This window comes from Salmo trutta, chromosome 16 (assembly GCF_901001165.1).
Source record: "Salmo trutta chromosome 16, fSalTru1.1, whole genome shotgun sequence".
Lineage (NCBI taxonomy): Eukaryota > Metazoa > Chordata > Actinopteri > Salmoniformes > Salmonidae > Salmo > Salmo trutta.
In genome coordinates this window covers 47,929,905-48,181,080 of record NC_042972.1, presented here as the reverse complement: position 1 = coordinate 48,181,080, position 251,176 = coordinate 47,929,905, and the positions used below count along the sequence as shown (strand labels likewise).

Sequence of the window (251,176 nt, the reverse complement as noted above, 5' to 3'; positions counted from 1 at the left end):
GGGAATTCTGAACCGAGTTAATTAAGCCCGCATAAATGGAACGTAAATCCCTTTTTATGCACTTTTCCCTTTTTATGCACTTTTCTATCTAAGAGTATTCTGACTTTGAACTTAAGCTTGAGGAGCGCGTGCTATTCACCCGCTATTCATTTGAGGTGGAGATCAACGAAATTAAGGCGTGGCAGAGGTGTGTCTACAGATTCTGATCTTGACAGACACATTTATCAACATAGAGGTCTTCGATCACTACTCTGAACTGACAAAGAGGGACCAGAACATCTCATTTCAGAGAGCAGCTTTACCCAACTCTGTGGAGACCGAAGGGGCCTCCAGTGTTATCCAAGCCTGAGACCGGGTTTTTCATTTGCAAGTCTAAATTGAATTAATGATAGATAAATCTGAAGTTTCTGCATGAGTGCTTTGTAGATAAACACGTGAAAATGTTACTCTCTCTATAAATACAAAGAGGCCCAACCTAATTTATTTTAATACAAAACACAATGCGGAATTCTATAACCATCACCAGTAATAAACCTAAGGGCACAATGGAAAACAGCATCTAGTGGTTTAAGTGTAGATGCTGCTTCATGCATATAGATAATATCCCCATAATCTAAGATAGACATGCATTGCCTGCTGTTTGAGGTTTTATGCTGGGTTTCTGTATAGCACTTTGTGACATTTTCTTTTCATTGCTGACACATTAGTATCCAAGATGGCATAGCAGTCAGACGTCCTTTGTCCTCGTCTTGTTGTATCCCGTGTATATACATATATTTACATCTTTTCTTCGCATATCTTTTTATATATTTTTTTCTAAAAACTGAACTTCAAAACACTCTCCTGCAACCCGCTTCACCAATTCAAAAAATAGAAGTATTATTTACCTCAAATCTGAAATCCACAACAGAAGCTAGCCAGAAGTTAGCCAGTTCACTAGCTAACGTTAGAATTCAGCTAACCACGGTTGGCGGTCATCAGCTATCCCTTAGCTCGAAAAGCTATCGCCAGTTTTGTACAACGCGACTCAGACCAGAGCATTCCGGACCTATTTTCTCTCCATATCCCCGGATTTCTACAGCAAGCTCTGGACATTTACACCTGGATCTTGCAGCTAGCTAGCTGCTATCCGAGTGACAATTATTCCGGAGCTAGCCAGCTGAAGAGTTCCATCAGCTACTCCTGGGCTACAATCACCTATCCGGACCCATTTTACTGCCGATGTGGAGCCCCATCGGGCCTTCACGACTGGACTACCGACGTTATCTGCCCGAGGAAGTTATCCAACTGGCCCCTCCGTCGCGACATAACCTGAACGCCCATCTGCGGCCAGCTAATCATTAGCTGTCTTATCGACTGCTATCTGAATAGGTCTATCGGCCAATTTTCTTGGGCCACTATAATTATAACTATTTTTCCAATTGGATTGGTCCCCTCTACCACACGGAACTCCACTAATCTACCAACGGAAACGCACGAGGTGGCTAAAAACAGACCATCTTCTGTCAACTTGCTACCCATGGCCTGGCTAGCTGTCTGAATCGCCGTGACCGCAACCAACCTCACTACTCACTGGACCCTTTTGATCACTTGGCTAAGCATGCCTCTCCTTAATGTCAATATGCCTTGTCCATTGCTGTTCTGGTTAGTGTTTATTGGCTTATTTCACTGTAGAGCCTCTAGCCCTGCTCATTATACCTTATCCAACCTCTCAGTTTCAACACCCACACATGCGATGACATCACCTGGTTTCAATGATGTTTCTAGAGACAATATCTCTCTCATCATCACTCAATGCCTAGGTTTACCTCCACTGTATTCACATCCTACCATACCTTTGTCTGTACAGTATACCTTGAAGCTATTTTATCGCCCCCAGAAACCTGCTCCTTTTACTCTCTGTTCTGGACGTCCTAGACGACCAATTCTCATAGCTTTTAGCCGTACCCTTAGCCTACTCCTCCTCTGTTCCTCTGGCGATGTAGAGGTGAATCCAGGCCCTGCAGTGCCTAGCTCCACTCCTATTCCCCAGGCGCTCTCTTTTGATGACTTCTCTAACCGTAATAGCCTTGGTTTCATGCATGTTAACATTAGAAGACTCCTCCCTAAGTTTGTTCAATTCACTGCTTTAGCACACTCTGCCAACCCTGATGTCCTAGCCGTGTCTGAATCCTGGCTTAGGAAGACCACCAAAAACTCTGAAATCTCCATCCCTAACTACAACATTTTCAGACAATATAGAAAGGCCAAAGGGGGCGGTGTTGCAATATACTGCAGAGATAGCCTGCAGAGTTCTGTCCTACTATCCAGGTCTGTACCCAAACAATTTGAACTTCTACTTTTAAAAATCCGTCTCTCTAAAAACAAGTCTCTCACCGTTGCCGCCTGCTATAGACCACCCTCTGCCCCCAGCTGTGCTCAGGACACCATATGTGAACTGATTGCCCCCCCATCTATCTTCAGAGCTTGTGCTGCTAGGTGACCTAAACTGGGACATGCTTAACACCCCAGCCATCCTACAATCTAAGCTTGATGCCCTCAATCTCACACAAATTATCAATGAACCTGCCAGGTACAACCCCAAAGCCGTAAACACGGGCATCCTCATAGATATCATCCGAACCAACTCGCCCTCTGAATACACCTCTACTGTTTTCAACCAAGATCTCAGCAATCACTGCCTCATTGCCTGCATCCGTAATGGGTCAGTGGTCAAACGACCTCCACTCATCACTGTCAAACGTTCCCTGAACCACTTCAGCGAGCAGGCCTTTCTAATTGACCTGGCCCGGGTATCCTGGAAGGATATTGACCTCATCCCTTCAGTAGAGGATGCCTGGTTATTTTTTTTAAATGGCTTCCTCACCATCTTAAATAAGCATGCCCCATTCAAGAAATTTAGAACCAGGAACAGATATAGCCCTTGGTTCTCTCCAGACCTGACTGCCCTTAACCAACACAAAAACATCCTGTGGCGTTCTGCATTAGCATCGAACAGCCCCCGTGATATGCAACTTTTCAGGGAAGTTAGAAACCAATATACACAGGCAGTTAGAAAAGCCAAGGCTAGCTTTTTCAAGCAGAAATTTGCTTCCTCCAACACAAACTCAAAAAAGTTCTGGGACACTGTAAAGTCCTTGGAGAATAAGAGCACCTCCCCCCAGCTGCCCACTGTACTGAAGATAGGAAACTCTGTCACCACCGATAAATCCACTATAATTGAGAATTTCAATAAGCATTTTTCTACAGCTGGCCATGCTTTCCACCTGGCTACCCCTACTCTGGTCAACAGCACTGCACCCCCTACAGTAACTCACCCAAGCCTTCCACATTTCTCCTTCTCCCAAATCCAGTCAGCTGATGTTCTGAAAGAGCTGCAAAATCTGGACCCCTACAAATCAGCTGGGCTAGACAATCTAGACCCTTTCTTTCTAAAATGATCTGCCGAAATTGTTGCAACCCCATTACTAGCCTGTTCTTTTGTGTCGTCTGAGATTCCCAAAGACTGGAAAGCAGCTGCGGTCATCCCCCTCTTCAAAGGGGGGGACACTCATGACCCAAACTGCTACAGACCTACAGTGGGGGAAAAAATATTTGATCCCCTGCTGATTTGGTACGTTTTCCCACTGACAAAGAAATGATCAGTCTATCATTTTAATGGTAGGTTTATTTGAACAGTGAGAGACAGAATAACAACAAAATATCCAGAAAAACGCATGTCAAAAATGTTATAAATTGATTTGCATTTTAATGGGGGAAATAAGTATTTGACCCCCTCTCAATCAGAAAGAGTTCTGGCTCCCAGGTGTCTTTTATACAGGTAACGAGCTGAGATTAGGAGCACACTCTTAAAGGGAGTGCTCCTAACCGCAGCTTGTTACCTGTAAAAAAGACACCTGTCCACAGAAGCAATCAATCAATCAGATTCCAAACTCTCCACCATGACCAAGACCAAAGAGCTCTCCAAGGATGTCAGGGACAAGATTGTAGACCTACACAAGGCTGGAATGGGCTACAAGACCATCGCCAAGCAGCTTGGTGAGAAGGTGACAACATTTGGTGCGATTATTCGCAAATGGAAGAAACACAAAAGAACTGTCAATATCCCTCGGCCTGGGGCTCCATGCAAGATCTCACCTCGTGGAGTTGCAATGATCATGAGAACGGTGAGGAATAAGCCCAGAACTACACGGGAGGAACTTGTCAATGATCTCAAGGCAGCTGGGACCATAGTCACCAAGAGAACAATTGGTAACACACTACGCCGTGAAGGACTGAAATCCTGCAGCGCCCGCAAGTTCCCCCTGCTCAAGAATACATATACAGGCCCGTCTGAAGTCTGCCAATGAACATCTGAATGACTCAGAGGACAACTGGTGAAAGTGTTGTGGTCAGATGAGACCAAAATGGAGCTCTTTCACATCAACTCAACTCGCCGTGTTTGGAGGAGGAGGAATGCTGCCTATGACCCCAAGAACACCATCTCCACCGTCAAACATGGAGGTGGAAACATTATGCTTTGGGGGTGTTTTTCTGCTAAGGGGACAGGACAACTTCACCGCATCAAAGGGACGATGGACGGGGCCATGTACCATCAAATATTGGGTGAGAACCGCCTTCCCTCAGCCAGGGCATTGAAAATGGGTCGTGGATGCGTATTCCAGCATGACAATGACCAAAATACACGGCCAAGGCAACAAAGGAGTGGCTCAAGAAGAAGCACATTAAGGTCCTGGAGTGGCCTAGCCAGTCTCCAGACCTTAATCCCGTAGAAAATCTGTGGAGGGAGCTGAAGGTTCGAGTTGCCAAACGTCAGCCTCGAAACCTTAATGACTTGGAGAAGATCTGCAAAGAGGAGTGGGACAAAATCCCTCCTGAGATGTGTGCAGACCTGGTGGCCAACTACAAGGAACGTCTGAACTCTGTGATTGCCAACAAGGGTTTTGCCACCAAGTACTAAGTCATGTTTTGCAGAGGGGTCAAATACTTATTTCCCTCATTAAAATGCATATCCCATGACTTATTCCACATTTTGTTGTGTTACAGCCTGAATTCATAATTGATTAAAACACGTTTTTATCTCACTCATCTACACACAAGACCCCATAATGGCAAAGTGAACAAAATGTTTGCAGAAATGTTAGCAAATTTATTGAAAATGGAATACAGAAAAATCTTATTTACGTAAGTATTCACACCCCTGAATGAATACATGTTAGAATCACAATTGGCAGCAATTACAGCTGTGAGTCTGTCTGGATAAGTCTTTAAGAGCTTTGCACACCTGGATTGTACAATATTTTCCCATCATTCATTTAAACATTCTTCAAGCTCTGTCAAGTTGGTTGTTGATTTTGATTTTATTCATAATTTTTTGTTGTTGAGGAGGGGTAAATTTGCTTTAATATTGCAGATAGATTGTGGCTTCCATCAATGTAATTGTCTGCATCATTTCCAATCCCCCTGTCACGTCCTGACCAGTGAAGGGGTCTTTCTGTTATTGTAGTTGGTCAGGACGTGGCAGGGGTGTGTTTGTTTTGTGTGTTTCGTTTTTTTGTTCTATGTTAATATATTTCTATGTTTGTTCTAGTTCTTCTATTTCTATGTTTAGTTTATTGGGTTGACCTTCAATTGGAGGCAGCTGTTCCTCGTTGCCTCTAATTTAAGGTCATATTTAGTAAGGGTGTTTTCCCATGGGTTTTGTGGGTAGTTGTTCCATGTATAGCTGTGTAGCCTCATAGGACTGTTTTTCGTCGTTGTTTTTGTGTAAGTGTTTTGTTTTGTTTTCCTTCTAATAAAAGAAGATATATACCCGCTGCGTTTTGGTCCAATTTTTACGACGCACCTGACACCCCCCATATAAATATATTTTTTTTATATGTACAGTACCAGTCAAAAGTTTGGACAAACCGACTCATTCAAGGGTTTTTCTTTATTTTTACTATTTTCTACATTGTAGAATAATAGTGAAGACATCAAAACTACGAAATAACACATATGGAATCATGTAGTAACCAAAAAAGTGTTAAACAAATCTAAACATATTTTATATTTGAGATTCTTCAAAGTAGCCACGCTTTCAAGAGATGCTGGGTGCTGGTGGAGGACGTCCTGGACCCTTCGTTGCTGCGGGATTTCTACCGTCTCCATCTGGATCGCCCTGTGCCTCATCCTCCGGGTCGTCCTCGAGGTCGGTGTCGGCGCGCTGCTGGAGCCGCGCGTCAAGGGGGGATACTGTCACGACTTCCGCCGAAGTCGGTCCCTCTCCTTGTTCGTTCGGTGGTCGACGTCACCGGCTTTCTAGCCACCACCAATCCACTTTTCATTTTCCATTTGTTTTGTCTTTGTCTTATCACACCTGGCTTCACTCACCAATCACTTGTTTATTATTTAACCCTCTGTTCCCCATGTTGTATTTGTGAGTGATTGTTATTTGTTACGTGGATTATTTGTCAGGCGCTTCACTTTTGTTTTTGACCGTGTTTTTGGCACTTGTATGTGTTATGTGCTGTCATTTAGTAACGGGTATTAAAGTGCGCCTGTTTATTATACTCCGCTCTCCTGCACTTGACTTTGCCTCCCATATACACACATTACAGGCAGTCATCAATTAAAGTTCCAAGATATTTATATCCGGTTACAGTCTCAATCTCATTGACCTGGCAGGTAAAAAAGGTTCAGAGGTCTATTTCTTGCTTTAGAAAACACCATTAGTTTAGTTTTGAGGATAAGCTTCAATTTACACAAGGTATGTTGAACAGAATAAAAAGCAGTTTGCAAGTTCTGGAAAGCTTTTGTGAGAGATGAGGCACAACAATAAATAACAGTATCATCAGCACACAGGTGAAGTTGAGCATTTAGCCAATTTTAGTCTTATTTATTTCTATAAATAGTGAATAAGAGGGGATCAAGTACAGAGCCCTGGGGCACACCATTACAGACAGACAATTTAACAGACATGAACCCATCAAATTGAGTGCACTGAGCTCTATCAGACAGATAGTTAACAAACCATGCAACTGCATGCTCCGAAAGACCTGTGCTCGACAATCTCTGCCTCGGTATAGTATGATCAACTGTATCAAAAGCCTTAGAGAGATCAATAAAAAGTGAGACACAGTGCTGTTTTTTGTCAAGGGCTTCAGTGATATCATATAAAACCTTCATGACTGCTGTAACTATGCATCTTCCTGAAGCCCGATTGGTACATTGATAAAATAGAGTTAGTATATAAAAAATATTTTTAGCTGTTCACTAACAAGGATTTTAAGTATTTTCGCCAGGGGTGACAGCTTTGCGATTGGCCTATAATTATTTAAAATAGTTGGATCTCCCCCTTTTAAAAATGGTAGAAACCACTACTAAAGGACACCAATAAGAAGATACTTGCTTGGGCCAAGTAACACGAGCAATGGACATTAGACTGGTGGAAGTCTGTCCGTTGGTCTGATGAGTCCAAATTTGAGATTTTTGGTTCCAACCACTGTGTCGCTGGGAGATGCGGAGTCGGTGAACGGAAGATCTTCGCATGTGTGGTTCCCACCATGAAGCATGGAGGAGGGGGTGTGATGGTGTGGGGGTGCTTTGCTGGTGAAACTGTCATCGATTTATTTAGAATTCAAGGCACATTAACCAGCATGTCTACCACAACATTCTGCAGCGATACGCCATCCCATCTGGTTTGAGCTTAGTGGGACTATCATTTGTTTTTCAACAGGACGATGACCCAAAACACACCTCCAGGCTGTGTAAGGGCTAATTGACCAAGGAGAGTGATGGAGTGCTGTATCAGATGACCTAGCCTCCACAATCACCCGACCTCAACCCAATTGAGATGTTTTGGGATGAGTTGGACCGCAGAGTGAAGGAAAAGCAGCCAACAAGTTCTCAGCATATATGGGTTCTCCTTCAAGACTGTTGGAAAAGCATTCCAGGTGAAGCTGTTTGAGAGAATGCCAAGAGTGTGCAAAACTGTCATTAAGACAAAGGGTGGCTATTTGTTTAAGACTTTTTGTATTCCTACATGATTCCATATGTGTTATTTCATAGTGTTGATGTCTTCACTATTATTCTACAATGTAGAAAATTGTAAAAAAAAAAAAAAAAACCTTGAATGAGTAGGTGCGTCCAAACTTTTGACTGGTACTGTATATTGCGTTATTTTATGTCTGGTTATGACACCTACATAAGATTGTCAAAACCCGCATTTACTCAAATTAGTTTTTTCCTTGTAATTAATTCTTTACAGTCATATTTGTTTCATCATATTTTAAATAACTTAATAACATATTTTAAATAACCATCCTGTGTCACAATACTTGGACGAAGAAAATACACTTGATGACACTGTCAATAAGCATTATGACCTTTCTGTGTCACTTTACTTGGACTAAGAAAATACACTTTATGACACTGTAAAGAAATCATTATGACCATCATTATCGTATAAGCCAGATAGGCCTTTAACGTACATGCCCTTATCTCAGTCATCAGTCAAAAAGAGGGTGTCTTGTCCTGCTCCTGAATTCTGCTCCTTCATTCATCCAAGTCATCAGCAACAGAGCATTGTCTGACATCAATGTGTGCACACTTACAATGATAATTTACATTGGACAATTTAATTTTTTTTTTAAATAACATAAACATACTGTTGACATGTAGGCTACGGTGGAATGGAATGTTTTGCCTTGTGTGGTAGGTTTTGTGGGTTTTGACACTCTTATGTAGGTGTCATAACCGGACATAAAATAACGCAATATATGTCACAACAGGTCTAAATACATGGTTCATGACAGTGTTATGACCATATTACAGCAGGTTATGACAAGTTCTGTCAGCTGTTATTACATATTATGACATGGTTATGACCGTGCCATAACGTGTTATGACGCTGGGTGTGCAGTAGTGTAATCAAAAAAGGTAATATACACATCAAACAAATCCACTAGCACAGAGTGGCTTTACACTTGGTTAAGAAGCTATCCCTTGAAAATAAGGGAGAGCCACACACTCTAGGAGCTCAGATGCAAAGATTTTATATCCAACGTTGGATATTACATTTTTGCATCTGAGCTCCTAGAGTGTGCGGCTCTCCCTTATTTTCAAATGTTCTACTCCGTTAGCCAGCACCTCGCCTTAATAGGTGTGCGTTTCTTTTTCTTCTAAGAAGCTATCCCAACATTAACCAAGCCTTGCAGGAGTGTTTGAACCAAGTGTTTCCACTCTACCACTGTCATAGATAAACACATGTTCTGGCCAGTACCGCTCTTGAATCGACATGTCAAAAATCTGTGGCACTGCCGCTTGTGGCGTAGGAATGACAGTCCCTAACAGTAGTGAGATAGTTCTTTAGATACTGGGGGACTGTACCACACACAAATTTATGGGCCAATCCGAGCTTCAGCTGAATGACCCTTTTATCAACTGATTGCCACTGTAGTTCACTGAGCTGAGAAGGACCAACACGAGTCCAAGGGCTAAGATTCAGAATGACCCTGTCTGTAGCTTGTTCTTGATGGAACTTAGGGCAGCTACTGAACCAGGTAGCGCACGCATAGTCAAAGTGAGGCTGCACTAATGCTGCTGCAAGTGTTTTCAAGGTTCTTTTATATAGAAATGTGGCTTTTCTGGCCAGAGATGTCACTTTCTGGTAATCCTTGACAATTACATTATGCCCCATGCACTCCCCTGTCAAGAACCTGTCTAGTTCACAGCCTAAGTATTTAACACAGTTCTTGGCAGTAACCGCTGTGTCACCAACTGTGACTCTAAAGCCTAGTGATCTAACTAGCCTAGAGTCAAATAACACTCTCTATTTTTCCCAAATGAAGAGACAGCTTGTTTTCTGACAGCCAGTTAGTGATACTCATCAGTTCTGCACTAAGTTGGCTGTCAACCATACTCTTGTCTTTGTGAGAGACCAAAAGAGCTGAAACATCTACATATGAAAACAGCTGACAGGAACAAGCTGATTTGATATCATTGACATATAACATGAAAAGTAGTGGCCCTAAAACACTTCCTTGTGGCACTCCACAGCTGATTAACCTTGCACCTGATGAGGTGCCATTGACATCAACCCTCTGATACCTTCCTGACAGTTACGACTTGAACCACTCTACTGCTATGCTGCTAAAATCTAGGGCCCTTGGCTTGTAGAGTAATATCTGGTGCTCTACTATATCAAAGCTTTTCTGATGGTCCAGTAACACCATCCCACAAAATGTTCCATCCTCAATATCTTTCCTAATGCGGTCGGTTAAATACAGGTAACATGAATCAGTTGAATGTGACTTTCTAAAACCGGACTGCAAATCATACATCAGCACATTATTGGATATGTACAGTGCTTTCGGAAAGTATTCAGAACCCTTGACTTTTTCCACATTTTGTTAAGCTACACCCTTATTCTAAAATGTATTAAATTGTTTTCTTCCCTCATCGATCTACACACAATATACCATAATGACAAAGCAAAAACTGTTTTTATTTTTATTTTTGCAACAAAACACAAACCCCCCTGAAATATCACATTTAAATAAGTATTCATACCCTTTACTCAGTACTTTGTTGAAGCACCTTTGGCAGAGATTACAGCCTCAAGTCTTCTTGGGTATGACTCTACAAGCTTGTCACACCTGTATTTGGGGAGTTTCTCCCATTCTTCTCTGCAGATCCTTTCGAGCTCTGTCAGATTGGATAGGGAGCGTCGCTGCACAGCTATTTTCAGATCTCTGCAGAGATGTTCAATCGGGTTCAAGTCTGGGCTCTGGCTGGACCACTCAAGAATATTCAGAGACTTGTCCCGAAGCCACTCCTGCATTGTCTTGGCTGTGTCCTTAGGGTCGTTGTGTTGTTGGAAGGTGAACCTTCGCCCCAGCCTGAGGTCCTGAGCACTCTGGAGCAGGTTTTCATCAAAGAGAGCAGCATGATGGCGAGATTGAGAATTTAGCCAGGACACCAGGGTTAACACCCCTACTCTTACAATAAGTGCCATGGGATCTTTAGCAACCACAGAGAGCCAGAACACCCATTTAACATCCCATCTGAAGACAGCACACTACACAGGACAATGTCCCCAATCACTGCCCTGGGGAATTGGGATATTTTTTTAGACCGGAGGAAAGGGTGCCTCCTACTGACCCTCCAACACCACTTCCAGCAGAATCTGGTGTCCATTCCAGGGACCAACCAGGACCAACCCTGCTTAGCTTCAGAAGCAAGCCAGCAGTGGGATGCAGGGTGGTATTCTGTGAGAGTTTCTAAACAAATTTCTAAACAACACTTGACAAGCACTCTTCCAAAGTAGACTACCTCGAAAACCAATGGAGGTGCAATGGCATTTTAATCAATGGAATTGAGGATGTAAAGACTGAAACTTGGCATGACACAGAAGAAACTCCTGGCAGATCATCACAAACTGGACCCTAAACTCATTGAGATGGAGAGGGTGTGTAGGAATGGCACTTTCTTCCCTGATGGACAGCCCAGATCTATAGAGGTGAAACTGCTCTGGTTCAAAGACTAGGAACCAAAATCTTCATCAATGAAGACTTCTCCGAAAAGGTACGCCTCAAAAGAAAGGTGCTTCCATGACTAATTGAAGAATTTAAAAAAGGCAACATTGTATACCTAAAGTATGATCAGCTGGTCTTTCACCCCCCCCCCCTCCTTCTCCTCGTAGGTCTATGGCAAGTAACTCCGCTATAGTCCACTGATTTAACACACACACACACACACACACACACACACACACACACACACACACACACACACACACACACACATATATATTTACTCTATGTTGTTCATGTGTTTCCCCTAACCTCATTACCAAAAAAGTCTTCAGTGGTGTTATGTGGACTGTCAATGCGCATTCCACAGGAAGTGCACCCCTATTGATAAAACTAACACAAATGTATGGTTGTATTGGACATGTGAGGCATACACTTCGATGTTTCCGTTCCACTCTCTGGATGATTCCAACTGTGTATCTCTTAGTTGGGCAGGATATCAACCCTGATAACATGGTCTTTAACCCATTAGATATTAATAAAGCGAATGATAAATACAATGATTGTGTTGATCCAGATTGAAATTTCCTGAAATATACCAGAAATAAGTCTATAACTTGTGATTACTATAATGTTAAGCAATTTAACAACCTGTAAAGCAGTCGATCTAATTCCAAGACAAATTTGCCTTTCGATTGAATGTTCAGTCTTCCTAAAAATCATGACCACCTTGTTCATTATCTGTCTTCTCTCAGTCATGAATTTCCCATTGTTGCCCTTTCAGAAACATGGTTGACTGAAGAGACAACCGTGCTTTATGACATGTCCCCTTATAATGCTGTTCACCACTGTAGGACATCACGTGTGGGAGGAGGAGTGTCCATTTTTGTTCATAAACGTTTTCAATTCTTTGTAAGAGAGGACCTCACACTTGCATCTGATAACATTGATGTTGAATCTCTTTTCATAGAAATTCCCTCCTGTTCATTTTCTGGTGGTAAAAAAAGGGGTAATTGGATGCTTCTATCAGCCACCTGATTCTGACATTGTTAGTTTAATTGATATCCTTGCACCAACCTTGGATTTGATTATTAATGACGATAACATGTGTTTTCTATTGGGTGATTACAACATACTTTTATAGAACCACTCACTGACATCAGATTTTTTTTATAATTCATATTCCAGCTATCTGTAACCCATCATCTATAAGCCCACAAGACTGACCATTTCATCTGCCACCCTTATTTTATTATTATTTTAACAAATTCTTTGAATAATGTGGCTAATACATACTTTATACTGACATTTCTGACCGCTTTCCAATTTTCCACTTCTCTTTGGCAGCTGGAAATGAACAGATGGGAATGATTAGTAGCATTCATTTTAGAATATTTAACAAAAGTAATTGTGAGTGTTTTAAGATGTCAATTGATGATATTTTATGGGAAAATGTTTGTAATCAGGCCGATGTGGAGTCTGCTTACCAGACTTTTCTCCCATCTTTTCATTCTTTATTTCATCACTGATTTCCCGTAGTTAAACCACGTTAGTGAGCAGCAGAAGTATTCTGGAAACCTTGGTTTACAACCTGGTCTCAAAAAATCCTCAGTTAAAGAAGTTGTAAAAAAGTGTTTCACAGATCTCTCTCCCCTGAATTCTGCAAATTACAAAAAGTATAAGAACAAATTTACTCACCTACTTTGCATATCCCCCAAAATAAATTCTACTAACAAATTCCAAGAATCCTTAAATAATATGAAGTCAACTTGGAAAATCATCAATCAACTGTTGAATAATAAAACGGCATCTACAACTATTCCATCACAATTTATTGTTGGAAATAAGACCTATAGTGATCCTGATGTTATTTCATGTGAATTTAATAACTTTTTTTGTGAATGTGGGTTCCTTTCTGTCAAAGAATATTTTGAAAACTGATGGAAATCCCTTGGATTACATTAACTGACAATTCCTTTTCCCTACTTCCTCCTGATGTGTCCTTAGGGATGGGGGTAATTGGTAACTTAAAGATCTCAGCAGCAGGCCATGATGAGATTGATGCCTCCTTGGTGAAATCAGTGTCTTCCTCGCTTACTGAGCCACTAACGTATATCTTTCACGCCCTGATCTGTTTCACCTGTCCTTGTGCTTGTCTCCACACCCCTCCAGGTGTCGCCCATCTTCCAAATTATCCCCTGTGTATTTATACCTGTGTTCTCTGTCTGTTTGTTGCCCTTTCGTCTTGTTCGTTCAAGCTTACCAGCATTTTTCCTGTCAGAGCCTTTTGTTTCCCAGCCTCTCTTTCCTCGTCCTCCTGGTTTTTGACCTTTGCCTGTCCTGACCCTGTACCCGCCCACCTGACCTCTCTGCCTGACCCCGAGCCTGGATTACTGAACTCTGCCTGACCCTGAGTCCGCCTGCCGTCCGGTACCTTTGCCTTATCCTGGATTTCTGACACCTGCCTGCCTTGACCTGTCTTTGCCTGCCACTGTTGCTACAAGAAACATTGTTACTTCGACAGTCTGCATCTGTGTCTTACCTTGATCCCTGATAATATCTTTACCAAATGTTTTTCCTAAAGATTTGAAAATTGCCAAAGATATCCCCTTCTATAGAACTGGAGATCCAAGATCTTTTACAAATTATTGGCCAAGATCTATACTACTGTACCATGTTTTTCTAAAATCCTAGAAATATGTGTGTATAAGAGAATGTTGAAACATTTAAATCAACACTATTCTATATGAGCACAAATATGTTTTTCATAAAAACGACTCTTTTGCAACTTGTGGATAAAATCTTTACAGCCCGAAAGAGCAATGAAAACGCTCTTGGCATCTTTTTGGATGTAACTTATTTTTTGTACTTATATTTGTGGTGTGGTATTCATATAAGTCCTTTTGGGCTTCCAACCTCACCTGTACACCATTTTTGCTAGTTTGTTTTTATCTGTACTGTTTTGTATTTCAGTTATTTTCTTCGGTGCAAATAAATAAAAGCTAAAACCTAATCTAGCAACCAAAAGATGAGAAGGTACACTGTACAGTGCCTTCAGAAAGTATTCAGACCCCTTGACGTTTTTCACATGTTGTTATGTTACTGCCTGATTATATCATTTATCAAATTGTCCAAATTTGGACTCATCAGACCAAAGGACAGATTTCCACTAGGCTAATGTCCATTGCACATGTTTCTTGGCTCAAGCAAGTCGCTTCTTATTGGTGCCATTTAATAGTGGTTTCTTTGCAGAAATTCGACTATGAAGGCCTGATTCACACAGTCTCCTCTGAACAGTTGATGTTGAGATGTGTCTGTTACTTGAACTCTGTGAAGGATTTATTTGTCCTGCAATCTGAGGTGCAGTTAATTGCCCATTTTTGAGGCTGGTAACTTTAATGAACTTATCCTGTTCAGCAGAGGTAACTCTGGGTCTTCCATTCCTGTGGCGGTCCTCATGAGGGCCTGTTTCATCATAGCTCTTGATGTTTTTTGCAATTGCACATGAAGAAACTTTCAAAGGTCTTTACATTTTCTGGATTGACTGACCTTCATGTCTCAAAGTCATGATGGACTGTCGTTTCTCTTTGCTTATTTGAGCTGTTCTTGCTATAATATGGACTTGGTATTTTACCAAATATGGCTATATTCTGTATACCACCTCTACCTTATCAAGGGAATAAATTCCACAAATTGACTTTTAACAAGGCACAACAAGACTTTTAACAAGGCACTTTTAACAAGGCACATCTCTCAACCTGCATTCCAGGTTGAGAGAATGCCAAGAGTGTGCAAAGCTGTCATCAAGGCAAAGGTTACTTTGAATAATCACTTTTTTTGGTTACTACATGATTACATATGTGTTATTTCATAGTTTTGATGTTTTCACTATTATTCTACAATGTAAAAATAAAGAAAAACCTTTGAATGAGTAGGTGTGTCCAAACTTCTGACTGGTACTGTGTAGAAGACAGACCTGTTGATGACAGGTGTATAAATCAAGCACACAGCCATGCAATCTCCATAAACAAACATTGTCAGCAGAATGGCTTTCTGAAGACGTGGCACCGTCATAGGATGCCAGCTTTCCAAGTAGTCAGTTCGTCAAATGTTTACCCTTCTAGAGCTGCCCCGGTCAACAGTAAGTAATGTTATTTTGAAGTGGAAATGTCTAGGAGCAACAACGGCTCAGCCGCGAAGTGGTAGGCCACACAAGCTCAAAGAACAGGACCACCAAGTGCTGAAGCATGTAGCGTGTAAAGATCATCTGTCCTCTGTTGCAACACTCACTACCGAGATCCAAACTGCCTCTGGAAGCAACGTCAGCACAATAACTGTTCGTCGGGAGCTTTATGAAATGGGTTTCCATGCCGAGCAGCCGCACACAAGTCTAAGATCACCATGTGCAACGCCAAACGTTGGCTGGAGTGGTGTAAAGCTTGCCGCTATTGGACTCTGGAGCAGTGGAAACACATTATATGGATTGATGAATCATGCTTCACCATCTGGCAGTCCGACGGACTACCTGCCCCAATGCATAGTGCCAAATGTAAAGTTTGGTGGAGGAGGAATGTTCCAACATCTAGTGGGAAGCCTTCCCAGAAGAGTGGAGGCTGTTATAGCAGCAAAGGGGAGACCGACTCCATATCAATGCCCATGATTTTGCAATGAGATGTTCGACGAGCAGGTGTCCACATACTTTTGGTAATGTAGTGTATGAATCCTCTCATAGAAATGAAGATATCAATGAAAATGTTTATTTCAACTGATAAATATGTGCTTTAGTATTGTTTTCTTTGGCAACTGTGATATAAGGCAGAATAACGCCTCCGTTCTGTACATTACCTTGTAAAAATGACCTTGCAAAGGGACGAGGCAGACGTCATCCATTATTTACAAGGTAATGTACAGAAAGTCAGTGTTTAGCCTATACATACTATCATAATAACCTGCAAGCTTGTATACACACAAAATGTTAAAATACAATAGCTAAAGGATTTATGCATTAGAATGTTAGTCCGTTCAGCTGGGTGGCCAAATCAAGTGCAGATTGAGAAATGTATTTTGTCCCCTCCAGAGACTGGAGAATTTGAGCTGATCAATCCCTCCTCTTTAACCAAATGTGTTATTTAGCAGATGCTCTTATCCAGAGCGACATACAGGAGGAATTAGGCAGATTTCCTCCTGTATAATCTCGGTCGGTTACTGGCCCAATGCTCTTAACAGCTAGGCTACCTGCAGTCCTCTTCTCTGTGCCAAGGGGCATAGTGTCCATCAACAGGGCACAGATATCATTAGCCTGAGGAAAGAAGAAAATATGGTCAGAGGGAGAGTTACTGGGTGATAAGGGGTTTCCCTAGCCATGTGTGTCAAAATATATTGGATGGGAATTATTGTGACCAGACTATGTCATTGTAAGTCAAATACTTGTGCGACAAGAGAGATATGACATGCATCACTATGTTAACCTTCTGAGCTACCTTGCGGAGAGGACTGAAGGCTCTGTGGCTTTCACGCAGGCATTGAACTTGATCAGGAAGGCCGCTGTAGAGGTGAGCAGCCTGGTCTCATAGACAGACGTAACATAGTAAATACGGGAAACTGAAATTTGTATGATATGTTACGTTTGGTATGGTTACATAAGACAAAAATCAAATCACGTTATACCTACCGTAGCTTTGATTGGACTGATCATGTCAACATCATACTTTCAAAATCTTAGCTAGCAAAATAGACAAGCAGTCATCATCATTAATCAAGTCGACAATCTACTGGCAAATCCTATTCAATCCTTGTCATATGAAGAGAAATTATAGATAAAACATATCGGTGCTCATCGGCCATTGGACATAAACGTTACACAAGAAGCTGGAAATCGCAAATTCAACAATGAGTGGTTTGGAAAGAATCAGTGGCTAACTGCAAGCGTTGCACAGCAATCACTAGCCTTCTATTCAGTGCAGTGGGTGTGTGGACCAAATCTGGGTCTCTTTTCCAACCTTAAACATTCAACAGCTAAGAAAGTAATACTAAGTGTATGTTGTGTAGTAAGCTGTTAGTAGCCCATGTGCCTCATCCTAATAATGTGGTCCCTTTCCCCCTCATAACTTAGCCTACTGTTCTGACTTGGTGGTGCACATGTAGCCTATAGCCTGTTTTAGATAAATGTAATCATCAAATATTGTCTGCTTATATGCCCCCTTTATTTAGCCTATGGTTCTGACTTGGTGTTCAGGGAAAATACTGTAAGAATGGCCCATGTTCTGAATTCTGTCTATGTACATTTAAAAAGTGATGAGCAAATAGTTACAGTGCATTCAGAAAGTATTTTGGTTCCCTTCCCCAGGTCTCTGCCTCGACACAATCCTGTCTCGGAGCTCTACGGTGAATTCCTTCCACCTCCTGGCTTGGTTTTTGCTCTGACATGCACTGTCAACTGTCAGACCTTAAATAGACGTGTGTGCCTTTCCAAATCATGTCCAATCAATTTAATTTACCACAGGTGGACTCCAATTGAGTTGTAGAAACATCTCAAGGATGAGAAATGGAAACAGGATGCACCTGAGCTCAATTTTGAGTCTCATAGCAAAGGGTATTTCTGTTTTAATTTTTAAAAACATTTTTACCTGTTTTCGCTTTGTCTTTATGGGGTACTGTTTGTACATTGAGGATTTTCTTGTCCATTTTAAAATGATGCTGTAACGTCCATCCTAGCTCGCTCATTAATGTCTTAATCAAAATTACGGATTGCTTCTTATCCGCTCATCATTCCCTTATAAATCAAATCAAATCAAATTGTTTTGGTAACATTTACATGTTTAGCAGATGTTATTGCGAGTGTAGCGAAATGCTTGTGCTTCTAGTTCCGACAGTGCAGCAATATCTAACAAGTAATCTAACAATTCCACTACAAATACCTAATACACACAAATCTAAGTAAAGGAATGGAATAAGAATATATAAATATGAATATATGGATGAGCAATGACAGAGTGGCATAGGCAAGATGCAATAGATGATATAAAATACAGTATATAGATATGAGATGAGTAATGCAAGATATGTAAACATTATTAAAGAAGCATTATTAAAGTGACTAGTGATGCATTTATTAAAGTGGCCAATGATTTCCAGTCTGTATGTAGGCAGCAGCCTCTCTGTGTTGGTGATGGCTGTTTAACAGTCTGATAGCCTTGAGATAGAAGCTGTTTTTCAGTCTCTCGGTCCCAGCTTTGATGCACCTGTACTGACCTTGCCTTCTGGATAGTTTGTAGATCTCAATTGTCAGTAGAGACCACATTTGTTTAAGCAAGTCAGCCCTATCAGCTATGTTTTTAAAAAGGCAGTAAATGAGGCTGAATGAACTGTTTTGCTGCCGGACAAGGCTCCGCTGATAGCCAGGTGTAGCAGTGGTAAGGATTCACTCCATAGTGCTGAAAAGAAAGCTCTGTTGTTGGGGCAGTTTTATGTAGGCCCTAACAGTTTGTGGGCACAGTCTGTCAAACTGACTTGTTGGAAAGCTGGCATCCTATGACAGTGCCATGTCTTCAGTAAAGCCATTCTGCTGCCAATGTTTGTCTATGGCATGCATCTAAAACGTTTTTGGGGGAGTTTGCCCCACCAAGATTTACATGCTAAAATCGCCACGATATGATTTCATCATTTGCATTGATGTCAGAGTGGTTAGAGGGACAATAGAGGGATGAGTCCCAGGGTATTAGCAACATGATGGTTATTAGCAAGTTGGGTACTACCAAAGCATGTCCAGAGTGCATAAAAGAAGATTACCATGACTCAACGGTCACATGGAACTTTACTGGGTCATGACTCATGACTGCCATTGTGGTGGTAATAGGGTCACTGCAACAGCCCTAATCTTGGATTTACATACAGAATAATACAAAATGCTGAGACCAGGTTGAGGAGAGAAGAGAGGAGTGATGGAGAGGAGTGAGCCAGAGGACGTCCACGCCAATACATGCATGTAGACATTCCACTAGGTCTCTTTCATCACAGTGTGGGTGTTAAAATGCTATTTTATGTGACGTATGTCACAGCGCATGTGTTTTGTGTGCATTGCCTATGTCTATGTAAAACCCTTACGGCAAGCCGTACAGCAGTTACAACATCTTCAAATGCCTGATTTAATCTATGTAGTGACTCACCCCGTGTGAGGCTGTGTTGTGCAGGGAGATGTGGCCTCCTTTGACCTGAGCGTAGTCGTCAGCCCCGTGCTCCGGGAGGGCAGCGTTTCCTTCCAGCAGTTCCTGGATGTCCGTGTCTCCCTCCTTCACCATGTCCAAAGACATGTTATCGTCACAGTTCTTCTTGGTGGGGGATACATACAGACAGTTCGATGTGTCCTTAAAATGTATGAGAAGCATTTCACGTCAAAAGTTATCGTTAACTTAAGTTGCAAAAAAAGCCATATCTCAGACTGGCCAATAAAAATAAAAGATTAAAATGGGCAAAAGAACACAGACACTGGACAGAACTCTGCCTAGAAGGCCAGCATCCCGGAGTCGTCTCTTCACTGTTGACCTTGAGACTGGTGTTTTGCGGGTACTATTTAACCTCTATGGGCTAGGTAGGACCAACAGCCAGTGTAATCCCATGGCGCGATATTCAAATACCTTAGAAATGCTATTACTTCAATTTCTCAAACATATTACTATTTTACACCATTTTAAAGACAAGACTCTCGTTAATCTAACCACACTGTCCGATTTCAAAAAGGCTTTACAACGAAAGCAAAACATTAGATTATGTCAGCAGAGTACCCAGCCAGAAATAATCAGACACCCATTTTTCAAGCTAGCTTTTTTTTTTTTTTCAAGCTAGCTTTTTCAAGCTAATGTCACATAAACCCAAACCACAGCTAAATGCAGCACTAACCTTTGATGATCTTCATCAGATGACAATCCTAGGACATTATGTTATACAATACATGCATGTTTTGTTCAATCAAGTTCATATTTATATCAAAAACCAGCTTTTTACATTAGCATGTGACTAGCATTCCCACCGAACACTTCCGGTGAATTTACTAAATTACTCACGATAAACGTTCACAAAAAACATAACAATTATTTTAAGAATTATAGATACAGAACTCCTTTATGCACTCGCTATGTCCGATTTTAAAATAGCTTTTCGGTGAAAGCACATTTTGCAATATTCTGAGTAGATAGCCCGGCCATCACAGGCTAGCTATTTTGACACCCACCAAGTGTGGTACTCACCAAACTCCGATTTACTATTAGAAAAGTTTGATTACCTTTGCTGTCTTCGTCAGAATGCACTCCCAGGACTTCTACTTCAATAACAAATGTTGGTTTGGTTCCAAATAATCCATAGTTATATCCAAATAGCGGCGTTTTGTTCGTGCGTTCAAGACACTATCCGATGGGTAAAGAAGGGTGACGATGCGTTTCGTGACAAAAAAATTCAAAATATTCCATTACCGTACTTCGAAGCATGTCAACCGCTGTTTAAAATTAATTTTTATGCTATTTTTCTCGTAAAAAAGCGATAATATTCCGACCGGGAGTCGTTGTTTTAGTTCAAAGACAGAGAAAATAAAAACATGGGGTCGCCTCGTGCACGCGCCTCAGTGTCATTGTACTCTGATCGACCACTATCAAAATGCGCTAATGTTTTTCAGCCATGGCCTGCAAAGCCAACATTCATCGTTCTGGCGCCTTCTGAGAGCCTACGGGAGCGTTAGAAAATGTCACGTCATGCCAGAGATCCCCTGTTTTGGTTAGAGATGATCAAGAAGGCCATAAAATGGTCAGAGAGAGCTCTTCCTGTTTGTAATCTTCTCAGGTTTTGGCCTGCCAAATGAGTTCTGTTATACTCACAGACACCATTCAAACAGTTTTAGAAACTTTAGGGTGTTTTCTATCCAAATCAAATAATTATATGCATATTCTAGTTACTGGGCAGGAGTAGTAACCAGATTAAATTGGGTACGTTTTTTATCCGGCCGTGCAAATACTGCCCCCTATCCCCAACAGGTTAATGAAGCTGCCAGTTGAGGACTTGTGAGGCGTCTGTTTCTCAAACTGGACACTCTAATGTACTTGTCCTCTTGCTCAGTTGTTCACCGGGGCCTCCCACTCCTCTTTCTATTCTAGTTAGAGTCAGTTTGCACTGTTCTGTGAAGGGAGTAGTACACAGCGTTGTACGAGATCTTCAGTTTCTTGGCAATTTCTCACATGGAATAGCCTTCATTTCTCAGAACAAGAATAGACTGACAAGTTTCAGAAGAAAGTTCTTTGTTTCTGGCCATTTTGAGCCTGTAATTGAACCCACAAATGGTGATGCTCCAGATACTCAACTAGCCTAAAGGCCAGTTTTATTGCTTCTTTAATCATCAGAACAGTTTTAAGCTGTGCTAACATAATTGCAAAAGGGTTTTCTAATGAGCAATTAGCCTTTTAAAATGATAAACTTGGATAAGCTGACACAACGTGCCATTGGAACACAGGAGTGATGGTTGCTGATAATGGCCCTCCTTACGCCTATGTAGATATTCCATTAACAATCTGTCATTTCCAGCTACAATAGTCATTTACAACATTAACAATGTCTACACTCTATTTCTGATCAATTTGATGTTATTTTAATGGACAAAAAAAATGCTTTTCTTTCAAAAACAAGGACATTTTTAAGTGACCCCAAACTTTTGAACGGTAGTGTAGATACAAAAGTATGTGGACACCCTTTCAAATGAGTGGATTCGGCTATTTCAGCCACACCCGTTGCTGACTGGTGTGTAAAATCGAGCACACAACCATGCAATCTGCATAGACAAACATTGGCAGTAGAATGGCCATGATGAAGAGCTCAGTGACTTTCAACAGGCATCGTCATAGGATGGTAGAGCTGCCCCGGTCAACTGTAAGTGCTGTTTTTGTGAAGTGGAAATGTCTAGGAGCAACAATGGATCAACTGCGAAGTGGTAGGCCACACAAGCTCAAAGAATGGGACCGCTGAGTACTGAAGCATGTATCGCATGAAATCGTCTGTCCTTGGTTGCAACACTCACTATCTAGATCCAAACTGCCTCTGGAAGCAACATCAGCACAATAACTGTTCATCGGGAGCTTCAAGCCGCACACAACCTTAAGATCACTATGCACAATGCCAAGCGTTGGCTGGAGTGGTGTAAAACTTTCAGCCGTTGGACTCTGGAGCAGTGGAAACGCGTTCTCTGCAGTGATGAATCACGCTTCACCATCTGGCAGTCTGATGAAATAATCTGGGTTTGGCGGATGCCAGGAGAACACCACCTGCCCCAATGCGTAATGCCAAGTGTAAAGTCTGGTGGAGGAGGAAAAATGGTCTTGGGCTGTTTTTCATGGTTCGGGAAGTCTTAACGCTACGGCATACAATTACATTCTTGACGATTCTGCGCTTCTAACTTTGTGGCAACAGTTTGGAGAAGGCCCTTTCCTGTTTCAGTGTGACATTGTCCCTGTGCACAAAGCGAGGTCTATACAGAAAGGGTTTGTTGAGATCGTTGGGGCAGAACTTAACTGGCCTGCACAAAGCCCTGACCTCAACCCTGTTGAACACCTTTGGGATGAATTGTAACACCGAATTTAAGCTAGGCCTAATCACCCAACATCAGTGCCCGACCTCACTAATGCTCTTGTGGCTGAATGGACGCAAATTCCTGCAGCAATGTTCCAACATCTAGTGGAAAGCCTTCCCAGAAGAGTGGAGGCTGTTATAGCAGTAAAGGGGGGGGACCAACTCCATATTAATGCCCATGATTTTGAAATGAGATGTTCGACGAGCAGGTGTCCATATACTTTTGGTCATTGAGTGTATATCCTGACAGTAAGAGGCAGATAGCTATGATAAGAAAGTTATAAACAACTTGACATCCATAGCCAAAATGTTTGTAACTTATATGGTCAAGTCGTAAAAATGAGGCACATTTTCTTTATTACCCTCAACTTTAAACTGTCGTGTAGGAATAATCATTGGTGATTGAAACAAAGTTGTTACAATTGAAAAAGCCTAGCACAGCTGTCCTGCCTGCTGCCATCTTGACACCCAAGTCGGGCTGTCATGAAATTTTCGTCAGCCGGTGATTGTCAAGCAAACAACTGCCAGTCTCACTGTAATTGACTGTCAATTAACATAAACACATGTAGCATCTCCTGGCTTCCACGCATAGCCTACAAGTCACTGATGCAGACCTCTGGAACATCTACATTTAAAAAAGTATAATAAATCCATTTAATTAAGCCTACAACATCACAATAAATCCATGATTTATTTTAGACAGGTCTAAAGAAACATGATATGAAGAAAATGTGGTCTATTTCAGAAGAATAGAATAGCATACTCTGAGTTGTCCTAATGTTAGGCCCTAATCTGGCTATACCATATTGCTGTGGGCTACATTAGTTCCTTTAGCAGTAAAGATTTGCTTAGAATTCCCTGGCATATTTATAGTATGAATAATACAAATGAACAAAGCTGAATAAAATAGAAAGGATATTTTCTCCAAATGAGGGAGTGCACACATGCGGCTATTCTGTGTTGAGCGGTTAACAAAGAAACAGGTCCTCCTATACTGTATGCTTAATTTAGAGTTATTTATGCAACTTTACTAGTGATAAAAACGTTGGGCTATATACCATTTTTTTATACATTCCAAGGCGGCATGACGCAGCACCTCTCACTCACATGGCTCTCTCAGATATCTCAATTCTTATTAGCCAATGCCCGTCACGTGATCGGGTCCTTCTCACAGGGTCCTTCTCACAGGATACAAGTCAAGACAGACACATTGGGGCGTGCGTTCTTATCGAGTTCCGAGACGCATATTGAAGATGTTGGATCAGCCTACAAGATGAGTAGGCCTAACAAACAGCAAAAGCACTAGCCTATGTCAATCTACTCTCCCCCATAGTACAAAAGTTGACATATTCTGTTGTTCTTCTGTCTGGAGAAAGAAATATTCCATATAGTCTGGGCAGTTGTGGGATGGGATAGACCCCACAGTTTCAAATCAATGAGGCTGATGCAACATGTCAAAACATTTAACTTAAAATGTTGATAAACTTTTAATCAAATCAAATGAAATTGTTTTTGTCAGATGCGCCCCGAATACAACAGCTGTAGACTTTACAATGAAAGGCTTATTTACAAGCCCTTAACCAACAATGCAGTTCAAGAAATAGAGTTAAGAAAATATTTACTAAGTAAACTAAAGTAATAAAATGTAATCAAATTAAAAAGTAACACAAGAAAATGACATAACAATAATGAGGCTACATAAAGGGGGGACAGGTTAGTTGAGGTAGTTGAGTGACTGTGCATAGATAATAAACAGCAAGTAGCAGCAGTGTTAAAAAGGGGGAGGGGGTCAATGAAATAGTCGGGGTGGCCATTTGATTAATTGTTCAGTAGTCTTATGGCTTGGGGGTAGAAGCTGTTAAGGAGCCTTTTGGTCCTAGACCTGGTGCTCCGGTACCGCTTGCCGTGCGGTAGCAGAGAGAACAGTCTATGACTTGGGTGATTGGAGTCTTTGACAATTTTTTGGGCCTTCCTCTGACACCGCAGAGTATATACTGCCACGCCCTGATCTGTTTCACCTATTCCTGTGATTGTCTCCACCCCCTCCAGGTGTCGCTTATTTTCTTCCGTGTATTTATCCCTGTGTTCCCTGTCTCTCTGTGCCAGTTTGTCTTGTATGTTTAGTCAAGTCAACCAGCGTGTTTTTCCCGTACTCCTTTTTGCTATTCTCCTTTTTCTAGTCCTCCCGGTTTTGACCCTTGCCTGTTCCTGGACTCTGCACCCGCCTGTCTGACCAATCTGCCTTCCTTGACCACGAGCCTGTCTGCCACTCTGTACCTCCTGGACTCTGATCTGGTTTTGACTTTTTTGCCTGTCCATGACCATTCTCTTGCATACCCCTTTGGATTATTAAACATTGTAAGACTCCAACCATCTGCCTCCTGTGTCTGCATCTGGGTCTGCCTTGTGCCTTGATAATATACTGTAGGTCCTGGATGGCAGGAAGCTCGACCCCAGTGATGTACTGGGCCATACGCACCGCCCTCTGTAGCGCCTTACAGTCAGATGCAGAGCAGTTGCCATACCAGGCGGTGATGCAACCGGTCAGGATGCTCTCGATGGTGCAGCTGTATAACTTTTTGAGGATCTGGGGATCCATGCAAAATCTTTTCAGTCTCCTAAGGTGGAAAAGGTGTTGTCATGTCCTCTTCACAACTGTCTTGGTGTGTTTGGACCATGATAGTTTGTTGGTGATGTGGACACCAAGGAACTTGAAACTCTCGACCCGCTCCACTTCAGCCCTGTCGATGTTAATGGGGGCCTGTTCAGGCCTCCTTTTCCTATAGTCCACGATCAGCTCCTTTGTCTTGCTCACATTGAGGGAGAGGTTGTTGTCCTGGCACCACAATACCAGGTCTCTGACCTCATCTCTATAGGCTGTCTCCTCATTGTCGATGATCAGTCCTACCACCGTTGTCGTCAGAAAACGTAATGATGGTGTTGGAGTTGTGCTTGGCCACGCAGTCATGGGTGAAGAGGGAATACAGGAGGGGACTGACCATGCACCCCTGATGGGCCCAAGTGTTGAGGATCAGCTTGACAGATGTGCTGTTGCCTACTCTTACCACCTGGGGGCGGCCCGTCAGGAAGTCCAGGATCCAGTTGCAGAGGGAAGTGTTTAGTCCCAGGGTCTTTAGCCTAGTAATGAGCTTTGTGGGTACTATGGTGTCGAACGCTGAGCTGTAGTCAGTTAACAGCATTCTCACATAGGTGTTCTTTTTGTTCAGCTGAGTAAGGGCATTGTGGAGTGCTGTCGATTGCATCATCTGTTGGGGTGGTTTTCGAATTGGAGTGGGTCTAGGGTTTCTGGCATGATGGTGTTGATGTGAGCCATAACCAGCTTTTCAAAGCACTTCATGGCTACCGACGTGAGTGCTACAGGGAGGAAATAATTTAGGCAGGTTACCTTCGCTTTCTTGGGCACAGGGACTGTGGTGGTCGGAAACATGTAGGTATTACAGACTCGGTCAAGGAGAGGATGAAAATGTCAGTGAAGACACTTGCCAGTTAGTCCACGAATGCTTTTAGCACACGTCCTGGTAATCCATCAGGCCCTGCGGGTTTGTGAATGTTGACCTGTCTAAAGGTCTTGCTCACATTGGCTACGGAGAGCGTGATCACACAGTCATCCGGAACAGCTGGTGCTGTCATGCATGCTTCAGTGTTGCATCCCTCGAAGCGAGAATAAAAGGCATTTAGCTTGTCTGGTAGGCTCGCGTCATGGGCAGCTCATGGCTGAGTTTCCCTTTGTTGTCCATAATAGTTTTCAAGCCCTGCCATATCCAACGAGCATCAGGGCAGTGTGGTAGGATTCAACCTTTGTACTGTATTGACGCTTTGGCTGTTTGATGGTTCGTCTGAAGGCATAGTAGGATTTCTTATAAGCGTCCGGATTAGTGTCCCGCTCCTTGAAAGCGGAAGCTATAGCCTTTAGCTCGGTGCGGATGTTGCCTGTAATCCATGGCTTCTGGTTGGGATATGTACGTCGGTCACTGTTTGATGAAGCCGGTGACTTATTGATGAAGCCGATGACTGAGGTGGTATACTCCTTAATGCCATTGGATGAATCCCGGAACATATTCCAGTCTGTGTTAGCAAAACAGTCCTTTAGCATAGCATCCGCGTCATCTGACCGAATTGAGCGTCATCTTCCGAATTGAGCGAGTCACTGGTACTTCCTGCTTTAGTTTTTGCTCATAAGCAGGAATCAGGAGGATAGAATTATGGTCAGATTTGCCAAATGGTGGGCGAGGGAGAGCTTTGTATGCGACTCTGTGTGTGGAGTAAAGGTCTAGAGTGTTTTTTCCTCTAATTGCACATGTGACTTGCTGCTAGAAATGAGGTAAAATGGATTTAAGTTTGCCAGCATTAAAGTCCCCGGCCACTAGGAGCGCCACTTCTAGATGAGCATTTTCTTGTTTGCTTATGGCATTATGCAGCTCGTTGAGTGCGGTCTTAGTGCCAGCATCGGTTTGTGGTGGTAAATAGATGGCTACGAAAAATATAGATGAGAACTCTCCTGGTGTGGTCTACAGCTTATCATGCAAGCAATACCTCGAGACTTCTTTAATATTAGACATCGCACACCAGAAGTTATTGACAAATAGACACACCTCCCCCCTTGTCTTCCCAGACATAGCTGCTCTTTCCTGCTGATGCATGGACATGCCAGCCAGCTCTTGTCACGACTTCGCCGAAGTTGATGCCTCTCCTTGTTCGGGTGGTGTTCGGCGGTCGACGTCACTGGTCTTCTAGCCATCGCCGATACATTTGTCATTTTCCATTTGTTTTGTCTCGTTTTCCCACACACCTGGTTTTCATTTCCCAATTACTGGTCATGTATTTAACCCTCTGTTTCCCCCATGTCTTTGTGTGTGATTGTTATTTGTTCAGGTCGGTATGTTCCGGCTGGTTTGTACTGGGTGCTGTTTATCACCCATGCTTTGTGGCAACCGTTCTTTTTGCACTTTGTAAATTGTTTACTTTGTGCTGTCGAGTAAAGTGCGTTGTTTCACTCATCTCTGCTGTCCTGCGCCTGACTTTATACACCAGCTACACCCACCATCCTGACAGCTCTATATTATCCGGGTCGTAGTTTAGCCACGTCTTGGTGAAACATAAGATATTACAGTTTAATGTCCTGTTGGTAGGATAGTCTTAATCGTAGATCGTCCAGTTGTTTTCCAATGATTGCTTGTTGGCCAATAATATGGATTGTAGTGGTGGTTTACCTACTCGTCAGCGAATTGGACTCATTAAAGAAAAAATGTGTGTCCAATTTGAGGTGAGTAATCGCTGTTCTGATGTCCAGAAGCTCTTTTCGGTCATAAGAGACGGTATCAGCAACAATATGTACAAAATAAGTTACAAACAATGAGAAAAAAAAGAAGAAATAGCACAGTTGGTTGTTTCTTCACATTATAAGCGCAGCAAGGCGCCAACGTTCCAAAATGCAATAAATTAGCGGAAAACGCCATTCTCAAAAGTGACCGCAAATGCAATTATGCATGTGATGCTTTATTATAAAGGTGCATTTTTATGGTGAACATTAACTTCCACAAACTTGAAACTCACGCGCCACTTATGTATGCCAGTAAGGCTCTACACCAGTTGTAATGCGGATTAATGTGCTTAATTTTAAGTTATTTTGCCACTTTAGTTGTTATACAAACCTTATCAAAACATATAGGCCTCTGGGCTAGGCAACATACTATTTTTTTTTTAAAAGGCAGGTGCTGTTTCTTGCCTTACTGCACACAAGCTGGGCATAATTCACAAGTGATAATATATAATTCACAAGTGATAGGCTAACATTGTCACTCATCAGACTATTCTGGATTTAATCTTGTCTTTACGTATACTAAACAATATGGGTGAAATTCATTTTGATTTAGAATGGACCATTATCATGCACCTGTCTCGAAAACAGGGGCAGGGGAAAAAAGACATGTCATCTATGCTTTTCCCGTGGTTAATTTTTATGCCAGCCAGGTAGGCTATACTCCTGTTGTAAAGAGAAGCAATGTGCCTAATATTAGAAAAGTTGAGAAATAAATATAGTAGGCCTAGCCTATAGAAAGCTGATGGGATCCTCCTCTTTTTAATAGAGGCCATCAAAACTCTGTTTTCTCATGCAGTTGCCTAGCCTGTAGAAATGTTGCGCAACATGAGCTCATGGGCTCTCATGAAGTGTTTGATTAGATTTTCGATTACATTTGCATTGACATCAGAGTGATTAGAGGGACAATAGAGTGCTGAGTACCAGGCAGTTAGCAAGTCTGGTAGGCTAGTAATGACCAAAAGCAGCATCAGAGCTTGGAGAAGCGTAGTTACCATGACTAAACGGTCACGTGGAATTTGATTGTGGTCATGACTCTTGACAGCCAGTGTGGCTGTAATATGGTCACCATAACAGCCCTATGCCCGTGTTGTGTAACAATACTCTGAAGGTATTACTACACAAAGGGTCGTTTTGTAGGACTACTGTTCCACCCCTATCTTCCAATATTTCATCGATTGAACAGTTGAATATTGCAACTTTAAGGATGTATCAACCCATTGTATTTTTGATTCACCATAAAGCCTCTCCAAACCATTAAAACATTTTTAAAAAATGGTCAGAAATGCTTTTCTAACCCTAAATAATACACAAGATCAGAGTATTTTTAAATCTACTAATTGGTACTGAAAAGGAGACAAATATGCATAGCTTTTCACTTCATATTTACATGGCTTTCTTTCACTGATCCCAAATATTCTGAACTGTTCTGTCCATATATTCTAACGAGTCTGTAAAGAAAAGTATAAATATTGTACCGTACTGTTCCAGTATCACATGGTAAATTTAAAGGGATTGCTTTAGATACATGTACTGAAAATTGTATTAAGTGAAAACTCCACAAGAAAATCTGTTGGCCAGCAAGTGGGAGGGTTTTCAGTGGTTGAATTACATTTATTCAGCTTGCGCAAGGGAACCACGCCTGTAAAGCCTGTTATGCACCAGCATAAGGTCCTGAATCCAACTACTGAGAAGGAAAGGTGTGTGTAGGAAAGGCATACATTTCTTAAGTCTGAATCTACACTTGCTCCCTGACCATGAAATTAAGCTTGCTGCACCGCCTACTGGATGTAATATGAATTACAAGATAATTAATTCTGATTTCAAGTAATAAGTATTAAGAAATAAGTCCATTGAATTTCACTCACTTATATAAATCAATAAACTTTATTCATTAACACAGTATAAACAACCAACAACAGCAAAAAACAGAACTTCACATGGAGTAAATGGATGGTAGTACCGGTAAATCCCAAAGTTTGTAGGCCTACAGGAGTACAGCTGTTTGAGACAGAAGCACAGACATAAAAGTGGTTTGACTTGTATGGGTACAGATACACAAACCTGCTATCTCTTTGCATGGTCTCAAGCCATTCAGTCAGTTAGCAAATGGACAGAAAAGAAGGGCAAATACAGTCATGCTGAGCGACATTTAGCTACTGTATGAAACATTTGTGTTATTACATAAAAACCAGGTTAATCAACTCTTTAGAAAGGTTTTTATTTCATATAAATGATCTGAAGTGTACAAAAAAGTATATTACACATTTCTCGATGCATGATTCTGAGTCAGACCCATTAGTCTGCCTAAACTTCCCCTCGAAAGTACTACAAACTACCTGTACTTTTTACTTTTTCACTGGATTACAAGCTACATATGTATGGGACTGTATTGTACTGTACTGTACTGTACCAGTATCACATGGCATCAGAAGACTATGGGAAAGGAAAACTTGTCAGTAGCATTTATCTTTTAGTAGGGAAGCAGTCAGTGGACCTACTAAAATGTCCCAGGCTTTCCACCTTACATTTAAACCACGCTGAACAGCACTACACTGTTGAAACACAATTCTCCTTCATAAAGAGCTTTTCCAGGTCAGGTCACATGGTCAGAAAACCCCCTGGCCCTAACTATAATATATGACAAGGACAAGGAGATTTTCCCGACCACATAACCTGACCAGGAAAAAACTCCTGGCCCTAAGAATGACTGTAGGATTATACACGGGATGGTAATAACCTGTCTATTAATGCAGAGTGTAGCTACACATCATACAGCAGAGTGTAGCTACACATCATACAGCAGAGTGTAGCTACACATCATACAGCAGCTGCATAACAACATACATCTATGTTTATAATAGTTGTTGATAGATAAGTTAAGGCTCTTTAAGGACCTGAGGATTTCGAAGATATGATGAGGCACACACAAGGCAAAGAATAGAATAGCTTTAGAGTATACACACGGCTAATGTAACTGAGAGGATGAGTAGGATGATGAGCGGATGAGACAGACAGCCAGCGCAATTAAATGGCCAAGGCAGAGAAACCTATGGAAGATGGGACTCCAAACCAGCAAGGGACAATAAAGTCCCTCTCATCCTTTAACATAGTTTGTCACATTTCTATCAAGTCTCATTTTTCATCAGGCTTCAGTGCAATGTTTTATGGAGTAATAAAAAAATAGTTATAAAGCAATATACTCAACATATCTGTCTAGATGGTGGTAAAAATTCATACATTTCTAAGACTGAACTATGGTCTTTGTTTGACATGAAACCACAGTAACAGGTTGTTTTCTTTGACCAAAAAATGCTATTCACTTCAGACGACAAAAGTGCTCTTTCCAACAAACTGAAAACTTATCAAATTCTAAAACTGTCAGATCTGTATGTAGGTACGCACCATGCACTGAACTCACCTCAACCTTGCCTTTTATAAAAAGCCCAGACCAATTATGAATTGGTTTCAAAAGAAATCTATAAAAGCTAGACATGTCATACAAAAGATGCATATAAGACATTTTTCTTTTTTTTAATGAAAGCTGCTTTGGTAACAACAGAGTCAAGACATCGGTCGATTTCCTGTTCTCGCCGGTGGACGGGGTGCTGAAGCGAGGCCCTTTCTCTCCCTCTCATCTCAGTGACTTTGTTTTCCAATGTTGCTCATCCTCCTGCCTCTAAAATCTAAATGAATGGATCTAGTTACACCAGACTGGGTGGTTGGTGTTCCTGTTCCGTTGTCAAGTTGCCTCCACATCAGATGCAATGTTCGCTGGTAGCGGTTTGTCATAACGATGTCCGCGCTGTGAAAGACAGTGCTATTGTACTGAGGGCTGATAAAGTAGAGACCTTGGTCGCCGAGCCAATTGCATTGGGACCTGAAAAACATGAAAAGGAATGGGCTTTGATAGTCTGTCTGTTTATACAGAAAATGACAAGCAGCCTGGTTGGCAATTCATTGTTGAAGGCTTTTGTGCTATTAAATGCTTTGATGATCAAACCTTGGGCATATTTACACGCAATTCTGAATACCTAAATCCGGGATTAAATCCTGGCACTATTAATTTTTATAGATAATCCTTACTCTATCTGTTCCTTTTGAAGACATGACTAGGGCCAGAAAAACTCCAGTCCGTAGTCAAGACAATAAAGCAGTACTGGCAATAGCTATGGCAACGCCATTGAGATGAATGAAGTATGAGGAAGCAGTCCACTAGAGACTGACCTGGTATTCTGGGGATTGTGATCTGTCTGCTACTGCTCCCCTCTCCTCCCTCCCCAAATGGTTTGATCTGGATGAAGTACTCCTCATCCATCGGCAGGGAGAGCTCCACCGACGTTGTGTTGGTTTCCATGACACTAGGACGGCTATGTCGGTTACGCTTGTAGAGCACCTAGGGATGGACCACACAGGTAGAAGGTCACCCGGGAGAAACCATGACAACGGTCACTATTTCTAACTAAATCCATGCAGTCAGTGCTTCCTTACTTTGTAGCCAGTGACCTCTGACTCGTTCTCCAGGGCTTTGACCTGCTCCCAGTTCAGGATTATCTTGGAATTCAATGTGTTCCACATGACTTTCGCCGGGGGCTGGCTGGGCGCTGAGGGACACAAATACATGAGGATGAAGATCACATGATCTCCAATAAGTCAATGGAAATAACCGCTCGCACCAAAAGCAGGGTAGATGCTTACGTGGTTTCTTGGTGGTGACATTGACAGTAACACTAGGAAGCCCAGCCCCGGCCGTGTTGTACGCTCTCACTGTGACGTAGTAGGTGTTGCTTCCTCTCACCCCTCGGATAATGGCTGACGTCTGGTTGCCTACCGTTCTCTGCACACTGGCTGCCTCCTCCTTCTCTCTCTTCTCCCAGTACCTCAACTGAGACCATATAGAAAGAGGATAACCAGGGACATTAATGCAGACACTAATTTGTGAGAACATTGTAAAAACCTGTTTTTGGTAGACGCTGTCCACGAACTGTAAACTGGAACTGCAGTGAATTGGTATAAAAACAGCATTTCATTGTATGGTGTCACCTCATATATTCTCGTCTTTCCATGGATAAGGTGCCTTGGTTCTGGTTACTTAGCTCTCGAAGTGAGGGAGTGTTTAAATGGCGTGGTCAAAGAGAAATCACAATGTGTAAAATGTCCCAGCTGTCAAGTTGAATGATAACAGATTTTCTTTGTCACCCGAGTGTCCAGGCTGAAATAGCTGGCACGGTTGACAGCACAAATATAATTTGTCTTCCCTCACAGGAACCGTTTGCTCAGGCCCCTCTTCCCTGTTTACTTTAAATGGTCAACAATTCATAATTCCAGTACTTTATGCATCCCATGGATGAAAATATATATTTTTTCCAATACTGAATGTCAATAGTGAGCTGACTAAGGATTGGAATCAACCAACTGAGCTCAAAGCCACAATTTTAGCCTACAGTACAGTGTGGATTATAGGCTAAATATTCTGTCCCCTGGTGCATTGCATCACTAGACTGTTAGACTAATCAGTGTAGTTAGTAACAGCACTTAGCACAGCAACAAGAGAAACACAACTCAACAGACAGGGGACCTGGCTGGACCATTACACATAACAACCTATTACATCTGAGATGCCCAATGTGCATGAGCTAGCAACACTCATCAATAATAGAATAGAACAAGATCGTACAGCATTAGTTGCTACACACATGCACACACACATGCACATGCTCACGACTACACACACAGACACACACATGCCTTTACTCATGCAAGTAAACACTTTGACACACAAATAGGTAGAGGGAAACAGGAAAAAAACTTGACTAACCTCATAGCCTAGGACTCTTCTCTTGCTGGTGTTCCAAGGCAGGGCTTTCCATGAAACCTCAATCTCAGACGCAGACAGACTCTTGGCTCGGATCCTGGTGGGCGCTCTGCCAGGCTCTGGGTGAAATGTAAAAATAATTTGAATGAGTTTAAAAGTAATGGCAGGCTTTGATGACTCTTAAAGTGGGTCCATCTCTTTCATCAGAAGTACAGAGAGAACCAGAACCAGCAGTAGTGGGAACCAACCATCTGCAGATAGGAGAGCATGGGCAGCAAGATCACTGTATTGACCGGGAATAAACTATCCAGAGACATCTCTCCATTGGCTTTTTAACGCTATGTGTGAACTGAGGCCCGGGAAGCACTGCCACTCCTCTGACATGACTTAATTTTTTACCAACCTTCCTCTGCAGAGTAGATGGTGATGACGGGTCCGAAAGGGCCTTCCCCTTCGTTGTTGTACACTCCAACCTTCACTTGGAAGGGGGAGAAGGGCTGGATGCTCTCGTTCTTGAAGACATATTTGGAGGCTTCCGATGAGGGCACTGCGGCCTGCATCCAGCCTGTGGCGCCGTACGGTCTGAAGGCCACCACATAGCCAAACCCTCCCCCGTTCTGCAGCTCCTCAGGAACAGGCTAGAAGAAAACATACAAATTCACGCACACACATACACACACACATTGAAACTGGTGCACAAGTAGTGAACACCCACGTCCATCAATAATAAAGCGCCCTCAGCATGATACCGCCACCTAGCTATTGTTAAGACTGAAAGCACATCATATTTCATATATTTATGGGGACTGACTTTTATTGTGCAAGTCAACACTCCCCAAAGATGCATGGTTATATAAAGGGCATTCTATTTTATAATAGTTGGGAACAGTGGATGCTTCTCAGAGGAGGAAGGGGAGGACCATCCTCCTCAGTGAATTTCATAAAAATGTAAATAGTGAAACATTAAAAAAGTTATCCGATTTAAATAAAACTATACTAAATATATTCATATGTCACCAAATAAATGATTTAAACACTCTGTTTGGCAATGAAGGTCTACAGTAGGCTCAGCAGCACTCTGTAGGTTAGCACCATGGTGTAGCCGGAGAACAGCTAGTTTCCGTCCTCCTCTGGGTACATTGACTTCAATACAATACCTAGGAGGCTTGTGGTTCTCACCCCCCTTCCATAGACTTACACAGTAATTATGACAACTTCCAGACGACGTCCGCCAACCTATCAGAGCTCTTGCAGCATGAACTGACATGTTGTCCACCCAATCAAAGGATCAGAGTAATGAATCTAGTACTGAAAGCTACAGCTAGCTAGCACTGCATAAAATGTGGTGAGTAGTTGACTCAAAGAGAGAGAAAGACAGTAATTGAACAGTTTTGAACAAATTAATTTCTTCAAAAATAAAGGAGAAGCAAGCGAGAGAGAGAGAGAGCTATATTTTGTTGTATTTTTTTTCACTTTCACTTACTTAGCTAGAGAATGCAGCTAGCTAGTTTAGTCTAGTCAAACACCCGGCTCAAACAGAGAGGGCAGCTATGCTAGCTAGCTGGCTATGGCTATCCAACACTGGAACTCTTTCAAGTCAAGGTAAGCTTTTGGATGTATAAATTTATTGTCACTGGGGCCCACCGGTGTAACTGCTAAACTGCTTGCTGCTGACTGTACACTGTATTGCATGTTCTAGTTAGTTCGAGTAGCTATGCTGACTATGATGTTTATATTTTGACAATGATGTAGGCGTGTATAGCAGTTAGCGGTTATGATATGAAGGTTTGGCTAGGAAAGGTTTTTTCGCCTGGTCACAGAATGCTGATGTGTTGTACACTGAAGTCCACAAGCGAAGGGAAAAGCTGAGAGGAAGAGAGCACGTAGATACGAGAAGGAATACTATGATCAAAGGGATCATTCATGCTGTTTGTATGTGGCTGCTATGAAAGTGAACTGTGTTTGAGTGTGATTAGGGGTGTATTCACTCCACCGATTCTGTTGAAAACTATTTCTTAAACAGAAGCAATTGGAATGAATCAGGGATAAACAGACCTGAATTTGTCCAATAGAAACTCTTGTTTGCAACTGTTGGACTAATGATTACACCCTATATCAGCTAGATGCAGGCAAGAGATTTGATTTCTCAAATTTTCTCTTGACCTACATTGCAGACTTTCATTCATAGGCTAGGTTGTAAGCTAGCAACCGCATGATGGGGTATAGGGAAAATGTTGGTATCATGTAGTAGCCTAAACCTATCGATGTTACATTGAGTTGGGTGAATGGAATATGAATGACAGTCATCCAATATACTGTAATAGAAATAAGAAAATGAATCGTCCTCCCTCATCTTAAATGGCACCGACCGCCACTGCTTTGGAAAAGTAGTATGTAGACAGACAGCTTACATTTTCAAATCATTGTGTAGCTACACATTGAAATAATTTAGTCCATTGTACTTCTAGTCTGAAGTAACTCCAATCAAGGCTGTATTGAAACGTTGTTAAGGCAAAGTTAGACTGTAATTGAACTCATTAACATTCACTAGTCAATTTGCAAAACTTTCACAGCAGTGGATGATTTTCAAGCAGGGCTAATCACCTATTTTCTCAATCGCGTACAAGCAATTTTTGAATCTGTGTTGAAACGTATCTATAGCAGAACAGCAATGATCAAATGCTCAAATACATTTACAGAACTTCCGATCATTTTCTTGCCTTAGTACCTGACTTGCATATCTTAGCCCACCTTTTGCAAAACATTAAATATAATTGTAATCAGTGAATACACAATCAGTAAATCCTACTGCACAACATTCCAAATCACCCCATCAGTGTTATACCATGTACATTACAATATAGGGAAAGATCTAGGCCAGGGAAGGCAACTTTGATGGGGGTGGGGGCCACCAAAAAATTTAACTCGTCATGATGGGCCGCAGTGGCTTGTGGGTCTGCCCCCCTCATGACATGTGAGAGAAAAAAACTATTATTTAAAAGTTGCAATCACCTGTAATTCTGCACATTTTGCCATGGGGAGTAGAGAAAATGTTGCCATTTTTAAAGCAAGTTTGCTGCAATTCTATACATTTTGCCATGGGATGGAGAGAAGATGTTGCCATTTTATAACTAATTTCATGCAATTCTGCACAGTTTGCCATGGGGTACAGAGAAAAATGTGCAGTTTTACAGCTAATTTACTGCAGTTCTAAACATTTTGCCATAGGGTGGAGGCAAATGTTTGCAGTTTTTAATATGATGACTGATCATCAATGGGCCCCACCCTGGCCGGTAATTGGACCAAGCTTACTACAAGTTTAGATAGCTGGCCGCTAGACTAATTTACCAATCTAACACGGGCTAATTTGTTGACTGCTGATGCACACCAAATGTTTTAATTCCACCTTGTGTAGTACTCTATTATTCTAACTCTCAACAATAAGTTGAGTCCCTGACTGAGATATTTCTTTACAATATTGTGGACATGCAGAGATCCAGAGAATGAAGTTGGGTTACTTCTAAGTAACTTTGGGTTCCTCTTAAGTCATCTCCACCATTGTATTCACCTTTCCTTGTTTCTATTGTGGATTGTGTTTCTGTGCACCGATGGAAAGTTTACAAAACTATGAGCAAACCAGTCTATGTATTGAATACATGGAATTGTACTGTGATGATACCGATGAACGCATCCGTCACTCAATGTACTTTTTTTTCTTAATTTTTTCACCAGGAATAACATTTGATTTGATGTGTATGAAATTGTTTGATGAAATATGCATACATGGAGAGTAATTGCCCATAATTCTGCACTTTTGGATAGTTATACTTCCAATTTTGATCATCATTATCTAGTGACTGCAAAGAAAATGTATTGATCTCCTGGGATTTTTAAAAGACCAACTAACTTTCTGTTTTGTCTGCCTGACTTCAAGACATAAGTATGGCTGCATTAATCTTTTTGCAGGCATTCATGTTCTTTTGATGAACGTTTTTACAATTTTGACAGTATCATTTAGTTCTGATGAATGTATTTATGTTTTAAGGGCAACTACATTTTTGAAAAAGCATTTACTGTTTTGCAAAAGGCCACAGAGTTCTGTGTCTTTTGAACTTTGTTTTGAAAATCGGCAACATTGTTAAAAAAAAAAAACGCTTGTACGGGATTGAGAAGAACTGTAAGACTGAAAAAGATAGGAAAGCACAATCTTTGAAAAAGTTGCTTGTGACTATGTGAAGAATCATTCTGTTTAATTAGCTTATTAAAACCTCAAAGGCATTTTTCTCTCCCCCAGGGAGACAGCAGCAGTTATTGCCTCTCTGTTCTTAAAAATGAAATGCCATACAATAAGCCTGGCTGCTGTTATTAATGAAACAACGGCCCGACTCCTTAGAGAATAATGACTTCTGGCTTCCCCTCCATGGGTGAGGGAGTATTGGAGTGAGCGGCTTGCTTACCTCCCAAGTGATCACTAATTCTGAGCGACTGCCTCCACCTCCGCTTACATTAGCTGGTGTGACCTTCGGCGCTGGGGGAACAGAGGGTAATCGTAATCCTGCTCAACTCAGTCGACCCCAGCCATCAAAGATAACACGATAACAACACATCCGGATTAGATTCTTTGACATTGAAATAGCTTTTTCCGACCATACCAGACAAACTAATGGCAAGAAGATGCACATAAGAAAAATGAAAACATGCAGAATTGAAGGGATTCAATGAATATCGTACATACATGTTTCCTTAGTCCTTGCTTGTTTGGATGGTTTGCTGGGCTCCCCGGTCCCGATGGCGTTGCTTGCCAGGACTCTGAACTCATATTCCACCCAGGGGCTCAGGTCTATTACTGTAGCTGTCAGGCGGCGGCCCCCCACCACCTCAGGAACTGGCACAAAACAAAACAACCCCCTCCCCTCAGAATGAAGCAGGTAGCAGGAGAGTGTCCTCTAGGCTGAAAGGCCCACTGAGCACACTCCACAGGTGCAGGGGGCTAATTACACAGAAGGACACATGGTGTACTCACTCACACACGCACAAGACAAAACACACACCTTAAGGGTGGACCTCACTCAGTGTCCCTGTTTGGTCAGGTTTTTCCTGGCCATAAAAGGCATGGCCAGGAAAAACTCTTGGCACTAATGTTGCCTTGTACAGTGACACACATTTAAAGATGCAGTATCAATATATATATATGAAATATGTATTTATTCCCCAAACTAACAGGCTCCTCCCCAAAATAATTGGAACAGTACCAAACATGCATAACTACAGCCTGCTCTAGAAACGCCATCCAAACTTCCGTATGGGGCTCTTTCCTATGCTATCAAACAGCACCATTCACTGTAAGTCAGACATCTGGAAATGGATCCACATTTCAACAACACCTGCCGTCAAGTAAATCTGCAGTGAACCCTGTCACTGAACAATCAAGTGCCATTTGGAATTGATGTAAAGTCACTCATGGGCCCATACTCTCACACGGAGAAGAGAAAATGGAGATCAGACCCCTATATAACGCTTTGATGAGGCAATAGCTGTTTGAAGAGCCTACCTGTGGTGACAGCCTGCCAGCCCAGGGAGAATGGTGTCCTGGCCTGGATAGTGTATGTTGTAACTGGACTGTGATTATCAGGACCGGGCCTCCAGGAGAGAGAGGCTGTGGTGTCACTGATTTCTTCTACATGGATGCTGGTAGGCGGGCCTGGGGGACCTGCAGATACGGTACACAGCCAGGCAGGAAGAGAGATAGAGGGAGGGAGACAGAGAGAGGGAGAGACAGTGATGAGAGAGAGAGAGAGAGAAAGAGAGAGAAGTATAAAAAAGGCAGAGAAGAGCATTGGTGTCCTTATCACTGTCTGCCTTCAGCACTAGGAGTACAGCTGGTGAAATCAGTTTGGTGTGAAACCTCAGGGAGCTTTTCTGTCTAATTAGATTAAAAGAGAGAGAGAGAGAGATACGTCTCTATCTGACCATCTTTTCAACTGATCTCACAGAGTACAATGCCTTCACATCTTAATTAGAGGCATGTCCAGGATGATGGAGAATAAACACAGACTACTAACTAGCATCCATCTCATTCAGTCTTAAAGACACAGATGGGACCCCTTCAAAATCTGCACAGCTAACTTAAATAATGCTTTGTTGTTGCCATGGATAACTGAACCAATCAAGTGAGTGGGTGGGATTGTTCCCTATCAAACTGCATTCTATTACCATTATTTTTCAATGACCTTTCAAGCACATGAGAATGACTTTCCAACATGGGATCAGTTCTGTGGGGTTTACAAGGTTTTCAAGATCGACAAATGCCTACTACAAAGGTAACCCATATTGAATATGTGAAAGTGTTAACATTGCATGATACTTTATCATACTAAATAAGCATGTATTACATTATTATTAAATAACAATAAATGGTAGTCAAAATAAAGGTATCTTTCATGAAATATTGCTTGTCCTGTATAGACGGAGAGAAGTACCTCTGACCACCAGGTCTGCTGCGATGGAGATGCTGTCCACCTTGGTCTGCACTGCACAGGTGTACTTCCCTGCATGTCTCAGCTGGATATTGCGAATCATGATGTCCCCAGCTGAATGCTGCTAACATACAACACAAACACATGAACATGCACACACGCACACGCACGGACGGATGGACACGCGCAGACACACACACATGCACGCACACACACACATACGCAAGCACAACGATTAATATACTGTAGTAACATTTTACCAACGTGTAATTAAAATAAATTAAATATGATGATTTGAGCAGAAATAATAATATGTGAGCAGAAATAGTATATTTAAAAATAAACTATTCAAGGTCATTGTATGCCTATTATTGTATTATAATTCTAGGATTTTAACTGTGATCTGTTTCCATGTTTTAAAAGGGTTATCGGCATACCTGTACATGTGAGACGGGCAGAGCACTTACGTTTAATTATAATTATTACACAAATGTATTCATACACGTGCTGATTTTAGCTGTGGAACAGTGGCCTCATTATTTCAATGATCAAGCAAAGCTTAAAGGTAAAGTTCTCAAGTTCTTTTCATTCCATTTCTAATTGCAGTTCCCACTTTCACACTATCATTTAATCAGCCCAGTACTGAGTGGAATCAGGACCGGTCATAAATTGGATGTGGCAAAAGCTAAATTGGATGTGGCAAAAACAGCATACAAATGTATGTAACTCCAGGTGGTGTCATTTATCATGTAAAAGGAAAACTATTACGATTAAAATAATGAAAAACATGACAACCTGACCAGAGAGTGTAATGTACATGCCCCTACTAATCACTTCTGGAACAATGACTTTCATCACTCTTCTTCAGACAGGGGAGATTTAAAAGTAGCTTTTAAGTGTTTTGTAGTTAACGTAAAGTGTAACTGAAAGAGGAAACCTATGCAAAACAGGGCATATGATCTGAGCTTTGAGCTTGGTAGGTTTTAGGGAAGGATGGGGAATATGTAAATGTGATTTTAAAATAAACTATGTGCAGCACATTTTCACCACACATAAATACACATGCTCCAAACATTCTCTGCACTGCGGATACCCTACTTGATATGACCTCACTAAAGGAAGGGAACCACGGTATCGATGTTCCAATGTATCACCAGCTTCACCCCTTGACCTTTCTCAATGTAATTTCTGAAGGGGTTGAAAAATCAATGTCTCTTTAATGACATATTTTCATGAGAGAGCAGTGGCATAAATAAAATATAAGCAATCTGCAACACGGTGTAGTAAAGATGTGTGTTTCTTCCTATTCATTATGCATTGCAGTGCTCCTGACAAGCATGGTGTAAAAGCGTGGTAATACGGCACCATTTTTCAGACATGACACTTTGATTATAAATGGGTGGCTTGATGGCCCCGGGAGGGAATCGGGAGGGAATATTTGGAGGCTTATGCACTTACACCGCCCACTTTTTCAAAGTATCCGCCGTGGTTGCCAAAGTGGATCAGCTGCTCGTTGAAGAACCAGGTGAACTTGAGCTCTAGAGACGGGTCATGAGTCACCTGACACGGCAGCACGATGCTCTCTCCTACAGTCACGTCCAGGGTGGACGGTGGCGTGGTTATAATGGTCGGCTCTGGAAAACAGCACACATGCACGACTGTTAGTGTGAATAAAACAGCCTCAAAACACATACTAAAAGCAACCATTACAATATGCAGTGTTAAGGGAAAACCCAAGCTTAAAATACTGTAAAAGGTTATTCCAATTGTTGTGCAAAATTCTAATATCTTCCATGTTTTTCAAATGCAGAATTCAACGAATAAATGGACACGTGGAGGTAAAAACACACTAACCCAGAACAAAAGCCAGTGTGATTACCAGAGTTAATGAGATTCAGCCAGCCAGAGGGTACAGTGAGGGAACTGCGAAGGCTTGTCTACCTGTACCTAGAGAATGTGCTCCAACTGTCACTGTCAGCTCAGCCTTCAGTCGGTAGGTACTGTAATTCACACATCGGCAGTCTGCAGACCCCCTGACTTCTGCAGCCACTCAAAGAAAATAAACACGTGCAGGGCTCCCCTCACTACACATTCTCTATTCAAGTCTCTGCATGCATGTGGTGTGTTGCTGTTGTTTCACTGAGGAATTAGACAGACAGTGTTCCTCGTCTCCAGCGTGAGTGTGAGCAGAGACAAGAAAGATAGCTACAGGAGCACGAGAGCGGAATGATGAGAGGAATAAGGAGCCCCTTTGTTCTGATGCTGTACGGTGCTTGTCTCCCTCTTGGGGGTGCTGTGAGTACTCGGTTGAAATATCCACTCTGAGCGCCAACTAAATTAACCATGGCAAATGATCCCTGGACAGGCAGCCATAGATTCCTGTAAAAAGTGCCGGCAGTGCAGTCTTCATCCAGAGTGCATTCGATACCTGCATTGCAGGGTTGGGGTCAATTCTGAATTGAGTTGCGACTTGGTCTTTAATTCCAATTCAATTCTTGAATTTCAATTGAATTTCAATTGGCCACAACCCATAGGAAGCAGAATTTGAATTGAATTTGAATTAAAGGAAGTCAAATTGAATTAAATGAAAATCATTTAAATTCAGATAGATAATTTATTCCATACAGAACCAGTCAAAGGTTTGGACACACCTATTCATTCAAGTGTTTTTCTTAATTTTGACTATTTTCTACATTGTAGAATAATAGTGAAGACATCAACACTATGAAATAACACATATGGAATCATGTAGTAACCAAAAAAGTGTTAAACAAATCAAAATATATATTCCATTTGAGATTCTTCAAAGTAGCCACCCTTTGCCTTGATGACAGCTTTGCACAATCTTGGCATTCTCTCAACCAGCTTCATGAGGTAGTTCCCTAACAGGTGTGCCTTGTTAAAAGTTAATTTATGGAATTTCTTTCTTTCTTAATGTGTTTAAGCCAATCAGTTGTGTTGTGACAAGGCAGGGGTGTTATACAGAAGATAGCCCTATTTGGTAAAAGACCAAGTCCATATTATGGCAAGAACAGTTCAAATAAGCAAAGAGAAATGACAGTCCATCATTACTTTAAGACATGAAGGTCAGTCAATGCGGAACATTTCAAGAACTTTGAAACTTTCTTCAAGTGCAGTTGCAAAAACCATCAAGCGCTATGATGAAACTGGCTCTCATGAGGACCGCCACAGGAAAGGAAGACCCAGAGTTACCTATGCTGCGGAGGATAAGATAATTAGAGTTACCAGCCTCAGAAATTACACCCAAATAAATGCTTCACAGAGTTCAAGTAACAGACACATCTCAACATCAACTGTTCAGAAGAGACGGCAAAGAAACCTCTACTAAAGGACACCAATAATAAGAAGAGACTTGCTTGGGCCAAGAAACACAAGCAATGAACATTAGACTGGTGGAAATTTGTCCTTTGGTCTGATGAGTCCAAATTTGAGATTTTTGGTTCCAACCACCATGTCTTTGTGAGACGCATAGTAGGTGAACTAATTATCTTTGCATGTGTGGTTCCCACCATGAAGCAGGAGGAGGTGTGATGGTGTGGGGGTGCTTTGCTGGTGACAGTGTCAGTGATTTATATAGAATTCAAGGCACACTTAACCAGCATGGCTACCACAGCATCCTGCAGCGATACGCCATCCCATCTGGTTTGCACTTAGTGGGTCTATCATTTGTTTTTCACAGGTCAATGACCCAACACACCTCCAGGCTGTGTAAGGGCTATTTGACCAAGAAGGAGAGTGATGAAGTGCTGCATCAGATGACCTGGCCTCCACAATCACTCGACCTCAACCCAATTGAGATGGTTTGGGATTAGTTGGACCGCAGAGTGAAGGAAGAGCAGCCAACAAGTGCTCAGCATATGTGGGAACTTCTTCAAGACTGTTGGAAAAGCATTCCAGGTGAAGCTGGTTGAGAGAATGCCAAGAGTGTGCAAAGCTGTCATCAAGGCAAAGGGTGGCTACTTGAAGAATGTCAAATATTGTCACGTCCTGACCAGTAAAAGGGTTATTTGTTATTGTAGTTTGGTCAGGGCATGGCAGGGGGTGTTTGTTTTGTGTGTTTCGGGGTTTTTGGTTTATGTTCTAGGTTATCTATTTCTATGTGTTTATCTAGCTTTTCTATTTCTATGTTATTTTTGTCAATGACCTCCAATTAGAGGCAGCTGTTTGTTGTTGTCTCTAATTGGAGGCCAATTTAGTTGTGTTGGTTTTCACTTGTGTTTGTGGGTGGTTGTTTCCAGTATAGTCTGTGCACCTTATTGGACTGTTTTCGTCATTTGTTTTGTTTAAGTGTTTTTCCTTTAATAAATAAGAAGATGAGCACCCGCTGCATTTTGGTCCACTCCTTACGACGCCCGTTACAAATATAAAATACATTTAGATTTTTTTAACACTTTTTTGGTTACTAAATTATTCCATATATGTTATTCATAGTGTTGATGTCTTCACTATTATTCTACATGTAGAAAATAGTAAAAATAAAGAAAAACCCTTGAATGAGTAGGTGTGTCCAAACTTTTGACTGGTACTGTACATCATTATTAATGTTTATTTTGACATAATATATGGTTGCCAATACCTTGTTAAATTTTCTTGAAACATGTCATTTTTTAAACTTATCCTCCTAAAAATAGTTTTAAATAATTACAGTTGTCTGGAAGCATTCTAAGATTATTTTTTAGGTTAATAATTCATAATTCACTTACATGTTATTAAATATAAAAAATACATTTCCCAGAATGCATTAGATCAACACTCCAGAATGGAAGGATGAAGCAGAATGGAACAACCTAACATCTCATGACAAAAATACAAACAAAATACTGTTTGACATCAAGTTATAATCAAACTGATATTTAAAATGGAATCTGTAGTCAGTAAGAGGTGGCATATGCTTTTGGCAAAATATTTTTCACAGGAATGTGATACATACTGTATCTTTCATGTCTCAGTGGAATTTATTTAAATTGGTTTGAATTGAATTCTACTTCCTTTAATTCAAATTCAATTCAATTTCTGCATCTTGTTCTTGTGGCCAATTAAAATTACAATTTCAATTCATAGGTTGAATTGAATTAAATTCAGGAATTCCGAATTTACCCCAACCTTACTGCATGTAATGCCCTCTACTCAGAATGTAATTTATCTCGTCTCTTTTTGATCTCAGAGTAGACCGCTATCAGCTGATGGGTTTTGTTCAGTAGCGATAAAATCACTAGGGAAGCCAAGCCAGGAGAAAAAGCCATATTACAACCTATGTGTTTTGATAATTGCATTGTTTGCTTTATAACCTTTTAGTTCATATGCCTTGCCACCGTTATATATAGGTCTACGACCGAGACAATAAGAAGACACAGTGGCCGAATAAATCCAACCACACCTTTGTGTTTCATCACAAAACCGGAAAGTAACATCTGTCCGGTGGAGTCCACAAAGCATATTGCATGTAACAATCAGTTACATGACCTACAGCATGGTCAATCAAGTTCATGTTTTCGACATTTTTGGACCACTAAACAACTATTGATTTGGAACCCCAAAGAGTTACCGCAAGTCGCAAAGAAAACAGGAGCTGCCTCCACTACTCCAGAAACATTTCAGCTTCAACAGTTCAGCTTCAACATTTCAAAATCATCTAATCACCTATGCTTAGTCTAATAAAGTGACAACTCCAAGATTCTAAATACAATTTAGTCCAATCAAGGTAAGCTAAATATCATGTGGCTGTCCATGATACTGATTTCTGGGTGTTTGTTTTGGTTTTACTATCCTTGTGGGGACCAGAAGTCCTCACAAGGATGGTAAAACAAGGAAAATTAAGAGAAGTGCGGACATTTTGCCGGTCCCCACAAGGAAAAAGTATATTTTAAGCTTAGGGGTTAGGTTTAGGATTAGGGTTAGGAGTTAGGGTTTGGGGTTAAGGTTAGGTTAACGGTTAGGGGTTTGGGAAAATAGGATTTTGAATGGGAATCAATTGTTTGGTCCCCACAAGGATAGTAAAACAAACATGTGTGTGTGTGTGTGTAGAAAAAGTAGAGAAATGCTTGTAGAGAAATGCCAATACCATCCTCCTCTCTTTCGTGTTGCCGAAATGGCCTATGACTCTGTCATACTATACTTTTAATTTTTGTTGTCCTAGGCTAGCTACCTGGCTAAAATGCATGCTCGCTAGCCTAACTTATTTTCATGGGCAACTAATAGCCAGCTAACATTAGCCTACAACATCTAGCTACATATTGAACTTCCATCCTCTCAGGCCAGAGGCACAATGTATGAACTTATGGTTGGATCAGATCGCCATTATAATCATTGGCCAGTACGGATAATTAAGTAAAACCACAATTCCAAATCTCTATCTCCATCCATGGCTAATTTAGGAAAGTGCCATTTTTATCTAGCTAGTTAGACAACGGAAGACAACAACACAACGAGATGCAACAATTCAAGTTTTTTTATGTCAATGACGTTTGGCTTTTGATATGATTGGTGTGAAGCCAAATCCAAACTGGCTTCCCTTGACACGTTTTTTTTTTGTTGGTGTGTCAGGATCATTCACAATTGAGCTCACTCAGTTTAGCTCAAAGCTCATTGCTTATTATTCTATGATATTTTTATCAAGGGAGAATGCTCACTGGCTTCCCTTGTATTCAATGATATGTGCTGCAACAATATCATACTCTTTTTGACCAGACAGCATCAGATAGATGGGCTACACATAAGGAGACAGAGGGGCGATGTTTCACTCGCTCGGATGCTTTCTCCAGTGAGATACTATATTATGTCATAATATAAAGATACAATGTACATTTGAGAAACATACAAAACACACAAGTTTCTCCATATACAATTCCTCTTGCAAATTGAATGGAAATTATGAAACAGAGTTGAGATACATTATTTTATGTTTTTTTCTTGGACAATTTTTGTGGGGGAAGCCTGGCTTCCCTTGGCATCCATAAAAACACGCCACTGATTTTGTTAAACATACAATGAAAGGGTGTCCTAAAGGCTCAGCCCTATTCCAGGGAAGATAAAATGGGGAGCTATATAGTGACACAGTCAGACACAATGGGACACACGAGCTCAACTATTCAAGTGTCTGGGTTTCTATTTGCAGAGAGAACACGTTTATTAAATGTCCATCAATGCCAATAGGGTTGAAAGGGAGAAAAAGCTACAACTCCTCTTTCCCTTGACGGATCGCTTGTGAGAACATGGCAATAGGAGCTTTGGGTTTGACTGTCTAATTCTTGACAAAATGCCAATTGTTAGTTTGCTGATCAGATTTTTTTTGTTTTACTCCTCTCAGTGTGGTATCTTTATAACATAATTGTCACAAATGTACACACCTAATCACATGTGAATGTCAAGACAGAGTGCTGACAAAATTCAGGTGAAATATCCAATGCTAACTGACATAGCAACCTAAATGCTAATGTGACAGTCATTTAAAAAACCTGGTGGCCAGATATATGGCCATGCATAGTCAGCTCTAAGCTCTGAGGCTGACCAGAGCCAATCATTCACTGTAAAGACGATACTGGGAAAACGTCTCTTATTACTCCACTCCATCATCATTTGTGACAGATTGTATGGATAACCCTGCTTGGTTACACAACCTCAGCAGAGCTCTCCAGCGTCATTTGATTGATATCTATCTTGTATAATGCCTTGTTACCTACTGTGGCTATAAGAGCGAGGAGCGCACCCCTCTCACTAAGCAAAGTCAATCAGAGACAAGATGGTAAGCTTGCAACCACCCCGACAGATAGATCCCACTACACTCCAGGGACTGCTGGGAGGGTGAACAGCAGAAAAACTGGAGAGACATTAAATTGCATAGTAATATCATTAAAGTGGGAAGTCAATGACGGGAAAGAGAGAGAGATAGAAGGAGCTGGGCTGGGCTGACTGTTTAAGGTGTGAATTAATGTGAGCGCCATCCTCTCCCGTCCCTGTGGCTCGCGGCTGACACTCCTCACTCGGCCACAGCCTCTGCTCAGCCTCTGCTCAGCCTCTGCTCATCCCACAAACAGCCAGTCATACGTGAATAATGCTCTCACAGGCTATGTAGCTAGTGCTACTGAGGCAGAGATGCCCCATCGACCATTGTGGAAACTTCCCTCCAAGTTTAATGGCCTTGGGGGGGTAAATGTGTACTCCTCTCTGGTGTACATATTCTTCAGGCCCTCTGCTCAAGGGTGGCTATGTGCAGTTGACTAATGTATTAGGAGTATTCCAGAGTCACATGGTTTTGACAGAGTTTTCACAGATTGTTGCCACTGCTGCAAAAAAGCTGTACTTTTTAATATATATATATTTTTGCCCAGATGGGTTTTTAAATTAATAATCGTAGACTCAATGACTGGAAGTCTATGGGAACAGCTAGCATGTCATTGCGCTAACGCTAATAGCAATGCACCCTGTAACTAACTTCTTATAGGGTATCTGCAAGAAATTAATAGTTCAAACCCAATCTTCATTTCCCAGCCTTTTAGATCAAGGAAACACAAAGAAAGCCCTTTACCAATGCAGAGCAAAGAAAGGATTCTAAAGCCATTCAACATGGATACTTAACATTTTCCTCAAGAGACAAAAAGGATTCTCTCAAGGACAAACCTCAATGGAGCGTTGGTGGTTGGTGAGCAAACGTTGTGCAAATAAAGAGACATATTCTAGTGAGCTGCTCTCAACACTCTATTCATCCTGTCTATAACAGTACATCTGTAGCTACTGTATCTGCGGATAAGATATGTGGCTGTATTTCTCTCCTTTCTTTTTTCACACTTTTTAAAAGTAGCCTCAGAGCATCAAAATGGTATTTCATACACTGTAGCTGGAGGAAACACGGGAAAGTTATGCTGCTTTGAAAGTTAATAAACATGTTATGCCACTAAAGGCCAATTTATACCCTACGGAGATGGAAAATTCGGAGCAACATGTGAGGACAGACGCTGGGAGACGAGAAGCAAGTACAGGGAGTGAACATTTAATAAATAACCGGTATGAAACAAACAAGGACAGCGTCTGAACAGGGGAAACGAAATGACAATAATGCTGACACGGGGATCAAACCGAGGAACAGACAGATATAGCACGGCAATCAACAAAGTAATGGAGTCCAGGTGAGTCCAAAGAAGCGCTGGTGCGTGTAACGATGGTGACAGGTGTGCGTAATGATTGGCAGCCTGGCGCCCTCGAGCGCCAGGGAGGGGGAGCAGGAGCAGGCGTGGGACAACATCATTTTTTGTCACAAAAGGGGCGGCTCCTTATAGTACGTACAAACATTCAATGGATTCCTGCGCCCCATGACATTTGGAACGCAAAATATAATTCCTTGCGTAGCCATGGGGCAGTAGGCTATTAAACTGTATTTTACCACCAACTGGCTCGGTTCCTTGTTCTGATCTATGTGTACTTTATAGGCCATGCATCAAGTAGCCTATTTTGCATTGATAACCAAATATAATATCAGTAACTGTTCACACAGTAAACCAAACAACATTGTAGCCTTATTAGAATCCCCCAGAAATATAGTAGTGATAACAACGTGATTCTAGGCTATTTTGAAATGGTAAAAACAGCTGCTTGCTGGGAGTGAATACATTCAAGCAGCATATCAAACTGGGATAATATTGTCGGTTACATATTTTCTTATTATCAACCCGATTATTTCACAATGAGATGTGCGAAGCTAAAAGGCTAGCTAGCTTGCAGGCTATGCTTAGCCAACAAGCTAGCAAGGGGAAGACTCTTGAAGACAACAAGAGAACTTTACTCTTCTTTTGCTTTCAACAGAAATTAGAAGACAACAAGAAAACCTCTGTCGCCCCCTTGGGAATGTTGTTATTTGGGAGTCTGGATCAGCCAAAAGGTGTGCGTCGCTCCAAAAATCCGACTCCACCCAAGTGCACGTGTGTGTGTGTCGATCTACGCATGTGAAGCATGTAGACAGCTTAAGGAGGCAAGTACTGTATGAGAAAAATGCTCTTGAATGATTTTGCTGAGATTCACACTCGCTTTTTAGGGGGTAGATCAGCTTGAATATTGCAGATAGATTGTGACTTCTATCAACGTAATTGTCTGCATCATTTCCAATCCACCATATATGTCACAACTTCCGGCGAAGTCGGGTCCTCTCCTTGTTCGGGCGGTGCTCGGTGGTCGGCGTCGCCGGTCTTCTAGCCATCATCGATCCACTTTTTATTTTCCATGTGTTTTGTCTTGTTTTTCCTCACACCTGGTTTCAATTCCCTCAATCACTTGTTGTGTATTTAACCCTCTGTTCCACCCATGTCTTTGTGTGGGATTGTTTATTGTAAGTGCTTGTGCACGCGTTCATTGGTCCGCGATGGGGTCTAGTACCCATATCTTGTTATTTTTATGCCATTGGTTTTGCAATTAAACTGCTATGGCTATTACCAAGTTCTGCTCTCCTGATTTTGACTTCCCTGCCACCGGTTACGCACCCCTTACAATATATAAAAAAACATTTTACATGTATGACATTATTATTCGTATCCCAGAACCATTTACCTTACTAGTTAGAGCCTAATGTTAGCTAGCTAACATTGAACCTGGTTGGTTAGTTCCCAGAAGATTCATGCAGTGTACTAATGACATGATTTGGCACTATGTTCATTGTTGTTCAACTAGCTAACGTTAGCGGGCAGACTTGTTAGCTAATGTTACGTGATATGTGTGATCTTACACGTTGTTTACCAAGCTAGGTTCATTGTTTACCTAGCTAGCTACATGTCTTAAGCTAAAGTGTACTGTTAGCTAGCTAAAGTTAGCTGGTTGGCTCCCTAGGTGACGTTATTATTCGTATCCCAGAGCAATTTGCTTTGCTAGTTAGAGCCTAATGTTAGCTAGCTAACATTGAACATGGTTGGTTAGCTCCGAGCAGATTCATGCAGGGCAGTAACAACATGATTTGGCACTATGTTCATTGTTGTTTAACTAGCTAATGTTAGCTGGCTGGCTCGTTTGCTAACGTTACGTGATGGGTGTGATCTTACACGTTGTTTATCTAGCTAGGTTCCTTGTTCACCTAGCTACCTACATGTCTTAGCTAAAGTGTGCAACACCCGTTGAATATGGCCAGCGTCAGTAAACATCGGCAAAAAAGCGTAATGAAATTGTTGGTTAGGCTGATTTCCTGTTATCCAGAGGTAAACAAATCATTGGCCAGAGCATCAGGTGTGTGCTCTAAATGCTCCGAGAGCGAAACGAGATGGGTGGGGCTAATTAAGGGTGTGTGAACTATGCTGAATGGGTGTAGACAAAGAAGAGCTCTTCACTAGATACCAAAACATTCAAAGGCCATTTTCTCAAAAGTGAGTTTACAAATGTGTCAACTTTCAAAGCAGAATTACTTTCCCATTGTTCCTCAAAAATGCAGTGTATGATATACCATTTTGTAGCTCTGAGACTCTACTTTTATCCAATGTAAAAAACACCAATAAAAATGTTGCGACATAAGATCGAATCCAGGTGGTGGGTCACATTTGTGGAATTTATTTCCTTCTTAATGTGTTTGAGCCAATCAGTTGTGTTGTGACAAGGTACAGTAGGGGTGGTATACAGAAGATAGCCCTATTTGGTAAAAGACCGTCCATATTATGGCAGGAACAGCTCAAATAAGCAAAGAGAAACGGCAGTCCATTATTACTTTAAGACATGAAGGTCAGTCAATACTGAAAATGTCAAGAACTTTTAAAGTTTCTTCAAGTGCAGTCGCAAAAACCATCAAGCGCTATGATGAAACAGGCTCTCATGAGGACCTCCACAGGAAAGTAAGACCCAGAGTTACTTCTGCTGCAGAAGATACGTTCATTAGAGTTACCAGCCTCCAAATAAATGCTTCACAGAGTTCAGGTAACAGACACATCTCAACATCAACTGTTCAGAGGCAACTGCGTGAATCAGGCCTTCATGGTCGAATTGCTGCAAAGAAACTAAAGGACACCAATAATAAGAAGAGACTTGCTTGGGCCAAGAAACACGAGCAATGGACATTAGACCGGTGGAAATATGTCCTTTGGTCTGATGAGTCCACATTTTAGACTTTTAGTTTCAACCTCCATGTCTTTGTGAGCCGCAGAGTAGGTGAACGGATGATCTCTGTATGTGTGGTTCCCACCATGAAGCATGGAGGAGGAGGTGTGATGGTGTGGGGGTGCATTGCTGGTGACACTGTCTGTGATTTATTTAGAATTCAAGGCACACTTAACCAGCATGGCTACCACAGCATTCTGCAGCGATACACCTTCCCATCTGGTTTGCGCTTAGTGGGAGTATCATTTGTTTTTCAACAGGAGAATGCCCCAAAACACACCTCCAGGCTGTGTAAGGGCTATTTGACCAAAAAGGAGAGTGATGGAGTGATGCATCAGATAACCTGGCCTCCACAACCCAATGGAGATGGTTTGGGATGAGTTGGACCTGAGAGAGAATCTAAAGAGTGTGCAAAGCTGTCATCAAAGCAAAGGGTGACTACTTTGAAGAATCTCAAATAGAAAATATATTTTTGTTTAACACTTTTTTGGTTACTACATGGTTCCATATGTGTTATTTCATAGTTTTGATGTCTTCACTATTATTCTACAATGTAGAACAACCCTGGAATGAGTAGGTGTGGTACTGTATATCCATTGATTCTTGAAGAATATAACTTATGAAATGCCTCATGAGCTTAGTGTAACTGTCACACTCCATGAAAACTCAAAATATAAGCTTGCTTTTCTTCAGTACTTGTAAACATCAGTACTTGTTAACTATGATGCTATGATCGTATGCTATCCATTTGTTTGTCTTTTTGTATGACATTTTGTTTTTAAATATTTGAGTTAACCAATGATATTAGGCCACACTTGGCCATGATTACAAACACCTGTGTGTCTCTTGACACTATATAAATGACTCATCTCGCAGTGTTTGTGATGATACCCTGATGAAGACAGCTTCGCTGTCGAAACGTTGGTTATTACATTTTTGCATCTGAGGTCTTAGAGTGTGCGGCTTTCCTTTATTTTCTAGTTTTCTACTCCGCTAGCCAGCACCTCGCCTTTATAGGTGTGCGTTTCTTTTTTGTAGATTGTACTTTTTTATTTATCACAATTATCTTCAGACAATTTTGGTCTTTAATTCATGACCGACAGATAAGTTCCTTACATTCTCCCCTTTTGCCTCCTCCATTTTTTGCATTAATGCTGCAATCAGTTGGTTGTAATTTTGCATAGAGCAGACATTTCAATATATTTTTGTGTGACACCTCCACTAATCCTATTAATTATATAATTTAGAAAGATTATATTGTTTTATAAAAAAAAAAATGAAAATATTGTTATTTTATCAATTAGTATATTTGAGTTTAAACATAATATTTTTTTCTAATATTTGTTCAGTCTTTTCTGTTCGATTAAACTATAATTGCAATCAGCTTTCTATTGCTTGTTTTAAAAATGGTGATATTTTGGAGATTATTTCATTTTCAAATTACCCGAAAATGAGAGGTTGTATTCTGAATGAAGGGAAAAAGGCCATTCTTCAACACGGGGTGAGCCATTCTTACTAATCTGCTAGAGAACCAGTTCGGATTTAACTGAAGCCTTTAGTGAGAGGTCCAATGCTTTAATATTTGATCATTTCTGCCCCGAGAATTCATATTCATTATATAAATAGGTCCGTTTAATTTTGTCTGGTTGCCGTTCCAAATAAAGTGGAATATTGAGAACTATTCTTTCTTTACGCCTATTCAACATTGTTCACACCCTCTTAAGCCTTATCTCCACCTCACCCAAACATATAAATGCATGTGAGTCGGCGTGGCATTGTACTCCAGAAAGTAGTCTGTCTACTTAAACTTTTTCCGAACATGCTTTGTCAGTAGCGCCAGCTAAATTCAGGGCAGCAATGTTTTTGAGAGCTCTAGCAACACTTTTGCAGTTGTCTATAGCTATACAGTGCCATCGGAAAGTATTCAGACCCCTTGACCTTTTCCACATTCTATTACGTTACAGCCTTATTATAAAATTGATTAAAACATTTTTTAAATCCTCATCAATCTACACACAAAAAACAATGACCAATCGAAAACTGTTTTTATGACATTTTTGCAACTGTATTAAAAATAAAAAACAGAAATACCTTACTTACATAAGTATTCAGACCCTTTGCTATGTGACTTGAACTTGAGCTCAGGTGCATCCTGTTTCCATTGATCATCCTTATGATGTTTCTACAACTTGATTGAAGCCCACCTGTGGTAAATTCAATTGTTTGGACATGATGTGGAGAGGCACACGTCAGTCTATATTAGATCCCACAGTTGAAAGTGCATGTCAGAGCACAAACCAAGCCATGAGGTCGAAGGAATTGTCCGTAGAGCTCTGAGACAGGATTGTGTCGAGGCACAGATCTGGGGAAGGGTACCAAAAAATGTCTGCAGCATTGAAGGTCCCCAAGAACACAGTGGCCTCCATCATTCTTAAATGGAAGAAGTGTGGCACCACCAAGACTCTTCCTAGAGCTGGCCGCCCAGCCAAACTGAGCAATCGGGGGAGAAAGGCCTTGGTCAGCCTCGGCCAATAACTCGATCGTCACTCTGACAGAGCTCTAGAGTTTCTCTGTGGAGATGGGAGAACCTTCCAGAAAGACAACCAGTTCTGCAGCACTCCACCAATCAGGCCTTTATGGTAGAGTGGCAGACGGAAGCCACTTCTCAGTAAAAGGTACATGACAGCCCGCTTGGAGTTTGCCAAAAAGCCCCTAAAGACTCTCAGATCATGAGAAACAAGATTCTCTGGTCTGATAAAACCAAGATTGAACTCTTTGGCCTTAATGCCAAGCGTCACATCTGGAGGAAACCTGACACCATTCCTATGGTGAAGCATGGTGGAAGCAGCATCATGCTGTGGGGATGTTTTTCTGCGGCAGGGACTGGGAGACTAGTCAGGATTGAGGCAAAGATAAACAGAGCAAAGTACAGAGAGATACTTGATGAAAACCTGCTCCAGAGCACTCGGGACCTCAGACTGGGGCAAAAGTTCACCTTCCAACAGGGCAACAACCCTAAGCACACAGCCAAGACAACGCAGGAGTGGCTTCGGGACAAGTCTCTGAATGTCCTTGAGTGGCCCAGCCAGAGCCCAGAATTTAACCCGATCGAACATCTTTGTGGAGACCTGAAAATAGCTCTCCCCATCCAACCTAACATAGCTTGAGAGGATCTGCAGAGAAGAATGGGAGAAACTCCCCAAATACAGGTGTGCCAAGCTTGTAGCGTCATACCCAAGAAGACTCGAGCCTGTAATCGCTGCCAAAGGTGCTTAAACAATGTATTGAGTAAAGGGTCTGAATACTTATGTAAATGTGATATTTCAGGGTTTAAAAAAGTGCAACAATTTCTAAAAACCTGTTTTTGCTTTGTCATTATGTGTAGATTGATGGGGGATAAAAAAAAAAAGCATTTAGAATAAGGCTGAAACCTAACAAAATGTGGAAAAAGTCAAGGGTCTGAATACTTTCCGAAGGCACTGTATCTGTCCGAAAATTGGCAGTAGCAAAGACTCTCTGTATAGACAGAAGCCTGTGACATGACAGACCAATCAGGACTCATCATTTGACATGTCCAACCACTCCATTATCTCTGCCAGTCATGACTAACTAGGAAGGACCCTGTCTTCTACCTATAATGGCTCAGTGCTTTCTCCTTGGCTAAAATGGCCGATAATTTAACATAGCTGGCCCCGCCACAGACGGCTATATCATTCTGCTAATACAGGACTAGAAAAGCCCAGTGCACTATTTCTGTGAAAAAATAATATACATTTTTTGGGGGAGGGGATATTCTGTAGCACCCTCAGCACCCCTAATTCCCGTGGCTATGATTCAACCCGTTCAGGAGTAAAAATGTGCTTAAGAAGTCACATAATAGGTTGCATGTACTCACTCTGTGTGCAATAATAGTGTTTAACATGATTTTTGAATGACTACCTCATCTCTGTAGCCCACACATAAAATTATCTGTAAGGTCCCTCAGTTGAGCAGTGAATTTCAAACACAGATTCAACCACAAAGACCAGGGAGGTTTTCCAATGCCTCGCAAAGAAGGGCACCTATTGGTAGACGGCTAAAAAAATATATTGAATATCCCTTTGAGCATGGTGAAGTTATTAATTACACTTTGGATGATGTATCAATACACCCAGTCACTACAAAGATACAGGCGCCCTTCCTAACTCAATTGCCGGAGAGAAAGGAAACCTCTCAGGGATTTCACCGTGAGGCCAATGGTGACTTCAAAACAGTTAGATAATGACTGTGATAGGAGAAACTGAGGATGGACCAAAAACAACCTAATTGACAGTACAGAACAAAAATATTCCAAAACATGCATCCTGTTTGCAACAAGGCACTAAAGTAATACTGCAAAACGTTTTTGTCCTGAATACAAAGCGTTATGTTTGGGGCAAATCCAATTTAGCACATTACTGAGTACCACTCTCCATATTTTCAAGCATAGTGGTGGCTGCATCATGTTATGGGTATGCTTTTAATCGTTAAGAACTAGGGAGTATTTCAGGATAAAAAATAAATAGAATGCAACTAAGCACATGCAAAATCCCAGAGAAAAACCTGGTTCAGTCTGCTTACCACCAGACAATGGGAGATTAATTCACCTTTCAGCTGGACAATAACATAAAACACAAGGCCAAATCTACACTGGAGTTCCTTACAAAGAGGACAGTGAATGTTCCTGAGTGGCCGAGTTACAGTTTTGACTTAAATCTACTTGAAAATCTATGGCAAGACCTGAAAATGGTTGTCTAGCAATGATCAACAACCAATTTGACAGAGCTTGAAGAATTTTGAAAAGAATAATGGGGAAATGTTGCACAATCCAGGTGTGGAAAGCTTTCAGAGACTTACCTAGAAATACTCACAGCTGTAATCGATGCCAAAGGTACTTCCACAAAGTATTGACTCAGGGGTGTGAATACTTATGTAAATTAGATATTTCTGTATTTCGTTTTCAATAAATTATCAAACATTTCTAAAAACATGTTTTCACTTTGTCATTATGGGATATTGTGTGTCGATGAGTGAGAAAAAAAAACGATTTAATCCATTTTGAATTCAGGCTGAATTCTGGATGAATTCAGGCTGCAACCAAATGTGGAATAAGTCAAGGGGTATGAATACTTTCTGAAGGCACTGTATGCTTTTTGTAACATTTGCCATTCATTTTCCTTTGGCTTCAACAAATCAGCAATCATCGCTGTGTATGAGTCTACTGACTCATTGCAGATTGTGCATTAGAAACAACTCTGCCCACAACTCCTGAAAGCAGAGTGTGAATTATACCGTGACATTCGTGGGGTTCTATATTTTTTTTCACAGGACCCCCTATGTGATTTTTTTATGTGTAATAGTGTAATTTAACGGTAAAAATGTATTCACTTTTAATGTGGCATGAACACAACCAGTCATGATGTTTTCATCTGATTGTCAAACAAATCACTTAAAAAAGGCTGCGTATATTTGTCCACTCCAAAATAATTCCAGCATCCAAACAATGCACTGTGCACACAGCATTTGATGAATGGAAAGAGACATCTGTTACAAAACACCAAAAAGTCACATTTGGCGATTGTCCTTAGGCCTATACTCTTGTAGCCTGAATTAATTGAGTGTCCCGGGAGGTCATCACTCGTAACCACAGCCACAATTATTAATCATAATTATGGCTAAAACCAGGCTATATCTACAATGTAACTTCTTAAAATCAGATTTTATACCTAAACCTTAACCCTAACATTAACCCCACTGCTAACCTTATGCCTAACCCTAACCTTAAATTAAGACTAAAAAGCACATTTTTGTTTTCATACATTTTTATGATATAGCCAATTTTGACTTTGTGGCTCTGGTAACTAATGACATGGGACAACATTAAAAAAAACATGGTTGAAGGGGTGTTCGTTTAATTTGCAATAAGCTTTTCTTTTCATATTTACAACTGTACAGTAGCAGTACACAATTGCATTTTAAACAAATTGGAGAATGGTTAAATTAGCATTATTTAGAGACCCCCCAAAGATTGACTTTTGTTGCATTTAGTGGGACTCATCTTTCATTCAGGGGGGTGGTAGCCCCCCGCTGGCCGACCTGTAATTCGCATCTGCCTGAAAGAGCACAGAATAAATCGTTCAGACAATGTATCTTTCGTCCTGCACCTATGAAAAAAATCACACCACTGGAATTGACAAAGGCAATGACCACTGCCACCTCTCTGAATTTAGTTTAAGACTTTTGTGATAACCTGCTGATCCAAGAAATCCTTTTTAAAGCATGTATGTCACAACAAAGGACCCTCAAATGTAATTGGAAAAGTGACACACACGATGACAACTCGCAACAGAAAATCACATTATTGAAAAAGAAAATGAATTGCCATCTCAGACATCAACAAAGGAGTGAACTCAACATTGAGTTAAAGATTTTTGAGGCCATTGACCAGCTGTAATTACTAATTGCAATATTCAGTTTCCACCGCAATCAACATTCCGAGAGTCCATTTCCTAATCAAGACTGATTACACTGGTTAATATCCCCTCAGTGTTGAACTAATGGGGACTTTAACAGGGTTCATCTGTTGTGACTGCTCCTCTGCTGTTGTCTAGGTGGTTTATTCACATCCACAGTAAATAAATGCGTTGTGACAGGTATTTTTCAGTATTCATATAGCCACAGTCAATTTGAATAAACTACTGTCATCTCCCATAAGGGCTGCTCTCATTGCGGAAATTCCTCCAACTAAACAGGTTTCCAATTCTCAAAGAAATAGCGCATGTAAATTTCCTTGTCCCATTTTCCCTACAGTATTGATTGTGACAGAGAGGCACAAGATCATATTTGAGAACATTTGTAGATCAGCCCAAGAATGCAGCCATCACATAATGATGGAAAGTAAACCGTTAAGGGAGAATGTCAAATAAAGCTCATATATTGCCTTTCACGTGAATAATGAGAGAATAACAGCCGGGCATATTTACACAGCATATAGACACACAAGCATATTTCTTTAGAGCCAGATTGGGAAATCATAGATGGGCCATCAACCTGAACCCAGAGTGACGTTTACAAGCTTTCAGAACGGGGGGGGGGGGGGGGGTATTCACAGCGGGTGATGAATGGTTAAAGCGCCTCTATTTTGTGTAAAAAAATAACATTCAATTCAATATGTCAAATAGAGTGTAATGCTGTAAATTTTTACAGCAATTAACTGTACATAGCCATATATCTAGGTGAAAATACTGATATATGTCTCAATTTCTTCACTCAATTAAAAGCGGGGTCATTGCAGTTTTCTGTGGTAGCAGATGACTCTGGAGATGAAATGAGCAGGACATGCAGTGGATGAGGGTTTGTTGTAAGGCATCAGCAGAAAGCTGTCTGTGGCAAGGTGCACTCGAAGCTCTCGCTCCACATCCTTGACTGCTGACTTTCTAACATTTATAATATATGAAATCTATGTTTTATTATTAATCGGGATAAGGAAACATGGCCTGACAGTGATTTACAGAAGACACAGCTGGTGTGGAAGAAATGACTTTATGTTGGATCTGAGCATTCATTACCTTATGTACCCCGATGTTACTGAACAGGCTGTAACATGCATAATCTGCAGGTACTATCAGGACACCTCATGCAGTTACAATCAATCATTAAATAATTGCAGATTTGAGATTCGTTAGGGGCCCCAATAGGCGATCCACCAGTGTTTCTATGGCAACCACTTTGCAACGCTAAAACGCAAGGGAATTCCAAAAGGTATTTCAACAGAGGACCTTACTGTTTACTCTGCATTTCAAAGGGCTTTGGATATCTCTAAGTTGTAGAGGGAAGAAAATTAAATGGATTGAACCCTTGAACAAACATGACAGAGTACTCCACAGCAGCGGCTTTGTCTTCAATGCTTTGTGAAATCCAGCATTAAACTTTAAAGGGAGAAAAAACATATAGCATTTCTCATCGCACTGCTTTAAAAGCTTCTCTGTATTGCTTTATCAATTGAGACATGATCAAATCGCATCCCTTAGTGTCTTCAATAGTGCAATTCACCACCAGCAATATACCGGGCTGAGGTCAAGGGGTGGGAAAGTGTTATAAGGTTCGTTTTCACTGAATACTGACTCAAGGGTTGTCACGTTCGATTTTCACTCAGACTGTCTGATTTCTGCCATTGCGTCACGGTCAAATGTTTAAGTAACCCCCAATGTTCAATCTCAAATAAGAAGAAAATAAGAAGAAATATTATGCATTTGAAAAGAGAAGGGGTGCTGGGAAATTGCCCAGTTTTTGCCAGTTTAAAAGGTGCCAACTCTACTTTCCAATTCCATCTTAAAATATAGCCGCAAGCAGCCACCCAACAGCGCCACCACGTGGCCAAACAGAACCATACCCTACAGGTTAGCTAGACTCACATCCCTGAGCATGTGTGCCACATTTCATCACTCTGACTCAAACAGATCAAGAGATATAAATATGTGCCCATTTTGTGGTTGCATTTGTTGAGTCTTGACAGTGTTTTGAACATGTGTATCGAGTGCGTTACAATACTAATATCCATGCCAGATATGTATGTATTTATGTGCCAGACCACGCCCACGTGAGAGTTTATTGGTCAGTATTGGGCATGTTGTTTGAGCTACTAGCCTGGAAAATAATGAGCTGCGAGACTTTGGTCCATAGATGCCACATATACAGTTTTGTGTAGATTGGTCATTCGGTGCCAGAGGAGTAGTGTTTTAAGTATTTTTAGAACAATTCTAAATGGCGGAATATCGATCATGGTAGACCTTATGGGTCCTCCAGACAAATGTGTTCCTTGAAAGGAGATTGACCTCTTGTCACGGTTGTCTTCGTCCTCTGACGATATAACGAAATCGTCATCGGAAAATGTGGACCAAAATGCAGCAGGTACGTGTATGCTCATATTTAGATTTATTAACTTACAAAAAACAACTGAATACAAAATAACAAAACTACTAGAACTAACAAACGAACAACAAAACAGTCTGGCAAAGCCTAGGGCTGAACACAGAACAATCACCCACAAAACACAAACACAAACACACCCTCATTTATGAGACTCTCAATCAAAGGCAGATAGAAAACACCTGCCTTCAACTGAGAGTCCCAACACCAATTCACCAGACATAGAAACAGACATACTAGACTCCACATAGAAATACCTAAACAAACCAACACCCGGAATTACTAAAACAAACACCCTTAAACCAAACACACCACCCTGAACCACATAAAACAAATACCCTCTGTCACGCCCTGACCAAACTACAAACAATTAACCTTATATACTGGCCAGGACGTGACAGTACCCCCCCCTTAAAGGTGCTACCCCAGAAGCACCTTAAAAACTAAAAAAAATACCCCCAAACAATACCTAAAAGAAAAATTCCCCCTTACTAAAGGGAGGGAAGGGAGGGTGGCTGCCGTCAACGACGGCACTGTGCTACACCCCCCCCTCCCCAACCCACCTATCTTGGAGGCGGCTCAGGTTCTGGCCGTTCCAGGCAGTCTGGGCAGTCTGTCAGCTCCGGCAGGTCAGGGCAGTCTGTCAGCTCCGGCAGGTCAGGGCAGTCTGTCAGCTCCGGCAGGTCAGGGCAGTCTGTCAGCTCCGGCAGGTCAGGGCAGTCTGTCAGCTCCGGCAGGTCAGGGCAGTCTGTCAGCTCCGGCAGGTCAGGGCAGTCTGTCAGCTCCGGCAGGTCAGGGCAGTCTGTCAGCTCCGGCAGGTCAGGGCAGTCTGTCAGCTCCGGCAGGTCAGGGCAGTCTGTCAGCTCCGGCAGGTCAGGGCAGTCTGTCAGCTCCGGCAGGTCAGGGCAGTCTGTCAGCTCCGGCAGGTCAGGGCAGTCTGTCAGCTCCGGCAGGTCAGGGCAGTCTGTCAGCTCCGGCAGGTCAGGGCAGTCTGTCAGCTCCGGCAGTTCAGGGCAGTCTGTCAGCTCCGGCAGTTCAGGGCAGTCTGGCCACTCCGGCAGTTCAGGGCAGTCTGGCCACTCCGGCAGTTCAGGGCAGTCTGGCCACTCCGGCAGTTCAGGGCAGTCTGGCCACTCCGGCAGTTCAGGGCAGTCTGGCCACTCCGGCAGTTCAGGGCAGTCTGTCAGCTCGGGGCAGTCTGGGCAGTCTGGCCACTCCGGCAGTTCAGGGCAGTCTGGCCACTCCGGCAGTTCAGGGCAGTCTGGCCACTCCGGCAGTTCAGGGCAGTCTGGCCACTCCGGCAGTTCAGGGCAGTCTGGCCACTCCGGCAGTTCAGGGCAGTCTGGCCACTCCGGCAGTTCAGGGCAGTCTGGCCACTCCGGCAGTTCAGGGCAGTCTGGCCACTCCGGCAGTTCAGGGCAGTCTGGCCACTCCGGCAGTTCAGGGCAGTCTGGCCACTCCGGCAGTTCAGGGCAGTCTGGCCACTCCGGCAGTTCAGCGCAGTCTGGCCACTCCGGCAGTTCAGCGCAGTCTGGCCACTCCGGCAGTTCAGCGCAGTCTGGCCACTCCGGCAGTTCAGCGCAGTCTGGCCACTCCGGCAGTTCAGCGCAGTCTGGCCACTCCGGCAGTTCAGCGCAGTCTGGCCACTCCGGCGACTGTTGACTGACGGGCAGCTCCGGCGACTGTTGACTGACGGGCAGCTCCGACGACTGTTGACTGACGGGCAGCTCCGACGACTGTTGACTGACGGGCAGCTCCGACGACTGTTGACTGACGGGCAGCTCCGACGACTGTTGACTGACGGGCAGCTCCGACGACTGTTGACTGACGGGCAGCTCCGACGACTGTTGACTGACGGGCAGCTCCGACGACTGTTGACTGACGGGCAGCTCCGACGACTGTTGACTGGCGGGCAGCTCCGACGACTGTTGACTGGCGGGCAGCTCCGACGACTGTTGACTGGCGGGCAGCTCCGACGACTGTTGACTGGCGGGCAGCTCCGACGACTGTTGACTGGCGGGCAGCTCCGACGACTGTTGACTGGCGAGGCTGGATTTACGCACTTGCCGTTTAGTGCGGGGAGCGGGAACAGGACGAGTCGGACTGGGTGGACGCACTTCCGGGTCCGCACGAGAGACAGGAGCTGGAACCCCAGGGCTATGGAGGCGCACAGCCGGTCTAGATCTTACCTCCTGCACAACCCGCCTTGGCTCGATGGAACTAGTAGCCCTGCACGAGCGGAGTGCTCGTACAGGGCAGACTGGGCTGTGCAGGGGCTTGATGGTAGCCGTGCGTAGAGCGGGAGTTGGGTAGCCTGGTCCTCGGAGGCGTACCGGCGACCAGATGCGCTGCGCAGGCATCCTCCTACCAGGCTGGATGCCCGCTCTAGCACGGCACCTGCGAGGGGCTGGAATAACTCGCACCGGACTGTGCGTGCGTATGGGTGAGATATTGCGCTTCTCAGCGAAACATGGCGCTCCCCACCTCATACGCTCCTCCATATAACCACGGGTAGCTGGCCTCCGGCTCTTCCTAGGCCTAGCCAAACTACCCGTGTGCCCCCCCCCAAAATTTTCTTGGGGGTGCCTCTCGTGCTTCAACGCCAGTCTTGTCCCTCGGAAACGTTCCCGGTCCATACCAGCCTTACTCCTATCCTCTCTCTCGCGTACCACCTGTTTCCAAGGAAGGCGATCTTTCCCTGCTTGGATCTCCTCCCAAGTGTAGGAGCCTTCTCCCTCCAAGATCTCCTCCCAAGTCCATCTCTCTCGTTTGTCCTCTTCGAAAATCCTCCGCTCCTTCCTCTGCTGCTTGGTCCTTTGGTGGTGGGTGATTCTGTCACGGTTGTCTTCGTCCTCTGACGATATAACGAAATCGTCATCGGAAAATGTGGACCAAAATGCAGCAGGTACGTGTATGCTCATATTTAGATTTATTAACTTACAAAAAACAACTGAATACAAAATAACAAAACTACTAGAACTAACAAACGAACAACAAAACAGTCTGGCAAAGCCTAGGGCTGAACACAGAACAATCACCCACAAAACACAAACACAAACACACCCTCATTTATGAGACTCTCAATCAAAGGCAGATAGAAAACACCTGCCTTCAACTGAGAGTCCCAACACCAATTCACCAGACATAGAAACAGACATACTAGACTCCACATAGAAATACCTAAACAAACCAACACCCGGAATTACTAAAACAAACACCCTTAAACCAAACACACCACCCTGAACCACATAAAACAAATACCCTCTGTCACGCCCTGACCAAACTACAAACAATTAACCTTATATACTGGCCAGGACGTGACACCTCTGTACCAAATTTCAGGATTCTAGGTCTGAAGGGGAAAGGGGCATGACTTTTCAAAGTTTTCATCTTCAATTGCTTGTTATAGTGCCCCCATGTGGCCAATTGACATGCCATTACTTGAGAGGCTGTGGCCCTTGGCCCTTTATCTTTTTTTGTTAAGTCTCAACCTTGTAAGTTTTATCATTTCACAGAAATTTGCATGTGAAATTTCCCTTATGGAATAATAATAACACCAACAAATACAAAAGGGTTTCACCCATCTTCGCTGCTTGAACCCCTAAGAAATACAATGACACAGAAAACTGATCTATAGTATAATAATGAGACAATCATTAACACTCATCTCATTCCAATAATCAATTGTAATATTCATGTGCAATAAGATCAATATCAGACACTTTGGAATGTAGAATCAAAGACCTAACTGACAACTTTTTATCCCTGGGGACAGACATGTGGGATGAGGGATCAATAGCTCTTAAATTGTAGACAGGCAAAGCACACCACCAACAAAGAAAGTAATTATAGGGAAAAAAATCATATCACAACACAACTGGACCAGACCTGACCTCTGAAAACATAGGTCACGTTAGGGTTAAAGTTCACGCAAAAAAAGGTGGGCAAAAAATCACCAATACTCCAAGCGATGAAAAACCTGGTGAGAATATCATCCCCCCTCACAGCAGCAGGACAGAAAAAACAGCAGCATGCACAAAACAAAGCCACCCAATACACATCACCTTACACCCGCCTCCCATTCATATTTAATGAAGTATAATAAGTCACAGCAACATAGCAGAAACACGACCCTCAGTCCCACGGGTTGACTCCTACAGATTATCTAACAAACACTACTCCCCTTCTCATCTCTTCTACGCTTATACTGTACCAATAATCTGGTTGGTCTGGAGGTCTAGAGACAGTGCTGAACATTCACTAAGGCACATAGTGAGGGCAACAGTGCAGTGAGGGCAACAGTGCAACCTCCAACTCTGTTTCTTAATGAGTGCTAAGTGCAAGAACCCATTGATGCCGTCACTTATGTGTAGAGGAGAAAGGCTTAGGGACTGTTGTAATCTCAAAACCCAGAACCAAATCTCCTGTGAACACTGTCACAAGATAAATTCACTAGCTGTATCCTATGAGAAATCACAAACCTATTTAAAGACTTAATCCCATACAGTATAAGACAATGACAAATAGGCTTACCTTTGACCATGAGAGTACCGGAGCTGCTTGCCACTCCAAACTGGTTTCGTGCCACACAAGTGTAAAGACCTGCATCTGGTTTGGTTGCATTCTGTATCCGGAGGTTTCCGTTGTCCAGGATGGAAACTCTGCAGGCAGAAAAAGCAGAAAGATTGTATTACAGACACTAACATTGCATGACCACATTTCTTTCCCACTTTTATTGCAGTCTGTGAATTTCAATTGTCAATTTAAAGGTTAACTTTTTGCATTGTTCATCATCGTTAAGCATGGGCGTTCCCCAGAGAGAAAGGCAATCAGTCTAGCAGTTGCAATGTCTTCAGAAAATGGAAAACATAAATGTCTATATCATGCATTGATTGGAATTAACATAATTTAATTACATAACTTAATTGAAATTAAATGTAATATTTGATTATATACTGTATTTGATCATATAAACTTCCTCTCTACTTTTGTCCTTTTATGTCTACGTGCCACTCAAAGAAATTGAATATGACACTTAAAATCGAACTATTGTGACTGGGAAAGTCTAGAAACATTTCTAATTGCGCTGTGTTCTTTTATAAGTGATAAAATGTGACAAAGTGGTCAAATGGCTAATTCATGACTTCATATGACCACAAGACATCCGGGACCAAGACAACAGTCACTTCATCTCTGCATGGCCTTTACACAATGGCCACTGGTACTACAAAAGGTCAATGATCCTTAACCAAACTCGACATTTTCCTAAATAACAAGCAACAAATTGAAATAGTTGACCTTAAAAGCAGGGCAGTGTGGGAAAATGGGAAGATCAATTCATTAAACCGTGGTGGATTCTAATTATCTGAAACTCCGTGCAAACTGTAAATATGAAAAAAAGCCCCCGGCCCTATTGTAAAGCAGACAAGAAAAATAGAGCTCCGTCTTTGCACTGCACTTTCCTGTGTGATCTGCTGTGTAATGTAAGGGACAGTGTAAAGCAAACTGTCATCTACAGCTCTGTGTAATAGCAGGTCATTTATTGCAACTCTGAAAATGTCTCAGTTAGTGAAGCCACTTATCTAAGATGTTCTGATTAGATGAGGTGAAATATGCTTTTAATTTGTGCTGATAAAAACAGAGATTGTAAACACTACACTCAAATGAAGGTTGCACCAATTTAACGTAAAAAGATTAGGGCAAGAAACATGAAAAAACCTGTTTTGAAATTACATATACTTATCTTAATGACTGAATGTGTTTGTGATTTACTCTGGCGACCTTACCTGACAAAACACTTTAAATGACCAATTTCCTGTCAATTTACTATAATCAAGTGAGAGAATCACCACCTGGTCTTTATCGGACTATTGGATAGGAGGAGAAGGAAACAGACATGACGAGAGTTAAACAAGTACTGCAGCAGTCACAGTACTACCATACTGCACATGGTATTAGATGCACCTCATTGTTCAGTTGAAAGAACTGAACAATGAAGTTGCAAAAAAATGTAACTTATTTGCTGGTGTTGGGAGATGCACTGATCTTTGGATAGTTGTGTCAAGAAAAATAAATATTATAGAAACGCACATTGACATTGGTATAGTTCTGGTAAACAAGAAACATTTTTGTAAATCCAGCCAGGGCTCTATTTTCAGCTGATGTTAAGGTGGTGCCCAGACATTCCTGTTTTTTAAACATTATTTTTGTCCATGCAGCTTCTGTGAAAAGTTAGGACTCATTAGGCCTATGTGCGATGCCCATTGAATGAGGCGGCAGGTAGCCTAGTGGTTAGAGCATTGAGACAGTATCCGAAAGGTTGGTGGATCGAATCTCTGAGCTGACAAGGTAAGAATCTGTTGTTCTTCCCCTGAACAAGGCAGTTAACCCGCTGTTCCTAGGCTGTCATTGTAAATAAGAATTTGTTCTTAACTGACTTACCTAGTTAAATGAAAGGTGTCAGTGACTGTAGGAAGTCTGTAAAGGAACATCAAGTTAATACAATAGACAGCTTGTAGTTTTTCCTTAATCATTTTGTAAAAAAATTGTTGGACCTAACTGTCAAATCACGGGAATTACGATCGCTGTCCTTGGTGCTGAATTTGCTTGTAGCCTTCCTGTTTGTTTGTTAACCTTGTTAACCGGCGATGGTAAACTAATCCTATGATAACGTTTGGGCAATGCCCAATTGTCCATGACTCGAACATGCAGTGCATTTTCGAAATGCGCATGCAATGTATGTAGACGAATATTTCCATGTTGAAGCCAATAAAAAAAAACGTATTGGCATGTTTGTTATAACTAGGCCTATTGTAGGGAGGGTTAGTGTATATTATTTAATAAACTTTATCCAATGAATAAGACAAACATTCATGCCTCCTGCTGAAGAGCCCTTAGGCCGACGTGTGCGCACTTTGCATTATGCTCATGGAACGAGAGATGCAATTTATGATGTCATGCTTCTGACCGTATCCTATTTAGAAATAGTGTTGTTGGTTTAAAAAACAGATTGATTGTTTTTCATTGAATTTGATTTAAAAACAAACTTATTAGAAAGATTCACCGTCCATGGGTTGATGGTGAGAATGTACATGGCTCGAATGCAATTCAATTTCGTCTGATAGTTCTAGAGAAGTCCGAATATGATCTGTAAGATGTTTCCATGATGTTTATAAAACATTACATTTGCGAGCAGTATAACGGTGAGTGGACATTCCCCCTTTGTCTTTATATTGGTTCTTTTTCCAGCTCCTGTGAAAAGTTTGCATGTGCGTAAAAGTCTCCATGGTCTAAATTGCCTTGTCTGTATTATATGTCCACGAGGAGCAATTATTGTGCCTGTAACTGTATTTAGCCATAGCCTATTTAAAGAAAGTTGTTGTTTCGTTTTTATTAGAATTTGATTAGAATTATACACTGTCTTTTTAGGCCTTATTAATAGCCTAGTGAATTTAATCTTGCTTATTGACTACGTTTGACATGTCTATGTCCAGACTGCAATTTATAGTATGTCTAGCCCCTATATCAGTGCGAAAGCTGTAGCTTACGCTTAACAGCTTATTTCCATATTGAAGCAATGCAATTAGAACAATGTGGACTGCAAACATGTTCATTTAGCAAATATGGGGCAGGCTATCAAACGAAATAGGCTATAATGGACTAACATTCAAATTGGAGTTGATGACAATGCAATACATAAAAGACCATAAATACACAACTTGAAGTAACCACATATTTAGCCATGGAGCACGTTCTGATTGGCCAGTGAGAGGCCATGCCTTGACACTCCCACAACTTGTTAATTCATCAAAACCCAGCCCTTTCACACCACCGCCAGCTACTACGCCCTTAATTCTGGTTGTGAAAAATAGCAAAAATATTTCTGACACACCCCTGAAACTATAACGCTATCGCCAGCGCTAAGATTTACCATTGCATTAGGTTTGTTAAAATATAACCCCCAGACTGTGAACAAATAGGGCAACAACACATTGTTTTAACTAGATCAAGCTCTGACCTGATTTAAGACTACCTCTCCCACACATGCCTCATATAACTCAATACCTGCATTTGTGTGCTTGACTCTGTATATTTCCACAATTCCCTTATCCCCTGGGACAAAAGGACAATCCTGTGACTAGTGCATCCTTTGAGAAAAGCTCCACAGAAAGAATACAAATGGGGAGAGTGAACAAACATAATGCATCCTACTATGCCTTTCTTACTGTAATTACAGAACTGGGAAAGGCTTTATTAGTAGACTTAGACGTTGGCTTTGAAGCTGGTGTTAGAGGAGCTGAGGTAAACTACAAGTCAACTAAATGAAGTAAATGTCTTCCAGTTCTACTCCTCCTCTCCCTACTTAAGAAACCTTTAGACAACATGTCTGTCTGATCTTCCCACTGTCTCAGAAGAGCTTCCTTTCCTGCTGCTGTGGAGGACGTATCAATAATTCACAGGTGAGATGAACACAAGTGCCACTCTTTTCATCTCAGCCTCACACAAAGTTAACGGCTGCCTCTATAAACCCCTCCAAAGAGGAGACGTTTATTTCTAACAAGAGGCGAAAAGCCCAAACACACTACTCACGTAATCATAAAAAATACAAACAAAAATACATATTGGAGAAGATCAAGTAACAGGCAAAGAGACTGGACAGTGTTAATCTTTTATGTCTTCCAAGATGAAAGGGATTAAAAAATAACAGTCTCAGAGAATCCATTGCTCGTACTGTGAAGTGCAAATTGGAAACTGTAATTATGGTCCAAAGTAAAAACCTTTCCTCTCAATATATTTTCTCACATTCTTTTTGAGACATCACCACTCTATATAAGACTATATTACGGTACATGAGACCCAAGCATTCAGTTTACAGTACATGCAAAACAAGCTGTCAGTTTTGGTTGTCTTTACTACCTCATAATTGAAGGACACTACATTGGCCTTTGATTTACACAAACAACACAGTGATGTGGACAATTTGATTGTATGTAGAGTTAATTAAAAGGCACAGATGTATTGTGAAAGGAAGTGCTAGAATGTGAGAGTGTGTTGGATGAGTTCATGACAAAACCAGGGACCAGAAATTATTTGAAATGATGGTGGCAGCACTACACTGAAATGTCGAGAGTACTGCATTTCATGTTGGATTTGATGCATGCAAATAGCTATAATTGCTGATGCTATCTATACTGAACAAAAATATATACGTAACATGTAAAGTGTTGGTCCCATGTTTCATGAACTGAAATAAAAGATCCTAGAAATGTTCTATTCACACAAAAAGCATATTTCAATGAAATTTTGTGCACAAATTTGTCCCTGTTAGTGAGCATTCCTCGTTTGTCAAGATAATCAAACTACCTGACAGGGGCGGTATATCAAGAAACTGATTAAACAGCATGATCATTACGCAGGTGCATCTTGTGCTGTGAACAATAAAAGGCCACTAAAATGTGTAGTTTTGCCACAGATGTCTCAATCTTTGAAGGAGCGTGCAATTGGCACAATTGGCAATGTCCATCAGAGCTGTTGTCAGAGAATTGAATGTTCATTTCTCTACCATAAGCCACCTCCAACATTGTTTTAGAAAATTTGGCAGTAGGTCCAACCGGCCTCACAACCGCAGTACACGTGTAGCCACGCCAGCCCAGGGACTCCACATCCGGCTTCTGCACCTGCGGGATCGTCTGAGGCCAGCCACCCGGATAGCTGATCAACCTGTGGGATTGCACAACCGAATCATTTCTGCACAAACTGTCAGAAACCGTCTCAGGGAAGTTCATCTGCGTGCTCGTCGTCCTCACCAGGGTCTTGACCTGACTGCAGTTTGGCATCATAACTTACTTCACTAGGCAAATGCTCACTTTCGATGGTCCCTGGTACGCTGGAGAAGTTTGCTCTTCACGGATGAATCCCGGTTTCAACTGTACCGGGCAGATGGCGTCATGTGGGCGAGCGGTTTGCTGATGTTCTGAACAGAGTGCTCCATGGTTGCGGTGGGGTTATGGTATGGTCTGGCATAAGCTCCGGACAAAAAAAACAATTGCAATTTATCTATGGCAATTTAAATGCACAGGGATACCGTGATGAGATCCTGATGCCCATTGTTGTGCCATTCATCCGCCACCATCACCTCAAGTTTCAGCATGATAATGCATGGCCCCATGTCGCAAAGATCTGTACACAATTCCTGGAAGCTGAAAATATCCCAGCTCTTCCATGGCCTGCATACTCACCAGACATGTACAGTGAGGGAAAAAAGTATTTGATCCCCTGCTGATTTTGTACGTTTGCCCACTGACAAAGAAATGATCAGTCTATAATTTTAATGGTTGGTTTATTTGAACAGTGAGAGACAGAATAACAACAAAAAAATCCAGAAAAACACATGTCAAAAATGTTATAAAATTATTTGCATGAGGGAATGAGGGAAATAAGTATTTGACCCCTCTGCAAAACATGACTTAGTTCTTGGTGGCAAAACCCTTGTTGGCAATCACAGAGGTCAGACATTTCTTGTAGTTGGCCACCAGGTTTGCACACATCTCAGGAGGGATTTTGTCCCAACTCCTCTTTGCAGATCTTCTCTAAGTCATTAAGGTTTCGAGGCTGACGTTTGGCAACTCGAACCTTCAGCTCAACCTTCAGATGGTGTTCTTGGGGTCATAGGCAGCATTCCTCCTCCTCCAAACACGGTGACTTGAGTTGATGCCAAAGAGCTCCATTTTTGTCCCATCTGACCACAACACTTTCACCCAGTTGTCCTCTGAATCATTCAGATGTTCATTGGCAAACTTCAGACAGGCATGTATATGTATTCTTGAGCAGGGGGACCTTGCGGGCGCTGCAGGATTTCAGTCCTTCACGGCGTAGTGTGTTACCAATTGTTTTCTTGGTGACTATGGTCCCAGCTGCCTTGAGATCATTGACAAGATCCTCCCGTGTACTTCTGGGCTGATTTTTCACCGTTCTCATGATCATTGCAACTCCACGAGATGAGAACTTGCATGGAGCCCCAGGCCGAGGGATATTGACAGTTCTTTTGTGATTCTTCCATTTGCGAATAATCGCACCAACTGTTGTCACCTTCTCACCAAGCTGCTTGGCGATGGTCTTGTAGCCCATTCCAGCCTTGTGTAGGTCTACAATCTTGTCCCTGACATCCTTGGAGAGCTCTTTGGACTTGGCCCTGGTTGCGAGTTTGGAATCTGATTGATTGATTGCTTCTGTGACAGGTGTCTTTTATACAGGTAACAAGCTGAGATTAGGAGCACTCCGTTTAAGAGTGTGCTCCTAATCTCAGCTCGTTATCTGTATAAAAGACACCTGGGAGCCAGAAATCTTTCTGATTGAGAGGGGGTCAAATACTTATTTCCCTCATTAAAATGTAAATCAATTTATAACATTTTTGACATGTATTTTTTTCTGGATTTTTTTGTTGTTATTCTGTCTCTCACTGTTCAAATAAACCTACCATTAAAATTATAGACTGATCATTTCTTTGTCAGTGGGCAAACGTACAAAATCAGCAGGGGATCAAATACTTTTTTCCCTCACTGTAATCGATTGAGTATGTTTGGGATGCCCTGGATCAACGTGTACGACAGCGTGTTCCAGTTCCCCCCAATATCTATCAACTTCGCACAGCCATTGAAGAGGAGTGGGACAACATACCACAGGCCATAATCAATGGCCTGATCAACTCTATGTGAAGGAGATGTGTCGCGCTGCATGAGGCAAATGGTGGTCACGCCAGATACGGACTGGTTTTCTGATCCACGCTCCTACCTTTTTTTTTAAGGTATTTGCGACCAACAGATGCATATCTGATTATGGCCTAATGAGTTTATTTTAATTAACTGATTTCCTTATGTGAACTATAACTCAGTAAAATGTTTTATATGCGTTTATATTTTTGTTCAGTGTATATTGGCAAACATAAACCAAACTATTTACACCAATGTCCTAATACGTCCATATGTGAAGGTAGCATTGGTAAACACCACCATACACAAATACACCCTCTCCATCTCAGAGCCCGGTTGGACGGGTGAATGCAGGGTCTTTGTGTGCTCTTCATTAGCCCGGTAAATAAAACAGGACTGTGAAAATAGGGGTTAAGATTCTATCAGTAGAATTACTCAGCCATGAGGCTGTGTGAAAAAAAGGCCATCTTACGCTTTCGGTGATTTTACAAAATAATTAACCTTGGCTAAGGTGCGTTACACTCAGTGCATATTGCATCTCTGCACTCGTCTAACACTCATTTCGCCCCATCTGGTTAAGTCCAACCACCACTGGAGCCATGCAATCTCCAAATGCATGCAGCATTCATCCAGCACATGAACAAGTATTTCAGGGTTTCACTCTGTGTGCTACTGTACTGTAGCTGTGTGTGCCCTTTTGTATTAACTTTACACATAAGGATAGGTATGCATTAAAGTATGTTGCTTGTCCTGTTCGACACTGACCTACCTGCAGGTGGGGTTTGTAATCATGATTGTATCAACGCGTTGGTGGTAGTAACACTGCTCCAGGGGTGAATAGGAAAAGCTCAGATGAGGTGTCTACAGGGGGAAAGGCTAGGTCACCCTATCCTCTGAACAGGACAAGAGGTCGGACCCAACTTCAAGTTTTGATCTGTACTCCTGACTGCTTTAAAGTCCTGAAGTGTAGGGTGTGAAATTCTGACATCACAAGATAAACGGAAAGTCTGTCTCTCCCCAGATTCCCCACAGAGCTCCGTGTTCGAGAGGAACGGCCTTGTCAGACACGTAAATCAAGTCAAACTGCACAGATTTGACCCAGCAAAACCAAAGCCGGAGTATATGACGCAGAATGCAGTGTGTAGTTCAACTCAATGGGAAAAGTACAGAGAAGTCTATTTTCACAGTACCGTCGAGATAAATCCAGAGTGCATACCACTGTTTTTAAAGTTGTCAGCCCCAAGGTTAACAGGCAATTACAGTCTACGATAATATGTGTGGCAATGAGGTGTTTTTTTATCACTTAGACAACAAACCGATTGCCTGACATTGGTAAAATAGGGACACCTGAGCATTTCCCCTGACAATTCTCCAATAGCACTGTAATTGATATTGATTTTTGCCCTACGTAGGCTTGTGCCAATACCTCTTAGCTTGTCACATGCACTGTTAGTTCTACCAAATTATTCAGGAATTGATAACGTTATGATAGAAAATGATTTACAGTTATCAGCTGTAAAATGAGGTGCAACCACATACAAATGGTACCTCATCTAACGGTCGGGCTGACACCCCCACAACAGGAGAGAACTCAAATGTCACTCAAACTGCATATTTATGATGACACTGCCATAAGCATTGACTATATCAGAGTTTAGTGTGACTAGAGTGTCTAGACTGTATTGTGTGACAAATCTACCTAAAGGTGGATGGATCCAGGTACAGTAAGTGTTGTATGACTCAGTGCTGCCAATTTACGCATTGGGCGAGAGACACACATTTGACCCTCTTCACACGCTCACACGCCACGCCTCTTATTTCTCACGCATGGAAAAAAGTGCTGGTTTTATTTCCTGATTAATACAGCGCTTGAACTTTTCAACTGTGCCTCCAAATCATTTTCAAATCGGAGCATATACGCCTGCAATTCTACATCGCGAACATTGTAACTGCGGCAGCTTCACCCGGGAGATCCATCATTTTCCTACCACGGCACTGTGAACCACGGCAGATTGAAGCTTGTGATTGGGTTAGTACCAAGGCGATTGGATGTGTGTTTGTAAAGAAATGGCCCTCACGATTAGAGTGGAGCAGCCACGGCAGACTGGACAGGCAGGTTTGTTCTCATCTGATCAAAGTTTATGAGCTACATTGTCAAAAGAGCAGCAGTGCAGCTTGTCAACAGAATGCTTCTTTTTGACAGCATGTGATAATATAACCTAGCCTACTAACTTGATAATCCACCTCTTGGAATAGCCCAGATCCATAGCCTACATTATTCCCCTTGTTTGGTCATTGGCAATTAAGCACTACGTTAATTAGGCTGTAACAACAAGAAGGCAACATTCAGAGGGAATTTAGCCTGAATTTCTAGCTGGATTATTAACATTATTTTGCCCAAACAAATTGTGAACCCGACGTAACTGATTCTAGTGGGGGGGACAACAATACATTGAAAGATCATTTGGGTTGGGTGTAGGGGCAGATTTAGGCTATAATTTATTTGGTCTTTCACAAGACATTAGAAAAATTCCCATCCCCTACAAAGGGCTAAAATATATACTAATTAGTGTGCTTATCTCACACTACTGTTATTCCACATACTTTTATTACTTAACTTCTTACCAGTTTCTCTGGAGTAATTAGGCTATTTGAAATCTGATACGCCAACTTGTCATTATTCATTCGATTTTTCTTGAATGTAAGGTGATGTGTAGAAATCAAATGTCACATGACCATATTCAAACCCCCAGTATTAGGGAAACATAGATCAGGGGTGGCCAACCCCCTTTGGAGAGCTACCTCTAGGCAAGATTTTCTACGGTCCTATTTTAAACGGAGAGTTCACCCAAATGAATGACATATTATCATGCTTGTTTGTTGTGGACAAGGAGAGACTGTAATCCATCCTATGGTTGGCTACTGCCACCCACCATTAATATTAGCACTTTTGAACCAAACATCAATGTTTCCCCAGCTAGCATACTCTAAATTCCATCTCCAAATAATCTCAAATGAACTTCAAACCAAGTTGTTGAGTTTTCAGTGTTTATTCAACTTTAAAATGATCCTGAAAACACCTGACCTATGGTTTTTATTTCACCCTGGTCAAGGGACTAAGCCATGTGGAAACATGTATAATAGCAGGAAATTTGCTTTAAAACAGCTATTTGGGGAGGGGATCCCCATACCCCTCCAGCTAGGGCTGGAGCCAATAGGAGATCATTCACGATAGGAGATCTCACACCAAGCTATCTTCAAAAGTTGGAAGCCCTGATGACTAAATATACTTAATAACACAAAGCTTACACATTGCTTAAATAGCAGAAAGTTGGAACTGTAGACCACTGAATGCACTAATTATCAACAACAATGATGTGATGAACAGAACAGTACATCATGGAGAGTAATGCTGAGAATAACAGCAATGAACACAACACAATGCTTGGAAGTTCCTCAAGCTACTGTTAGAAGGCCTACCCTATAGAGATAATTTGCACAAGTCAATCAAAGCACAACAGGAGCATGAGGAGTGCATCTGGAGCCAGTGTTGCACAGAGCTCTAGTTGAGTGTACATGTCTGACAGAAAGAAGAACAATGACTGACAGTAAGAAAGGACTCATTCCCCTTGTCACAGTACATATGATTTACCCTGCTCTACCCTGCAACTAGCAGAATGCACTGAGTGGGTTCTTTTTCTTTTTTCAGTTACATTAAGATGGAGGAAGAAAAAAAAGACTGAATTGCAGGCTATACGTGAAATGACATTTCCTTTCGGTTCTCTCTCGGTTGACCGTTGTCTCCGGGGCACTCTGTAGCATTAATATGGTTTCCATGGCAATATGCAGCTTAATCAAAACACAGCCAGGGGACAGGGGTGTTAGCCTGCAAAGGAAGTATTAATCTCTACTTTGTGAAACAAATACACCGATGTGCCAAACACTCCCTCTTACACCACCTTCACATAAAGAGAGAAATGACAAGTGATTCCCCATGGATCTAACAGACACATTTTTCATGGCTAATGCAACCAAGGCCGGCTACAATAACATTCCTTAATACATAAGCTTTCTAATTGAATATGCTTTTATACACTGAACTTACAAAACATGCTCTTTCCATGGCATCCAGGTGAAAGCTAGGATCCCTTATTGATGTCAGTTGTTAAATCCACTTCAATCAGTGTAGATCAGGGATGGGCAACTTTGATGTAGGTGGAGGCCCCAAAAATCGGAACTCATCACGAAGGGCCGCGGTGTGCGTACCCATATCCACACCCTTGTAAGCAAAACATTTTAGCGGCCCCCCGTGACAGTGAAGAACCACATTTTTTGTTTTAAAGTTAATTTCCTGCAATTCTTCACATTTTGCCATGGGGCGGGGCGGAGAGGAGATTTAGCAATAATATAACTCATTTCACTCAGTTCTACAATTCTATAGTAATTCGATCATGCTTAATACAAGTTTAGGTAGCTGGCCGCTAGACTAATTTACCAATCTAAAAAAATGGAGCTGACACGGGCTAATTGAGTGGCTGCTGATGCACAACTAAATTTATAAATTGCACCTTGTGTATTCTATCATTATATATCTCAACAGTAACTTGTGACCCTGACTGACTTCCCCCAAAAAACACACAGACAACAATGAAAAATTGTTTAAAAAATATATTTAAAAAATTGGACCGCGGGCCTACAAAAATGGGCCGCCAGTTGCCATCCCTGGTGTAGATTAAGGGGAGGAGACAGGTTAAAGAATGATTTTTATGCCTTGAGACAATTGAGACATGGATTGTGCATGTGTGCCGTTCAGAGCGTGAATGGACAAGACAAAATATTTAAGTGCCTTTGAATGGGGTATGGTAGTAGGCGCCAGGTGCACCGGTTTGGGTGTGTCAAGAACTGCAATGCTGCAGGGTTTTTCACAATCAAAAGTTTCCTGTATGTATCTTTCCTGTATGTATCCAGCCAACTTGACACAACCGTGGGAAGAGTTGAGGTCAACATGGGCCAGCATCTCTGTGGAATGCTTTCGACACCTTGTAGAGTGCATTCCCTGATGAATTGAGGCTGTTCTGAGGGCAAAAGGGGGTGCAACTCAATATTAGGAAGGTGTTCCTAATGTTTTGTACACTCAGTGTATGTGTATGAATTAAACGCTGTGCAGAGCTACTACTTATTACAGGTAGCTGTCTTAATCAAAGCTCCTGATTTACATTGTCTTCATTTCCGACTGTGAAACAGGAGAACAGGATGGGATTGTGTTGGTAATTGCATTGGAAGGAGTGGAGTGTTTATCTGCCTGGTCCACAGAGGGCTGTGTGGATGTACTGCTACAGGATCCTTCCTCTAATCACAAATTGCTCTCAAAATATATTCCCTTCCACTGATATTAATCTCCTCCTCATGCGCTGGCTGAGGTATCCTTCAGGAATAAGGAGCAACACACACACACACACACACACACACACACACACACACACACACACCGGTTCCAAAGAAATTGTCGGGAACCAAGATGGATTACTTGTGCTGTGCTGGCACATTCTCTCTTTGAAAAACGATATCAGCAGCAGTCTCTCCCAGATAAAAAATAATCCCGTAGAGAAGAACATGGCACGTGGACAGGTAAAGATGGTTCTGACCTAATCTCAGCAAAGGGTTCTGACCTAATCTCAGCAAAAATCTCCAGGTTTAGATTTATTTGGGTTAAGTCGATCAACTTAACTTCCTTGAGCTTGATTTACAACCCTTACAAGAAAGGGAACGAGGGTTCAGCTAACTTGATATGATCAGAAATAGCTTGATCATTAAGGGGTATGTTTTTGCATTAATCGGTTCCATCTATCTCAAACTATCTGTTGATAAGCAACTGCTTAGGTTTAGAATAAGGGTTAGGGTAAGGGTTAAGTTTAGGGTTACGATAAGTGTTAGGGCTAGGGTTAGTCGATATTTAGTTGAAATGTTACTGATAGTCTGTAGAGCCTCTACAGATGGACCATCCAAATAAAGTGTTACCGATAAATCTACCACTGGTATCAATACATGATTTACCTGAATAAAAATACTTTATAAAATGTCTGTAAAAATATAAAACATATACTGTATAAAATATAACATCAACAGTTTTGTCCTATAGTTTTCTTTTTAATCCTAGGCCCCGTCCCTGCAGGAGACCTTTTGCCTTTTGGTAGGCCGTCATTGTAAATAAGAATTTGTTCTTAACCGACTTGCCTAGTAAAATAAAGGTTTAAAAAAAATATGTGATGTGTTCCTCATTAATTCACTTTTTTTTTGGAGAGGGAAATCATCAATAAACATGAATCCTCTATGCACTAGCACTGCACATCTCGATAGATCAAGTTAAGGTCAGCTGTTAAAACTATTTAAGTGATAAAAGCCACAAAATACTTCAGGGTGAAATCAAGACTGCACGGATGAGTGTGTGTGTGTGTCTGTCTGTCTGTGCTGGGATGTGCTCCAGTCAGTGCATCCATTCGCATTTGTGTGTGCCTTTGAACATGTGCGTTTGTGTGTGTGCGTGTGTGTGTATGTACTGTACACATATGTGTGTGAGTGTGTGCGGCTGTCAGGGTACCCTAGCAGAGCTCCAGCCTGCTCTCGTCCTCAGGTGGGAGGGCCATTCCCCTTCATGTGACATTCCCGGCCCAGCCAACACCAGACTCTGAAGACAGAGCCTGTTGCTAAATGACCATGAGCACCATAAGCTGCCCAAACAACTTATCAAGTGGTGTGCCACCCTTCAAGGTGAGGAAATGAGATACGTTTATTAGGCTGCAGAACCTCTCAATATTCCACTCGGAACGCGACGTGTCACAGGCACCGCCGCCGAGATCCAGATCTCCACTTTTCCAAGCAGATGTTCAATTAGAATCAAATGAGGAAATTAGAGACGTGATGAGAAAAAATGCGAAGTGACATTCAAACATGATAACCAATGTTTTTTAATAAGCACAACAGCATGGCACCTCTGAAATGAATGAAAACTAAAACAGTGCTCTGGGCTAATGCCTCTCTTTAATAACAACGCATCTGTTTCATGTTAAGATTTCATAATGTAACTTTGAGCAACGTTTGATGAAAATCGCATTATTACATTTTAAAAAGTGCAAGTGTGACACTTAATCATGTCTGAGTAATGACTGAGTGCAAAATCGTTTATACTAAGTCAATGTAAGTAAATGCATCACAAGCTTCCTCTGTGGACACTTATAAAAATGTGCTGATACTCATTCCACATTTGGTTTCCTTCCTGACATTGATTCATTCTGGAGTGTGTCTGGCATAGCAGATGGGGTCTGTAAATGGAGTTCACTCTGGCAGACATCACTTCATTTATGTGAGAGCCATCTCTTTTCCTCTTGCTTTGCAGGAAGGGATAGAGATGGGCCAAAAGCATGGCTAGATCTGGAGCAATCTCACTCCCGTCCCTGTCACCCTCAATATGGTGGAGCAGTCAACAGTCAATACCCTGACGCAGAAACCCATGCTATGCCTTATTTCCACCACTCAATCCATTATCCACTCTACAGGGATGTAGGGAGAATATTCTACAAGCATTGTATGTTAAACACCCCCGGCCAGGCATCAAGGCCTGACAAGCCACCAATTATGAGTTCAAGAGAGAGTGGTAGAAACAGCTGAAAAGTCAAAACACAGTGCACTTCTTTAAAGTGTACAAAGCAATCAAGGTGACTTATTCTATACAGTAAGAAGGTAGATTAATTCCATCTGGCTATATATAATAAAGGTGAAAGTTACAAGAAAAGATATAAAGTGAGGTTAATGTTTAAAAGAAGATGTTTTCTGCATGACATCTTCTGGAAGTTAACTTAATCTACTGTATCGCTCATGATACAGCCATTTTTGCAGAAGCCTACGCATTACAATAAAATACAATCACTACTGACTGGGACTTCTTGTAGTATATAATACTTCATTTGTACAACTTCAGTAAAAATTCTACACAGCAATTAGGTAAATGTTAGCGCTACATTACGTTTAGTCTTAATGAGAACATACCATGGCTTTGACTGAATAAACTTGCCATATGTTATTCTTAACTGACACTAACCAATCTACTTTTCTTTCCTCCTTCCATATACAACAGCAAAAGTAATATAGAGCCACTAAACAGATCTCACCAAGGCAATAAAACCCCTGTGCTTCACAGACAATGGGTTACAGCATCACAGCACACCAAAACACACTGCAGTTTATCTGTACCACTTACACATCAGTTTAAGGCTTCCATCTGAAGCCAAGCAACTATATCGAAGGACCAAAAAATATTTTTAAATATTTGTAGGTCAGGATGAGGTAAATTGTGCCAAAGGGTTAGCTGAGCTACCCCATTGTTTCTAAGAAACCATACCCAAATTGAATTATGTGACCAAATATTTAGGAAGAGGTCATTATTTCATGGAGTCTGTGAAGGAAGAAACCACATGGGAAAAGTGATAAGCAAGTTAGGTAAAAAAAAAATAATAATAATAATTTTACAAAGTAAAATGTATTTATTGTGTTATAGATTTCATGATGCTTGTATCTACACCAACGTAGACTGTTTAAAGACTGTTTTATACATACTTTGGGGTCTCTATAAGCTACAATATGAGGTCCTAAACCTAGCATGAAAGTGCATCCTTGTAGCTAATATAGTCAAAATGGTTGCTTTGGGGTAAATTGTGCCACTTAGCAAGGGCCAAGTTGAGTCAATAGATAATCAATATACCCCATGCAAATAATGATTACATTTGTCCATTTTATGCATAATATGCATAGTATTTTGAAGACACCTGGCATTTGTGTGATTTAAATGATGAAAAATGCATTCCTCAGTGGGGTTCGCTCCCCCTCTAGGCCACAGTGGAAGTGTTTTCTTCCCAGGCATTATCGCTGGGATATGAGGTTACACCAGGGCTTAAGCCTATGTTAAATGTTTTCAAAACTGTTATGTTTACATACTTCTGGTTATTTCCAGGGATATACAACATTTCAAAATATATGTAGATATCTTTGATAGAAAGATATCTATATTTCCCTTAACGTATCTATATTTCCCTTGACATAGTTACGCTGAATGAAAAAACGACTCTCCCCTACGAGTGCTGCTGTGGTGTAAGATAACTCCAAACAGCCCTTTGAAAGACTGTCTTTAATTTAGGGAGAAGAGATGAGGGGAAAACAGAATGTCGGCACGTCCGGCGGGCGGGCGGTGGCCACTCATACAGAGACAGTTGAGTGTGTGGGTCTGGTGTGTGGGGCCAACACAGTTTTTTTTCTCTCTCTTCCAATTCAGTGGTGACATATTGAAATGGCATGTTTTTAGGCAACGGTCCATTGCCTGACACGGCCCACTTATACACTCATCAGCAAGACCCTGCTCTGCTTTCTCAGCTGCTTTGTTCCAGCTGATGTCATCTAAACCGGGTCCCTGCAGGGTTGTCTGGGAGAGATAAGACAACCCCCCCCCCCCACCCCACCCACTTCCCCCCTCTGCTGGTCTCTTGCAGAAAAAAAGAGCTGCTGCTATGAAGATGGATTACCCAGCTGGTGACACTGGCTCCCCTCCTTCTAAAGCCACAGTGGAGCGGTAACGCAATTAGGCCAATTAATCTTGAACAAAAGGGGTTCACAACACACACCCCCCTCCCGCCTTTGATTATGCACGCTCCTGAGCAGGTGTATCGCCACATCCTGCTCACACCTTATTTTCAAAACAATAAATGTGATTATCGATTACAAAGCTAATCGATGGACAAAGCAAAGCAGTGGTGGTCCTCTCATTTGCATGGTGGTCCTCTCATTTGCATGGTGAACTAGTTTCACTTTACATGATGTTAAGATTTTTTTTAACTACCGCTAAATCACAATGGTTATCAAAGCATTCATCCTCCAGGAACACAGTCCTTTCGAAGTGAGACAATATGTTAAATTACTGTTATGACGACAAGAACAGGTGATGATTACTTTCATAGCATGAGATGTATGCGGTCCAGAAAGGGCAGGACAACTTGGGCGCAAAGTAGGTTTGTATGTCTGAGCAATGTGTGTTCGTGTGTGTGTGTGTGTGTGAGAGAGAGGATGAGAGAGGAAGAGATAGCGAGAGAGAGAGAAACTGATAGAGAGATAGAGAGAAATAGGGCGAGGGAGAAAGAAAGAAAGAAAGCAAGAAAGAGTAGAGACAACACATTCAATGCCTCACACATTTTTTCAGTTCTGCAAAAAAGTAATTTGGCAGGGTTCCACCTATTGACAATGCAATCCAGCATCCTGACAAGATTTCATCCAGCACAATACAACCTGGGACAGATGCGAGCAAACGTGTTATCTGCACATTTTTATTTTTAATTACCTCTGTGTAAAAGAGGTAGTCTGCGCTGAATAGCATTTACAAAGTAAAAGCATGACAATTTACTTTTCAAGTTCAATTCAGGACTCCACAAGAACACAGACCTAGAGATATTGTAATATAATTCCCTTTGTGAATAGCATATTATTATGATAGATTGTGTTTATGGGGCACTGGTCTAGAATTAATAATCCACTTTTGCCTTTGTTTCCAACAAGTCCCGATCAGAACATTAAAATACCATACAGTACATGAGTTCTGGTAGGCCTCTCCGCTACAGCAAACATATACAGTATATCTCAACTATCTATCTACTTCTAACAAGCTCATAGTGAAACAACAAGGACCCACAAAACAGCACGGAAGAACAGGGTTACAAGGAAACATCCATCCATTCAACCGTAATATAGCCACTGCTATTGAATTAATCATCCCATTGGAACATATAACAGTGTCACAGCAGTGCAAAACACCAAATCAATCAACAAAACTCTCCATTCCAAACATATCCAAAGGCTACAAGCAGGATGTTAAATCAAAATGATCAGTTACTGTAGCTCAGTGGATATCTGTGTTGGAAACCATGGAAAGGGAAAAGCATACACACTAAAAACAAATGATTCTATTGGCTTGTAACCATAGCGGAACCCTTTTTGGTGCTATATGGAACCTTTTTTTTTAAGGTTCTATAGAGAACCATGTTCATAAGGTTCTAAATGGAATATCTACAGTGCTATAAAGAACCATTAAAAAGGTTCATATTTACATAGCACTAAAAAGGATTCCACTATGTTTATAATGCTTTATGGGGCGAAATAGAACAACTTTGTATGGTTCTTTATATAACCTTTATGGAGAACGGTTCTGTAAAGAACCTTTCTCAATCTCAAAGTTTCTGTGTAGAACAACACAGAGTTTTTTATTCTCTCTTGATAGTGTATTGTTAAAATGCCACATTGTAGGATGAATCGGGAGTGCTAGCTCTGGAACAGCTGGGAGAGTATTGAGAGGCCATAGGTAAGTCTTTCACAAGACACCTTCACTGGCATTGTCATATATGACATGTAATGGCATAACACAACAGATTAGATGTTGGAATGACACTCTCACTCACGGTTGCACGAAAAGAGCTGTGAGCAAATCAGCGCCTCAAAAATATTCGAATAAAGCGCCACCCCCACATTTTACATGAAATGGCTCAAATGGTTCTTTGGGTCAGTTCTTTTTAATCAGTAGAACCATCACTCTTCCCAAAGAAACTTTGAGGAACCCTCGTTTTTTTTGTGTGTAATCCATTGCTACCTCACAGTTCAACCAAGATTCAAGCTGTCAGTTCAAGAGGGGATGACGAAAGAGAAAAATACATATTTTATGAATAAAAACTGATGTGCTTCAGAATTCCAGCCTTGATCAGTCTGCTAGGGAGACAGCATCATATACATAGGTATACAGGGCAACTGAAGGGCACCAGCAGCGTAACCACTATGCAAATGCAGGGCCACTTTGCTTAGCGACAACACTTCTTTGTGTATATGTAAACTATGACAAGACTACCAGACACTGTGCACACAGTCCTGCTGTCAGAGTTGTGCCACAAAAAGCGGTGCAGCTGCTGTCTGGATCAGGACAGTCTGACTGATCAGACCCCTGATGCCACACACACACACACACACACACACACACACACACACACACACACACACACACACACACACACACACACACACCCTACTCTCCTGTCACTGTTAGCAGTTAACACTTTAGCCCAGAGAAGCGCGTCATGTCAGCAAACAGTGACTGGTATAGTCACCCACACACCCCCACAGAGGGCGAGAAGTGCTTGATTAGCACCCGGACTCTGCACAGCGAGGGGCATATCGGGACACCCATAAGCACCGGCCAAACCAATTATACCTTCAGTACTGACACTGGTTTGTTTGTGGTGTATATCTACACTGTGAATTACACCAGGCATTATATACTGAGCGTACAAAACATTAGGAACACCTACTCTTTCCATGATATAGACTGAGCAGGTGAATCCAGGTAAAATATATGATCCCTTATTGATGTTAGGAAACATATACACTATCTCAACAGGGTTACAAGGAAACATCCATCCATTCAACCGTAATATAGCCACTGCTATTGAATTAATCATCCCATTGGAACATATCACAGCGGTGCAAAACCCCAAATCAATCAACAATCCAAACATATCCATTATTGATGTCACTTGTTGAATTCACTTCAATCGGTGTAGATGAAGGGGAGAAGACAAGTTATAGCAGGATTTTTAAGCCTTGAGACAACTGAGACATGGATTGGGAATGTGTGCCATTCAGAGGGTGAATGGGCAAAACAAAATATTTAACTGCCTTTGAACGGGATATGGTAGTGGGTGCCAGACCCACCGGTTTGTGTCAAGAACTACGACGCTGCTGAGTTTTTAACGCTCAACAATTTCCCGTATGTTTCAAGAATGGTCCACCCCTCAAAAGACATTCAGCCAACTTGACACAACTGTGGGAAGCATTGGAGTAAACATGGGCCAGCATCCCTATTGAAAGTTTTCGACACCGTGTAGTCCATGCACTGACGAATTGAGGCTGTTCTGAGGACAAAAGGGGGTGCAATTAGGAAGGTGTTCCTAATGTTTTGTACACTCAGTGACTTGAAAACGTTACTGAATTTAGGCCTACGGCAGTGTTGAATTGTGTCAGATATTTTCGATTTCATTTTAGTAATTTCAGCCTTCATAGTTTTAGTTATTATCAGTCAACTAAAACTCTGGACAATTTCAGTCTTGTTTTAGTCACTGTTATGTTAGTCACATTTTCCACTGTGCATTTATTTTACCTCCAACTTCTATGTGCATATTAAGATAGCCTTGTCCAACTAGGCCTTCTATCCAGGTAGCCTAGTGGTTAGAGCGTTGGGTCAGTAACTGAAAGGTTGCTGTATCGAATCCCTGAGCTGACAAGGTAAAAATCTGTTGTTCTTCCCCTGAGCAAGGCAGTTAACCCACTGTTCCCCAGGAGCCATGGATGTTAATTAAGGCAGCCCCCTGCACCTCACTGATTCAGAGCGGTTGGTTTAAACGCAGAAGACACATTTCAGTTGAACAACTGACTAGGTATTCCCCTTTCCCTCGTATTGCTGGCAACATTGCTATTGGCTACAGGTTAAACCATTTATGCCTACGGTTTTTCTCCACCTTGTGATGGGGTAATTGACAGTGATTCCCTTAAAAGGGGAGAATCTGAGCATTTCCAACAATGCCGGAATTATTACTGTACTCCTAATATTCAGCAAACAGCTTTAGTATTTCCAAATGGGGAAAAGCTAATTGGGGAAAAAGCTAAAACAGCCAATATGAAAGTAAGAGACAGTAAACATTATTGTTACAATTGAAATGTCTGTAGATAGTGTATATCAGCTCAATCAGCCCGTTCAACTAAAAGACCAATGATAGGTTTGCATTATATTCTGCAAAGGCTATGCTTGCTTACGATTGGACAAAACAGATGAAATGAAAAGTCACTTAGAATAGTTGTCTTTTTTCCCATGGCATCTCGTCTCGTTATCGTCATCAGTTTTCGTCAGGAAAAATAGGTCGTTGACTGATATTTTTCGTCTTAGTTATTGTTGACAAAATTAACACTGGCCTTACGGGAGTCTACATCTGAAGCAGGTAGGTATACAGACAGAGACGCTACTTCAAATATTTATTTTAACTCACAGCTGGATATAAAAGGTTAACAGTCAAGGAGGGACTCTGTAACATTGAGGAATATAATCACTAATATGACCAGATATATAACATCAAGCTACAGAGCCGGGCCAGGTAAACATACAGTAATCATAGCCAGGGGTGTCTGGCATTTGCTCTTTATCAATACTACAAGAACATTGCCCCCAGGGTACCATACCTGAACAAATCCTACAGTAACCCCAGTGTTTAGGAAATCAACCCCATTATGAGAGAGGGATTACCTAATAAAGAGAGAGATTATTAGCTCACCTGTTGCTCTCTTGTAGAGTCTCACTGCCCTTCCTCCAGGAGATCCCACCCCAGGGGGACATTTTGGGCCTGCACTCCATCAGCACATCTCCTCCCTCCTTCACCATTGTGTGGCTCCTCAGCTGGTTCTGGGAGAAATCTGGGGCAACAGCTAAGACAACACATGCATGTTAAAAACCCAACACTTCCCTTCCACTTTACTTTTTAAGTCTAACTTTCAACATGTATGACATGAGTGTAAAGACATGAGTTTATCCTGAACACATGACCTGAACTAGGAGAACCTCAGGGCCTTAGTATACTGGGTCCAGAGTCTTTCCTGGTGATGTCACAGGAAATAACAACATATACATCAAGGGAATAGTCATTGTCATTGGCCAGACCTAGAGATAGATAGTCATTGTCATTGGCCAGACCAAGAGATAGTCATTGTCATTGGCCAGACCTAGAGATAGTCATTGTCATTGGCCAGACCTAGAGATAGATAGTCATTGTCATTGGCTAGACCAAGAGATAGTCATTGTCATTGGCCAGACCTAGAGATAGTCATTGTCATTGGCCAGACCTAGAGATAGTCATTGTCATTGGCCAGACCAAGAGATAGTCATTGGCCAGACCTAGATATAGTCATTGTCATTGGCCAGACCTAGAGCAGGTCTTAGCCAGTGTAAACAAGGCTCAAGGAGATTACTAAACTCCACACTCCAGCTTGTATGGACTAGACAGAGAGTGAGTCAAAGGCAGACATGTTGAAAAAGCACAACACAAAAAAAGAATTATGGAATGGTACGTTATCTGTATCACCCCTAAAGTTTTTAATACACCCTTGCATGGCTGATGTCTACTTCAAAGTGAGGCGTGTAATGTGTTGAGTAGAAATGACAGGGAAGGATGGAGAGTGCAACACACTGCACTCCTTAAAAAACAGGGAATCCTTTTCTCGGCTAAGAAAAACAAAGGGAAAATGTCATGTCTGTTTTGCAGCTCAAATTAGTTCTATGATGATCATCTCCTTTTCTCTCCAGGATCCTCCCTCTCTTCGCTTTTATAAAGCACTTCAATTAGTTCCAGGGCCTGTCAATGACGTTTTTACCTCCTCCACGTTTAATTCAACCTGGGAACTTTGGCTGTGTTGGATCTAATTCAAACCAATGGCAAAACAATGATGAAGAGTGGTGGGAGATGGGTTTCGAGAGGGAGAGCTGGAGGCCAGCCCTGTGCCAGGGAACAGGGTCCTGAGTAACAGGACTGACAGGGCAGATGGGTGGGACTGGGGAGCACAGTGGCATGGCCATACATCAGCAGCACCCCAGTGCATTCATCTTTTAACGAATGCCTTTTAATTAGGAGGCAATCACAGAGAAGCTAGAGGTCACACTGCGATGGTAGAGAGCGGAAAAACAAACTAGCTATGACACTAAAACATGCACACAACAAACGTGCATACTGTACAACATACAATACATGCACCAATATGTAGGCTGTCAGGCACGTACACCCACACACCTTGTATTGCCTTACCTATGACTTTGAGCTCTGCATTGGAGTAGACCTCCCCATGCTTGTTTCCAGCCACACATTGATACATTCCAATATCAGACAGCATCAGTCGGCTGATTGACAACAGCCCATTGGCAACCTGTATGCGCTCCTATGAACAGAGAGACAGAGACATGCTTTTTGATATGCCTTATTGCGATTGCTCATTTACATAAAAGCATGCAGCCAATGTGCCAGTGAATTATAGTGTGGCAGTGACGGACGTGGCAATAAATCTAGGTTTTCATCACTAATGGAGGGAGGGGGTTGGGTGGAGGGAGGCAGGCTAGCAGAAAATGACCCTAATCAATCTGCATGTTTATGAGAGTGGAATAAAACCATGCCCTATTTATATCTCTGGCTGCACCAATGGACCTGTTTCCCCTTCAGCATGAGGACTGGATGTGAGGATTAGGAATATCTTATCAGAGCTATGCTGCATGTGAAAATTGGTTTCCTGATAGGTACAGTATGCCCTATACATACTAAGTACTGTATGTATGCTGTTATGTACACTGCAGATCTCACACTGCACTGAGCCACTGTGAATAGCAGATTCCTGCCATCTTAGTGAAGGAGATAGAGCTCTTGTGACTGACCCTTCAAAATAAACAGGCGTATTAACCTAGGTGGGTTCAATGCACTAAAACCCAGACACTTAGCATCTTTGTCTTCAAGGTATGTTTACATATTTGAACTTCAGCCACACCGTATATAAAATTGACCACACACCCATGCAATCTCCATAGACAAACATTGGCAATAGAATGGCCTCACTGAAGAGCTCAGTGACTCTCAACATGGCACCATCATAGGATGCCACCTTTCCAACAAGTCAGTTGGTCAAATTTCTGCCCTGCTAGAGCTGCCCAGGTCAACTGTAAGTGCTGTTATTGTGAAGTGGAAATGTCTAGGAGCAACAACGGCTCAGCCGCGAAGTGGTAGGCCACACAAGCTCATAGAACGGGACTGCCGAGTACGTACTGCGTAAAAATCGTTTGTCCTCGGTTGCAACACTCACTACCGAGTTCCAAGCTGCCTCTGGAAGCAATGTCAGCACAATAACTGTTTGTCAGGAGCTTCATGAAATGAGTTTCCATGGCTGACAAGCCTAAGATCAAAATGGAATGGTGTAAAGCTCGCCATCATTGGAATCTGGAGCAGTGGAAACGCGTTCTTTGAAGTGATTAATCACGCTTCACAATCTGGCAGTCCGACGACCGAATCTGGGTTTGGCGGATGCCAGGAGAACACTACCTGACTCAACTGTAAAGTTTGGTGTAGGAGGAATAATGGTCTGTGGCTGTTTTTCATGGTTCGGGCTAGGCCCCTTAGTTCCAGTGAAAGGAAATCTTAATGCTACAGCATACAATAACATTCTAGACAATTCTCTGCTTCCAACTTTGTGGCAACAGTTTGGGAAGACCCTTTCCTGTTTCAGCATGACAATACCTTCGTGCACAAAGCGAAGTCCATACAGAAATGGTTTGGCGAGATCGGTGTGGAAGAACTTGACTGGCCTGCACAGAGCCCTGACCTCAACCCCATTGAACACCTTTGGGATGAATTGGAACGCCGACTGCGAGCCAATCCTAATTGCCTAACCTCAGTGCCCAACCTCACTAATGCTCTTGTGGCTGAATGGAAGCAAATTCCTGCATCAATGTTTCAACATCTAGTGGAAAGCCTTCCCAGAAGAGTGTAGGCTGTTATAGCAGCAAAGGGGGGGACCAACTCCATGTTAATGCCCATGATTTTGGAATGAGATGTTCGACAAGCAGTTGTCCACATACTTTTGGTCACGGAGTGTCTATTCCCAGAACGGTATTAAAACCAACATCAGTTTTTAAGGGTAGGGCTTTTTGTCAGTGCACTTTGTGCTGTATGCTCCCCGCTGCCCTTCATCTCCTCTGTTTTCAAAAGGCTTAACATTAATGTCATTAAAGCACATTTCAATAGGGGTGTCAGCTTGGTGTGGCTCCAGTCTGACGGGATTAAGGTACTGTCACATGAAAAGAGGAGCTGTCCTCATTGAAACATCAGTAGCTAAGCCCGTGTTTGAGCAGGTTGCGTTGTGAATTTCGATGACGCTCAGTGACTTGCCGCTAGCTGGATGCACAGGGGCGAATGTGCCTGCTGGCAGGAGCGGCAGAATGGTGGTGGCTTATATCGGTCTTTGTGTGGAAAGCACTCCATTTACGGGCTGCTATTAATTAAGCATGACATTCCTCTTAAATCAGCAGTTTTTCATGCGGGGACCTGGGGGGACCATCTGCACAACTTCTGCTGAATGGAAATGATTGGCAATGTCATTGCCAACACTACCGGGTCACTTTATTTGATATAGGAGAATATAAACAACAAGCCATATGACTCGATTGATGTCACAAACAAACGTCTGTCATGGCGGTTTTTGAGATGCATTGTATTTGGGGTTTGATTATCGTCCATTTCGGCAGGTATGAGAAATGCATTTGCATTGTTGACAGTATCAGAACTATTCATACCCTACTGTGTACCCATGCACTTTAACTACTGACCAAACTTGGGAAGTTAGGCTCCACTTTATTTGGATGATCTACAGATGGTCATACTATCAGCAAATGATCTGTTGATAAGCAACCGCTTGCTAAGGTAACAGTTAAGGTTAGGTTTCGGTTTCGAATAAGGGTTAGGGTAAGGGTTAAGGTTAGTAGAAACTGTAGTTAGTTGGAATGTTGTTGACAGTTATTAAACATCTACTGAACATCTACAAACTATCTACTTGGGATTAGCCAAATAAAGTGTCACCGGAAGTTATTCGAAAACTGAAGGTAATACCATAAGCCATTGCAGTCAGCTCAAATGTCCAAATGAGCAGGAGAAGCAGAAAAGGTCCCCATTGATTTGCTGTAATGAATCACTGCGCATGGTATATCTTCACAGTTCCTGCTCTCCCTCCATTAGTTATTAGATTGATGAGGCTGCACCATTTGATGAGGAAATTCCAAACAATGGACCAACTCTGCTTGATTCATCTATTAATTGTAGTGCATTACTAATCCTCCCATTTATTATGTCCATATTAAGGAAATCCTACTCCAAAATGAACACTGTCAGTGTCTAACCTCTTATCACAGATACTGTAGGGCTGTGGCAGACATGACATTTTGTCAACTGGTTATTGTCATGCAAAAGGCTGCCGGTCTCACGGTAATTGACAATTAATTAGCATAAACACATTTAGCATCTCCAGGCCTCCATGCATGCAATCCGCATACAGGTCTCTGATGCACGCCTTTGGAACATCTACATTTAAAAAAGTAAAATAAATCAATGTATTATACACCATCAAAATAATGGCATTATTTATTGTAGGCAGGACTAAAGAAATGTGATACTGTATGAAGAAAATGTAATTCAGAAGAACAAAATATGAGTTGGCCTACTGTATGTTATCTGGCTATGTGCCATAGGCTGTATGCTTGTTCATTTAGCAGACAAGATATGCTTATAAGTCCCGCGCCATTTTCTTTGTATTATATGATTTTATAGTAAGAAGAATATACCGTGCCTACAGAATGTATTCATACCGCTTGACTTTTTCCTCATTCTGTTGTGTAATGGATTAACATGATATTTTTGTTGTTACTGGCCTACACACAATACTCCATAATGTCTGAGTGGAATTACGTCAAAAATGTCTTGACTCAATATGTATTCAACCCCTTTGTTATGGCAAGCCTAAATAAATTCAGGAGTAATTTTTGGGGGAAGGGGATATTCTGTGGAACCCTTAGCACCCCTACAGTGTCCTGCAAAAGTATTCATCCCTCTTGGAAATTTTCCTATTTTGTTGCATTACAACCTGTAATTTAAATGGATTTTTATTTGGATTTCATGTAATGGACATACACAAAATAGTCAAAATTGGTGAAGTGAAATGAAAAAAATAACTTGTTTCAAAAATTCTAAAACATAAAAAACACAAAGTGGTGCGTGCATATATATTCACCCTCTTTGCTATGAAGCCCCTAAATAAGATTTGGTGCAACCAATTACCTTCAGAAGTCACATAATTAGTGAAATAAAGTCCACCTGTGTGCATTCTAAGTGTCACATGATCTGTCACATGATCTCAGTATATATACGCTGATCCTCAACACTGGAGCTCCCCAGGGGTGCGTGCTCAGTACCCTCTTGTACTCCCTGTTCACCCACGACTGCATGGCCAGGCACGACTCCAACACCATCATTAAGTTTGCAGACGACACAACAGTGGTAGGCCTGAACACCGACAACGACGAGACAGCCTATAGGGAGGAGGTCAGAGACCTGGCCGGGTGGTACCAGAATAACAACCTATCCCTCAACGTAACCAAGACTAAGGAGATGATTGTGAACTACAGGAAAAGGAGCACCAAGCACGCCCCCATTCTCATCGACGGGGCTGTAGTGGAGCAGGTTGAGAGCTTCAAATTCCTTGGTGTCCACATCCCACAACAAACTAGAATGGTCCAAACACACCAAGACAGTCGTGAAGAGGGCACGACAAAGCCTATTCCCCCTCAGGAAACTAAAAAGATTTGGCATGGGTCCTGAGATCCTCAAAAGGTTCTACAGAACAGCTGCAACATCGAGAGCATCCTGACCGGTTGCATCACTGCCTGGTATGGCAATTGCTCGGCCTCCGACCGTAAGGCACTTCAGAGGATAGTGCGTACGACCCAGTACAGCACTCGGGCAAAGCTACCTGCCATCCAGGACCTCTACACCAGGCGGTGTCAGAGGAAGGCCCTAAATATTGGCAAAGACCCCAGCCATCCCAGTCATAGACTATTCTCTCTACTACCGCATGGCAAGCGGTACCGGAGTGCCAAGTTTAGGACAAAAAGGCTTCTCAACAGTTTTTACCCCCAAGCCATAAGACAGAATGGTTACCTGCTGCTACTCTCTGTTTATCTTATATGCATAGTCACTTTAACTATACATTCATGTACATACTACCCCAATTGGCCCGACCAACCAGTGCTCCCGCACATTGGCTAAGCGGGCTATCTGCATTGTGTCCCACCACCCGCCAACCCCTCTTTTTACACTACTGCTACTCTCTGTTCATCATATATCCATAGTCACTTTAACCATACCTACATGTACATACTACCTCAATAACCCTGACTAACCGGTGTCTGTATATAGCCTTGCTACTCTTATTTTCTAATTTCTTTTTACTGTTGTTTTATTTCTTTACTTCCCTAGACACACACACACACACACACACACACACACTTTTTTCGCACTATTGGTTAGAGCCTGTAAGTAAGCACTTCACTGTAAGGTCTACACCTGTTGTATTCGGCGCACGTGACAAAGAAACTTTGATTTGATTTGATATACACCTGTTCTGAAGGCCCCAGAGTCTGCAACACCACTAAGCAAGGGGCACCACCAAGCAAGCGACACCATGAAGACCAAGGAGCTCTTCTAATAGGTCAGGGACAAAGTTGTGGAGTAGTACAGATCAGGATTGGGTTTGGAATGAGATTGGGTTATAAAAAAAATATCCAAAACTTTGAACATCCCACGGAGCACCATTAAATCCATTATTGAAAGAAAAATGTAAAAAATATGGCACCACAACAAACCTGCCAAGAGAGGGCCGCCCACCAAAACTCACAGACCAGGCAAGGAGGGCATTAAATCAGAGAGGCAACAAAGAGACCAAAGGTAACCCTGAAGGAGCTGTAGCGCTCCACAGCGGACATTGGAGTATCTGTCCATAGGACCACTTTAAGCCGTACACTCCACAGAGATGGGCTTTACGGAAGAGTGTCAAGAAAAAAACATTGCACAAAGAAAAGAATAAGCAAACACGTTTGGTGTTCGCCAAAAGGCATGTGGGAGACTCTCCAAACATATGGAAGAAGGTACTCTGGTCAGATGAGACAAAAATTGAGCTTTTTGGCCAGTTTACAAGTTTACATATACCTTAGCCATATACATTTAAACTTTTTTTTAATCCAAGTAAACATTCCCTGTCTTAGGTCAGTTAGGATCACCACTTTATTTTAAGAATGTGAAATGTCAGAATAATAGTAGAGAGAATGATTTATTTCAGCTTTTATTTCTTTCATCACATTCCCAGGGGGTCAGAAGTTTACATACACTCAATAAGTATTTGGTAGCATTGCCTTTAAATTGTTTCAATTGGATGAAACGTTTCAGGTAGCCTTCCACAAGCTTCCCACAACAAGTTAGGTGAATTTTGGCCAAATCCTCCTGACAGAGCTGGTGTAACTGAGTCAGGTTTGTATCGTTCCTTGCTCGCACACGCTTTTTCAGTTCTTCTAATTTTCTATAGAATTGAGGTCGGGCCTTTGTGATGGCCACTCCAATACCTTGACTTTGTTGTCCTTAAGCCAACTTTGTAAGTATGCTTGGGGTCATTGTCCATTTGGAGGACCCATTGGCGACCAAGCTTTAACTTCACGACTGATGTCTTGAGATGTTACTTCAAAATATCTACGTAATTTTCCTTCCTCATGATGCCATCTATTTTGTGAAGTGCACCAGACCCTCCTGCAGCAAAGCACCCCCACAACATGATGCTGCCACCCCCGTGCTTCACGGTTGGGATGGTGTTCTTTGGCTTGCAAGCCTCCCCCTTTTTCCTCCAAACATAATGATGGTCATTGTGCCTAAACAGTTCTATTTTTGTTTCATCAGACCAGAGGACATTTCTCCAAAAAGTACGATCTTTGTCCCTATATGCAGTTGCATACCGTAGTCTGGCTTTGTTTATGGCGGTTTTGGAGCAGTGGCTTCTTCCTTGCTGAGCGGCCTTTCAGGTTATGTCAATATAGAACTCGTTTTACTGTGGATATAGATACTTTTGTACCCGTTTCCTCCAGCATCTTCACAAGGTCCTTTGCTGTAGTTCTGGGATTGATTTGCACTTTTCACACCAAAGTACGTTCATCTCTAGGAGACAGAACGCATCTCCTTCCTGAGCGGTATGATGGCTGCGTGGTCCCATGGTGTTTATACTTGCATACTATTGTTTGTACAGATGAACGTGGTACTTTCAGGTGTTTGAAAATTGCTCCCAATGATGAACCAGACTTGTGGAGGTCTACAATTATTTTTCTGAGGTCTTGGCTAATTTCTTTTGTCAAGCAAAGAGGCACTGAGTTTGAAGGTAGGCCTTGAAATACATCCACAGCTACACCTCCAATTGACTCAAATTATGTAAATTAGTCTAACAGAAGCTTTTAAAGCCATGACATCATTTTCTGGAATTGTCCAAGCTTTTTAAAGGCACAGTCAACTTAGTCTATGCAAACTTCTGACCCATTGGAATTGTGATACAGTGAATTATAAGTTAAATAATCTGTCTGTAAACAATTTTTGAAAAATGACTTGTGTCATGCACAAAGTAGATGTCCTAACCGACTTGCCAAAACTATAGTTTGTTAACAACGAATTTGTGGAGTGGTTGAAAAACTAGTTTTAATGGCTCCAACCTAAGTGTATGTAAACTTCCGACAGTATGTCTGGCGCAAACCCAACACCTCTCATCACCCCGAGAACACCATCCCCACAGTGAAGCATGGTGGTGGCAGCATCATGCTGTGAGGATGTTTTTCATTGGCAGGGACTGGGAAACTTGTGCAGAATTGAAGGAATGATGGATGATGCTAAATACAGTGAAATTCTTGAGGGAAACCTGTTTCAGTCTTCCAGAGATTTGAGACTGGGACGGAGGTTCACTTTCCAAATGATCCTAAGCACAATGCTAAAGCAATACTCGAGTGGTTTAAGGGGCAACATTTAAATGTCTTGGAATGGCCTAGTCAAAGCCCAGACCTCATTCCAATTGAGAACCTGTGGTATGACTTAAAGATTGCTGTACACCAGCAGGACCCATCTAACTTGAAGGAGCTGGAGCAGTTTTTCCTTGAAGAATGGGCAAAAATCCCAGTGGCTAGATGTGCCAAGCTTATAGAGACATACCCCAAGAGACTTGCATTTGTAATTGTAGCAAAAGGTGGCTCTACAAAGTATGGATTTTTGGGGGTGAATAGTTATGCACGGTCAAGTTTTCAGTTTTTTTAGTCTTATTTGTTATTTGATTCACAATAAAAAATATTTTGCATCTTCAAAGTGCTCGGCGTGTTGTGGAACTCAAATGATACAAACCCCCCAAAAATCCCTTTTAATTCCAGGTTGTAAGGCAACGAAATAGGAAAAATGTGACGAGGGTGAATACTTTCGCAAGCCACTGTAGTTCCTGTGGTTATGATTCAACCCGTTCAGGAGTAAAAATGTGCTTAACAAGTCACATAATAAGTTGCATGGACTCACTGTGTGCAATAATAGTGTTTAACCCCTGTGCGGCTCGGACATCCAGCGAAAAATCCTATCGCCATTAGCATAACAAAATGTAATACATTTTTTTTTTCACATTTTTTTTCAAATTATATCGTTTTATAGATACAGCTCTCCTGAATCGAACCACGTTGTCCGATTTCAAAAAGGCTTTACAGCAAAAGCAAAACATTAGATTATGTTAGAGGAGTATATCGTAAAAGTAGCCACATAGCCATTTTCCGACCAACCACATGCATCACAAATAACCAAAAAACAGCTAAATGCAGCACTAACCTTTTACAAACTTCATCAGATGACACACCTAGGACATCATGTTACACAATGCATGCATTCTTTTGTTCGATAAAGTTCATATTTATATATAAAAACAGCATTTTACATCGGCACGTAACGTTGACTAACTATTTTCCCTCAAATGCATCCGGTGAAACAGTGCTACAATTTACTAAATTACTATTCGAAAACATTTTTAAAATGTAATATTGTCATTCTAAGATTTATAGATGAATATCTCTTGAAAGCACCTGTAATGCCAGATTTAAAAATAACTTTACTGGGTAATCACACTGCGATAAAAGGGGATGCGATACTCAGAAAATTACCTAGTAAATATAGGTCTGCGCCATCTTGGAACAATCGCATATCACATCTAGTCTTGTATACTATTGTCAATAATCCCTTACCTTTGGTTGTCTTCATCAGAAAGCACTTCCAGGGATCCCAGGTCCACAACAAATTTATTTTCGTTTGAAAAAATTACTCCTTTATGTTCCAAGAACTTGTTCTTGTTAGCGCGTCTGAAGGCTGATCCAAATGCTCCGTCGGCCGCGGGACAGCTATTTCGAGAAAATGCATTTTTTTTCCATTTAGGTTCGTTCAAACATGTCAAACGTTGTATAACTGTCACGACAGTGACGGATGGTGGCGCCCCTCCTCGGCCGGGCGGAGCTCGGCGGTCGTCGTCGCCGGCCTACTAGCTACCATCGATCCCTTTTTGTTTCACTTTCTGTTGGTTAGGTCTAGTTAGGCACGCACCTGTTTTTGGTTAGTCATTAGTAAGGGGGGGTTATTTAGGTTAGCGTAGAATGTATGTGTTTGTACGTGATTGTGTTGCTTGTCCGGGGTTTTTGTGCTAGAGGAACGTGTACTGGGTTTTACCCTCTGCCTGTGGTTTATTTTCATTTTTGTACACCACCTAAGAATCATTTAAGGGCTGCGCCCCTATACTTTTGGCGACCACATCCAGTTGCTTTTAATAAAGAAGTATGGTCAAGAACTCTCTGACTCCTGGGCATGACTCTACCTCTCCTGTTGTTTTCTCGAGCCAGCCCGTGACAATAACATTAATCTTCAGGGCATTTTTCAACAAGAGAGCCAATAAGATTCGAGGGGGACGATTGCATTGTGTTTCAAAACGTTTCGAAAGGGGAGGGATGCCAGGGCCGCTGGCGTCATAATGGTGATGGCCCTCCTCATGTGACCAATTTCAACAGCGTCTCATTCATTCAGTTTTAACAGTAGGAGACTCAAACCACTTTGTAAAGACTGGGGACATCTAGTGGAAGCAATAGGAAGTGCTCAATGAACCATTGCTCACTGTGTGAATTACAGGCAAAGATGTGAAGTTGAGTCCACAATTCAGAATTCCACATCCTGTTACGATCGGTCTCGGGGTTTTGACTGCCATATGAGTTCTGTTATACTCACAGACACCATTCAAACAGTTTTAGAAACTTTAGGGTGTTTTCTATCCATAAGTATTCATTATATGCATATCCTAGCTTCTGAGTTTGAGTAGGAGGCCGTTTAAAATGGGCACGAATTTTTTTCAAAAATCGCTGTAGTGCTCCCTATCCTAGGGGAACGAAAGAGGTTAACATGAGTTTTGAATGACTGACTCATATCTGTACCACACATACAATTAACTGAAAGGTCCCTCAGTCGAGCAGTACATTTCAAACACAGATTCAACCACAAAGAGGTTTTCCAATGCCTCGCAAAGAAGGGCACCTATTGGTAGATGGGTAAAAATGTAAAAAGCAGACATTGAATATCCCTTTGAGCTTGCTGAAGTTATGAATTACACTTTGGATGGTGTATGAATACACCCAGTCACTACAAAGATACAAGCACCCTTCCTAACTAAGTTGCCTGAGAGGAAGGAAACCGCTTAGGGATTTCACTATGATACCAATGGTGACTTTAAAATGGTTACAGAGTTGAATGGCTGTGATAGGAGAAAACTGAGAATGGATGAACAACATAGTAGTTACTCCACAATACAAACAGAGAAAGGAGTCGGCCCAAGAATTGAACCCTGTGGCACCCCCATAGAGACTGCCAGAGGTCCGGACAACAGGCCCTCTGATTTGGTACACTGAACTCCATCTGAGAAGTAGTTGGTGAACCAGGCGAGGCAGTCATTTGAGAATCCAAGGCTATTGAGTCTGCCGATAAGAATGTGGTGATTGACAGAGTTGAAAGCCTTGGCCAGGTTGATGAAGACGGCTGCACAGTACTGTCTTTTATCGATGGCGGTTATGATATCGTTTATGCTCGGAAACCAGATATCGCAAGCTTGGAAACCAGATTGCATAGTGGAGAAGGTACGGTGGGATTCGAAATGGTCAGTGATCTGTTTGTTAACTTGACTTTCGAAGATTTTAGAAAAGCAGGGCAAGATGGATGGAGGTCTATAACAGTTTGGGTCTAGAGTGTCTTCCCCTTTGAAGGGGATGACCGAGGCAGCTTTCCAATCTTTGGGGATCTCAGACGATACGAAAGAGAGGTTGAATAGGCTAGTAATAGGGGTTGCAACAATTTTGGCAGATAATTTTAGAAAGAGAGGGTCCAGATTGTCTAGCCCAGCTGATTTGTAGGGATCCAGATTTTGTAGCTCTTTTAGAACATCAGCTGTCTGGATTTGGGTGAAGGAGAAATGGGGGTGGCGTGGGCAAGTTTCTGCAGGGGGTGCTGAGATGTTGGCTGGGGTAGGGGTAGCCAGGTGTAAGGCATGGCCAGCCATAGAAAAATGCTTATTGAAATGATCGATTATCGTAGATTTATCGTTGGTGACAATGTTTCCTATCCTCAGTGCAGTGGGCAGCTGGGAGGAGGTGCTCTTATTCTCCATGGACTTTACAGTGTCCCAATTTTGGGGGGAATTAGTGCTACAGGATGCAAATTTCTGTTTGAAAAAGCCAGCCTTAGCTTTCCTAACTGACTGAATAAATTGGTTCCTGACTTCCTGAAAAGTTGCATATCGCGGGGGCTATTCGATGCTTATGCAGAACGCCACAGGATGTTTTGTCCTGGTCAAGGGCAGTCAAGTCTGGGCTGAACCAAGGGCTATATCTGTTCTTAGTTCTACATTTTTTGAATGGGCATGCTTATTTAAGATGGAGAGGAAATCACTTTTAAAGAGCAACCAGGCATCCTCTACTGACGGGATGAGGTCAATATCCTACCAGGATACCCGGGCCAGGTCGATTACAAAGGCCAGCTTGCTGAAGTGTTTCAGGGAGCGTTTGACAGTGATGAGGGGTGGTCGTTTGACCGCGGACCCATTATGCATGCAGGCAATGAGGCAATGATCGCTGAGATCCTGGTTGAAGACAGCAGAGGTATATTTAGAGGGCAAGTTGGTCAGAATGGTATCTAAGAGGGTGCCCATGGTTACGGATTTAGGGTTGTACCTGATAGGTTCCATGATAATTTGTGTGAGATTGAGGGCATCTAGCTTAGATTGTAGGACGGCCGGGGTGTTAAGCATGTCCCAGTTTAGGTCACCTAACAGTACAAACTCTGAAGATAGATGGGGGGCAATCAATTCACATATGGTGTCCAGGGCACAGCTGGGGGCTGAAGAGGGTCTATAACAAGCGGCAACGGTGAGAGACTTGTTTCTGGAAGGTGGATTTTTAAAAGTAGAAGCTCGAATTGTTTTGGCACAGACCTGGATAGTATGACAGAAATCTGCAGGCTATCTCTGAAGTAAATTGCAACTCCGCCCCCTTTGGCAGTTCAATCAATCAATCAAATGTATTTATAAAGCCCTTCTTACATCAGCTGATGTCACAAAGTGTGCACAGAAACCCAGCCTAAAACCCCAAACAGCAATGCAATGCAGGAATAGAAGCACGATGGCAATCTTGTTCTAGTTCTATCTTGTCGGAAAATGCTATAGTTAGGGATGGAAATTTCAGGATTTTTGGTGGCCTTCCTAAGCCAGGATTCAGACACGGCTAGGACATCCGGGTTGGCGGAGTGTGCTAAAGCAGTGAATAAAACAAACTTGTGGAGATGTGGTAGAGGAAAAGCAGTCCGATATGCTCTAGACAGCTAGCGGGCCGCGGCTTGCAGGCTAGGAGATGGGCCTTTAGGGGAGTCGCGATGGAGGAGCCTGTTGAAACCCCCTCGGACGGTTACATTGGCAGACCAGTCGTGATGGATCGGCGGGGCTCCGTGTCGGCAGTAAAAGGGTCCAGGCTAGTTGACAAACTAGGTATTGTATCCCATGAATTGGCTGATGGACCTCTTCAGCTAGCCGGGAGATGGGTCTAGCTCGAGGCTAGCTCCAGGCTAACTGGTGCTTGCTTCGGGACAGAGACGTTAGCCAGGAGTAGCCACACGGATAGAAGCTAGCTAGCTGCGAAGATCCGGTGTAAAGGTTCAGAGCTTGCGTTAGGAATCTGGAGATGTGGAGATGTGGTAGAGAAAAAGCAGTCCGATATGCTCTGGGTTGATATCGCGCTGTGCAGACTGGCAGGAATTGACCGGACTGAGGCTGGCTAATGTCCGAGTTAACGGTGATGACAGCAAGCAGTGGCTAACTGACAACTAGCTAGTAGCTAGTTAGCTGGCTAGCTTCTGATGGGGGTTCCGGTTCTTAGTGTAAAAATAGCAGATCCGTACCACATTGAGCGAGGTGGGTTGCAGGAGAATATGTTCAGTCCGTAGATGGGAATTGAGATTAAAAAATTATTAAAAAAATTATACAAAACATATACGAAGAAAAAAAATATATATACATGGGACGGGACAAGACAACAGATGTCTGACTGCTACGCCATCTTGGATTCTAATCAGATACAAAGAAGACAGTGAATGTTGCTGAGTGGCTGAGTTACAGTTTTGACTTCAGTCTGCTTGAAAATCTATGGCAAGACCTGAAAAATGGCTTCTAGCAATGATCAACAACCAATTTGACAGAGCTTGAAGAATTCTGAAAAGAATAATTGGCAAATGTTGCACAATATAGGTGTGGAAACCTCTTAGAGACTTACTGAGAAAGACTCACAGCTGTAATCGCTGCCAAAGGAGCTTCTACAAAGTATTGACTCAGGGGTGTGAATACTTATGTAAATGAGAGATATTCCTGTATTTCATTTTCAATAAATGTTTTCACTTTGTCAATATGGGGTATTGTGTGTAGGTGGATGAGAAAAAAACAACAATTGAATCAATTTTGAATTCAGGCTGTAACAACAAATGTGGAATAAGTCAAGCAGCACGAATATTTTCTGAAGGCACTGTAATTGAACTTATCTGAATAAAATAGAAAGGATACTTTTACCATTCCTGAGCTAGTGCTCATTTGAAGTGACTATGTTGAGAGTAAAAGTGATCATTTGAAACAGGTCCTATATGCTAGATTTAGAGTTATTTGGCAACTTTAGTTGTGAATGATGCAAACCTTAGAATGTCTTAGAAATCAAAACATGGGCTGCATGATGTGCTATTGGCTATTGATGATGCGCTATAGGCTATTGATGATTTGAAAAAAAAAGCTTGCGCTCTGTTCCTTGCCTCAGGCTGCACAAGCTGTTCTCTCATCAAGTGATCATATTTACTGTATATGTTCACTCATCAGACTATTCTCAATTTAATCTTGTCTTTACCAATATGTCAAATCTGTTTTGATTTACAATGGCCCATTGCCAAATGGGCAGGAACAGGGGCAGGGGGGAAAAAATGTAATCTATATGCACTCGAATAGCGAATGGGGTCTGCTTTACCGCCTGTTTGTTTTTTAATCATGCCGGGTAGGCTACTCCATTTCACTCCATGCATCAACCACTGTTTGAGGAGCATGCAGCTTCTCCCTGCGCGACAGGTGATATTCCACCCAAACTCTGTATGCCATGGGTTATCCAACCCTGTTCCTGCAGCCAAACCAAGTGAAATCTATTCGGGAACATCGATAGTACCATGTTTTCAAAACGAAACATTTCATTAAACTGTTGACAGTTCGCTCGAGAATTGAATGAGGAAAGAGGGGAGGAGATGGAAACGCACAGTGGCGAAATATTCTGTCGCTTAATGTAATGTGTCAGCCAATCAATTATTACTAGGCTATTCAAAATCAAATATTAACTCAAAATAACAGTAGCAAATTTGTGAGGTGAGTTTTAAAAGGTTGATACTGTTTTGATGATCAGTGTTTGATGTGATATTCTATTGTATTTGCATTGACATCAGAGTGGTTTGAGGGACAATAGAGTGGTGAGTACCAGACCATTAGGACCTGATGGTCGTTAGTGAGTTGGGTACTACTAACGCATGTCCAGAGTGCATAAGAGGAAATTACCGTGACCAAACGGTCAAGTGGAATTTGACTGCGGTCACGACTCATGACTGCCGGTGTGGCGGTAATAAGGTCACCGCAACAGCCCTACGGATGACTTGATTGATGTCACAAACAAACGTCTGTCATGGCGGTTTTTGAGATGCATTGAATTTGGTGTTTAATTGTTGTCCATTTCGGCAGGTATGAGAAATGCATTTGCATTATGCACTTTAACTACTGACCAAACTTGGGAAGTTAGGCTCCACTTTATTTGGATGATCTACATATGGTCATACTATCAGCAAATGATCTGTTGATAAGCAACTGCTTGCTAAGGTAACAGTTAAGGTTAGGTTTAGGTTTAGATTTAGAATAAGGGCAAGAGTTAAGGTTAGGGCTAGGGTTAGGGTTAGTAGACACTGTAGTTAGTTGGAATGTTGTTGACAGTTATTAAACATCTACTGAACATCTACAAACTATCTACTTGGGATTATCCAAAGAAAGTGTTACCGGAGGTTATTTAAAATAATTAAGCCATAAGCCATTGCAGTCAGCTCAAATGTCCAAATGAGCAGAAGAAGCAGAAAAGGTCCCCATTGATTTGCTGTAATGAATCACTGCGCATGGTATATCTTCACAGTTCCTGCTCTCCTTCCATCAGTGACCTTTAGTTATTAGATTGATGAAGCTGCGCTATTTGATGGGTGAAATTTCAAACAATGGAATACCTCTGCTTGAGTCATCTATTTATCGAAGTGCTTTGCTAATCCACCCATTTATTATGTCCATATTAAGGAAATCCTACTCCGTGGGAATTAACACCGTCAATGTGTCTAACCTTTTACCACAGATACTGTACACTCAGAGGCATCAGATACACATGGTTCCCAAATCTGTGCAGTCAAACCGGCCGTGTAAACTGAACCGGCTGAATCAACGTTGTTTCCACGTCATCTCAATGAAATTACGTTGTACAAACGAGGAATAGACGTTGAATTGTCATCTGTACCGAGTGGGATTGTATGAAAATACTGCTTGTGAAAAGTGATAAAAACAACTAAGTTAAAGTATCCCTCTTTCCTAGAGACAAACAGATGGGGGGGGACTGTTACCTACTCTAGTTCTTTCCTTAACCAACTGAGAGAACAAATCATACCATTCCAGCAGACCTTGTAAAGGTTTTTAATCCAATGTGATGCAATGACTAGACAGATTGTTAATTATGCACAGCTGAAGGCAACCCTAATCTGCCTTTATGGGGGAAGGAAAGTGCCTGCTGCTGCTGTTTGGAGCACTGCCTCTTGTAACAATAAAATGAGCCTGCACCTCTCATTTCAACTACATATATAACATTGAAGGATTGATCGATACCGTCTGTTTTGTTTGTGAACATTTTGTGTAATTAAGAAAATTAACATCAAGTCTGCTTATTTATTAGTCCAAGCTGTGCCTGAGTGCCCACCATCAATCTCCAGAAAATAACCTGGCCACTTACTGTAGCACAGGGGACATGGCACGCTCCCATTCAGGGGTATTGAATAATACTTCCACAAAGCCATACCTTTATTGCCAATAATATGAGCCGAACGAATAACTTTGGATTTGCGGTCTACACTGTACAGTGTCTAGGTAGTGTTCAGCTCTCATTGCTGTGCTCATGATGGGTAATTTGAGGGAGGCATGGGGATAAAGTACAGGAGGTCTAGGATGCATAGTAGTCAGTGTGTTTATAAGGGGCTGGCTAAAACAGATCTAGGATGTGTTTCGGAGGATGTCAGTGTGGTTATAAAGGGCTGGCTAAAACAGATCTAGGATGTGTTTCGGATGATGTCAGTGTGGTTATAAAGGGCTGGCTAAAACAGATCTAGGATGTGTTTCGGATGATGTCAGTGTGGTTATAAAGGGCTGGCTAAAACAGATCTAGGATGTGTTTCGGATGATGTCAGTGTGGTTATAAAGGGCTGGCTAAAACAGATCTAGGATGTGTTTCGGATGATGTCAGTGTGGTTATAAAGGGCTAACCTCCTTTTTCTCCGTTGGTGGTACAGGATTAATGACCTGCACTCTGGGAAGAGAGATTTACCAGAAGATTATGGTGGGTCTTACATTATGGCGTTCAGAAAAGCATACAATTGTTTGCTTGTTTGCAGTTTGGTCTCTTAAAGGTGGACTCAGCGATATGACATTGATGCAGAAAGTAAACAGCATAGTGGGTCAACATCCGCAACATCTAAGAGCGTTGAAGCGCGAGGCTCAACTTCTCAGCTGTTTTGGTCCCGTGGCTACCACGCTGTAACAGCGTGAAGCGAACCCGTGCACATGAGCAGATACCGTGTGTGACTTGTGTGAGAGCGAAGTGTTGCATCTCGCTCATCTCAATATCCGCGGCGCTGCTCGTGGCAACGTCATTTCGCTGCGTCTACCTTTAACAAACCAGCTTAGTAGACACTTTCAGGATATTGTAAATCCTGTAAGGTAAGTGGTGTTCTGGGGGAACTGAACAGTTTAAAGCTATGCTCTGAGGAATAAAGGTGATATCTAGCCAAATTGTGTTTAGATTTCATTGTTTTTACTACCAAGTGCACCAGGGACTCATATACTGAGAGAGGCTGAACAAGCCAAGCAGGAAATACACTGCTTTGTCAGTACAATGTTTATTACAGTAATTGAAGTTCATAAAACTATCTGCATTGAGTATGCCAGTGAAATGAGAATCATGTCTGTTAGGCACAATGCATTTATCTGTTCTATCATCCTGAATCAGCTCCAATTCTCTCCACTGTGAGCTAAACGCAGAACTACAGTAGGGCACTGGAAACTTCCAAAGTTTACCAGTAAACTACCAGCATTTTGGTAACTTTCAAGGAATATATGGCATTTTATCAGATGACATCTACTGGTCTTTCTGGGTGCTTCAGATTATCACAGGTGTCTGTAATTGTCTCTGGCTGTCTGTGGCCTTATCACATGCAAAATAGAACAAAATCTAATAAGATCGTTTTAAAATAAACATTTGAATGACAGAGCTGTAAAGCATTATCCTAAATATAAACCATCAACTTAGTAAATACCATTGCTGTTTAACATGAGGGTTTCAACATGAAATATCCTTTATATTTTTTTTACACACTTCTTTTTACTTTGTCAATATGTCTTTGTTGTAAATGTTTTGGTGCCGAACTGGAGGCAGTTGTGAAGTAATACAGGCAGTTGTGAAGTAAGAGCTACAGATGTATTTGAAACTAATTAGATTAGATGCTTTTTAATTAGGCTATTTTCTCTTGAACCATATGGTCTACCTAGTAGAAACACATAGACAATATGGACACAGATATAACAAATTAATACTATATAAATAAAAAACAAAAAAAGCATTCATGTATAAATTACCAAAGTTAGCATAAATTGCCATAGATGACCTTTAAATTACCAAATTTACCTCCAGTGATTCCAGGTTCTCTCCGTTCTTCATCCACCTATAGGAGGGCTTGGGCTTTCCAGTGGCCTTGCATTCCCACACCAGAGAGTCGTCAATGGGCTTCTGCACATCCTGGGGTTTCTCTATCAGATGTGGAGGGGCTGCATGGTCAAAACAACATTGCTGTGAATTAGAACATTCTCATACAGATCCCATTTCACGCAGGTAGCCTATACTCCTCATACTTCGAAAACAATGTAGAGTATTTTGAAATTCAAGACAGTTGATCCTGCACTGAAATTAAAATGAGTTATGTATTGTTGCAAATTGACTTTGTGCTTGGACATAAGTAGAACCCAAAAATACAGTAAACAGCGTAAATGGTATATGACTATCCTCGTGTTAGGTTATGTGTGCTGCTGAGACAGTGAACAAAACAATCCAGATGTATTAGTGTATACATGTGTGGGTAGCACATTGCCATAAAATACCTCTCCCAAAAACCATTCGAGTAAATGATGGTGGAATTATACAGGAGCTTTATTGATTCCTACAGTAGCTTCCAAGTAACTCATGACTGGTTAACAAATTAGCAAGTGGGGAAATAAGGAAAATAAACCTCCAGATTTACTATCCTCGTAACTCTCCATGTTGTGGATGATGTGTAGGTCAATCCGCCATCATCCTCTATCACACCAGGTCATTGTCACGACAAGAGTAATGGCACACTATACATTTCCATTACACAGCATCTGACTAATGCCATACTCCCCGACTGACCTTTGAGGTGACTTCTCTGTAATAGTACATACAAATCCAACTCTAATTGGGTTCCTGCTTCAGCTCAGCTTGCTTCCAAGAAATTCGAGATGAAACGGTTAGAAATGCAATAGTAATTGCAAACGTATCCCTATACCTCCTGTGTGTATTTGATGTGGTGCATGTGTGTGTGAGAGCAGAGAAAGAGAGAGAGAGAGAGAGAGAGAGAGAGAGAGAGAGCGAAAGAGAGAGAGACATAGGAAACAAATGAAAAAGAGAGAGCGGGTGTGTTTGCGTGGTCTGGTGGGTCTGTGTGTGCGTCTGGGTATTAAGAGGTTAGCCAGTGTGTGTTTTGGACAGAAGTGCTCCTAGATGAGATAGCAGAGAGAGGTACTCTGAGACTCCATTATCACCAGTCATTTAGCATCACATCCATGCCAGCGCAATCTTAGAGAGAAGCCTAGTGGTCATGCTCCACCCTCTCCACCTCCCAGGACCCCTTTGTTGTTGTTGTTTTAGCCCTCTGTCACTCCATCCCTCAGCCACTGTGAACGTATCGACTCTCAGTCACAGACCAGCAAATGAAAGCGGGCAGCCCATCCCTGGCTGCATCAGGCCCAGTGTTCACACAATCAGCCCAAACATTTCAGATCAACCAGCTAAAGCAAAGAGGGAGATTGGAGATAGGCGATAGGGGAATCAGAGTGAAACTGACACGGGGTTTTATATTCATGGCATTATCTTGGGATACTGCTTACTGTAGGAAAGTATTAAATACACTGCAGAGGCAAATTGTTGATTAAAATAGAGAAACCAATGGCAGTCTATATGCATAGTTAGTTGTATTAGGCTACTTTTTAGATGACATTCAAATAGAATAATGTCCAACATTTCCCCATTTTATCCCAAAATGCTCTCTCCAATCAAGAGTAGAACAACAGACATTCATTTGAATGTAGCTTCGACTGACAAGAAAGGATAATTACCATTCACCTTGTTAAAACACAAGACGTGCAGAACCCCTATTAAAGCGTTAACATCTAACTACTGAGGACACAGTGATCAGCAGACTCTCCGAGTTAAATAATGCCTTCAGCTCTTTCCTAGGCAGAAAGCTGAGGCTTTCGCAGCTTTGTGGCTGCAGGTTGTAGCGATGTACACGAGATACACTTATCGATTCCCTGATTCTCACACACTGCTGACAAATGTCTCAAAGGCTTAATTCCAAGGGACTTCAAAATAAGATTACAGATATATTTTTATCACCTGGAGAGAGAAAGAGAGAGAGGGAGAGTAGAGAGAGAAAGAGTAAGTGAGAAAGCACATCAAAAGAGGGCAGACCTGCTGCTAATTCGGACAAACCATCCCCCATAGCTCACAGCCAGAGCAACGCTGCTGCTGGGTTCCATTACAGAGAGGTGCAGGGAGCTTTTAGCTAGACACCTTGTAAATAATGGAAAATTGTTTAGCGCAGACAATGAGTAATTTGTAAAATATATCATAAATATTTACCCATACTAAAATAGATGGTCTGTGCGGACGTACGACTGTTATCATCTGCTGTGCTGTTTTATTTTTACCTCATTTTATAATGCATACAGCTATACTGTATCTCGTTGCAGCTACCATAGCAAACATACTTTCATATCATTAGTCCAGCCAGCCGTGTTCGTTTTTAGTCTTTTCCAGCATCTGTGAGTGATTCACATTGTGTGGACTATAAACAATTAAACAACAAGTGTAAGAAAACATTCACGGAGCCCGGCGAGCTATTCTTGTAAATGGGTCCTTAGGCATGCAGCATAGAAAGACTCCAGGAGGGAGAGATCAATCTCAGTGGTACGGCTAGCCTACAGGTACTCACATAATAAGAGGACGTCGTGCATGAACAATAATATCGTATGACTACTGGAGAACAACGGAAGGTCCCGACCCTTCATTTGAATGTCCATTTTACTTTTGATAGAGCCTGTGGTCTCTCTCTAGATACAAACACCGCTGCTCTGTTAAAATACTGTTAAAATACGGATTAAACATATGGTGGAGTTAATAACGACTCCTACTAGCCATAATGGGGAGAGGAAAAGCATGCTTGTAGCAGGGTTGAGGGGAACTATTTAACATTTTCTCTTTACTTGAAACGTTCTGAATAGACAGTGATCTTTTGATAACTTTACCTCAATAATTACGAGGAAAGTCCACAAAATAATAAAGGCATATTCAGCAAACTACTACAGTACATTTGCCATTTAGCAAACAGTGTTTTTCACCTTGTCAGCTCGGGGATTCAAACCAGAAACTTTTCAGTCACTGGCACAACGCTCTAACCGCTTGACTACCTGCCACCACTCCCCTTCCACTTCATCCAGATGCTGCACTGCAGATAATTCATGGGGTATATGGTGGCCCTGGTCTAAGTATGCAGTGTAAGAGCTTTGATCTCCAGTCAAGCTGGATGCCAATCATGATGCCATCTGTTGGAGCCCAATACAAGGTCACATCCAAGGTCTCCTCATTCACATCATCACTGCTTTAATCCGGATCAAAATATTAAAGGCATATTGGCCACCAGGGCTTTAATCATTTGGGATGCTCTGTTAAAACGATGCTCCCCCATGCAAAGTCGCAGCGCCGCAGTTGATTGCCAATGGCTGTTTTAAACCCAGTAAGGTCTCCGTTTGATGCCTCTCAGTCTAAGCGAAACTGACACATGAAGCCTTCCCTGGTTCAAATATTCATATGGTCCAGGATCACCTACCGTAGAATGAGAGTTTTCCTTTTACAGTGTTCCTCCCCCTGGAGTTCTCTGCCACACACTCGTATGTGCCCGTGTCTTCCTGCTGGAAATATGGGATTTCCAGGACGCCACTGGCTTTCCTCACGTCCACCTTCCTAGAAAAGGGGATTCCGTCCATTCTCCTCCAGCTTATGGAGGGGACAGGGCTGGAGGAGAGAGTAATGCAGAGAGGTAGAGAAACCTTGTAGCATGTTCATACAAACGCAAATCATTGTAACATCGCCACTGTACTTAACCTATATGGATTCAGTGGATTAGACAGAAAAAAGTCAAGTAGGGCATACATCACTCAGCTAGTGAACCAGGAGGAGTCTCACACGGCCCCAACTGTATCAGAATTCTCAGATTTGCAGCCCAGCCTCAATCAGAGCAGGGTTGGAGGCATGCAGTGAAACATGAAAACTCTCATGCTGTTTGTTAATAACCTTCTGCTTTTCATGTATTTGTGTGCCTGTTTAATCAAGCCCAAAGCGTACTTACTTTCCTAATGCAAAACACTCCACTTTCACTGTTGATCCTTTGGCTACATGGACAATCTCTGGAAACTGAACTTCGATCTTTGGCTCGTATTCACCCATTATACCTGAGGAGAGACATTCACAACCAATTACAGGAAGGCAAAAAAAAACTAAACCAACATGGAAACTGCTGATATGTCGTTTCCTACATATGTCCTATAAACGATTACTATCATACATCTGAGAAGTGGTTATTTTGGAACGCCACTAACAGGTTTTCTCATTGCTGCTGGTATTCTTTATCTGCAATCCTTGATCACATTTCCAAAGGTTTCTCAGCCCAAATGAGCTCTTGATATTGCGAGGCAAGTGTTATCTGGATGTTTCCCTGACTGACCGTGAAAGCTTACTCTCATCCGTATCTCCATTTTATAATACTGCCAGGTAGCCAAGGGCCTATCAGCCATGGTAAATGAGACCGCTGGACGAGGCTCTAATGGTCAAATACCCAGGGATTCAGCTGGGCTGGGTCCCGCTGGGTCCGAGACCCGCCACCTATGATCCAAATGAGAACCAGGCGGAGCTGAGACCCGGTACCGTTGGTTATGCAAATGTTTTATTCTATAATGAAACATGTGTTGTCCATATTTAATTTTCCACAGTCAACAACACAAGTAAGCAACAGCAGAATCAGACAACCCCATAGTAGAATAGTTTACCTTTTCAATTGTTCAGCCTGTCACATTCTATTCAAGAAAATTATATTCCTTACATTCTGGGGCTCCTGAGTGGCGCAGCGGTTTAAGGCACTGCATCTCAGTGGTAGAGGCATCACTGCAGACCCTGGTTAAATTCCAGGCTTTATCACAACCAGCCATGATTGGGAGTCCCATAAGTTGCCCACTGTGGTTAGGGGTAGGCCGTCATTGTAAAAAAAAAATGTGTTCTTAAAGTGTTCTTAACTGACTTGCCTAGTAAAATATAGAAATGTGACATGTCTATTTTAATACAGAATAGCTCAAACATTGATCATCATTGAAAATTGCAACCTATTTTGAAAGTGGGGATGCAGCTGCTCCACTCGGGTGCCACTCGGGTGCCTATGAGCATCATCATTGTATCATCATTTTATCTGAGACATTGAATTTAGCCATCCTGCTATTAGCCCATAGAAATGCATTGAAAAGCAGATTCATGCATGGAAAAACAGATAGTCAAAAAAAAAAAATCAAAAGGAAGCATGTCTCGTAGAGAAAAACTGAGAACACCATCGTGTTTAACCAGTTCTCATACCATGACCTGTAGGATGGGGACACAAGCTAATGTGACCTGTGTGACTCTGGCGGGTTCATTATTGGCATCTCATTGTCACACCAGCAGGTCTGGTGCATTGATAAAAACAATAAGTTATAAATGAAATAAAAACAATGATACCTTCTCATGCGGCATCCTACGCAATAGCATGCACTAGAAGTAGTGATTCCAGACTATCAGAGATCCACTATCGTGGAAACACAACCGTCAAATGCTGCTGCTGCTGCTTCTGCAGAGTGTTGTATCTAAACAATTCCCACCTGACTGCTTAGATACATTCAGTGTAATGCACTGTAATTCTGCTATACTACCCTTGGCAATATTTAATGATACGTAGACTGACTACATGTACAGTAAATGTTTCCCTCGATTCAACCAATTGTTATTGTCTTAAAGACCATATTCAACAGGGAGGCTTCGTTTACTCATGTTCATATCTAAGAGGGATGAATTAGTATTTAGTAGTAGTTTTCACGCTATCGTAAGGTACTATAGTTTGCTGTACTTGCGCCTGACATATTTGCTAGATATGGTACACAATCAGTAGATGAAATGTCAGGAGTATTAAGAACTACAATACTCTACCATGAATAGATCATACATATCAGAATTTTATCCCTGCATGGTGTTAAACATTAGTTAGAGAAATAATTATTCCTGGGACAAGAAAGCCAACAATTAGATCACTCTCAGACAAATGACCTTTCCATTGGAGAGCCTTTGATAAGGCCAGCCTGAAGCACCAAAACCATCGGCTAGTGGGCTATCTTAAAGTTGCAAAGAAACAGCTAATTAACCTTTGGAATTAATTTGTATTCCTTAAAGGCACAGTGCAGTCAAAAAAACTTGATTTACCTGTGTTTTATACACTCAGTGGACAGTTTATTCGGTACACCACCCCGTTCACAAAAATGGTTAGCTCATACAGACAGTGAGTCATGTGGCCATGGCTTGCTATATAAAGCAGGCTGACCGGGATTGAGGCATTCAGTTACTGTTCAATTGAACGTTAGAACGGGCAAAACGAGTGACCTAAGCGACTTTTAGCGCGGTACGATAGTCAGTGCCAGGCGGGAGGTTCCAGTTTCTCAGAAATGGTCGGCTTCCTGGGCTTTTCACGCACAACAGTGTTTAGGGTTTACAGAGAATGGTGCGACAAACAATAACATCCAGTCAGCAGCAGTCCTTTGAGCGAAAACAGCTCATTGATGAGGTCGAAGGAGAATGTCTGGAACCGTGCAAGCTAACAGGTGGGCCACAAACAGGCAAATAACGAAGCAGTACAAGTGGTTTGCAGAACGGCATCTCATCGGTCCTTGTCCTGGATGGGTTATTGCAGCAGACGACCACACCAGGTTCCACTCCTATCAGCTAAAAACAGTAAGAAGCGGCTCCAGTGGGCACGCGATCACCAACACTGGACAAAGAAGTGGAAAAACATAGCCTGGTCCGACGAATCCCAGTTCCTGTTGCATCATGCTGCGGCAGAATCAGGATTTGGCATAAGCAGCATAAGTCCATGGCCCCATCCTGCCTGGTGTCAATAGTACAGGCTGGTGGTGGTCTTAGCTCAGCATTTAACACCATAGTTCCCACAAAGTTCATCCCTAAGCTAAGGACCCTGGGACTAAATACCTCCCTTTGCAACTGGATCATGGACTTCCTGATGGGGCGCCCTCACGTGGTAGGGGTAGACAACAACACATCTGCCACGCTGATACTCAAAACGGGGGCCCCTCAGGGGTATGTGTTTAGTCCCCTCCTGTACTCCCTGTTCACCCACGACTGCCTGGCCAATCACGACTGATCACCTACAACGATGAGACAGCGTATAGGGATGAGGACCTGGCAGTGTGGTGCCAGGACAACAACCTCTCGCTCAACATGAGCAAGACAAAGGAGATGATCGTGGACTATAGGAAAAGGAGGGCCGAACACGCCACCATTAACATCGACGGGGCTGTAGTGGAGCGGATCGAGAGTTTCAAGTTCCTTGGTGTCTACATCACCAACAAACTAGAATGGTCCAAACACACCAAGACAGTAGTGAAGAGGGCACGACAACACCTTTTCCCCCTCAGGAGACTGAAAAGATTTTGCGTGGATCCCCAGATCCTCAAAACATTATACAGCTGCGCCATCGAGAGCATCCTGATCAGTTGCATTACAGCCTGGTATGGCAACTGCTCGGCATCTGAACTTAAGGCGCTACAGAGGGTAGTGCGTACGGCCCAATACATCACTGAGGCCAAGCTTCCTGCCATCCAGGACCTATATACTTGGCGGTGTCAAGGAAGTCCCCAAAAATTGTCAAAGACTTCAGTCACCCAAGTCATAGACTGTTCTCTCTACTACCACATGGCAAGCAGTACAGGAGCACCAAGTCTAGGTCCAAAAGTCTCCTTAACAGCTTCTACCCCCAAGCCATAAGACTGCTGAACAATTAATCAAATGGCCACTCGGACTATTTACATTGACACCCCCCCTTTTGATTTTACACTGCTGCTACTCTCTGTTTATTATCTATGCATAGTCACTTTACCACTACCTACATGTACAAATTACCTCCACTAAACTGTAGCCCCACACATTTTCTCGGTACTGTTATTTTATTGTGTTACTTTTTAGTTCATTTTTTACTTTCGTTTATTTAGTAAATATTTTCTTAACTCTGTTTCTTGAACTGCATTGTTGGTTAACTGCTTGTGAGTAAGAGTTTCACGATAAGGTCTACACCTGTTGTATTCGACGCATGTGACAAACAACATTTGAATTGAATTGATATTCAAATGTGATGGTATTGATCACATTAAATCGCACAAGGGCCAGAAAAGGAACACGTGAAATAGAACTATACTGTTTAATAGGGTTGTAGTAGTTGTTGTAGAATTGGATCTCACCATCACTGCGCAGCACCAGAGGAGTGGGCGGGCCTTGGACCCTGGTCTTGGTGACAGTGTTGGTCACCACACAGGTGTAGTTGCCCACATCAGAAGGCTCCACTTTAGCGATGTATAGATTCCCCGTCTCCTGCGAGATAAAGCGACGCGTGTCCTGCTTCACAAACGAGGGGTACTCATTAAAAATCCAGGAGAACGTCAGATCTGTGGAGAAAGGAATAAATAAAACGTGTGAGATCAAATTAAAACTAAATCTACACAGGGGTTAGAGGGTCAAGCTGACTCTCCTTCTTATTAAAATAATATCACGTGAGAATACAGAAAATACCAGATTTGTCCAGGTTTGTCGGACTGGAGTTGATTTGATGGTGTAGCAGGTGGGTGGTGGTGTGGTTCAATCACCAGAGAGCTACCCACTAGGGTGAAAATTAATGATGTTCCAAGTGTGAGGAGTTACGAGGTGCTGTAATTATCTGGACACACTTCAAAATGAATGTTGTTTGTGTGGCAAGGTTTCTTCTGTAAATGAACATTTCATTTTGACAAAAATCTGAGGACACTTTGTAGTTAATACAAGGATTCAAGATTAGCTGAGAATGTTTACAATTTGTAAATAAATATATTAAGAATGACTGACATGACAGCCTAGTTAGTTGGGTTTTGTTTTTATAGCACACAGTTGGACAGTAACGTGACCAAAAATACCAGGTACATTTTACGTTAAGTAAGCTTTAAAATAAATAATAATTTACCACAATGGTAAAAATAACAGTACAACATACAGTATACAGGACATTTGTAGGATCACAGAGCAAGCCAGGATCTCAGATCTTCTATGATTCTCAGGATAACGAGTGTCCTGTTGGCTGGTAACTGTCAAGTGGGTAATCTCTCTAGTCGTCTTTGTGGCATGCTTCTTTCAAAAAGAACAAAACACACGTTGTGAAGACTGACCTTTGAGAAAGACATTTTATTTTGCTATTTGTCTGCAGAGTCAATTACTTTCTGTGCTCAGAGACTTGGGCTCCTCAGGCCAAAAGGATTCACAGAGGAGTACAAAACTTTATTTTTTTTATTTGTACGTGACTGAGACAACTGAAATACTCCACATTCTTAGTTCTGTATATTTTGTAATGCTTTGTGTTAATCCAAGCTCACTGCTTTGTGTTAATCCAAGCTCACTGCTTTGTGCTAATCCATGCTCACTACTTTGTGTTAATCCAAGCTCACTGCTCACAATCCAAGCTCACTGTTCCCAGCAGGAACTGAGCTGAGTTCTCCTTTGAAGAAATTATTATTTCTGAATGTTCTGACATTCTCATCAATGAGTTTTCCAGGCCTTTTAATTGACAGGCACGCATGTACCTTTTCCCTGCTATGCCAAATCAAACCCATTCACTTGTTAGCTGGCTGGTAATTAAACAAAACAGTCTTGGAGGATACCTCCCCTTACCCTTTCTAACTGCCTGGTCATTTATCAAAACAGGATTTGATCCATGATGCAGCTCACTCACAGTTAGGAGCAGGTATAGGCTACAGCATGAATCAGAACAGGCCAATCAGCCTCTTCAAAAGTGTGTTTTGGCAGAGTCCTGAGTGTATAGACAAGTGGTCTAACGTTGGTCCAACATTTCTGTAGAAAAGCCAACGATAAAGGCCTGCGCTCCTTTTAGATTTTTATTCGTGTTGCGATGTTAGTGGTAGGTGCACTCGATTCAGAAGCCCTACGCACCGGGTAAGCAAAGTGCTCCCATTTCGAACCATTTAATTTGTCTGAAGAGACTGGGAGTATTTTAATATTGAGGAATATTAAGCTTTCTCTGGTCATAGGAACAACATGAATTAGTGCATAAGGCAGATGCCGTGCGACTCAGTTTCGCCATCAGATAGAAGACGGTGTCTCATCTCTGGTCAGTCTCACTGGAGGAAAGGAAGAAGAGACAAGGGACTGTGAGAGGTGGACCCTCTGCTGCTCTCTCCCTCCCTCCACTGAGACTAACACTGTGTTCAAAACTACAGGAAATTCGAACATTTCCGACTTCAGTACGTTCAAGACAACTGAGAAAGAAAAAAAAGGAGCTCAGACTGGGAAAAGTAGTTTTGAACGGTCATCCAACACGGAATTCCAAGTCGGAAACTCAGGCATCTTTCTAGAGCTCTGACTTTCCAACCAACCTGAAGATCACTGACGTCATGATTTGACCGGTCCCAGTTGCCTTGAAAGCACCATGATCATCAGATGCAGGTACCATCAGTCCAGTAAAATAAAAAAGCTAATTATTTCAATTTATGCTCCTCAGTGCCTTAAGTTTACTACTCATATGATACATGGTGACTACAGTATGGGTAAATAATGTCAGAGCAAGAAAATGTAATGATAATTCAGTGTTAAACAAGATTAGGAAACATGCCTGAAAAATATTATCAAAAACTGTAATTGGTTATTGTAGGTAAAGTAGAGGATAATGCATTTGCATAATGTAACAGACAGCTTTTGACTTCAAATTAAAGTTAGTATTTAGACATCAGACTTAGCATTTAGAAAATACATTCAGATGGGGGCTGAAATCAATATTTACTTTCTTAAAGCATCAAGAATTCTGCCATAATATAAACCAGGGATGGGCAACTTTGATGGGGGTGGGGGCCACAAAACTGAACTCAAAATGGGGGGTCGCAGCCAACCTTGCGAGCAAAACATTTTAGCAGAGAGAGTTCATTTCCTACAATTCTACACATTTTGCCATACGGTGGAGAGAAATGTTTGCAGTTTTTAATATGATATCTGAGTGAGAGTGACTAACAAAATCAATCGGCTGGCGCCCGGTCGGTAATTGAGTGACCGTCAGTGACTGACATAACAAGAGAAAAACTGATGATGCACAACCAGATTTCGAAATTTGCTTCTTGTGTATTCTACTATTCTAACTCTGAACAGTACGCTGAGATCCCGACTGTTGGCGACGTGGAGGTGAGGAGCGTCGCCCAACGTGGTGAAAAGAATAGCAGCACATATTTTGCTCTCCTATTGCATGTGCAATGATGTCCGAGGGAAAACCAACAGTGTTTGTTGTTTACAGTAACTTCTTTGTTGTTGTAATATCTCAAACGGATGTGGTGGTTTCACCACTAAGCTTTACTAATATGAATAAGACCGACGTGACAACCACCACACCCACACAAACTGACTGATTGCTTTCTTATGTTTACGTTCAACAAACAAAATGACAAAACACAGATGCCAAAGGTGTTTTTTACCAACAGAAAGTAAAAAGACTAACAATAAACTCCAATTATTGTAGAAAATTCCTTTCATGATGAACAATTTCTTCTGATTTTGGCCATGTGATGAGTTTATGAATGCTAGATAGATACGGCAATCTGTAAAGTGTGGGCAAATTCCTCCATGCTGTTGCGAAAAGATGCTACATTTGAGTAGAGTGGAGTTTCCACTTTGAGGAGTCCCCCAAGAGGCTTGTGAGATGCTGCCAAAATATAGTGCGGTGTGTGTCTAGATTGCTAGGGTGGCACAATGCTACGGAGAAGTCACCATGAAATAAGGAGATCCACAAAAACAAAGAAACCAGCAAGTATATCGTAAATGATTTGTGAAAATGTTTAAATGATGTAGGAAGACGGAGACACTAAGACATTCTCCAAAGGAAAATCTGCCATCATTTTAAGATGACACCACTGTCTCCTAGGTTTCCACTACAGATTCAGCATACACTGTATTTCTGTCACACTCAGAGAACAAAAAACCTACTGTATGACTGAAAGTAAGATTTAAAGGATTTGTCTTACATACTGTATAACATATTTGGTCAAATGAGTTAGTCAATGTATAGACTCACTCCATTAGCCCAAGCAAATTTGACCAAACAAAATAGCACATCCAATCACCATGGGAAATCTTTTATGACATAATTGTGCATCTCTACAATTTTCCCAAAACACAAAAATCCCCATGACAGAAATACAAATAATATTGTTTATTTATCATCAAAGCACTAGTCCAACAGTGTAATTATTCCCTTCAATGGGCATGACAGAATATAAATAGACTTTAATGACAAATGATTGGAAATGCTTACACAAGCATTCCTTCACGTGTCTAATAGCGGCAGTGTTCTGAGCCAACAATTAAAGCCATACCAGCCTCTTGGCTTTGTTCAAAGTAACCAACATGATTAATACCTACACGCTGCAGGCCTCCTAGCCTCAGTTCTTCCTACACTTAACCCAGTGGCAGAGCCCCCTGGGATCCCCCTGCAGAGTCAGCTTGCTATAAAAAAAAAACAAGAAATATTCATCTGAACATGGGGAATAATTACGACAAGGGTGAACAACATGTGCAGCATAGGCCTGCATCAACAGACAAAACAACCCATCCATCAATACAATGCGGTTGTTAAGGTTTATAATAAGGGCATATCAGTTGGTTAGATCCTTCTGAGTTATGAGATGCATCAGTGTTAATATTGGCGTGTTGATTCTGAGTGGGGGGAGGGGGTTGTATTTGTATCTTCATCATGCATTATCAGTGTCATGCTTTCAATGAATATTAATAATGACACAGATGTCTGATTGTCTGCTATTAATATACATGTAACGTTTACTCTGACAACACTATGCATTTATTATTACTGTGCTACAAACACAGGCAGGAGCATCCTGGCGATAAACAAACTTAAAACAAAAGGTATCTAATAGTCGTGTTCGAAGTTTAATATAGTCCCTAGACGTAAGGAAGAAGTATTGTACCGTGACATGTGTGGAGCTTTTGGACAAACCCATAAAGGGGTCACAAATCTAATTTCTTAGTTTCTCTGAAATATTACTTTAGTTTCACTGAGACGAGGTCCTAGCAGGTCCAATAGTCTGGTGAGCATCAAAATAAAATTACACAAAATAACAGCTATAGCCTAAATTTGGTACAATTAGTGCACACTGTTTATATAACTAGGGCCTCCTCCAAAATATAGCCTCTCCTCTCTGTTGGAAACATAGAGTTCCATCCCACAGCCTCTGTGAAAAACACCCCCTGAAATTAATGCCATTCCAATTGTGTTTCAAAGTGCAGTGCTCCAAAGTTTGCTCCAGGCTCCGAGAATCCTCTTCCTCCCCACATTCTGTTCCTTTACATGACTTGACAGAGTGCACATGCTCCATGTTCTCAAATCCCGGGGTCTTGGGGCAAAAAGAACAGAGGATACACAATAAAAGCCACCCTATTCTAAGTGGATGTGCACAAGTGATTTCAGTCTGGAGTGCCCCTAAAAGTTCTCTCTCCATTATAAAATGGAGGTCAGACGCATTAGGTCCAGGACTAAAAACAGTAATTGAGTAATACAAAGACCAAGGCTAAGTCACACAGGCAGCACACTAATGTAGTGTGCTTTGAGAGAGCGTAAGTGACAGCCTTTTAGCCTCTCTAGCTTCTCTGATCCGAGGTGAATATAAGGAGCCCCAGATAGATATTTGACTCTCCACTGTAGATTTCTGGAAATGCTAGCAACACATTCAGAAAACAGAGCGTATTATTACCTCGTCATTAAAAGACGATTTCGACCATGTTAATAATAGCATGTGCACACGACTGTGTCTACTTCAAATCTGGGTGTATTCTGTTATAATGACCACACATTCCCAGCATGTTCCCAATGCTAGAACATTGGCCTGTCAAAATAGGAAGTGCATCAGCGGAGGGGAGGCAGCTCCTTGCTCTCTCTGCGTTTGTATCTGGCCTGGCAGTCTGCGTCATCCCTGATCTGCACCCAGCCCCATCTCCCTGCCTGTCTTTCTTCTGCTGACTAGGAGGAGCAGGTAGGCTCTGCATGCGGACATAGGCCGTCGGAAAAGAAGAACAGCCTACGTCAAAATATAATTGTCATTCCATAACTTCACAAAACAGGCAATAATCATGTTCATTTTCGATACGATCAGTCTGGTCATTGGCTGCCCATCTCGTCATGTCCTGGACTAGACGGGCCTGAGTGTACGAGCAAAGTTCATGTAGATCTAGACATGGTGGCAACAGTAGATAAGGAGCATAGCGGAGACAGATTCAGATCTTACTAATATTCTTGCAAAATCATACACAAACCCTGTGATTCATTTGAATGTAGTTATTAATCACATAGAGAGCTTACAATTAATCAAAGCTTTTCCAATACTGAACTGCAAATAAACCGGCCAAATCAGAGGGCACGTATTAATGTTCAATAGGTAGATTGGAGACATAAGGAGTCCAATGTGTTCCTGCCTCACCCACTTCTAGGTTGCTACTGTACACCACAAAATTGAATGGAACACTTTACGGGCCACACTGAAAAGCAATAAGTGAAAGCAACGCACTCCAATAACATAAACAGCACAAGAATTGCGAAGAGCCCTTTAAGACGTCGAGTTACAGAACACATGATTAATATTGTGCCTCACTTAACCTGTTTGAGAACACTGATTCAGATGGCAAGTCGGCATTTATTGTCAGGAATCTTGCCCTGGAGGAAGCTCTGCAGAGTGGTCACTTGCTGGCACAGCCACAAAGTCATACAAACCTAAGCCTAACCACATAACTAACCCTAATGCCTAACCTTAACCTTAAATTAAGACCAAAAAGCAAATGTTTGTTTTCATACATTTTTATGATATAGCCATTTTTGACTTCACAGCTGGCCCATCTAGCCGTCAGTTCTGCCTCCACAATCCAGTATCACAGATTAGTTTGAAGTAGAAACAAATTGCTTATTGGAAATTCGAGACAGTCACACGAAAAAGTTAATATTTTCATGTGCAGTACACAATTTTGTATTGTTAGGTTCTTATTTTTCAGAGTAAATAACTCACGGACACTAGAGAAGCTTAACCAAGTTTAATTCTTCCCAAAGGGTCGACACAGCTGTATTCAGATAAAAAAAAAACTTTCTCACCATCACAAGTAAATATACCCCACTTTAGACACTCCTCCTTCTCTCCAATCCTTACATCTTATGGTTCCACAGGAAGAGGGTAATAAACCCTGACCTCCTGACCTCAACCCCTTCTTCGCCTAATCCACATATGTCCATCCGCTCCCCTATAGCAATCCTGTGATCTCCTCCCGTCCACCCAACACATTTCAAAGCCATCTGTCTTTCTACAGAAAAGCATTAACTTCCAACATAAAACCCAGTCTCTTTCACTCCTCATATTCTATGCTTCTGATCTATCATTTATTTAATATCGCAATGTTCAGAGTTTATCCCGAATCCAACAGTATAGTGTAGATTTCAATCACAGATAAAGACAGTAGGTTACTTAAGGCAGAAACGATAGGAGGGATGTTGGTTGGGGAGGATGGATGGATCAGTGGGCATATAACGTGAACGTCTAGCAACCCAAACAAATTGGAATTTGTGTAACGTACACAGGGAAGAAGATTGTGTTAAGACACGCAAAATGCGTTGTGATGAAAACCGTGTAACGTTGCACTATTTTGTGTGCCTGTCATGAATTTCAAATAAGTAATTGGTGTCTATTTCACAATAAGCTGTGATAGTGTGTTTGCCTCCAGAGCAAGATTCATGACAATAAACGTCAACCTGAATTCAGATGGTGCCTCGACAATGGTTTATATGCCATGACAGACCGGTATTACTGCAGGTCAAGGCACGACAGAAAAAAAAAAAACATTTTTTAATGGCGGCACCATATCCTTTTATCATATACACCTGAGGTCAATCAATATACTGTAAATGAAAGGGATTTGTGTTCAGAGCACATTTGAGAAAGAAGACAGTATATCAATGCAATCTTTCCTGAGAGTAAAGGACACATCCATCTATTGATTGGAGTGTACCATAACCACACAGCCAGACAGCCAACTCTACATCAATCTCTTAGCTTATCAAAGAGTGTGACCATTACAGCAAGCAATATTAAAAGCAAACGAGCAGCTGCAATTTCACTTAGGCAATATTGCTATGCCTCTGAATAAAGATGTTGGGAATTTAACATACAAAAGCCAAAAGCACTGAATATGAGAAGGAACACAACACAATGCAATTGAGTTTAAAGGTGCACTTTGCAGAAATCGCTCCGCCATTTCCTGATTGCTCAAATTCTAATACTTTGCCTAATTTCAGTTTGTGACAAAACAAGCAAGTATAGTGTAGAGAATCATTGTACCATCTAAACCGATGTGAAATATATTTTTCATCAGCAAAAATATTGTATTTTCAGCTGTTTGAAGCTGGTGTACAAAACCGAAAGTAAAACAAAAAGCAAAACGTAAGAATGGGAAGCATAGAAATTACACACATAGAACAGATATACTGCTTCTTAAACTTGCTTTTAATGGGAATGACAGATCTATAACTCGCATGTCTATGTTAATTTGTTCAGCTCGCCCAAAAAGTTACATATTGCAGCTTTAATTCCTTGCAACACTGAAAGCTGGAGTGTTGTCATCGTAATGGTTAGCAACAACACTGTATTCCATGCCAAGTCCAAGCTGGTGCTCTGCTACCCAAGCTTGCTGTTGAGCACAGAACAGAACAACAGAGTGTTGTTTTCCAGGATTGTTATTTTCTCCTTGCAGAGCAGCTGACATGCAGTGTATTCCTCGAGGAATGAAATTCCCACTGGCATTGAGGGATTTGTGTATATGTACTGGGGCACGGGAGCCTGGGGAGAGGACGTGTGGCTGGTGTCCAGCAGAAAGGAACGAAGTGCTTACACACAGCCAACTAGATGGCATAGCAGGAAAGGCACCTGCAATTACACTCCCCTCACACCACACACACATCAAATATAACGACAACAACAACAATTTAATGTTATTTACTCCATACTCTGAGAAGCTTAAACGTCATTCAAGTTTCCCTCGAGATTGTATGTTTGTGTTCCTACAGTTGCCTACTGTATGTACACTGATCATTCTATGGGTACATGTGTCCTGTGGATGGGGGCATTGTCATCCTATGGGGGCATAGCCATAGTAGCCAAAATAATGGTCAAAATAATGGCCTTCCCAGCATATTTATACATGATCCTAAACATGATGGGATGTTAATTGCTTAAGTAACTCAGGAACAACACCGGTGTGGAAGCACCTGCTTTCAATACACATATCCCTCATTTCCATTAATTGTTAGCTCTCTATATGATTAATAACTACATAAAAATAAATCCCAGGGTTTGAGTATGATTTTCAAGAATATTACTCAGTTATCTGCAAAGTTGTGTTACCAAGAGAGTGAACACTGGCTCTGTACGGTAATGGAGTATAATTATTTTAACATGTCTAGTAGTGTATATATGTCTGTATAAAAGCCTCTACCTTGTACTTGATACTAATATGGGAAACGGGTCAATAACACTATCACAGTATATCCCCTTAGGAAACACATGCACCTCACTTGCGTGTGTGTGTGTCTTTAATACGGTAGGAAGATGTGCCATGCGTGCTGTTGCAAATGGGTTCGGCAAATTACATTCTGTGTGGATTGGATTCTTCCTCTGGCAGTAGCCGGAGTGTAAAAATGTCTCTCAATACAGTATTTTGGAGTTATCAACTCAGGAGTTTATTTATGGAGATTATAAAATGTGTCATCCACTAATCAGATTATACATAAACCCTGACAGCAAGCCCCTTCTGAAATACGGAGTCACAGATGACCTGTAAATGCCTTTTAGTCAACATTCTGCTGATATGTGCCACTAACCCATCAGGTGTAAGGCAATGTGAACTCACACCCCTATGTCCCTAGCTAGGAATAGAATAGAATAGAAGGAAATCTCTCTCTGTCTCTTTCTTTCTCTTGCTCTCGCTCTCTCTCTAACTCAGTCGCACACACACAGGCACGCACACACACACGCTCCCTTGCCAGTAGATCATACAGCTCAATCTGCATATTTGAGCTCACGATGCATGCACTCTGCTGCACAGGGAGCTTGTAGACAGCTGTCTGTTATACATTGTGGGCCCCCTGACAGCCACTCAGGCAGAGGCCCAGTGGAGCCCTGGGGATACACTGGTACTCAAGGCTGGAACCCATGGCCTTGCCCACCTACATAGGGTAATGAATATGAATACGCACCACCCACATGCAGGATTTGATTGAGCTTCTGGCTTCATGAGACATAGTGTGGCAATATGGCAGATTGTTGTCAGCATCGCTTGTCATAGGCTGTCACCATCTTGAAGACATGCTAAGAGAGACACCCCTCATCGTGTCAAACGAGTGACTTACGATGTAAATGCTTCCCCAACCCATCACATCACACCTGTGAGGCGTCACTACAGTATGCACTCATGGCTTGGGTACATACTGTATGCAGTCAGGTCCAGATTCATTGGCACCCTTGACAAAGATGAGCAAAAAAGACTATAAAATAAAAAATACAAATACTGAACTCTATTGCATGCTTCAAATGAATGGGAAAATTATATTATTTTATATTAATTCAATCGCTCAGCGAAAGAGATTTTATTTAACAAGTAATCTTGTTTTTCAATACCTTTCAATACTTCATCTTGTGAGGACAATGGCACTGAGCCGTTTTCTAAAATATTTTATGAGTTGGAGAACCCATTGGGAGGGATCTTAGATCATTCCTCCATGCAGAATCCTTACAGGTCCTTGATCTCCATCATCTGTGCTTATGGACTGCTCTTTTCAATTCAAACAGGTTTTCAATGGGGTTCATGTCCGGAAACTAAAATGTAGATTTTGGGTTCAATTAACAATTTCTTTGCTGAATTTGATGTGTGCTTGGGGTTATTGTCTTTCTTGAAGAGCCACTTGCGGCCAAGTTTCATCCTCTTGGCAGAGGCAAACGTCCCGGTACTGGGTAAAGTTCATGATGCCGTTGACCTTAACAAGGGCCCCAGGACCAGTGGAAGCAAAATAGACCAGTAACATCAAAGATCCACCACCATATTCTACAGTAGCTATGAGATTACTTTCTGCATATGTATCTTTCTTTCGTTCTTACATTTGTTGGATGACAAAAATAGAGCTCTTTGGCCATGCACATTTGCGGCGATAGAAAGAATATCATTAAAAAACATTTTTGGCATAGAATATAGCTCAGTATTTGTAATATTTATTTGCTACAATATTTTTGGCTTATCTTTATCAAGGGTGCCAATAAGTTTGGACCTGACTGTATACTATGGAGGCCTTCCACGATCTCCATTTCGTTTATTCCTGAGCTACTACACTCAGTCTGATGTAAATTCATGTAGTCAGCTGTTAAATATACTGTAAGGACCATTGGTGCACCTCCTATTATTATTGCACTAGAAAGACAGCAACATAATGCAACTTTGAAGTACAAAGTATTCCTTCTGTTCAAACACAACGCATCAGCTGAGTGGGAAGGAATCCTTGTAGATACTCACAATGACCGACTGCGCCAGTACAGGGGTATACACTCTGAGGTATACTATTTTGTTTTGTTCTTAGCATTTGACTTATCAGACTCTAACTTTGAAATGAATTTCATCTGATCTTCAAGGACCTCTGTGGAAAACCATGTAGGAACAAAAAATGGAAACATACTTTCTATGAAGAAACATTCCATCAATAGAATTCCTCCAACAGGAAGTACAGTAACATTCTATGGGAAAATATTTCAAATTAACCTTGGTCTTTGAGAAGAAATATCTCCTTTCTTCATTATTTCTGAAACAACATTGTGAGAATTAAAATGATGTTCCACTTCTCATTACTAAGAAGACATGTAACTCAAGGAGAAACAGCAGTCTCGAGGTGGCCTCTGTTATATGTATTAACATGTCTGATGTGTTTGAAATGTTCTCTCCTTTCGTACACAAGAAGTAATGGGTTTATCAAAATACAAACTAAAGTGGAGATGTCATCCCCAAACAGGGTCTTCGAGCCAGCGACCGGCCCTCCTCTAAATACATCAGATATGAAATGATCAACAATGAAAATATGAGAGTAGATCAGGATACTATTAACAATGTGTAGGGGCCGACATCCGGACAGGAGAAGCAGGTACTGGGAGTCAGACATATATTTGGGAACAGACAAGGAAACAAGACAGGAACAGCGTCGGAACACAGGTAGCACGGACATGAGACAATTAATCCCGAAGCAGGAAACAGAGCTTGGGAACAGACAGATATAGGGAAGGTAATGACAAGTAATTGAGTCCACGTGAGTCCAATGATCGCTTATGCGCGTGACGGGGGGAAGGCAGGTACTGATGGTGGCTTGAGTGCGTAATGCTGGGGGTCCTGGCGCCCTCGAGCGCCAGGGGGAGGAAGAGCGGGACACAATGCCTTTATTTCTAGATGGAGGACGATGATGAAGGTAAGTGGAAAGGGTGGAATACTAACTTTTTCCAGGCAGTTTTCTGCACCTTTGTTTTAGCTTAGGCTCTGGCACCAGAATATGAAAGATGCACATCTGAAATTGTAATTGGCCATGGAGCCTGCCAAGCTTTTGTTAGGAACAATCCCAACAGGCTACAAACTACAAATTGCTACAGCCCTTGTTTATCACCGATCCCTCCACTTACTGTACTACCCTGCAGGGGTAGTAGGTGAATTTATGACATCTGTGAGAGAGGTTTGAGTGAGCGAGGCAAAGCAGGTGTTGTATTTAATCACTCCTGAAAGAGATGGGAGCTATCACATCTGATCCATCTGCCAAAACAAGACAGAATGTGCCAACAGGCAAAAGAGGTGACAGCCTAAATGACAGCACAAATATGATTAGAAATACGTGGATACCCTATTTTTCCAGATGTGTGCCTAAAGTAGCAGTTAATGCGTAGAATCATAGCATGAGAAAAAGCACCGTCATTCGAATGTGTTACCGTAACTCATTGCTATAACAGCATCCTACTGAAGCTATAAGAGCTGTAGGACGAGGAGACTTAGAGACTTTGAGGAAACTGTTTACTATAGGCGATAAGCTCTTCCTCACACAAAGCTGCCGCCCGTATGCTAAAGTGACATAACTCAGAAGTGAAAAACATTTTTCCTGGCTGAAAGGGAATTGTTTAGATTTCTACCAGTTTCTCTCTCAGAAATATTCAAATACACAAATAACAAGAAAACATTTGGTACTCAAGCTTTGCCATCTCGGCTGCACATTCAGTTCAGATATTTCAGAAATATTGAACGTGTACAAAATGTCCTCATGCAATATATATACAATGATAGTCAAAAGTTTGGACACTCTTACTCAATCAAGGGTTTTTCTTTATTTTGACTATTTTCTACATTGTAGAATAATAGTGAAGACATCAAAACTATAAAATAACACTTATGGAATCATGTAGTAACCAGAAAAGTGTTAAACAAATCAAAATATATTTTAGAATTGAGATCCTTCACTGTAGCCACTCTCTGCCTTGATGACAGCTTTGCACACTCTTGGCATTCTCTCAACAAGCTTCATGAGGTAGTCAATTAACAGGTGTACCTTGTTAAAAGTGAATTTGTGGAATTTCTTTCTTTCTTAATGCGTTTGAGTCAATCAGTTGTAGGGGGGTAGGGGGGTATACAGAAGATAGCCCTATTTGGTAAAAGACCAAGTCCATAATATGGCAAGAACAGATCAAATAAGCAAAGAGAAATGACAGTCCATCATTACTTTAAGACATGAAGGTCAGTCAATGTGGAAAATGTCAAGAACTTTGAAAGTTTCTTCAAGTGCAGTTGCAAAAACCATCAAGCGCTATGATGAAACTGGCTCTCATGAGGACCGTCACAGGAAAGGAAGACCCAGAGTTACTTCTGCTGCAGAGGATAAGTTCATTAGAGTTACCAGCCTCAGAAATTGCAGCCCAAATAAATGCTTCACAGAGTTCAAGTAACAGATACATCTCGACATCAACTGTTCAGAGGAGACTGTGTGAATCATGCCTTCATGGTCGAATTGCTGCAAAGAAACCACTACTAAAGGACACCAATAAGAAGAAGAGACTTGCCAAGAAACACGAGCAACGGACATTAGACCGGTCGAAATTTGTCCTTTTTGGTTTGAAAAATGTGAGATGTTTGGTTCCAACCGCCTTGTGTGGGTGAACGGATGATCTCCGCATGTGTATTTCCCACCATAAAGCATGGAGGAGGAGGTGTTATGTTGTGGGGGCGTATTGCTGGTGACACTGTATTTGATTTATATAGAATTCAAGGCACACTTACCCAGCATGGCTACCACAACATTCTGCAGTGATACGCCATCCCATCTGGTTTGGGCATAGTGGGACTATCATTTGTTTTTCAACAGGACAATGACCCAACACACCTCCATGCGGTGCAAGGGATATTTCACCAAGAAGGATTGATTGAGTGATGGATTGCTGCATATGATGACCTTGCCTCCACAATCCCCAGACCTCAACCAAATTGAGATGGCTTGGGATGAGTCGGACCACAGAGTGAAGGAAAAGCAGCCAACAAGTGCTCAGCATATGTGAGAACTCCTTCAAGACTGCTGTAAAAGCAGTCCCTCTTACATCTAGATGTTCCGCTAGCGGAACACCTGCTCCAATATCCAATGATGGGCGTGGCGCGAAATACAAACTCCTCTAAAATCCGAAAACTTCCATTTTTCAAACATATGACTATTTTACAGCATTTTAAAGACAAGACTCTCTTTAATCTAACCACACTGTCCGATTTCAAAAAGGCTTTACAGCTAAAGCAAAACATTAGATTATGTCAGCAGAGTACCCAGCCAGAAATAATCCGACACCCATTTTTCAAGCTAGCATATAATGTCACAAAAAACAAAACCACAGCTAAATGCAGCACTAACCTTTGATGATCTTCATCAGATGACAACCCTAGGACATTATGTTATACAATGCATGCATGTTTTGTTCAATCAAGTTCATATTTATATCAAAAACCAGCTTTTTTACATTAGCATGTGACGTTCAGAACTAGCATACCCCCCGCAAACCTCCGGTGAATTTACTAAATTACTCACGATAAACGTTCACAAAAAACATAACAATTATTTTAAGAATTATAGATACAGAACTTCTCTATGCACTCGATATGTCCGATTTTAAAATAGCTTTTCGGTGAAAGCACATTTTGCAATATTCTCAGTAGATAGCCCGGCATCACAGGGCTAGCTATTTAGACACCCAGCAAGTTTAGCCTTCACCAAACTCCGATTTACTATTAGAAAAGTTTGATTACCTTTGGTGTTCTTCGTCAGAATGCACTCCCAGGACTTCTACTTCAATAACAAATGTTGGTTTGGTCCAAAATAATCCATAGTTATATCCAAACGGCGGCGTTTTGTTCGTGCGTTCAAGACACTATCCGAAGTGTAAATAAGGGTCACGAGCATGGCGCATTTCGTGACAAAAGATTTGTAAATATTTCATTACCGTACTTCGAAGCATGTCAACCGCTGTATAAAATCAATTTTTATGCCATTTTTCTCGTAAAAAAGCGATAATATTCCGACCGGGAAAGCGTGTAAACGTACAAAGAGAGAGAAAATAAAAGCATGCTATCCTCTCGTGCACAAGCCTGAGTCTCATAGTACTATTACTGGCCACTATCCAAACGCGCTAATGTTTTTCAGCCAGAGCCTGCAAAGCCACGATTCAGCTTTTTGCCGCCTTCTGAGATCCCATGGGAGCCGTAGGAAGTGTCACGTAACAGCAGAGATCCTCTGTAATGGATAGAGATAATCAAGAAGGGCAAGAAATGGTCAGACAGGGTACTTCCTGTACAGAATCTTCTCAGGTTTTGGCCTGCCAAATGAGTTCTGTTATACTCACAGACACCATTCAAACAGTTTTAGAAACTTTGGAGTGTTTTCTATCCAAATATAATAATTATATGCATATTCTAGTTTCTGGGCAGGAGTAATAATCAGATTAAATCGGGTACGTTTTTTATCCGGCTGTGAAAATACTGCCCCCTAGCCATAACAGGTTAAGCTGGTTGAGAGAATGCCAAAAGTGTGCAGAGCTGTCATCAAGGCAAAGGGTGGCTATTTGAAGAATCTCAAATATAAAATACATTTTTTGGTTACTATATGATTTTGGTTACCATATGTGTTATTTCACAGTTTTGATGTGTTCACTATTATTCTACAATGTAGAAAATAGTAAGAATAAAGAAAAACCCTTGAATGAGTAGGTGTTCTAAAGCTTTTGACCGGTAGTGTGTATATATATATATATATATTAAATAATAATATTCAATAGCAATACAATGTTCATTCTTCATCAGCCACAGCATATTACTGTGGGTTGAAACTGTGTATAAAGTTCAGCCTTCACCATTCATCTCTCATGCAGAGATCTTCTGAATAAGGAACATGCAGACGCCAGACACCCTTTTCAAGTATAGGGAATACAAACTTATCCTCTTCACTTCTGAGAAATGTTCAGTTTCTAAGAAGTGGTGATAACTAAAGCAATTCCTTTTGCTCTTTTAACTTGTTAAGAATTTATGAACAGAAGTGTGAGCTAAAATAGAAAATTCAATATAAGCAAGTATGTTTCACAATGGAGAATATGCAGAAATTCAACTAGCTTTTGAAAAGTAATTAATGATTCTATTTCATCACGTAAGAATATTCAGCAGAACTGAAAATGATAGTTCTCAGTTCTGATGGGTTAACAGTTCTTTGTGAGAAAGAAACTAAGACCAACCCATAGTAATTTGAACATTCCGTGGATATGAAGCACTTTTAAAGCTAGAATCTGCAGTTGCAAAATCAATTTTTGGACTTATGAATGAATTATATAAATGAATGACATACCCATTGATTCTTGAGGAATATAACTTACAAATACCTCGTGAGCTTAGTTTAAATGTCATAGCCCATCAGAACCCAAAATATTGTATAAGCTTGTTTTACTCCAATGTTTGTAAACAACGCAAATGTAAACAAACACTGTATAGCCAAAAAAACATGGTTAAAACTATCATTTTGATATAATGAATGGCCAGTCCTTGCATCAGCTCAGTTTAGGATTTAGAAAGTGATTACATTTCCCCATGTCCATCCTTCAACTTTTTACTAAAACTGAGGCGGGGTTGGGCTTTGTTATTGTTTCAACTGCAGATTCTAGCTTTAATTGAGCAACACTGTCAACACAATTAATAAGATGTTAAAACACATGCTGTTCTTTTAATGAATAAAAGTAATCAAACTGATATGGGAAAATAATATATTATATGCCATTTAGCAGTCGCTTTAATCCAAAGTGACTTACAGTCATGCATGCATACATTTTATGTAGGGATGTTCCCAGGAATCAAACCCACTATCCTGACGTTTGCAAGGGCCATACTCTACCAACTGAGCTACAGAAGACGATGGAAGGTACAGAAAGCGTGAGGAGGCCTGACAGGTGGTTATATGAATTCATCTCAACACAGAGTCCCTCCTATGAAAGAGAGGTAGGACTCCAAGGCTGGTAGGGAGAGGAAGCTAAACTCTCTACAGAGGAGAATGGCTTAACACCCCATGGTTAGCAGAGGATGATAATGTTTGCGCAATCTATTTGATACCGGGAACGATCTGTTGGAGATCACTTGGCCTTGGCTCCCCACAGATGCTGGTAAAGAGGGTGGTGGTGAGCTATAGGCTAGTGGCACACAAACACCTTTGTCTCCCGAGGGCAGTTTGGCAAGCTAACACTTGCTGACGGTCTTAGGAACATGAGCAAGAGGAAGATAAGCAGCTCCAGGAGCCGAGAGCAGCAGAGAGGAGATGTCTGTCTGGAAACTCCACTCTCCGTTTCTGATGCCTCAGCCTCGGACATATCTTAAGCTGTTAGAAAAGTTTCAATGTGTTCAGGAGAGAGAGAGACGTGTTATAGCCTGACAAGCAGGTGACAAAGTATGGCTCAGTTATCACTATAAAGAGTCAGTGGTTGGTTTCTTACCTCCAGAGTGAGACGGGGGACCACACAGCAGAACCACCCCCTGTCCCTCGCGAACTGACACTGAGCTTCTTCTGTGGGTCTTGAAGTTTTCCATGTCTGAAAAATAATAGGCATTATGTAATACTCCCTGCTGGATTGTGGCCCGACAAATCTTTGATAGTGTGCAAGACAAAACAAACAAGAACGACATGTTTGTGCAGAGCAAGAAAACAGAGCATACACATTTGAGAAATCAAAGGAAAAGAAAGACTAACTTTGGGTCAAATTGAACCATCTCAGGTGTGCTGCCACTGTGCTGTACATCTAACATCTAACTTATCAAAAAGTAAACACTGGTCAGAAAGGAAAGTAGTGAGAAGTACACCTGCTCGTCGAACAGCTCATTTGGTGGAGGAGGGACAATGGTCTGGGGTTGTTTTTCATGGTTCGGGCTAGGCCCCTTAGTTCCAGTGAAGGGAAATCTTAATGCTACAAACAGGTGAAACAGGAAACGGCCCTCCCCAAAACTGTTGCCACAAAATTGGAAGCACAGAATCGTCTATAATGTCATTGTATGCTGTAGCGTTAGGATTTCCGTTCACTGGAACTAAGGTGCCTAGTCTGAACCATTAAAAACAGCCCCAGTCTATTATTCCTCCTCCACCAAACTTTACAGTTGGCACTATGCATTGGGGCAGGTAGCGTTCTCCTGGAATCAGCCAAACCCACTGTGTTTCATGAAGCTCCCAACGAACAGTTTTTGTGCTGACATTGCTTCTAGAGGCAGTTTGGAACTTGGCAGTGAGTGTTGTAACCGAGGACAGATGATTTTTACGCGCTACGAGCATCAGCACTCGGTGGTCCCATTCTGTGAGTTTGTGTGGCTGGGCAGTTGCTGCTCCTAGACGTTTCCACTTCACAATAACAGAACTTACAGTTGACTGTGCAGCTCTAACAGGAGAGAAATTTGATGAACTGACTTGTTGGAAAGGTGGCATCCTATGACTGTATCACGTTGAAAGTCATTCAGCTCTTCAGTATAGGCCATTCTCCTGCCAAAGTTTGTCTATTGAAATTGCATGGCTGTGTGCTCGATTTCATACACCCATCAGCAACAGTTGTGGCTGAAATATCTGAATCCAATAATTTGAAGGGGTGTCCACAAACTTTTGGCAATGTAGTGTATATTTAGCTGGAGATGAATAGTCATGATGGAAATCCCTGTGAGGCTTGCCTTGTGCTGTACGTATACACATTTGGGGGTGGTAAACAGCCTTAAGCTCTGCCTCAGGCTAAATCCCCCTGTGACTGAGTGTTTACTGAGGGATCCCAAGCCTCAATGTGAGAATAATGTCACACACAGTTGCATCATTAGCTTCAGCCCGGATGTTTTGATAGTCCAATAAAAATAATACTAATAAAAATAGTTCAAAAATTCAAAAATCATGTTAAACACCATTATTGCACACAGAGTGAGTCCATGCAACTTACAATGCCTGCTTTCCACATTTTGTTACATAAGTCTTATTCTAAAATGTATAAAATATTTTTTTTCCCCTCATCAATCTACACACAATACCCCATAATGGCAAAGCTAACACAGATTTTCTTACATTTTTTGCTTTAAGATAAAACACTCAAATGTCACATTTACACACAGTTGAAGTCGGAAGTTTACATACACCTTCGCCAAATACATTTAAACTCAGTTTTTCACAATTCCTGACATTTAATCCTACTAAAAATTCCCTGTTTTAGGTAAGTTAGGAACACCACTTTATTTTAAGAATGTGAAATGTCAGAATAATAGTAGAGAGAATGATTTATTTCAGCTTTTATTTCTTTCATCACATTCCCAGGGGGTCAGAAGTTTACATATACTCAACTAGTATTTGGTAGCATTGCCTTTAAATTGTTTAACTTGGGTCAAACGTTTCGGGTAGCCTTCCACAAGCTTCCCACAATAAGTTGGGTGAACTTTGGCCAAATCCTCCTGACAGAGCAGGTGTAACTAAGTCAGATTTGTAGGCCTCCTTGCTCCCACACGCTTTTTCAGTTCTGCCCACTAATTTTCTATAGGATTGAGGTCAGGGCTTTGTGATGGCCACTCCAATACCTTGACTTTGTTGTCCTTAAGCTATTTTGCCACAACTTTGGAAGTATGCTTGGGGTCATTGTCCATTTGGAAGACCCATTTGCGACCAAGCTTTAACTTCCTGACTAATGTCTTGAGATGTTGCTTCAATATATCCACATAATTTTCCTTCCTCATGACGCCATCTATTTTGTGAAGCGCACCAGTCCCTTCTGCAGCAAAGCACCCCCACAGCATGATGCTGCCATCCCCGTGCGTCACGTTTGGAATGGTGCTCTTTGGCTTGCAAGCCTCCCCCTTTTTCCTCCAAACATAATGATGGTCATTATGGCCAAACAGTTCTATTTTTGTTTCATCAGACCAGAGGACATTTCTCCAAAAACTACGATCTTTGTCCCCATGTGCAGTTGCAAACCGTGGTCTGGCTTTTTTATGGCGGTTTTGGGGCAGTGGCTTCTTCCTTTCAGGTTATGTTGATATATGACTTGTTTTACTGTGGATTTAGATACTATTATACCTGTTTCCTCCAGCATCTTCACAAGGTCCTTTGCTGTTGTTCTGGGATTGATTTGCACTTTTTGCACCAAAGTACGTTCATCTCTAGGAGACAGAACACGTCTCCTTCCTGAGCGGTATGACGGCTCCGTGATCCTATGGTGTTTATACTTGGGTACTATTGTTTGTACAGATGAATGTGGTATCTTCAGGCATTTGGAAATTGCTCCCAAGGATGAACCAGACTTATGGAGGTCTACAATTTTTTTCTGAGGTCTTGGCTGATTTCTTTTGATTTTCCAATGATGTCAAGCAAAGAGCCACAGGTAGGCCTTGAAATACATCCACAGGTACACCTCCAATTTACTGAAATGATGTCAATTAGCCTATCAGAAGCTTCTAAAGCCATGACATCATTTTCAGGAATTTTCCAAGCTGTTTAAAGGCACAGTCATGTATGTAAACTTCTGACCCACTGGAATTGTGATTCTGTGAATTATAATTTAAATAATCTGTCTGTAAACAATTGCTGGAAAAATTACTTGTGTCATGCACAAAGTAGATGTCCTAACCGACTTGTCAAAACTATAGTTTGTTAAAAAGAAATTTGTGGAGTGGTTGAAAAAAGAGTTTCAATGACTTTTATATTTTATTTAGTCCATTTTAGAATACGGCCGTAAAGTAACAAAATGTGGAAAAAGTCAAGGGGTCTGAATACTTTCCGAAGGCACTGTATATACAGTACCAGTCAAAAGTTTGGACACACCTACTCATTCCAGGGTTTTTCTTTATTTTACTATTTTCTACATTGTAGCATAATAGTGAAGACATCAAAACCATGAAATAACTCAAATGGAATCATGTAGTAACCAAAAAAGTGTTAAACAAATCAAAATATATTTTGTATTTGAGACACTTCAAAGTAGCCACCCTTAGCCTTGATGACAGCTTCGCACACTCTTGGCATTCTCTCAACTAGGTTCATTAGGTAGTCACCTGGAATGCATTTCAATTAACAGGTGTGCCTTGTTAAAAGCTAATTTATGGAAATTATTTCTTTCTTAATGCGTTTGAGCCAATCAGTTGTGTTGTGACAAGGTAGGGGTTTCATACAGAAGACAGCCCTATTTGGTAAAAGACCAAGTCCATTTTTTTGGCAAGAACAGATCAAATAAGCAAAGAGAAACAACAGTCCATCATTACTTTAAGACATGAAGGTCAGTCAATGCGGAACATTTCAAGAACTTTGAAACTTTCTTCAAGTGCAGTTGCAAATACCATAATGTGCTATGTTGAGTACCGCCACAGGAAAGGAAGACCCAGAGTTACCTCTGCTGCAGAGGATAAGTTCATTAGAGTTACCAGCCTCAGAAATTGCAGCCCAAATAAATGCTTCACAGAGGTATGACTGACACATCTCAACATCAACATTAACAAGGAGACCGGGTGAATCAAGCCTTAATGGTCGAATTGCTGCAAAGAACCCACTACTAAAGGACCGCAATAAGAAGAGACTTGCTTGGGCCAAGAAAATGAGCAATGGACATTAGACCGGTGGAAATCTGTCTTTTGGTCTTTGTGAGACACAAAGTAGGTGAACGGATGATCTCCACATGTGTGGTTCCCACCGTGAAGCATAGAGGAGGAGGTGTGATGGTGTGGTGGTGCTTTGCTGGTGACACTGTCTGTGACTAATTTAGAATTCAAGGCACATTTAACCAGCATGACTACCACGGCATTCTGCAGCGATACGCCATCCCATCTGGTTTGCGCTTAGTGGAACTATAATTCGTTTTTTAACAGGACATACTTCCAGGTTGTGTAAGAACTATTTGACCAAGAAGGAGAGTAATGGAGTGCTGTTTGAGATGACCTGCCCTCCACAATCACCTGCCCTCAACCTAATTGAGATGGAGTATCTAAAATCTCAAATATATTTTCATTTGTTTAACACTTTTTTTGGTTATATATATATATATATATTGTTTTTGGTTGAGATTTCACAACGCAGTGGACCGCTCACGTCCCTTGACCTCTCCCCTAGACCTACAGCACCGTTTAGATGTCAATGTCATCACTTAGCAAAACGCCTGTCACTCAGTCAGAGTCTGCAGAGCAAATATAGATATTCTGAACTTCTTCGAAAAGAGAGGCAGAAAAAGCGAGCAGGTTGAGCATGAGCAGGCAGCAGTGATTGAGAAGGCAGAACAGCCAGAAAGTCAAAGTGCAGCCACAGCAGCAGCAGGTTTAGCCACAGGTTTGTGCAGGGAAGGTGGTAGCTAATGCTAATAAACTAATGTTAGTGCTCAGCCTCCTTACGTTATTGGGTGTCAGACAGACAGTATATTTTGTAAATGGGCAAGCTAAGGATGATGATATAAGTCATGATATTAGGAAAAGTGTTTATTTCCAGCGAGTGTATTTGATGGGTTTCGTTTCTGTAGCTAGCTTTGCTGGCCAGTCACTTTGCTAGCTACTGGCTGGCTAGCTAGCTGAAATCAAATCAAATTGTATTTGTCACATACACATGGTTAGCAGATGTTAACGCGAGTGTTGCGAGATTCTTGTTCTGAGACTGAAGAGCTGAGAGAACGCTTTTCTGACTGAAGTAGTGCCCCCCGTGGACTAAAGCTGAACTTTACTACAACTAGATATTTAACCCTGTTTAAAATGGGCAATGTTGAGGTGGTAGAATTGAAAAAATGAAATTAATCATAGAGGTCTTATTCCATTCTACAGGTAAACATGCTTGTCTCATGTCTGTTATTTCCAACTATTTGTAAAATACTGCCAATTATTAAAACGGTTAAATTATTTGTATTTGTATTCAGATTATTACAACAAGTTATAACAATGAATTGAAACAATTGGACACTTCAGTGAATTAATTTAACAACAGAGTTTTAAACTGCCCGATTGACACCAGGAAATCCAGGTGTAATTTGTTTTGTAAGGAATTCCATAACTGTGGTGCGTTAAGACTAAAAGCGGATTTACTAAATGTTGTGGAGACAAGCGGGACCTCGAGAGTTAACCAACATTTCAACAGGGAAGTGAGGTATATTGGACGCTTGGGGAGCAGAGCTTTGTAAACAAGAAGGGAGTAATGAAGTGATCTACAGGATCTACTTCATTGAGCTTTTATTTGTTTTACTCTTTTTAATCACTTAGCTACATACTTTTTCTATTGTTGTTGCATTGTCGAGAGGCAAACCTGCAAGTTAGCATTCCATTGCACTGCGTACTCTTTTTATATCATGTGTATGTGACAAATAAACAAACTTGGACTCGAACTTAGAAGGGAAGAGGGTCATTCTATGAGCATGAGAAAACCGCTATACACAAATCTACAATGGTGTCTTGGAAGAGAGACACGTGATCATATACAAATGTTTTAAATGATTATGTTATATAGTAAAAATATTATATCTGTTTGGGCTTCTTGCAGTCAATTTCTTGCGGTCCACAAGTTTGGAAACCCTGCAGTAAACATTGTTCAATCAATTGAACACTCTACACAAACAACCGTTTGATTAGCACTCCTTCTATTACATCTTGGATATTTAATAGACTGTCAAACAGCATATACAACATGGTGCAACCATATAAGAATCACTACCACATGATTATTACAGTTATCCACACTAGATTACAATCATTGTTGCACGGCTGAGCCTGCCTCAAAATATCACAGCTGAGGCAGACGGAAAAATAACTTTCATCATGTAATTTCACGTCTGAAATTATGAAGTCATAGTCTCGGGAACATCAAAAAGGCGATATTAGACCCAAAATGTTGCGGATAAAACCAATAAGGCCCAAATAAATAGGGGCTCCAAAACAAATAAGGACTCCAGTATGCAGAAGGTATTTTGCTTAGCCTAAGTCACACATGAAGGATTTTAATGGCTCCAGTGGTTATCAGGTTTTGATTGTGTTTTATTCATCACTCTCACTACCGCAAACATTACAAAGCAATTCAAAAATGGCTTAGAAACTAAAATTACCTTTTTATTGAAACTAATTTATGTTTGACAATTGATGGAAAACAATAACAGGTCGCAACGGTCTCCTGCAATTTCCCTCGCCATTGTTGCCCGGCGGATCTGGGTAAAGGTAATTCGGAGAGCAAAGAACAGTCTTCATGGATGAGTGTGCAGAGCGTCTCGGGTGGGACCTGGATAAATATGGGAACTGCAATCGGGAACTTCTCAATGCTTTTCAAGAGGCTGTGAGCAGTGATTCGATTTGGAATAATGCCATACCTACCACAGACATGAAAGGAGCAGTTCCGCAAAACTGTTTGGGGGGGGGGAAAAGCTGCACAGACAGGTACTGTAGATATCACACAAAGACAAAACAGCTGCAGTCGAGCTTGTGGACAAATTCCCCTGATTTTCCTCTTCTCCCCTTTGATATTCCCAAACACTACTGAATGTTCCATTTTGTTTATTTGTATTGACACTGTTTAAAGTGGGGACAGTATGAATTTAACCAGTGGTAATTTACTGCAAGTGAAACCTGTCTACACAAAAATGGGCCAAGCTAGAATGAATTTGACCGTTGGGTACACAGACAGCGATAAGAAGGACATTCATACTGTATCTTTCTAGCACAGGGAACGACGAGACATTTATTTGATAACGGGTGATATCACAGATTTAAGAGCACCTATTGTTCAAATTGGATGAATTAACCTTAATTAACCTTGCACTGTAATATGCTCCATATTGTCATGTCACCTCGAGCAGCGATGCAGGAATGAAAGCTCTCTTTCCAGGGCGACTCAATGGAAAAGTCTTGAGCGTCTCTCTCTGCAACCAACCCAACCTGCTTTGAAACTATATTGCTGATTAGTTCTGCTCCAGGAGCAGATTTAAATGTAAAATTACTAGGCTCACTGATTTATGAAGAGGACTATAAGGTCAGCTAATATATGTCATACTGACTATGGGACAAGTCTATTAGGAGGCAGGCTGTAATTATTTCTTAAAACATAAATCTCCTCTGAACCCATGCAAGAACACACTTTTGCTAATAGCTATTTGAGACTCTTAAGCTCTATTAAGAAAATATATTCCTTGCAACTTCTCACAGATTAATATGAGATTTGGCAATTTGGAGTCAATTATATGCATCTACCTCCGCAATTGAACTGATGAAAAAAAAGGAATGAATGAATCTGATATTTTCTTTCTCACTGCAAAAAGAGAGATGCATTTTGTTGATACCACGCCATTAAACTGCACACTGGTAGAAAATCAGTACAACGTTTATCCCATTTTGGAATAATTTTGGTTGAATACATTCTATTCTGAACATATTCTACTACCTCCAAAACGGTTTGATATGCTATGGCAGTTCAAAGTGTTTCTACATTTCAACTATAGACAGTACTACTGGTAAAAGAGAATGTGATCTCTGGACTGACTGGGCTTAATTGTCTGCAAGTGAACTCTCCATTTGGAAAGTCTAGACTGCTTGACTTTTCTCTATCAAAACACAAATTTAATGAATGACTTTCCAATGTCCCGTGCATGAGGGCCCATGGAGGTAATTCTGTGTCTATATTGGTCCAATCTTGGTACCGGGGGATTGGTAACAAAAGGTTTGGAGTGGCAGTGCCGCCCTCTTTCATCTCAACACAGGATGGGGTGCTAGATAAAAGCCACAGACAGCCTAGGAAATAGAGAGCCTAAAGGAACAAAGTGGACAAAAGCATTGGACATCTAAGGTGCTGAATTAATTTAACAAAGTATCTTTTTGGGCATTATTTGGGATCGAGATAAAAGCCATCGCAGTAAAAAGAAGCAGTACTGGGACCACTTCACTGCAAGTGCAGGAGGCCATTTTTTGATCATCCTGATAAAACACACACACACCCACACACACACACACACACACACACACACAAAAAGAATGATAGTAGTAAAATTCACTGTGCCCCCTCCTGTCCTGAAAGCCAAAACAGAGCAAACAAACCATTGTTGCAAAAAGGGTCTGAAGAGCCAAGCAGAAATCCTTAATACAGTATGATACAGAGGAGAGGAGCCTCTGCAGAGTCAGAGCGGCCAGTGCTGGGGAGGGACTTGACCAAATGCATGCTCCTCGAGGCACACAGCTGTGCTCGTGCTCTTTTTGTTCAAAAGAAAGCATGCGGTCAGCCTTCAAGGGACATTTCAAATAATTCACATCAGTCGCAACAAAAATAACAGGCCTTGTATATGTTGGCATTGAACTACTCTTCGCCATGATTTCTTTTGAGAAATACAAAAGGAAATATATAAATAAATACAAATCAAGTGAGAAAAATGTTTGCTTCGTAGTATCAAGACTGGTTACGTCTTTCGATTCTATCTAAACATACACACGAGAGAGGAAAAACAGAAGACACTAGCAATACAATAACGTAGGTCTATGTCCATAATGGAACCAGCTAACTACAATAAATCACAGTTTGAATGTGACTCTTTATCCAATTAGCGTCCATTATTTTAAGGGCGGGATGACATTACACACAATGATCCAGATGAACCTGATGATCACATCCCAGCTATATGAGCATTCTAAATGCCAGGACAACTTATCATACTTCAACAAGGCTGTCCAAGCGGAACAATGGGATTCATTACGCAACCAACTCCTGGAGGTACGATTTACTACCGTGATGGGGGCAGAGCTAAAGGGACTGAGGGTCTTTTTCAATGATGTTCTACTCTAGTACCTATCGCACACCATAAACCACATATTTAAATAAGTTTGTCATCATGACTTGATCTTTGGAAGTCGATGTGTTGCTATCAGATATGACATTTTGTTGATGATGATCTGTTTTTGTTTGACATGGACCATAGTACTATATCTGTTGTTGCTAGTCTTCTCTACCCCTTCAGTTCGGAAAGCAATTTTGATCTTTTAAGACACTTTGGCCACAGTATCTCTATTTGAGGTATAGAGTGCGGTATTCTTTCTCCGCGCAGCAGGCTGTGTAGGGGCTATAGCTGGGTCTCCTTGATGGTCGAGATCCTGGGGAGGCTTTTGATGGTTTCCACATCCTTCCCTTTCCGTTGAACTCAGAAACCAAACCCGGAGGATTTGCAGGGGATTGAAAGTTAGACTCATCTTAGCACGCTTAACTTACTGCACCTGGGTTAACTGGATTTGACATCGCATCATAGAGTAGGTTCAAATGTGCAGTAATGACTGATCTTTCTTTTCATTTTGTTCTTATCAAAGAAGAAGCATTCAAAGCCACAAGGTGGAGAAATGTACATGATATCTGATGCAACTGAATACAGTACTGTGCAGATACAGTACCTGCATTCTATTAAGGAAAAAGTTTAAATAGCTGGTAGATATTTACCCTTCATTATCTCAGCTTACTGTGCTCTCTCTATACACATTATCACAACAGCTGGAGAGTAATGTTTAGGAATTATTCACATTTAAATGAGGGATTCATGTACTGTATATCCTCCAGGGCTTGTGGTCTGCTCTTGTGACTTAGTGGGATTTTCACACCATGTTCAGTAAATCTAGGATTCTCAAATCTCTGGATGAACAGGGCTCGTATAAATCTAGAGCCCAGAGGAAAAAAAGGGAAATAAAAACAGCAAATCTGCAATTGCACATGTTCTGTGAGAGAAATACATACGCGCTCTATGAATATAAACTAAAAACAACTAAGGACCGTTTTCTGGCAAAAAATACACTACCGGTCAAAAGTTTTAGAACACCTACTCATTCAAGGATTTTTCTTTATTTGACTTTTTTCTACATTCTAGAATAATAGTGAAGACATCAAAACTATGAAATAACACATACGGAATCATTTAGTAACCAAAAAAGTGTTAAACAAATCAAAATATATTTTGTATTTGAGATTCTTCAAATAGCCACCCTTTACCTTGATGACAGCTTTGCAAACTCTTGGCATTCTCTCAACCAGCTTCACCTGGAATGCTTTTCCAACAGTCTTGAAGGAGTTCCCACATATGCTGAGCACTCGTTGGCTGCTTTTCCTTCACTCTGTGGCCCGACTCATCCCAAACCATCTCAATTTGGTTGAGGTCGGGGGATTGTGGAGGCCAGGTCATCTGATGCAACACTCCATCACTCTCCTTCTTGGTAAAATAGCCCTTACACAGCCTGAAGGTGTGTTGTGTCATTGCGCAAACCAGATGGGATGGCGTATCGCTGCAGAATGCTGTGGTAGCCATGCTGGTTAACCAAAGACAGTGTCACCAGCAAAGCACCCCCACACCATTGCACATCCTCCTCCATGCTTTATGGTGGGAAATACACATGCGGAGATAATCCATTCACCCACACCTCATCTCACAAAGACACGGCGGTTGGAACCAAAAATCTCCAATTTGGACTCCAGACTAAAGGACAGATTTTCACCGGTCTAATGTCCATTGCTCGTGTTTCTTGGCCGAAACAAGTCTCTTCTTCTTATTGGTGTCCTTTAGTAGTGGTTTCTTTGCAGCAATTCAACCATGAAAGCCTGATTCAGACAGTCTCCTCTGAACAGTTGATGTTGAGATGTATCTGTTACTTGAACTCTGTGAAGCATTTATTTGGGCTGCAATTTCTGAGGCTGGTAACTCTAATGAACTTATCCTCTGCAGCAGAGGTAACTCTGGGTCTTCCATTCCTGTGGTGGTCCTCATGAGAGCCAGTTTCATCATAGCGCTTGATGGTTTTTGTTACTGCACTTGAAGAAACTTTCAAAGTTCTTGAAATGTTCATATTGACTGACCTTCATGTCTTAAAGTAATAATGGACTGTTGTTTCCCTTTGCTTATTTGAGCTGTTCTTGCCATAATATGGACTTGGTCTTTTACCAAATAGGGCCATCTTCTGTATACCCCCCCTACCTTGTCACAACACAACTGATTGGCTCAAACACATTAAGAAGGAAATTAACTTTTAAGAAGGCACATCTGTTTCTTGAAATGCATTCCATTAGACTACCTCATAAAGCTGGTTGAGAGAATGCCAATAGTGTGCAAAGCTGTCATCAAGGCAAAGGGTGGCTATTTGAAGAATTTCAAATATAACATTTCTTTTGAGTTATTAACACTTTTTTAGTTACTACATGATTCCATATGTGTTATTTATAGTTTTGATGTCTTTACCATTATTCTACAATGTAGAAAATAGTAAAAATAAAGAAAAACCCTTGAATGTGTAGGTGTTTTAAAACTGTCTGGACTAACATACTTTTAATCCGGACCCACATTTCCATTTCCATTGACAACAAATACCTTCTCTATAACAAATGATTGGTAAGTTTTCAGTCTAACACTATAGTCAAACTTGAATACACTGTTTAACAATGTATCACATTCAAAGCATGGCCTTTGTTATAGTTTCCACGTAACAACTGAACTCTGTGACTCAGACACATTGGATATATAAGCTATTCATCAGTATGAATTATGGGTGTACATCTTTTACATAATCACTGATAATGAATCAATAGAAATACTTATCAAGGCCAGACGGTATTGAGTGAGAGAGTGGCCCTCTATTCATCAGTTAGCCATGCCTCAGCCAGCAGACAGGACCTACTCCTCACCGGCAGCACCATCATCCATCAAAAGTTCAGAGAGGGAAGGGTAACGGCAAATTATTTGGAGCACCGCCACTCTCATGTAACCTTGACGGTCCAGTAGAATATCTAGAGGAACATAACTTTTTCCAACTGAAGAATATGTACCTATTGAAACTTTACACTGTACACTCTTAGAAAAAAGGGTTCCAAAAGGGTTCTTCGGCTGTCCCCATAGGATAACCCTTTTTGGTTCCAGGCAGAACCCTTTTTGGTTCTATGTAAAACCTTTTTGGGTTTCATGTAGAACCCTCGGTAGAAAGGGTTCTACATGGAACCCAAAAGGGTTCTACCTGGAACCAAAAAGGGTTCTTCAAACGGTTTTCCTATGGGGACAGCCGAAGAACCATTTAAGGTTCTAGATAGCACCTTTATCTCTAAGAGTGTAGGAAGCAGAGTGCTGATTGTTGTCCATGCTGAAATTCAGACCATAGTATTACTAGTAGACCAAAAAATATATCCAAACATGACTGCCAAATCATTTACATGTAAGCAGATGCAGTTGGTTTAAGATATTCCTAGATATTTCTGATAAGAAAGTCCAACAAAGTGCCATTATTATGCACTTTGAGATTATTCTTGTATAATGAAAAGCACTTTACACATGTAATAAATGATTGTTAATGATTATGTTTTATTTTAGACAGCTCTTCCCCTGTGCTCAATGTCACTTCAAGTTCATAGACATGGAAATGAGCAGATGGAAAACTAGCCATTGGTTTAAAGTGAGCGAGGCAGGAAGCAACAGTTCCAACATCAGAGGATTTGCATTCACAGAGCAAACAAATTGAACATTACATCAATCAGGGTGAGTATATCCTAAGGGTGTGAAGAAGTTGTGAGGAATAAATGATACATCCCATGAATATTAAGAGATAAAATTAATTCTGAATATTAACACCAGAATGAAATAAACATGACAGTTGTTGTACAAAATGGAAAAGGATTGATACAGTGTTGAAAGGGGCTGGATGAGATATACATGACAGTTGTTGTACAAAATGGAAAGGGATTGATACAGTGTTGAAAGGGGCTGGATGAGATAAACATGACAGTTGTTGTACAAAATGGAAAAGGATTGATACAGTGTTGAAAGGGGCTGGATGAGATAAAGATGAGTTACAGTGGGTGAAAGATTGTCAAAAACCTAAGAAAATAAATCTTCTTATTTAATCATCCTTTGCATTCTTAAACAATTTTTATGTTCAGCCAGTCATTCCTTGATAAACCCAAGGAAATTCATCACAACAATTATGTATTTAAAAAAAGATTACAGTACACAAGAAACATGATTAAAACACTATGCATGAGGTTCACGTTCAATGCTGATTTGAATATTTTTTTTTAACTTTCTTTACCCAGAACTCAATTACTGAATTAGGACGCAGAGCTTGTCCTTCAGACAACATCAGTGTGTCCGTAATGACAATGATCCATTTCCTATGGATCTAACTGACAAGGCTTTCAATATCTGTGCAATTAAAGCAAGCCAATTCAGGAGGAAAGGCAGAGAAACACATATCTCCTTGAAGTATTTGATGTTCATTGTTCTTGGTCTCTTTTTATTATCTCAACTTTGCAAGGTCAAGCTCCAGTGGAATAATCACAGAGCATATTTTAAAACACTAAATAGCCAACTTTCATTACGCTTCTCTGGAAGAAGATGGTATTGATTGAAGCCATATCTCCATAGAATTCATTTTAAGAGCAATAACATATTTCATTCATTTAATCTGCACATGGACAGAATGTATTTTTGATTGAGCTGAAGCGGGCTCACTGACGTAGCACACACCACCGCAGCCCCCACACGGGGTGGAACGAGCTTTCGATTTTGTTGCATTATTTTATAAGGGAAAAGATTTGTTTTTATTCATTTCCATGTCGGCTCTTTGCCTAGAAACGCCCTTGTCCGTAGCAAAGGGTCCCAATTTCAAACTCTCCAAAAAACGGTTTAAAATGTAATAACGGGCAAAAATGTATATTAACTGAAAAATTATAGGATGTAATTTCTTGGAATAGCCCTCTGCGACTTGAAAGAATATTTCTCTCAAAACTTTGATTCCTAAAATATGTGTCCAGAGATTTGGTTGACTTAATCAGGAATGAGCAGGGTCAGCTATACCACAAGGACCCCTTATTCATGTCCTCATTACATGTTATGCAACAAAACCACTCATGGTCTGTAAAGTTCTCTACTTTTGATAGATTAAAACAAACAATATTGGAATCACCATAGTGACAGCCATAATCTGTCAACTCCATCTGCCTGATAGACTATGGTATGAATTTTGGTCCAAATATGTCACATTTAATTAGGTTTTAGAGTTATAAAGCAACTGAGGAAAAACAAAATGGCTACTGTGTACACCACTTGAGTAAAGTTTTTGTCAACTCCGTAAAACATCAACTCTGTCAGATTTTTCTCTAACGTCAACTCTGTCTTGAGTCCTGAAAGATCTGACAGAATGGTTATGTTTTTATTGGGGATTTTCAATTGAATCATTTTCCATATTTTACAAATGTTGGTACTGAACTTTATTTTATGAGGAAAAAATATGTCTGTTTTGAGTATCTGTTGTCAACTCTGTCAGTGGCTCCGTCACTGATGACTAACCCTCATAAGATATTTGTTTTAGTCAATTTTCGGAAAAAAATATTGTAATCACCGTTCTGCAAAATTAAAGTATTTGCTATGCTAGACCTAAGGGATAATGTTTGCTTTATAAATGTTATTTTATGTTCTAAATCTAGAAAAACATTCCAAAATGCTAACAAAATTAGCCCTGGAGAATTTAACAGTGCTATAAAACAAAACAAAGACAAGTTTGGAGATGTGTATTACATATTTGAATAATAATATTTTTAGAATTAAACAATCATGGCCTTTAAACACCTGTTGGACAATAAAGGTCCTTCCTCGAACCTTGCAGGGGGCCCCCGCGAAACTGTGCTACGCCACTGACTGTACTTCACCAATTAAGAGTTATAGACTGGTACGCTGGTTACAGTATAAAATAACATTCATATATTACATGTGAATCAACAGAAAACCATTTTCAAGGTCAAGAACACAATACAGATAACATAGAAACAGGTAAGAAATGAACACATGGAAAACTATCAGCACAAGATTAATAAGATGTATAGTATATTGTGCCCAAAGGTATAATAGTGTCAAATCCACCAATTTCCTCACATAACATGATGCCATCCTCTGAGGAAAATGAGCTGGCCAATCAGTGGTCTACTCACATGAATATTTGTAATAACCGGTATCCGCCCACACCATTCTGTTGTTGGGGTACGCCCACACCATTCCAACACAGAAAAACGTATTTTTAACATACTTCATCATTTTTTTTAAACTCATATATCACTCATATTAGCTAGGTTTCCATCCAATTGGCAACAGATTTTCATGCGTATATTCAAAAATACGCATAAAGAAAATAGGAACATTTTCCCAACAGTGGTGTGTTCCACTAAACTGAATTGTTGTGGATAAAAAACAGCGCGTGACGACGTAGTCCACACAAAATGTTCTTTTTCACTTAAGTTTTCATGTTCCATCGCATTTTCAACTCTACCCATAATTTTGTCACAAAAACTGTTGAGTTAAATAGCAAATGTGCCTACTCTGATCCTGGCAGGTGTGCTCTAGCCAACAACAGCTCACAGATATAGTGCAGGTAGACTGTATGGGTAGGCTAGTCTACATGATGAGATTATTAGGGAAAAGAGCGAGTATAGTTTTATTTGTCAAACTGCAGTCAAGAATCGATTATCATGTCACCAGAATAAAACCCTTGATATTTATTGGAAAGGAGCATCAAGCTCCTCACTGTGCACTTTCACCACCCTGTAAAGTTCATCATAACCTATTTAATCTGTAGCCTAATTAACTGCATGGTTTCTGAGTCATAGTGGGAGGACCACACTCCACATCATCGCAACTCCAAGCTCACTTCGATATGATGGTTACTAGATGAATATTTGCGTATCAAGGCCTTTCCACCGCCATTTCTCGCATAATTAATTGTACCGACACAAAAAGATCCCACCATGTCGAACGAACAAACAAATGATCTGTCGGCGTTCATAGAATTGTACCGAAACGTCCTGTTTCCATAACAGCTGTCTTTATTTTTTTTATACGGTATGACTTTACGAGCATAAAAACTGTGGATAGAAACATGCTTACTGTAATTAAGTATAGGTCATATTTCATAGTAAATGGGAAACACTGGACAGTTACTTTCATGTTTCAGTACTTTCTTCACTGATTTTACAGTAGAATCTTCTCTAAAACATTGCTGATCATTTGGGATGACAACATGTGGCTATTGACATCAGGTACTGTCGTCACAATGTTGACATGAAGCTGAGAACCACATAGACATTATCTCTCATCTCGACTCTAACAAATTGTAGGATACACCCTAATAATATCAGCTGCCCTTTAAATTATTGTCTTCCACCCGCACCATTCAATCATCATGTGGAGTAAATTCATCTTTACCAAGAGTAATAAAGAAGATACATGCCTTAATATGTGACAACATCCCAAGACTGGTAAGGTCAGGCCCTGGCAATTGATGGAACTGTCACTGTACTGCCCTATAGTGACAGTGGAGTTCCCTTACGAAATCGAAATGATCCTGCTCAGGGGTTAGACTGGGCTCAACCAAGGGACAAAACAAATAGCGTGTGAGGGATGGAGCGGCCTTGTTCCCAACGTGGGGCATCAAAATTCAATCTGAAGAAGCCATCACTCACTTCACTGCCAATGTCGTCATTTAAGGATGTCCAATAACTGGAGGAGCAGCAGGGAGTATTGAGTTCTTAGTTTATAGGGAAAGAGCTAAATGGAAACCACAGTCTCCTTATCTTATTCACAATCTTGATGTCATTCTACTCAAGTCTCAGTCATAATGTCTAAAGTTCCTCAAAAATATTACTTTCTTTATCTTATTCTACAATAACGATTATTTTCACATGCTGAGACAAGATGATTTCTATTCGGTTTTATACTTACGGGGACATTACTTTTGCTCAATACGCTTTAACTGAACACCTTTGAGAGTCTGTCATGTGTTATAAAGACAGTATGTGGTAGTGTAGGCATTTATTGCTACTTATTTTGAGTAACAGCCAAGCCTGGGGAAAGTGATGGAGAGTTAGTTTTGTGCGTTGGAGTTGTGTAGATTCATGTTTAAGCTCTATCAGGATTAGGATGCACCCTGACAGAAAGGGGAGTGTAGAATCACAGCACTGGGAACTGCTGCTCCCCAAGGAGACATTTTCATGTTGATCGCTTTATCAGGCGGGACACGAGACACTATCACAAGTCCCAATGACATATCTTTTATGTCACATGCTTTCACACTGCTGGCTAGTACAGTTTGATCAGAAAGGGAACTAAAGATAGTTAGTGACTTACACGCAAAGGTTAGACTGGCCTCTCGGCTCACGATGGTCCCAAAAGAGTTGAAGGCGAGGCACTGATATGTTCCAGCATCCTGGTCTTTGTCCAAATGGCTGATTCGGAGGTTGCCTCCAGACAGGCTGTAGTGTGAGACTGATTTGGGAGTGATTGCGGTGCCATTCAGTTTCCACCTAAAAACAAAATGAAAAGCAGTCAAATCCAGAACAATTGATAGACAATCTGAGAATCCCTCTATTAACTCCATTCTAATGTAGATCATTCACCTTTAGGACAAGATGAGATTCTGACAGAGAAAATGATGATTTTACCTTCATTTGATTAATTCCTTTTCAATAAGCGAAGAAAGGGCTTAGCGTTAATCTAAGTAGTGAACCACACTGACGGCCGGCACACCACGGAGCAGAAAAGAACCCACTCAACAAGAATACACAGCCTCCATCGCCATCCATCTTGCTAGACACCCAGTCAAACAGCATAAAAATGCAGCTTAATCATTACGATGCAGCAATTAAAATTAATGACTAGCGCCCTGCATTCTGCACTTTTGCATTCTACACCAGGCTACAAGATTATCATTGGTGTTAGAGGTGATCAGTGAAGGATATAATTCACTTATGAAGGCAGCAGATTCCTCAATCCCTCCACATAGAGCACAATGGCCGTTACAATACCAAACAACATGGGGGGTAAAGGGATCGATACCTGCTAAATCCCCGCTATGGAGGTGTGAACCCGTAATTTACACATCACAGCGTCTTGACAGAAAAACGCTTTGATACATGTAGGTATTTTCAACAATGTCCAGTTCTATTACAAAAAAAAAAGTTAAAAACGGCATTTCACATATGAGTAAGCATGATAGGTATTCTTAATCACTTTATTGGGAAATGGGCGACGCAAATCATGATTAGCGTCCAGGGCGATTAGTTGCTGATTATGTCTTTGGAGTGAGGAGAATAATTGATTGTCTTTATGGATTCCAAACAGCTCAACAAATAGGGTGAATTTGTCAAAGCATTCCTAGGAATATCTCCATTAGGTTGGTGTAGCTCTGCTTGAATAGATAAAAGCTATTTTATTGTATGATTTAGCCGAGAAAAGGCATACTAATAAAGAGTCCATTGTAAAAGGTTAATGCCAGGTTAAAAGCATAACATTTGACGTCAATGTCTTCGTTCTCTATTCATCTGGCATTTTGGCAACTACAAACCGTATATATGGTCTAGCATTTATACAAAGACTGGGACTGAGAGTTCTCTCCCAGGGCTTCGCTATAGAGGGGAGAACTCAGATCTTGCTACGCCAATTATGACTGAGACACACTCAAGATAATAAGCACCTGAACATGTTCTGTATCAATGCTTGAGAAAAAGGGAACATGTAGTTCACCTAAAAATATCTGATTATAAACATTCCCTGTGGCTTTCTTCTTATGTACAGAATACAATATGGCCATGCCGTTAAATACATAGTGATTATTGGAGTAGCACTGCTTGTACAAGCAACATATATAATGATTCCCGAATTCATTACCATGCCTACTCCACACTAGCCTTACAGTACACACACAAGTCCCCTGGTCTCCAGAGCCTCATTACTTTACACACACTATGGCAAAGGTCCTCCCCGACCGTCTGACAAGGCAACTCCAGCCATTCACTTACTTCCAATGCAAGAAAAACAAGTACCAACATTAATATTTTACTTCCCAGTAGTGAGTCTACTCTAACTACTCAGACGTTCAGAGAGAGAACCTGCAGTAGGAAGAGAAGAGGATCTAACGTGATCCTAGATCTCCAAGGGAAGAAGTTGCCATCAGCTCTCATAGCAGGCTGTTATGCGTTGTTACTAAAGTGCTATTTTTGTTTCAGAGGAAAAAAATGGTATTCCATTAAAAATGAAAGCACCCTATTAAACAGCTTTCTATTATTCTTCAACAGAGAGAGTGAGCAACATATCCACAAGGAAAGCACTCAATAGAGCCAACAATTTTAATTACACGTGCCCGCTAATTGTTTTACTGACGGTTATTCATTTAATGCTTTATCCGTGACTTTCTAAGACATTGAAAGAGAGCAAATTTAGGGACAGAGAAAGATATTTGATGAGTAATGTATAAGAGTGAGTTATCTTGTTACAAATCACAAAGACTGCAGAGTTCACTACCCTGCAGAAGAAGATCATGGTCTATCTATCAATGTGCTACACCGTCTCATTTTCACATGCGTTGGCAGGGTGAAGTCTTAATACGTAGCGTTAAATGTGCCTTTCAAAAAGTCCGGTTGACAGGAAAACATGTGCTAGCTTAGGATTGTCAAGGTCTTTTTTGTAGCAAATAGGGTGTATTGGATGAGAGCTAAGACTGCTCCCGAGTGGCGCAGTGGTCTAAGGGACTGCATCTCAGTGCTAGAAGCGTCACTACAGACCCTGGTTTGATCCCGGGCTGTATCACAACCGGCTGTGATCAGGAGTCCCATAGGGCGGTGCACAATTGTCCCAGTGTCGTCTGGGTTAGGGGAGGGTTTGGCCGGGGTAGGCCGTCATTGTAAATAAGAAGTTGTTCTTAATTGACTTGTCTAGTTAAATAAAGGTTCAATAAAAACATGTACACATGTTAACTGCCATAGCTTTGACTGATATGGTAATCATGAGAAAACACATAACTCCACTTGTCTTTAGGTCGACATCGGAGCATTACCCTCTACAAGGTCTGTTCTGCACAAAGGAATAAGTAAGGGAGTTAGGTTAACACACTAAGACGAAATCCATGGTCTTGTCACTAGATGTTGTCCTGACAATGACTCTTGAATAGAATCTAACATCACAGCTATGATACATCGAGCAATACATCTAATCAAGTACATGGACATGCTGCAGACAATCGAGTAATCTCATTGGCTATCAATCATTCTAGAGGGGGACACTGGTACGGCAGCTCCGTTTGTTAAGCACATGCTTTATGCGATCATGTTTCAACAGGATGTCCATACAGTGGCATGATACCATACCATATAGAATGTCACATCTTTTCCTTTAGCCTTCTGCAATGGTACTTTTATCTTTGGGGGAAACCAAATAGACCCAGAACCAGGGAACAATGCTTCTTCTTTCCAGAGTTAATATTCTCTTAGAAGCTTTATGTTTGTAGGGACAGACAGTTTTAAAGCATATCGGAGGATGAGCCAAATGTAATGCATATCGGAGGATGAGCCAACTGTAATGCCCAACCTCTCTTACATCAGCCAGTCACAGCACACGATTCTGTGATGTGCAGCTAATGAACTTTGAAGATGATTTAGTCTACAGCTGCGTAAAGGAAGACAGTCTTAGAAGGCAGGCAGGCCATCCCAGCCCAGGCTCTGTGCTCTCTCTGACAGGACTGTACAGCGACCTTGAAAGGAAACAGCTGATTAGGTCATCCTTTAAACTGTCTCAATCCCAAGTATTAAACGTACCAATCCTTCTAAATCTCAACCCAGCAATTTCAGTGTGCAAACATGATTGATTTGAACCTTGTAGTTGCCAGAGATACAACTTACTAACCTTTCGATAGACTAATGAACCGTCCAGGAAAAGAAGAAGAGAGAGCAAAAGGGACAGTCTATTTGAGCCTCTGCCTCAATTCGTTTGAACCAGATAATGTTCATAACTAGAGCCAAACTGTTTTTTCCCAAAATAGGAAAGATAATGTTCCATACTATTTCTTAAGTGGGATGAATGCTTTTACCATTCATGTATGTGTGATCTCAATGAGCTAAAAAAAGATATATACAGTACCAGTCAAGGGTTTTAGAACACCTACTCATTCAAGGGTTTTCCTTTATTTGTACTATTTTCCACATTGAGAATAATTGTAAAAAATAAAGAAAAACCGTGCAATGAATAAGTGTGTCCAAACTTTTGAATCGTACTGTATATATTTATTTCTTTTTTACGATTTTGTGTCCAGCAGTCAGGGTGCTACATCAGAATGAAATAAAATTCACCAAACATAAAATGGTCGATCCACAAGAACAGAACAGAGGGAAATGATTGTGGTGGGAGACATGCACTGTGTAATACATACTCACCGATAAAGTGGAGATGGGCTTCCCTGGGCCTCACAGCTGAACACCACCTCTCTGTTCTTCTCCTGGGAGTCCACAGGGAACACAATGCTGCCAGGCTGCTTGGTGAATACTGGGCTCTGCAGGACACTGCTCTCTATAGGGGACACAAGGACAGGGGATAACACTCAGCTTACACTCAGGCTCAGACAACAAACCTGCTTGCAAAACAGACAATTAGTCAGAGGCAGCAAACAGGCCAGACCTGGTAAAAGCATAAGGGGGGACGAACCACAAGCAGACAAAATATATCAATTAATTCTGTCTGTCACAGCACCGTCGCACAGACAAGAATTATCGGAAGTGAGACGTGTCTTCAAAAGCTATTTAGGCGGTAATAGGATAGCTCCAAATTTATACCAGTCGGGACACGTTTTAACTTGCATCCTTTTTTCCCAAAGTGCTATTGGAGTAGTTGTGTCTCTGCAGACGTTTAAGCAATTAGTTGTGCGGTTAGCGTTCCTCGCCTGTGGTTTGTATTCTCTCAGTGAAATGACACACGGAACGGAAGTCTCCATTACTCCATGGGCAGCTGGGAATCCAATGGGCTATCTGTGCATGACTTAACAAAAGCCTTTAGTGTCAGTAAGCCATGGGATAAAGGACAAGTGACAGCCTTTGTAACCGCCTTACCTTTGGCCTAGAATGTGATTAGATGTGATTCAAGGGTTATACAGTGCATTACCTAGCCAATCTTCAGCCATTTCCACTGTACGCTGCAGTAGTAGCGGACTCATGCTCGAACCAGATCCATCAAGACATGACTACGGACTGTCTGTCGACTCATTTAAAAAAAAAAAAAACACAACCAAAGAGTGTATTTAACACCTGCCTGTGGCTAGCCTGGCTAAAAGATATTCATGACTGGTTCCTGAAATGTGTATAACATCAAAGGTCAGTGTTCTTATTGGCTTGCAGCGGTGGTGCATATTGCCTTTACAATGGAGATCCAGGCCACTTATTTTGTCTCCGGAATAGAAAAGCTTTTTAGCAGCAGGATGTATCAATGCTACATTGTGCAGTAAATAACAAAGCCACTCAAAACATGACAATTTGCCTTATTCAATGCAATGTTTAAATAAACAATAACAGCAAAAATACCTTACTGGAGGAATGATTTCCTGTGTTTGTGACCGTAGCTTTTGTCCTACCCTCACAAATTGCACAATTTCTATAATTACATGCCTTTGATGCCCTGTGAGCAGTCATTGAGACTTCATGCTAATTTGGGGAAAGATAAGCTCTGTTTTTCCCAGAACTTTGCAACGAAAATGAACACATCTGTTGTTTCTGTTTGGGATCTTCTCTAAGGTACATCCCCTGAGGAAAAATGAAAAACAACAGAAAAACATGCTGGAGACGTCACGTGACTGATAAGCTAATGTGACAAAATGCATTTCAAAACAAAAACCCTAACTACGATACAGTACTCCCTGCAGACCTAAAATCTTTTCTTCCCGTTTTCAAACTAGGCCTGTTGGAAAAACAATTCGGGAGTGGCTCTAACATGCTTTCGCAAAAGGACGCATGTGTAAACTTAATGAGGGAAGACAAATTACAGTATATTGCCGCAAGTCTAAACTCATATCACTTCTGCAACAGATGTGACAGTCTCCACTGATTGTGACACATTCCCATTCCCAATTTGGGATATTGTTTTGCCAGTACGTGGTACGGTTAAAGAAAGGAGCACATCATCTTTACTCTCAGTCTGGGCAGACATAATAACAGTGTACTGTACATCTTATTCTACAGTGAAAGTAGGTCACCATTAAAGCCTCATGGAACACATGCAGCTATCTTTACTGTACTCCCTACTGGCCTCACATACCGTACCCCAGACCAAAAAAAAAATAAGAAAGATTATAGCTTTATAGCACGATTCATGCGCATGATATTTGGCAGAAGAAACTTGTCAGGTGAAAGCACCAGGGTATACTTCTGCCGAGAAGGAGCCCCAGCGCTCTGAATTCCAGCATGGCTCAAATTGGTGGCTGCATTCATAATTGTGACATTCACACACACACTTCCCCCATTTCTCATGCAAAATTCAGGCTATGAGACAGAGATGGTGTTTTCATACTTTTCCGTCAAATTATCATGGGGTCATAATCAGGTTCCTCAATACACTGAGAGAGTTGGGATTGAAGTAATGCCCACATCCTTGCTAGATTTAACACAGAGATTACAAATGGAATAGATTATTGTTTAATGGAGAATACATTAGAGAGTGTAGGATACATAGACAGAGGCCATAAACCCTATTCCAAAAAGTTGAAGTAAACAGATTTACATTTTGTGTCATTATTGTTGCCATCTGTAATAAGACCAAGCCAATTGTATTCACCCACTGATTGTGGGATGACCTTTACGAACTTGGCATGGACGCCAGATTTTATTCTCAGAATGTGTCTTTTTTTCATCTTGAGAGAAAATGAATGAATCTAAGAAAGATATGCAATTGATATCTAGTGTCTCACATGAGATTTCCTTTGAATTACTGGAACCACAATGACAAGAGAAACTGGACATAGATCATTTATGACTGACCACTTGAAATGATCATTTTTGGTAAGATCTTTACATTTTTTTGCACCCAGTGAGAGCTCTTTGGTGGACTGAAAATGCTTTGTGAATGGCTTGGCTGCTTCCAGACTGCTGTCTATTCTCACTCTGTAAATAAAGAAAATGTTGTGTTCACACTGTGTGTGTGTGTGTGTGTGTGTGTGTGTGTGTGTGTGTGATTGTGTGTGTGATTGTGTGTGTGATTGTGGTGTGATTGTGGTGTGTGTGTGTACATGTGTGTACATGTGTGTACATGTGTGGCTAGCATGTCAAGAGAACAGCACTCAGCTATTTCAATTTATAGTCACATAAACGGATGGATATTGCATATCGTTGAGTGGTAAACTATTGTATTTGTGCGAAGCAGGATGCAAATAAATTCATGACTAATTTCACAACCCTTCAACAGGTATGTGAAGACTGGCTGATTTTTTTTCACAAGTGCGTAGGCCTATCTGGTATTTATTTAAAAGTGAATGGGTTTATATATGTAGTTGATGCGTGTATGTTTGTGTGTGTGCACCAGAATTCTAATTTTCCATTATACAAAGAATATAATTTCAGTAAAGGGTGTCTGTGATAGAGAATACAGAAAAGACTATATTGTTTGCTTGCCTCCACTGCATTGCACTTGAGCTGGTATAATTGGACTTGTTTTGTTTCCACTCAGACAGACAGCCTCATCAGAGTCCTTACTGGTTAGACTGAAGTCCCAAGTGATGTGATAGACTCGTGTGTTTATCTCAGGTCCACAATGCTACCTTCCCTGGATGGATGATGCAACAACAGCAGAGACTGGAGAATATATATATATATTAAACCATTAAGCTACTGTACAGGTTGGGGGGGGGGTAAAAACAGAACTTAATGTTCAACCAAACAGGCAATTGACTAAAGTTTCAAGCAGGTATTGACTATGTGCATAGCATTTCTGTTCTCATCAGTGAATATTTTGCAGTTGTACTCTACATGACTATAGGACATATTGATGAGGAAAGCACATAGACGAGGTGGTGGAGTTACTGTAACAGTGGATAAAAACGATTTCATTCCGTTTTTTTTGTTTTACCAAGACACCAACTGTATTATGTAAAGTATCAGCGTGTGGTAGTACTGCATAGTTACTACATCACCAGCCTACTGTACACTTGCATTGGCTTACTATATTGGTCAACTTTGAATTGGCTTGCATCAGTCAAAGTTCCATGACAACTGATAGGCAGTCAGGCGGGGGGGAAAAAACGAACTACCATCCATGAGTCATGGTGACTTGCTCTTTACAAAGATGGCCTCTGCTGTCACAGTCATTATGAGACTTAATAAACGTTGACATGATCTTAATAGAGCACAGTTTAAATGAAACGTCACATCTTTAAAGTGATGATTAACAGGGAGAGCCAGAGCCGTTATTCTGGAACAGGTGCACACGCCCTTTGGGAGACAGGAACTGTAAACCTACGCCATACAAGCACATCCTGCCTCTGCCCCTGCCTCTGAGCTGTTCTGCCGGGAGCAGCACTGATCAATGCTCCCTCCCAGCCACTCAATTAGCATCACAGACTCATTAAAAATACTGGAGCCTGTCAGAAAAACAGAAGAAAAATACCATGGATCTGCAGTTTCACCTGCGCTGTTTCCTCCGGGTGTGAGATTGACAATTGCATTAATCATTCATTTTCGCCCGGGTTGTTTAATTGTACCAGCCTTTCAGAAAAACACCTTTGAAACTGTGAACCCACACACATGTGGTGAATCATCGTGGGGAGGAAATAAAGAGGGGCACGGGGCTAACCCGACTGATTTCCTAGATTGCATGAATAAAACATTTATTGATATACATATCAAAAGCAAGTGTTGACAAAACAAAACCAAAGTGGAGAAAGAACGAAGCAAAGCAAAAAGGAGGAGAAGGAGAGCGAGGAGCTCCTGGCATCTGGTCTGAATCCCTAACATCACCAATTAGCAGGGGCTTGGCTGTGTGACCGTCTGGGGAGCGCCTCCTCCTTCATCCTACCACACAAAGAATAATTGCTTCTCCAGCGGAGGAGCAGGTGAGTGCACCTGGAGAGGCAGGCAGGCGGGCAGGCTCGCTGTTACTAAGTCACCGTGTTAGATTTCATCGACAGGAGTTGAGCTCTCACTAATACTGTCATCAACGAGATACCCTGGCTAATGAATCCTTTAATGGAGTAGAACCGTAGTCATGTTTGAGGAGGAACATTGACGAGTCAGTCAGCTTGGAAGGGCATATTACCTTTCCCTCTGTAAGGAGGAGGAAGTCTAGAAAACAGAAAAATAAGATAATGTGTTTTTGTTGAATGTTTTGCTTGGTTCAGTATAGATCTTTTACAATATGAAAGGAGAGTTGGCTATATTTAGTCAAAAAAAGAGAGCTGCCTATATTCCCCCTGATATAGTATAACATTACTGGTCAGGGATTGACTCTAGTCCATCACACATGCTAATCTAGTCCTAATAAACACATTGTAATGAAGCAGGCACAGCAGGGACAGCTGTGCTGGTTAGGAGGTCCATCCGGACTGAGATCCAGGGGCCATTGGCCACGAAGTCTACCCAGCAGCAGTACCTCTCAGCTGGCCTGGCACCAGGGGGTAGGTTGCTACAGAGGGGGTAGGACGCTCCACCCAGTGGAATGACAGAGGTCGATGTTAAGCCTTCCGTTGTCAAACTGCCCGGAGAGAATGCCTTTCCACTGGAACTTTAACCTCCAACCAGACCATCTGACATGCATGGCAGTCCAGGCACAAGCACAACTAGCTACATCCTTCACGGGCAGTGGATAAGAGCAGAGAGAGGCACTGTATGAATATCACACTGGCTAAAACAAAATGACAGTACCAAGTCCACCGTTTAATTGAACAGCATCACATATATGTATATAAGCCATGCTATACACATCAGTCTGAGCCGTCACAGATGCTTCCATCACAGATGTAAAATGAACAAGGAAGATACAGTAGTAGACAATTGAAAACATAATGCATGTCATGTGCAAACAGCATTAGCAACCCAGTGAATGTTTTTATTGAGCTGCAGATGGCATCATGCATATTTATGCAAACTCACTGAGCCCAGGTGATGGCTTTGACTTATCCTACATGTCTGTCTAACATTTAATCAATCAGAGATGCTCCTGAAAATGTAAATCCCAGGACCACAGACCTTATCAAACTCTATATGCTAAACAGAAAGACCAACCCTACAATAACCAAAGACAACAGATATTACTCCACTTAATTACTCCCGTTTGTTTTTGAAAACTCAGTTTCCCCTAGATGTGTTTTTCCTGATCTAGAAAACCTTGGTCCAAAGAGCTGGATATTTAGTGCAGATTGTGTCCTCAAAGCTGTGCCTTGGGGTCAGTCTAATACAATGCAAATGACATCCACTGATTGCCTTCTCAGAGTTTATGACACCGAGGTTTATACAGAAATGGTAAGTTGAGCATAGTTTCAGGCTTTGTAGTCTACATACTTCAAGGGTGTAATATCTCGGTTTGCAAAGCTACCTGTAATTTATTAAAGTTACCGGAATCTTCTATGGTAACTTTGGCTATTTATACTTGAATAACGTTTTTAAAAATGTATTCATATATAGCATATATTTTATGTGTGTGTCCATATTGTCCACAGTGGATAAACCATATGGTTCAAGAGAAAATAGCCTAATTAATGAAAAAAGCATCTGATCAACAATGGCAGATTTTCAATTATCTCTGCAACTCTTGAAACTATTTACTTTTTTTCATAACTGCCACCAGTTTGGCGCCAAAACATTTATAACAAAGATGTATTGACATAGTCAAATAAATAAAACTGTGTAAAAAAATGATAAAGGATAGTTCATGCTGAAACACTCATATTAAACCGCAACAGTATTCACTAAGTTGATGGTTTATATTTAGGATAATGGTTTACAGCTTTGTCATTCAAATGTTCATTTTAAAATCATCTTATTTAATTATTTCATACGTTTTGCATGTGATAAGGCCACACAGAGGGCCCGAGATAATTACAGACACCTGTGATAATCTGAAGTACCCAAAGGGCCACTAGATGTTTTGTGATAAATGACATAAAATCCCTGAAAGTTACACAAATTCTGGTAGTTCACTGGAACGTTTCCAGTAACATACCCTCCCTTTGCAACCCTTGTAATGTCATAACATAGGAATAACAACATAATAATTGTGATGATAGTGTAAAATAATTGCATAATATTGCATAAAAAGTATTTTATGCCTATAATTGCTACCACAATGGTCCCCAAGCTTATGTGGATTAAGCGGTAAACACAACTGCAATCCTCTTTCTTTAATGATTGCTGTTCATTAATGTGTTTTCCATTTCTCCAACATGGAACTTCCCAATTCCACTGTGCAGGTAGAGCTACAACTACCTCCAGAACTTTGTTTAATATACACCCATAGGCACTTGATCCCAGGTGTTTCTGTAATATCTGCACAGCTGCAGGAAAATACATTTTTTTTTTGACAATGAGAGTCAAGACATTCATTCAAAATAACTTCTGTTTAGTTTTTTTAGTTGGGAGAGAAATCTTTACATGTTCCAAGGCGGACTGAGGTACAACATTTTAGAAACCTCCCTATCCCTCCATGTCCCACCTGCCATGCAATATTTAGGGCTGCCTTTGACCGCCCAAGACCGTCTGGTGGCAATGCAGAAAAGCAATAGCTGTTTGAACCCTCCCTCCTCCCCAAACTAATCTGATGTCCAATAGCAGGTGACAGAAAATGAATTTGCAGAGTTTTCACACAGCATGAATAAAAAAGGCCCAGAAGGAGTTCAGCATAGAGGAGCATCTACTTTGTGAATTCTTCCAGTATCCAACACAGATTCATATTCCGAGCCTCACATATTACAGCCACTCCCAGCCTATCACTCAGATACCACTCCTGCAAACTAGGGCTGGGAATTACCTGGGACTTCACGATACGATATTAAAATGACACGATCCGATATGTATTGCGATTCGATGTTCCAAACATATTGCTCACCATATGTCTGCTGCAGAGGGACCAGAAACAACCATGAGAAAACCTGTTTTGGTCAGTCATGTAAACAAAAGTGCTGAAAACAAATTGGCTCCCTGTTTTAATAGAAGATGGAGAACAAGCTATGAAGGAAAAATACTGGAGTTTTGGTGCAGGTACAGCCGACTAGTGCAAAAAATATTCCGATACTGTCCCAATTTTTTTTTACTATATACAGTTGAAGTCGGAAGTTTTCATACACCTTAGCCAAATACATTTAAACTCAGTTTTTCACATTTCCTGACATTTAATCCTAGTAAACATTCCTTGTCTAAGGTCAGTTAGGATCACCACTTTATTTTAAGAATGTGAAATGTCAGAATAATAGCAGAGAGAATTATTTATTTCAGCTTCTATTTCTTTTATCACATTCCCAGTGGGTCAGACGTTTACATACAATCAATTAGTATTTGGTAGCAAATAGCCTTTAAATTGTTTAACTTGGGTCAAACATTTTGGGTAGCCTTCCACAAGCTTCCCACAATAAGTTGGGTGAATTTTGGCCCAATCCCCCTGACAGAGCTGGTGTAACTGAGTCAGGTTTGTAGGCCTCCTTGCTCGCACACGCTTTTTCAGTTCTGCCCACAAATGTTCTATGGGATTGAGGTCAGGACTTTGTGATGGCCACTCCAATACCTTGACTTTGTTGTCCTTAAGCCATTTTGCCACAACTTTGGAAGTATGCTTGGGGTCATTGTCCATTTGGAAGACCCATTTGCAATCAAGCTTTAACTTCCTGACTAATGTCTTGTGATGTTGCTTCAATATATCCACATAATTGTCCTGCCTCATGATGCCATCTATTTTGTGAAGTGCACCAGTCCCTCCTGTAGCAAAGCACCCCCACAACATGATGCTGCCACCCCCGTGCTTCACGGTTGGGATGGTGTTCTTAGGCTTGCAAGCCTCACACTTTTTCCTCCAAACATAACGATGGTCGTTATGGCCAAACAGTTCTATTTTTGTCCCCATGTGCAGTTGCAAACTGTAGTCTGGCTTTTTTATGGCGGTTTTGGAGCAGTGGCTTCTTCCTTGGTGAGAGGCCTTTTAGGTTATGCTGATATAGGACTTGTTTTACTGTGGATATAGATACTTTTGTACCTGTTTCCTCCAGCATCTTCACAAGGTCCTTTGCTGTTGTTTTGGGATTGATTTGCACTTTTCGCACCAAAGTACGTTCATCTCTAGGAGACAGAACGCGTCCCTTTCCTGAGCGGTATGACGGCTGCGTGGTCCCGTGGTGTTTATACTTGCGTACTATTGTATGTACAGATGAACGTAATACCTTCAGGTGTTTGGAAATTGCTCCCAAGGATGAACCAGACTTGTGGAGGTCCACAATTCTTTTTCTGAGCTGATTTCTTTTGATTTTCCATGATGTCAAGCAAAGAGGCAGAGTTTGAAGGTAGGCCTAGAAATACATCCACAGGTACACCTCCAATTGACTCAAATGATGTCAATTAGCCTATCAGAAACTTGTCGTTGGGAAAGGAGGACCAAAATGCAGCAGGTATGTGGTTGCTCATCTTGAACTTTTATTAAACTCAAAATGACCACCAAAATGAACTCACGATCAACGAACAGTCTTCTCAGGCTCACACACACTAGACAAGAAACAATCTCCCACAAAACCTACACCAAACAATTACCCATATATAGGACTCTCAATCAGAGGCAACGAGGAAGCACCTGCCTCCAATTGAGAGTCCCAAACCCCCATTAACCTAACATAGAAATACACTCACTAGACTAAACATAGAAATACATAAACATAGAACATAAACCAAAACCCGGAAATAATAAATCAAACGCCCTTCTGCAAAAACACCACCCCGAACCACATAAAACAAATACCCTCTGCCACGTCCTGACCAAACTACCATAACAATTAACCCTTATACTGGTCAGGACGTGGACAAAGCTTCTAAAGCCATGACTTCATTTTCTGGAATTTTCCAAGCTGTTTAAAGCCGCAGTCATCTTAGTGTATGTAAACTTCTGACCCACTGGAATTGTGATACAGTGAATGATAAGTGAAATAATCCATCTGTAAACAATTGTTGGAAAAATTACTTGTGTCATGCACAAAGTAGATGTCCTGACCGAACTGCCAAAGCTATAGTTTGTTAACAAGACATTTTTGGAGGGGTTGAAAAACGAGTTTTAATGACTCCAACCTAAGTGTATGTAAACTTCCGACTTCAACTGTATATATTGTCAAAAATAATATCCCGATATGTAACAGTATAATTTTTTCCCCCATCATTACTCCAGGCCAGCTGAATCAAGTGTCTTCCTGCAGCTGCGGGACTCTTGGGCTTCTGCATAGGTGTTCATTTAGAGATCCTGTCCTCTCTTCCTCCTCCTCCTCCTCCTTTCTCCTCCGTGGAGACAATGCAAGACACGTGGTCCAGATACACTGGTGGAACAATTGGAGCAGATACATGAGCTATAGAAAAACTTCAGAGGGAATGTATTTCTCCATGGTCTGGGAGCCAGAGTGGATGTCTAGGCGAGCCTCTTCGGAGAAAGGCAATGTAAAAAGACTTCATAAATGGGTTCAAGGTCAAGGAATTGAGAAAATCTGCCCATATCTTTCATGCTTCAGCTGAGCTATTAGAAAGAATGGTTCTCTCCTGCGCTGGAGTAGTTCAGTGGGACAGGGGAGTATTCATCTCCCGTAGATAGGGCACAGATATGACATGCATTTACAGACAGAATCCCTTTCAGACAAAAAAGTGAACACATTTGAATGTCATTGCATTTGAAAACAAATGCCCCATAATTAGAGCCTCTCAGATGACAATGTATTATTATTCTGAAATCAGTTAATCACCATTATCAATGGAATGAAGAAAAATGCTCAAATTAATAAGTTTGATGTAACATTGACTTGAGAAGACATGAATAGGATATGGATCAAATTGGATACCTGGTATTGGCAGGCAGCAGCCCTGTATTGAACGTAGCTACCTACTACAATGCCTAGTTGGAGATGAATAGAATAAGTATTTAGGAGAGCACTGCCACAAACTGCATCAGAAAATGTCAGGAGCCAAGCCATTGTCACACTCTGACGATCAACAGCATGAGATGTTAGTTCAAAAACAGTAAAACAGCAAGCTATCACTCATCATAATGCTGAGGTGACAATATATTTCCATGTGTTTCCATGAGTGACAGCGATTTCCATGTTACCAATGTGATGTATTTGCATGGTCCGTGGATATTCATATTTGCCTATTTTGATGCATCCAGTGGTCCTTCCATCTCGAGTATAGCCCTTCTTGCCTGCTTATGGTGTAACTACAAACCACACCTTACAGCACTGTCCCTTTAAGAACTCAACCAATCCCTCCCAGTGTGAGAGCAGAGCACTGCCGATCACCACACCACACTGAAGGCCAATTTCAGGGCCAGTTGAGAAAGGCATCCCACCTCAAACTACTTTCAGCTCTAATAGACATAAGGATTGTTTTCTCGTCCTCTGTCTTTAGAGAGATCAATAGGATTAATAGAATAATAATGCTGCAACACGTTTTTAACTATTCAATCATTATGAAGCGCAATGCTTTTTACTTTGAGATTATATGATAGCTTTCAGCTGCTAAGGAAAAAAACTGTAATTAGTTTCATGAGATTCTGACTAATATGCGAGACGCTAAGTGTTAATTACTTTAACTAGGTGTTCAGTTGCCTGTAGAAGCATTGCAGACAATGCAATTTTGATGAAGTAGACTGATCTGTGACAGTTCTGTTGGCACTAATATCACTCCATATAAAGTTATTCTGTAAACATTTTGGAACTGATTTATACTATTCCAAACTGAAACCACATTTTGCTGGAGTCAAGAGCAATTCAATGAATCCTTAAATAAATGTGAATTGCTTTTCATATATAGGTGATTGTGACATATAGTACCAGTCAACTGTTTAGACACACCTTTACTTTATTTTTACTATTTTCTACATTGTAGAACAATATTGAAGACATCAAAACTATGAAGTAACACATATGGAGTCATGTAGTAAGCAAAAAAGTGTTCAACAAATCAAAATACACTGCTCAAAAAAATAAAGGGAACACTAAAATAACACATCCTAGATCTGAATGAATGAAATAATCTTATTAAATACTTCTTTCTTTACATAGTTGAATGTGCCAACAACAAAATCACACAAAAATAATCAATGGAAATCCAATGTATCAACCCATGGAGGTCTGGATTTGGAGTCACACTCAAAATTAAAGTGGAAAACCACACTACAGGCTGATCCAACTTTGATGTAATGTCCTTAAAACAAGTCAAAATGAGGCTCAGTAGTGTGTGTGGCCTCCACGTGCCTGTATGACCTCCCTACAATGCCTGGGCATGCTCCTGATGAGGTGGTGGATGGTCTCCTGAGGGATCTCCTCCCAGACCTGGACTAAAGCATCCACCAACTCCTGGACAGTCTGTGGTGCCACGTAGCGTTGGTGGATGGAGCGAGACATGATGTCCCAGATGTGCTCAATTGGATTCAGGTCTGGGGAACGGGCGGGCCAGTCCATAGCATCAATGCCTTCCTCTTGCAGGAACTGCTGACACACTCCAGCCACATGAGGTCTAGCATTGTCTTGCATTAGGAGGAACCCAGGGCCAACCGCACCAGCATATGGTCTCACAAGGGGTCTGAGGATCTCATCTCGGTACCTAATGGCAGTCAGGCTACCTCTGGCGAGCACATGGAGGGCTGTGCGGCCCCCCCAAAGAAATGCCACCCCACACCATGACTGACCCACCGCCAAACCGGTCATGCTGGAGGATGTTGCAGGCAGCAGAACGTTCTCCACGGCGTCTCCAGACTCTGTTACGTCTGTCACATGTGCTCAGTGTGAACCTGCTTTCATCTGTGAAGAGCACAGGGCGCCAGTGTCGAATTTGCCAATCTTGGTGTTCTCTGGCAAATGCCAAACGTCCTGCACAGTGTTGGGCTGTAAGCACAACCCCCACCTGTGGACGTCGGGCCCTCATATCACCCTCATGGAGTCTGTTTCTGACCGTTTGAGTAGACACATGCACATTTGTGGCCTGCTGGAGGTCATTTTGCAGGGCTCTGGCAGTGCTCCTCCTGCTCCTCCTTGCACAAAGGCGGAGGTAGCGGTCCTGCTGCTGGGTTGTTGCCCTCCTACGGCCTCCTCCACGTCTCCTGATGTACTGGCCTGTCTCCTGGTAGCGCCTCCATGCTCTGGACACTACGCTGACAGACACAGCAAACCTTCTTGCCACAGCTCGCATTGATGTGCCATCCTGGATGAGCTGCACTACCTGAGCCACTTGTGTGGGTTGTAGACTCCGTCTCATGCTACCACTAGAGTGAAAGCACCGCCAGCATTCAAAAGTGACCAAAACATCAGCCAGGAAGCATAGGAACTGAGAAGTGGTCTGTGGTCACCACCTGCAGAACCACTCCTTTATTGGGGGTGTCTTGCTAATTGCCTATAATTTCCACCTGTTGTCTATTCCATTTGCACAACAGCATGTGACATTTATTGTCAATCAGTGTTGCTTCCTAAGGGGACAGTTTGATTTCACAGAAGTGTGATTGACTTGGAGTTACATTGTGTTGTTTAAGTGTTCCCTTTATTTTTTTGAGCAGTGTATATTTTATATGAGATTCTTCAAAGTAGCCACCGTTTGCATTGATGACAGCTTTAAGGAGTGGTTACTTTGAATAATCTAAAATCTAAAATATATTTTGATTTGTTTAACACTTTTTTGTTAACTACATGATTCCATATGTGTTATTTCATAGTTCTTATGTCTTCACTATTATTCTACAATGTAGAAAATAGTAAAAATAAAGAAAAACCCTTGAACGAGTAGGTGTGTCCAAACTTTTGACTGGTACTGTATAATCAATTAAGATTTCTATTAGCGATATATATTGAGAACAATTTCCGTGCAATGTATAGTGATAAGGGCTATGAAGTGCCAGCTGTGTGGGCCTTAATGCAAGGGGAAGATAAAGGCAGTAACATTACACCATTATGCCCACCCCAAGACATCGTGTATATTCATAAAAGTGTACAACGTTGGATAAGGAGAGCAAACAGAGCAAGCTATTTACGGCTATATTAGCATACTTATTCACAACAGCAGCAGTAGGTCGGTGACACAGCACTCTTACATGAACATGAAATGAAACAGAGGACGAAAATTGTTTTATGAAAATTGGCTTTGTCTACATGCCACCTACTGGGTTTGCTTTACAAGCCTTGAATAACTTGGCCATCAACTGACTGCTGTGGAATCCTGCTGTTTCATTTTTCGCCTGAAAACATTGAGTATTACCCATGAAAGAAAAATGTGTTGAAATTGATCAATACTACAAGATGATACAAAACCTGCATTGTAAAGTGACTTTGTAAAATCGTATTCATGTGTTTGCAGTATGCTATGGCTTGTATTGGACATTTCCTGTGGAGGTTTAGATATAACACATATTGTACTCTGCATGGCCTCTCCTGAAACACATTTGTCCTACACTGCTGTACAGTACAAAACAGTAAACACCAGGATGTACAGAACAGCTGGTGTGAAAACTGACTTTCCTCTGTGTCCTTCTATTTCATGTCTATGGATCTCTCATGTTCTGTTCTGTCCTTCAAGATCTTAAAAATAACCTCCTCAGCCCTATTGAAATCCCAGAGAAAAGGTGAACTGAAGAGGAATCCTTGAAGGATGTCATACAACCTTGATTCATTAACATGCCTTTTAGGATGCGCACAAATATTTTAGTGGCTTCTTTAGACACTCTATATCTATAGGCACAGTTCAGAAAGCATAAGAGAGAAAGCAAAGCTGATGCGACCTCCTCATTCGGAGAAGTGGAACGTAAAGGCAGCCTGAAAGTACATTCACTGTTTTGTTCCATGTTCTTTTCTGGGTTCTAACAACAGGTGGACTTTCACAGAGACGGTACAACTACAGTAATGTCTCTGGAGCTGTGAAGGTCATCTCACTAAGAAAAAGATGCAAAACGATTCACCATTTAGCCATAGAGAACTCCTTTGTGTGCACAATGTCTCTTTCATGTCCTTTTTCACTTACACAGCAATGTAGCCTTTATAAAAACATTTGAGCCCACATGGAGTAAGACACTTTTATCCTCCACGAGCACAGCAAGCAGCTTAGGCGTGGAAATCAAACGGTTCTGGGACAGGCGGCAAAACGTTAAGCCATCAGGGCCGAGTTCATACTGTAAGTACCATTAGTGCTGCTTAGCGTAACTGTGCTAATATGCTAATAATATTTTATATAATAAAATGTATGTAGCTTAAGTAAAGGCTAAATGAAGTAAATGCATGGGCCGTCATCATGGTGGAGTAAGCAGGAATAAAAGGCAGGGTATCAGGATTCTGAGCGTGTCCTGGGGAAGAGTGTGGCGCTGCGCTGGGGTAATCAGATGCTAACAGTGAGGGTGAGAGTGACGCGCAGGCAGCACAGTGCAGGCAGGGAAAACAGGAGGCAGCTCTGTTGAGGCACACTAGCAGAACAAAGGAACACGCCTAGCAGGGGACAGAGATCATTACGGCCCCCTCAACACATTCGGTACAGTCTGACTGTGAATATTTGCCTTTTCAGGGGTAACCTTCCCTTTCACTGGCGTTCGCCAGGTTGCTTGACCTTTTTCGGTCAGTTTCACAAGCTGCATTCAGACAGCTCATGCACGTCATGAAAGACGAGTGTCTTACAGTACATGGCAAACTGGGATCACACTTTTCAAAGATAATAAATAACTAGAACCTGTTCCCAGATGTAACATGGATAAAAGGTTGTGTGTATCACTGAAGACATAATGATACTTATTAGCCTACATTTTTTATTATTTGCCCACATCTGTCTTGTAATTTTCAACAACAGGTAAATTACTCTTTTTGTTGGCATACTTAGGATAGTTTATGTATTGGTCCTAAAAGAGAAAAATATCAAGTGCAAAATCATTTCTGGCCATAGAGGTAGCGACTCTTCTAGCTTTACAATATGAGTACTGTGGCAACAAACTGTGCTTATCAGATGCTGGTCAATCAGCCAGTGCCAACTGCATGCTGTGTGAATGCCAAAGTCTGATTTGAATGACACGTAAGGACAAAAAACAAGTATGAAGTCTACAGACTCCTTTACAATCAAATTCCAACTCCCAATCATGAGAATAAGAAAGGGTTGCAGTCTCAAAACTGTTTAGTGCTGGATTGGGAGGGTGAACCAGAGCCAGAGTCTAGTGTTTCATCAGCAGAGCCTTTTTAAAATATTGACTAGGATAATGCCTCTTGATTAAAGACTGAGAAATCCAACTGATGTTCTCCGTTGACCCCCACCAATTTGTAAGCAAGAGAAATTAAAATCCTCCATCAAAATGTGATCAATGCAGGAGAGCCCTGTGGGGGAACAGCTGACACCCATTGTATAATGAAGCTATAATTCAGCTTTACTGTACATGAATGACGGATACTCCAAAACTTACAATGAGGATTTCTGTGTGATTCATATCCCCCTGTTCCCCTGCTATACTGTATAGAAATAAGAGCGTATGCCTTACTGTTTCTTTCACTGCGGCACTAAAGGCAGAGAGGGAGAACAGGAGAACTCTCCATGAGTCTCTATTTCCCCCTGAAAGATTTTCAATGGCACTGTGGACATTGATGACTGGGTTCAAGGGGGATATTATAATACCTCTTCTGATTACTGTGTTAGGTTTGATGTAGGGATTAACTCAATTAACAAAAACACACTTCCATTACGGATCAGCATGGATGAAAGCAGGGGTTCTTTCATGTTCATCGTATCTGTAAACTTCACAAGAACAAACATTGACGAACCAATGTCTTTCACACAGAGTGTGCTATGACCGCAAGGGCGTATTCTAAACACTACTTCACTTAGGTCAGTAGTAGAGGTGTAGCTTCGCATCGGGTCCCGATTCAAATGTTTAAGATACAAGTGCATAAGGTCCGTGGACCGCAAAACTGATCCACATGCTCATATTCAATTCTTTCTACTTTACAGAAATATGAAATACCTCTCATACCTCTCACAATGTGTCCACTCCTTCAGCATTGAACTGCATGTAACTGTGTTGACAGTCATTGACCTACAAGTCATTTTGAATGCAGAACAACCCCAGGCAATATCAGTAACCTAGTCAAACTGCGCACAGCGCCCAGCTTCATGCACTGATCAACGGGAGGTAGGCGGCCTGTTCCTGATCTTGCACATCTGCGCAGCACCTTCAGCATTTAAATGCTAAAATGTCTTGTGTGCTAAAATTGTAAGAGCAGCAATAAAATAACAATAACGAGGCTATATACAGGGAGTACCGGTACCGAGTCAATTTGCGGGGGTCAAGGTTAGTCGAGGTAATTGAGGGCAATATGTACAGAATCAGTCAAAGGTTTGGACACACCTACTCATTAAAGGGTTTTTTTCTTTATTTTTACTATTTTCTACAAGACATCAACATTATGAAATAACACATATGGAATCATGTAGTAAGAAAAAAGTGTTAAACAATATCCAAATATGTTTTATATCTGAGATTCTTCAAATAGCCACCCATTGCCTTGATGACAGCTTTGCACACTCTTGGAATTCTCTCAACCAGCTTCATGAGATAGTCACCTGGAATGCATTTCAAATAACATGTGTGTCTTGTTAAAACTTAATTTGTGGAATTTCTTTCCTTCTAAATGCGTTTGAGTCAATCAGTTGTGTTGTGAGAAGGTAGGGTTGGTACAGTGCCTTGCAAAAGTATTCATCGACCTTGGCGTTTTTCCTATTTTGTTGCATTACAACCTGTAATTTAAATTGATTTTTATTTGGATTTCATGTAATGGACATACACAAAATAGTCCAAATTGGTGAACTGAAATGAAAAAAATAAATTGTTTAAAAAAATAAAAAACTGAAAAGTGGTATTCACTCCGTTTGCTATGAAGCCCCTAAATAAGATCTGGTGTAACCACAATTAAATTCAGAAGTCACATAATTAGTTAAATAAAGTCCACCTGTGTGTCACAGAATATATACACCTGTTCTGAAAGGCCCCAGAGTCTGCAACAACACTAAGCAAGGGGCACCACCAAGCAAGCGACACCATGAAGACCAAGGAGCTCTCCAAACAAGTCAGGGACAAAGTTGTGGAGAAGTACAGATCAGGGTTGGGTTATAAAAAATATCCGAAACTTTGAACATCCCACGCAGCACCATTAAATCCATTATTAAAAATGGAAAGAATATGGCACCACAACAAACCTGCCAAGAGAGGGCCGCCCACCAAAACTCACGGACCAGGCAAGAAGGGCATTAATCAGAGAGGCAACAAAGAGACCAAAGGAAACCCTGAAGGAGCTGCAAAGCTCCACAGCGGAGATTGGAATATCTGTCCATAGGACCACTTTAAGCCGTACACTCCACAGAGCTGGGCTTTACGGAAGAGTGGCCAGAAAAAAAGCAATTTCTTAAAGAAAAAAATGACCAAACACGTTTGGTGTTTGCCAAAAGGCATGTGGGAGACTTTCCAAACATATGGAAGAAGGTACTCTGGTCAGATGAGACTAAAATTGAGTTTTTTGTCTATCAAGGAAAACTCTATGTCTGGAGTTTTCCTTGATGGACCTCTCATCCCCCCGAGAATACCATACCATCCCCAGTGAAGCAAGGTGGTGGCAGCATCATGCTGTGGGGATGTTTTTCATTGGCAGGAACTGGGAAACTGGTCAGAATTGAAGGAATGATAGATGGCGCTAAATACAGTGAAATTCTTGAGGGAAACCTGTTTAAGTCTTCCAGAGATTTGAGACTGGGACGGAGGTTCACCTTACAGCAGGACAATGAGCCTAAGCATACTGCTAAACCAACACTCTAGTGGTTTAAGGGGAAACATTTAAATGTCTTGGAATGGCCTAGTCAAAGCCCAGACCTCAATCCAATTGAGAATCTGTGGTATGACTTAAAGATTGTTGTACACCAGCGGAACCCATCCAACTTGAAGGAGCTAGAGCAGTTTTGCCTTGAAGAATGGGCAAAGGTGCAAAAACCATCAAGCATTATGATGAAACTTGCTCTCATGAGGACCATCACAGGAAAGGAAGCCCCAGAGTTACCTCTGCTGCAGAGGATAAGTTCATTAGAGTTAACTGCACCTCAGATTGCAGCCCAAAATGCTTCACAGAGTTCAAGTAACAGACACATCTCATCATCAACTGTTCAGAGGAGACTGCGTGAATCAGGCCTTCATGGTCGAATTGCTGCAAAGAAACCACTACTAAAGGACATCAATAAGAAGAAGAAACTTGCTTGGGCCAAGAAACACGAGCAATGGACATTAGACCGGTGGAAATCTGTCCTTTGGTCTGATGATTCCAAATTTGAGATTTTTGGTTCCAACTGCCGTGTCTTTGTGAGACGCAGAGTAGGTGAACGGATGATCTCCGCATGTGTGGTTCCCACCGTGAAGCATTGAGGAGGAGGTGTGATGGTGTGGGGGTGCTTTACTGGCGACACTGTTGGTGATTTATTTAGAATTCAAGGCACAATTAACCATCATGTCTACCACAGCATTCTGCAGCGATACGCCATCCCATCTGGTTTGTACTTAGTGGGATTATTATTTGTTTTTCAATAATTTACACACACACACACACACACACACACACACACACACACACACACACACACACACACGTCAGGTCAGACTAATCCAGCTCATGAGCTCTCCATCAACAGCAGATTATGATTTAGAATGATAAATTCATGAGTTTATGCAACATGTTATTGCATCGAACCGTATCACAGAGGAAGTAATCACATCGATTCTTTCTCTAATCACAATGAATCACATTGAATCGTTTCAAACTAAAACGCATCGTTCCTGTATCGTATCGGAGACCATGAATCCAGATACGTATCAACACATCTTGAAGGGAAAGATGCCATCCGTCATCCCCCATCCACAGTGCAGACGTCATCAGCAACCTTTGACCTTTGTTCCTTTCCCATCCCCCTTAGCCCTCAAATGTTTCTGTAACCTAAAGAACTATCATTTGACATCCAAACAGATAGTGAGAGGAGTTATATGAAACAATGAAGCTTTGATATCAATGTTAATGTTATCAATGATCCTTTATATGTATTAAAGCTAATTATGTATATTTTACGAAAATTAAAGGAGAGCTTCTCTGTCACCAAACCAAATGACGCCAAATCGAGTTACTGCAAGCGGCAACCATTTGATTCTGACAGTAGAAGTCCAAAGCTTCTATTTTCACCTGTCATTGTCTAATATTTCACATTTGTGGCCTTGACTCTGCAGTACATTCTACTGTATGAACATGATGCAGTCTTAGTTTACCCCAGAACAAAGGTCATTGCCATTTTTTCCTCCGCTGATTAAATCTCACACTCTTTTGCAATCAATGCATTAAACGTAATATTTCTGTCTTTAATTTCATATCCGCAAACCAATCTCCTTGTTCATACTCATAGCGATTACGCTAACTGCAGTCAACCTTTACTGACTGCCACCCCTACCATACAATTATTTACTTTAACAATCTCCTTTATTATTAAATACATTTTACAACCTCATTATTTGTATCTTAATGTTTCCCTGTGTCATGTGTTACTTGAGCTAGCTTAATTCTAAACTATGGCTTTCAAACAGCAACCTGCCCAAAATACATATGAATGAGACACAAAACTTCACAAAGAGAGATCTTGCTTGCATCAAAAGTTATTTACCTGCTAGGCACCCCATGAGTGACTGCACCAACAGCAGTTTCCATAGTAACGTCATCTTCAGTTTTGTGGGGTCAAAGTAGACTCACATCCAATCACAAATGTATGGAGGAATCCTTTCGGTACCTTTCTGGGTCTTCACTCTGTACAAAAAGAAACAGGCGAAATGAATACCATGATAAGATTGAAAGACAGTCTTTTATCAGAACTTGAGAAAAGTGCTGATAAAGGACTGTAAAGAATTGTAACTTTTTTTTATTATTTTTTTTTATTTTACCTTTATTTAACTAGGCAAGTCAGTTAAGAACAAATTCTTATTTTCAATGACGGCCTAGGAACAGTGGGTTAACTGCCTCGTTCAGGGGCATTGATTGAACATTAAGGGAATTGAAGGAATTTGATGACATTTCTCACTTCTGATAACATTTCAAGGACTAAGGAAATGCTTTTCAAAATGTTGCCCTTTACAGCAGCATGTAGCCTACTGTACACATTCAGTCATGTGCAGCGCTTTCATACCCCTTGGCCTACTCCACATTTTCAGGTGTAACAGCCTGAATTCAAAATGGATTAAATATATGTTTTTCTCACCTATCTACACACAAAACAAGATAATGACAAAGTGAAAACATGCTTTAAGTAATGTTTGCAAATTCATTGATAATGAAATACAGAAATATCTCATTTACATAAGTATTCACACCCCTGAGTCAATACTTTGTAGAAGCACCTTTGGCAGCAATTACAGATGTGAGTCTTTCTGGGTAAGTCTCTAAGAGCTTTCCATACCTGGATTGTGCAACATTTACTCATTATTCTTTTCAAAATTCTTCAAGCTCTGTCAAATTGGTTTTTGATCATTGATAGACAACAATTTTCAAGTATTGACATAGATGTTCAAGTAGATTTAAGTCAAAACTGTAACTCGTTCCCTCGGGAACATTCACTGTCTTCTTGGTAAACTACTACAATGTACTGGATTTGGCCTTTTGTTTTTGGTTATTGTCCTGCTGTATTACTCTCCCAGTGTCTGGTTGAAATCAGACTGAACCAGGTTTTCCTCTAGGATTTTGCCTGTGCCTTTTTTATCCTTAATAACTCCCCAGTCCTTAACCATTACAAGCATACCCATAACATGATGCTGCCAAGACCATGCTTGAAAATATATAATGTGTTGTATTGGATTTGTCCCAAACATAACACTTTGGGACAAAAAGTTAATTGCTTGGCCACATTTTCTGCAGTATTACTTTAGTTCCTTGTTGCAAACAGGATGCATGTTTTAGAATATTTTTATTATGTACAGCCTTCCTTCTTTCAATCTGTGAATTAGGTTAGTATGGTGGAGTAACTACGGGGTTGTTGGTCCATCTTCAGTTTTCTCCTATCACAGCCATTAAACTCTCTAAATGTTTTAAAGTCCCCATTGATCTCATTGTGAAATCCATGACCGGGTTTCCTTCCTCTCTGCCAACTGAGCAGCTTTAAGTCAAAACTGTAACTCATCCAGCCCTTTGACAACTCAACAGCTTCTACCCCCAAGCCATTAGACTGCTGAACAATTCAAAAAAAATTGCCACCGGACAATTTACATTGACCCCCCCCCCCCCTGTAAACTGCTGCTACTCGCTGTTTGTTTGTTACCTATGCATATTCACTTCACCCCTACCTACATGTACAGATTACCTCAAATAGCCTGTACCCCTGCACACTATCTCGGTACCGGTGCCACCTGTATATAGCCTCGTCATTATTATTCTTATTGTGTTACTTTCTATTATTACTTTTTATTTTAGCCTACCTGGTAAATATTTTCTCTTCTTGAATTGCACTGTTGGTTAAGGGATTGTAAGTAAGTATTTCACAGGAAAAGTCTACACTTGTTGTAGTCGGAGCATGTGGCAAATTAAGTTTGATTTGATTTGAGTTAGGAAGGATGCCTGTATATTTGTAGTGGCAGGGTGTATCGATACACCATCCAAAGTGTAATTAATAACTTCACCATGCTCAAAGGGATATTCAATGTCTGCTTTTTTTCTTTTTATCTATCTACTGTACCAATAGGTGCCCTTCTTTGCGAGTCATTGGAAAACCTCTTTGTTCTTTGTGGTTGAATCTGTGTTTGAAATTCAGTGCTCGACTGAGGGACCTTGTGTTAAACACTATTATTGCAAACAGTGAGTCCATGCAACTCCTTATGTGACTTGTTAAGCAAATTGTTAAATTTAACTTATTTAGGCTTGCCATAACAAAGGGGTTGAATACATATTGACTCACGATATTTTAGCTTTTCGTTTTTTTATTAATTTGTTAAAAAAATATAAAAACATAATTCCACTTTTATATTATGGGGTATTGTGTGAAGGCCAGTGACAACAAAATCTCAATTTAAGTCTGTAACACAACACAATGTGAAAAAAGTCAAGGGGTATGAATACTTTCTGAAGGCACTGTATATTTAGATCTAGTGAATGTTGGATGTATAAGAAATTAAGCCTTGAAAGATAAATGTGCAAAGAGATTGCCTTAAAGTATACATCAATGAATTAATTAAATAAATTAGTTATAAAATGACTCAATATTCTCTTTCACCAAATCCCTATTACATGTAACTCTGAGTTGACAGCATTGATTTTATAGAGAGATGCTGATGGGCTGGTTCAGAAATACTATACATTTTTTTAAACATACATTACTCTGCCTACCAAAGTCAAGCTGGAGCCTATTCTATGAACTAAAAAGTTAGAGAGGGAAAACAAAAAAAAACAGCACTGATTTTCATTTTTGGCACAGCGATTACTACATGCCTTTCCATATCCATGACAAATACGGCTCCAGAGAATCCTATTTTTAAGCCTATTTTAGAAGCTCCCTCTTAAACATACAGTGGCATACCTACACAGAATAATACCCATTCACTTTTATGTTCATAAAGGTTGCAAGCCATAGCAAGAGATAGGGTGTGAAAAACTCCAGCGATCCCACTACAGTGTCAACGTCAGATGTGTTTTATTCCCCAGCAGAAATACCAGGGGTATCGGCATGAAATCAGTACCCAAACCTTAAAAGCCTGCATTGTGTCAGTGGGATAGTAATTCTCTGTGTGCTCCGGTGGGCCTTCGATGTAGAGAGCAGAAGGGAAGATGGGGGGGGTGATCTGCAGGGGGAGACAAATAAAATCAATGCCATCCAGAGACGCAGTGTCCCATGGCAGTACTTTTAAAACATTAGCTTAATGTACCCTGTTGCCCTATAGACAATATACAGTAATGCTCTCTATTTTGGTAGAAAAGTAGTTAATGGTGAACTTTTAAACGTTACATGGTAATTTTGATGCAGGGCTTTTGTTATAGTCAGTCTTTGAATATGTATTACATATAGTCATTCTGCTGTTGAAAGACAAATATGATCCAATTACTGATTTATTCAGTGGCTGACACAATCAATTGCTGCATTGTTGAAATTTGAATTACAAATTTCCCTTTCATCTCGCCTGCTCAACACCAACCCCCAAAAACAACACATTTTTTTGAGAGGACTAAATAATATATATACACCACAGGAGGTTGGTTGCACATTAATTCGGGAGAACGGGCTCGTTCTAATGACTGGAGTGGAATGATAATAAATACATCAAACACATGGTTTCCATGCCATTCCATCTGCTCCATTTCGGACATTATTATTAGCCGTTCTCCCCTCAGTATCCTCTAGTGATATACACAGAGTATACTAAACATCAAGTGCACCTTCCTAATATTGAGTTTTGAGTTGTACCCCCCCCCCCCACCCCGTTTTTCCCTCAGAACAGCCTCGATTCGTTGGGGCATGGACTCTACAAGGTGTCGAAAGCGTTCCACTGGGATGCTGGCCCATGTTGACTCCAATGCTTCCCACAGTTGTGTCAAGTTGCCTGGATGACCTTTGGGTGGTGGACCATTCTTGATACGCACGGGAAACTGTTGAGCGTGAAAACCTCAGCACCTTTACAGATCTTGACACAAACCGGTACGCCTGGCACCTACCCCGTTCAAAGGCACTTCAATCTTTTATCTTACACATTTACCTTCTGAATGGCACACATACACAATCCATGTCTCAATTGTCTCAAGGCTTAAAAATCATTTTTTAATCGGTCTCCTCCCGTTTATCTACACTGATAGAAGTGGATTTAACCATTGACAACAGTAAGGGATTATTCACCTGGATTCACCTGGTCAGTCTATGTCATGGAAAGAGCAGGTGTTCATAATGTTTTGTACACACAGTGTATATACTGTACCAGTCAAAAGTTTGGACACACCTACTCATTCAAGGGTTTTTCATTATTTTTATTATTTTCTACATTGTAGAATAATAGTGAAGACATCCAAACTATGAAATAACACATGTGAAATCATGTAGTAACCAAGTCCATATTATGTCAAGAACAGCTCAAATAACTAAAGATAAACGACAATCCATCATTACTTTAAGCCATTCAGAAAATGTGAAGAACTTTGAAAGTTTCTTCAAGTGCAGTCGCAAAAACCATCAAGCGCTATGATGAAACTGGCTCTCATGAGGACCGCCACATGAAAGGAAGCCCCAGAGTTAACTCTGCTGCAGAGAATAAGTTCATTAGAGTTACCAGCCTCAGATATTGCAGCCCAAATAAATGCTTCACAGAGTTCAAGTAACAGACACATCTCAACATCAACTGTTCAGAGGAGACTGTGTGAATCAGGCCTTCATGGTCGAATTGCTGCAAAGAAACCGCTAGTAAAGGACACAAATAAGAAGAAGAGACTTTCTTGGGCCAAGAAACATGAGCAATGGACATTAGAACGGTGGAAATCTGTACTTTGTACTGATGAGTCCAAATGTGAGATTTTTGGTTCTAACCGCCGTGTCTTTGTGAGATGCAGAGTAGGTGAACAGATTATCTCTGCATGTGTAGTTCTCAACATGAAGCATGAAGGAGTTGTGATGGTGTGGGGGTGCTTTGCTGGTGACACTGTCAGTGATTTATTTAGAATTCAAGGCACACCTAAACAACCGGACAATGACCCAACCCACCTCCAGGCCGTGTAAGGGCTATTTGACCAAGAAGGAGAGTGATGGAGTGCTGCATCAGATGACCTGGCCTCCACAATCACCTGACCTCAACACAACTGAGATGGTTAGGGATGAGTTGGACTGCAGAGTAAAGGAAAAGCAGCCATCAAGTGCTCAGCATATGTGGGAAGCTGTTGAGAGCATGCCAAGAGTGTGCAAAGCTGTCATCAAGGCAAAGGGTGGCTACTTTGAAGAATCTCAAATATAAAATATATTTTTATTCATTTAACACATCATACTTTAGTTAGTACATGATTCCATATGTGTATTTCATAGTTTTGAAAAACCCTTGAATGAGTATGTAACGAGTGCGCTGAGAGTCGGGAAGTAAGTTTAGGGAGTGAGTGTTTTAATAAATAAACGAAACACAAACAACGCACCGACATGAAAACAGAGTCAATAACACCTGAGGATAGAACCAAGGGGAGTGACAGATATAGGGAAGATAATCAAGGAGGTGATGGAGTCCAGGTGAGTGTTATGAGGCGCAGGTGCGCGAGACGATGGTGACAGGTGTGCAGGATAATCAGCAGCCTGATGACCTAAAGGCCGGAGAAGGAGGATACGTGACAGTACCCCCTCACCGCCGCAGGACGCCGTCAAAGGGGACGAAGTCGAGGATCAGGAGCGGACCGGTCACCCCTGCTGAGGCACGGGAACCTGTCGAGTCAGCTGGGGCGCGGGAACATGACAGACCGGCTGAGGCAGAGGAGTCTTGCGATCCGGCTGAGGCATGAGAGCCCGACAGGCCGGCTGAGGCAGGGAAGCCTGGCGATCTGGTTGAGGCTTGAGAGCCTGTAGCAGTTCCCGGACCCGACGTCATTTACTCTTCACAAATAAGAAAAAAAACACTCTCTGATGCTTCCCTTAGGTGAGGTGTTATTCTGTAACGAGTGCGCTGGGAGTCGGGAAGCAAGTTCAGGGAGAGAGTGTTTTAATAAATAAACGAAACACAAACAACGCACTGACATGAAAACAGAGTCAATAGCACCTGAGGAAAGAACCAAGGGGAGTGACAGATATAGGGAAGATAATCAAGGAGGTGATGGAGTCCAGGTGAGTATCATGAGGCGCAGGTGCGTGAGACGATGGTGACAGGTGTGCGGAATAATCAGCAGCCTGATGACCTAGAGGCCAGAGAGGGAGTTTACGTGACAGAGTAGCTATGTCCAAACCAGTGGTGTAAAGTACTTAAGTAAAAATACTTGAAAGTACTACTTAAGTCGTTTTTTTGGGCATCTGTACTTTACTTTTTATATTTTTGACATTTTTTACTTTTACTTCACTACATTCGAAAAGAAAATTATGTACTTTCTACTCCATACATTTTCCCTGACACCCAAAAGTACTCGTTACATTTTGAATGCTTAGCAGGACAGGAAAAGTGTCTAATTCACACACTTATCAAGAGAACATTCCTGGCCATCCCTACTGCCTCTGATCTGGCGGACTCACTAAACACAAATGCTTCGTTTGTAAATGATGTCTGAATGTTGGTGCCTGCCCCGGGCTATCCGTAACTTAAAATAATAAGAAAATGGTGCCGTTTGGTTTGCTTAATATAAGGAATTTGAAATGATTTATACTTTTACTTTTGATACTTAAGTATATTTTAGCAATTACATTTACTTTTGAAACTTAAGTATATTTAAAACCAAATACTTTTAGACTTTTACTCAAGTAGGAAATTACAGGGTGACTTTCACTTTTACTTGAGTCATTTTCTATTAAAGTATCTTTACTTTTACTCAAGTATGACAATTGGGTACTTTTTCCACCACTGGTCCAAACTTTTGACTGATACTGTATGTATACTGTATATATTCTGTATGTAAATATGAAAACAATGAGCTTAAAACAGAGTACCTCTTTTTAGGGGTCTAAAATATTTGCACAGACTTCTAAAGAATAACAGCTGATGTTTGAGGTTTTGTTGGTTCCTCTGAGGGTTATCTTAGAATATTTACACTTTATTGGAGCGGTTCCTCTTACGGACCGTGTCAATGCATATTTACACAAAACCATACCTTTCCTTCAAATACCACATAAACAACCTGAATAAACCCGCATTGCGGTTTTCCTTGAATTGATTAAATTTAGGAATTTGTTTCATTTACTAATTGTTTTGACAAACACATTAAAAAGTGCCAAATGGGAGAGGTATTTGGTTTTGAGTAGCAGGGAGAGGAAGTAAATATGTAAATGTAACACAGTGGGGGCAGGCAGTAAGATTTACGCAGCTTGCCATAGAGTCTGAGAGAAGAATACAGAATAAGTCTGAGGCAAATGTCAGAAGCTGCCTCTGGAAACACTGTGTACACTGGATAGAAAGGTATTACAGCAATATGACAAGTTAAGTAATGCAATGTACCATTTGCAAAGCTTCTATAAAAAACAAGCTGCAATAATCTTATGTCCCTCGGGTAAATACATGTTTATTCATAGAGTAGAAGTATATAATAACCCACACCATCCCATTACGCCACAACCAGGCACTTGTTAGCATTTCACTATCGAAACAGAGGCAGAAGCAGCACTGAAAGTCTCCTTCAGTTCTTGCTTACTGAATCGTAATACTACATTTCAAAGAAATGCTTGAGTAATGCAATAATCATATGTTTCAAAACACTAGGAGCAGGAAATCAATATGGGACCAGAATATTGTATTTTCTTCACTTTCTGAAAAATAAGGACTGAGAATGAAGCCTGAATTTGTCTGAGTGGGTCACATTTAATATCTTATCTTAATTTATTTCAGTCAGTCTTCAAATGAATCCCTCTCCTTCAAGATTGAAGCGTTATTTCCTCACTCTGCTTGTTGACAATATGTATTTCCTTTAGCATCAGCTGGAAGAGCTGGTTGCAAGATCAACTAATCATTTGGACCACCTCAATGACATGCATAACCTTGTATGCCTTGTCTATATATGTCTATTTCTGTAAATATCATTTGTTTATATAGTAACACATCTGTTCAAAAATGAATTGCCATAATTACATTTGTTCAGTTCATGCAAGACAGTTTCAGTTTCCATTCGTACTCATTAAAATGTACTGAAGACTGACTGTATATTATACCACCGTAAATTACAAATGAATGTCACACAAATCATGTTTGAAAGTACTTACATTTTCGGCATTATGGCCATTTAATTTATGCAAAGGATCAAAAGATAATTGCAACATTTAAATATGCTGAAAAAATATATTAATGCAACAGGTAAAGTGTTGGTCCCATGTTTCATTGGCCGAAATAAAAGATCCTAGAAATGTACATCCCTGTTACTGAGCATTTCTCCTTTCCCAAGAATCCATCCACCTGACAGCTGTGGCATATCAAGAAGCTGATTAAACTGCATGTTCATTACACAGGTGCACCCTGTGCTGGGCACAACAAAAAGCCACTTTAAAATGTGCAGTTTTGTCACACAACACAATCCCACAGATGTCTCAAGTTTTGAGGGTGCGTGCAGTTGGCAAGCCTCCAACGTCGTTTTAGAGAATTTGGCAGTACGTCCAACACAACCGCAGACCACGTGTATGGCGTCGTGTGGGTGAGCGGTTTGCTGATGCCAACGTTGTGAACAAAGTGCCCCATGGTGGAGGTGGTGTTATGGTATGGGCAGGCATAAACTACGGACAATAAACACAATTGCATTTTATTGATGGCAATTTGAATACACAGAGATACCGTGAAGCGACCCTGAGGCCCATTGTCGTGCCATTCATCCTACGCCATCACCTCATTTTTCAGCACGATAATACATAGCCCCATGTCGCAAGGATCTGTGCACAGTTCCTGAAAGCTGAAAATGTCCCAGTTCTTCCATGGCTTGCATACTCACCAGACATGTCACCCATTGAGCATGTTTGGAATGCTCTGGATTGACATGTACGACAGCGTGTTCCCGTAATCTGTCAATATCCAGCAATTTCGCATAGCCATTGAAGAGGAGTGGGACAACATTCCAGATGCCACAATCAACAGCCTGATCAACTCTATGCGAAGGACATGTCGCGCTGCATGAAGCAAATGGTGGTCACACCAGATACTGACTGGTTTTCTGATCCATGCCCCTACCTTTTTTTGTGTATCTGTGACCAACAGATGCATATCTGTATTCCCAGGCATGTGAAATCCATAGATAAGGGCCTCATTTATTTATTTCAATTGACTGATTTCCTCATATGAACTGTAACTCAGTAAAATCTTTGAAATTGTTGCATGTTGCATTGATATTCTTCTTCAGTATAGCTTTGTAGCCCGAAGGCTGTTCTGTGAGAAGCTTTGCGATGTCCAATGTCTTTCATTTGTAGTGTGACTTGGTAAAATGGAGACATGTCGTGATATTGTACAAAATGGTGCGTGGTGAGGAGGAGGTCAATGGAGGTCAGATTACTCAACCATTGATTAGCTTTCCTGAATGATATATATCTACGGTGTACTTACCCGGATACATACATCATAGCATATGCCTATGGCGATGTGTTATTATGGTAATAATAACACATACTTATGAGACAAAGGTAGGCTCAACATTTACACATTTACAATACACTATGCCTCAATAGAGTTGAGAGAATGACAGAATGAGTTATTACATAAGCTACTGTATAATTATCAGATATTGTATTTTACTGCGCATTCGTAATGCTTCAGTAAGGACTACAGGTGTCCTAATTAATCAGAAACCATGTGAACTTCAACTGTGATAAAGGTGTTGACAGACATGGTCTACCGGACATTTATTTACTTTGAAATCATAACTGGGATGTCTCTCTCTCTCATTGTCCTGCCACAGAGACTATTGATGTAATAGAAAGGTCCAAGGAGCACCCACAGTGAGTTCACATCATGACAGTATCACAACAGTCCCTTCCAGGGTAAAGAACATCCATGAATGGGATCAGAAACGTTAAAAAACTGTTGTAAGGAAGTAAATACAATAGCTACATATAAGAAAGGAGGGTGATTCCAGCGTAATGGCACGCAAAATCGCAACTTTTTAATGTCTCACAGACTGGACAAACAAAATAGAAATGAAGCTTTTGATGTGTGTGTCTATAGTACCAGTTGGGGGGAGTGTACAGGTCATTTACGAAAGTTACCAGAATCTTTAGTCATTTTAGTAATTAACAGGTAATCAATGGCAATCGGTGGTAAATGTAATAACTTATACTTGAATAACTTTTAAAAAATGTATTCATATATAGTATTTATTTTTTTATATATGTGTCCATATTGTCCATGCGTTTCTAGTGGATAGACCAGATGGTTCAAGAGAAAATAACATAATTCACGAATAAAAACATCAATTAACTCTGCAACTCTTCCAACTATTAACTTTTTTCACGATTGCCACCAGTTTGGTGCCAAAACAACAACAAAGACATTGGCATAAAATATATAAAAGTGTGTAAAAAATATATAAAGAATATTTCATGCTGAAACCCTCATATTAAACACAGATGGTTGACGGTTAATATTTAGGGTAATGTTTTTCAGCTTTGTCATATATTTTGTTATTTAAAAAATCTGTGTATTTTAGTTTTGATATGTTTTACATGTGATAAGGCCACACAGAGGGCCCGAGATAATTACAGACACCTGTGATAATCTGAAGTAGCCAAAAGCGCCTCTAGACATCTTGTGACAAATTACATAAAATCCTTTAAAGTTACCAAACTTCTGGTAGTTTACTGTTAAACTTAGAATGTTTTCAGTAATATACCCTCACTTTGCAACCTTATGTATACACAACTGTGCAACTGGCGTCACGAGTCAGCGTGCATTCCACAAGGAGTCGCTAGAGCACGATGGGACAAACCCTCTCCTAACCCAGACAATTGTGCACTGCCTAATTGACCCTGGGATCGAACTGTAGTCTGTAGTGACGCCTCTACTACTGCGATGCAGTGCCTTAGACTGCTGCACCCTTCCGGAGGCCTCAAAGTAGTGACTTCCTGAAATCTGTATTAAAATAGTTTTCAAAAGTAGTCCTTTTTTTGGGGATCTGTATTCAAAAAGTTCTATTTGTTCACCCGGAAATGTTTTTACTTTCCACAAAGCATAGTTAAAACTATAGCTAAACCCATAGTTATAGTTATTCCAGGTCTGATGCAGTGGCAAGTTGGCAGTGAGAAATTAATTGCTCAAAAGCATTCCTCCAAAGTTATGAGTGGACTGTATGTTGAGTGAGTGGGGAGATAAAAAAACAAACTGGATCGATCTCATTCTACAAGTGTCCTACCGCACGGAGAAAACGCAGATGGTGAGACACCCGGCTTGAAGTACCTGCCTCCATACGGCCTGATCTGGCTTCTCAGCTCCCCCTGTTCACCACCTCCCCCTGTTCACCACCTCCCCCTGTTCACCACCTCCCCCTGTTCACCACCTCCCCCTGTTCACCACCTCCCCCTGTTCACCACCTCCCTCTGCTTAAGCCTTGTGCTATTGACTGTTGTACCATGCGTTTTAGGCTTGAAGTACTCCGAATTGTGGAGTCCAGACCTATACTCGTGTCATTCATATTTTTTATTATTTTTTATATAGCTTTTTAAGCATCTTGAGATTTGTTTACTTGGATATACTATGTACTGCAATTCAGCATTTAGCTGCCAAGTATGGCCTATTTGTAAAAATGTAATGAACTACTACATGGCTCACAATGTATGGCAATCAACCTCCGAAAATACATATACCTACATTCTCCTTCTCATGGTTCTTTGTATTGGGATGTAACCAAGCTAAGGTAAGCTATGGCGACGGTGAAACACTTCATGTCTGTGAGAATCTCATAATACTCTGTCTGGAACCAGTGTGTTACCTTGGTTTGACTTGTTGTATAACCACCATAATGAACATCAGAACAAAGGAGCAGACAGTTTAGAGCTAAAACACAGCACACAAATCCCTTTCTTCGCCTTATAAGCTAGTGTTTCATGCAGCAAGCGTCTCATGAGTGTCAAATAGAATAATCCTAAAGCGGTGCAGCCTCTGCCAGCTCGGAGCACAATAAACAGAGTCACTACTATAAAACTGCTCAACTATCAAGATGTCCAAGAGTGCTATTGATGATACACTTGCTGTACTGTTTAAAGATATAAGAAATGATTCAAGAAGCCTGTCCTGATCGATAAATATTCCAGTAATATTCACAAAAATATAGATTGAATATCAAAAGGATTTGCCTAGAACTACAAGCTACAAGTATCAACTTCAAGTATTAACCACTTCTCAAATCAACCAAACCAATTCCCATTCGTATGCATGTGATTTAGTAGCCAACTCCCCTGACTATCGTTGCCGTGCCATGCTATGCCAGACATATGGCATGGCAGCCATAGTCCGAGGGATTGGCTAAAGCACTAACATCCCTGAAACTAGGCTACAACATCATTGCCTCATATCACTAACAGAATGGCACCATCATCATCTGTTCCCTGATAAAAGGACCAGCTGAAACACAGTGGGTGTTATCGTTGGTGACTAGATGTTGGCAGTGGACAGATAAGGCTCGTAGACCATCCAGGGTGATATTACAGGCTTCATTACTTACATCATCATGTCTCTCAATCCCCTACTCACTGTGGTGTCGCGCACCAGCTGGATTACAATAGAATGTGTTTCCTCATTATAAAACCCAATAAAAGCTGAACAACTGGAGTCGTGCGCAGTAATTCAACTCCATATAATGAGGTCAAAGAATGCAGCATTACCCTTTCTGTGAAGTCGAGAATACAGCATCAACATCAACACCCCAAACCACACTTGACATGGATGCTTGAATTTCCTTGTAGGAAATGCAGCAAAAAGAAAGAGTATTTCACACAATGACAATTGTGCCAGCGCTCCCTTATAAAATAGATATTCATCTCAACATGATTCACATGGATAAATAACAAATATAAAGAAAAAAAATAGTTGCATTCAGAGGAAATTGAATCACATCCAAGGCTCACTGGTACAGTACATCATAACTCGCCTGCCATACAGGACAGTATATGGACATTTCCATTGATAAAATGACTGTATGAAATAGACTATTTGGATTCTTCAAGATGGTTTAAAGCGATCGTTAGGGATTTTGGCAATTTGAATCTACTTCCCCAGAGTCAGATGAACCCGTGGATGCCATTTGTATGTCTCTGTGTCCAGTATGAAGGAAGTTAGAGGTAGTGTCACAGGCCAAATGCTAACTAGCTTAAAATGGTATCCACACGTTCATATGACTCTGGCTTCATTGCCAAAATCTCGAACTATCCCTTTAAATTGCTGACCTTTTTAACATGGCAAGCAGAGAAGAGACTTTTCATAATCTGCTGTGACTGATGTGTATTTGACAGCAGATACTTCATTGCGTGTTGCTTTGTACATTTATAAGGCAGACTAGATAACGCTGCTCGCTGCATACACAGTACTCTATAGTGGGTTATATACACATCAACTAAGCCATTCTGGTGGCCTACTTCACTTGAATATAGCTGTCAATTATTTCACCTCATGAGTCATATTTTCCTGCTTTTCTAGCATGGATAGTGTGTCCACCAGTGTGCTCCTGGATAGCATTTCAACACTGAATAAACATTTTCATATAATTCTTAGCCTGTTCTGCCCTTTCAGCTGATGTTCTGTCAATCACCCAGGTAAGTCCCCATGTTTAAAATGCACCAGAAAGAGGAAGGACTCCCTTATTGCTTAATCGCAGCTCTTGGAGGTCATTGTTTTGCGATTTGCATGTAGCTTTCATAAGCTTCTACAATTCCTTGAAAACATTAGCAAAAACATTTACACTCATAAGAACAACAGGGGACATTTTGCTATCTGTTTAAATGAAAGCAGTACACGAAGAGTGCTTCTGCTGTGCAGTGTCAAACCTTCCAAGAAATGTATGTAATGTATTGCTCTGAATATTCATAATTAAACAAAGATAGCCATCAGCAGACTGTATGCTTCACAATTACTACATAAATAACACAGGCTTTGGATACAACATACTATTCATAGGATGAATACTAGCAGTCTATATTCATATGAATTGATACCGTTGCGTTCTTCATAATGAATTGTCTAAAGTCTACAGAATGCAGACTGTTGTGAATCAGGATATTCAAATAGCCTTGTATTTGTTTCTGGTCGAACTTGTTTTACAAGATTGTATTCTATCAAATCAAATTCAATCCACCAGAAACCATAAAACAGTGCCAGAACATTGTGACATTCTGTTGAGTCATCTAGTGATCCCAATTCATCCAACTTTTCTTTCATCTCAACTATGTGAAAAGAAAATAACAATGCCTTCTGGGGCATGTTGTTATTATTAAGCATATTTGTCTTCCAATAAATGGTGTGGGAAAGAAGGCTCACAAATCACAGGCCCACCCTATGGGGGGGTACAATTTTCCTCAAAAAAATAATTGCAAAATCAGAGACTTTTCCCCAGTGGTACAACGATAACAAAGTGTTAAAAGATCAAAATAATTCCCTCATCTTCAATTTAAGCGCATTCTGAAGAAAAAACACAAACCTGCCCTCTTGCTGTGATAGCTTGGAAATTAGTTGTTAGAAGCCCTCACATAAAGCATAGTTAATAATGCAATAGTTCCAATGCTCAGATATTTACACAAGCTGGTGTTACCCTTATTAGGCCTTCAATCGAATCTGTTCCCAAGGAGGGACCGTATCACACCATGTTTGAGTAAGGAAGTGATGCAGGAACAACACAGTTTGTACCATACCCCAAGGATTGTTGTGTCTCTAAGCCAAAAGCCCACATCTAGCTCTAACATATTTTCCAACATACTGTAGCTAAAGCACAGCATTGAGGCAATATGAGTGGAATACAGCTAGGGTGTTAACTAACTGAATGATGAAGCAAGACATACTGCAGGAGATGGAGCTGAGGAGATGGAGCTGCCTTGATGTAGAAGATGGCATAATGTAACTACTGTACAAGAGCAAAACCAATTCACTATCTCATTTTATCTACTTACAAATGTATACATATTGGATGTTTAACTAACCTTAATAACTATGTTATTACATTACAAACACACTGTATTTCCAACTTCAAAGTCTGCTAATACCTCAATTCAGACAATACTTTTATGGAAAGATCTGGACAGAATTCTCCTTTCCCATCCCCTAAAGGCAGGAGGTAAAAGGTGGCAGACATGATTTACCATCCTGTAAGAATAGGAGATTTGTTGTATTGAAATCCAATCTACGGTCTGTGAGACCACAACACCTCCAGCTGTAGACTGATCTCTTAGAGCTGACCAACTGCCTCTCAGCAAATAAAAAGCCTTTTAACACAAATTGCCGTTTTTGGCTTTTTCACCTTTTATGATGAAAAAAAACAGGACAGTGCAGACAGATGCATTAGGAGGTAGGCTGATTTTAATTGTTGAGTCATTGGGCCACTGAAGTGTCGCTAGCTGGGAATATAGTACTTGAGTAAAACGATGAGCTATTGTAGGGCGAGCCAGCCCCCGAAGTGACTCTTATCAAGTGTATGCAAGAGGTTTTATTGCCTTCTCGGGAATACAGCCTTCTCTGTGTTGCTCAGGCCATCTCCCATTCTGTCACACATCTGTGAAGCAGAGGTTCTGTTTTCTTTACATCCTGTAGGTCTGATATCTGATTGGCGGTTAACTTTACAGTAATACTACCTGCAAACAACTCAGATTTCAAATCTAACATGGTAAAATGGTTATAAAGGGGTCTTTCTGGTGAGACTTGTGCTAGTGAGATACCTACACTCTCTCTCTCTCCTCCTCATGGACTCTTGGGGCATGCCCTTTCAGGCGATGACTTCTCTCCCTCTTGATCATGCCTAGAATAATGCCTTGTAATGCTTGTAAATGCTTGGTAACTTAAGCTTATGCCTTGTGTGTGAATCATTCATTTTACAATGTTAATTAAATATTTGCTTTTGATATTGACAATTCTTATTGCTTTCTTGACCTTTCTATTACTGTAACTTAACTATAGTATCTTGCATATTTCTAAATCATCTTTCTGGAGTCAGAAAACCATTTCATGGGATAATTGCTTAGTCTTATTACGGGTCGTATGTGAGATATATATAATACAAATATGATAAATATTACCCCACTGGTTCATTGTGGTAGATCTTTATTGTTATTCTTCCGTATTCAAGAATACTGACAGTTCAACAAGTTCAATGCTTGAGCTGAAGTACAAGGACCCTCTGTCCTGGTCTAAACTTTTAACAGATGAACCTTTTACTGCAGTGGGCTAAATCAGGGTCACACAGAGTGTTTCTTGGTAGTCTTAAACAAATCTACTTTGAAACAGAAGTATATACCCTACGATGTAACTGCAATGATGAGATAGATGTTCTTCTTCGTTTTTATGTTTTATTATCTCGCTGTCATACTGTGTTCAACCGTGTTGGATATTGCCTAGCCATCATGTCTCAAGAGGACCCCAATGGAAATAAGTCGCAGACTTAATTGTGTGTTATCCTCCATGATTTTACTCGTGTGCATGTATGGCTTTTTCAAGTTTTATGTGTGCTCGTTTTTTTTTTTTAAATGGTCAAATGAATAAACTAAAGTCAACTAAAATGCACCTCACACACATGGTTATAGGCTTTAAAACAAGAGATATGAAGTTCAAATGTATTACAATTTGAGTTGAAGTCAGAAGTCAGATTTGAAGTCAGAAGTTTACATACACCTTAGCCAAATACATTTAAACTCAGTTTTTCACAGTAAAAGTAAGTAACAATTCCCTGTCTTACGTTAACTAGGATCACCACTTTATTTTAAGAATGTGAAATGTCAGAATAATAGTAGAGAGAATTATTTATTTCAGATTTTATTTCTTTCATCACATTCCCAGTGGGTCAGAAGTTTACATACACTCAATTCGTTTTTGGTAGAATTGCCTTTAAATTGTTAAACTTGGGTCAAACGTTTTGGGTAAGCATTCCACAAGCTTCCCACAGTTGGGTGAATTTTGGCACATTCCTCCTGACAGAGCTGGTGTAACTGAGTCAGGTTTTTAGGCCTCCTTGCTCGCACACACTTTTTCAGTTCTGCCCACAAATTTTCTATGGGATTGAGGTCAGATTTTTGTGATGGCCACTCCAGTACCTTGACTTTGTTGTCCTTAAGACATTTTGCCACAACTTTGGAAGTATACTTGGGGTCATTGTCCATTTGGAAGACCCATTTGCGACCAAGCTTTAACTTCCTGACTGATGTCTTGAGATGTTGCTTCAATATACCACATAATTGTCCTGCCTCATAATGCCATCTATTTTGTGAAGTGCACCAGTCCCTCCTGCAGCAAAGCACCCCCACAACATGATGCTGCCACCCCCGTGCTTCACGGTTGGGATGGTGTTCTTTGGCTTGCAAGCCTCCCCCTTTTCCCTCCAAACATAACAATGGTCATTATGGCCAAACAGTTCTATTTTTGTTTCATCAGACCAGAGGACATTTCTCCAAAAAGTGAGATCTTTGTACCCATGTGCAGTTGCAAACTGTAGTTTGGCTTTTTTATGGCGGTTTTGGAGCAGTGGCTTCTTCCTTGACGAGCGGTCATTCAGGTTATGTCGATATAGGACTCGTTTTACTGTGGATATAGATACTTTTGTACCTCTTTCCTCCAGCATTTTCACAAGGTCCTTTGCTGTTGTTCTGGGATTGATTTGCACTTTTTGCACCAAAGTACGTTCATCTCTAGGAGACAGAAAGCGTCTCCTTCCTGAGCGGTATGACGGCTGCGTGGTCCCATGGTGTTTATACTTGGGTACTATTTTTTCGTACAGATGAATGTGGTACCTTCAGGCGTTTGGAAATTGCTCCCAAGGATGAAACAGACTTGTGGAGATTTTTTTCTGAGGTCTTGGCTGATTTCTTTTGATTTCCCATGATGTCAAGCAAAGAGGCACTGAGTTTGAAGGTAAGCCTTGAAATACATCCACAGGTACACCTCCAATTGACTCAAATTATGTCTATTAGCCTATCAGAAGCTTCTAAAGCTATGACATCGTTTTCTGGAATTTTCCAAGCTGTTTAAAGGCACAGTCAACTTAGGGTATGTAAACTTCTGACCCACTGGAATTGTGAAATAATCTGTCTGTAAACAATTGTTCTAACCGACTTGCCAAAACTAAAGTTTGTTAACAAGACATTTGTGGAGGGGTTGAAAAACGAGTTTTAAGGACTCCAACATAAGTGTATGTAAACTTCCGACTTCATCTGTCTGATTGAATTGTCTGCTTGAACAAGATGCTCAATGCTCAATGTTTTTTTTTTAGCAATGCTGATAGATTTACCACCACGTTACTTGACTTTTGAAATGCTTTTATATAAAAGTGCCGCTCCACAAAAACACCACTGCTGGGTTTTGTGCTGCTGTCAGCTAGTTCATGTTTTTAGAACACATGGAATAAAACATGATGCTGTACAAACAACCAATTTGTGTAAAAGAAGGTCAAAGGGTTAGAGCTGACAGGGATGGACAGTCAGGGATGTCCTCTTTCTCTGAAAAGAAACCCTCAGTCCCACACAGTTCTGTCTAAAAACACTATAAATGAACCATTGGACCTGACGCTACACTGGAGAATGGACCTGAGGGGTTGGCTGTGTCAAATGTCTCCCACAGTTATAACCCTTCTCAAACAAAACATAAGAGTATCTATTGTTGTGTCAGGGTGATTGATATGGGTATTCAAATGTAGAAATGTTCTAAAGTATTCATATATAGTACGTCTCTCCGCTATTCCCATTTGCATACATATGGCAAGATTGCTGCCTACACCACTGACAACTCAGCTTGGCAAAAACAATGCCTGTTTCAAAACAATGACTGACACTACACCCAATGATCCCAATGAACAAACAATTTGGATCCTCGGCGGGCAGAGAACTAGAGAACACCCAGATATGACACAGGAGGTGTGTAAACCGCTGTCTGTGCACTGGCAAAGTAGTATCAGGGGCCTGCAGCCTCCTTCTCATCCATAATGATGTTATGAAGAATCACACAGCACTGTTTACTTTAAAAAACCAGCAGAGAGCAGCAGAAAAGTGGTGCTAAAGAACTGACACCGAGCATTTGTCTTTATTTGCTGCTCTTTGCCCTGTTGTTCTTTAAAGCGCCAGTGTGGCAACAACCTCAGAGGCAAGACCCTTGGACTGCACAGTTATTTGTCATAAAAGTCATTCCCTCACAGTCGTGACGCTCCATAGAAAATACTTAAGACTTCATAGTCAACAACTAGGGGCCTGCCTAATAGTGCTGCCAAACCTTCCCGGTTTGGTCTGGAGTTCCGTGGAATTACAGCGCTTTTTAACTGAGATTGTACTCACACAGTAGGGACTGGCTTTCTGGACTATGGCATTGGCTGAGCACTCATGAAAATAAGTGCTGGAGGCATTTCTGGCTCTGTAAATGCAGTCAATATCATAATCAAAGCAGCGGTGTACAGTAGTACCTAAGGGGTAAAGAAGAGCAAGAAAATGTATACACAGGTAACCATAGATCAAAAACTCAAAGCGCTGGCTAAAGCGTAAATCAGAGTCCACAGATTCAGAGACATGATACTCCTGGGTCCCATTGTGACATAGCTACGAGGCTTTGAGACCACCGTCCATGGGAAAATTGATTGAGCCATGCGGAGAATTCCAAAAGTAAAAAAGTATGAAAGAACAACATTCTAGAACACTGCTGTGCGTACGCGTACATGTTTTGCACTCTAATAGACGCTAAAGGCCTATCTACACAATTGAATGTATGCAAAATGATAACATTTCCTGTCACTACTGGGAAGGGCAATATAGGGGAATGACTTGAAATTGAGAAACTTTTCTTTCATGGTGTGATGATAACGTCCATAAAGAACCATATTATAATTCCAGCATGTTATCAAGCATGAATTTAGGAAAAAGTCAAAAGATCTGTTTTGTTTCAACATTTTGACTGATACAGTGTCTCTCAACCGTATTGATACAGCTAAGTGAGTGGGCAGGAGATTTCTGACAAGGCTGCATGGTTACTGGTTAAGAAGGACAGATACATTTGGCTGAACTTCACTGCAGCCCGACTGAATACTGCTCCAATAACAGATAAAAATGAGTTGAAAATGTGAAGAAAATGCTGAAGAGTTCCTTCCATTTGAAACAAGCACAATGCCTCTCTTTGAAACTGAGAGAGTTTGACAGGCACTCCTCTCCAATGCTGAAATAACAGTTACAGTACCTTAATGAACGCTCACTTTAGTCGCTTGCTGGGGACACTTATCTTTTTTTAGAAGCATTGCAAAATGTACATGTTTCCCAAAGGTTACTATGGAAAACAAAGATTTCCTTTTCTTTCAAAAGTTTTCCTGTCCTGGAGGGAGGGAAAAATGGTATACATTAAATAAAAATATCCCCGATGACACATTTTCTCAATACCAGCAGGAACCATCCAATGAAATTTTTATGAAATGTCTCTAAATGTTACTATCCCATAATCTATTTAATGTCACTTCTGCACTACATCACTTCTGACAGGCTGTTAGCCTGTGGCACGCTAACCATTAAAGGCCTGTTTTTCTACTTCCTGCAAAGCTGCATCTGCCAGGGCACTCTCCAGTCCACCAAGAAACTACCATACATGCATGTCACTGAAATGTTTGGCAACGATTAACACACAATGTATAAACCAACCAACCATGTGTCTACGGCAGATCATATAGTTATGCCAGGTAGCCAAGTCATTCCAAACTTGGTTTATCTCTGCAGGGTGCCTGCCGTGTCCATTGAGCTGCACGGTGCATGTCAGCCTCAGGATTACTTTCATCAAGAACGCAGGAACCAGGAGCAGGGGAGGAAGTGGTGAGGATTTCCAACACAGGACTGCCTGGATCATTTGTTCTTGCTATCATGGAATTCATGATTGAGGAAACCCACTAACGGTTTGAATAAATGTTGTTTCCAATGATGATGCTGAATCAAAATGGAAAACTGACTGGACTTTCAAAAAGTCTTCAATGTAAGGGAATTGCGGACTTTACGTAGAATTTAGGTTAGTTGTCAACTCAACCAAAACTAGACGCTGAAATGAAGTCCGTGCCCAGTGGGAATGCTCTCGATAATGTCCATATGAAGTGCGAATGGACAGAGGATCCATTCATAGCTACCAGACAAACCAAATTTACAGCACAGCCTCATCTATATCACTCATCTAAAGGATGCTTTTTATCTCCCGCAGCAAAACAGATAGCACAATTTATCATACATTCCACATTCAGAGCACACCTAACCAGTAGCACAAGTGAACTCACAGAGGACTCTGGCAGCCATGGAGAACGCAGATACAAATATACACTGTAAATAACACATTTGGTCAACCAGTAATTATTTAATATAAGAGCGGACTAAAAACCAAACAGATGCTCAAATATCTATTATGCATATTAAAAGAGCAGGTTTAGTTGTGCATCTGGCTACAGCGAGTATGAGTGGACACATCTGTTAGCCACCCATTTAAATCAGATAAGGGCACTGGGCAACAGCAGCAGGGTACCATGAGGCTGATGGACAGATGCTTGGATTAGTCCTGTGTTGATCGCTAGGAAATGATTTTCAATGGTGGCAGAAGAAAACTAGGAAGGATGTTATTTAGGATATTGATCTTGACTTTATTGATATGTCTTGAAGTTTCCTGACTGAACCTATGCCTATTTGCTAAAAGTGTACTTGTATAGCCTGTACAAAATTGAGATAATGTAGAAGAGAAGCCATTGTGGAATATTTCTGTTTGCTTAATCTAGTTGGCTGGACATAGGATACTATGACTGCAATTGATGGTCAACTACATAATCAGCAAATCCAGGGGGGATTATGATAGGGAGTCAGCGCAAGGGATTAGGCTACCAAACATCTGCACGCACTGATCGGCATGGTGGCACACAGCTACTGACTCATAGAATACATACTTCCAGCATAACAGCGCCCAAACTAAATCAACACTCCTGGCAAATCAGTGGCCTCATTTATCAAACATGCATAAATTCTGGTGTACTTGGAGATTCTAGGATTTGCGTGGGCAATAAATTAGTGTGATTTATCAAACCGTCACATGCAACATATCATACTATATTTCTGTGCTTGTGAACGAGTGCTACAACCCTGCTTGGGAAATGCCCTCCATTCACCTTTAATGGTAACAAAAATGCCCCCCATTCACCTTTAATGGCAACAGAAATGCCCTCATTTGCTTTAAGATCTGGAGATGTTGGAACTGGATCAAGACAGTTTCTAAAAGGGCAACGGCAAATTTGATCACATTTCTGTAGAGGTGTGGTCAGAATGTTTTAATCTTTTGCAGTGACATTTTTAAACAAAAAAATGCATGTGGCCTATAGCCAGTGCCAAACACTGCAAGATTGATTGTCTATTGAACTATTTTAAAGTAGATACTGTCTACAGCCCACACTTCTTTACAAAAGACGAATTGTTGTTCAACAATTTTGTTTATCAGTACATGATTATGTTTCCTGCCTTGGGATAGGCTCTGAGATTAAATAGGCTGTGATCACGCGCTCCTATCACATAGCAAAACTGTAGCTTACTCATAGTGTAAAATATTTTTAAATAGGCTACTGGTCTATTTACTTTCGAGCAAGGTGGGCTATTGAATGAGCGATGGATAAATGGTAGCCTAATATTTGTTGTGTAGCGAGAATAACCCAGTCATGACAGAAAAGGAGAGACATCCTGCAATATGATTATGATTTAGGCCAATATAGTAAAATAAAATAAATATATTAGGCGTCATGCTGCTATGTGATCTCCTTACCAATGGCAAATGTAAATGTATCTGTTTTATCATTATGCCTACGTTTTAATATGTTATTAGCCTACCATTATTATAATTGCCTTGCATCAAACACCTTCATTTCCCCCAACATATTGCTTGCAATACAGTTGCTCAACCAATAGAAGTTGCGGTAAGCATGGTCTGAGATTTGCGTGGACATACGCACACTTTCCCGTCAAGTTCAAAATGGATAAATACCAACCTTTGTGGGTAAACTGGTGCGCACGCACCTTAGATAAATGAGGCCCCAGATCTTTACAACTCCAAGTGGGTTACGCGCGCGTAAAATGCATGGGGGACCCTGTTTACTGATGTAAATATGGGATAACACTAGTAGGATATGGGTTATGAGTGTTCACGGGAAAGTTACAGAGGTGCCTTTTCACCTGCAGTGTGGGCTATAAGCCTGTACGGGCTTGGGCTACTACAGTTTCGAACACTGATTGAACAATTCCACGTGAATGAAATGCAATTACAAACAAGGCTAAAGCAAATAAATGAACTATTTTCACAATAAAGAGTATATTCGATTGGGACACAGATAACAAGATATAGTCTAGCATAATAATGAGAATAGTAATAATAGCCTAATAATAATAATAACAATATTCTTACCGTATGCGTAATTATCCCTGCAATTTGCATTTCATTTAAATAATCCGTGTTTCGATACTCCTAACAAAATTCTGTACACATACATTCACTGTTGAATCGTGGCGACGCTGTCGGCGGTTGAATATGCACTATGAATATTCCTCCCTCACTCGAGAGTGCAAGGCATGTAGGCTATCCCCGACCGAATACATTAAAATAGTAGCCTATTCTATGAATGTCGCTTTCGTTGTTTGCAATGTAGTTAAAGAGTGCACAGTTTAACAGGAGCTCCCCGCGACTGTTATCTAAATATACTTACTGTGATGCATCATTTTCCTTCCTCTAACCGGAGCAGAGCAGGCACACGAGCTGTCCTCGGTGAGGCACTCACTGCACCGAGCATCCAAGCGGAACAGACCCTTCTGGGTAGTCTAAGCGGTCGAGTAATAATAGAGCAATTCTTTCAGCTGGGCTCTAATACAAAATAACTACGCGATCTGTAAAACACTCCAATTCAGCAATACGCGGAAAGTATTGTAAACTAGTACGATTCCCACTCATTAGGAAAGCAGTACCATGCCATTAGCGCATAAATCATTCTACCTTATCCTACAGTGGCGTGAGCTGGCACAAGAGGGGATGGGGGCACCTCCCACATACTTAGGACTTGTCTGAGGAAATCTGGTACAATAACTTTAAAGTTCACTTAAATCATTATAAGGGTAGTGTAACTATATTGTCAAGACTGTGATATTAGGCTACCCTATAAGATGAAACAAAGAACAATTCAAACGTTATGAAGGTATTCTTGTTTCCAACTACCAACAACATGAGAATTGTTAATTTAGAACTTTTGGGGTGGGCTTTTTTAAAACCTATTTTCTATACAATAGTTTCAGTAATAGTGTTTTTAGGGTTTTTGTTAACTCAATAGTGTCTGAAACCAGCAATCAGGCAGGTAATAACCTGAGGTTTATCCTTCCAGAACAAGGTTTAGTGTCCTCATGGTAAATGTATCAGCCTATAACCCTGGAAAAGGCTACACCCAGAATGCATTAGGTGATCAAATATTTATATCTTCTTAATGAGATCACATCTCACCATCCGGATATTGCATTTTCCATTCAATACCATGAAATTCCCCTCAATTAAGCAGAATTGGCTGATGGAATCGATATTTACCATTGACAACAATGAGATGGTTTAAGGGATACAGAGATGTACCCAGGGAGCAGGAGGTCCATGAGGTCAGTTGAAGAACTTTAAGCCTTTAAATCTACATCTTAATCAATGAACTGATTCTATCGACACCTGTGACTCCCAGTTACCAGTCCATAGACACAAGTCTGTATTGCCAGGAGCGTGAAGTCAGTGGTTTGATCATATTATTGAAGTCTCTCTCTCTTGCTCTCTCTCTCTCTCTCTCTCTCATCCTCTCGGGAACATACAACAATCCACTAGGTGGCAACAAGATTTCAAGTGAGTTGTCAAAATAAGACCTTTGTGCCAGAGGTAATTGTCAGTAGCCTACCATAATGAAATTTAAATTCAGTTGTTGTTTATGTATTTTTATCTAGACAATGCATGCAATAACATTGACTTGTTCATTCATACATAGTAATAATGTACTTAAAACATTGACAAATTGTCTTTGTCTGTCTGTCTACAGTAGCTTGATATCTATTCAACGTAGATGTATAAATTGAATGAAATACATAAGTATGCCTCACCTAATTAATTCAACCTTTGATCCCTTATTTTTCCATTATCCTCATAGAAGCCTTAATTATAGTAAGTGGGATTTAAGAAAATCTACTCCTTATAAAATAGTAAATGAAAAAAAAGGTGATAATTAAGTAGAAGTAGATGAAATTCCCAGTGGGCATTGCAAAGAAGCTGGTACGGAAAAGAGCTTCAGTACAGAGGACACAGTGACCATAACCAACATAGTTCATGTGTAGATCTTATGTCTGTTTGTAAAATATATTTAACTATAATATTATATGATTTAAAATGTTCAGGTGATTTTGGATATTTCCCATGATACTCCTGCCGCTATGAAAATGACGTTTTAACAGTATTTCCCTGTTGAGCTGTAAGCAACGTCTTTGTGGTCTTTCACTCTGAGCTTGACTAATGATTGCCTTGCCAAGACATTTAACCCCAGACTATCTGTCTTCTCGCTAAGGATAGAAAAGTCTCTGAACCATGAAATAGAACCAGTTGTACTCCACAATGGTTATAGAGTTTTCACCATGCGCCAGAATAAATACTTTAGATTCGGTTATTAAAGTAGGAATCCGCAGGTCGTGGGTGACCCCAAAATGTAAAAAAAAGGATCAATCCAGAAACACTGGAATTAATTTTGAAAGGTGGAAGAGTGACGCTGAAATTGCCACCGTTCTCATGGATTGGTAGGTAAGTGTTGGGTTTCGTGTTTAGCCTGCGTTAGCCTACGTTAGCAGTTAACCTTAGTATGTTTAATGTTCATGCTAGTTAACACGGCTACTTAGCTAGTTAGCTAACGTCATCTGTATTCGGACTGTTACACTGCATAAACCTCACAAAATGACCAATTTCTTTATTCAACTACCTAACTTTAGCTAACTGAAGCTAGAGATGCGATTTGATGACATGACAGTGTGTTTGGTTTGAGAGGAATATAGAGGAATATGACATTACATTGTACCGTGTACTATTTAAGTAACAATTTGTTTAATGTTTTCCCACACCGAGCCAACAACCCCCACAGACTCGGACTCGTCCCTTCTGTCCCACTACCAACCAAGCAAGAGTTTCTCCAGGAACATTTTGTTCAAAAGAATGGCAAACATTACTCTCATTACAAGTATTTTCCCTTTTCCTAAAGAAACTTGAGAAATGAATATACAATGACATTGACTTAGAATCAATACAATGAGGCCATTGAAACTTGCGCTAATAAGTGATTTCAATGCATTTCAGTGATATGATTTTTTTTTATTTCCCATCAGCATCAACACTGCCTGAGTAACAGAACCATGGATGACTTGGCCTACTTTCTGCATGTTATAAAACTAAACACATACATCTCTGTTATGTAAAAATCCACGTTTTTATTTTAATTCACAATTAAAAACTTTACAAGGTAAAAGTGACTGTTTAATCAAAAATGGGACAATTACAATGACACCTGAACACTTGTAGAACTTACATCACACGTACAAGGCAGGACATATAAAGCTAGTTACCAGCTCCCAGGAAAAAAAGCCTACATGGTGCCGCAGAGATTCACGGAAAGAGGCTAGTACTCGCCACACACAGCATCTTGGAATGACGACCGTGTTGACAGGTCCCACACCTCCAGGCCACACATTTTTATGCGCTGCTCCTGGTTCCCACATTTTACCCCCTACTAGGAGGTCATCAGAGCCTGTATGACATCAATGTATCCTACGGCCCAGCTACAGAGCTTCAATTCTCAATGGCGCGTTCATTCTATCTTGTGAATTGAAATAATGAGAAATAAAGTTGATTTGATTGGTTTCTGGTGTATCGGGTAGAATGTCACGTTGACACAATGCTGATGACGACACATGTAGTGTAGCTGAAGGGTTGTTCATCATCATCTACAGTATGACTGGCTTTGTTTCCTCCACCCAACAGATCCAAGCTATTCTGTGCATTATAGGTCACACAGGATCACAACCTGTTGACTACAGCTAAATGGGGGGGAGAGGGGGGGCATTACTACCAAATAAGTCAGTGTCACAACAGTTTCCTTTGCATACATAGGATGTGGTGTTGTGCTGTAACGTGTCATGCTAATGTGACCATCCTATTACTTGATGGCCCATAGTCTACCAACATGTCATGCATATGAGCCATTGTTTACTCAGCCAAGTCACCCATGATTTGGCATTTCTCGATAGTCTCCTGAGTGGCGCAGTGGTCTAAGCTGCATCTCAGTGCTGGATAAATAAAAAAAAATTCTCAAGATGATGTGGAAACTGGCTGCTAGGGGCAACTGTGAGTGCTGTTACCTTCAAGTAGGTTTTGGTTTTGCTAGGGGATGGTGGATGTGTGTAAAAAGTGGTATAAAGTTATTTTTGGTTTAAGCCTATCCCAACCTTAACAATTTGGAGTTGATGCCTAACCTTTGAAATTTGACGTTTAAGAAACATGGATGAATGTCTAATTCTGACGTGAGACTGTGAGAGCTAGTTGTGTTTACTTGACTGACCCAGTTGGATATTCATTCAGTCCTTCAAGTTGGGAAGTTCACAGCAGGAATCAATGCAATGCTATATAGGCAATATGCTGAACAGGCAAACAGAGCTTCATGTAGCTAACTATTTTGGTTGATTACTAACCAAATATTTATTGAATCACATAGCATATAAAATAATTCCTTGTTTTTTTTGTACCTGGTACCCCGCCAGTTTATCTGCAAACAGTTAGGGCTTTGTCTGCTCTGTGTTTGTTTCTGGTAACTGTAATGTTAAGCTTGTGACTTCACTTCCTCTCCAGCTCTGGGGCCATGGCAGCAGGGTCATTCAGTTAGGCGGGATTTAGCCAAAGACACACCTTGCTGAGAAGGCCAGCCCAAGGCGGCTCAGGGCGCAGACCCCTTGTAATTGTATTTATTATGGCTCCCCATTAGCTGCTGCCAAGGCTACTCTTCCTGGGGTCCAGCAAAATGAAGGCATTAAAATGAAGGCAGTAAAACCCTTGTTTTCGTTCAAAGAGAAAACACAACACCATTTTCCCTACATTTACCCCCGTGCGGGCCAGCCCGGTAGCAATCGAGTTTGACCAATGAGCGTCAGCCCCTCACCATTTGAGTGACAGCTGGCAAGACACACAGTAGAGCGAGAGAGAGAGCAATGACGTGGTGCACATATCTGCACATTTGTGGCGTAGCACGCAATTTTCGGGAACCATCTTTGTCTCGTGGGCGCTACTTTCAGAACTACTGGTTCAAAAGTATACAAAAGTGCTGGAGAATATCTTAAAGCTGAGCTATTGCTGATTTGGGGTAAGGCATCTGCCTCTACTGTTATAACTTATTTGTTCAGATATACTGTGACATAGCCTACTAATGGTGTGCCACAGCTTTGATTTATTTTATCCTCACACATGCATATTAAGATCTCTTTTATTACTCTCCATATGAAGGTTAGACTTTGGGAGCCACGAAAGCAGTGCAAGCAAAACACAAGCAGCTCTTCTGAAAACGGCATCTCGCGTTACATGGAAATCTGCTCTGATATCTCAAGCTTTTTTTTCCTGTGAAAGATCACACACAGGGTTGTGTGAAACCGAACTGTGAACAAGTGAGCACACATTGAGGTTTCAAAGAAGGGATAAAAGCATCCCATTCCAGTCTCTGAGCATCGTCCGCAGCTAGGGTCTCATTAGTCAAGCTTCCTCAGGAAGTCCTACTGTAATGTTATTTTATCAGGCTTTTTTATCGATGGATATGGGGTCATTACTAGGAATGGACAATATTTCCTGTCCAATCATAATTAAGTCATGGTGCTGCATGAATTCATCAGTAAGGTTATAGTTTGACTGACACAGCTGGCAAAAACCTTCTGGAAATCTCTGTCCTCTGCCTCAGGGTGGGGTTTGGCTTGGCTCTATTGGTACATCCCTTTCTCTCCTTTTGATAATACCCCAAATACTTGAAATGTTGTCTAGACAGTGAAATGGCATGCTTGTTTTAAAATAAGACTGCACTATTTGCTATGGTATGGTATTTTGTTTTGCAGCCCTGGTGAATAGACTCCCTAAACCCTCTACTTACTGAATATATTAATGGGAATCACATCATCTTGGAGTTTGGGGGAGAGTGGTGGCGGCTGGGGTAAAATGGGGGGGGGGGGGGGGGGTTGCATGTATATTAAGGTGGACTATGTCACCAGCAGCTCAGCATTTAAGCAAAATGTTGTCTGCCTGGCATTGCTGTCACCTTGTTTTAGTCATTAAAAGGCTGGGCCACCATAAGCTGCTCGGTAGATTTAACGAGAAATGCTCTCAGTGTGCTTTCCTGTGAAGAAGGAAAATCTTGACACAGGAAACTTTAAGGGTCCTTATGTTGACATCTTTAGTACAACTACTTTCATTTGTTATGGGATATATGCTGAATGCCTCAGTGGATTCCTACAGGCTCTCTCTATAATTAACAAAACAGTTCTAGGCCGCAAGTCACCGGACAAAATAAGTCTACAGAGACTGTCTCCTAAATCTGTGCTGTGTGCAACACATAAATGCTGCTGTTGAAGACAATAAACAGAAGAGACAGTTAAATCTCTATTTATCCCTGGATGCGAGAAATAACCTTGTTTTATGGGCTGTGCCTCAATGCAGAAAATTAGTTCCTGAAAAAGTAATTAGCAACTTGCTTCCTTTATAGGGTGGCATGGCCCCTTGTGCCCAATATTACCCACGTTTCTCTGTAGAATCTTTTTCTTGGCATACGCCCAGCACGGGACAAGTCAGGGTGGAAAGACAGAAATGCAAAAATTCCATGTGTGCCTGTTTGAGTTGATGCTTTGTTCCTGTCTTGTAGTCACAGTGTTCACTCAGTGAACGTTTTAATTGTTTTACTGTTCCATGTTCTTAATCTGGGTACTGTACAGAAGCTCGAGCACACAAACTATTAACTACTGAGCCAATCAATCATGCCGGTAGACCTCAGTCCAGTCTTGCAGGCTTTAATCTGTTAAACCACAGCTCACTTGAAAAGGCAGAACAAAACCCTTTTGGGTCATGCCAGAGGCTCTATACTACATGCTTTCGCCCTTGAACACAATAAGAGGCTTTTGACCTGAGGGCTGAGCAAACAGACAGCATTTGGAAATAGTGGCATTGATTGCATGAGAGCTGGCACTGTCTCATACGTCTAGACTTCGCTCCTAGAGATAATGGGGAACATTACTCACATGGTTGTACCATGTGACGCATTGAATGCCAGGCTTGAGAGAGGAAAAAGTCAATAGAGTTGATAGAGCCATATATGAGGAAAAATATCTTCAAGGCAGATACAGTAATGACACTTTCTTCTTAAGTGAACTTGTCAGTCAATTACGTGAAAAAGTTCTGCAATCAATTTAGACACAAAAGAGGTGAGCTAGATGTCGAAATGAAAAGTGGTTGAGAGGTGTTGAACGTATATCAGCTCTTGATACAAGCTTCTTGATATACTGCTGACATACTGTAATATGCAAAAGTACCTACATTTTTCAAAGAGTAGAACAATTTGGAAAATGACAAGTAAATGACATTTCATTTTATTTGACTACAAATGAATAGGGATCTTACCCTGGATAATGGCCCTCAAATGATGCTTTGTGCCTGCCATCTTTAAAGTCATGTTTATAAATGGGAGAAAAGAGGAGAACTGACAACCTAATAGATCTGTGAAGGAAAATCAAAGGTGTACACTGATCCCCAACAGAGTATGGGTAACAATAATTGAATACCCTTTTCACCTTACTGAGCCGAACTGACCCAGGTAGAGCTGTACTGCACTGGCCTGGTTACGCCTACACTATAGTTGCTGGAACAGTGCTGGAAGGGACCATTTGAAATGTTAATATCAGAGCCAGCACTGTACACACTCTTCGAAAAAAGGGTTCCCAAAGGGTTATTCGGCTGTCTCAATAGGTGAACCCTTTTTGGTTCCAGGTCGAACCCTTTTGGTTCCAGGTACAACCCCCACAGAGAGTTCTACATGGAACCCAAAAGGGTTCTCCAGTGGGGACAGCCGAAGAACACTTTGAGGTTCTAGACAGTACCTTTTTTTCTAACAGTGTACAGGTTGGGTTGAATTTCTATAAGCCTCTTAGCAGAAGGGACAGACCACAATTCGTTTTCCTGTCTCTCGTCACTATCGTTTCTAAGAGACGCAATAAACCGAGTTGTCTCGAATAACACCATGAGAGCTTTGTTATCTGTGATATGCTATGATAATTTCCTCTTCCTTTCCCCAATAAACTCATTTGAAAAAGGATGTAACGGCCTGTAAAGCTCTTTGTTATCTTCGATCATTTCTCATTAACTCGTAATGAACAACTCAAGGATGAGCTGAAATATTAGACAAATAATTAGAGAGAAACTCATGCGGAGTCTGCTTAGGTCACAGTGCACCTCACAATTAAAGCTCTGTGCCTTATGCTGTACTGTATATGCAAATGAACATGTTAATTAATTACTAGAATTGTACAAGTTGTGCTGTGTCTTTCCCTCAAGGATGTTTCTGAGTAAAAAAAAACATGGAACACTCCAAGCTTTTTTAAAGATGAAAGTCTCTAACCTGTGGAGCTTGAGAAAATGCAGCAGGATATATACTGGATAAACCCGTCGCTCCATTGAGTACAGTGATGGTTTTTCAAGATCGGGGAAGGATCATAAACAGCGGCAGAAAGAAGGTGGTAGGAAAAAGTGTACTGTGTTAAGGCGTGCCACCCCATCGCCCTCGAGTGACGCGTTGATGTTCATTTCCCTGCTCACTGTAGCACATCTCATCTCATCAGGCCTTTCCAGGTGCAGCCTCTTGAGCAGTCCCTCCTCGGCGTCAGCCTGGCCCAGGGAGCTGCCTGCCGGAGCTGACTGGTTGAGGACACGCTAACAAGGGTATGTGGAGGGTATGTGTGCTAATGCTCACAACGTACACAGGGGACATGCTGTGATGTGGGGCCTGGCTAAATCTCAGGAGTGTATCCACTGAAGCACATAGGATCACACTGGTCTTTGTTCAAACATACTCTGTATTGGCTTGGACACGACTACACTGTACCTGTAATTGCCCTAGAGCCATTCCAAAGTGTCAGATTCCGATGTAATGTTAATTAAAACTCTATTAATTGGATAGAGTATGCATAAGACAGCTGAAAAACAGTCATTTGTAAGTCAACCCCATGATGAGCAAGCAATACATACACCATTGAACAGGCAGACGGCAGCAAAACAGGAGTGCATTATTTGGCTGTGCACCACTAGGCTTCATTAAAAAGTAATTGGGCATATGCGGAACAACTTTGTGAACCTTTGTAATCGGTCTTCTGGGAAATTCCTCATTGAGGTCACGAGAGTTAGATTGCCACTAGCATGGATATAAACATACCATACCATCAGTGTTGGGGAAGCAACTCTGAAAATATAGTTTACCAAGCTACCAATTACTTCTCAAATCAAAGTTTATTTGTTGCGTACACAGATTGGCAGATGTTAAAGCATGTGTAGCAAAATAATTGTGTTTCTAGCAGTGCAGTAAGTATCTAACAGTACAATACTAGTTCACAAAAAAAGAAGAAAAAAGATGAAGAAACAAGAAATTAAGAAATATCAGAAGCACCAATGTCAGAGTCCTGAATATAAATGTACAGTGGCTTCAGAAAGTATCAAATCAAATGTTATTTGTCACATGCGGCGAATGCAACAGGTGTAGATCTTACTGTGAAATGCTTACTTACAAGCCCTTAACCAACAATGCAGTTCAAGAAAAAGAGTTCAGAGAATATTTAGTAGCATTAATAGTGTGCATACCCCTTGACTTATTCCAAACGTTGTTGTGTTACAGCCTGAATTCAAAATTGATTGGATTTTTTTCTCACCCATCTACACACAATACCCGATAATGACAAAGTGAAAAACAAGATTTTTGACATTTTTGCATATGTATTGAAAATTAAATACAGAAATATCTCATTTACATAAGTATTCACAGCCCTGAGTCAATACTTTGTAGAATAACCTTTGGTAGCGATTACAGCTGTGAGTCTTTCTGGGTAAGTCTAAGAGCTTACCACACATGCATTTTGTAACATTTGCCCATTATTCTTTTCAAAATTCTTCAAGCTCTGTCAAATTGGTTGTTGATCATTGCAAGACAACTATTTTCAGGTCTTGCCATAGATTTCTAAGTAGATTTAAGTCAAAACTGTAACTCGACCACTCAGGAGCATTCGCTGTCTTCTTGGTAAGCAACTCCAGCGTAGATTTGGCCTTGTGTTTTAGGTTATTGTCCTACTGAAAGATGAATTAATCGCCCAGTGTCTGGTGGAAAGCAGACTGAAGCAGGTTTTCTTCCAGGATTTAGCCTGTGCTTAACTCCATTCCGTTTCTTTTTATCATGAAAAACTCCATAGTCTTTAACGATTACAAGCATACCCATAACATGATGCAATCACCACAATGCTTCAAAATATGGATTTTCTCAAAACATAACACTTTGTATTCAGGACATATTCATTCAAAATTCATATTAAACACTTTTATTGCACACAGAGTGAGTCCATGCAACTTATGTGACTTGTTAAGCAAATGTTTACTCCTGAAATTGAGGCTTGGTATAACAAAAGGGTTGAATACTTATTGACCCAAGACATTTCAACTTTTAATTTTTAATTCATTTGTAAACATTTCGAAAAACGTAATTCCACTTTGACATTATGGGGTATTGTAAACTCACAGATCTTAATTGTAAAGGGTTTAAACACTGTTTCCCATGCTTGTTCAATGAACCATAAACAATTAATGAACATGCACCTGTGGAACGGTCGTTAAGATACTAACAGCTTACAGACGGTAGGCAATTAAGGTCACAATTATGAAAACTTAGGACACTAAAGAGGCCTTTCTACTGACTCTGAAAAACACCAAAATAAAGATGCCCAGCGTCCCTGCTCATCTGTGTGAACATGCCTTAGGAATGCTGCAAGGAGGCATGAGGACTGCAGATGTGGCCAGGGCAATAAATTGCAATGTCCATACTGTGAGACGCCTAAGACAGCGCTACAGGGGGACAGGACGAACAGCTGATCATCCTCGCAGTGGCAGACCACGTGTAACAACACCTGCACAGGATCGGTACATCTGAACATCACACCTGTGGGACAGGTACAGGATGGCAACAACAACTGCCCGAGTTACACCAGGAACGCACAATCCCTCCATCAGTGCTCAGACTGTCCGCAATAGGCCGAGAGAGGCTGGACTGAGAGCTTGTAGGCCTGTTATAAGGCAGGTCCTCACCAGACATCACTGGCAACAACATCGCCTATGGGCACTAACCCACCGTCGCTGGACCAGACAGGACTGTCAAAATGTGCTCTTCACTGACGAGTTGCGGTTTTGTCTCACCAGGGGTGATGGTCGGATTTGCGTTTATCGTCGAAGGAATGAGTGTTACACCGAGGCCTGTACTCTGGAGCGGGATCGATTTAGAGGTGGAGGGTCTGTCATGGTCTGGGGCGGTGTGTCACAGCATCATCGGACTGAGGTTGTTGTCATTGCAGGCAATCTCAACGCTGTGCATTACAGAGAAGACATCCTCCCTCATGTGGTACCCTTCCTGCAATCCAAGATGGCGTAGCAGTCAGACGTCTTTGTCCTGTCGTGTCCCTTGTATATATCTTTTTACATCTTTTTCTTCGCATATCTTTTTAAAATATTTTCCTAAACCTCAACTTCAAAATACTCTCCGGCAACCCGCCTCGCCCAATGTGGTGTGGATCTGTTTTTTTTCTTCTAAAGTATTTCTATTTACTTCGGATCTGGAATCCCTAAACTGAAGCTATCCAGATAACTACCTACCAGCTATCAGTCAGCAAACCATTGCTAGCAGTCATCAGCTAACCTTTAGCTCGGAAAGCTCTCGCCAGTTTGAACAACGTGACTCAAACCAGAACATTTTATTTTCTCCATATCCCCGGATTCCCACCGCAAACTCTGAACATTTTCATCTGGATCTTCCCAACTAGCTAACCGCAATCCCGGGTGACTACTCCTGGCTAGCGTTTTCATCCCGGAGCAAGCACCAATTAGCCTGAAGCTAGCCCGGCCAGGGCTCCTGTGCTACCACCGAAGCCCACTCCTGGGCTACAATATCCGGACCCCTTCTATTGCCGGTACGGGGCACGGAACCCCGCCGATCCTCTACGACTGGAATACCGACATAATCTGCCTGAGGATTCCAACAGGCCCCTCAGGCGCGACGTCCGCTGAAGGCCCATTCTGCTAACCGCAACCTGCGAGCTACCTAGAGCTACTTGGAACCCTACTAATTCCACGACTGGTCTACCACCATTGTATCGACGCCACCGCACGAAGAGGCAAAAACAGACTTACCCTCATTGCGACGTTCCCCAAAGGCTAACTGCTAGCTTGCTTGCCCCGGTCTGCTAACTGCTAGCTTGCCTGTCCCGGTCTGCTAACTGCTAGCCCTGGACTGCTAACTGCTAGCTTGTTTAGCCCCGGCCTACTAACTGTTAGCTTGTTAGCAACGGCCTGCTAACTGTCTGAATCGCCGTGTCTCCAGTCAGCCCAACCACTCACTGGACCCATATGTTCACTTGGCTACGCATGCCTCTCTCTAATATCAATATGCCTCGTCCATTTCTGTCCTGGTTAGTGATTACTGTCTTATTTCACTGTAGAGCCTCTAGCCCTGCTCAATATGCCTTAACCAACCATGTTGTTCCACCTCCTACATATGCGATGACATTACCTGGTTTAAACATCATTACTCAATGCCTAGGTTTACCTCCAATGTACTCACATCTTACCTTACCTTTGTCTGGACACTATGCCTTGAATCTATGCTATTGTGCCCAGAAACCTGCTCCTTTTACTCTCTGTTCCGAACGTGCTAGATGGCCAGTTTGTATAGCCTTTAGCCGTACCCTTATCCTACTGCTCCTCTGTTCCTCTGGTGATGTGGATCCAGGTCCTGCAGTGTCAGATCCACCTCTACGCAGATGACACCATTCTGTATACTTCTGGCCCCTCTTTGGACACTGTGTTAACTAACCTCCAGACGAGCTTCAATGCCATACAACTCTCCTTCCGTGGCCTCCAACTGCTCTTAAACACAAGTAAAACTAAATGCATGCTATTCAATCGATCACTGCCCGCACCTGCTCGCCCGTCCAGCATCACTACTCTGGACAGCTCTGACTTAGAATACGTGGACAACTACAAATACCTGGGTGTCTGGTTAGACTGTAAACTCTCCTTCCAGACTCACATTAAGCATCTCCAATCCAAAATTAAATCTAGAATCGGCTTCCTATATCGCAACAAAGCATTCTTCACTCATGCTGCCAAACATACCCTCATAAAACTGACCATCCTACCGATCCTCGACTTCGGTGATGTCATCTATAAAATAGGCTCCAACACTCTACTCAACAAACTGGATGCAGTCTATCACAGTGCCATCCGTTTTGTCACCAAAGCCTCATACACTAACCACCATTGCGACCTGTACGCTCTCGTTGGTTGGCCTTAGCTTCATACTCGTCGCCAAACCCACTGGCTACAGGTTATCTACAAGTCTCTGCTAGGTAAAGCCTCGTCTTATCTCAGCTCACTGGTCACCATAGCAGCACCCACTCGTAGCACGCGCTCCAGCAGGTATATCTCACTGGTCACCCCCAAAGCCAATTCCCCCTTTGGTCATCTTTCCTTCCAGTTCTCTGCTGCCAATGACTGGAACGAACTGCAAAAATCTCTGAAGCTGGAGACTCATATCTCCCTCACTAGCTTTAAGCACTAGCTGTCAGAGCAGCTCACAGATCACTGCACCTGTACATAGCCCATCTGTAAACAGCCCATCTATCTACCTACCTCATCCCCATACTGTATTTATTTATTTATCTTGCTCCTTTGCACCCCAGTATCCCTACTTGCACATTCATCTTCTGCACATCTACCATTCCAGTGTTTAATTGCTATATTGTAATTACTTTGCCCCATGGCCTATTTATTGCCTTAACTCCCTTATCTTACCTCATTTGCACTCTCTGAATATAGACTTTTTGTTTTCTTTTGTTCTACTGTATTATTGACTATGTTTTGTTTATTCCATGTGTAACTCTGTGTTGTTGTATGTGTCGAATTGCTATGTGTAAATGCCCTGGCCATAGAGAGGATTTTTTGTTCTCTATTTTTGGTTAGGCCAGGGTGTGACATGGGTGGGCGTTCCATGTTCCGTTTTCTATGTTGGTGTATTTCTTTGTTTCGGCCATGTATGGCTCTCAATCAGGAACAGCTGTAGATCATTGTTGCTGATTGAGAATCATACATAGGCAGCCTGTTTTTCCTTTGGAGTTTGTGGGTGAATATTTTCCTGTTTAGTTTTGTATCCTGACAGAACTGTTGCTGGTTGTTTTTTGGTTTATTTTTGTATAGTGTTCATTCGATCCATTAAATTAATTTAAGATGAACACATCCTCCGCTGCACCTTGGTCTCATTTTGACAACGGCCGTTACACTATGCTTTATCTTGGCCAGGTCATAGTTGCAAATGAGAACTTGTTCTCAACTAGCCTACCTGGTTAAATAAAGTTGAAATAAAAAATCTATTTTAAAATCCTGACATGATCCTCCAGCATGACAATGCCACCAGCCATACTGCTCGTTCTGTGCGTGATTTCCTGCAAGACAGGAATGTCAGTGTTCTGCCATGGCCAGCGAAGAGCCCGGATCTCAATCCCATTGAGCACGTCTGGGACCTGTTGGATCGGAGGGTGAGGGCTAGGGCCATTCCCCCCAGAAATGTCCGGGAACTTGCAGGTGCCTTGGTGGATGAGTGTGGTAACATCTCACAGCAAGAACTGGCAAATCTGGTGCAGTCCATGAGGAGGAGATGCACTGCAGTACTTAATGCAGCTGGTGGCCACACCAGACACTGACTGTTACTTTTGATTTTGAACCCCCCTTTGTTCACGGACACATTATTCCATTTCTGTTGGTCACATGTCTGTGGAACTTGTTCAGTTTATGTTTCAGTTGTTGAATCTTGTTATGCCCATACAAATATTTACACATGTTAAGTTTGCTGAAAATAAACACAGTTGACAGTGAGAGGACGATTCTTTTTTTGCAGAGTTTATGTAAGTAGGTGACAAAACAAACCTACATTTAATCAAATTTAAATTCAGGCCCTAGCACAAAATTAGGAAAAAGTCAAGGGGAATAGTTTCTGAAGGCACAGCAAATACGTGTATAGACAATTTGGACAATATATAAGTAGGAGAAAGGTCGTATAGCAGTAGCTACTGTATATGGATGCGCTACGTCGATAATACTATATTTACATATAAAGTGAGTAAACAATTATCTTAATTTCTCAGAGATCAGGTTAAATTTCAACCAAATAATGTTGCAGGAATGCTAATGTTATCTGTTTCTAACTATAGAAATGATTTCAGAACAAAAAACATTATGAAAACATTCAATTGACCAGTATTAAATGACTCTATGTACATAGGGCAGCAGTCTCTAAGGTGCAGGGTAGACTACCGGTTGGTAGCCGGGCTAGTGACAGGGACTAAGGTGCAGGGCAGGGTACCGGGCGGAGGCCGGTTAGTGATGACTGTTCACCAGTCTGATGGCCTGGAGCTAGAAGCTGTTTTTTAATCTCTTGGTCACAGCTTTCATGTACAGTACATGTACTGTCTCCGCCTGCTAGATGGTAGGCTTGGGTGGCTGAGATCCTTGATGACCTTCTGGGCATTCCTGTGACACTGGGTGTTGTAAATGTCCTGGAGGGCAGGCAGTGTACCCTCTCTGGAGAGCCCTCACTGGAAGAAGTTAAAGGCCCAATGCAGCCATTTTCATCTCCATATCAAATAATTTCTGGGTAACAATTAAGTACCATATTGTGATTGTTTTTAATTGAAATGGTCCGAAAGAAACAAAAATGCTTCTTAGAAAGAGCCATTTTTCAAGCAAGAATTGTTCTAGGACTGTCTGAGTGGGGAGGGGAAAACTGAAAACTAGCTGTTATTGGCAGAGAGGTTTGGAACTCTCTTTCTTATTGGTCTATTAACTAATGTACCATCTGGTGAAAATAATAATAATAGTAATAATAATAATAAAATAATGATAATGTATAACATTTGTAAATAGCTTTTCATATGGACTTGGGGCAGTTTTTACATACAGCTGGGTGACATCAGCATATCAGTGGAATGAGATTCCACACCGGCTAATGACACAACCGAGTGGGAGCATGTACAGGACAAAGAGGATGTGTCCAAGAACAGATACTGTTGTGACGTAGTGGGTCCGGGACCAGACTCAGTCCTTGGTCGTGTCATTAGCCGGCATGGAATCTCATTCCACTGCTATACAAGATGGGTAGGCCAATGCAGTAAGCTGAATTCACTGTCATGTTCATGGAAGCATTCATGGACAATCCTAGCATTGTGGCACTGGCAATTATCCTGATGAAAGAATCTATTGGCAGATAGATACGCTGTTGCCATGAAGGGATACAGCTGATTGGCAATGATGTTCAGATATCCTATGGCATTCAAACGTTGCTCTACTTTTATCAAGGGGCCCAATGTGTGCCCTGAAAACACCCCCCCACATCATCACACCACCACCACTAGCCTGAAATGTTGACATGCGACATGATGGATGCATATACTCATGTGGTTTTCTCCATACCCTAGTCCTCCCATCAGCGTGAAACAACAGGAACCAGGATTCATTAGACCATGCAATGTTTTTCCAATTCTCCAGTGTTTTCATTCCTTAGCCCCCATTGCTGAAAGAAGTGGAACTCTAAGGTCATCGGCTGCCATACCCCACTCGTGTCAAGGTACGACGAGTTGTGCATTATTTTATGGGTCTTTGGGCATCGATGTTGCACTGGGCTGTCAGTTGACTGACTGTAGCCCGTCTGTTGCTCTGCACAATTTGTGTCAGCCTCCTTTGTCCTCTTTCATCAATGACGCGTTTTCAACCACTGGCCTGCTGTTGGCTGGATGTCCTTTGGGTGGTGGACCATTCCTGATACACATATTAAACTGTTGAGCGTGAAAAACCCAGCATCAGTGCAGTTCTTGACACACTCAAATCGGTGTGCCTGGCACGTACTACCATACCCCGTTCAAAGGCAATTACATATTTTGTCTTGCCCATTCACCCTTCCATGTCTCAATTGTCTCAAGGCTTAAAAATTATTCTTTAACCTGTCTCCTCCCCTTCATCAACGCTGATTGAAGTGGATTTAACAGGTGACATCAATAAAGGATCATAGCTTTCACCTGGATCAATTTGGTCAGTCTGTCATGGAAAGAGCAGGTGTTCTTAATGTTTTGTACACTCAGTGTAGAGTTACATATTATGTGAATGAGCATTGAAAATGTATGTAGAACGTGTGTAACAAATTTTATCTGTTATAAAAGTAAAAATGACAACTAGCATTCTCCACCTAGTCACATAATTTCAATTTGTATTTATTTGGTCATAATACCAACTACAATACCTGTGATTCGTGCCTTTTGAGATCATATCTTTGAAAGTTAATTAGTACCTCTGCTGTAATCTACAGTAGGTTTATACACAGGCAGCTTTGGACAGAAACTCATTTGAAAAGTAAATTAAATCGTAAATATGGAGGTCCCTTTGGAAGTTACAGCTCTTATAATGAAACCTACAACTATTTATTATTTTACATCCAATGCGAGGAAGTCATTTCAGCCATGGCTGATTGATATGAGTTTTAACGTACATGATATGCTACCTCTATTTAGAGTTCCCTGCACTTAAAGATATTGAAATATGTTGGCCTACAAATCCCAATACTTTGTCTGTCCATGGGGAAATATAATTAAAGAGTGCTTGTGATTGCTGTGCTCAGAACCTTAAAGTGACTTCTTGTGTTTTTAGAGAAGTGCTGGATCATAAATGGAAAACCACTGGCAAAAGTCAGTTGGCATCTACATAAGTGTTTGTTTAAGTATTCTCAGGACCCCTGGATCGGGCCATTTATTCATGGAATGACCACCAGTCAATATCAAAACAACAGACGGTAATATGAATTCATTAACAGTTTCCGCATAATTTCTATCAATTATAGCAGAAGCGTGAAGTCATTTTTTTTCATGGCCATGTCAAAAATAAAGTCATTAATCAAACAAGTGTCATAATCAATGCTAATGTTTCATTGACTGTTGAATCTGATGAACCCTAACCCTCATCTGGTGTCATTGGAATGTCTGGGAAAAGACTCAACCCTTTGTTTGCATAACATGCTAACCACACAGCATCATACTGTGCATATTTGTGGGGATACAAGCTAGAAGTAATTTACTCGCTAAAAGGAGTAAATTACTTTGCTGGACTCAGCAAAGAAGCTGACAGTTTACCCGTCCAAATGCTAACTTCAGTCCGTCCCAACACCTTCCCTGATTTTCTGCATTCCCAGTCCGCTCAGTGGGACTGATAAGAGGGGAAATGCCTGTTTTGTGCCTCAGCACAAAATGCTCCTAATGGTCTTAGATCATGTTTCCTCACTGACACACCATTAAGTGCTACATTTTAGGCATTGTATTACTGCAGCTTCTAAGATTAAGAGTGATAAGGTAAAGCTGTTATTCCTATCTGCACGGCTCACCATTAGCTATGGTTTTTTATCCATGAATTATTCATAGGGCAAAATCATCAGACCCCAAAGATAAAGGCCCTCCAACCACTCCTCAAGTGTATCGATTTCTGTACACTACGTAGGGACTATGTTGGACTGAATCACGCCCGATGCAATGGCCAATGGAAACTGAAACTGTGGAATGAGTCACAAACACATTTGAGAAACACTTCTCAAACACTTTCCCCAAATGTCAAGGACAGAAATGTGACAGAATGGAAAGTTCAGTTAACCCACCCCTGCGTGTTTAACTGAACGACAAATATATCTTTGCATAAAAGCTACAAAAACACTTGCTGTGAGTAGTCTATGAATGTTGTGGAGATGTCAGTGTGTGATTGGCCGCTACGTTTCCAGCTAGGGCTTATTTTGAGAATAAATGGGAGTCCCAAGGGACCATTTCAAATGCTTTCGTATCAAAACATATCATAGAATCATCTTTTCATTTACAGCATTGTCATGAAAGTGTCATGAAAGGCTATTACTTACCATATACTTAAAAGGCAAGTTTAATCCAATACTTTTTAATAGTTTTTATTCCTAATAAATGGATGACACAAATAAAGGGGGGAAAAGGAACAGTTCAATTAAGTGAGTGAGAAAATGTTTACTTTTAAGTTAGCCAAGTGATTTGCGAAACTAGGAAATGACGGGCATAGCAACCATCACTTACGCAGGGCCCAGATGGTAGTTGGGAGAGCTTAAATCTCTTTCACCAACATGAACATCTGCTACAGTCAACCTTGAATTAGCTTGGCTGATAGTCCTACCTATTCCAGTCCTCAGTTGACAAAATGCTTATGGCAATAACTCCCCCATTTACCAACCTGGAGAAAAGCAAAAACAAGCAAAAATGACCGCAGCTTGGCTACTGTACGTTCATTCACCTCAATCTATCAAACACATAGCCTATTAGTAGCCTTCTCACTGTAAAGCAACATTATTATGAGAACTTAGTAGCCTATTTTTTTTACCTGCTGAGGTAGGCTCTGTTTAAGGTTAGCTTCTTACTTCACCCTTCTAGCTGGCTAAGTAATGCTAGCCAGAGCCCTTCAACGCTACTGCAATGGAAGTCTATGCCGGTAGCTAGCCGCCTGACTAACTGACATAACTATAAGCGACTATTTACCAGTTGTGCACTCATTCTCTGAGAGTCGTTTTTTGTTTGTTTGGGGATGTCTGTAGCCACGGCAGGAGTCGTAGGACAGTTTTAAAATTGCCTTTTGTCCCACAAAACACTGTCAGCAGCGTCTCTATTGCCTACGACTGCGAGCTGGGGTAGTTCGTTTCACGTCTCAGGCCCCCGGCCTGTGCCGCGAGAGGGTGAAGGTGCTGCTAAAATGCAAATACGGGAGGAAAATCCGGGGGACGAAGGCAAACATAACACACAAACCACTGTTAACGATTTCACTCATTCGCAAAGATGCAGGCGCGATTAGTCAGATCAAGAATATAAGCATTCTGAGCATTGATCAACGCTGGGAGAAATATTTAGATGTTGACCCCTAACTGATACTCTTTGCGTACAAAATATATATATATTTGTATTATTATTTCATTTTTTATTTAGAAAGAAATGACAGCGGTCCGGATATCGGTGTTCTCATATGTAGTTAGTCCTCTAGGCCTGGTGTAGAGCCTCTCTAGGTATGTGAAATGGGCTGAAAACAGGATGTGTAGTATGTCTATTTAGTGCTGTTTAATAAGTCATGAAATTAACATCTCCTTGGGCCTCCTCATGGTTCTTACAGCCCGGGCCGTTTACACAGTCATTACATAATGTACCAGCTTTCAAAGGAACATGTCTATGATTATGGATGAACAGTGAAATGAGAAATGATACTGACGAATATTAAGGAAACGCTGCACATATTGTCCCTGGTGTCATTAAAATGCATGAATCTGTCATTATCTTTTTAATGGGACGTGTTTTCCTAATCCCTCAGAGGAGGTATAATGGCAATGCAGATGCCTCAGAGCACAGGACCTCTGACAATGAGCTGTTAGTGTGTTAGATAAGCAGCACCCCAGCTCAAAGAGAACCTTCCCTTCTCTGATGCGTTCTCACTAGCTAGGTTTCCATCCATTTGGCGACAGATTTTCATGTGAATATTCTAAAATCTGCATAAAAACAATATTATGTGCATTGATTGGACTGATCATGTGAACATCATACTTTCAAAATCTTAGTTAGCAGTCATCATCATCTACTGGCAAATCCTTTTAAATCCTTGTCATATGAAGATAATTTTTATTTTTTTAATTATCGGTGCTCATCGACCATTGGACATAAACATTTCACAACAAGTTGGAAATCGCAAATTCAACAATGACTGGTTTCGAAGGAATCAGTGACTTACTGCAAAGCAATCACTAACCTGCTATTCAGTGGAGTGGGCGTGTGGTCCAACTCTGGGTTTAAGGGTCTCTTTTCCAAGCTTAAAAGGATGAACATTCTACATTGGGCATGCTGTCAATCCAGCATGACTTCTGCCGCATTCAAAACAACTGGAAACTCGGAACTAGGAAATCTCAGATTCCAGTGAGTTCAAGACAATAGGGAACTCAGGAAAAAAATTTGCTCCGACTGGGAAAATACGTTTAAACGATCATCCAACTCGGAATTCGAAGTTGGGAACTCGGGCCTCTTTCTAGAGCTACGACCTGAAGATCACTGACGTCATGATTCAACCTTGTTTTTTTTCCCGAGTTCCCAGTTGTCTTGAAAGCACCATAAATCCAGAGAATGCCAGAATTTGATGACAAAGTTTGATGACAAAATTTGCCCACGAAGGACCACCTTCCTGTTCAAGTGAGCACAGCACAACAAGGAGAGTCCAAAAAGGTATTGTATGCTACTGCATAAGTTATGTAATATGCCAGGGAGATATGTATACCGTAGCTAAGGAAGTAATACTAAGTGTATGTTGTGTAGTAAGCTGTTAGCTGTTGGTGGTGCTGTTAGCTGTTGATGGTAGCCTATAGCCTGTTTTAGAGAAATGCCATCATGGAAAATTGTAAGAGCTTTCATTGTCTGCTAATATGCCCCCTTTATTTATACTATGGTTCTGACTTACAGGGAGAATACTGTAAGAATGGCCCATGTTCTGAATTTTGTTGCTGTACATTTCAAAAGTGCTTAACAAATAGTTATATTTACTATATCCATCCTAGCTCGCTCATTAATGTCTTAATCAAAATTATGGATTGCCTCATATCCCCTCGTCGTCCCCTTATGCCATAGTTTGTACATCTCATTTGTCAGTGTAAACCACATTTGTTTAAGCAAGTCAGCTATATCAGCTATGTTTTTTAAAAAGGCAGTAAATGAGGCTGAATGAACTGTTTTGCTGCCTGACAAGGCTCCACTGATAGCCAGATGTAGCAGTGGTAAGGATTCACTCCATGAGGCTGAAAAGAAAGCTCTGCTTTTGGGACAGCTTTATGTAGGCCCTAACAGTTTGTGGGCACTGTTTGCCACTGTTATTCATGTATTGTTTAGTGTTGAGTTGTGCAATGGCTTTGCTTGCATGCATCTAAAGAAAATCTGGGGAGTTTGCCCTACCAAGATTTACATGCTAAAATCGCCACTGGTAATCATAGAAGACGTGCATTGGTGTTTGAATCACTAAAAAGGTATATGGTGTACAATTTTTGAATACTGTACATTTATCAGCTTGGCAGTGAAAAAAAAAACTTGAGAAATTGTCATTACTGGTTGTGATTGGTTTATGGCATCATCAGGCCCCAGGTACAGAGGCCCGTGTGATAGTCAACATGCATGGATGAACCCAACATCATGCTACTGGTGGTCATGGGAACATCTGGTCATCTGAACTTAACCTTACAAAGAGCTGGAGGATATTGCAATTATGAGATGAAGAGTAAAGTAAAGATGAATGATATGAATAATTATTTTGCTGCCTTTGTGGAGAAAGATGAAACGTATTCGATAGCCCATATGTAGTTAATAATGCCACTGTCATAAAAGAGTCCAGAAATGTAAAATACATTTGTAACGGCTGTCTTCATCATCAGATGAAACAGAGAAGTCATCGTCGGAAAAGGTGGACCAATACGCAGCGGAGGATGTGTTCCATCATTAGAATTTTAATAGAACAACGTGAACACTATACAAAAAACAAGAAAACTGACAGCCAAACAGTCCTGTCAGGTGCAAACACTAACAGAAACAATTACCCACAAAACCCAAAGGAAAAACATGCTCCTTATGTGTGACTCCCAATCAACAACAACGAACTTCAGCTGTGCCTGATTGGGAGCCACACACGGCCCAAAACAAAGAAATACAAAACCAAGAAAAAGAACATAGAATGCCCACCCAATGTAACACCCTGGCCTAACCAAAATAAAGAACAAAAAACCCTTCTTTATGGCCAGGGCGTTACAACATTTTACTAAGTTCTGTTGTGTTACGACTTCCAGAATTTATCTGACAGGGCCTTAAGAATGTCCAAGGCATATCTCAAATGACAATTCTTCCAAAAAGGTAGAGTAAGAAAAGATTTAAAACTACAGTGTGTAACTTTTTGGGTGATCTGACCAAATTCACATAGAAATCTGAGTTATAGATAATTAATTCCTGTTGAAAGCAAATCTAAGAAGTGATAGATGTTCTATGTGCTACTTTAGTTTTTTTTACACCAGCTTCAAACAGCTAAATATACAATATTTGGGGATATGGAAAATATGTTTCACAGTGGTTTAGCTGGTACAATGATTCTCTACACAATGACTGCTTGTTTAGACAAACTCATTTTGTTTTAATTTTGTCTTCATTTTGGCAACCAGGATTTTTGGGGGGGAACCAGGATTTCTGCATAGTGCATCTTTAAGATGGGTTGTCATAAGTATGTATTAAAAGGGGAAAGGGAATTCAAAGTACATTCTGGGATTTGTGATAGCTAACTGAGAATGCACATTCTGCACACTATATTTCACCTCTGGAAACTACACAGTTGCTTCCCCTACAAAATTATGCACCGTTTCATTTTATGGCACTAAGCTTAGTGGTTTGTTCACTATGGTCCACACATTGCTGCTTAGGCCAGGCGCCACAAAAAAGATTCTAGTCCTTCATTCTCCCTACCTGTCAAGCAGGGTGAGCAAAATGGCCTTTTACGAATTATTTGGCACACCAGTCACCACTCTCACTCAGTGGACAGCTCGACAGAATGTACACTCGCTGCCAAACATAGTCTGCGAGAAAGCAGGGCAGACATTGCTAGTATGGGACCTAATTTCACCTAGGAGCTGTATCACCTCTCATGCTTTCAGTTTTACCATTTGCACATCTCTCGGTTTGACATAAAAACTTCAGATTGAATCAGTCAGTGTTACAGTATTGCTACGGGAATCTATATAACAGCATTGTGTCCCAAATTTCAAGTAAACAACATTTGATTATGAAAGTACAGTAGTTAACAAGGATGAGTGTTTTGCTCTTGTCTTTATTGACCTTTTTACCTTTGTGTTTAATTTGTAAGATTGGCCCATTTTGAGATGAATGGTAGGATGGATAGTGTAGCGAGCACTTATCCCCTCTGTGTGGCAACACAGGGTTTTTCAAAGCCCCTCAAAATGCTTACACGGAGATGTGACACAAAGTGTTATGACTGGCTCCCCATTCTAAACTTATCAGATGTGACTGCTGAGTATGACAAGTGGTCATCACGGCCCATTAAACATGGGGCTGCCAGGGCCTGCTCCATGGAGGCAATTTAATGTCCAAATGCTACACTGAGGCCTAAAGTCTAATAGACAATAACACTGGCCCTTTCACTCATTTGTTGAGTAAATACAAGCGGTTCTGTATCCATGCAACATATTTTGTTCTGAGGAATCATGTATAATTGAAATTTCTAATGTGTGTAATGTAATGTAACAAGTATGACCCTGTGGTCATCTAATTAGCATACTGTAATTTGCATATTGATTGGCCATTCTCTAACAGAAAACCAAATAAATTTCACATGTGATCTTTTGTTAACATGTGACAAGATGTAAAAGAAACACGATCAAATTAAACTACACGTGAAAATATGATCTCGTGAAATAAATGTTACAACATCGGGATGCAAAATTTCAACAATTCTACATGTGAGAGTTAGTTTTACATGTGAAAGTACAAATTAGATTTTCACGTGATAGTACAAATCAGATTTTCACATGTGAACATTTTTTTCACATATGAAAATGCAATTCCACGTGTGAGAGTTAGATTTTAACATGTGAAGAAAAGAAAATGACATGTAAAACTGCAAATTCGATTTTCACATGTGGATCTTTTTCACATGTGAAAATGCAATTCCATATCAGAGTAAGATTTTCACGTGAAGGTTTTTTACATGTGAAAGTGCAAATTTGATTATTCTCCTCACATGTGAAAAGGTGGTGTAAACATGTGAACTCAATTTAATACGTGAACATATGGTTTCACAACAACTGATTGTCTATTTTGTTTTCACATGTGAACATTTCAGATCAACATGTGAAAACAGCCATAACATGTGAAAATGCAATTTCAAATGTGTTTTTTTTCTATGGGAATGAAATGGTATGGGGGTTTTAAAGTAAGTGGTATGCTGTTCAGCTAAAATAGTGTAGAAACCTTTAATCAATGACAATATGATTACAGTTGTCTAATGTTGGTGGGGCATATTATTCTGTTTAATGTTACGCCTCAATCACTATGATAAATATAACCGTTTTTCTTTAGTGTATTTTTAACAAAACTGAGATTTAGTCCAAAGTGTATGAACACATGGGAAATCAGTCATTGACACAGATATGGTGTCATAGCAGGAAGATCAGAATGCTGTGAACCAAGATGTTCTGAGTTCAAATCCCAGGTAAGGACATGTTGAATAATGTATAAATAAACATACACAATGTAATCATGTATGTGAAATATGTAAGTTTAAAAAATATCCTCACATGTTGTGTTCCAAAAACACATGGCTTCACATTATTTCAAATGTGAAACTTCATGTGAAATATCATCACGTGAAGTGTTCCAAAAACACATTTGATTTTCGAAATGCAAAATCATGTGATATTTTCCACATGTGAAATGATGTGGTTTTTCCGTAAGGGTTCAGCAAACACTGACAATCCAATGCAATAAATGCATTTTCACAGATAGCAGTTATATGATACAGATATAATACAAAATCCAAACTAAATGGGAAACAAGATAAGAAAGCGTTAACGGTCTATCAGCTGAGCTGTATTGTTTGTGCAGCCTGCACTGTTCTGACTTCCCTGAACGTCACAGTGTCCCTCAGAGGGAGAAGTGACAGCTGAGGTTTAAATGGCGTCTATGTCAGTTCTACCTGAAGGTTCTCTCTCTCCACTAATCTGATGAGATTCCCATTCGTCCCCCCCCCCCCGTCTTATCGCCTCATTGCTGCAGCAGCAGGTGCTGTCAACCCAGTTTCCTCTCTCCAGTGTCAAACGTCATTTTCGGGTAGGTGTCAATTTCTGTCAGATATATCTGTCTACAGCACAGTCATATTAATGCAATCTGGATCTGACTCCACAAGGCTGCATGGGCCAAAATATATGATATGGACATTTGTCATATTTGACCTGAAAATCCCTTGGGAAAGATGATGTATTTCTAGTAACATTTGTTTTTGCAATGTGTGCAGAAAACACTGACCTGCAAGTGCTCGACTACAGAAGTTACAAATTTGCTAAGTAATTTAAAAAATCTAATGGGTGTGAAGGAATACTATGCACAATCAATGCACTACTTACCATACACTGTCGTGTGGTAGGCCGTCTTGGAGGTTGTGCAGTGAGGAGGCAGGATAGTATGTTTATTTTCTCCCACTGGCAGTTATGGTCTCCAGTATTTTGATTGTTGATCACCTGAAATGAAAAACAAGTATGAGAGTTTGTGGTCTGTTTCCCGTCATGCATTTGTTTCTAACATTACGAGGGAGAATACTGAAATTTAAAAAGAAATATGAAGTTCTCTGCCTACATTTAAGACCATAGTTCAGGTGACACCACCATTTACTTACAGTAAGTGATAATGCCAGAGAAGCCAGTGTTTGGAGGATATATTGGCACGGTGTTGTCATGTGCCTTGGGTCCTCATCAATTTATATAATGACAGTTAGCAAAGTTTGATCTCTGACAAAATCTTTCCAAAACTAAGCATTCCTCCCCAAAAATTATGCATAGTCAACTTAATCTAAAGGCAAAAGAAACGTACACCTATTTAGGCGAGGTGCTGGCTAGCGGAGTAGAACACTTACAAAATAAAGGAGAGCCACATCCTCTAGGAGCTCAGATGCAAAAATATTTATGTCCAACTTTTTGACAGACAAGCTGTCTTCATCAGTGTATAATGACAAACACTGCGGGATGACTCATTTATATAGTGTCAAAAGACACACCCAGGTGTCTGTAATCACGGCCCTTTGTGGCCTGATATCATTGGTTAATTCTCATATATTAAAAAGCATACAAAAAACATAAATGGATAGCGTCCGATCATAGATACAATTTGGCAACATAAGCCTACAAACAAGCATAGTCAACTTAAACACACAGCACTGACACACACACTTACCCCCTCAGACATGCCACCAGTGGTCTTTTCACATTCTCCGGGTGCAGAACAAATTCAAGGAAACGAACAGTATTATGCAGACCCATCAGTGCATGGAACTTCCTTTCATATTATATATAGCGCAAGCGAACAGAAAACCCTGGTTTCAAAAAACAAATAAAGCAAAACCTCACGGCACAACGCCTCTCCCCCATGTGACCTACTTGTTGTGTGTATGTACTGACATGTAAGTGTAACTGATAATTACACACACACACACACACACACACACACACACACACACACACACACACACACACACACACACACACACACACACACACACACACACACACAACACAACACATACACACTACATGTCAATCTAAATTGTAGTCTGTTGTCTCTAATGTCTTTTTCGTTATGTGTCGGACCCCAGTAAGACTAGCTGTCGCTGGCATAGCATAGCAGAGACAACGCACCTTTATACCAGATACAGCCACTCATTAACAAGTAGACAACGTCCACATGAAATATAATGCATTATTAATGGTTAGCAGGAGATCCGCACGTACAACCTTTCAGAGCTTAGTGTCACAATCAAACATTAAAGCACACTTAATTGAAAGATGCATTGTGCAACATTCCCCTTCTCCCTGTACAGGTACCAACTGCTTCCTTCCACCATCTGCACTCTAATTGCTGAACTTGTCACTGATGTTATTTTTTTATTGTTCCTATTTAAATCACAGATGGATCTTAATCCAATTGACTTGTTTGTACAACTCACGAGTGGCTGCTTAGAGCTTTTTGTCTTCAAGCATACCTCTGGGCTATTGAGGCTAACCTAAACGGTTCATATAAATGCTACTCTAAGTTTATATTACATAACCAGCCAGCGCAGGAAATTATTCTGTTGTTCCACAAACCAAGAGGGAATTGAACTTGGACAAAAGAGTCCAGCTTCCGATTCACAAAAGTGTTCAGGTTTATTAAATGCATAACTGTGCTTCACTGCTAAAAGACATGGGTCAGTAGTAAGTGGAAGGGCATCTTAAGGTCATTAATGTACTGTAACAGGAAAGGCTAGCTATCTATATGGCATATTTGTCCTGTTAATGGATTTTTTTTAATGCATTGTAATGGTTCAGAAAGGAAATGCAAGAGGTCTAGATTTAAAAAATGCACTACTTGTATAGCAACGCATAATCTACATTTTGCTCTTCTCACTGATATTCAATGAACTGCAGCAGACAAGAAATCGTTTTACCTGCCTCCCTGTAGGTTAAATTACCTGTGTACCTGCTCTTTGGAGATAGGCTCTTATCTTATGTTGACGATGTTGGCAGGGAGCAGCAGCATGGTCTTGGCGTCTGGTGTCCAGTGGTGTGGTGTGGTGTTAAAGCCAGATTTACACAGATAAATTATTTCCTAGCTCCAAGACAAACTTTAGATTGAATTGGGGACTAAGTTTCTGTTCAAGGAAAAAATGTCCACTGAAACCATTAGGAAGGTCAATAGCAAGCCACAGCTTTATTGATTGGCATTCAATCTAGAGGGAAATTGGTCCTTGATCAAAATTACTCTGGTGAAGATGTAACACTAACTTAATTAATAAGATGTTCCAGATTTACTTGACAGACATCATGACTTGCTATTTAACCAAACCCTGTTGATTAAAGAGGATGCAGCTTGTGAGATTAGATTGTGTCAGAGAACAGTTGAGATATGAAAGGAACTGTAATATCCTCAATTTCTATCCTTGATATTAAGCACTCTTCAGAACGTTCACACTGTCATAGCATACAGCTCACTGACAAGATTGCCATTTCTTCAGCTCCAAGTAGCCTACCATGGGAATGCCAGTGTGCCAGTACCATTGGTTCAATTGTAACCAACAAAGGTTTCTTAAAACAGGTGATTACATGCACCTGCGGGTTAAAACAAACTTGCTTGCTACCAAAAACCCACAATAGTAGTTCAGTTAGCCTATTAACCTTCAGTTAACCTTTGCTTTTTAGAGGCTGTTATCCATGCTATATCAAACAATGATTGGGTGATACAAAGTTAGGCTGGATAACAAGTTAAATTTAGATTTTCAAAGGGTTAAAGGTAAAATCTGGTGAAAATGGGCATAATGGAAATAGTAATAGGTTTAGGTCAAATATCCTGAAATTCTCAACAAAAACAGTGCATTATCAAACATAAACACCTTGACCCCTCAAACTCAACTCTGGACCTCAAAGCCAATTCCACTGCATTTTTTCATAGTTCCCCTCTAATCAGGGACTGATTTAGACCTGGGATACCAAGTGTGTGCAATTCATTATCAGGTAGAACAGCACCACCAAGAGCCGTTCTCAGATGATGTAGATCCTCTGAGAAAACTGTGAGAGATTTTACCTGACTTTCTGGGCCAGAGATATTGAAACTGTTATGCAATTTTTTATGGGTAAAATGTACAAGCAGACAAATAGGATAGTCACATTCTGACCAAATTTACTTAACATATCAATATAAACTGACTATGCAATCATACGTACTTAGAGTATGGAATAACCATATGTATAGTTACTTTTTTCATCATTATTATGCTGTAAGTTATGCATATACAGTACACAGAGAAATCACATTTTCCATCATGCTGGTCAAACTTGGGCATTAGGCACATTCTGGGGCAGAGATATTGGAACTAAAGGCCTTCCCACACTGTACGTCGGATTCGGTCTTTTACGATTATTACACGTCACACTGTGCGATGTGACCAAATTCAAATCTTTATATCAACCTGGCAAGATTGTACGATTTGCTTCAGTTCTGTTGTCACATTCTTTCGATTGGTTTGTGAGACTACTTTAACTGCGACGTAGGCTACGTCAACTGGGCGTATCAATCATGAAGTCGAAATAACTACAGCAAGCTGTTTCTACATTGATGACCGATAGACACTGCTCCTCCTACCTCTCTGACAGTGCACTCCTCGTAATGGAAAGCTCAACTAAAAATTTAAGAGGCACATCACAACATGGAAATGTTATGCCGAATATAAGCCCCATAGCTTGAATGTGATATGCGTCTCCACATAATCCTTGGCATTACTCAATACAAGAGTTGCGATTTTGACATTTGCGGTGTGTTTGTTATTTGTAACTAGACACAACCCATTACTTGCACCAAGTTTTAATTGTACGATGTGTGAATTCTAAAGATGAATTTAGAAGAAGAAAATGCATGGTGTCATTGCCGGCCATGTTCCTATTGGTCAGTCACCGAGATCGGCTCTTAACACCAGCCACACTACACGAAAAAGGCTCAAGATTTAGGACACTGCCAGAACCTTGTCAGAGCCTATGACCGCACGGCACACCTAGACTCTGTCACACTGAGTAAAGACGTCTGACAATCTTTTACGGCCTAAGAATTTGCCCACAACATGGGATGGCAAAATTGTGGCATAAGATGGCTAAAATCGTACAGTCTGTCCGGTCCATAAAGCTGCAATATGTAACTTTTTGGGCGACCCGAAAGAAATTCACAGAGGTTGTGTCTACACATGGAACTTACATGCAACTTCTGTTATCAGAATATGAAGATCGCATTGCAAAGATGGGTCTAGACGCACAATAGTCACTTTGTGTTCTGATTGTGTTCATATCTGTCTGACCACTTCAGGAGGTGGTCAGGGATGCATTGTGTGTGGATTTCTCCTCAGTCTAGATGCAATCAGGCAACCGAAAGCGTATACAGTGCACAACATCATCAGCACTCCTCGCAGAAGTCTCCAGAAAACATGTGTTTTGGGACAGAGAGGCACCTTTCATTATAATGTCAGAGGAAATACGTTCCTAGCGTGTGAGGAACATGTTTGCTGGACTCATAAATGCTAGCCAGTTATCTAATAATTAGAAAAAATATTTTTGGTTTGGCTAGAGTTATGCTAACCCGTTAGCAATCCCTTTAGCATTGCATGCTTGCTTGCTGACTAGCTAGAGAGGTTAGCTGGTGTCAGAATATTAAAATCAAATCACATTTTATTTGTCACATGCACCGAATACAACAGGTGTAGACCTTACCGTGAAATGCTTACTTACAAGCCCTTAACCAACAATGCAGTTCAAGAGATAGAGTTAAGAAAATATGTACTAAATAAACAAGTTAAAAAATTAAATTAAATAAAAAAGTAGCTCAAGAACATTACATAACAATAACAAAGCTAAATACAGGGGCTACCGGTACCAAGTCAATGTGCGGGGGTACAGGTTAGTCGAGGTAATTTGTAAAGTGACTAGGCATAGATAATAAACAACAAGTAGCAGCAGTTTAAAAAACAAAGGGGGGGGGGGGGGGTCAGTCAATGTAAATAGTTTGGGTGGCCATTTTATTAATTGTTTAGCAGTCTTATGGCTTGGGGGTAGAAGCTGTTAAGAAGCCTTTTAGTACTAGATTTGATGCTTCGGTACCAATTACCATGCGGTAGCAGAGCTGCACCATCGAGAGCATCCTGACCGGTTGCATCACCGCCTGGTATGGCAACTGCTCCACCATTTGTAGAATGCATACTGACATTTGAATAAAGCGCTGGAATAGGGAATCTGGACACACTGTGGACACGGTAGACACCTTTAAATTGTAGACGCATGGCGCGTTCGGAATTCCATGAACAGAACTCTATGATCAGAATACTAAAGCTGCATGAATTGTCAAGTCTGAATACAGCAATAGAATGGTGAGTTATAGATCTGCCATTGTCATTGGAAGCAAGTCTAAGAAGCGATAGATTTGTTCTATGTGAGTTATTTCTACGCTTCTCGTTCTTAAGTTTAGTTTTTGCGTCTTTTACTTTGAACTTCATACACCAGCTTCAAAAAGCTGAAAATGTAATATTTTGGGTTTTGGAAAATATATTTCACAACAGTTTAGATGGTACAATGAATGATTCTCTACACTACACTGAGTATACCAAACATTAAGAACACGTTGAGCTGCACCCCCCCACCCCCCCACCCCTTTTGACCTCAGAACAGCCTCAATTCGCTGGGGCATGGACTCTACAAGGTGTCGAAGTGTTCCACATGGATACTGGCCCATGTTGATTTCAATGTGTCCCACAGTTGTGTCAAGTTGGCTGAATGTCCTTTGGGTGGTGTGAAAAACCAAGCGGTGTCGCAGTTCTTGACACAAACCGGTGCGCCTGGCACCTACTACTAGACCCCGTTCAAAGGCATTTAAATATTTTGTCTTGCTCATTCACCCTCTCAATGGCACACACACAATCCATGCCTCAATTGTCTCAAGGCTTAAAAATCCTTCTTTAACATGTCTCCTCCCCTTCATCTACACTGATTGAAGTGGATTTAACAAGTCACATCAATAAAGGAACATAGCTTTCATCTGGATTCACCTGGCTGGTCTATGTCATGGAAAGAGCAGGAGTTTTTAATGTTTTGTATATTCAATGTATACTTGCTTGTTTTGCCACTTAAACTGAAATTAGGCAAACTATTCACAATTTTTTGTGATTTCTGCATAGCGCATCTTACATTTTCACTGCAGTGGGCTAAATCAGGGTCACACAGAGTAATTCTTGGTAGTCTTAAACAAATCTACTTTGAAACAAAAGTATACACCTCACACACAAGGTTATGTGCTTAACAAAAGAAGACACCTGCATGTCAGATATAGAGTTGAAATGTCCTACATGTTGAGTTTGCATACCAATATTACACTTTATATACATCACAAAAGTCTGAAATATAACAAAATAGTTTTACATAGAAACACCGAATTTTCGTCATAAACGAAATGTTAAAAAATCTTTAGAAAGTATGATAAATTATGAAAAATATTATTAACATTCCACCTATGAGGCCAAAGAGGGCCATTTTGGTCATTGTCTGCACGAAAGAGCTACGGGGGAAAGTGTGAATGCAGTCAAAGTTGACATTTTTGTGGTAACGATAGATCTCGCCCCTATAAAGAAAAAAGTGTCCAAACCAAAAACCGTGGATAGATGTCAGCATTCGTGCAAAACTGAAAGCGCGAACCACTGCATTTAAACATTGGAAAGGTGGCTGAGAACATGGACGTGTACAAACAGACCAGCTATGGCAATCAAAGACCCAAAATGACAGTACAGAAACAAAGTGGACTCTCAATTTAATAGCTTGGACATGAGACGAATGTGGCAAGAACTCCAGAAAATCAGGATTATAAAGGGAAAGCCAGCCACGTTGTGGACACAGACGTCTCACTCCGGGACAAGCTAAACCCCTTCTTCACCTGCTTAGAGGAAAACAATACCAAGCCGCCGAAGTGGGCACCCGCAGCTCAAGGACTGTGTTCTCCAAGATCTCTGTTGCAGATGTAAGACATTCAAGCGTGTTAACCCTCGCAGTGCTGCCGGCCCAGACTGCATCCCAAACCGCATCCTCAGAGCTTGTGCAGACCAGCTGGCTGAAGTGTTAACGGACATATTTATTCTCGCCCTATTCCAGTCTGTCATCCCTACTTGCTTCAAGATGTCGACCATTGTTCCTGTACGCAAGAAAGCAAAGGTAACTGAACTAATTGACTATCACCCCGTAACACTTACTTCTGTCATCATGAAGTGCTTTGAAAGGTTAGTTAAAGATTATATCACCTCCATCTTACCTGATACCCTAAACCCACTACAGTTTGCATACCGCCCTAACAGATCCACAGACGACGCAATCGCCATTGCACTGCACACTGGCCTATCCCACCTGGACAAATCTTCTTAAGGATCGGCGTCCCGTCAACGGGACAGTTGTAAATCATGCAGCGCCTTATGTCAAGATTGCAGATTTTAGAGAAAAAATAAATGTCAGTACATATAAGTGTCTTATATCGGCTGAAAGCTTAAATTCTTGTTAAAATAACTGCACTGTCCAATTTACAGTAGCTATTACTGCGAAAAAAATTCCATGCTATTGTTTGTGGAGAGCTCCTAACAACAAAACACTTTTTTTCACCGCGATAGGTTTCATAAATTCACCTCTGAAGGTGAAATGTGTACTTATATTCTGAAATCTTAGCCTGATTTATTATCCAAAGGGTCCCAGAGATAATATAAAGTGTATTTTTGTTAGATAAAATCCTTTTCCATATCCTAAAAAGGTCCATGTAGCATGCACGATCGATTTTGTATTTCCACTTGTTCAATTTGCAAAGAAAGGAATCTGTGAAAATATCACCCTAAATGTTCCTCAGATATCCTAGAACATAACATAACTTCACAATATCATTAGGGGTGTAGTATATCCTATAGGACACCATATTTGGTCAGAGAGCGATGCCTTCATGGCACGCCGATGACGCAGGCGGTCATCACTTGAACGACTGTATCTTTGTCAAATAAGCACCAATCGGGGTCAAACAAAGCTAGCTAGATGGCAAATCAACTGGGCTTTACTGGAATATCCGTAAACCATGTATATGTTGTAAAATGCAGCTACTGACCTTGTACGACAGCATGTCTTTTCATTTTGGGAAAAAATAAGAATATTCAGAGTTATGAAGTTATGAAAACTGGTTGTTTTGCAAATGTTGAACTTATAATATGGCTACTAATACTTGGAAAGCTAAATCAAAGTCCAAGTATATAGATTTGACTGTATGCGAACGTCTCCTTCACAATTTGCCCAAATGTACCTGGGGACTCTGGTAGTTCACTCATTCTTCAAGTTATCCATCTGAAACGTTGCACACACACACTGCTGCCATCTTATGGACACTATCGGAATTACAACCAGAGTGATGGCTAGAACTGGGACCTTTCTCTTGCCTTTCAAAGATGGTGGTTGGTTGAAAAAAAACGGTTTGTTTTTTCTTTGTATTTTCTTCTACCAGATCTATTGTGTTATATTCTCCGACATTCAATTCACATTTCCACAAATTTCAAAGTGTTTCCTTTCAAATGGTAACAAGAATATGCATATCCTTGCTTCAGGGCCTGAGCTACAGGCAGTTAAATTTGGGTATGTCATTTAGGCAAAAATTGAAAAAAGGGGGCTATCCCAAAGAAGGTTTACCAAAAAGTGAATGTTCCTGAGTGGCCAAGTTACATTTTTGACATACGCTACGGTTCAAAAGGGGTCACTTACAAATGTCGTTGTTTTTGAAAGAAAAGCACACTTTTGTCCATTAAAATAATTAAATTGATCAGAAATACAGTGTAGACATTGTTAATGGAATATCTACATAGGCGTACAGTGGCCCATTATCAGAAACCATCACTCCTGTGTCCAAAGGCACGTTGTGTTAACTAATCCAAGTTTATCATTTTAAAAGGCTAATTGATCATTAGAAAGCCCTTTTGCAACTATGTTAGCACAGCTGAAAACTGTTGTTCTGATTAAAGAAGCAATAAAACTGGCCTTCTTTAGACCAATTGAGTATCTGGAGCATTAGCACTTGTGTGTTCGATTACAGGCTCAAAATGGCTAGAAACAAAGAACTTTCTTCTGAAACATGTCAGTCTATTCTTGTTCTGAGATGAATGAAGGCTATTCCATGCGAGAAATTGCCAAGAAACTGAAGATCTCATTCTACTCCCTTCACAGAACAGTACCTGCAAAACACTAGTCTCAGCGTCACCAGTGAAGAGGCGACTCCGGGATGATGGCCTTCTAGGCAGAGTTGCAAAGAAAAAGCCATATCTCAGACTGGCCACTAAAAATAAAAGAATAAGATGGGCAAAATAACACAGAAACTGGACAGAGGAAGATTGGAAAAAAGTGTTATGGACAGTTGAATCTAAGTTTGAGGTGTTCGGATCACAAAGAAGAACATCCATGAGACGCAGAAAAAATTAAATGATGCTGGAGGAGGGCTTGACGCCATCTGTCAAGCATGGTGGAGGCAATGTGATGGTCTGGGGTGCTTTGGTGGTGGTAAAGTGGGAGATTTGTACAGGGTAAAAGGGATCTTGAAGATGGAAGGCTATCACTTCCTTTTGCAATGCCCTGCCATACCCTGTGGACGGTGCTTAATTGGAGCCAATTTACTCCTACAACAGGACAATGACCCAAAGCACAGCTCCAAACTATGCAATAACTATTTAGGGAAGAAGCAGTCAGCTGGTATTCTGTCTATAATGGAGTTGCCAGCACAGTCACCGGATCTCAACCCTATTGAGCTATTGTGGGAGCAGCTTGACCGTATGGTACATAAGAAGTGCCCATCAAGCCAATCCAACTTGTGGGAAGTACTTCAGGAAGCATGGGGTGAAATCTCTTCAGATTACCTCAACAAATTGACAACTAGCATGCCAAAGGTCTGCAAGGCTGTAATTGCTGCAAATGGAGGATTCTTTGATGAAAGCAAAGTTTGAAGGACACAATTATTATTTAAATTAAAAATCATTATTTATAACATTGTCAACGTCTTGACTATATTTCCTATTCATTTTGCAACTCATTTCATGTATGTTTTCATGGATAACAAGGACATTTCTAAGTGACCACAAACTTTTCAACGGCAGTGTAAATTTGCTTGAAGATCTATGACAAGACTTACTCTCTAGCCATGATCCACAATACCTTGAAAGAACTTGAAGAATTTTAAAATAATTATTGGAAAATATTTTACAATCCAGGATTCCAAAGCTCTTAGAGACTCACAGATGTAATTGCTGCCAAAGGTGTTTCTAACATGTATTACCTGAGGTTGGTGAATACTTATGTAACCAAGGTATATTAGTAATTCTTTTCCCATTTAGATATTAAAGAGTATTTTGTGTATGACAATTAATCCCACTTTGTAACACAATAAAATGAGTAGAAATCCAAGGGGGGGGGGGTGACTTTCTATAGGCGCTGTAACTACTGCTGGACATACCTTTTTCCCAGTTACATTTAAGTGATATTGCTCTTGAGGCTGGTGTTTGGGGGATATATTGGCACAGGTGTCGTTACGAGATGAAGTTGTGAGCTGGCAAACTATGACAATATATCCCCCTAACACTTCGAGGACATTATCACTTTTATACAACGGCTTGAATATTTTCATTAAAAACATTATTTTGATGAATTTAATCATACTATTTCATCCATGAGATATAGTCCCGACACAAATCTAGGGTTGCTACCCAAACTGGCTGGTCGTTCGTTCTATCGGTTCGGTTGCCATCGACGTGACCCAGTCATTACGTTTTTTTTTTCTAAATCTATGGACACGACCCAGTCATTCGTTCTAAATGTTCCGTTGCCATGATGCCTGGCAACGTTCTTATCCCTTGCTTGCTTGCTAGCCAACTTTGGCTAACTCTGTTTTGGTTGGGTTGGACGGGGATGGTGGCTTGGAGGGGGTGGAGATGGGGCATTGGGGATGGCCAAAGGGGGGAGAGGTTTTTCGATTGTTGATTGTGGGAGGGTCTTGTATGGTTGAGGGGCAGCCCTTGGGGGGGAACTGTGGGGGGGATCTTGGATGATTGTGGGGGACGGGTGGCCTGGCGGTTGTTGTTGGGGCCTGTTGCTGGGAGGTTGCTGGTTAGGGTCCCAGAGTTGACTGGGTTGGGGATCTGTAGATGTGCCCTTGGTCTGGGTGCTTGACCCTGGTTGCTCCTGTGGGTTGATCTGGACTGGAGCGTCTGCTAGATGACTGGAATGTAATGTAGAGGTTGAGCGGCTACCCAGCAGGTAGATTGTATGTTTTTGAAATTCAATCAATATTTATTTTTGAATAAATAAACAACATTGGTACACAACAAAAGTAAACCTTCAATTTGTAAGTTTAGAATATCCCTCTAGTGGCCAGAAATGCCATTGTTTGGTGAGGTTCGCATACTGTAGGGCTAATGTGTGCCATGTTCTCTGATTGGACTAGCTACAATTTAGCATTCTGTCACATGTAAATCTGCAATTTGAATTGGCTGATACGTTGATACAAAACTGTTCAATTTAAATGGTTGCTTATATTCGCAAGTATGGCCCCGTGAAGTTGAAAATATCTGCCCATTTTCAAATACCCCTGAACTGAATGTTTGAAATTCAATTATAGCTCAATGCAATAGCATATGGTAAAATATACACAACAGCAGTGCTAAGTGTTATTCAGAGAACCGTTGCTTTTTAGCCTCACAGACTCACAACTCATATTTGCCGTAAGAAGGTTCACACACCATCATGCCCTTAGTTAGCCATCTGGGTTGCAATTCTGAGAACCATGTGTTTGAATAAGTGAGAATTACACTGAGAGTACAAAACATGAGGATTACCTGCTCCTTCCATGACATAGACTGACTAGGTGAATCCAGGCAAAAGCTATGATCCCTTATTGATGTCACCTGTTAAATCCACTTGAATCAATCCCTGTAGCTCAGTTGGTAGAGCATGGTGTTTGCAACGCCAGGGTTGTGGGTTCGATTCCCACGGGGGGCCAGCACAGAAGAAAAATGTATGAAATGTATGCATTCACTATTGTAAGTTGCTCTGGATAAGAGCATCTGCTAAATGACTAAAATGTAATCAGTGTAGATGAAGGGGAGGAGACAGGTTAAAGAAGTATTTTAAGCCTTGAGACGTGTATGTGTGCCATTGAGAAGGTGAATGGCCAAGACAAAATATTTAAGTGCCATTGAACGGAGTATGGTAGTAGGTGCCAGGCGCACTGGTTTGAGTGTATCAAGAACTGTAACGCTGCTGGGTTTGTCACGCTCAACAGTTTCCCATGTGTATCAAGAATGGTCCACCACCCAAAGGACATCCAGCCAACTTGACACAACTGTGGGAAGCGTTGGTGTTAACGTGGGCCAGCATCCCTGTGGAACGTTTTCGACACCGTGTAGAATCCATCCCCCGATGAATTGAGGCTGTTCTGAGGACAAAAGGGGGTGCAACTCAATATTAGCATTTTGTTCCTAATGTTTTATACACTCAGTGTATGTAAACAGCTGTTAATAACATGAGAGGGTATGATAACCACAAGAGTTAAAATAATGACAGAATGTGGTTTCACTGCTCGACGCTAATTAAAACATTCCAATACACTGTATTCTTGCCGTCAATGTGAAGCACTTTGAGTACTCGGATAAACACTTTATGAATTCAATATCTCCTTATGTTTCTGCAGATCCCATCAAAGACACATTGGCAGATGTTTTTATATCAAGAAGGTCAGGTTCACCTTAACACAGAAATGGTCCCAAATCAACAACAACAACAAAACTGATGGAAATCTTAACGGAAGAACAAAGTTAACATGGCCATGTTGTCTATAATTAAAGGTTAGGATTTTCCTACACTGTGTTTCTTGCTTAAGAGCCAGAATCTTCTTATCAGACCAACAATTGCACTTGCCTTACACACAGCTTGAACACATTTCTTAAAAAGGTAGTGAAAACACTATCCATTTGACACATCAACTTGTTTTTTTTGTCTTGTATACCTGATGGAGATGCAGTTGGTATTGTACTTGTAAGAAACTGATTGGGGGAGATCTCAAATCAGAATATTACTGTATAATTAGCCAATGGAGGACACGCCCAATATGAAGGATGATGAACATAGCCTACAGCAGATAAAATAAGAAATGTGCTTTTCTTTGTACTCTTGAAACAACTCTCTTGTGGTCCCGTTAGGGATTTCCTAGTCAAGACAGTTATACATCATTCTTTGACTTGTAACAAGCATAGTTGGAAAGAAGGAATAAAACATCAGTTGGCTTCCTCTCAGTAGAATGTAAAGAGACAGAAGTCCAAGGCCCCCCTGTGCATTTGCAGTTGTACAATGTTTGGACAAATGTTATTTATCCAGTCAACTGACTCCTGTTAACCTAACATATGTTTATGTGCTGTGTCTAAATTCTGTAAATGTGCTATTTAGTTATTCTTGTTTGACGGACCAATTGTGCTGAAATTCTGTCAATCGGGATGTAATTTAAGGGTGAACGTGGCTTGAATTAACAACACAGAAAATGGCAAGTTAGATGTCAATATTCTTCTTAGGCCTGTTTGTAATGTGTAATTAGTTTTATTAAGTGTAATACATGATTCTCCCTGGGGAGAAAAGACAAACGGGCTTGTTTATGGGACTTGCTTCAGCTCTATAAAAGTATTTTTGGGGTAGTTGAAGAAGTTTAAAACCTTTTACTTAAGTGAAGCAGTGAAATATAGTCAAAGGTAAATATATTGAAATATCTGGTCTGATTACATTGACGGACTACCGTACTATACCAACATTATGACTTCGGAGTGTGGGGCAGTTAGATCACATATCACAAATAACTACACTCAGACTACTACACTTTTACTCATAAGAAATTCTAAAAGTTTTAGGCTATTATTTAGGGAGAGAAATATGATGGTGCATCTCCTGGGGGAAGTTTAGACGTTTGTTATTGTATCACAAATAATTGAGGCTGGTGTACTAGGAGTGACTGTTTTATAAATATTAGCCTTCAGTGGGAGACTAGGTAATAGTAGTAGTACGTAGCCCGGAGTGACTAGAAGCAGTATGGGTGGCAGGTAGCCTAGATGTTTGAATCTCTGAGGTGGAGAAATCTACTGTTCTGCCCTTGAGCAAGGCAGTTAAAAGGGGAGATACCTAGTCAGTTGTACAACTGAATGCATTCAACTGAAATGTGTCTTCTGCATTTAACCCAACCTCTCTGAATCAGAGAGGTGCGGGGGGCTGCCTTAATCGACATTCACCGGCAGCCGGAGAACAGTGCCTTGCTCAGGGGCAGAACGGAATATTTTTTTTACCTTGTCAGCTCAGGGATTCAATCCAGCAACCTTTCAGTTACTGATCCAACACTCCTTCCCTCCAGGCTACCTGCCACCCTAACCACAAACAACAACTGCTCCCCGGGAGCCGATAACATAGATTAAGGCAGCCTCCCGCACCACTCTGATTCAGAGGGATTCAGTTGTGCAACTGACCAGGTATCCCTTTTCCCTACATTGCAGTAGTAATAATGGACGTTTTTCATATATCTGGATATCCCAGCAGATACAATCCACAGTCAAACATGATGTCAGGGATATCCAAAGCATGGCTGAGACAAGGAAGACTCCAATGTTGCCTGGCTATACTACCATAGAATGGAGTTTGAAGGGGATTGGCTCGTAGAATTCCCAAATGGGGGCCTACCTTTACTCTCTTCTCTTTGTCTGAGCATCAGGATCCAGTCCCGCTGGCAGCTGTATTACCTGCACCAAAATGAAGTGCAGGCCACGGAGCTGTCGGATTGCCAAAAGTGTCTTTGCATGCTCCCTAAAAGAGTAGTGAGGCTAATAACAGGCCAATGTCACAGTGACATGAGGCTGGCTGAACTGTAGATTGCCTGTGAGATTAGGCTGAGGTGACAGGGGCACATCCCCAGCAGAGAACCAGGGCTAAAGCCTCATGATGGAGGACTAGTCAGGGCCAGAGAGAGGATTCATGATGATTCTCCAGACAATAGACTGTCTGAGAGTCAATGAGCAAGAGCCTGTCACAGCAGCACCACCGGAAGAGACGCAATGCAAGCAGGTGCTGCCAAGCCCACTGTACTGGAGCTGAGCTAAATAAATATATATTTTTTTAAAGGTTTATTTGATTTAGTACTATTCTATAGATTATTTAGATTTTGTCGTGAATCCAACACGTCAAACTGGAATTAAAGCCAGACTAAGTCATTGGCACAGATGGAACTTTCCAAGCAGAAGATAAATCTCATTCAAATGTTACTATTTGGTTGCATTGACTACTGAACACAATTCAATACCACTTTTGAAATAGAATAAATAACCTATTAACTTGTCAACAAGTTAAGAAATTATATGTTGGAATTACGTCTCCAACTCAACCAGATAAAAGTTAAAGAGGCAACTGAACGCACCAATTCCGCGTGTGTTTCTTCTGTCGCTTGAACGGTTGAAAGCGCATTGATAGACATTAGGGTGACAATCAAAAATAGGTAACCTTAGGTAGTAGATGTTTACTAGGTAATAGACGAGAACTCATTTGACAAAACTAGGGCAGTGGCTTCCCCCAGCAGTACTCAGAATATCAGAATATTTTGAAGTAAAATGTAAATACTAAATTCGGCTTACAGTATGCAAAAGTTGACTAGTGGTGTTATTACACAGTTTTATAGAGTTGAATACCTTCCTGCCATATTGGCCTGACATGTCATTCCCCCTCAAAATCTGACGTTCTGAACATCCTTACAAATAAAGCACACTAGCATATCATTATAGACATATCTGCTCAAATTGGCAGGAGAAAGTGACATATCATCCTCGCTCATCAGTTTTTGACACGGGAACATGCAACAGGAATATTCATGTCTTGCCTGTAAAATGGCACCCTTAGCTCACGGATCTTCCCTGATGTTTCACTCTAGAATGCCCCAAAAAATGTAAGAATGCAGCTCTCGGGAGGTAGAGTTGACATTCAAATACCCTGTGTAGCTTCCACTCATTACGGCCAGTGAAATGGACTCCCACCTGGTGAGTTCTCTTTCCTCTAACCTAATCAGGTCCCTGGAGCCTAACTGCTATTGTGTGGCCATCATTAGAGTCCCTCTCCACTGACATTTATACTGATGTTATAGAATCAAACCAAGTCACACCATATTCCACAATCCCAAGAATGGGTGGGTGGAAAATCAACCAAGAGATATCAGTGTGCTTTTTAATTCACCTGTTCAATCAGGTCAGTTCAGTTCCTCCCTGTATTTGTTTTTACTTTGGTCAATAATTGTACCTTCTCAAGTGGTGTGATATTGCCCTGAGGTACCATAGCAGTTGTTTAAGTTACTGACCGTGTTTAAAGGCCAGAATGATCTGGCCCTAATGCCCATGCATTTTATAATCTCCATCTGGCACGGCCAGAAGAGGACTGGCCACTCGTCAGAGCCTGGTTCCTCTCTAGGTTTCTTTCTAGGTTCCTGCCTTTCTAGGGAGTTTTTCCTAGCCACAGTGCTTTTACATCTGCATTAATTCCTCTTTTGGGTTTTGGATGTTTTTTTTTCATAAGCACTTTGTGACAACTGCTGATTTATAAATACATTTGATTGATTGACTGGTTTTAAACAAAAGTGCTTTAGGGTCACTACCAGAGTCCCTATCTATTATGACTATGAATCATGGATGAAGTTACCTTTTTATTGAAATGGTATACCTTTAATGGTACTGCGTCATGTCAATCAAATAAATTACCCAATTTCTGGGATTAATACTTTTAGCCTTTAAATGCCCTTTATGCAAAAAAACGATGCAAATACATAAAGCCCATATTTTCTTACCTTTCCAATTCTAGTGCTCATAGCATTTCCTTTTTCACTCACAAAAGCAATCTTAAAAACATGCAAACTAATCCCCCATTTCCTTCTGAGAACTTATTGGAACGTGTCCCTGTAGCTGGCAGAATTTAATAATAAGTAGGCTATGACACTGTGTACTAATCAGTTGACAGTGAGCCGGGAGAAGCTGAGACCGGGAGAGAAAATGTGCAGTGAGCAGGTCTACGTCAACCTCTGGAGACTCAGGGACAGGGGTGCTGGGTCCCCTGAGGAAGCAGGAGAGGCAGGCAGTGTGAGAAATTGAGACATTAGTTTATTCCTCTGAATAGGTTATTTCACCTTACAAACGGAGGGTCTTTTGAAAACATGGGATGGGATGGCCTGGAATAAGTTCTCCTTCGCTTTGATCACTGATGTGGACAACAAAAAGACCATGCGGTCACAAGAATTTGTGTTCCATGAAGGCAGACTATAACATCTCTAGATGCAGTTATGTAAAACACAGATGGGTTTAAGTGTTGTATTTTAACGTGGATCTCTTGTAAAGCAGGACCATTAAGAGATACACAGCAATGCATGCATAGAAATGTGGCGTCATAGAAATGAAATGTGGCGTCATAGAAATGTGGCGTCATAGAAATGTGCATGCATAGAAATGTGCATGCATAGAAATGTGCATGCATAGAAAATGGTACAAGGCTTTAGTACAAACAAGTGTAAGAACCTTTTTTTGCTGCACCTTTTAAATTAGATGATAAAAGATGCAAGCACGCTAAGAGGGTGCTGTGTGTTCTCAGAAACATGCTAGTAAAATGATGAGTGCGTTTAAACGATCCATTTGGCTCAGTTGGTAGAGCATGGTGCTTGCAACGCCAGGTTTGATGAATCAGTACGAAAATCTATGCACTCACTACTTTAAGTCGCTCTGGATAAGAATGCCTGCTTAATTACTTAAAAAAATAATTGTGTCAATGTGAAGGATAAACATTTCATATGCCGTGATGATAAGTCATGCTGGTTTCATGGATGGTGCAAGCAGTTCTGTTTGATGTTGTGCCCCAGGTTGTTCTTCCCTTTCAATGACAGAATAGTGTTATATGTGTGTGTACAGAGCAGAAGGGCAGAGCTGAGTGTAAGTAATCTTTAATATAGGTGAAGCTTATATCTGATGGATGGCTCATCTCCATTGCCCTAGAGATGTCACAACAGGGACAGCTAGGCCAAGGCTCAAGTTCAAAACAAAAGGTTAAATTCCTAATGTGTTGAGATTTATCGCAGCCAAAAGAAAGGGTATATCTCCCTGGAGTCACTTCTACATAGGTGTTTGTGTCTGTGAGGGAGAGGGAGAGGGGAATCTGCAGCAAGCAGCCATAGCAGCTCCTTAAAGCCAGGTACAGAGCAGAGGTGTAATGTGCTCCTCCAGGAGAGATACAAACCTTTCATATGGGGTCTCAAGGTGATAACAGAATTTGATGAGTATTGATTGACCCAAGGTAATTTTGTTCACTCTTACTATACATCAAGAATCTTTGACACAACTGTTCTTTGCTTGAGATAAGGTTATCAGTCATGAAAAAAATGGAAACTGAAAACAGGTTGTCCTTTCAGATATATGCTTTTCATTTTCTTCCTGGATCGGTTTTTTTTCTTTCTTCAATCCCTTCTCTTTCATTCTTCTCTTTGTAAGGAGTGCAAAAGATAAACTTTGCAAAGATTTTTGTTATTCCAATATTTTTGTACCTTTTTAATCTTGATCAAATTGAGAGCTGTGACATTGCTTTCCGTCCAGCCAGGACAAGTCTGCTCCAGGTGGCCTTTGGCTTCAGGTAACAGCTCGGAATCAACGATCTGATTTCCAGATTGTCTCTAATTACGCCACATGTAGCTTTCTTTCCCTTTCCCCACCATTGAGATGTACTGCACAGATCACGTGAACCCACAGACCGACACTCTAAAGAGACCACCCTATCCATATTTATACCCAGTGAGGTAGTGTACTCTGCTAGGCGTTTGAGCTAGATATTTCCCTGGCCTCTCACAAAAGCTCTGCCACCCTTTAAAAATTCCAGTCATGGTTCAGCAAGGTGTCTGCTGTCAATTTTATTTATAAACCTCCCTGCCCTAGTCTTTCATTCAGACAGGCACTCTCCCACCTCCCACTCACCTCCCATACAAAGACATGGAGGGGAGCAGACACCACCCACAAGACACCCTCCAAGGTAAAAGCTAGACATACATTACTCAAAACAGCACTTAATGCAATCACTGGGCAAAGAAACACAAGCCTCAGCATTAACACAGCAGCACAATAAAACCTGTACTGTTTAGGTGTATAAAAATGCCACAATACATCCCAACAGCACACTGCATGAAATCTTTTTTTTTTTTTTACGGAGAGCCACGCTCCAGATATTACCTCCTGTTTCTCTTTGCCCCTGCTTCGCCACTCAGGCAACAGACACTCGGGATGTGAGGGTTTGATGGCTCCCAGGGTGCGAGTCAGAGCTCTCTGACAATAGGCTCTGATAGTCACAAGCCCAAATGTTGTTTCCCTCCATGGGGCTGTCTGCAGAGAAGCCCTGATAAAACAGCCGCCCTGAAGAATGCCAGAGGAGCACTCACACACTCTATCACTGTGACATAATGAGGACAATTGCATGAATCGCCTATTCATTTACAGCTCCCATTTCAGCAAGAAAAAGGAAAATCATAAACGTAACATGCACATGTATAACACTCATGTAAGGAATGATTCATTTACCGTTAAATATTGTATTTTTTATACAAATTATTCCACAAAATCTCCCATTGTCGAATCTATTAGATGTTCCAAACAGCTGGCTCACATCCATGAGGCATAGCAGCACATACAATGCTGTATCTATATCTGTGTAGAAAATGTGTCTCCTGGGTTGATGGATTGAGCTGTGATGCTTAAAGGGGACTGGTGCTGCAGTTGACACAGCTGCTTCTAATCCCACCAGCAACCTGCTGCCATGTTTCCAATAACATAGGGTAGGCCCACCACAATCTCACCATCCCGCTGTCTTTCTACACTACAAAGGACTACATACAGTATTCAATAACAAAAGAAAAAATAGAAGACAAGTATTGAAATATTATACCGCCATGGTCTTATCAGACATTATGGAATGACATCACAGGTACTGTAAATGCACTGACAGTAAAAAACAACATTTCATTGGAATATTTCCAGCAAATACATTCTGCATGACACATCTGTCAGATATCATTAGCTGCACATTCGTTTTGCGAGAAATAGGCTATTGATGACTAAGGTAAAGGCAGGCGTGCAAATGTTGACCCTTAGTTTAAAATAATAAAGTAAATTAAAAAAGAAATGCAAAAAGAAAATCATCAAACGATCATATGTTTGGCTGTTTTGAGACTAATGAGTCTTATGTCTACACAATATTGTTTACAAGGAGAAGGTCCAATATTTTTTCACATACTGTACATTCTGTTCGCAGCATGATTTCCATAGGTGATCTTTTCGATGAAATACATTTATTTCACTCTTCCGTAGTAGGTATGCCCTCATCTAAAAAATGCACTGTAATAGAAGTATTTGCTGTAGACAAAAGTATATTGAACAGGTAGGCTTTTTCAAACCATTCACGGATTACTCCAACTATGGCCCTCTTTGGGTTCTTTGCCAGGCAACATTTAAATGACATTGTTAAAGAATGTCTGGTCTTATCTTAACTCTTTTGTCTGGATTTTTCATTCAATCAATCAATCAATCAATCAAATGTATTTACAAAGCCCTTTTTACATCAGCCGATTCATACTCTTTGCCTTGGATGATTACCGCGGCAACTGCAGTAATTACTTTGTCCATGTAGATTCTCAAAACATACATGTCTGCCACGTCTCATCTTCATGGGGTGTAGCCTAGTTTGCGTCCATGGTAAACTTACGGTAACAAGACTCTCTCTGTGTATGATGATTGAGTTCCAGGCTTGGATTACTCCAGCCTGCTGACAGGATCAACTAAAACCTGGAAAATGCACATGTAGGAGTACACTGAGGAGGGACAACTGTGGGTGCTGCCTGCCTAGCACTACTGTAAACTATTTCAAAAAGAAATTGGACTCCGTTTCTCCAGTGAGACATTACTGGCATCACAAATGCAATTTTAGCCAACCCTTTTCTCTGAATTGTCAGTGGACTGCAGATTGTATTTCCTTGAACAAAATAGCTGTGACTTGGTTGGATATATTTGCTCAGCGATGCTTCAACAGCATTTACTGGCTTCCCAGACGACTGCTCTCCTGTAGCCCAGAGGAAGATTGTCAAACTCAACTGCTTCTAACTGTAACCCAACAAGTTAGAAGATTGTTGTACTGGTGTCATAAATATATTACAAAAAGTGTCTAACAATTTTCTAATTTCAAGATGCCAGGTGCATTCAAATAATAGGGGGTTAAGGAAGACTGGAGAAATCAAAGCCCACAGCAACTACATTGTGAAAATAAAAAGGAATGTACTCAGAGCATTCTATAATAATAGTCTATTAAGCTCCCAATGTCTTTGCAAGTTAATGAGACATGAAAGACTATTTTCAGTATTTCGGATCTCAGTGCTACATGCTCTATCCTATTTCCATGGAAGGCAGGAATTGCAGTGATGTAAGAACCGTCATGCAATTCTCTGTGTGAGATGATGAGACTAATCCAGAACTATTCAATCAAATGATACTTTTCGGTCAAGTCATTTTTCAGTGTCACATTCCTTTATATTTGATCCATGCGGTAAGCGTGTCCCATTGGCATCATCTATCATCATCAAGTCTGGCTACTTGGCTCTCCTGACCACTGGGCTGTCACTCTTAGGAGACGGATGCCTCAAAGAAACATGTGTCAATCAAAAAACAGAAAGTATCAAACACACACACCCAAAATGTAATACACACACACACACACACACACACACACACACACACACACACACACACACACACACACACACACACACACACACACACACACACACACACACACACACACACACACACACACACACACACACACACACAAACAACACTGTCTGCACTAATGGCCCAATGATGCATTGAGGCTTCAGGCAGTCTGGCTCTGTGTAGTTATCTCAGCTATGAGCTGGCAACTGCCTCCCTTTTTAAGGGGTATTTCAGGAATCTGTCCTTTTCAGCCTAGTTATGCATGTGAAGGATTTCACATGGCAGCTACGCCCCTTAGTCCAGTCCCTGTGCCAGGTGTGTTAAGCCATGGCCATGAGACAAGTCTGAAAATGGGGCCTCTTGGATGAGATAAGTTCTTGTCAAGCAGTGCAAACATTAATTCTGATCATTCTTAGTGTACAATAGGGTCATGCAGCAGCCCTTCATGCAGTTCATAATATTCCCCCTGACCCTTATTTAATAAAAACCAGTAACCATTTTTCAGTGGTGCAGTGGTATATTTGAGTGATGTTCAGCTACACCAGTGATACAAAATAATGATCTAAGTAGGGGCAAATATTAAATCCGTTTTTCAAATGGGACGGCTGTTTGTCTACCTGATTTGAGTGTCTTCGTCTTTAGAAAGTTGACTGAAAGACAGAAGTCCAGGAAGCAATGGGAAACAGCAGCAAAGAACATCTGTGCTTTTCATAAAATGTAAAAAAATAAGGCGGGAACAAGACATGCAACAGATTTTCTGACGTTTGTGGTCACCGAGGGTTGAACACTGTACAGACATTGAGGATGGCAACGTTAATTGAGGTCATACCACTAGGGCGCACACTCCATTAGACCCAATTTTCCTTGGAACCAGACTTTGCCCGCAGGAGCATGGGAAAATTTAGAACAAATTAGCTTATTTTTCTTCAGAGAGTTTACTGGGATTTGGGAAAACTGGGATCATTACATCAAATCAGATCTGTGTTTACACACAGTTGTGTACTATTTCCCTCTTGCCAGCAATAATAAGGACTAGTTGCCAAGTTGCAAAAACCATGTCATTAATCTCTTGGTGGGTTCCACTCAATTACTCAAATCTCTCAAAGGAGTAGAAAACAGACTGGTGATGAGAAATTGGTTTTAGTTGTTTAATTAGAAATATTCTCATTTTAAAATTACATTTCAATTGATACAACATAATCATCCAATTTTATTATCATTTGTGAGCACCTGTTAACACATAATCACATGTTTAATGGTATGCTACATTGTGACAATGGTTACAAATGATTGTGACAAATGTGTTAGGCCTTAAAAATTAAATGTATCACTCAGGGCTCTTCCTAACTACCATAGAGTGAAGCCAATTTCTCACCAGGAGTTTTATACAGGCCTCAAAACTAACTTTGACTGATTATATAATATAATAATACATTTTATTTTATGTACTTTTCAAGTTACTTTACATACACAAGATAATCACTGGGATAAAAAGCTATAAAAACACACATTAAAATAAGTAAGTAAAAGTACACTTAACATAAGGACAGACTTACCAGGACAGACTTACCCGACTTAATCATGATGACAGACTAAACAGGGAAGGAACTAGACAAGGGACAAAAGCTAAGACCGCAGAGTATCCGGGTAAGCCTATGTGAAGAGGTGTCTTTAGTTTGGACTTGAATATCTGTATGGATTGTGAGGTTCTGACATGGAGAGGGAGGGAGATCCAGAGTTGGGGAGCTGCACTGCTAAAAGCCCGGTCTCCCATGGAGCAGAGCCTGGTGCGAGGGATGGTGAGGAGGCCAGTGTCAGAAAAGCGCAGTGAGTGTGCACTCTTCTACCTGGAACCCAAAAGGGTTCTACCTGGAACCAAAAGGGTTCTAAATGCAACCAAAAAGGGTTCTTCAAAGGGTTCTCCATCTTCATGCTTCCTGGGGTGTATTCATTACGTCTTTCAACGGAAACCGTTTACCGTTTAAGAACCAAACGGAAGCAAACAGAGCAAATGGAATGAATACACCCCTGGTTGGAGATTATAACAGGCAAACAGAGGTGCGTTTAGGAGCAATGTGTTGTGCGGTTCATGCCAACCTGTAAATTGGGGAAGGATAATTGGTAAACATATGTTCAATGGTGAAAGGCATTATGGAACCCGAAAGGGTTCTACCTGCAACCAAAAAGGTTCTTCAAAGGGTTCTCCTATGGACAGCCGAAGAACCCTTTAAGGTTCTAGATAGCACCTTTTTTCTAAGAGTGTAGGGGTGCAGGGGGTCAGTAAGATATGTGGGCGCCAGTCCATTGAGTGCTTTGTAGGTGAGCAGGAGCAGTTGAAGGTGATCCTGTATTGAACTGGGAGGCAGTGGAGTTTTATGAGGGTGGGGGTGATGTGGTCCCAAGGTTTAGTGTGTGTGAGGACTCGTGCAGCTGAATTCTTTATGTGTAGAAGTCTGTCCAGTCTTTCGGTGGGGAGTCCGTCGGGAATGGTGTTGCAGTAGTCCATGAATGATAAAGACGTGAATAAGGGTTTCAGCAGTGGGGTCAGCGAGAGAGAGTCTGAGTCGTGAGATGTTTTGGAGGTGGAAGAAAGCTGACTTGGTGATGTTCTGTATGATGCGGGTTTAAATGACAGACTGGGGTCAAATGTGACACCAAGGCTCCTGACTGTGGAGATGGAGGGGACGGTGCAGTCATCGATAGTCATGTTGAGTTGACCCAGTTTCTTGATGAGGGCTTTGGGGCCCATGATCTCAGTTTTTGTCATTGTTTAGTTTTGAAAATGTATTGCTCATCCAAGTGTTCACTTATGCAAAATAGTCTTGTTTGTACTTGTTAGCCTCTTGTAACCTGTTAGTGTCTCTCTCTTTAGGTAGAGCACTTGGAGATTAAGTTCTAAATAATACAAAGTGTGAGAGAATAACATTAATTAGTGTTATTATCACTAATATGCTGCATAACACACCAATTCTTAGCACACCTGCCTTCCTTAATTAAAGCTGCAAAAACAAACCGCTGTCGGTTTAGATGCTGTCACACTCTCCCGCCTCACCTTCAGAGTTTATTGGGGCTAATGGAAGCAGGTCATAACAGCTCCATGCCTCCCTCACTTTTATGGGGAAAATTCACTTGTTTATTTTCACCATATGGTTGGTTGCTGCATCCCTGAAGACCAGTTTCAATTGGGACCTAAGAAGAGTTACCTTCACAAAAGCCCTCTCTGCACAAATGCCAGGATTTAGCCCCAGTCTCTTGCCGATGTAATTTATCAAAAACAATTGAATCAAATATAGGTTTTGTAATTGCAGAAATGTTCTCAATTAGTCTGATTGTTGATCACTGGTGAAAACAAAAAGGAAATGTATGATAATGTGTGGTCACGG

The 251,176-nt window shown here is 41.1% G+C and overlaps 1 protein-coding gene and 1 long non-coding RNA gene across 4 annotated transcripts; one reads left to right on the top strand and one right to left on the bottom strand.

Moving 5' to 3' along the window:
• Positions 1–30,320: 30,320 nt before the first annotated feature.
• On the bottom strand, positions 30,321–200,227 carry cntn4 (contactin 4). 3 transcript variants are annotated; one of them, XM_029694672.1, is made up of 24 exons: positions 199,909–200,227; positions 179,115–179,210; positions 176,057–176,196; positions 155,600–155,732; positions 151,524–151,699; positions 133,893–133,988; positions 115,998–116,201; positions 111,806–111,908; positions 111,287–111,471; positions 107,791–107,930; positions 89,396–89,525; positions 87,875–88,025; positions 66,301–66,428; positions 42,202–42,377; positions 40,747–40,867; positions 39,819–39,977; positions 39,003–39,152; positions 38,725–38,795; positions 34,671–34,905; positions 34,271–34,386; positions 33,151–33,337; positions 32,944–33,056; positions 32,680–32,848; positions 30,321–32,332 (listed from the first exon to the last, which is right to left on the bottom strand). In XM_029694672.1, exons 3-24 carry the CDS (start codon positions 176,109–176,111, stop codon positions 32,241–32,243), a joined length of 3,090 nt encoding a protein of 1,029 aa, XP_029550532.1. In that variant the 5' UTR covers positions 176,112–176,196; positions 179,115–179,210; positions 199,909–200,227; the 3' UTR covers positions 30,321–32,240. The 3 variants fall into 3 exon arrangements, with proteins under 3 accessions (XP_029550532.1, XP_029550534.1, XP_029550533.1); XM_029694674.1 differs by having other exon boundaries at positions 40,747–40,864; XM_029694673.1 differs by lacking the exon at positions 179,115–179,210.
• A 1,299-nt stretch (positions 200,228–201,526) lies between these two features.
• LOC115150883 (uncharacterized) lies at positions 201,527–203,113 on the top strand. Its single transcript, XR_003867170.1, has 2 exons — positions 201,527–202,437; positions 202,583–203,113. It is a non-coding gene; the product is annotated as an uncharacterized LOC115150883 (long non-coding RNA).
• Positions 203,114–251,176: the final 48,063 nt, after the last annotated feature.

What these genes read in the sequence shown, in the direction of transcription:
- cntn4 (XM_029694672.1), bottom strand. Translation starts at nt 176,111, where the DNA reads ATGACGTTACTATGGAAACTGCTGTTGGTGCAGTCACTCATGGGGTGC. An exon ending in CGGTACTCTCATGGTCAAAG is followed by an intron (nt 42,378 to 66,300) that starts GTAAGCCTATTT and finishes GCTGTTTTCCAG; the next exon opens with AGCCGACCATTATAACCACG. An exon ending in CAGAGGTCACTGGCTACAAA is followed by an intron (nt 32,849 to 32,943) that starts GTAAGGAAGCAC and finishes GTCCATCCCTAG; the next exon opens with GTGCTCTACAAGCGTAACCG.